This window comes from Mustelus asterias, chromosome 17 (assembly GCF_964213995.1).
Source record: "Mustelus asterias chromosome 17, sMusAst1.hap1.1, whole genome shotgun sequence".
Classification (NCBI taxonomy): domain Eukaryota; kingdom Metazoa; phylum Chordata; class Chondrichthyes; order Carcharhiniformes; family Triakidae; genus Mustelus; species Mustelus asterias.
Genome location: NC_135817.1, coordinates 70,536,940 through 70,825,297, shown reverse-complemented (window position 1 = coordinate 70,825,297; position 288,358 = coordinate 70,536,940). Strand labels below are relative to the sequence as shown.

The 288,358-nt window shown below is 43.6% G+C and overlaps 2 protein-coding genes across 9 annotated transcripts; one reads left to right on the top strand and one right to left on the bottom strand.

Moving 5' to 3' along the window:
* The first annotated feature begins 52,254 nt into the window (after window positions 1–52,254).
* LOC144506191 (immunoglobulin lambda-1 light chain-like) lies at window positions 52,255–66,915 on the top strand. Its single transcript, XM_078232046.1, has 5 exons — window positions 52,255–52,614; window positions 57,818–58,123; window positions 60,223–60,332; window positions 64,179–64,275; window positions 65,919–66,915. The coding sequence occupies exons 1-5, from the start codon at window positions 52,278–52,280 to the stop codon at window positions 65,924–65,926; spliced, it is 858 nt and encodes a 285-aa protein (XP_078088172.1). The 5' UTR covers window positions 52,255–52,277; the 3' UTR covers window positions 65,927–66,915.
* A 7,286-nt stretch (window positions 66,916–74,201) lies between these two features.
* Window positions 74,202–284,124, bottom strand: bbx (BBX high mobility group box domain containing). Of its 8 annotated transcripts, XM_078232938.1 has the most exons (17): window positions 282,941–283,069; window positions 233,355–233,426; window positions 232,152–232,223; window positions 217,857–217,911; window positions 132,350–132,520; window positions 128,776–129,018; window positions 117,753–117,863; window positions 112,499–112,697; window positions 109,843–109,910; window positions 107,285–107,365; window positions 104,849–105,614; window positions 96,154–96,292; window positions 93,895–94,043; window positions 93,141–93,212; window positions 90,223–90,411; window positions 86,521–86,728; window positions 74,202–83,959 (listed from the first exon to the last, which is right to left on the bottom strand). In XM_078232938.1, the coding sequence occupies exons 5-17, from the start codon at window positions 132,509–132,511 to the stop codon at window positions 83,872–83,874; spliced, it is 2,475 nt and encodes an 824-aa protein (XP_078089064.1). In that variant the 5' UTR covers window positions 132,512–132,520; window positions 217,857–217,911; window positions 232,152–232,223; window positions 233,355–233,426; window positions 282,941–283,069; the 3' UTR covers window positions 74,202–83,871. The 8 variants fall into 8 exon arrangements, with proteins under 8 accessions (XP_078089064.1, XP_078089067.1, XP_078089063.1 ...); XM_078232941.1 differs by lacking the exons at window positions 117,753–117,863; window positions 282,941–283,069 and adding an exon at window positions 283,800–284,124; XM_078232937.1 differs by lacking the exons at window positions 217,857–217,911; window positions 282,941–283,069 and adding an exon at window positions 283,800–284,124.
* Window positions 284,125–288,358: the final 4,234 nt, after the last annotated feature.

Sequence of the window (288,358 nt, the reverse complement as noted above, 5' to 3'; positions counted from 1 at the left end):
TGATGGAATACTCTCCACTTGCCTGGTTGGGTGCAGCTCCAACAGGACTCAAGAAACTTAACGCCATCCACGACAAAGCAGTCTGCTTGATTGGAACCCCTTCCACAAACATTCAATCCCTGCACCATCAACACACAGTGGGAGCAGTCTGTACCACCTACAAGATGCACTGTAGGAACTCACCAAGGCTCCTTAGGCAGCACCCTCTAAACCCATGACCATTACATCTAGAAGGAGACAACAGATACCTGGGATCACCATCACCTGGAAGTTCCCTGCCAACTGACTCACCATCCTGACTTGGAACTATATCGTCGTACCTTCACTGTCGTTGGGTCAGTATCCTGGAATTACCTCCCTAACAGGACTGTGGGTGTACCTACACTTCAGGATCTGCAGCGGTTCAAGAAGACAGCTCACCACCACTTGCTGAAGGGCAACTAGGAATGGGTAATAAATGCTGGCCTAACCAGTGACACCCACATCCTGTAAATTAATGTTTAAAAAATGAGATGAGCAACACCATTCAGCCCATCTTGAACATCCTATCCAGAAAGATGCTAATATAGAGGCTAAACCTTTTTGGATGAGGTGTTAATCAGTATATGCCCCCCTCCATTCTCAACCCTTCCACCAACTGGAAGAATTGTTCCCTCTCTACACCATCCAGACCCCCTTGTGAATTTCTACTTTCTATCAAATCTCCTTTGAACTTTTTCTTTTCCAGGAAGAATACCCCAGCGTCTCCAATCTGAGTAACTGAAGTTCCTCATGAAGATTCTCGTGAATATTTTCTGCAATCTCTCGAATGCCTTCACATCCCAGTGCGATGCCCAGGACTGGCCACACTACTTCAGTTGGGGCCAAACCAGCATTTTATACATACCGTAACTGCCTTGCTTTTATGCTCTATGCTGCTATTTAGAAAGCCCAGGATCTGGTAGACTGTATTAACCTACTCTCAACCATCGCCATCAATGACTTATGCACATATACCCCCACAGAGCTGGCAGACTTTATTGACTTGCTCTCAACCTGTCCCATCACCATCAATGATTTGCGCACATATGCCCCCACAGATCCATTCATTCATGAACTCCCTTTCAAATTATACCCTATATTTTATACTAGTTCTCTCCTTTCTTCCTACCTATTTTGTCATTTAGCACATACTTGTTAGTGGGACCTTGTTGGGTGCAAATTGCCGATCATGTCTTGTTACATTACTAAAGGACTACATTTCAAAAAATGCTTCATTAGTTCTGACACACTTTGGGATGTCCTGAGATAGTGAAAGGGGCAATAAAAATGCCAGTTCTCTCTTCCTTTCTGTAATGAAGAAACAATTACAATCTTGGCCTTGAAATCAAGTACACATTTAGGCATCCCTTTCAGCTTTACTCACCAATAAATGATTAATCAAATGACAACAGGTCACTGAGTGTCTTTAAGACAGAGATAGATAGGTTCTTGATTAATAAGGGGATCAGGGGTTATGGGGAAAAGGCAGGAGAATGGGGATGAGAAAAATATCAGCCATGATTGAATGGCGGAGCAGACTCGATGGGCCGAGTGGCCTAATTCTGCTCCTATGTCTTACAGTCTTACAAATGGAATTGATGGTACATACTTTGACACACAATCAGAATAGTGACAGCTTTAGGAATGGTAAGCAAACCATAGATTAGCTGAATGGTCACACATTTTATGTTTTTATTTGCTGATAATAGCAAACTGCACATATCTTTCTCATCATTTCCTGTCCGTTAAGTGTAGCTCACTCAATTCAACTTAAGCTTCAAGTTTGGAATCTTATGCATTGTATTTTCCCCAAATACACTCCAAGGGGGTGGCACAGTGGTTGGCACAGTGGTTAGCACTGCTGCCTCACAGTGCCAGGGACCCGGGGTTCGACTCCCAGCTTGGGTCACTGTCTGTGCGGAGTCTACACATTCTCTGCGTGGGTTTCCTCCGGGTGCTCCGGTTTCCTCCCACAGTCCAAAGATGTGCTGGTTAGGTGCATTGGCCATGCTAAATTCTCCCTCAGTGCACCCGAACAGGCACCAGAATGTGATGACTAGGGGAATTTTACAGTAACTTCATTGCAGTGTTAATGTAAGCCTAGCTGTGACTAATAAATAAATAAACTTACAAGTACCGGATAGGGAGCACAAATTGAAAAATTAGCCTAATAACTAAGTAATCAATTACTGTGTTTTTATTTAAAAGTTAGAACAAAGGTTCGTGATGTTTCTGTTTGTTAGTTGTTTTCTTCAAAAGTTTTTTTTTAAATTGTGGGATATGAATCATTTGATGGCAGATTGTGCAATGCTGTTTAAGGAGTATGTGTTCAGGAGGCCATGTGGCGTTTTCACATGCTCACATATTCCCCTAATCTCGGAGCACCATTATCACTGGAACTGGAGAAGCTGCTTGTGCTGAAGGCTGTCCTTTTCTGGCTGAAGATTAACTGGAGATGCTGGGGAGAAAAATACAGCTATTCGGCTGTAGCGTACTTCACTCTCTCACTCTCGAGAAAACTAGACAGGCTCTTTAGGCCCGATTTTACCATCAAAGTTATGCCCGTTTTTGGGCGCGGAAACTTGGTAAAGTCGGGCATGAGGCGAGTAGCGTAATCCACGCCCCTCCCCCCTTTACCCAAGGGCCTGAAAATGGACCCAATCGGGCCCGAGCCTGAAATGGGCACGACAGCTGATCGCCCGAATGCATGCATTTAAATTGATTTAATGGGCTGCACGCCCAACTTTACCAGCACTTCCCCCTTTTACCACTGCGTTCGCCCATCCAGATTCAGCGCGAAACAGACATGATCCACAAAAGTCCGATTCGGGCGCTCCAGCTAGCGAGGAGGTAGGTGCTGAGCGTCCGACAGCTCTCTGGTTGAGATCGGTGGTGAGAGGGGGGGTGGCGGGAGGTGGGTCCAACGGCTCTCTGCTTGTGATCGGTGTGGGGAAGGAAGGGGGGGTCTGTTGCCACTCTGCCTGAGATCAGTGGGGGGAGGGGCCCGTGATCGGTCTGTGTGGCGGGGGTGAGAGGATAAGGGGGTTAGTAACGTTGGGGGAATGGGCCAATGTCTGTGGGGGCCATGGAGAGGCATTATCCAGCCCGGGAGCAATGTGGCAGGGGAGCAGCATTCTATCTTTTTTTTTCTGCGCATGCGCAGTAGGAGGCGCTGATTGGAGCTGCAGGATTTCGGGCGCGTTAAGCCCCGCCCACAGGCTTGTGCAGCGCGATTCGGACTCACTGATATTTTTTCAGGCAGACTGCGTATGGGGGCACCAGAGAACGGGTCTAAAAGTCAGATCTGAAACACTCCCAGTTTCAAGTCCACCCAGCACTTAGAATCAAAATGGTAAAATAGGGCCCTTTGAATTTCAGCCAATATCTTTATTACAAACTATAGAACAGGCTGGGCCCAGTGCTCTAACTAATGGTTCACAAGGGAGAACCTCGATCCAGGAATTAAACAGTGTTTTATAGTTAAGATCTAGTTTTAAGAAATTTGCATACACCAATCAAGGATGTATATTTGCACAGAAGCTATATCTATATCCACTCACAACTATTGATTAGGGTTACATCATGCATAACATAAGGATACAATTGTCCAATTACAACTTGTGCACGTCTACCTAATTATATCACTAAGCATGTATTTCTTTCCACACAATTATGAAGTTATTTCTCTAACCAATGGTTCATCAACTCCCCTGTCCTATTGTCTCTGATTTGATCTGACGCTAAAACTGCAGCTGTGCTTTATTCAGTGGAGGGCTTGTGCGTAATTTTATGGTCCATGACCCTCATCTGGGCCTGCTTTAATCAAGACCTAAAGTTCTCTCAGTCTAGCAGCTTGCAGCTTGTATGATTTTCAAACTTGCGTTATTATTAACCCTTTCAGGGACATTTGTATGTTGTTATAGTAATGGATTATTTGAGTGCTTTTTAACTGTACTGCATTTCCAAGAGAATTTCTATGACTTGGCATGAACTGTGCCCTTTGCTATGTAGGATATTGTATTGAGCAATTCCAAACAGAACAAAAGTTCGCTAATAAGTAAAACATTATAGCAATAACATTCAGTAACTTACAGGAAATGTTCGGTATAGTGAACACAAGTAAAATATTTTGAGCTCTCTGACAAAGTCACTCGGTATGAGTGAAGTACAAATTCCAAGAAGCTGCATGTTGCACCGTGCAACACATTGGTGGACTATCTCTGCTTTGGTTATGCACAACTCTTCACAGCTTTTCGAGATTGTGCACAAAGTGGCCACAGAGATGGGCCACAGCCCAGCTCCTTGACAGCAGTTCAGATTTGAGGGGACAAATGATGAAGCAGAATCACAAAATAACAAATCTCCTGATTGTCATTTTATTTTACAGAGGAAGTATTTTCATATATCCCCAATGGAATGTGCCCAATGAAACTATAATTAGAATTAGAACTTCGATTTAAATTTTGATTTGTGTTCTGACACTTTGAGGCGGTCCCTTGATTTCGATTTGGCTTTCGATTCGAGTTCGGATGTGTTGAGACAATCTCTGGATTTCTTGGTCCAGTGCCAACATTAACATAGATCTCATTAACTTCAGGAATTGCTGAAATGAAAGAAATATGAGTAAAAAATAGAATGTGTAATTTAGTTTATTCCGTCTTATAGGACAATACAGTCACAGAGAAACCAGCATCATTTCCACAATGCTGGAAAGCACACGCCAAACTGATTCGCAGAGTGGATTCCAATCATTTTGCACTCGTGTGTGAAGCTTGTCTTCTGTGAGTGAGATTCTCATTTTAGCGTGCTCACAAATCTGTCATTTTGGTGATTTGAGAAACTACGCATCCACCACATCAAGAACAACACAGGACAGTGGTTAGCACTGCTGCTTCACAGCACCAGGGGCCCGGGTTTGATTCGCAGCTTGGGTCACTATCTGTGTGGAATTTGCACATTCTCCCTGTGTCTGCGTGGGTTTCCTCCGGGTGCTCTGGTTCCCTCCCACAATCTGAAAGACGCGCTGGTTAGGTGCATTGACCCAAATAGGCACCGGACTGTGGTGTCTAGGGGAATTTCACAGTAACTTCACTGCAGTGTTAATGTAAGCCTTACTTGTGACTAATAAATAGACTTTTACTTTTAAATTTTGCAAACTCAGTTTTAAATTTGCAGCTGCCTGCCAACTAATTGCTTTAAGAAGAATGATCCAATTATTACTACACTGAGGGTAACAATGTCAGAATACTCACAAATTAATACTCCATAATGGGTGATTGATTGATAAGTCACAGAAGTTATCCACTGCTACTTAACAACCTATGGATTTAGGTTATTGGCTGGGATACTCCCAGAAAAATTCTAAGTGTCGAATTCGCGTAAAAACTGGGGTAAATCCTGTTTTTTCCAGCAGGGTTTTCAAAATGAATCTCCCACACTCCGTGCACTTTACTGTGCATTCATTAAAAATCAATGGGCGGGGCCTATTCCCGCTGGAGAGGCTGGCAGCATCACGCTGAGCGGGTCACTGCACATGCGCCAATCTGTCATACCAGAGATCAGCACATGTGCAGTAGCCCCGCACTGCCGGTCTCCCCATCATTCCCGCGACCCCGCAGAACTGGCCGTGCGACCCTTCACATCCCGATCGCTCAGCTTCTGGACATGTCTCCTGGGCCAGCCCCGACCCCCAACTCCCCCCCCACCCCGGGCTCCCGCGGCAGTCCCGATCTCCCAATCCACCCTGCCCCCAATCACTGGCAGCCCCGATCCCCGCAGTCTTGACCCTCCCACCCCCACCACGCAGCCTCGATCCGCCAAGACAGGCCGACCCCACTCCCAGCTCAATGGTCAGCCCGGATCACTGGCCTCCCTCCCTCGGTCACCGCCGAGCACAGTGTGACAACGGGACCCCCCTCTACCCACACTGATCTTCCCCTAGAGACCCCGCCCCCATTATGCCCCACCTCCTTTGGCCCCACCCCTTTAGCAATGCCCGATGCCCGGTGGGCAGTGCCAGCCTGGCCTCCTGGCACTGCAAGACTGGCAATGGCCAACGGCACCCCCTAACCCCCAACCCTCTGGGGGCCTCCATGGCCCCCTTTGACTTCAGCAGGGTCAGTGGGGAGCTGTTGTAAACCCTGCTGGAGTGAAACACTCCTGGCCGATGGAGAGACGCTCACTGGTCTGGAGATTTCAGTCCCGGGCCCACTAATGATATTACAATCAGCATTAGAATAATTTATACAGCTCCGCGCCAATTTCTGTTTTGGAACTGACGGCACCAGAAATCCAGTGGCTGGAGATGCGTGGAGGCCATGGCGCCCAGTGGGGAGCCCGCTACATGGCCTCCGCTTGAGTCTCCTGGCCTGTTGCACTGCAGCGGGCTGGGAGAATCGCTCACGTAGTCTCAATACTTTTCTGTTTTTACTTAATGCAAATGCAAATAAATTTACAAGTAGATTATTTCTGTTAATACCAGGAATGAAACAAATATAAAGTTTTTTTCTTGCACATTCTACGGGTGGGATCTTATGACCTTGCTCGAGCGAGACTGGAAAATCCTTCCCAAAGTCAATGGACATTTCCGTTGTCCGCCCCTCACCCACTCTGATTTCGTGGCCAGCGGGGCAGTAGAATTGCAGCGTATGGGTGGAACTTTCCTGTCCTGCCCGCCATGGGAATTGGCACGGGCGGGCCAGAAAATTTGATGGACCATTTAAAGATCCATTGGCCTTGGGTGGGAATTTCCAGTCTGGGGGCAGGCGCAGCTGGAAAACCCCATCCAATGTGTACTATACTCACTATCAGACCAACAATAGTTCCAACTTGTACTTATACAGTGCCTATAACATAACATGTCACAAGGCACTTCACAGGAGCTTTATGAAGGGCCAAATGGTCTACTCCAGCTTCTATTTTTTAAATAAAAAGGAAATCCAGACCTAAGGGCCAAGGCAGCTGAAGGCACAGTCCCTCATGGTGTTTAAAGATATCAGCTTTATGGGGGAGGAGGAGGGAGGCCCGATCATTCTCTGGGGGGGAGGGGAGAAGCGAGGCCGGATGGTTCTCTGGTGGGGGGCGGAGGAGGGGAAGGGAGGCGGTCAGATGGATCTCTGGTGAGTGAGTGGGCAGGGGCAGGGGGGACCGCTGCCACTCTGCAGGCGATCGGTAGGGGGGGAAGGGGGGCAGGGGGTCGCGATCGGTCTGGGTAGCAGGAGGTGGACAGTTATGTTGTGGGGGTGGGGCGATATCTGTGGGGGCCATCGCTCCTGCTTTTTGCTCCCGGGCCGCTTTATCTGCTTTTTGCAGCCCAGCAGCGGTGTGACAGGGGAGTGTTTTTCAAATGCGCAGTTGAAGGCTCCGATCGGAGCAACAGCGTTTCGGGCGATAAGCCCCGCCCACAGCGCGATTCAGACTCGCGATTTTTATTTCAGGCTAAGTGCGTATGGAGGCGCCTGAGAACAGTTTTCCAAGTCGGATCTGAATTGCGCCCAGATTCAGCACTTAGAATCAAAATGGTAAAATATCCCCTATGTTTTGGCCTCAACTACATTCTGTGGGAGTGAATTCCACACATTCACCACCCTCTGGGTGAAGAAATTTCTCCTCACCTCAGTCCTAAAAGGTTTATAAGCTAGGATACGCTGAACAAGTCAGGCTCTACACTGCTTGTTCCATTACTATCTCAATGGAAACAAATTAAAACATGCTACCGTGCAAAGGGACCTGGGGGTCCTTGTGCATGAGACGCAAAAGCCCAGTCTGCAGGTACAACAGGTGATCAAGAAGGCAAATGGGATGTTGGCCTATATCGCGAGGGGGATAGAATATAAAAGCAGGGATGTCTTGATGCACCTGTACAGGGCATTGGTGAGGCCGCAGCTGGAATACTGTGTGCAGTATTGGTCCCCTTATATGAGGAAGGATATATTGGCATTGGAGGGAGTGCAGAGAAGGTTCACCAGGTTGATACCGGAGATGAGGGGTTTGGATTATGAGGAGAGGCTGAGGAGATTGGGTTTGTACTCGTTGGAGTTTAGAAGGATGAGGGGGGATCTTATGGAGACTTATAAGATAATGCGGGGGCTGGATAGGGTGGAGGTGGAGAGATTCTTTCCACTTAGTAAGGAAGTTAAAACTAGAGGACACAGCCTCAAAATAAAGGGGGGTCGGTTTAAGACAGAGTTGAGGAGGAACTTCTTCTCCCAGAGGGTGGTGAATCTCTGGAATTCTCTGCCCACTGAGGTGGTGGAGGCTACCTCGCTGAATATGTTTAAAGCGCGGATGGATGGATTCCTGATCGGTAAGGGAATTAAGGGTTATGGGGATCAGGCGGGTAAGTGGTACTGATCCACGTCAGATCAGCCATGATCTTATTGAATGGCGGGGCAGGCTCGAGGGGCTAGATGGCCTACTCCTGCTCCTATTTCTTATGTTTCTTATGTTCTTAACCCAGTGTCACATGAATACGCCCACTGCCCCATTGTGACATCTTCCAATTCCTACACCAGACATTCTGTCCACTCTCTCTCTGAATGTCAAAGGGCAGTCTCATACTGTGGGGTCATATCCAGTTGGAACTGAGATGACAAAATTGGTTTAAAACATGAAAAGACAGTGTTGTGACCCACTACACCATGCTATCAATTATACAAGTGACACAGTTATCCTGTAAGCTGGCTGTGGAAGTGCACTTACTCAATTCAGTGCCTTGTTGGATCCACCTACAGGAACCTGGATTAAGTTGCGCAAACAGTAATACCGACTCTACTTCCACATATATCAATTAAAAGCTATCTACAAACTTCAACTTTGATCTTTTAAAATAATCTGGATCTTACCTTTTCTTGAACACTTCAATAGTAAATAGATGAGCCCCGTTACTAGAATTACACACAACGAAACGAGCACCACCCATATATACATCCTGTCTACAACAAAAAAAAACAAGAAGGCCTTTGAATTAACGGCTTCAACAATATCAGATCATCTGATAACCGATATAATACATTTCTCCCCAAATCAAATAAGTTTTACTGTTCTTGTTTAGATTAGTCCGGAAAAGAACATGAAAATAACTGTGTTGGAGAAGCATTAATTGAGCATAAAGCTATCAAGCATCAAGCAAGGTTTCAGAATATATTCAGAATATTTCAAGTAAAACAGCTAGTACAATTTCAGTTAACTGCTGGATAACCAAAGACTGCATGAAATCTGGTTGGGAATAGGCCTGAGGTTTATAAACATGGTTGATGGGATATTGCCCGTAAGTCCGTGGGAATTTGTGAAGGATAAGGCAGAACAAGGCTTAGGGTAGGTGTCCCTTTGTGCGGAGGGGAGAAAGCGGTGAATGATTTGCGAAGAGTGTAATTTGAGGCAGGTGAGGTCTGCACACTTACCTGGTGGGACCTGGAAAACCCTTTCCAGTCTTCAGCCCAGTTTCTTGTTCTTGGGGCAGGCTCCCCACTAACTTCCAGTTTAAGGTGACGTAATTTTACCTCAACCCGAGTCACGGGAATGGGAGAGTTCTCCAATGGCATTTAATTGCCGGATAGGCATGGGAGGTTGAGATTCCCATATTGGTTTCTTAATTTTTTTGTGATTGTGGATAAGCGTAATTCATAAAAAATAAACTTAACTTGCAGTTTTAGCCTGAGCAATCAGAGGGAATAGCAGCAGGTTATCAATATTTTAGTGAAAAGGTCTTCTGCTATGTCTGAGCTTTTCATGTCCACAACGATCAAAGCAGTAAGTTTTAAATACAAGAGATATCAGGTTTATTTATTAAACCTGCAATTTTTTTCTAAGTACAAACAAAGAGTGGGAATGTAGAATGAACCTTGAAAGTACCGAGACAATTTCATTTTCCAGTTAAAAGGAAACAAAGAGTGGTTTTAAAGTGAAGAAAGGGACGAAAACTGTAAAGCTGTAAATACCTTCATGCTGTTCATTAAACGATATGGTGAGATTCCTAACGATAGGGGTTTGCAACATGGAGTGATTCACGTGACATGAATATACATCCCCGTTCTCCCAGTGAGAGAGGTTGACATAACTTGTTCTGAGATTGCTGTAGTTTGCGGTAACAGTGATACCGGACTGAATCCATACCGAACCTTCTTTTCCTTCTTTACCCCACCTCAGTTGGATGTTGCCAGGGTAGAAGTTCTCTGCTCTGCAAACAAGTTGTATGCAACACCCACTTTCAGGCCAGGCAAGAATTTTAACTTCCACCGTTGGAGGAGCTTGGGAAAGGAAATGTAACAAGCTTTACTAAATTTTGATTTTTAAAAGAATTGTGTATATAGTGATGCTGATCTCTCAATTAAATGCTCCACATTGATTCAATAACACATAGGCATACATGTTGGTTTTTATGGAGATGGTAATCTAAAAAAAAATTCTACACAAAGATGTTTATAATTCAAACTAGTTTCTGTCCAGTTGATGTACAACATTTGATTTGGTATGGCTCCTGCTCTGTCCAAGACCGCAACAAATTACAAAACGTCGTGAATGTAGCCCAATCCACCACGCAAACCAGCTTCTGTCTACACTTCCCGCTGCCTCGGAAAAGCAGCCAGCATAATTAAGGACCCCACACACCCCGGACATTCTCTCTTCCACCTTCTTCCGTCGGGAAAAAGATACAAAAGTCTGAGGTCACGTACCCTCAACAACTCAAGAACAGCTTCTTCACTGCTGCTGTCAGACTTTTGAATAGACTTACCTTGCATAAAGTTGATCTTTCTCTACACCCTAGCTATGACTGTAACACTACATTCTGCACTCTCTCGTTTCCTTCTCTATGAAAGGTATGCTTTGTCTGTATAGCACGCAAGAAACAATACTTTTCACTGTATGTTAATACATGTGATAATAATAAATCAAATCAAACAACAGATTTTTGTTACCAAATGCATTAGTATATTGATATACTGTATATTATATATTTACAGGCATACTTAAGATTTTAATTCATACCTTCTACTGTGAGGCTTGTTTTGTTTCCATGTAATTCTTTGGTAGGTGGTGGTACAGAAAATTGAATCATACAGTAATAAAGGTCTGTGTCATTCAGTTGGAGATCTTGGATGGTAAAGTGTGTAACCGCAGCGTTGATCTCCAAAGTAATGCTCGCTCGTCTATCACACCCAGGACTCTGTATCAGTGTATCATTCATGTAATATACTCTACACACAGGCACTTTCCACATATCCCGCCACCAGGAGACAGACATTAATTCTACCTGAAAGTGATGGTACCAGTAGGAACAAGTGATTGTCGCGCTTTCTCCCTTGAATGCTCTGAGTACTGCTGGGGTTTGGGAAACTTGGTCTTCACCATGTGTCAAAACTGTTCCTGTGAAAAATCAAAATAAATTAGCACTGTTAGTTAAAAACTATTTGAAATATCTCTCTGTGAATCCACCTATTCATCAAAGACAGGGCTTTAAAATTATGATTGAACAGTGATTAGCACTGCTACCTCACAACGCCAGGGGCCTGGGTTCGATTCCCGGCTTGGGTCACTGTCTGTGCGGAGTTTGCACATTCTCCCCGTGTCTGCGCGGGTTTCCTCCGGGTGCTCCAGTTTCCTCCCACAGGCCAAAGGTGTGCAGGTTAGGTGAATTGGTCATGCTAAATTCTCCCTCTGTGTACCTGAACAGGCGCCGGATTGTGGCGACTAGGGGATTTTCACAGTAACTTCATTGCAGTGTTAATGTAAGCCTACTTGTGACTAATAAATAAACTTTGAAATGATCATCCTTAATGAGCAAGGGTTCTGCAGGTCAGCATAAGTTGCCTTCATTTTTCTTCCACTTTTAATCAAGATTTGATTCCGGGAAGAATGCAATCAAGGTATGAAATCTTGGCCAATCAATTAAAAATCTGTCATGGAAAAACATATCGCTGTTTACTTTAATCATGCAAGTTAATTGTGGGATTTGAAATAGCCATTTGAAAGACCAAGAGGTTTGTAATATCAATGTGCTTTGTCACAAGATGTTTATAATATCCTTGTCTGGTTCAGTGACAGTTTAATGTCTTTCCAATAAAATGGGCTAGATTGAGAGTGCATCACTGAGATCGTTGTCAGCACAACAACAGATTAGGATATTTCTCAGGTTCCAATACCTTCATGGTCCTGCTTAAATGCCTGGGGTGGCACGGTGGCACGGTGGTTAACACTGCTGCCCCACAGCGCCAGGGACCTGAGTTCGATTCCTGGCTTGGGTCACTGTCTGTCAGAGTCTGCACATTCACTCCCTGCCTTAAAGAAAAGCAAAAGTTTATTTATTAGTCACAAGTAGGCTTACGTTCACACTTCAATGAAGTTACTGTGAAAATCCCCTAGTCGCCACACTCTGGCGCCTGTTCGGGGCACACTGAGGGAGAATTGAGCATGGCCAATTCACCAAACCAGCACGTCTTTGAACTGTGGGAGGAAACCGGAGCACCCAGAGGAAACCCATGCAGACACGGGGAGAACGTGCAGACTCTGTATAGACAGGGACCCAAGATGGGAATCGAACCTGGTTCCCTGGTGCTGTGAGGCAGCAGCGTTAACCACTGTGCCACCCAAGAGTTTCCTCTGGGTGCTTTGGTTTCCTCACATAGTCTGAAAGATGTGCTGGTTAGGTGCATTGGCCGTGCTAAATTCTCCCTCAGAGTACGTGAACAGGCGTCGGAGTGTGGTGACTAGGTGATTTTCACCGTAACTTCATTGCAGCATTAATGTAAGCCTACCTGTGACACTAATAAATAAACTTTAAAATGCCAACATATTGTCTATTGGTTGGCCTATGTCTCTTACTGTCCTCGGTAGCCTACTAACAGTAATGATGCATTGTTTGCATAGAAGAGTTTTAAGGTATGTAAAATGATGGAAGTGCCTGCTTCAAAGGCATGTATTACCTTGCTAACAGTGAGGATACATAGAACATAGAACAGTACAGCACAGAACAGGCCCCTCGGCACACGATGTTGTGCCGAGCTTTATCTGAAACCAAGATCAAGCTATCCCACTCCCTATCATCCTGGTGTGCTCCATGTGCCTATCCAATAACCGCTTAAATGTTCCTAAAGTGTCTGACTCCACTATCACTGCAGGCAGTCCATTCCACACCCCAACCACTCTCTGCGTAAAGAACCTACCTCTGATATCCTTCCTATATCTCCCACCACGAACCCTATAGTTATGCCCCCTTGTAATAGCTCCATCCACCCGAGGAAATAGTCTTTGAACGTTCACTCTATCTATCCCCTTCATCATTTTATAAACCTCTATTAAGTCTCCCCTCAGCCTCCTCCGCTCCAGAGAGAACAGTCCTAGCTCCCTCAACCATTCCTCATAAGACCTACCCTCCAAACCAGGCAGCATCCTGGTTAATCTCCTCTGCACTCTTTCCAGCGCTTCCACATCCTTCTTATAGTGAGGTGACCAGAACTGCACACAATATTCCAAATGTGGTCACACCAAGGTCCTGTACAGTTGCAGCATAACCCCACGGCTCTTAAACTCCAACCTCCTGTTAATAAAAGCTAACACACTATAGGCCTTCTTCACAGCTCTATCCACTTGAGTGGCAACCTTTAGAGATCTGTGGATATGGACCCCAAGATCTCTCTGTTCCTCCACAGTCTTCAGAACCCTACCTTTGACCCTGTAATCCACATTTAAATTAGTCCTACCAAAATGAATCACCTCACATTTATCAGGGTTAAACTCCATTTGCCATTTTTCAGCCCAGCTTTGCATCCTATCTATGTCTCTTTGCAGCCTACAACAGCCCTCCATCTCATCCACTACTCCACCAATCTTGGTGTCATCAGCAAATTTACTGATCCACCCTTCAGCCCTCTCCTCTAAGTCATTAATAAAAACCACAAAGAGCAGAGGACCAAGCACTGATCCCTGCGGCACTCCGCTAGCAACCTGCCTCCAATCTGAAAATTTTCCATCCACCACCACCCTCTGTCTTCGATCAGACAGCCAGTTACCTATCCAATCGGCCAACTTTCCCTCTATCCCACACCTCCTCACTTTCATCATAAGCCGACCATGGGGGACCTTATCAAACGCCTTACTAAAATCCATGTATATGACATCAACTGCCCTACCTTCATCAACACACTTAGTTACCTCCTCAAAAAAATTCCATCAAATTTGTGAGGCACGACTTGCCCTTCATGAATCTGTGCTGACTATCCCGGATTAATCCGCATCTTCCTAAATGGTCGTAAATCCCATCCCTAAGGACCTTTTCCATCAATTTACCAACCACCGAAGTAAGACTAACCGGTCTATAATTACCAGGGTCATTTCTATTCCCTTTCTTAAACAGAGGAACAACATTCGCCATTCTCCAGTCCTCTGGCACCATCCCCGTGGACAGTGAGGACCCAAAGATCAAAGCCAAAGGCTCTGCAATCTCATCCCTTGCTTCCCAAAGAATCCTAGGATATATTTCATCAGGCCCAGGGGACTTATCGACCTTCAGTTTATTCAAAACTGCCAGGTCATCCTCCCTCTGAACATCTATTTCCTCCAGCCTATTAGCCTGTAACACCTTCTCTTCCTCAAAAACATGGCCCCTCTCCTTGGTGAACACTGAAGAAAAGTATTCATTCATCACCTCGCCTATCTCTACTGACTCCATACACAAGTCCCCACTACTGTCCTTGACCGGCCCTAACCTCACCCTGGTCATTCTTTTATTCCTCACATAGGAGTAAAAAGCCTTGGGGTTTTCCTTGATCCGACCCGCCAAGGACTTCTCATGTCCACTCCTAGCTCTCCTAAGCCCATTTTTCAGCTCGTTCCTTGCTAACTTGTAACCCTCAATCGAGCCATCTGAACCTTGTTTCCTCATCCCTACATAAGCTTCCCTCTTCCTTTTCACAAGACATTCCACCTCTTTCGTGAACCATGGTTCCCTCACTCGGCCATTTCCTCCCTGCCTGACAGGGACATACCTATCAACGACACCCAGTATTTGTTCCTTGAAAATACATTCACTATGCAGCAATGTGGAAGATTTAGAACAAAGGTTTCTGAATTTTAATTGATTTTTGGTTAAAATGACATGAAAAATCTCATAGATAGTGGGAAGTAAGATTGATAAAATTAATACTGCTGCCTTACTAGCTGCAGCACAATATATATTTTCTGCACCCAAATGCAACGTGCAATTTCCTTTCAAACTCATGACAGATTCCTTTTCAACTCACTTGGATCTCTGTGAAACGAATATGATATTTATGCCACCTGAGTACTTGACCAAAAACAAAAATCTTTGCAAGCCACCGACTTTGATGATAGGAAGATAACTATCAGTGCCAGCAGCAACTTAAAACTATTGCACAGATATTCTCTCAACTTCACTCATATTGTCAGAAATAGAGAAAGTATCCTTACCTAGTGAAACCATGAGGACAATCCACTTGGTAAAACAATTAATGAACAAAGACATTTTGCCCAGCATCGATTGAATTGGCAAGTTCAGATCTGGAACAGGGATAGCAATAGCTCTGATGTTGTAGGTGGGGCCGGACAGTTATGTTCTGTTAAAAACGTGAAGCGCAGTTTTGTGGGTTCCTTTGACATCAGCCTTCCTGTTTGAAATGAACTTTCGGTGCTTAATTATATACCGACAATTAGATAACTTATTAAAAAGAATTGGTGCAAAACACATGTGACAATTCATGACATGTTTTCTGCTAAGGCCCAGCAAATCTTATGTGCTTTTCATTTCTATCACAATAAACAATTTCATGTCATTACTTCAGAATAATTGAGTGTGGAGATGTTAATTCATTGATTCATTTTTCATGAATTTATAGAAACAAGAGGCAGGGGTAACCATTGGGCCCTTTGAGCCTGCTCTGCCATTCATTATGGTCATGGCTGATCATCAAATTCAATATCCTGACCTCCCCCTTCCTCCCATATCCCCTGATATCTTTATCTCCAAGAGCTTCTTTCTAATTTCTTCTTGAAATCACACAATGCTTTGGCCTCAACTACATCCTGTTGTAGTGAATTCCATACATTCACCACCCTCTGGGTGAAGAAACTTCTTCTCATCTCAGTTCTAAAATGTTTATCAATTATCCTCAAACAATGACCCCTAGTTCTGGGCTCCCTCACCAATGGGGACATTCTTTCTGAATCTACCCTGTCTAACCCTGTTAGAATTTTATGTTTCTATGAGATCCCCTCTCAATCTTCTAAATTCCAATGAATACAATCCTAACTGATTTAGTCTCTCCTCATATGACGGACCTGTCATTCCAGGAATCAGCCTGGTAAACCTTCACTGCACTCCCTCTATAGCAAGGACATCCTATCTCAAATAAAACTGCATGCAATATTCCAGGTGTGGCCTCACCAATGCCATATACAATTGCAGTAAATTGTTTTAGGAATTTTTTATTGTGAAATTTCATGCATACTTATCCTAATGAATGAACCATGGGGCTAAATTAAATATTTTCCCCAAATTAGGGCCTGGGATTATGTTGTGTGATTACCCCATCCGTTTCAAGCAGACACAGGGAGAACGCAAGGGTCATGCCCCTATCTGTTTCCATGACGGTGGCATGCAGCCCAGCAGTAAGGGTGGTGCTGAGTGGCTCTACATCATGGCAGGAACCCACGCTTGCATAAGGCCAGCACCACTAATCTAACCTGCACTACTTAAAAGTCTGCCTGCACCACTTAAAGCAGAGGTGAATTCTGCCTGCAGCAACACTTAGGTAACATTTGAAGACCTTTAGGAAGGAGTCCAAAAGCATAACGCTTGCCCCCAGGTTTTCAGATATGGTCCAGGAGTTGCTGGTGCAGGAGACTGACCAAAGGAGAGAGGTTCTCACCCATCTAGAGACCAGGAGACTGTCCAGACAAGTGCCTGGAAGGGATGAGCAGTAGGTCACTGTGGTGGTCAATGCCAATATTCTGGAGATAGGCCCTGGATGCAGTGCCACAAGAGGTTTCATGATCTCATATGCAAGTGGATGCATTTAAACGTGACATATCCTTCTAACGGCACCACTAGTCTCACACAGCACTCCATTCATAACACCCTTTCCACTACTAATCAACAGTCAGTGTCAATCACAACTCAAACCTCACATTCATATTCTTCAGCTCCCATACTCTCCCAGCTTCCCGATACTACCAGCTGTTCAACCATGGCAGGCACGCCACCCAAACACATTGTACCATAATCACTGGCATGCCTCCCTCTCTGTCTCTCATAGGAAAGTGGCCCACCCGCCATATATCCTTCGCAAGTAATGCTCATTTATCACCCACAGCAATATGAAAATCAGTGCAAGCTGTATCAGAAGTGAACGTCAAAAGTCCACATGCCAATAACATAAGAGCAATCAAAAATGAAAATACTTAACTAGAGGAGGATTATTTCTCATTGAGCTGAGGAAGGATCTGCCTTGAATAACTTGGGAGTCAAAAATTGGCAGGCAGAAATGCAATGGGGCACTGGACGGCTTTTCAAGAAGTGATGGTTTGGGTACGTTCTTGGCTCATTCTACCAAAGGAGGAAGGGAGCACAGCCATAGGACCACAAGATGTGGGAGCAGAAGTAGGCCATTCGGCCCATCAAGTCTACTCTGACATTCAAAGATATCATGAATGATCTGACATAAAGTTATATACGATGTTAAAACCCTAGAGTGCAAAGCAGATTTACCAAAATTATACAAGGAATGAGGAATTTTGGATACAAGGAAAGATTGGAGTAATTGGGCTTACTCTCAAAGAACAAAAAGAGTAAAGAAAATTACAGCTGAGGAACAGGCCCTTCGGCCCTCCAAGCCTGCACCGAACATGCTGCCCGACTGAACTAAAACCCCCACCCTTCTGGGGACCATATCCCTCCATTCCCATCCTATTCATGTATTTGTCAAGACACCCCTTAAAAGTTACTATCGTATCTGTTTCCACTACCTCCCCTGGCAGTGAGTTCCAGGCACCCACCACCCTCTGTATAAAAAACTTGCCTCGTACATCTCCTTTAAACCTTGCCCCTCGCACCTTAAACCTATGCCCCCAGTAATTGACTCTTCCACCTTGGGAAAAAGCTTCTGACTATCCACTCTGTCCATGCCACTCATAATCTTGTAGACTTCTATCAGGTCGCCCCTCAACCTCTGTCATTCCAATGAGAACAAACCAAGTTTCTGCAACCTCTCCTCATAGCTAATGCCCTCCATACCAGGCAACATCCTGGTAAATCTTTTCTGTACCCTCTCCAAAGCCTCCACATCCTTCTGGTAGTGAGGAGATCAGAATTGAACACTATATTCCAGGTGCAGCCTAACTAAGGTTCTATAAAGCTGCAACATCACTTGCCAATTTTTAAACTCAATGGCCCAGCCAATGAAGGCAAGCATGCTGTATGCCTTCTTGATTACCTTCTCCACCTGTGTTGCCACTTTCAGTGACCTGTGTACCTGTACACCCAGATCCCTCTGTCTATCAATACTCTTAAGGGTTCTACCATTTACTGTGTATTTCCTATCTGTATTAGACCTTCCAAAATGCATTACCTCACATTTGTCCGGATTAAACGCCATCTGCCATCTCCCCACCCAAGTCTCCAACCGATCTATATCCTGCTGTATCCTTGTATGGTCTTCATGGCTTTCCGCATATCCACCAACCTTTGTGTTATCCACAAACATACTAATCAAACCAGTTACATTTTCCTCTAGATCATTTATATATATTACAAACAGCAAAGGTCCCAGCACTGATCCCTGAGGAACACCACTTGTCACAGCCCTCCATTCAGAAACGCATCCTTCCACCGCTACCCTCTGTCTTCTATGACTGAACCAGTTCTGTATCCACCTTGCCAGCTCACCTCCAATCCCTTCTGTACCAGTCTGCCATGAGGATGCACCAGTCTACCATGAGGCAGAGAAGGTTAAGAGGTGACATTATTAAGATGTTCAAGGTTACGAGGATATTCTGTTTCCACTAGTTGGTATGTCAGTGACTAGAGAGGTTACAATTTCAAGATGGTCAGCAAGAGAGCTAGGAATGAGATAAGGAGAAACTTCTTTACTCAGAGAGTTGCTGGGATTTGGAATGCGCTACTGGGGAGAGTGGTGGAAGTGAATTCCATAGGAGATTTCAAAAGAGAGCTGGATACATATTTAGAAAGTGATGAATTTAGAGGGGGACGGAAGAGATAGGGCTGGAGAATGGGACAAGCCGGGTAGCTCTTTCTGGAGCTGGTGCAGATACAATGGGCCGAATGGCCTCCTTTTGTGCTATAAAATGTCTTGATTCTATAATCCTTATCTCCACTTTCCCACCTTATTCCCACAGCCAAAGCCATTGCTCCCTGGATAACAAAGGCATGGGAGAATAGGAAAAGCAGAAAGGGGGAGCATGTGACAGACTTCAACTTAATAATACAAGGGAGAGTCAGACTGAAGGTGAAATGGAAATGAAAAGGAAATAAGAGGGGTGATGCGCGATTGATTCACACGGAAGGCTAGGACGTACCTGGGAATAAAGGCTTTTATTCACAACAAGATAGGAGCACGCTACTTAACAATATTATCCCAGACTAAGGGCTACTAGGAAGTAGCAGTGACCTTTATACTCCTGTAAGAAGGCGGAGCCGAACGGAGTGTACCACATAAACAATAATAACAGGTGGAACACCCAAACCCTAACCCCAACAGTAACAAGAGTAACATATGTACAAGTACCCATAGTGGTAACCATCTATGGTTCACCACAAGGGGCAAATAGATGGATGCAAATAACTTGGTGATTAGCAAAAAGGTTCAAAGGTTTTCGATGGCATATGAAGAGTAAAGGTTGCCATTGTTGGGCCTTATTAGGGACTAAAATTAAACTCTATTAGTGAATGGGGAAAGTAGGGCCTAGGTACTTAAATGAGTACTTTGAATGGGCGTAAACCAAGGAAGAGGGTTTGCCAGCGTTCTGATAAATGAGGACGTTGTTGGGAAAAGTAAATATAGAAGAGGGGCCAGAAAGGCTGCATTAGTTAAAGTAGTTAAGCCTGATCATTAGGTTGCTAAGGGAAATAAGAATATAAATTATAGAGCCCCTGACCACAGCTTCCCAATTCTTCTCAGATGTTAGATTGGTGTCAAAAATATTGAAGCCTGCAACTGTTACACCCTTGATCAAAAAGGAGTGAGGGTAAACCTGGCAATTCCAACCAATCTGATTAACACTGATGGTATGGAAACATTTGGAAATATTAATAATATTGAAGACAATTAACAGCCACTGGGGCAAGCATGGATAAAAAAGGAGGACCAGCACATATTTGTGAAGGAAAAATTATATCTCAATAAATTCACCAAGTCTTTGATGAGGGGGTAACAGTGGGAGGCAATGTGGTTGACATGGTACATTTCTTTTACTCAGTCATGGGCATCACTGGCTGGCCAGCACTTACTGCCCATCCTGAATTACCCTTGAGAAGGTGGTGGTGAGCTTCCTTCTTGTTTCACTGCAGTTTCTATGGTGTAGCTACATCCACAGTGTTGTTGGAGTTCCAGAATGTTGACCCAGCAGCACTGAAGGAACAGAGATATATTTCCAAGTCAGGATAGTGAGTGGCTTGGAAAGAAAGTTGCAGCTGGTGGTGTTCCCATGTGTCTGCTGCTCTTGTCCTCCAAGATAGTAGTGGTTGCAGATTTGGAAGGTGCTGTCTAAGGGATCTTGGTGAGCCCCTGCGGTGCATCTTGTAGGTGGTACACATGGTTGCCACTGTGTGGAAAAAATGGTCTGGACCAATATTCTTATTTCCCCATGTTACTGTTGTTCCATTTTACTTAAAGTAAAGTAAAGTAAAGTTTATTTATTAGTCACAAGTATGCTTACATTAACACTGCAATGAAGTTACTGTGAAAATCCCCTAGTCGCCACACTCTGGTGCCTGTTTGGGTACACTGGGGGAAAATTTAGCATGGCCAATCTACCTAACCCATACACCTTTGGACTAGTTGAGACCAGTATTCTTATTTCCCAGTTCTACTGTTTTTTCCCTTCTGGGGAGGGATTGAATGTTTGTGGAAAGGATAGCAGTCAAGCGGGCTGCTTTGGCCTGGAAGGCGTCGAGCTTCTTGAGTCTTGGAGCTGTACTCATCAAGGCAAAAGGAGAGCATTGCATTATACTCCTGACCTGTGCTTTGTAGATGGTCGATAGATTTTGGGGAGTCAGGAAGTGAGTTAGTCACTGCAGGATTCCCAGCCTTTGACCTGCCCTTGTCACCACAGTATTTCTATGGTTAATCCAGTTCAGTTTCTGATCAATGGTAACCTCCCAGGATATTAATAGTGGGGGATTCAGCAGTGCTAATGCCATTGAATGTGAAGGGGCAGTGCTTAGATTCTCTCTTGTTGGAGATGGTCATTGCCTGGCACTTCTGTAGCACAAATGTTACTTGCTGCTTGTCAGCCCAAGTCTGGATATTGTCCGGGTCTTGCTGTACATGCCCATGGACTGCTTCAGTTTCTGAGGAGTCACAAATGGTTCTCAATATTGTGCAATCATCACAAAACATTCCCACTTTGGACCTTATGATGAAAAAAAATCATTGATGAAGCAGCTGAAGACAGTTGGGCTGAGGACACTACCCTGAGGGATTCCTGCAATAATATCCTGAGACTGAGATGTTTGACCTCCAACAACCACAACCATTTTACTTTGCGCTAGGTGTGGCTCCAACCAACGCAGAATCTTCCCCCTGATTCCCACTGACTCCAGTTTTGCCAGGGCTCCTTGATGCCATAATCGGTCAAATACCGCCTTGATGTCAAGGGCAGTCACTCTCATCTCAGCTCTGGAGTTCAGTCCTTTTGTCCATGTTTGAACCAAGGTTGTAACAAGGTCAAGGGCTGAGTGACCCTTGCAGAACCCAAACAGAGGTGAGTGATCAGGTTATTGCCGACAGTATTGTTGATGACCCCTTCTATCACTTTGACAATTCAGAGTAGGCTAATGAGGCAGTAATTGGCTGTGTCCGATTATGTACAAGACATACCTGGCAGTTTTCCACATTGCTGGATAGATACCAGTGTTGTAGCTGTACTGGAGCAGCTTGGCAAGATACACGACAAGTACTGGAGCACAAGTCATCAGTACCATTGCCAGAATATTGTCAGGCCCACAGCCTCTGCCGTATCCAACACCTTCGGCCATTTTGTGATAGCACATGGAGTGAATCAAATTGGCTGAAGACTGGCATCTGGGATGATGGGGACCCCCAGAGGAGGCCGAGATAGATCATCCACTCGGCATTTCTGGCTGAAGATTGTTGCTTTAGCCAAATCTTTTGCACAGATGTGCTGGGTTCCTCCATCAGTGAGGATGAGGATATTTGTGGAGCCTTCCCCTCCAGTGAATTCCTTAATTGTCCACCACCATTCACAACTGGATGTGATAGGATTACAGAGCTTAGATCTGATCCGATGGTTGTGGGATAGCTTAGCTCTGTTCATTGCTTGCTGCTTATGCTGTTTGGCATGCATGTAGCCTGTTTTGCAGCTTCATTAGGTTGACACCTCATGGATGAGCCACGGGGAGTGTGTGGGTTGTGAGAGGTGAGAGCTGAAGGGATGTTTTATATAACTTTAAAATTTTGGGATACGGTGTCGGAGTCCCGAGACAAGACTTCCACCCATGCCATCTGGGCACCCAATTCCCAGCATCCTGTTCATTACTTCAGGAGTTAGCCACTCCAAGGTCTAGTCTAGCCTACACCCCCCTCCAACCCCCACCCCCCAAAAGGTTTGGACTTTTTCTTGCCACTGGGGCATACTTGTTGATCTCCTTCTGATCTCACTCACCCCTTCCACCCGTGGGCTCATCCGGTGAATCAACTACCAACACCCTTTCCTCAGCTCCCTCCAGTTATTTGTTCATTGATAAGGACCTTAATGTGGATGTAGTGCGGAGACAGCGGGAGGAAAGCAGCAGTGTTGCACTTGCGTGGGGTGAAAGATTTTGCATTTGAAATGAGAAGTGAGAGGGGTACAATAACCCAATAGGAAAGAATCGTTTAGACCCAGGGTTCTTATTTCCCAGTTTTTATTGTTTTCTCCTTCTGGGAAGTTTAGGTGCTCATAGAATGAGACAGTGATAGAGACGTATGGGGCAGACTACAGTGTGATTTAGTGATGCAGGCAACAGCATCACCGCTGCAAGTTGGACAAGGTATCTCCAAATCGGGAAGCTTCATTAAGGGGAAGGAGTCATAATCACTCAGCCAGGTTTCTGTCAAGACCACAATTTTGATACATCAACACCACCCATTATGTGGGCACGACATCTGTGGTCTTGACAGAAACCTGGCTGAGTGAGTGCTTATGACTCCCTCCCCTGAATGAAACTTCCCTATTTGTGGAGAGAGAATAGAGCTAACGCTTCGAGTCGGGTCATCCTGACTCAAAACACTGCCGAGATTTTCCGGCCTTGCTCGCCCCGAAACCGGAAAGTCCTGCCCGAGGTCAATGGATTTTCCGTGGTCTACCCCTCACCCGATTCCCGTGGCGGGCGGGATGGTAAAATTCGCCCCATTAACTTTGTTTCTCGCTCCGCAGATGCTGTCAGGCCTGTTGAGTTTTTCTAGCTTTATCCCGCTAACCTTATTGATTAATTTATGTACCTGACCTTTACACTTTAGTGATTGGCATGCATGAACCTTCAATTGCTTTTCACCTCCAGTGACCTAGCTTTTCACCATTTAGGAAATACTTAGATTTAGCTCTTGTGGATCCAAAATAGACGATGTCAGAATTAACTGTGTTGATCATTAGAAACATAGAAATTTAGAAGATAGGAGCAGGAGGAGCCCAACTGGCTCTTCGAGCCTGCTCCACCATTCATTACGATCATGGCTGATCATCCAATTCAATACTCTAATCCTGCTTTTTCCTCATAACCTTTGATCCCATTCACCCCAAGTGCTATATCCAGCCGCCTCGTGAATAAATTCAATGTCTGGACATCAACTGCTTCTTGTGGTAATGAATTCCACAGGCTCACCAACTCTTTGGGTAAAGAAATGTCTCCTCACCTCCGTCCTAAATGGTCTACCCTGAATCCTCAGGCTGTGACCCCTGGTTCTGCACTCCTCATCACACCCCCACATTAGCATCATAGCTTGAGATAAATGGAAATTATTAGGAACATTGTCTTAAGCCATATATAATATATAACCCATGAGGATTCATTCTGCAAACTGAATGGTCCAGAGAGAGAAAGTGATTGAACATCTCTGACCTAAACAGTTCTCATTAAGGATCATTTGGTTTACCAGCTGTGGCTAAAAGTAAACATCCTTCTGCCTCTCAGTAGCCCAATGCTAACCCACTGATCACCTCGATTGGTGAATCAAATATACCAGAGGCCTGCTTAAATGTCACAGACTAGCCTGACTTTCTTTTGTGTCTATTTGTATTATGGTGGTCTGCCCACTAGGGAAACCAGACGTCCGGCTTTAGGCCGGACAGTCCGGCTTTTGAGCACTCTGTCCTCTGTCTGGCACCACCTCAAGCTGGACATTAATTTGTCCTCCTTTTTTGGGTCTGACTAAAAAAGGGCAGGCGCTCAGCTCTTTCCGGAGGATTTCCAAAGTCAGCTTCGTTCCGTGGAGTTCCCGAAGGCCGGTGACGCAACCTCCGCGCCTCGAAGATGACGCAATGCTCGGTCGGAACGCAGCGCCCTCGGCTCATTCCGATCGGTGGCCGAAGGTGAGTCGGGAGTGTTCGGGTGGGTGGTGACGTTCTCGGCTGTGTGGAGGCGCTGGCCGAAGCTGACGCAATGGACGAGTGTCCAAGCGCTCGGTTGTTTCCAGAGGGATCTGAAGATGAGTCAGGGAGATCTCGGATGGTGACGCGATGATGTTCTGGTCTGAGCCGGCACGTTGCCAAAGATGACACAGTGGGAGGGATGGAATCGGTCGGAGTGGCTCTCCCGGAGATCTTTGGCTATTTCCGGCGGGTGGCCAAAGCTGACTTGGGGAGGGGGAGACTGCCGAAGATGACGTGTTGGTGGTGGGTGGAATCGGTCAGAGCGACTCTCCCGGAGATCTTCGGCTATTTCCGGCGGGTGGCCAAAGCTGACTCGGGCAGTGGCGGGGGGGGGCGGAGAGGCTGCCGAGGATGACGCAATGGTGCGCTCGGCTGTTTCTGGACGGTTTCCGATGATGACACGACGCTGGGAGGCTGGCTGAGCGGATGTTGTTGTTGTTGTTGGCGGGCGGCTGGGGCGGATGACCACGTATGCAATGTCCTCCTTTTTGGAAATGGCCACCCTACTACCCACGTAGCAGCTATCCTCAGAATGAGTCAATCTCTTTCAAACCATCAAAATTCAGGCAAGCATTCGAAACTAGGGCTGAGAATTGAGAGAGCTTTGAATGAATATGACAAAAGCACTTATAACTTCCTTACCTAATGTATTTAAAATCCTGGGGTGGAAATCATCAGATCCTGGCAACTTATTGATCTTCAGTACTTATTTTTCCTAATATTGATTTCATCTTGCTGATGTTAAATTTAGTGAGTTCCTGTCCTTGGTTAATCATCAATTTTCTTGGAATTTCAGAAAGTCTTGTCACTTTCTTGTTTGCATTTATAATGTTACCCACATCTGTTTCATAAAGGGCCCACGTTATCTTTGGTTACCACTTTCCTCCCAGTCTAATTGTTAAAACTGTTCTATATTAGACTTTTTGTTAGAAGTGTTTGGCATGTCATACACACTTGGGAAAGTGCATTTGGGAACACAAAGTCACATTACATGTAATTACATCTAACTTAATCAGTAAAATCTATCAGAACATGAGATGGAGCTGGAGAACCGTGGGCGGCATGGTAGCACAGTGGTTAACACAATAGTTAGCATTGCTGCCGCACAGCACCAGGGGCCTGGGTTCGATTCCTGGCTTGGGTCACTGTCTGTGTGGAGTCTGCACATTCTCCCCGTGTCTGGGTTTTCTCCGGGTGCTCCAGTTCCCTCCCACAGTCTGAAAGATGTGCTGGTTAGAGTGCATTGACCCAAACAGGTGTCGGACTGTGGCGACTAGGAGAATTTCACAGTAACTTCATTGCAGTGTTAATGTAAGCCTTGCTTCTGACTAATAAATAAACGTTGCTTTTTTAAAAAAAAACTGAGGGATCAGACAACTCCTGACCCTTCAAACTCGGCAGCCTGGAATTGGAAGATAAGCTAAAACCTACATTTATCGCTTCGCAGGACTGTTATCAGACACTCAAAGTTTGACACTGGGCTACATTAAGAAATATTAGGTTGGTGACCAAAAGCTTGGCCAAAAAGGTAGGCCAGAAATTTCCAGACCATGTGTCCCCCACCACCTGCACTCCTGTGGTGGGTTTTCCTGATGCGAAGGTGGCTTTCCATTGGCTGGCAGTGGGAACTTCCTATTCCACCAAAGTCAATGGCAATTTGCCTGGCTCGCCCGTCCTACAGCCAGGGAAGTCATGGTGGGGGGGTCAACTTCGGCGGGAACAGAAGATCCTGCCCATAGTTTTTAAAAGGCACCTTAACGAAAGAGAGGGAAGTGTAGGGAGGGAATTCCAAAGCTTGAGGTCCACACAGCTAAAGGCACACTCAGTGTTGGAGCTGGTAGCATTTGCTCACTTTTCCAACATGTGAAACTAATAAGATTGCTGACACTAGGATAAGGCGCCATGCACACAAAAGGGGGATAATTTGCAGAAACCCTGAAGGATGATCGCAACTGCTGACAACCAAAGCCATACTCGACTTGTTACTGGGGCTCATAGAAAAAATAAACTCTTGACTACTGATATCCTAGATTCTCAAAGCACGCACAGATTTAATGTTTAAAATATATTGGTTATCTCTGATGTGGGTTGTTGAGCATTACACCAATAGATACAAAAGAAAGCCAGACTTGACTGTGAACTTTAAGATGATCTACATTATAACTGATTCTTAAGATGATCCACAGGTGATGAATGAGTTAGCACTGATGTACCGAGAGGGCGGAAGGATGTTTGCTGAGCGCAACCAAAGTGACATCCGGAACACAAGATACCATTAACTAGTTAAATGTTCCTTAATGAGAAAGAATATCTAGAACAGAAATGTTCAACAACAACTTTCATTTACATTGCACCTCTTCTCCAATTCCCTGTCCAAAGGGAATGATATGTTCACTGCAAGAAGAGTACATCACAACCGCTGCGATACCGAAACTACGTGCATAATGGGACATTTGATAGTTTTGATATCACACAAGTTAGTAGACAATCTCATACTCTGCTGAGCACGAATACATATCACAGGAAACTACAAAAGGTCGTGAATGTAGCCCAATCCATCACACAAACCAGTCTCCTATCCATTGACTCTGTCTACACTTCCTGCTGCCTTGGCAAAGCAGCCAGCATAATTAAGGACCCCACACACCCCGGACATTCTCTCTTCCAGCTTCTTCTATCTGAAAAAAGATACAAAAGCCTGAGGTCATGTAACAACCGATTCAAGAACAGCTTCTTCCCTGCTGCCATCAGACTTTTGAATGGACCTACCCTGCATTAAGTTGATCTTTCTCTACACTCTAGCTATGACTGTAACACTACATTCTGCACCCTCTCGTTTCCTTCTCTATGAATGGTATGCTTTGTCTATATGGTGTGCAAGAAACAATACTTTTCACTCTATGCTAATATATGTGACAATAATAAATCAAATCAAAAACCTTATCAATTTTGCACAAAATTATGTGGAGAATAATGAGGCCAGTCAGAATGAGGAGGTGCTCAGCTTTGTGGCTCTGGTTGACTTCCCACAGGTCGAGGGAGTCACTGATTGCACATGTGATAATCAAGGAGCCCCTGGATCACCCTAGAGTCTTCCATAACTGACAGAGCCTCCACTCCATTAATGTGCATCTTACGCACAACCACAAAAAGATCAGTAGGATTTGCAGGGAGCTGCCATGATAATTTCATCCTACACTGGTCAAGCCTCCCTGTGAGGCCACGGCTAAAACCAGAGTGTGTGGCTGCCTCCTTGGAGACAGTGGCCATCCACTGCAGACTAGGCTGATGACACCCATTAGGCAACCAGACAATGATGCCCAGGAAAGGTACAATAGAAACCACCTGACTACCAGAGTTGTCATTGAATAAGTATTGGGGAAATTGAAAATGCATTTCAAGGAGTGGCAGAGTGGCACAGTGGTTAGCACTTGCTGTCTCACAGCACAAGGGACCCGGGTTCGATTCTGACCTTGGGTGACTGCCTGTGTGGAGTTTGCACATTCTCCCCATGTCTGCGTGGGTTTCCACCGGGTGTTCCGGTTTCCTGCCACACTCCAAAGATGTGCGGGTTAGGTGGATTAACCATAATCAATTGCCCTTTAGTGTCCCGAGATGTGTAGGTTAGAATAATTAGCCATGATATATGTGTGGGGTTATGGGGTTATTCTGTCAGAGAGTCATACTCAATGAGCCGAATGACCTCCTTCTGCACTATTCTATGAATTCTAAGTGCCTGGCCAGATCTATGGGGTGCCCTTCAGTATGCACCAACTTGGATCAAGAATGATAATGATCTGCTGTGCCTTAGCCCAGCAGCCTAACCTGAGGTTGCGGGAGGAAGAAGATTATAGAAATCATAGAAACCCTACAGCACAGAAAGAGGCCATTCGGCCCATTGAGTCTGCACCGACCACAATCCCACCCAGGCCCTACCCCCATATCCCTACATATTTACCCACTAATCCCTCTAACCTACGCATCTCAGGACACTAAGGGCAATTCTAGCATGGCCAATCAACCTAACCCGCACATCTTTGGACTGTGGGAGGAAACCGGAGCTCCCGGAGGAAACCCACGCAGACACGAGGAGAATGTGCAAACTCCACACGGACAGTGACCCAAGCCGGGAATCGAACCCAGGTCCCTGGAGCTGTGAAGCAGCAGTGCTAACCACTGTGCTACTGTGCCGCCCATAGATGCTGAGAACGCTGTCTCTTTGGAGCGGTAAGAGGAGAAGGAACATAATGAGAATTAGTAAGAGGAGGAGGAATGGCACAAGCAGCCATGCCAGTGTAATGGCTGCTGGAGATGCCTGGGGTACCTGAACATAGTTAGACTGAATCAGTGAACCCATCTGACAAGCAACTTCAGCACCAGCTTGGCCCAGTGCTCACCATCCCTCAACATAAAGCTACTCCACAATCAACACAGCATCCCTGTCGCAGACCTCCACTGCCCATCTTTAACTCCCAATTTACTATAAGCTACTTACCTGGTGCCAGACAGAAATGGGAAATATGCAAAAATAACTAGAAATGTGCAAAAGATTCAACAGAAAATGAATAACCTTAACATTATTAAACACCCATTGCGTACCCTAACGCACCACAATTCCTTACTCTTCCCACAGCTGGATCCAGCAGAGATACAGACAGAAAGCTCATATCCTGACTCAGGCTGCTGAGATACTCCAGATTATCATTCTCTAAGAGACCTGTGAATTACTGTTCAGTCTGCCCCCCCGTGCAGGGGCAGGCTTAGCCAGCAGGAGGCAGCATCCGGGGCTTTAATGGAGGGAGTGTAAAGGGGAAGGGTTGGGAGTGCTTTGAGCAGAGACCCCCACCTCTGTGTCCCTTCTTCCATCCTCCCTCTCATGATCCACACACACCTCTCTGCTACCAGTGAGCTAGAGAGCAGTTTGCTGCAAATCAGTGTGGTTCTGAAGGACCAAGGTGATGTTTTCATTGTTCCTGTTTAAGCTGCCTGTTTGACGTTTACTGCCCATTGGTGAGGACCAGCATGCACTCATTTGACAGCGATGTCGGATGTTTCATGTAAGTGGCCACACTTTCCATGGAACTAGATAGACATCAGTGTGAAAGCCTGAGATACCATGGCACTGCTGCTAGAGGTGAACGCCCCCAATTTCTGTCCACATGCACAGAGTTCAGTTGGAAAGGCTGACAGAACCTCGCACATGCCAGAGCTGTGCTGTTCATTAAAAGCCCCAAGCTTAGGACCTGCATTCAAGTGAGCAGAGCTTGGAGTATTCTGCTCCCTCCGATAGGATTCTCCACTGCTGTCCCTGTGGTGTGTGAGGCACCAGACGCAGTCTCACACAGTGTGGGTGTCCAACCCGGTGAACGGTGCAAATGTTCCTTGTTTCCTTTCTCCCTTTCTGCTTTCTTCATTGGCTGTTACCAATCCACTTAGACCATTCCAAAATCCACAGAGTTTATCAAGATCACAAACCAACCAGACACATTCACCATCTCTGTACCAGCTTCTTTTAAAACTTGGGATGTAGGTCATTAAGTCCAGACTATTTGGTCCCATTAATTTCTTCTGTACTATTTTATTTACCAATATTAATCACTTCAAGTTCTTTCATCAGCCTATTGATTTCCCATCATATCTGGTAGGTTTTTTGTATCTTCTATTCTGAAGACAGATACAAAATATGTGTTTCTGTCTCTGCCATTTCTTTATTCTCCATTATATTTTCTTCTGTCTCAGCCTTGAAGACACCCACATTTACCACTCTCTTCCTATTTACTTACTTGTAGAAGCTCAGAAAAACTGGTTTATATTTCTTGCTAGTTTATTTTGCTTTTCTATTCTGTACATCCCTTATAACAACACAGTGGCACAGTGATCAGCACTGCTGCCTCACAGTGCCAGAGACTTGGGTTCAATTCCCGGCTTGGGTCACTGTCTGCGTGGAGTCTGCACATTCTCCCCGTGTCTGCGTGGGTTTCCTCCGGGTGCTCCGGTTTCCTCCCACAGTCCAAAGACGTGTTGGTTAGATGCATTGGATGTGCTAAGTTGCCCCTTCATGACAAGGGGTTTAGCAGGGCAAATATGTGGGGTTACGGGGATAGGACATGCGTGGGATTGTCATCGGTGCAGGCTTGATGAGCCGAATGGCCTTCTTCTGCACGATAAGGATTCTATGATTCTAGCTATATAATTGGTTTTATGTAAGTTTAACACTCTAGATTCAGGTTTAAGTACATCACTCTTGAATTAAATGTGAAATTCTATTATTTTATCGTGGTCACTCTTCCCCAGATGATCCTTTCATGTGAGATTACTAATTGCCCCCGTCTCAAATGTTCTCTTTTAAAGCCATCCCTTGTAAAAACATTTCTACACAGGCAAGTAAAAAGATGTGCTCTGTCGGGCTCTTTAAGAACACATTAGATTTATTTACACTTTTCATTTGATCAGTTATGGCTATCTGGTTATTAATCTAGGTCAAAGATACATAAAATGGCATTGCTACTATCTGTTGTTTGTTTATCTGCATGTCTAGAACTAATTGAAAACAAATGCATTCGCTAGGCAATTGTACATGACTGGAGTTCAGTGAACTAAGAGCTCAAAATCCAAGTGTGAATTTGGGAGAATTTTGATCTCAGGAGCAGCTGAGATGATATTAAAAATCAGAACCAACTCATATAGTGGTCCATCTGATACCAGCTACTTCTCAGAGGCCGAGTTTCTGAAGAAAGATTGAGAAAGAAAGATTCCACCTCTAGTTCACTAGAAAGGTTAACAGCTTCTTCCCTGCTGCTGTCAGACTTTTGAATAGACCTATCTCGCATTAAGTTGATCTTTCTCTACACCCTAGCTACAACTGTAACACTACATTCTGCACTGTCTCCTTTCCTTCTCTATGAACGGTATGCTTTGTCTGTATAGCACGCAAGAAACAATATTTTTCGCTGAATGTTAATACATGTGACAATAGTACATCAAATCAAATCAAATCAAAAAATCAAGGTTAAAGATAATATCAAACATAAAGAAAAAGCATACTATTGCACAAAGTTGGGCGGCAGGTCAGAAGGTGGCACAGAATACAAAAAAAACTAATGAGTAAAAGGTTAATACGAGGGACAGCTAGCTAGAAACATAAAGACAGAGTGTTGAAATTATTTAAAAGAGAAACGAGTTATGAAGTCAGCATTGGTCTCATAGAATGTCAGTCTGGGAATTAATGGAAAATAAGGAGATGGCAGATGATCGGAACAGGTATTTTGCACCAGCCTTCACTATGGAAAAAATGAGCAACATCCCAGAATTAGCTGTAAATCAGGAATTGGAAGGGAGGGAGGAAATCAGGAAAATCACAATCACCAGGGGAGCAGTACTTAGAAAATTATTGGGTCTGTGGACTGACAAGTCCCTGGGTCCTGCACTCTACCCCTGCGCATTTCTAGAGGGCACTCTGTTTCTCCCAGGTCACGAGGTGCAAAGCTGAGCAGTCTTAACTTCTTACTGTGTTTACCCCAGTCCAACGCCGGCATCTCCACATCAGTCTTCCATGACCCATTGAGATCTCCCATTACACGCAAGCGCCCCCTGGCAATTGGTTTTGGACTGTCGGGCAGCTTTTCCCCTTTGTCCTCACACCGCTGCCTGTGTGTGGGTTCCAATCACCCTGCAGTCATCCTCCCCCCGAGTGTGAGGCCCTGCAGGCATGAGGGGAGACACAGCCCATTCCTGAATCCCCCAGTCTGCCGTCACAGCCCCGCCTCTCATGGAACCCCACCCGAGTAACTCACAGTCCCCTCCCCAGTGCCGAGCCTCTTGTTTTCAAGTCCTCCTATCCTCTAGCCATCCCCCCCTAAGGAAGGACACTCCCTCAGCTGCGATATGGACAGAAACCCAGGAAGCGCTCCCTGCTTACCAGTCTTCACAGCCCCTTTAAAGCTAGGGGCACCCTAGCTAAAGGGAAGGTAAGATCTCCAAGTGACTCCTCTCAACCCATTTCCTTGAGATGGTAATTCTGGGACTCCCGGCCCCGTATTGAACTTGTCTGTGTCCCCAGCGACCTCTCTGGTGCCCCCTGAGCAGTGCACACCACGGAGGGTGCTGGCTGCCTGGACGCTCATCTCCGAAGCTTCCCCAGATTCACGCCAATATAAACCTATTGTAAATGGTGCCGGAGTGAAGTCACACCAGCACCTGTTGAATATCTGGTGAGGGGGGAAAGTCCCAGAGAGAGTGCTCGCAAATGACACTCTAATGTATCAAAATGAGCATTCAGTGGTCCCGTGGCATGTTACTCCGTTACTCCGCCAGTGAGGGGGTTGGAAAATCAGAACTCAGAAACTTGCTGGCGCGAGTCTCGTTTCTCGAGTCTCTCGGGATTTTGAACACACCATTCCTGCAAACGGAGAGTGCGGGCTCAAAATCAGCCCGTTATAACAGGGCATTTAGATACAGTCAAGATAATCAGGCAGAGTCAACATGGTTTTGTGAAATGGAAATCATGATTAACCAATTTATTGGAGTTCTTTCCAGGAATAACATGCGCTGTGGATAAAGGGGAGCCTGTTCAAAAAGGCATTTGATAAGGTGCCACATTAAAGGTTATTGTGGAAAATAAAGCTCACGGTGTAAGGGGTAACAAATGGGCATGGATTGAAGACTGGCTAGCTAACAGGAAACAGAGAGTAGGCATAAATGGGTAATATTCTGCTTTCAACATGTGAGTTGCCTGCCACGGTGATATGTGCTGGGGCCTCAACCTTTTACAATTTATATAAATAATTTAGATGAAGGGAAGGAAGGTATGTTTGATAAATTTGCTAATGAAACAAAGATAGGTAGGAAAGTATGCTGTGAAGGGGACACACGGAGTCTACAAAGGAATATCGATGGTTTAAGTAAGTGAGTGAGCAAACATCTGAGTATAATGTGGAAAAATGCAAAATTGTCCATTTTGGTAGGATGTATAAAAAAGAGGCATATTATTTAAATTATTTAAAAGGATGTAAATGTTTGGAAGCAGTTCAGGGAAGGTTTACCAGGCTGATATCTGGAATGGCCATGTTGCTTTATGAGGAAAGGTTGGACAGACAAGGCTTAGAGTTTAGAAGAGTAGGAGGTGACTTCATTGAAAAATGTAAGATCCTGAGGCATCTTGAGAGGGTGGATGTGGAGAGGATGTTTCTCTTGTGGGAGAATCTAGAACAAGGGGTCCAGAATTAAGGGGTCACCCATTTAGGACAGAGATGAGGAGAATTTGGTTCTCTGAGGGTCACGGGTTTTCGGAACTCTGTTTCTCAAAGGGAGGTGGAAGCAGTCTTTGAATATTTTTAAGAGCTAGATAGATTCTTGGTAAGCAAGGGGGTGAAAGGTTATCAGGGATTGATGGGAATGTTGAGACTGCAATCAGATCAACCATGATCTTATTGAATAGTGAAGAAGGGAAAGGGTTAATGTCTTTTGTACTCAATGTATTTTGTACCTAAAGGGTTAATGTATTTTGTATCTCAAAGGCTGAACTTTGTACTTAAAATGCATCACAAGCATAACCCTTCATTATGGCTAATCCCCTTGTTTATACTGCTTCTGACATTAATACAAGTTAACTTTTATTCTTATGACATTAGATAGTCAAATGTAAATGTGAATGTGTTTGCAGACATGCAAGTCTTACCTTTTCTACAGGCTTGCGTGGTAAATGTAAACGGAAGAGAGTATTACAAGATGTGGGGCATGATAACGGCCGTTTAAAGGATGACTCCCGCTGGGCCAGCTACAATTATGCCGGTAACTTCAAAGGAAGGGCCGGGGAAGAGCAGGAAACCTCAGACTGTATCGTGACTACAGCTGCCAGAGAACTGCTGCTTCGTGATCAAGGACTGTTGTATGGTCTTTGATTCATGACCAGACCAGTGTTTGTGTCGTGACTGGTGCTGGGAGCCATAATCTGTATATATATCCCCACTTTTCTGTGTTCAGAGAGAACTCTGGCTTCCGCTTTCAAGGGGTCAAGTTCTCCCGCAAGCTTGTGAGAATAAAGCCTTACTGTATTTTGACTCAGACTAGCCTCAGAGGTATTTTTACCGACTTCAATAGCAGAGCAGACTTGAGGGGCTGAGTGCCTACTCATTGTTCGTATGGTCTTCTGCTTGTGTGAAGAAACCAAAGTTCTACAGCTTTGAAGAAGAGGTGACCAACGAGAGATTTATAAGATGATAGGTGTGAACAGAACTTCAAGGTTAAACGGGAACGGTATGACAATTGGGATAACAACTTCAAACTGGCAAAAGGGAAACTTAGAGATCATGTCAATAATTATTCAAAGGGATGGATATTGGTTTGTAAGGGACTAACCAGTGCAGACCGCGCACCGGTGACCTCTGCCGTGATCTAAAGGCACAGGTTCCATTTGAATCCAACTGGTGAGCTGGGGCTTAGCTGCAGTGAATGGAAACTGCAGCGTAGCCTTGATAGGGTGAATGTGCTTCGCTTTCACACTTTTAATTTTAAAGTTTATTTATTTGTGTCACAAGTAAGGCTTACATTAACACTGCAATGAAGTTACTGTGAAATTCCCCTAGTCGCCACACTCCGGCACCTGTTCGGGTACACTGAGGGAGAATTTAGCATGGCCAATGCACCCTAACCTGCACATCTTTTGGGGCTGTCGGAGGAAACTGGAACACCCGGAGGAAACCCACGCAGACATGGGGAGAACGCGCAGATTCCACACAGACAGTGACCCAAGCCAGGAATCGAACCCAGGTCCCTGGTGCTGTGAGGCAGCAGTGCTAATCACTGCGCCACCGTGCCGCCCCATAAGCTGACTACTTGGTGACAAGAAATATCTCTCCCAACATGGCTGTTGACCAATGATCCCTTTACGCTGTGCGGGTGCCAGGCCACAGAGCCCCCTGGAAGATCATAGAATCCCAACAGTGCAGAAGGAGGCCATTCAGCCCATCAAGTCTGCACCGATCACAATCCCACCCAGGTCCTATTCCCATAAACCCTCATATTTACCCTGCTAATCCCCCTGACACTAGGGTTAATTTTAGCATGGTCAATCAACCTAACCTGCACATCTTTGGACTGTGGGAGGAAACCGGAGCACCCGGAGGAAACCCACGCAGACACGGGGAGAACGTGCAAACTCCACACAGACAGTGACCCAAGCTGGGAATTGAACCCGGGTCCCTGGCGCTGTGAGGCAGCAGTGCTAACCACTGTGCCACCGTGCCACACTGTGCAGCAAACAGGCCACAATGAAAGATGAGAGAGAACCTTGCTTATGACTGCAGTCAGGAATCCAGGCACACACAGAGGGTATATCTACAATGGGCGGCATGCTGCACCAGAAATCTTATTGATCTGAACATTAGGCTGCTCAGACAGCACCTCACTGAGCTGGACCGTATTGTATTGAGCTCAGCAATACACTCCCGAGTATGATTCCAAAGTTAATGTATGACCCTTTGTTCTATGCTGCAGACCTTCAAGAAGCTGTGACACAAGCCCACATCACCACCTGGAGGAGGAGTAGGAGAAGGATTAGCTGAAGGGCCAGTGATAATGGAATGCAGGAGATCATTTTAATATGGACCTGGTTCTTGCGCTGGTCAGGCCTGCACGGTTGATGGGCTCAGGAGTGGAAGCAATATGTGCTGCCTGACTGTGATCAGGCCCTGACCGCAGCTACACACTGGCTAGCCAACTGACAGGCAGCTAGTGTGAAACACTTGCTGAGAAATGCTCAGCGCTGCCGAGGGGGGGAGTACGGGCTCCGAGAGGAGCGAGGGGGCGGGCAGGCACTTCTAATGAGCTTGCTGAAGGCAGGCAGCTGCTGCGGAACTGCCTCAGGGAGCTGCAGTCCTGTACAAATTAACTGAGAGGAAAGAATACGACACACTGTGTCAATGCAACACATTCAAACACCTGACAGCAGGACTCAAAAAAAACCCTCAGCCCCAGATGTCATTATTTCATTATATTTACCCGGCACATTTCACCCAGCCCTGGATCGAGGTTGTAAAAAGTAAAGTAAAAGTAAAGTTTATTTATTAGTGTCACAAGTAGGCTTACATTAACGCTGCAATGAAGTTACTGTGAAAATCCCCTAGTGGTCACACTCCGGTGCCTGTTCAGGTAACACTGAGGGAGAATTTAGCACGGCCAATGCACCTAACCAGCACGTCTTTCAGACTGTGCGAGGAAACCGGGGCACCCGGAGGAAACCCATGCAGACACGGGGAGAACGTGCAAACTGCACACAGACAGTGACCCAAGGCCAGGAATCAAACCCGGGTCCCTGGCGCTGTGAGGTAATGAAAACATGAAGAAAACTTGATTTGATTTGATTTATTATTGTCACATGTATTAGCATACAGTGAAAAGTATTGTTTGTTGCGTGCTATACAGACAAAGCATACCGTTCATAGAGAAGGAAACAAGAGAATGCAGAATGTAGTGTTACAGTCATAGCTAGGGAGTGAGAAAGATCAACTTAGTGCGAGGTAGTTCCATTCAAAAGTCTGATGGCAGCAGGGAAGAAGCTGTCCTTGAGTCGGTTGGTACGTGACCTCAGACTTTTTCCTGACAGAAGAAGGTGGAAGAGAGAATGTCCGGGGTGCGTGGGGTCCTTAATTATGCTGGCTGCTTTGCCAAGGCAGCGGGAAGTGTAGACAGAGTCAATGGATGGGAGGCTGGTTTGCGTGATGGATTGGGCTACATTCACAACCTTTTGTAGTTTCTTGCGGTCTTGGGCAGAGCAGGAGCCACATCAAGCTGTGATACAACCAGAAAGAATGGTTTCTATGGTGCACCTGTAAACGTTGGTGAGAGTTGTAGCTGACATGCTAAATTTCCTTAGTCTTCTGAGAAAGTAGAGGCGTTGGTGGGCTGGCGATTGGCTTGTCTGCGAACGCAAAGGTGGATGGTCCACGTATAATCACTTACGATGACACCTTAATGAGCTTAATCTCTCTGTTGATTGTCAGTGGGTGCCTTTCAGACTCCAGCATGCTGTGCATGGGCACAATGTCTTTGGGATCTTCTCGCACATTTTCACCAGCTTCCGTGCGAGTTGCGCGCCTGCCCGGCCAACAGTAAAATTCCGGCCGTGGATTTTAAGGAGACCTTTGATGAAATAGTGCAAAAAAAATGTTTTAACAAAATTAGGAGCTGGATTTTAAACCAGATTTTGCTTCCTTTGGGAATCTGTCTCAGAGGGCTGGATTTTGTTATGGTTGCAAGGATTCCGCTGCTGGGGCCAACAGTGGTTGGCAGGGAAGTGGCTGCCCCTGGGGCTGCCATCCACATTAAGGACATTAATCCAACCCCAGGAGTTGCCAGACATTCACAGGGCCAGCAGCCTCAGCAACAACGCCGGGAGTGCTGGCCACGGCTGAGGCTGGACCTGGACAGGAAGAATGCATTGATGGTCCTCACAGCTAGATAAGTGAGTTCTTCTGACAGTAGCTGCTGATGGAGAGGTGGTGGTGTAGCAGTATTGTCACTAGACTAGTAACCCAAAGACCCAGGGTAATGCCCTCAGGACCTGGGTTCAAATCCCAACACAGCAGATGGTGAAATTTGAATTCAATAAAAAAATCTGGAATTAAAAGTCTAATGATAACCATGAAACTATTGTCATAAAAATCTATCTGGTTCACTAATGTCCTTTTGAGAAGGAAATCTGCCAGCCTCACCTGGTCTGGCTTGCGTGTGATTCCAGAGCCACGATTTAAAAAAATACCCCCTGAAATGGTCCAACAAGCCAATCAGTTCAAGGGCCAATAGGGATGGGCAATAAATGTGGGCCCAGCTTATGACATCCACATCCAATGAATAAAAAAAATGAGTCTGACTGAATATAACACCACCCACACAGTGATGTAACAGAACACATGACCCACACCTAGGTGTCAGTGTATTATTGGATAGAGCTATTTGTACAAGCAAGTTTGGAGACAGCTTCTAGTTTGAACCCTTTACTTTTTATATAAGTACCTAGTTCCTATAGTTAATAAATGCATACAGATAACGTACATACTACAAAGACTACGAAGACTTCATTAAGATCTTCTGAATGATAGCATGGTGGCAGGGAATAGAAAACGATAACCTTGCAAAAATGCAGAGAGAAACTAAAATCTGGCATGGCTAAAGAAAAATTTGAAGTAGCATTCTGACTTGGAGGTAAGTTCAAGAAGCAGACACACAGAAGAAAATCGTTAGGGGAAAGCTTCAAAGAAAGAAAGGCTTGGAAGCTGCAGGCAGAAAATTAAAATTCCTCACTGCAGCAGAAGAGTCAATAGGATTCCTTGGAAGACCAGCTTCAATTCCCAGAGTGCAGAATCAGCAGACCCAGCAGGGGTGATCTAAAACTTTTAAATTCCAGGATGAAGCAAGTCCTGGGAAACTTTTAATAGTTCAGACATTGCACTTTAAAAACTCCACTGGAACAATTAGATTCTCAGATTGACACCTGAACATGTGGCATCCAAGCTTGCTCCAAAAAGAGGGGAAAAAAACATAATTCAGAAGGATCCCACAAAAGAATCAGCTTTAAAAATTACCAAAGCTAGGATTTGATGCTTTTGCAATCCCAAAGCATAACCCTAAAGTGCAGAAGTCAGCAGCCAGTCAATCCAAGCAATCAATTAAATTTGGGGTGACATGGTGGCACAGTGGTTAGCACTGCTGCCTCAGAGCGCCAGGGACCCAGGTTCGATTCCCCAGCTCGGGTCACTGTCTATGCAGGGTCTGCACATTCTCCTTGTGTCTGCGTGGGTTTCCTCCGGGCGCTCCGGTTTCCTCCGAAAGACGTGCTGGTTAGGTGCTAAATTCTCCCTCAGTGTACCTGAACAGGTGCCGGAGTGTCGCGACTAGGGGATTTTCACAGTAACTTCATTGCAGTGTTAATGTAAACCTACTTGTAAATAAATAAACATTAAATTTTTCTCAAGGCTGAGTGTGCACGCCATTGCAGCAGGAGCCCAACAAAACTGGCAAGTGTGGGTAAACACTTTGACCTCAAACAAATCTTGAATTTCAGCAATTTCTTAAAGCTGAACCTACACTCTAGATTTTTTTAACCATGGATCAGAAATCCATTCTTCCAGATCAATCTGGACCTATCCAAATCCCAGATCAATCACAGAATTGGGGACTTTGGAGAAAACGATTCCTTAGATACATGATCGCTTCCGGTCTGGATAAGAAGACAGAAACTGAACAAGTTAACACCCAACAACCCACACAATGAAGGAAGAAGAGGAAAAAAGTGACATGGCCACAAGCCTTTGTCCACCCGGTGAAAAAGGGATAAATCAACAACCGCTACTGCCAAATCGACAAAGAGTGGTTCAATACCAAGGAATGGATAAAGGGAATGAAAAGATACCCAGATTTCAGATCAACAGATTTTACTAGCAAGGACAGAACCACCAACAGGATATGGAAGAGTTATAGGGACACCAGACGGCCTGAACTTATGAACTCATATATATATTATATATATATATATATGAGAGGAGATGGGTTAGTATAAACGATGGAAGTACAAGGTGTAAACTAGAATAATTTGAAATACAATGGATAAAGACTTGGGGGAAGATAAGAGTCTGGCACAACTAGAGTTAACAGTGATGTAGGAAGGTACGTGATCCGCACCCAGGGGTCAGTCGAGTGTTGGATAAAGCTGTGTGTATAAATATGGTGACAGCACCTAGCTTGAACCCTATACTGTGTATATGTACATAATTCTTGGAATTACAGTTAATATACTTAAGACTATAAAGACTTCATCAAGACCTACTGAACAATAACCAGCCGCCTACATCAATTCACTTGCCATGATGGTTTCTTTAGCCTTCTCACCACTTGATTTAGCTTGACGGGGAAACTCTTTCTGGGTTTTAAAGGGGGTGCAATCTTAAAAAAAATAACCCCAGCAAGTTTTTATTCAGAGACAGACGATATCTTCAAAATTATGCCATTGAATTGGTTCAGTGCCGCATTTTGATGTCCTTTATATCTTCGTGCTCCTCTTCACAAAGAGAGAAAGAAAGGTTTGCTAAATAATTTGTCTTGAAGTTGGTGTGCCTCTGAGACAGGTGATATGGTATGCCGTATGAAAATAGTTTTCCGAGCATTAAGAAGTGTAAATAACAGCCACTGCCATTAGGGAGTAAGAAAACATTGAAAAAAAATGGTTGCATGATAACACTTAATGACACCTGCATAGATAAAGATACACAGAAAACCAGGACTCAAATGATACAGGAAACAGAGAAAAAAATGCAAGATAGTATTCTTATTGTGGTCAAATGATAATACAGGATCTGTTGATCTGTTGCTAATGTGACCTTATTCTGACAAGCAAATTAGGCCACAGAGTAAAATGGGACATACAGTTTCATAGAAACATAGAAAAACTACAGCACAAAACAGGCCCTTCGGCCCCACAAGTTGTGCCGAACATATCCCTACCTTTTAGGCCTACCTATAACCCTCCATCCTATTAAGACCCATGTACTCATCCAGGAGTCTCTTAAAAGACCCTATTGAGTTTGCCTCCACCACCACTGACAGCAGCCGATTCCACTTGCCCACCACCCTCTGTGTGAAAAACTTCCCCCTAACATTTCCCCTGTATCTACCCCCCAGCACCTTAAACCTGTGCCCTCTCATAGCAGCCATTTTCACCCTGGGAAAAAGCCTCTGAGAGTCCACCCGATCTATGCCTCTCAACATCTTATATACCTCTATTAGGTCTCCTCTCATCCTATGTCTCTCCAAGGAGAAAAGACCGAGCTCCCTCAGCCTATCCTCATAAGGCATGCCACTCAGTTAGGATCTTACTTTTCTCGCTAAGTTACGAATGCATTGTCTTGGTAGATCTTCAAAAAGCTGTTCCTTGCAATGTCGGGTTCCTGTTGCAGTGTCCGTGGCAGAGTTAATGACAGTTTGGGGCCTTGTCACAAAAATGTGCCTTATGTCAAACCCTGATTCTTAATCCATTGGCTGAAAACCCAAATTGAACTTTTTAAACAACAGAGACTGAAGGAGACTTGAGCACATATCCAAAAATGGCAAGCTAATTTGCCTCACTGTGTCTTCCACATTCCAGTCCATTGAGCTGGGCACACCATGGCGGAATCTTCCGGCCCTGCCACCAATGGCTGAAATGGGACTGTTTGAATTTTTTTCTCCCGATTTCCAAGGTGGCCAAAAGGCAGGTTAACTTCGTGATGAAGGATGTCGGGATCCCCATTTGCATGTAATAGCATCAAAAGGCCACCTGACTGGAATTACGCCCATCCTCCCAACTAACATCCACATTTAGGACTCTAAGTGGCGTGTGCCTGGCCTGCTTCACCTCTACCTCAAATCTGAGGTCAGTGGGTGCTGCTTTTACCCTCTTGTGGACCTCACTTCACTCATAGGGAGTGACAGTATCAGAAACTGTGCCAGAGCTGGAACCAGGGGCTGAGAGTGTCCTGGAGAGCAGGGTATGTGGCGTTGACACAGTGGGGTCCTTGGGTGGGGGTGGGGGGGGGGGGGGGGGGTTGAATTCAGGATTCTGGTGATAGGAAGGAACAGTCACAGTTAGAGGAGGGAGTGGGATGTGGCACGTTCAGGGTTTGGTGGGTGAAAGTCTCAGGGGAGGGTTGGGGATACCACAGAGAGAGGGCGAGACAAGTAGTTCAGATAACAGGAGGGGCAGGGTCGAGGTGGGCATGGGGATGGTAATGGGTGCCAGGCCTGAGGAAGGGAAGGAATGTAGAGGTGAATCGTAATGGATAACAAGGGAGGTCGAAGGGTGACAGAGAGGAGCAGATTGGTGGCATTCGGTGAGTGGAGGGTGAGGTGGGGAGAGGTTGGTAGGTGACAGGGGAGGTAAAAGGTGATGGAGTGAGTCTGTAGTGTGATACAAACCATTTTATAAATGTCACCTTGACGACAGTTAGTCATTGCAGTGGAAATGTTGTTTAAAAATTCATAAACACCATGATTGTGCTCGAGAACAGAAAAATAGCAAATCATAGAATCACTACAGTGCAGAAGGAGGCCATTCGGCCCATCGAGCCTGCACCGACCACAATCCCACCCCAGGCCCTATCAACACAACCCCATGCATTTACCCCGCTAATACCTCCATCCTACTCATCCCAGGACACTATGGGCAATTTATCATGGCCAATCAACCTAACATCTTTGGACTGTGGGAGGAAACCGGAGCACCCGGAGGAAACCCACGCAGACTCTGGGAGAATGTACAAACTTCACACACACAGTGACCCAAGCTGGGAATCGAACCCAGGTCCCTGGAGCTGTGAGGCAGCAGTGCTAAGCACTGTGCCACCAATGTGACATGTATCAGATTATAAATGAATGAAGGCACCATTTGGATTAGTTTATTCATGGAGCCAACAACAATTCAGTGGGCCAGATGCCTGGTCCTGTGCTGTAAATGACAATGATCAATAAAGCCACAAAGCGAAAGCTAAATAAAGAACAAAGAACAGTACAGCACAGGAACAGGCCCTTCGTCCCTCCAAGCCTGCGCCGATCATGATGCCTGCCTAACCTAAAACTGTATGCACTTAAGGAGTCCGTATCCTTCCATTCCCATCCTATTCATGTATTTATCTAGTTGCCCCTTAAATGCCGCTATCGTACCCGCTCCCACCACCTCCCCGGGCAGCGCATTCCAGACATTCACCCCCCTCTGTGTAAAAAAACTTGTCTCGCACATCTCCTCTAAACATTTCCCCACGCCCCAAATATGATTTTGTTACACTACTGCGGCCTGTCAATAGAATTTCATTCAATTTAATATTAGTCTTATTGTTGAAGTGAGATTTAATACTGAACTTTGCAGTAGTCAAAAATTATCTTGTTAAAGGCAAAGATTTTTCATCAACCACATTGTTTAGTTGCAATTCTCCTATCACCTCACATCACATATCTCCAAAAGAGGAAGCGTTGGCAGTAGTTACTGAGCGTTACTCTCTACCTTAGCAGCATGACATTGACCCATCCTTAACTTCAGGTAAGCGCTTCATTTTATTGCCTTCTCTGGAGGGTTTTTTGGGTCTTACAACAATAAGTCAGAAACTGACAGTTTAGTGTGTTTAGACAGCTCCGAAGAAATGGTCAAACCTCCAGATGAAAATTCTGTCGGGTAAACAGTTTCAGAGATAGAAGGGACAGTGGCTGAAGCTACGCCATTGATGTTCTAACCATTTAATGGAACGCTTTCACTCCCTGCGTGATTCTGTGAAGACCACGATTACATTTTTCTTTCTCCTGATTGACACCATCAATAAACTTCTGTCGACAATGTATTTTTCTTATGAACAAAGATTTATTGTAATGTACTAAACTAATTTGTAAATTCTTTGTTAACTAATAAGTTGGATTTATGTTTGAGGAAAGGGTGTTTGCTGAATTTAATTTAGGATCCTATTATCATTAAAAAGAAAGAAACTGCAAGTGCTGAAAATCTGGAATGACACCACGCTTCCATTAATATTTGAGGTCAAATGAATCATTAGAAATGTGTCATAGACTGTTTGACAAATCTTGATTTGTGCTTGGAAAATACTGTGTGATTTAGGAGGTAGGGGGTTTTATGGGTACATGCTGTAACATATTTTATGTCAAAATTTAGAATTGAAACTTTCTATGTTCACATTTATAATTGGAAAACCTATCTGCATTTTACAAAGAGAAAAGGCTAACTCAGCACGTAACCATTTATACCAGTAAACAATATGCAAGAGTTTATACGTACCAATTTTATGATCTCAGATTGTTCATAGACATTCAAGTCACCTAAAATAATATTCAAATAACTTTTGACAAGCTATATTTTTCCACAGCAACTGAAATTTCAATGGCCAAAATGAACATTTAAAGAAACATTACGTATTTTACAACGACATGCCTAATTATAATCCATTGAGAATTAAAGAACATAGAACATAGAACAGTACAGCACAGAACAGGCCCTTCGGCCCACGATGTTGTGCCGAGCTTTTGTCTTTTGATGCCAGATTTTATTTGAAGGTCTCAGCCTTTCCTCAAAACTGGCTGCGTGTCCGATGATTTTCACCCAGCGTAGTGACTCCATATTTATATTGTGCAAGTTGTCAGTCGGCACTCTGTATAACTTCCTAGGATGCATCAGCAGCGTTTAGATGGACAGTGGCTGGAATCTTACCACTGTTCACGCCGGTGGGATTTTCCCATCCCACTGCAGTGAACGGAGATTTAGCTGATTTTCCGGCTTCGCTTGCACTGGGACTGTGGTGTGAATGGCCGGTAGGTTTTACTGTGAAGATCCCCTAGTTGCCATGCTCTGGCACCTGTTCGGGCGCACTGAGGGAGAATTTAGCATGGCCAATCCACCTAACCCGCAAATCTGTGGACTGTGGGAGGAAACCGGAGCACCCGGAGGAAACCCACGCAGACACGGGAGAACATGCAAACTCCATACAGGCAGTGACCCAAGCCGGGAATTGAACCCGGGTCCCTGGCACTGTGAAGCAGCGGTGCTGACCACTGCGCGAAAGATTTCAAAGAGTAGATTGATTTTTGCAGTCTTTAAACAAAATCTATTTTGTTGTTTATTCTTTCAAAATTATTTGAAGAAAAGCTAAAAGACATACTTCAAAAGCATTATCTAGCTAAAAACTGCATGAAGTTTTTGTAAAGATGTATAGTAGCTGTGTGTGAGTGAGTAAGTGTGTGAGTGAGTGAGTGAGGTGAGTGAGTGAGTGAGCGAGCGAGCAAGCGAGTGAGGTGAGTGAGTGAGTGAGGTGAGTGAGTGAGGTGAGTGAGTGAGCGAGGTGAGTGAGTGAGTGAGTGAGGTGAGTGAGTGAGCGAGTGAGTGAGTGAGCGAGCGAGTGAGGTGAGTGAGTGAGGTGAGTGAGTGAGTGAGGTGAGTGAGTGAGGTGAGTGAGCGAGTGAGTGAGTGAGCGAGGGAGTGAGTGAGTGTGTGTGTGTGTGAGTGAGTGAGTGTGTGAGCGAGTGAGTGAGTGAGTAAGCGGAGTGAGTGAGTGAGTGAGCGAGTGAGTGAGTGTGTGTGTGAGTGTGTGTGTGTGTGAGTGAGTGAGTGAGTGTGTGTGTGTGAGTGAGTGTGTGTGTGTGTGTGTGAGTGAGTGTGTGTGTGTGAGTGAGTGTGTGTGTGTGTGTGAGTGAGTGTGTGTGTGTGAGTGTGTGTGTGAGTGAGTGTGTGTGTGAGTGTGTGTGAGTGAGTGAGTGTGTGTATGTGAGTGAGTGTGTGTGTGTGTGTGTGTGTGAGTGAGTGTGTGAGTGAGTGAGTGTGAGTGTGTGTGTGTGTGAGTGAGTGTGTGTGTGTGTGTTTGAGTGAGTGTGTGTTGGTGTGTGCGTGTATATGTAAATTGGCCTTTAGAGACGCACATATGGGGTGGACATTTCCCGTCCCACCCATCACGGGAATCACTGCGGGAAGGCCAAAACGTCTGGTGGACAATGTAAAGGCCCGTTGACCTCGGGTGGGGAATTTCAAGCCTTGGGGCAAGCACGGCTCGAAAATCCACCCATGGTCTTCAAGGGAAAAAAAATTCATTAAACGTAATATTAACTGATATCATTTGGAAAACTGGGTGTTTTTAGTGCTGGGATATCCCACATTCACCCAGTAATATTCGGTCTCTCTCTCTCTCTCTCACTGTTGAACTGAACTTTTTGTCATATAGATTCTCCATTACCAAGATCTAATTCTACTTCAATAACGTCACCCATCTCCACCCCACCTCCGCTCATCCACTGCCGAAACCTCCGTCGATGATTTTGCTACCTCCAAAGTTGTCTTATAAAAAAGTTTATCAGTCACAAATAAGGCTTACGTTAACACTGCAATGAAGTTACTGTGAAATTCCCCTAGTCGTCACAATTCAGTGCCTGTTCAGGTCAATGCACCTAACCAGCACGTCTTTCAGACTATGGGAGGAAACCGGAGCACTCGAAAGAAACCCATGCAGACACGGGGAGAATGTGCAAACTCCACACAGACAGTGACCCAAGCCAGGATTCAAACCCGGGTTCCTGGCACAATGAGGCAGCAGTGCTAACCACTGTGCCACTGTGCCATCGTGGTCAGCATCTCACCTCGAACTCTCCATAAACTTGTGGTCATCCAAAACCACTGCTGCCCATGTTCGAACACATCTGGATTCCATGACCTATACTGACCTCGAAACCAGCAATGTCTTCATTTTAAAATTCTCACCCTTGTTTCGTAGTCTCTCCATGGCCTCATCCCTCCCGAAGTTGACAAACTCCTCCAGCCCCACTATCCTCCGAGATCTCTACACTCCTCCAATTCTGTCTTCTTGAATATCCCTGATTTCAAAACTGCATTGGAGGCTGCGTTTTCATCTGCCTAAGCTTGAATTACCTAACTGAACATTTCCGCCTCTCTACCTATCTATCCTCCTTTAAATTCATTGAAATCAACCTCTTTTACCAAGCTTTTGGTTACCTGTCCTGGTGGCACAGTGGCTTTGACACAGGACTAGTAATCCAAGTAGACCTAGGGTAATGCTGTAAGCATCTGGGTTCAAGCCCCACCATTGCAGATGGTGAAATTTAAAATCGATAAAAAAATCTTGAATTGAAAGTCTAACGATGAGCATGAAACCATTGTCAATTGTTGTTAAAACCCATCGAGCTAATGCTCTTTAGGGAAGGAAACCAGTCATTGAGCAAGGCACTAGCAAAATCAAGAGCAATCAGGGATGGATAATTAATGCTGGCCCAACCAGCGATGCCCACATCTTCTAGACAAAAAGAAAAAGAATATTTGCTTAAGTGGTTCAGGACAAGACATTTTCTCAATAATCATAGAATCCCTACAGTACAGAAGGAGGCCATTCGGCCCCCCGAAACTAGGGTCAATTTAGCAATTTAGGCCAATCAACCTAACCCCGCATATCTTGAGTGTGGGAGGAAACTGGATGGTCCTATGAAACATTTTGAGGCATTTTACTAAGTTAAAGGAGCTATATAAATGCAAGCCGTTGTTGCCAATCGGCAGCAGAAATACATCAATGCGACAACCCACATAATGTACAGCCCTTCGTTCTGCATAATGACAGGTTTCCACAATGATGCCGACCACTGCGAAACTCCAGGAGCTCCACTGCAGTGCTGCCCAAGTCAAGACAAGCTTTTAGAGAAACCAAAACCTTAGTCTGCTCCCAGTGTTGTGAAGTCATATTCTGGCTCCTCAGTATTGACCTGGCAAACCCAAGCTGGGTTGGGCGGGGGTGGGGGGGGGGGGGTAACTGGAGTCAGGCCCACCACTCATGGAAACAGTTCAGAAGCAGTTTCAATAGATGTTTGTTGACATAAGCCTGAGTAATATCATTATAGCATTATTTTTGATTGGCAGCTTCCACAACCTATCATCACAGTGGGAGGCCTGTAGCTCACAGTTTTGTTGACAGCTTCAAGTGGTCACAAAAGATTAGCTGTCATTAATGTGGAGTTATGATTACAAATGTTTGTTTTATAAGGAATTATGTACCTGAAAATTGTTAACTGTATTGAATGGACTTTTATCATGGAAGTGTTTTTCTATATAGTGAAGACTATAATAGACACTTTTTATCATCTTATGGCTCCTGAGGTCTGCCCATGGAAGAAACTGTGTGTGTTGACATAGAGTGTTTAAGGGTGGGGTCTATGAGTTGGCATTAAGTTGACATTGGGGCTATAAAGACCAAGGGGATGAGTGGGGATGGTGGATTGGAATGAGTTGACAAACATTGGCATAAAGGGTGGGGAGCATAGGTTTGCATGGAGGGTATGAGGGCCATGGGGGAACGAGGTGGCATGGATGGGTGAGAGGGTATGAGCTGGAGACCTTTTTAAAAAATCGTCTTTACTAAAACTGGGACGAAGTTTTTACAGTAAGAAGTTTAACAACACCAGGTTAAAGTCCAACAGATTTATTTGGTAGCAAAAGCTTTTGCTACCAAATAAACCTGTTGGACTTTAACCTGGTGTTGTTAAACTTCTTACTGTGTTTACCCCAGTCCAACACCGGCATCTCCACATCACGAAGTTTTTAAACAGCTTCCCGGCTTGGGTCACTGTCTGTGCGGAGTCTGTACACTCTCCCCGTGTCTGCATGGGTTTCCTCCGGGTCCTCTGGTTTCCTCCCACAGTCTGAAAGACTGAATAGGCGCCGGAGTGTGGCAACTAGGGGAATTTCACAGTAACTTCATTGCAGTGTTAATGTAAGGCTACTTGCGACACCAATAAATAAATTTTGAACTCATTTAGAAACATAGAATCCCTACAGTGCAGAAGGAGGCCATTGACTCTACACCAACTCTCCTCAGGCCCACTTCCCTGCCCAATCCTTGTAACCCTGCACATTTACCATGGCCAATCCACCTAACCTACACATCTTTGAACTTTATTGATATTTACAGACTAACAATGAGATTGAGTGTTTGCCATGGTCTGTATAAGGTGCTAAACATGATGTGGAGATGCCGGCGTTGGACTGGGGTAAACACAGTAAGAAGTTTAACAACACCAGGTTAAAGTCCAACAGATTTATTTGGTAGCAAAAGCCACACAAGCTTTCGGAGCTCTAAGCCCCTTCTTCAGGTGAGTGGGAATTGTGTTCACAAACAGAGCATATAAAGACACAAACTCAATTTACATGAATAATGGTTGGAAATCGTCTTTACTAAAACTGGGACGAAGTTTTTACAGTAAGAAGTTTAACAACACCAGGTTCCAACCATTCCAACCATTATTCATGTAAATTGAGTTTGTGTCTTTATATGCTCTGTTTGTGAACAGAATTCCCACTCACCTGAAGAAGGGGCTTAGAGCTCCGAAAGCTTGTGTGGCCTTTGCTACCAAATAAATCTGTTGGACTTTAACCTGGTGTTGTTAAACTTCTTAAGGTGCTAAAGCCAAACCTTCTTGCTTTTTGGTTAACAAAAGCTTGATAATGCAAATAAATAAATTAACAAAGCTAATAAACTAAACCAATTTTTAAACTTTGAGTCAGGGAATGGCAGCACACAGTGAGATTTGTGACATTGTGATATTCTACTCTCTATGGAAATGAACTATCCAGTTCAACTCAGGTGTTTGAATTCCGTTCTTTAGAACAGAACTTTAGAAATTACTCTTCTTAATGCTGTGCTTCCTTATTAAATCAGAGCACCGAGATCCTTTACATTAATTGAGAAACACATAAATGAATGGGAATTCTGATCAAAATTCAATAGGTAATTGACTCCCAGAGGAGCTTAACTCACCCTAATGTCACCTTTGTTAACAGAAAAATTAAGCCTGACTGCTGGCTGACAAACTCTCAGATTAACATTAGAAGCGTACTCTCCACAAATCAACACCTAATCGCACAATGCAAAGTGATTGTTCAATGAATATATGAATAGCCCTTGTTCCTGCCCTTGTCCCTGACAATTAGAATAATGGCACTCAGAGAGGCTGTGTATCTTTTTCACTCCATTTGTCTAACATGCACAGAGAATATTAAGAACAAGAAGTAAACATATAGTCTGGGTGTGATAAATAACAAGAGATAATAGATGCTCTGTCACAGCAATATTTCAACACAGTAATTTTAATGTGATGGTACATCATAGTATCTACAAAATATTCCTGTTTTGATTCTAGCACGAATATCATAGTGTCACCTCAAAATAATATCTATCTGCATTATATTACAAAACAATTTCCATTCTATTGATTAATTAGAGTCTATTTTATTGTAGTCCCTTTGATCTGTCACATAATTCACTGAAAAGTTACTCATTTTTTTAAATGCCGAGTTTTTTAGTACATCTCCTTCTGAGGCATAAATCAGTTTACATGGACTGGCAATCTGTTTAACTCTTAAGTCTCACTCCATTATTTCTTCAATTTTGACGGCTTAATGTTGTTTAGGTACTCGCTTCTAAAGATTAAGACAAAGTGTTAGAGATAGATAGTCGAAGTACACTAAATCAGCCAATCTCCACTATAAGGTGGTCAGCGCTGTAGTACCAGGGACCCAGGTTCAATTCCGGCCTTGGGTTATGGTCTGTGTGGAGTTTGCATGTGTTTCCCTGTGTCAGTGTGGGTTTTCTCCGGGTGCCCCGATTTCCTCCCACAGTCCAAAGATGTGCAGGTTAGGTGGATCGGCCATGCTCAATAGTCCTATGTGGAGGTTAGGTAGATTAGCTATGGTGGATGAGCTGGGTTGTGGGGATAGGGCAGGGGGATGGGTCCGGGTGAGATGGTCTCTTGAGAGTCAGCGCAGACTCAACAGGCTGAATGGCCTCCTTCTGCACTGTAGGGATTCTACGAGAAGGGGAGGTGGTGGTGTAGTGACATTGACACTGGACTAACAATCCAGGAAAACAGCTCTGGAGACATGGGTCTGAATCCCACCATGGCAGATGGTGGATAGTCAATAAAAATCTGGAATTAAATGTCGAATGATTCCCATTGTTGGAAAAATTCAATTTTTCCACTAATGCCCTCCAGACCCAGACGATGTAGCTGACTCTGAAATGACCCTGCAAGCCACTCAAGTTGTCAAGGGTTATTTGGGATAAAGCTGCCCACATCCTGTAAATGAATAATAACATGAAGGAAAAGCAACAACAGTTATCTTTCAAAACTCATTGTTTTCTTTTCTATATTTTCAGAACTCGTCAAATCATGTCATTGCTGGAAAATCAAGGCATCAGGCTTTCTATTTTACTGCACATCCTTCTCAGCGCAGGTGAGGCAGCTTACAATGTTTTCTTCCAATCCACATGAGAAAGTTACAAAAATATTTTGGGTTTTTTAATCCCGTTAAATAAGGTTTTATAACTGACTGCTTGAAGCTGTTCAGTTGTAATGGAGGTTCCACCAGACACACTGGTCAAACTTCCTCTTGCAGATGTCGATTAGCCCAACGCGCACGTCGAGTGTTTCCTGCTTTCATTTCCAGGATGGTTTTCTTTTCTTTTGTAAATGCAGGCTGCAGCATTACTTTATACTCCTAATTTCTTCAAAGGCAGGCTTGAGTGATACTCTTTAAATGTGAAATAAGAAATTGGCCCATGAACCCATTCCAGAAGTGTCTTTTTTTGGGGATGAGGCTTCTAACCGAGGCTCCGTCTATTCTCCTCTAGGCCTAACAGTATGTGACTCTCTCTTAGCAAACAAACAGAAAGTGTGTGAATACTGGAGTCAAGTGGTTATCATCGAAATGGACTGACACTGGATTTTAAACGGGTTGATTGGTGACATGTGAGCAGGATGACGGTTTGTCAATGTTGGATGTTCCAGATAAATTAATGATTTTGTTTTTTTTTTCACCCCAAGGCAAAAGCCAAAACCTGACAGTTTCCCAAATGCCGTCTGCGATCAGAGCATTAAAAGGACAGACAGTGATAATAAACTGTCTCTACAGCAACAAAAATGGAGAACAGTTGAGGATAAAATGGGGGAAAAAGAACAGTGCACAAGCACTGTGTGATTATACCTACAATAAAAATGATGCAAAGTATACAGTATGGCATTGTAAGGAACATGCTAACATTACAGTGGATCTCTCCACAAACTCATCGTCTTTGACAATCCACGACCTTCACTTAGAAGACTCCAGTGTTTATTTCTGTCAGCTTTTTATTGAAATACCTCCGCCTGCATTAATGGCATACGGTAATGGCACACGCCTCACGGTGGAAGGTGAGTTTGTTGTAGTGTCGCCCTGCAATGTAAGCTGACTGTAAAATTGAACAGTACTACCTGTTCTTAAGACAGTGACAACACTTGAAGAAGTATTTCAGTGGTTGTATATATTTTAATGTTCTGAGGTATAAACATAGAAACATAGAAAAACTACAGCACAAAACAGGCCCTTTGGCCCCACAAGTTGTGCCCAACACATCCCTACCTTTTAGGCCTACCTATAACCCTCCATCCTATTAAGTCCCATGTACTCATCCAGGAGTCTCTTAAAAGACCCTATTGAGTTTGCCTCCACCACCACTGATGGCAGCCGATTCCACTCGCCCACCACCCTCTGTGTGAAAAACTTCCCCCTAACATTTCCCCTGTACCTACCCCCCAGCACCTTAAACCTGTGTCCTCTCGTAGCAGCCATTTCCACCCTGGGAAAAAGCCTCTGAGAGTCCACCCGATCTATGCCTCTCAACATCTTATATACCTCTATTACGTCTCCTCTCATCCTACGTCTCTCCAAGGAGAAAAGACCGAGCTCCCTCAGCCTATCCTCATAAGGCATGCCACTCAATCCAGGCAACATCCTTGTAAATCTCCTCTGCACCCTTTCAACCTTTTCCACATCCTTCCTATAATGAGGTCCTGAAAGAAGCTACGTAAATGCAAGTTCTTCCTTGTGTTTTTCCTTTTCTTCAATGGCACCAACTTGAGTTTTTAAACGTGCGGAAGAGAAGGCTGCTGGGAGTGAGAGATATGAATAGGGATGGGGAAGACCAAAACAAGTCAACATGGTGGCACAGTGGTTGGCACTGCTGCCTCACAGCACCAGGGATCCGGGTTTGATTCCCGGCTTGGGTCACTGCCTGTGTGGAGTTTGCATGTTCTCCCCGTGTCTGCATGGGTTTCCTCCGGGTGCTCTGTTTTCCTCTCACATTCCAAAGATGTGCGGGTTAGGTTGATTGGTCATGGTAAATTGCCCCTTAGTGTCAGGGGGACTAGGAGGGTAAATATGTGGGGTTACGGGGATAGCACCTGGGTGGGATTGTTGTTGGTGCAGGCTCGATGGGCCAAATGGCCTCCTTCTGAACTGTGATTCTAAGTCAGCTGATAGAGGAGGAGAATTTGAAGGTTAGAAGTGTGAAAAGGATAGGTCGTATTTTCTACTCAGTAAATGTGGAAAAGATGCTGGAAGAATTTCTAGAGCTACGAGGACAGGTGATCAGGTTTAGAATAGATTCGGACTCCATCGGGTGTTGAACATGGAGGGGGTGGATTTTTATGACCCCCCCCCCCGCCAGACCGCCAGACTTGTTTTCAGTGTGGGAATGGAGGGGGAGGGGGTGGGGGGGGGGGGGCACAGATAAAATATGGCCACCTTCCACCCACCTACAGCCTCTTCCCCATAATGCAATCGGTGGGTATGCCTCCTGCTGCCCACCCATTCTTAGGCCTATTGAGGCTCTTAACTGCCCAATTAAGGGGCAATTAAGAGCCCAATTCCACCTCTGCCACCATAATAGTTGCTCAGGGAAGGCAGATGATTGTGGGCTAGCCATTTTATCATTGACCCTTGGGGAGGAGGAGGGTGGTTTACATCCTTTGGGTGGTGTCCAGTGCGCATTGGGGACGGTCCTGAAAGAAGGAGACCACCTTTTTGTCTCCCCCCCACCCTCTCACACCTCTTCTTAGCAAGACCCTTCCCACCCTAAAATCCCAGATTTACCCGAGTCTCATATCCACGCTGTATTCCTCATGGAACTGCTTCAGCCCTTGAGGGTCTTCCTTCTACTGAGGGGCAGAGAGCTCACACTGATCTTGTTGATGCCACCCGCAAAGTATTATCATCGTGGGGCAGCCTTTTTTTAAAGCCGGTTGGCTGGTGACTGACTATTTTTAACGGAGTGGTGAGTAAGATGTCCATCAGTGAAATATATCCCGGGATTTGGAGGGGACATGGAAATTGATGTTGGGTGGTTCGTTCACAATAAGCCACGCCAAATTGGCATCCATTTTTCCATGTTGACCATTTATTTAGGACAGTGCCATTAGAGGATGCACAACACGTATACTGCCCAGTAAACCCGGGGATCCCACTGAAGGGGAAAGGAAAGATTTGCATTCATGTATCTTGTGGGTGGCACGGTGGCCAGCACTGCTGCCTCACAGCACCAGGGACCTGGGTTCAATTCCCGGTTTGGGTCACTGTCTGTGTGGAGTTTGCACATTCTCCCCGTGTCTGCGTGGGTTTCCTCCGGGTGCTCCGGTTTCCTCCCACAATCCAAAGATGTGCTGGTTAGGTTGATTGGCCATGATAAATTGCCCCTTAGTGTTCTGGGATGAGTAGGTTAGAGGGATTAGCAGGGTAAATATGTGGGAGTTACGGGGATAGGGCTTGGGTGGGGTTGTTGTCGGTGCAGACTCGATGGGCTGAATGGCCTCCTTCCGCACTGCAGGGATTCTATGATTTCTGTGATCACCTTTCACAACCTCAGAATTACCTACAGAGATTTACAGCCAATAAAGTTTTGAATAATAATCAAGAATGAAGTGGAGATGAAGGGTCAATTGGTATTCATTTTAACATGGCTGGAAGGCAAGAAAAATGTTCTTCTGGGATCCACAGAGCCAGCCTGGGCTGTTATCAGCCCTCCAGAGGAGGGTTTAGAGAATGTCAACAGAGGGAGGAAGGAAATATTTATAGTGCCTCCTCATGTCCTAACGTGCTTCACATCCAATGGATTATTTTTCATGGAAGCTGTTGTACACGGGCAAATACAGCAGACATGTTGCACACAACAAGATCCCATAAATAATCAATAAGTTAAGTAATGAGTTAATTGGTTTATGACGCTATTAGTTGAGGGAAAGATATTGGCTTTGCTATCAGAATAATTTACTGCTCTTTTTCGCAAAGTACAATGCGACTTTCACATCCATCAAGACAGACAGACAAGACCTTGGCTATACCTCTGACAGTGCAATCTGCCCTCGGTATTGCATTGACTAAAACCAGGTGACCAAGTCCTGGAGTGCGATTGGAATGCATTTGGAATTCTGCCCCAAAGTTAATGATAGGAGTAAGGATGGGGCTATCAAGAATAGGAACTAATAATTTGTTGGACTTTCAAAATTCAAAAGCTCCATACTCAGACAACACTTTTAATTCTATTTAATTGTACGTAATTTTATCATGTCAACAATGTTTCAGTATTTTTCAGTAATAGATTCCATGAGGGCAGAAAGCATACAGTCAACAATCTACTCCAGAATCTTCAATAGATGGCAAAATGTTTCAAAAACAATTATTTTCTAAAGATTAGTAGATTTCTGATATCTGAAACACGAGATTCCATTATCGACATAAGAATCTAGGGCCATGTGTAGACACCGGGGTGGGAGAGGAAACACGGCCATATCTGTGTCTGTAGTGGTTGCATATTTTGCCGCTCCTTTGGTCATCAGTATGTTCCATGATCAGCAAATTTTTGACGTAGGTCCTTTCAACTGAACTAAAACCAACTGTAGTTTCAATAAACCCACCACATCAAGCTGTCCGCATTAACTGCATCCTCCGTTGAAAGGAATAACATAAAGATGAACTCAAACTTTGACCAGGATTCAAAGTTAGGATCATAGAATCTCTACAGTGCAGAAGGAGGCCATTCGGCCCATCAAGCCTGCACCAAACAACAATCCCACCCAGGCCCTGTCCCCATAACGTTAGGTGTTTACTTCATTAGTTCCCCCTGACACTAAGAGGCAATTTAGCATGGTCAATCAACCTAACCCGCACATCTTTGGACTGTGGGAGGGAACCGGAGCATCCGGAAGAAACCCACGCAGATACGGGGAGGCCGTGCAAACTCCAGGAGGCAGTGACCCAAAGCCGGAATTGAACTCAGGTCCCTGGCATTGTGAGGCAGCTAACCACTGTGCTACCGTGCCGCCCTATTAACAACAATGGTTACGGTGATTTTGACAGAATTGATCACCCCTCTCTCTGAATGTGGCACAGTCCATACAGGACGCTCAAAACCATTTTAGTAATCTGCATGGGTTAGTTATTAAATGTAACAACTGCTGCTTGAGGATTTCTCGGCGAATCCAATTCAATCCAAAGATTTTGCTCAGAGATAAATTATTTTCCATTCCCCACCCTCCAACATTCACTGTGTAACTTGTGGTTATTATGTTTTAATTCCAACAAGTTAGGGATAATTTATCCAATTTTATCTATAATTAAATCAAATATATTAAATCTTTCAGGCCTAAAATGTCTTACAGAAAAACTCATGTAGAAAATTTGCAATCAATTTGCAGAGTTGGAATGCTTCCCAACATTTTTCCCCGAGTGACAACATTCAAACCAACTTCCCGCACAACCTGTCTGGTCTGTTCTTATTTTTTCTTAGAAAGTAAAAGAGACAGTTTGGAGACACTGAGATGGTCGAGCCAGTGCCTATTCCAATCTTAGCCCTTGGTTTTGTGTTTCTTGCGTTGGTTCCCATCTCGATGCCTTCCTCCTAAATCACTTCAAGGAAGTCAGCAAACTCAGTCACCCACCACCAACAACAACATAGGAAATGAAATGGAGGCCTGAGGGGGAAGGGGAATCAGGAGTATCCAGACTGGGAGCAAACAGTAATCTTGATGCGGTAGCACAGTGGTTAGCACCGCTGCTTCACAGCGCCAGGGACCTGGATTTGATTCCTGCCTTGGGTCACTGTCTGTGTGGAGTTTGCACGTTCTCGTCATGTCTGCGTGGGTTTCCTCCGGGTGCTCCAGTTTCCTCCCACATTCTGAAAGATGTGCTGGTTAGGGCGCATTGACCCGAACAGGCGCCGGATGTGGCGACGAGGGAAATTTCACAGTAACTTCATTGCAGTGTTAATGTAAGCCTTACTTGTGATTAATAAATAAACTTTACATTTTTTCATTCAGCAGAATCTTGAAGGAAACAAGGGGGGAGCCAGTCAGACCTTGTATCTGATAACAGGGGTCACAGCATAGGAGAATTTGATAAATGGCTGGAGAATTCAGGAACAGCCGAATACAACTTTTAAAAACGTCTGTGGTTAGCTTTTAAACACAGGTCTCACCGTAGACATAAACTCACAAAGTAATGGTTGACGGAAACAGTAGAAAAATGTACAGGCTGAGTGAAGATTGGAAATGAAAGGTATAACTTGTTACAATTGATTTTCAGCTTCTCCCACTGTTCAGTTAAGAGCAGAGACTTTGCCTTACCCTCATGAAGGTATACAGCTAATCTGCATCTCACTGGAGTTCTACCCTGAGAACATTCAAGTGTCCTGGTTTCAAGATGGACAGTTGATCACCAATGGCACCAAGAATGGGAGGCTCTGTGCTAACACTGATGGCTCATTCTCCATTATAAGCTTCCTGAATCTTTCTCTATTTGACTGGAATGAAGGCAGGAATTATTCCTGTCAAGTGAACCACTCAACACTGTCCGCACCCATCACTGAAATGATTTCTGCTCCGAATGAAGGTAAAAATAACACCATGTCCTATTGTATAGATGGTATTAAATGTAATGCCTCACCAGTAAAACAAAATCGATGACTGATGCTTTAATTTCTAATCTGCCTCACTGGACAGCATTCTTCATCTGCTTTGTTTTCTGGTGTTGAGTGGGAGCCATGATGTGGAGATGCCGGCGTTGGACTGGGAAAGGCACTGTAAGAAGTCTCACAGCACCAGGTTAAAGTCCAACAGGTTTATTTGGCAGCACTAGCTTTCGGAGTCTCAGGCTCCTTCTTCAGGTGAGTGAAGAGTTGTGTTCAATAACAGGCATATACAGACACAAACTCAATTTACAAGATAATGATTGGAATGCAAGTCTTTACAGGTAATCAAGTCTTAAAGGTACAGACAATGTGAGTGGAGAGAGGGCCAAGCACAGGTTAAAGAGGTGTGAATTGTCTCCAGCCAGGACAGTTAGTGAGATTTTGCAAGCCCAGGCAAGTCGTGGGGGTTATAGATAGTGTGGCATGAACCCAAGATCCCGGTTGAGGCCGTCCTCGTGTGTGTGGAACTTGGCTATCAGTTTCTGCTCAGCGATTCTGCGTTGTCGTGTGTCAGGACATGGTGGACAGAGTACCTTTCATCGTCCAGTACTTCCCCAGAGCGGAGAAGCTACGACATCTTCTCCGGACCCTTCAACATATCATTGATGAAGACGAACATCTCGCCAAGGCCATCCCCACACCCCACTTCTTGCCTTCAAACGACCGCACAACCTCAAACAGACCATTGTCCGCAACAAACTACCCAGCCTTCAGGAGAACAGTGACCATGACACCACACAACCCTGCCACAGCAACCTCGGCAAGACGTGCCGGATCATCGACACGGATGCCATCATCTCACGTGAGAACCCTATCCACTAGATACACAGAACATACTCTTGCAACTCGGCCAACGTTGTCTACCTGATACGCTGCAGGAAAGGATGTCCCGAGGCATGATACATTGGGGAGACCATGCAGACACTACGACAACGGATGAATGAACACCGCTCGACAATCACCAGGCAAGACTGTTCTCTTCCTGTCGGGGAACACTTCAGCGGTCACGGGCATTCAGCTTCTGATCTTCGGGTAAGCGTTCTCCAAGGCGACCTTCACGACACACAACAACGCAGAATCGCTAAGCAGAAACTGATAGCCAAGTTCCGCACACATGAGGACGGCCTCAACCAGGATCTTGGGTTCATGTCACACTATCTATAACCCCCATGACGTGCTGGGCTTGCAAAATCTCACTAACTGTCCTGGCTGGAGACAATTCACACCTCTTAATAAGTGCTTAACTCTTTCTCCACTCACATTGTCCGTACTTTTAAGACTTGATTACCTGTAAAGACTCGCATTCCAATGATTATCTTGTAAATTGAGTTTGTGTCTGTATATGCCCTGTTTGTGAACACAACTCCTCACTCACCTGAAGAAGGAACCTGAGACTCCGAAATCCTGTGCTACCAAATAAACCTGTTGGACTTTAACCTATTGATTGCGAGAACAGAGAACTTCCTAAGCTTCTTTGAATAGCGTGATGGTTAACGTGTGCCTGAAGAAGGACATTTCTTTAATGTTTCATCCAGACAAGATACTGAAAAACTTTTAACCTGGTGTTGTTAAAACTCTTACTGTGTTCATCCAGAGATTGACAGGAGTTCCCCAGTGAAATGTCAGCCTAGACTGTGCACTGCAGCGAATGCGACTAACTGACCCAAGCTGACCTCCATAAATTCAATTCATTTGTATCATTTCATGTAGGGTTTCCTCCGGGTGCTCCAGTTCCCTCCCACAGGCTGAAAGACGTGCTGGTTAGGTGCATTGGCCATGCTAAATTCTCCCTCACTGTACCCAAACAGGCGCCGGAGTGTGGCGACTAGGGGATTTTCACAGTAACTTCATTGCAGTGTTAATGTAAGCCTACTTGTGACACTAATAAATAAGCTTAAATGTGTGTAATGGTTAAACAAAATCTCCATTAAAGTCGATACGTTGATAATGAAACGGTTTTATTTCAATGTCTGCCTATCAGTGTATAGTCATATACTGCCTTCTCAATAACTCTTCACAGATGTAAAGGATAACAAAAGTTTGACGTGGGCAACGGTACTAAGACTCATGATCCTTGTTGTGGCAACACTGATTGCGATGTCAGCCTTTATTTTATATTTCAGACTTCATGTAAGTTCTCTCATTTATTGCCATTTTATGAAGCATGTGTGGTGTCTGCTGGATTATTAGGTTTCGTCTGGGACCAGTGGGCTGTATGAAATTCAAGCTTTTTCTATTTGTATCACTTTAAGTTCATTTATTAATAACCCAGACTGCCAAACCCCTCCTCCAGACCTTTGTTGTGTCGCTTCTTTCCGATAGATTTTTGTTTGCATTGGGCAAGAATTATGTTCTCCTCATCCCACAAATGAACTCCCTACTTAAAAAGGTGTGTGATCTGGTCCCTGGTCCATGCAGCAAATAACTCTATAAGTGAAAAGTGCCTCCCATTATAATTCATCATACTCAAACACCTTCAGATATAAACATAGAAACATAGAAACCCTACAGTGCAGAAGGAGGCCATTCGGCCCATCGAGTCTGCACCGACCACAATCCCACCCAGGCCCTACCCCCACATATTTACCCGCTAATCCCTCTAACCTACACATCCCAGGACTCTAAGGGGCAATTTTTAACCTGGCCAAACAACCTAACCCACACATCTTTGGACTGTGGGAGGAAACCGGAGCACCCGGAGGAAACCCACGCAGACACGAGGAGAATGTGCAAACTCCACACAGACAGTGATATGAACTGGATCAATAGGTCATCATAAAAAGAGGTGACCAAATGTTGAGTGCAATCGGTCATCTTAGAATGACACTGTTCATTATAACATTATTTAGAATTTTGAGATTTGCCCTTCTTTGAGATTTTGTAGGTGATTATTTCACCAGGAAGTGAAAGAAACTGAAGGAAGTACCTGATGAAGAAGATTGTACCCAGTGGAGGATCAGTGACACATTGATAGCCTTTGCTCATTTTTTTGTGAGGTCTCTATTCCTCCGTTCACTAAATTTAATGAAAAAGTCACATAAATATAATCATAGAATCCTACAGTGCAGAAGGAGGCCATTTGGCCCACCGCGTCCACACTGACCACAATCCCAAACAGGTCCCATCTCCATAATCCCATGCATTTGCCCTAGCTAGTCGCCCTGACACTAAGGGGCAATTTAGCATGGCCAATCCACCTAACCCGCACATCTTTAGATTGTGGGAGGAAACCAGAGCACCTGGAGGAAACCCATGCAGACACGGGGGGAGCGTGCAAACCCCACACCGACAGTGACCCAAGCCAGGAATCAAACCCGGGTCCCTGGTGCTGTGAGACAGCAGTGCTAACCACTGTGCCACTGTGTCGCCCCATGAAGAAACCTACTGCATATTCAACTATTTGTTTGATTATGGCAGCAAACAGAGGTGAGCGTAACCCATTGTTCATACGTGCTTGATTTACACTCTTTCATTGCAGAGGTTGTCAAAATTTCCAAAGAGAAAAACAACAAATTCGCATTGATATAGCATCTTTCATGACCTCAGGATGGCTCAAATCACTTGACAATCAATTAGGCAATTTGATGTGTGCTCACTGTGCAATGTAGGTAATGTGGCAGCCAATTTTCCCACAGCAAGATCCCATAAACAGTATGGCCAGATATCTGCTTTAGTGATGTTGGCACAGAGAGAAATATTGGCCAAGATACTGAGGAAAATCTTGCTCCATTCTTTGAATAATAGCGTGGAATATTTTGCATCCAGCTTTGAGAGCAGATGACATCATGGTTTAACACTGAATCTGAAAGATGGCACTGTTAATAGTGCAGCACTCCACCACTGCTACACTTGATTGTGCGTACAGGTCTCTAGAAAGTTCTACAAACATGCCCAACAACCCCACCCTCTCCGCCACGCTACTGACTGCTCCATCCATGGCATTACGGACAAACCAGCATGGATTAGGGACCCGCACTCCAGGCAGACTTTGAAGTCCTCTCTGAATACCAGGCCACAGCGGATGCCACAGGCCACCCTTTGGAAAGGTTACCTATCCACAAAGTTAATTAATAAACCCATCCTGTGCATTAATATATGTAGCTTCCAGTGCACACAAATGTGCCACACTGCGAGCCCCACTGACAATCTTAAATTGGTTGTTCTTAGTAATTCTCAGGGGTGGAGCTGAGAAACAGGAAAGGTATGACCACGTTAATGGGGTTGTATTATAGACCACCCAATAGTCAGCGAGAATTGGAGGAGCAAATCAGCGGAGAGATAGCTGACAACTGCAAGAAACACAAAGTTGTGATAGTAGGGGATTTTAATTTTCCACATATAGATTGGGACTCGCATACTGTTAAAGGTTTAGACGGGGTAGAGTTTGTAAAATGTGTTCAGGAGAATTTTCTACATCAGTATATAGAGGTGCCAACTGGAGAGGATGCGATATTGGATCTCCTATTGGGAAATGAGTTAGGGCAGGTGATGGATGTGAGTGTGTGGGAACACTTTGGATCCAGTGATCATAATGCCATTAGTTTCAACCTGATCATGGATAAGGATAGATCTGGTCCTCGGGTTGAAGTTCTGAACTGGAAAAAGGCCAAATTTGATGAAATGAGAAGGGATCTGGGAAGTGTGGATTGGCACAGGCTGTTCTCTGGTAAGGATGTAAATGGAAAGTGGGAGGCCTTCAAAGGAGAAATTTTGAGAGCGCAGAGTTTGTATGTTCCTGTCAGGATTAAAGGCAAAGTAAATAGGAATAAGGAACCTTGGTTCTCGAGGGAGATTGTAACACTGATTAAGAGGAAGAGAGAGTTGTATGAAATGTACAGGCAGCAGGGAACACATCAGATGCTCGAGGAGTATAAAAAGTGCAAGAAGCTACTTAAGAGGGAAATCAGGAGGGCTAAAAGAAGACATGAGGTTGCTTTGGCAGACAGAGTGAAGGAAAATCCAAAGAGCTTCTATAGGTATGTTAGGAGCAAAAGGATAGTGAGGGATAAAATTGGTCCTCTTGAAGACCAGAGTGGTAGACTGTATGGAACCAAAAGAGATGGGGGAGATACTAAATGGTTTTTTTGCATCCGTATTTACTGAGGAAACGGGCATGGAGTCTACGGAAATAGGGCAAACAGGTAGGGAAGTCATGGAACCTTTACAGATTAAAGGGGAGGAGGTGCTCGCTGTCTTGAGGCAAATCAGAGTGGATAAATCCCCAGGACCAGACAGGGTATTCCCACGGACCTTGAGGGAAGCTAGTGCTGAACTTGCAGGGGCCCTGGCAGACATATTTAAAATGTCAGTATTCACGGGGGAGGTGCCGGATGATTGGAGGGTGGCTCATGTTGTTCCGTTGTTTAAAAAAGGTTCCAAAAGAAATCCGGGAAATTATAGGCCAGTAAGTTTGACGTCGGTGGTGGGCAAGTTATTGGAAGGTGTGATAAGGGATAGGATCTACAAATATTTGGATAGACAGGGACTTATTAGGGAGAGTCAACATGGCTTTGTGCGTGGTAGGTCATGCTTGGCCAATCTATTAGAGTTTTTCGAGGAGGTTACTAGGAAAGTGGATGAAAGGAAGGCGGTGGATGTTGTCTTCCTGGATTTCAGCAAAGCCTTTGACAAGGTCCCTGATGGGAGGTTAGTTAGGAAGGTTCAGTCGCTAGGTATACATGGGGAGGTAGTAAATTGGATTAGACACTGGCTCAATGGAAGAACAGTAAGAAGTCTCACAACACCAGGTTAAAGTCCAACAGGTTTATTTGGTAGCAAATACCATAAGCTTTCGGAGCAATGCTCCTTCGTCAGATGGAGTGGTCTCTGTTCTCAAACAGGGCACAGACACAGAAATCAAATTACAGAATACTGATTAGAATGCAAATCTCTACAGCCAGCCAGGTCTTAAAGGTACAGATAATGTGGGTGGAGGGAGCATTCAACACAGGTTAAAGAGATGTGTATTGTTTCCAGACAGGAAAGACACCGCTTGACAATCACCAGGCAAGACTGTTCTCTTCCTGTGGGGGAGCACTTCAGCAGTCACGGGCATTCAGCCTTAGATCTTCAGGTAAGCGTTCTCCAAGGCGGCCTTCATGACACACGACAGCACAGAGTCACTGAGCAGAAACTGATAGCCAAGTTCCGCACACATGAGGACGGTCTAAACCGGGATGTTGGATTTATGTCACATTATCAGTAACCCCCACAGCTTGCCTCCTGGACTTGCACAATTTCACAAGCTGTACTGTCTGGAGACAATACACATCTCTTTAACCTGTGTTGAATGCTCCCTCCACCCACATTGTCTGTACATTTAACACCTGGCTGGCTGTAGAGATTTGCATTCTAATCAGTATTCTGTAATTTGATTTCTGTGTCTGTGCCCTGTTTGAGAACAGAGACCACTCCATCTGACGAAGGAGCATTGCTCCGAAAGCTTATGGTATTTGCTACCAAATAAACCTGTTGGACTTTAACCTGGTGTTGTGAGACTTCTTACTGTGCTTACCCCAGTCCAACGCCGGCATCTCCACATCAATGGAAGAAGCCAGAGAGTGGTTGTGGAGGATTGCTTCTCTGAGTGGAGGCCTGTGACTAGTGGTGTGCATGATGTGGAGATGCCGGCGTTGGACTGTGCCGCAGGGATCGGTGTTGGGTCCATTGTTGTTTGAGATCTATATCAATGATCCGAATGATAATGTGGTAAATTGGATCAGCAAGTTTGCTGATGATACAAAGATTGGAGGTGTAGTGGGCAGTGAGGAAGGTTTTCAAAGCTTGCAGAGGGATTTGGACCAACTAGAAAAATGGGCTGAAAAATGGCAAATGCAATTTAACGCAGACAAGTGTGAGATATTGCACATTGGAAGGACAAACCAAAGTAGAATGTACAGGGGAAATGGTAGGACTCTGAAGAGTGCAGTTGAACAGAGGGATCTGGGAATACAGGTACAGAATTCCCTAAAAGTGACGTCACAGGTGGATAGGGTCGTAAAGAGTGCCTTTGGTACATTGGCCTTTATAAATCGAAGTATCGAGTATAAAAGTTGGAGTGTTATGGTAAGGTTATATAAGGCATTGGTGAGGCCGAATTTGGAGTATTGTGTACAGTTTTGGTCACCTAGTTACAGGAAGGATGTAAATAAGGTTAAAAGAGTGCAGAGAAGGTTCACAAGGATGTTGCCGGGACTTGAGAAGCTGAGTTACAGAGAGAGATTGAATAGGTTGGGACTTTATTCCCTGGAGCGTAGAAGATTGAGGGGAGATTTGATAGAGGTGTATAAGATTTTGATGGGTATAGATAGAGTGAATCCAAGCAGGCTTTTTCCACTGAGGCTAGGGGAGAAAAAAACCAGAGGGCATGGGTTGAGGGTGAAAGGAGAAAAGTTTAAAGGGAATATTAGGGGGAGCTTCTTCACGCAGAGAGTGGTGGGAGTGTGGAATGAGCTGCCGGATAAAGTGGTAAATGCTTTTAACATTTAAGAAAAACTTGGACGGGTTCATGGATGAGAGGGGTGTGGAGGGATATGGTCCAAGTGCAGGTCAGTGGGACTAGGCAACAAATGGTTCGGCACAGACAAGAAGGGCCAAAAGGCTTGTTTCTGAGCTGTAATTTTCTATGGTTCTATACACTGAGCATGCCACAACAATACTACAATCTTCCATTTTTGCAATCTCTCATTCACCATGTTTATCATTTCTTGTTCCCAGGATATTGATGACGAATTTGAACCAACAGTGCCAAGTGATAAAAGAACAACAGTTACAAGCAGAACTCACTGGAGCAACAAATGCCAATCTATCGGACCTTGAAGTCCAAAATAGTCCAATTGAAAAACATAGAAACATAGAAAAACTACAGCACAAACAGGTCCTTCGGCCCACAAGTTGTGCCGAACACATCCCTACCTTCCAGACCTATCTATAACCCTCCATCCTATTTAGCTCCAAGCTTAGACAAGCTTAGAATTCTGCTGTTTCCAACTTAAAATAAACATATGTCAGAGTGCTCTTGTTAAAGATATAATTTATCTAACTTCCACTGCAAACTTGTCCACAGATGAAACTGATTTCCCATTTTGACCACAAGCACTTTCATTTGTGTCATTCACAATCTATCTCCACCAATGATTGGACATCAAGAGATGTACGGTCAGGTGTACAGGATGCTGTGGGAAATGCCTACATACACCCCATGATAAACAGAGAGCTGAATTGCGTGACATGAACTTTAATGGGTTGTGCCTGCATTTGAAGCTGAAGACTAAGCAACTGTATCACCATACTGGAGATGGTTTAGAATTTATCGAGGCTTGCATTTATCGAGTTCCATTCATAACTTCAACACATTCCAAAATACTTATAATGAAATAGCCAGTTAGAATGTGTAAGCTGAAATACCATTAAAGGCCGATTAATACTGGGGAGAAAGTAACTGAGGCTTTCTGCTCAGTGTTAGATCTAGACCATCATTACAATTAGGGCAGAATTAGAGATATTTGGGAATGTTGATGCCTGACCCGGTTGTTTAACCGTAATGAATTGTGTTTTCATGATTTCTTTTTGGTATGCAACTGTTTTTTTAAATTCTTTTTGCCACGTCTATCCTTGCATACGATTTTGGATTGTAATATAACTACTAATGCTCTGTGAACTGATTCAAAAACAACTCAGCAATGTATAAAGATTAAAATGGATTGGAGTTGACAAAATTCGGAGTTCTTTGTACAGTTATTTGCACTTAATTAATTAATCACAGAGAGGGGCAGAGGGGTGAGTGCAATGGGGAGTTCAAAACCAAGAGTCACAAGTTTAAGATAAAGTAAAGTTAAAGTTTATTTATTTGTCACAAGTAAGGCTTACATTAACACTGCAATGAAGTTACTGTGAAATTCCCCTGGTCGCCACACTCCGGAGCCTGTTCAGGTCAATGAACCTAATCAGCACGTCTTTCAGGCTGTGGGAGGAAACCAGAGCACCCGGAGGAAACCCACGCAGACACAGGGAGAACATGCAAACTCCACACAGACAGTGACGCAAGCCGGGAATCGAACCCGGGTTCCTGGCACTGTGAGGCAGCAGTGCTAACCACTATGCTGCTAAAATGGTCACCAATGAATCAATTCTTTACTCAGAGTGGCGAGAATGTGGAACTCATGTCGTACTTGAGGCAAACAATACAGATGAAATTAAGGGGAAGTTAGGTAATTACATGAGTGAGAAAGAGAAGTTTTGTTAATGGGTTTTCGGCCTTTTGGCTAAGATCAAGTGTAGTTATACGGATTTTAAAAAAAATACTTTTCCAATTCAATCAAATCAAATCCAATTCAGAGTCTCAACAAGTTGAGACATTTCAGATCCAGGCTGACAAGACAGGGCGAGCGACCAAACCACCCTGTCCTGGGCCCGATCTACATGAGCCAAGCTGATTGGAGAAGGGGGAGGTTCCTCCTCCAAGACTTGAGCTCATTTGCATCTTAGCCAAAAGGCCGAGATGCCGCTTTAAAAAATTGCTTCATATGAAACATATGAAGCTTTAGTGTAACCTAATGACCTCAACCAAGTGCGGCCGACCATGGGCTGCCGACCATACTACACTTGATCTTAGCCAAAAGATCGAGAAGCGATTATACGGATGCTGCACTTGGTTGAGGTCATTGGGTTGCATTTAAGCTTCATTTTCATATGAAGCAAGTTTTAAAAGCGGCATCTCGGCCTTTTGGCTAAGATGCAAATGAGATCAAGCCTTGGAGGAGGAAACCTCCGCGTACTCCAATCAGCTTGGCTCATGTGGATCAGGCCCAAGACAGGGTAAAGGGTCGCACCACCCTGTCTTGTCAGCTTGGATCGGAAATGTCTCAACTTGTTGAGACTCTGAATTGGACTTGATTTGATTGAATTGGAAAAGTATATTAAAAAAAATTGTTAATGGGTTTAAAGGGTATAGTGGGATTCCTAGAACATAAACAACAATAAACCAGTTAGACCAAATGGCCTGTTTCTGTGCTGTAAATAATATGTGATCTTGATTTTTGAGCAGTCACACTGTGATTGTGCTGCTTTCCCATATACATCAGATGACAACGGTTACAAACACTGCAGTCCATCCAGGTTTTCTGGCATCACTTAGTGAAAACAGTGAGACGCTTGACTTGATTTGATTTATTATTGTCACATGTAATGGGATACAGTGAAAAGCATTGTTTCTTGCTATACAAAGCATATTGTACATAAAGTACATAGGTGAGAAGGAGGGCGTGCAGAATGTAGTGTTACAATCATAGCTAGGGTGTAGAGAAAAATCAGCTTAATATAAGGTAGGTCCCTTCAAAATTCTGATGGCAGGAGGGAAGAAGCTGTTCTTGAGTCGGTTGGTACGTGACCTCAGAGTTTTGTACCTTTTTCCCAACAGAAGAAAATGGGAGAGTATGTCCAGGGTGCATGGGTCCTTAATTTTCAGAGGCAGTGGGAAGTGTAGACGGAGTCAATGGATGGGACTGGGTTACATTGACTGGGTTTACATTGAGAAGGAGTTACACCAAGCTGTGATACATTCAGAAAGGATGCTTTCTATGGTGTTCAAATTCTAGCCAGAGTGGAGGGGCTCCCGGTGAATGACATGAAGCTTTCAACTCCATCCCTTCATCATCAGAGAAAACAGTACACTGTCATTGCCAGATAGCTGGGTTACTGTTCACCTTCTATGTTTTCTTGCAAATATTGTTCTGTTCAATTTAAGGAAAATTATATCAAATAAAAGCACATGCCCGCTTATTTTGAAAGTGTGTGCTTGGTCTTTATTTTAATATTAGCAGTGAAAAGCCCATATGAAATAAGACATTGACTTTGTATAACTGCATATGCTGGGTGGAATTCAGTGCATTCCAGCCATGACTTTTATGCTTGTGCAATACAGATCAGAATACAAGTTATGTTTGATTTGATTTATTGTCACATGTATTAACATCCAGTGAAAGGTATTGTTTCTTGCGCACTATAAGACAAAGCATACTGTTCATAGAGAAGAAAAAGAGAGTGCAGAATGTAGTGTTACAGTCATAGCTAGGGTGTAGAAAAAGATCAACTTAATGCAAGGTAAGTCCATTCAAAAGTCTGACAGCAGCAGGGAAGAAGCTGTTCTTGAGTCGGTTGGTACATGACCTCAGACTTTTGTATCTTTTTCCCGATGGAAGAAGGTGGAAGAGAGAATGTCCGGGGTGTGTGGGGGTCCTTAATTATGCTGGCTGCTTTGCCGAGGCAATGGGAAGTGTAGACAGAGTCAATGGATTGGAGACTGGTTTGCATGATGGATTGGGCTACATTCACGACCTTTTGTAGTTTCTTGCGGTCTTGGGCAGAGCAGGAGCCATACCAAGCTGTGATACAACCAGAAAGAATGCTTTCTATGGTGCATCTGTAAATGTTGGTGAAAGTTGTAGCTGACATGTTAAATGTCCTTAGTCTTCTGAGAAAGTAGAGGCGCTAGTGGGCTTTCTTAACTATAGTGTCGGCATGATGGGACCAGGACAGGTTGTTGGTGATCTGGACACCTAAAAACTTGAAGCTCTCGACCCTTTCTACTTTGTGCCTGTTGATGTAGACAGGGGCATGTTCTCCTTTACGCTTCCTGAAGTCGATGACAATCTCCTTCACTTTGTTAACATTGAGGGAGAGATTATTGTTGCCGCACCAGTTCACCAGATTCTCTATCTCATTCCTGTACTCTGTCTCGTCATTGTTTCAGATCCGACCCACTACGGTGGTGTTGTCAGCAAACTTGAAAATCGAGTTGGAGGGGACTTTGGCCACACAGTCATAGGCTTATAAGTATAGTAGGGGGCTGAGGACACAGCCTTGTGGGACACCGGTGTTGAAGATGATCGCGGAGGAGGTGTTGTTGCCTATCCTTACTGATTGTGGTTTGTGAGTTAGGAAGTTCAGGATCCAGTCGCAGAGGGAGGAGCCGAAGCCCAGGCCACAGAGTTTGGAGATGAGTTTAGTGGGAATAATGGTGTTGAAGGGTGAGCTGTAGTCAATAAATAGGAGTCTGACATAGGTGTCCTTGTTATTTAGGTGTTCCAGGGTTGTGTGTTTCAAATTAGCTCCGGCTTCCTCCCATAGTCTGGAAGACGTGCTGGTTAGGTGAATTGACTATGCTAAATTCTCCCTCTGTGTACCCAAACAGGTGCCGGAGTACAACGACTAGGGTATTTTCACAGTAACTTCATTACAGTGTGAATGTAAGCCTACTTGCTACTAATAAATAAACTTTTTTTTATTGCCCATCTTAAATTGTCCTCAAGGTGGTGATGGTGAGTCACCTTCTTGAACCACTGCAGTCCTTGTGGCGTAGGTACATCGCAATGTTATTGGGGGGGGGGCGGGGGGGGGGTTCCAGAATTTTGACCCAGTTGGTGAAGGAACAATCTGATAATGTTCCCATGTGCCTTCTGCTCTCATCCTACTTTGTGGTGATGTATGTATGGTTCGAGGTCCTGTCAATGGAACAGGGCAATTTGACGATGGTACGCACATACTGCAGTCACAGCACGTTCACAGTGAAGGGAATGAATATTAAATTTAAGTTTATTCATTAATGTCAAAAGTATGCTTACATTAACACTGCAATAAAGTTACTGTGAAAATCCCCCAATTGCCGCATTCCGGTGCCTGTTCGGGTTACACTGAGGGAGAATTTAGCACGGCCGATGCACCCTAATCAGCACGTCTTTCAGACTGTGGGAGGAAACCGGAGCACCCAGAGGAAACCCACGCAGACACGGGGAGAATGTGCAGACTCCGCACAGACAGTGACCCAAGCCGGGAATCGAATATGGGTCTCTGGCGCTGTGAGGCAGCAGTGCTAACCACTGTGCCACGTGGTGGATAGAATGCCGAGGTGCTTTCTTTTGGATAACGGGAATGTTTCAAGTATGGTTGCAGCTGCAAGTGGAGGGCATTTGATTACATTGTCTTGTGCCTTATAGATGGAAAAAAGATTTGGGAGGTCAGGAATGAAGCCATTCGCTGGGGGCGATTCTCCCAAAAAAATTCTATTCTAAGTGCTGAATTCATGGGAAAACTGGTGTAAATCGTGATTGTTTTCTCAGTGGGAGTTCAGACTCGAATCTCCCACACTCTGTGCAATGTAGAGTTCACAATTGTGAATATCATTAAAAGCTTGGGGGGGGCGGGGCCTATTCATGCCAGAGGCTGACAGTTCCGGAACTCTGCGCATGCGCACTGGCCCTGAGCTATCAGACTGCACTCAATCGCTGGCCAACCCGGGACCCCGCAGTTCTACCCCTCCAGCCCCCCACAACGCCTGATCGCAGCCCCCATGAGCGTCCCCGGGCTAGCCCCAAACCGCACCCCCCCCCCCTCCAGAAGTGCCCTGATCTCCAGCCCTCCCCCACCCCCCGTCCCAGCAGTGACGATCCCCCCTACACCGGCAGATCCCCGCACCATAACCCGGCAGAACCCCCCACACCTCCACCATGGCAGAAACCCCCCAACACTCCACCCCAGCAGACCCTCCCCACTCACCCCACCACCCCGGCCCACCCCAATTGCTGGCCTCTCTCCAGTCCCGACTGGATCCAAATGGCAGAGTGGCAGCAGGACCCCCCCACCCCTTGGCACTGCCCAATGCCTGGTGGGCATCGCCAACATGCCCCCTGGGCATGGACACTTTGCCCCTTGGGCAGTGCCGGGTGGCACAGGCTGGCATTGCCCAGGTGGCACCACCTCCCCACTGCCCAACATCCTGGGGGGCCGCAATTGTCCCCGTACACTCCAGCAGGGTCTCCTGCTACTTCCCTGAAAGTGGGGAGCTACTCTAAACCCTGCCGGAGTGAAGTTGTACTGGCGGAGTGGGAGATGCTATCGGGCCCGGAGAATTCAGTCCCGGGCCTGATAATCATATACAAATAACATTAAAAATAGATTTAAACTTACCTGGTCTTCCCATCGGTTTCCTGCGTGGTCCTGACCATGCCTGCTTTCCGGAGGTGGGAGAGAATCCCAAGAATTGCGCATGCGTGCATTTTAAAAAATAAATCTCAGGTGGCACAATGGCACAATGGTTAGCACCGCTGTCTCACAGAATCAGGGACCCGGGTTCAATTCCCGGCTTGGGTCACCGTCTGTGTGGAGTCTGCACATTCTCCCCGTGTCTGCGTGGATTTCCTCCGGGTGCTCTGGTTTCCTCCCACAGTCCAAAGATGTGCATTGGCCATGGTAAATTGACTCTTAGTGTCAGGAGGACTAGCTGGGGTAAATGCATGGGGTTATGGGGATAGGGCCTGGGTGGGATTGTGGTCGGTGCAGACGTGATGGACCAAATGGCCTCCTTCTGCACTGTAGGGTTCTATGGATCTCCTAACTGAACCCGCCAAAAAATTAGCGGGTTGGAATGAGAGAATCACCCCTGCTATGTTCAAAAATGGTAATGCTATTCAATGTCACTCAATATTTAATCTGGAAATCAATTTGATTAAACAGTGCATGGCTCCTAAAGTTTGAGACATGTCAGGAACAACAGGTTCAACCTAAAAAGGAAATGATCGGGTCTATTTGCATTTCACTGTGCAGATACTGTGTTAACACTGAAAAAGTGCGAGTTGTATTGTAACAAACTGTTATTCTAATCCCACCCCTCACAACATTTACAGTAATGTAAACTCAACAAATTAATAGTTCTTGCAGTAGTTAATACTGTGTAAAGCCAAACAGGATACTTCTTTAAAAAACATCAGGGAACGTCTATTTTTAGCAGCTTGTGGTTTATTCAAAACTTCGATGCTTGCCTTGTATGAAATGTTGACACAGAAACTTTGGGATTGGTGGAGAGAAGAAAATTATAGTTGGATCAATTAATCTGAATTTAAATACCCAAAGCAGATTCCGACCCCAATTGCATTCTATATAGCTTAGTGAATTGAGGCAAAGGCTCAATATTGTCATAGTATGCAAATTGGCACGGTTATACCTAAACTTAATGGGCAAGAAAAGCTGTATGCAACTCACTGGTTTCACAGCTGCCTTTTCCAGGCAGATCAGTCAGCACTGTGTGTAACTTCAAAGTGCTGGCGAGGAGTAACATGGCCAGCTGGGGTGGGGGCATGCCAGCAAAGCTGGAATTCAGAGATTGGAATGCCCTTTTTAAAGGATGGAGCCATCTCAAAGTAAAGTTAAAGGCCACTCTCCTGGACATCTGGACCCCCCACAAACATTGGTAAATATGGGGAACACCTCCAACCCTCACACACAGAGAGGGTCATACCTTCCTCCACAAGGCAAGCTTCAGGGTGACTCGACATCAATGCCCCCCATCTGCCAGCATCGGGGCACCTCCCCCTCATCATCCATTGGACCCCCCCCCTCCCAAGTAAGGGGAACCTTCCCTAATGGGGCTACACAGAGGTCCGACCCCGGCACTGCCAAGGTACCAGGCAATGTCCATTGCCACCCGGGCGGGGGGTGGGCGCTATACCCATCTCCGTGCCCTCTGGCGTGAGCAGCATGACTGTTTTACTGGTTTTCATTTTTGAAAACCAGTCGTGATTCCTGCCGACGTGACGTCACTCCAGCAAGTGTTGGGGTGTCGGCGGGAGCATTCAATGCTCCCAGAAGCAAGGGCATTAAACCGTTTGATATTCAAATTAAGTCAATGGAATTAAGGATCACGCCCAGAGGATTACATCACTGGTGGGGGTGGGGAAGATCTCAAACTGAAATCACGCCACTACAAATCCCATTATGGACCTCTCCCAAGATTTAGTGGCCTTAATTGGATTTGTGCCCACGGCATACGGGCCCTCAGAATCATGCACCCATTGTGTACGTTTTATGTAATATTAATTATTTATCTGGAATCAACTTGTGGAGGTGAATTAAGTCACGTTCTTTCAATGTCTTTCAATTTTGGGTTGGCTGGTTGTAAGTCAAGATTTCATTTTCTCATAAATAATCATCTCACTCATTTATATAATACTGTACAATATGCTTTATTGCCTGCTAGGAAATAATGATAGAGAATAACACTGCAGCAGCATACAGCATTATAAACAGAGGAAAAAGGAAATCTGTGTTTCAATCACAAAACTAAACAGACAGGCAATAAACAGTACGCAATATAAAATGATCATCTGTCAAATTATGCAACTTTTATATAATTAGTGGCTTTAAACTCTTAATTATCAGTAGTAAAATTTCTGAATTCAATTTCTACAGAGCATATTAGTAAGAAATATATAAGGGACTCTGCTCAAAGCAATACAAAGGAGCTATATACACAGGCACCTTCTGTAACAAGAACTGATTCTCGTGTAATGGGGATATCCTAACATCACCAAGAATTTTGCTTCACGTTTTCAAAATTATACTTTACTGAAATTACTCTCCTAGGAACATCAAAATGAGAACCTACAGCAGTCTCCTAATTACCATAAGTGTGTTTAACCAAATAGCTTACATCCACATTCACTCTGCAAGATCAAACTGAAGATGCCATTCAGTCACACTATGTATCCTTTCAATTAATGTTCTGAATTGTAGTATACTATTGAACATTTTACAAATAAAGGCTCTATGTCATCTACTTTGTTGCCTGCAACAAGAAGAAAAAGGCAAATATTTCAGTATGGTGATGATGTCGCTGAGCATCTACGCCGTCACAACTCCTCTGTGTGTGTGTGTGTGTGTGTGTGTGTATGCGCGCCTAATAGTGTGCTGATCCTGCAAGTCATTTTTAAATACCACTGCGACAGGAACCATGCTTAGCCCTTTCTTGGACATTGTGGGTCTACTCATAACAAATCATGAGATGACACAGGGCCTTTACACTTTAATTCTTACTGCCACAGATCTCAGAACTTCACACTTGATATCAGGGTTGCTTGTCATTGAACAGCCAGCTCTTCCGAAGTGCGTCGACTGGGACAACATAACTCAAGAAACCTGTTAAACAAGTTTGGAACCAGGGCTGAGAATTAAAACAAAAAGCACTGGCCAGCCTCGTGTGGTTTTTGGGTCAATTAAAAACAGTCTTTATGTGCAATGTAATTGCGTCGCTAATTTGGATACTCTTGTGAACTATGACGTTACAAAGTGTCTGATACGAGTTTGATTAATGTAATTAGAGGTTTCAGCACCTTCCTGAGTTTTCAAACCGTCGATGGATTATTTACCACCAAAACACTGCCATAGCGACACTACTGGTATCAATGGTTACATTAACACAACTGAAACTCTATTTACATTTTACTGATATAAATAATTTGAAGCATATGGATCATCAAAGGCCTCCAAAAACTGAATTGAAGTACTGCTGATGGTGATCCGTCTCACTAAACAAGGAACATTTGCACAGTTAAGCCCTGTTGCTGATGCAATGTTGGCATCAAAACCCCTGGCTCATTAGTGGACAGCTGCCCAGTTCCCTGAACCGTACGCCCAAATAATAAAAAAGTGAGCCAGAGGAATCTTTCCAGCTACATCAATGAAAGTTCACTTGCTGTGAATGTTCAAAGGAAGCATTCCATACCTTTCTATGCATTTGCAAAGATTTGGGCAGTTGACACTTCAGTTCCGATCCAAAACATGGCAATGATAATAGCATTGTCGAAACAAGGCCACCAACTCAGGCTTGATGGAGATTAATTTAAAAAATATCACAAGTGAGTCTCAAAATGAGCTTTCTCGTAAGAAAAAAGAACAATTAATCGAATTGAAGTTTTCTTAGAGCCCATGATGTAATTGTTGGCGGACACACGCCCATAATGGACATGGGCAATTCCTAGGTGCATTCAACAAATATCAAACATAAATAAAATTTAAACTGCAACTTTGTCCCGCTTTCTTTACAAACTGAACACGTTTATTTGTGCACAGTCTACTTTTATTTCAAAGTTGCTTCTTTCAGGTTATCTGATTACTTAATTTTAAGCAATTAAATTCCCACTTTGCTGTGCTTTTGAAATTTATTTTGAATTAAACAATTAAGTGCAAACAAAAGACTGAATTATCACAATAATGCACACTTTCTTTTTGGTGTGGAACAGGTTGGGATCTTCCTTTAAACAGTCCCAGCAGTATAATCAAAGCCCAGAGATTACAGATGTTCACAAAGATGAATAGCGAATTTCTGGGCTAGTCAGCATGGCTTTGACTGTCTGCTGTAAACTAATTACTTATATATCTGCCTTTTATTCTAATGAAATATAATTCATTTAATACTTCTTGTGAATCAGGAAACATCCCTGCATTTTTGGTATTAAAATTAAAATCAATTGTACATTATTAAACTATTCCATCCCTCTTCCAAACAATTAAATATTTCAATCTATCTGTCAAACCACCATTTAAAAATATACTACTGGAATCATTTTGTTAATTGGCCTAAAGCAAATCTGGATTTATAAAATATCAAACTGTAGCGTACATTTGGTCAAAAATACAGGCATATCACTCAGTTCTCTGCCAACCCTTTGTAGGCCACATTCTACTGTTTCTAATTGTGGGCTATGTTTTATTACTGTATATCCTCTCCATTATCATTTGGGTTATCTACTTGCCTTGCTGCTTACTCGACTTGAACCTGTGACCACAAGGGTGTGACACAAATATTTTAGCTAGTACACGTGACTGGGTCAGTAGAGTTTCTTTTTTCTTCCAACTTTTCCAAAAATTAAACCTTTTCTCAATTCGGTATCAAATACTAAGTAAGAAACGCAATTATGAATGATCTCTTTGGCCACAGGGTGTTACCGCAGCAATTATAAATAAGACATCACCACAACAAAAAAAAGTTTAACTTTTGCAAAGCCATCTTTGTCTCCAACACAAATTCAAGAAAATACTTAAATACCTTATTAAACATTTTTAAGGCCAAATAAAAGTGTCCGCTAGAATACACTGCACATTCTGAGCTTGTTGAATGTGCCTCACTGTAGTACATAAAGAAATCATTTTCTCCAAGTTATATTATCCATTTTGTTTAAATTCTAACTTCATTTAAAATAAACATCTACGATAAAAAAATGTGCATGTTAGATCTGAGTTAGGAAATTACATCCGCAAAGCAAATTCTCATAGCCACTATAAAAGTGTAAGATCAACATTCCAGGTTCAGTTGTCTGAACAAAACATTAATTACATGGCAGCAATAATTTGTTGCTATTTCAGTCACTACTTAAGAGTATTGTTTAATGACAAACTAACTCACGGCTCAGCAATTACTTACTTAGATGATAAGGGTTCCCAAGATTATCCTTCATTAACTGAGCGACATGTCAACTTGGTCTTAGAACAAAATTATTTGGGATTACAACCAGAATAAGTCAAATTTCCAGGCCCTGTACATAGGATGTGGAGTCACACCTTTAAGACTGCCGTATTGTTTCACCCCCTTTTCTGTATCCACACAAGAGAAGAACTCCAAATGTCATACTTAGAACCGTCCCACGCCCATTCTGCTCACGTCGGACAAAGCAATAGTAAATTAACTTATTCAGGGGCCACAGCAAATGATCAGTTATTGTATTTCCTAATAATAATAAAAGCCCTAATTAGAATTCACTAGTACAAGTTAATTGGATGATGCTTTGTGAATAAAATATTGACATCAAGGATTAGATAAATCCTTTCTGTATAAATCAAGTTACAACGACCTGGACTATTCCCATTTGGAAAAATGGCAATTCCTAGGTGCAAAAGGATCCTTCAGGAGTAGCCAAACTTACATTAAAACTCTTTTAACTAATTGCTTTAACTAATTCTCTTGAAGACGTCATCAGTGTGTATTAGTGGCCACTTCTTTAAACTGCATTTTGTCCTGATCTGCAAATTGGGACTACCGCATGGAATTTTTGATCACCAAACATTTTCCTGCAGCAAGCATTGCTAACCAGCTGTAGCTGGCTCCTACAGTCCATCACAGGGAATGCTGTCAAGAAGAACTTCCTGTTTGCAGCACTATTGTCAACAGCAATAACCACATCTACTAACCCACCCATCAACCGTCACAGTTTGATTTAGTTGGTCTTAAATAATCACCTCGCATGTTATTGTAAGACTGGGTCATTTTGATGTCTATCTTGCAGATAATTTACCACTAGTCAATGTATTAAAAAATTGGGAGTGTGAAAATAGATGCACAGAGGCCCCTGAAAAAAAATGTTGTCCTGCCGATAAATTAAGGAAAGCAAATTTTATAACTAATGTTCATGAACGGTTAGACATTTATTCTCTTTAGAAGGCAGGAAATGATGTTGTCCTGCTTGGGTTACTGCATTTTATTAGCTTATTCTGTGAAAATTCAACACAATTGCTAGAACTAATAGTGTAACTTGTAATAATGGGTGGCAAATGCAGGTCCATGGGCCATTATGTCAGGTTAATCACGGCAATTCCTGATTGGGACACAATCAAGACCATAAACCATTACTGCAGCCATACGTTCAACAGGAATATTACAAAAGGAATGTTTCCCTTGCAACAATTACCCTTGCATCAACCTATTAACGTAACCTTTAACTATAGGGCAAGTATTATGCATCAAAATAAAATGCCTGGTTATATAAACAATCCTAATCTCTAAATATTCCATGGATACTTAATTTTGTATCAAGCATTTAATATTTCAAAAAAAAAGGCCACAAGAACAAAATTATACTTTTCTGAAAGCAGTAGTGAACATTGAGAGTTGAAAGGATTAATCTCCTGTTGGTTCAATTTGCACTGTGTAAATTTCTACGGGGATTCTCCTTGTTCTTCAGCTGAATCTTTACATGCTTATGCAGCATTTTTGTCAAACTTCTGCCAAAGTTATGGTGTTGGGAGTAGGAGAAGCCTCGAGGAAATTTCTAACACAGTCTTATTTTTTTCCAAGTCTCACTTGGTGTATCCATTTAAATATGTGCAAGGGCAAAACCTAAAAGCTTGCTAATGCTTTGAAGAAGGGAAGTAAAGAGTGAGCCATTCCTGAAGCCCAATAATGCAACTCTTCCTGTCCACTTCTGCGTAGAAAGACTAGTAAATTCACTCTGTGGCAACTCTCAATGGTGCTGACACAATAATTTATAGCAGTGAAAACAGGAAAGGCAGAACATGCGTATGAACGATCAATTCTCTGTGTTGTCCACAGTCCTCATCCGTGAATGTTAATGGGCTTCAGTGTAAGCAAATGGGCACACTCCCAAATTAAGCACCAGTATAGCTGATACATGTTATATTAACACTTTTTAGGAACTCACACATCTATGTTGATGACCAAATCTTGGGGCCTTTTCACATGCTAAAAAAAGTGATATCAAGTGCAATAAGCTATACTTCAATGTAGTCACACACTCATTTTATAATTCAAAGAAAAGAGATCATGGTTAAACTCCATAACCCATAATTAATCTTATGGAAATGTCACTTAATGGTAAAGGAAACAAAATAAATGCAAAAATACAATGAATTGTATTCTACTTGGTCAACCATAAAATGTAGACATTTTTTTCTCATTATACTCAACTTGTGTGAGAAAGCATTGTGAAACATTTAAATACAGTAACTTGTGTACTTCTTTCCATTTTTAAATATTAGCTAGACTTTGGGCAAAAGCTGGTTTCTACAACGAGGAAAAGACATTTCTAATGACAAGCAGAGGATGGCAATTGCACAAAACGTTAACAAAAGGTTCTTTACAGCTAGAATGACAAAGAGTAAATGAATTATTGTATAAAGCAGTCACAAAAGGATCATGTTACCAGGATGGGCTATTTTGAGTTTTTACTTGGTAAGCCAGTGAAAGAGATGTGCAAACACCAAGCCAATTGGGAAACTGTCCTATCGATCTTCAAGAAATTGAGTACAATGAAGTCTTACTCCTTAATTTTACAAAGGTTACAGCTACAAAAGTTACAATTTTATTCAGCGAGCTAAGCCCTTTCATTTGCTTAACCGTACAGTTAGTTTAGACCCCGATTTCCCTTTAACTAACTTAATATTAATCTTACAGTCCAGAATGTTTAAACAGAAAGTTTAAGAATTTGCTTGTAAATGAGTCAAACAGTAATTTTGCGCCGAATAAATAATCTGTGCTGTACAGCATCAGTTGCTGGATAAATGAACTTTAGATACAGGTCAGGGAAAGGATTTTTGGTTTACGTTATTGTTTTGTTGAGAGAAGTGCGCCCATTTCCTGGTAGTCAACAGTGAAGACCAAAGCTTCAAATTAAAGCACATCAACAATGCAGCCACAGCTTTCCTGAGGTCCACATGCCTATTTTGGTGTGGAAACCTGAATCGCAAATTGTGATTTTTCATGTCAAAGGTAGAAATGGGTGGACTAAGCAAGAAAACAGAATGGGGTGGGAATGAATGTTCACCTGTCTTACCCAGTAACAATGAGGTGGAAGAGCTGACTCACACTTGGGTTTGTGCATTGTCAGGCAGAACTATATTTCATTTTGCTGAAGAAATTGATGATTTCATTCTCTTAATGTCTGAGAATCCAGAGTGAAATGCGTCAGTTCGATATGAACTGGACACTGTTTGGATTGCTCCCCTCCACTTTTATATAAAGTATGCATTATAAACAGGCACAAAATTGCAGTGAAACTTGTATTAGGATTAATGTCTCCACTAATAAAATTGTGCTCACCTACGTGAATAGAATTTTTTTTTTAAAAGGTACAGAAATAAGTGTTGACCTAATCTGAAATAACGCACTAAGATCTATCCAGGTTTCTGTATTCTGCATGCTTCGGAAATTTTACTTTCCTCCAAATCCCTCCCTTTGCTTTTTCTCGCCTGATGTCAACACTTAATGCTGATACATCGTTCTATCTATGACCACAGGCCTATTATCTATCATCCCACTCCCCTCCTCTCCCACCCCACAACACTCAACCCTGGTCACTCGCCTTTCTTCAATGTGGTTACTGATGGCTATTTCATTCTGGGACCAACAGAGTTGAGGCTCAGTTCTTATGCCTACGTGTTTTCATTTTGAGTGATGGGATGGGGCATCGGTGTGGTTACTATCAGACACTGGTACAGATCATCTCTGATGTGCTGGGATAAATAGATTAATGTCGAAACACCAGTGAGATCAACTGATGCAGCATAGGATCACAAATCAAAACTGTATCTCAATCATGTAAGGTGATTCATGAACCCACAAAGCCTTAATGGAAACTCATGTTTCTTTCAAAAATGTTGAATATGGTTAATATGGCGACTATACTATTGATATTTTCTTCTTTATGGCAGGCCTTACATATCTTCAAAGTGTCTATATTCATAGAATATTTTCATAGGATCCTTACAGTGCAGAAGGAGGCCATTTGGCCCATTGAGCCTGCACCAAGAACAATCACACCCAGGTCCTATCCCTGTAACCGAACGTACTTACCCTGGTAATCTCCCTGACACTAAGGGACAATTTAGCATGAACAATCAACCTGACCCGCACATCTTTGGACTGTGGGAGGAAACCGGCGCACCCGGAGGAAACCCACGCAGACATGGGGAGAACATGTAAACTCCTCACGGACAGTCACCCAAGGCTGGAATTAAACCCGGTCCCTGGCGCTGTGAAGCAGCAGTGCTTGCCAATGTGCCACTGCGCCACCCTAGCAGCTCAGTTGAGGCCAACTCAACTTCATCCACCGAGGGTGGGAAAAGCAAATTAATCTGACTGTCAAGGTTGGAATTCAAAGTGAGACATCTTAAATAAATTTATAACCGCCATCACAGAAGTTACACTGGAGAAAAGTACATGTGCATTTGGAAAAAAACAAGTAAAGTTAGAACTCAAAGACTATCACGTGCAGACAACATTCCTTCCTACAGTTCCACCCTTCTGGATTCCATTTTTTGGCGCACAAATCTTAATTACAAAGTCAGCATTTCTTAGAAGTTGAATATGATTGCCCAAGAATTTAACATTGCAAACAAAACCTACTATGAATATGACAATTTACCAAGAAATGTACTTCAGATTTTGACCATCCGTCTATTAGTATCTTATTCTTGGAGTCAGATCTTGCTTAGGTTTAACATGTATCTAAACCAGACAGCAAGATATATTTGTGCATCATAGGCTGTTTAGTTCAGGTAGGAGCACCTAATACATGTTCCATTATAACTGTGCCATTGTATTTATTACTAGCTTTTTTATTGCAAATTCCAGTCACAATCTTCAAAAAGAACAAAACATCTCTGACGTGAACAGCATGTACTATTCCTCGTGTGCTGCTTATAAAAATTGGATATAATACATACAGTACACCGAATAACCCTGCAAGTTTGTGTGAAAAATAGACTTATTCTCGTACAATTAATATCTGGCATTTGTTGGTGTTAAGGATGTTGGGTTAACGACCGTTAATGCCCAGGCAACAACTGGTGTTGTATTACTGTGACTACATGGAACAGTGCAAGACTGTGTTCATGTAGATGCTGATGACTGACCCTCACAGGTTGTGCCAACTCACTTTCAGTCCAAGCTGTTTTCCATTCTGGTAACATGATCTTCAACCAACCAACATGGGAAGAAAAATATTTTGCATTTCAAGCTAAGCAGTACTAAACATCAGTAATTGTAGTTGTTGGTCTGACAGAAGACTTTTTTTTTGTTTCTCTTCTCCTTTGTGCTGATAATACTTCTGCAACCTGAAATAAGACCTGAATATCTCCTCAGTAATTTGCTGAATTAGTAACCCTACAACCATCATAATAATCATTCACTGTAAAAAACACAGCAGTGCAACAGTTGGGACCTAAAAAGCTTTGCAGGATTTCTGCCACTATTAGTGCCTAATTGCTTAAAAAATAAGCAAATTACTTTACACATCTTAACAGTATATTGGAAAACAGTCACGTCCAGTAAACCAGCCCCATGCAGGGCCAGTGAGGTTTAGCAAGAGGAAGCAAAAACAATAGGTGTCGAGTCATCATGGAAAACAAAAAAAAACAACAAGCAAAAAAGATTGTATGTGTGTAACAAAAGGTATCATCTGTACAGAGACAGATTGTGCTATTAAACTCAACTACAGATTAACAGAGGTTTCAACTAAATAATGGCGCCATTGAAATAAAATGTCTTAATGTAATGGGCAAATGTAAAGAACTTCGAACTTCAATAATATTTTTTCCTGCCACACCATCTCAGTAATCGGGCAGAAGTTCATGATTAAACAGTTTCTGTGAAGCTCAAATCAAAATGTGCTTTAAAAAAAAAAGGAAAAAAAAAAAGAGAGGTTGACAATATCTAGTCACTAGCACAGTGCATCAGTGTTACTTGAGAAAAGCTAGAAGTTGCAGCAAACTCGAGTAGCTCACACTCTGATCGTGTAGCGTGCAGCGGCAAGAATTGCCAGTAGGTTTCATGGGCAGTTGCTCTGTGTAACAGCTATTTTTTTTAATATAACCAGGCTGTCTTCAGACAGGGAACCAAAAGCTGGAGAAACTGGTCGAGCCCCATTCGCAAGTGTTTAATGCTCAAACTCTGAGCCTGTCCGTGGGGCTTTGCCGAGCCAGTGTTTCCCAGCTGTCTTGTGAGGACCCCAGCCACGGAAGGGCGAGACTCCCACAATGCAGTCTATGTCAGGTCAAACTGACCCATCTCCTGTGTTTCTAGACTTTGTAGAGATACAAAGTAATAATGCATTTATTGGTCTGCACAGGAGATAAGTACTGAGGTTTGTGCCATTTCCTTGGGTTGTCCATCGTGGTTCAGAGAAACTGCACGCTGGCCTCTGCAGAAAAACAAAACAAACAATATAAGAATCAGTGCTACTTATACACACACACACACTGACCAACAAGTTACCTTCACTATCAGCATTTAATGCCCCACGTTTTCATGGGGACCTTCATAATGTAACGGTGCATGAACTGACAAGTTTCCTGTGTTCTAATAAGATAAGCTTGAATTTGCAGTAAAATATTGTAAATAGCAGGTTTATTTTGCACCCAAACTATACCACTAGATGGCATAACTAATAAAAGCTATATGGGCATGACAAAGACTGCGTGTGAAATTAGAATCTGCTTGTTAAATTTTAGACTGGTTTCAATAAGACTATTATGCATGCATTCTGCCTCCATTTTTAATCATGTATTATAGAAATTTGACTCATTGTGCCTGCACCAACTCTCTGAAAGAGCTCTGAAAGTCCTACTCAGGACTTTCACTATGGCCCTGCAAATGTTTCCTTTACAAGGATACATCCTGTTCCCTTTTGAAAGTTAAGGTTACATCTGCTTCCACCACTCCTTCAGGTTGCAGGTTGTAAGATCTCTCTCAGCTGGATTTTCTCACTGGAGGGGGGTTTAATTCCGAGACCCAAACCTGAAGAGAAACAGGAAGCAGCTGCTACTCTCACCGAGTTGGGGATCTTGCTTAAGGGACGGGTCTGTCTTTTAATAAGCTGACAAGAGATGGAAATGGAGGCAGGTCAGTCAAAAGGCGGACTACGTTAAACTGGAAGGGAGACAGGACTCTAGGGCACGGTAGGCTGGTGATGCCTACTTTAAAAATTGAAGACTTTTTATATCATGGGGCCTGACCTCTCTGCCATGTGCAAGCCTCTTCAATTCCACTTCAAACTGCATCTTCTCACATTAACAGCTGACCCTGTCTCCAGCTCTAGTGAGCTGCTTTGAATTCCAACAGCTGTAATGTTCGACAACCTCGCTAGAAATGAGAAAATTATTAGGAACGGGCTCTCAGGGGCCCACGTCAATGCGAAATACCTCAGTAACAGGATTGGGCCTGTTCCACAGCTTGCTCCTTCCTTTGCCCTCAAGAAAATGGCGGAGGGCAGAAATGGAGGCAAGCATTCCAGTTACGCTCCTCAGCGGCCATTTTATCTATTGTCCTACCTCCGTTCCTATCTCATTGGGGCGGGGAAAACATGGCCTGGTGTCAAAACATTTCTTTTAATCTTCCCCTTGTTGCCAATTATCTTAAATCCATGCCCCACGTTTATTGGCTCTCTTGCCAGCGAAAATGGTTTCTTCTCATTACTCCCTCATAGCTTTTCCCCCCACAATTAATTTTCTCCGTAACTTTCACTGTTCTCAAAACAATTCCAGCTTCTCCAGTCTCTCCAAGTAGATCAGCATTATATAATCCTTTCATTTTCTGTTCTTATTCCCTAGATAGCAAAATGTCGGAAGTAGAGGCAGGAAATAATGACAGAAGAAGTTTACAGGGAGTGCTCACAGATGCAAGATTTTTAATATATTGTAGAGATGCACTGGTCAGTTTTACGAACTTGCCCCTAGAATCAAAGAATGGAGGCCCATTTTATTGGGTTCCCATCTCCTTTATACCACCTTTATACCAAGGGTGGGCGTGGGGTGAGACTGGAAGGGATGATCTTGGCCTCTTGCTTCGTTTTCCTTGGACAAGGCTGTCCATTGAAACCTGGTGCTGCGCCCTTCCCATGGATTCCACCAACAGGAGGGTCAGAAGGGTGCTACTGAGCGCAAGCCAAAAATTAGGGGCTGTATTTTTCCCTCCCAACACTGAGCTAGCTCGCACCTGGAGGACCAAACAGGAGTGGGGTAGGGCTGCAATTTGACAATTACCAGGCCGTTCCTCCTGCCTGCCATTTTCTCTGGGTCGGTAGAAGTGGCGGATTGCGATGTGACCGACACTTGAACTATGAAAGGGCTATGGGATGGGGGGTGAGGGCTGGAGGACTTTAAATCCGTGGATAGCTCTCAGCCAATCTCTTCAGGACCAAAGGTGGGCCTTTGAACCTGCCTGCCTCCGTAGCTGCCTCTGAATCTATTTAGGAAGTCGGAGCCCCGACTCCAGCTGGGTCACGTTTGAATGGGCCGACATTCTGAAGTCGGGAATGTAACTTTGGGAAATGCCCCAGCTCGCTGTTCCTGTTGCTGGCAGGAATACTTGGCACTTCAATATTTCTCAGCAATATGAGGAGGCGTTTCCTGTGGAGAAATTACCAGCCCTCCTGTGCACTTTGCGCACATTGTTCCTGTTCAACACCAGTCAGAGTGTGAGGCTGGAAAAGGCATTCCAGATAGTATAAATAAGGTAACCAAAGGAATAGTATTAAATATATTGCAATACATAGACATTTTAAAAAATACCGATAGGAACACTACGTGATGAACTAATTTTGCTTTATTGAATGGTTTTACTGTGGAATATGACTTTGATCCAATATTGGTAAGATCTTCAAAATTTGCCAACAATTTCTCTTCCTACGGTTAAAACAAACACTCTGCAGTTACTGACTGATTATTCTTTTACACTGTGCCAATACCTTATTCATCACCTCACCTATGTGCATTCTCCATGGCTGCAACTTCTGCCAAAGCAGCTAAACTGAAAAACGCTGGGATTGCAGATGTTGTTTGCACTTCTGGTGAAATACTGCATGCCTGCTCAGTTTCTGAACGACTGTCGTTGACTTCACTAACTAAAGTGTTTGTCTTTAGTGACTGCCTTTTCTTTTCCTGTTTACATGGCATCTTCTCCTTGGTCAGATCTGCAGAAATTTATAAGCAATTAGAATAGAATAGAATAGAATCCATACAGTGCGGAAGGAGGCCATTTGGCCCATCAATCCTGCACCAACAACAATCCCACCCAGGACTCATCCCCGTAACCCCATGTATTTATCTTGTTAGTCCCCCTGACACTAAGGGGCAATTTAGCATGGCCAATCAACATAACCTGCACATTTTTGGACTGTGGGAGGAAACCGGAACGCCCGGAGGAAACCCATGCAGACACGGGGAGAACGTGCAAATTCCGCACAGAAGACACCCGAGGCTGGAATTGAACCCGGGTCCCTGGCGTTGTGAGGCAGCAGTGCTAACCACCGTGCCACCGTGCCGTCCATAATTCTGAAATAGGGAATTTAGAAAAGGGGAAAAAATACATAATAATGTACCTTTTCCCCAAAGGTAGGGAAGTCTAAAACTAGAAAGCATAGGTTTACGGTGGGAGGGGAGAGATACAAAAGTGTCCAGAGGGGCAATTTTTTCACACAGAGGGTGGTGAGTTTCTGGAACCAGAGGTAGTAGTAGAAGTGGGTACAATTTTGTCTTTTAAAAAGCATTTAGATGGGTACGGTGGGTATAGAGGGATAAGGGCCAAATGCAGGCAATTGGGATTAGTTTAGGGGTTTTAAAAAAAAAGGGCGGCATGGACAAGTTGGGCCGAAGGGCCTGTTTCCATGCTGTAAACCTCTATGACTCTAATGCCAGCACATTTAAAAATGAATTACTCTCATTATTTTAGTAAGTCACTTCTCTCTGTACATCCCCCTTTGACAGAGGGAAGATAGCTAACTTGGTTTAAGGTCTCTTCCAATGGCATTGTGCAAGCAATCATTGATACTGACTACAGAAAATACATGCAAGGAGACAGGGTGGTTTGGGTGCTCATTACTTATTCTTGTGTACAACGGCTTCACCTCTCACTATTTCCTACACGAGTGGGATCAAGAACTTATTATAGAACAAAACCCTAGCATAAACCTTCACCCAAGTTGGATGAATAATTACCATCAAAAAGTATTGTGGCATTGTTTTAAAGTTACTAGGAATGGGCAAAAGGAGGGTGCACTTATGGTGCAGTTCTAACTTCCACTTTCTGGTACCACTTCACTGAATTCTGGAGTTAGGGTTCAACTTTAAGCATTTTTTATAAGACTCATTTCAGAGTCCTCCCGAGTACTTTATAAACTTAAAAATGTTGATTTAAATGCATTGAGAAGCAAGTGCGTTTCATTGGCATTTCAATATGTTAAAAAATTGTCATAAGCGCACATATGCAAAGCTTGCCTCGGTCCATGACACTAGGTGCAGTACTGCCGAGGGCATGGTACTGAATTGGTAACCCAGAGATTTTCATATGGTAATTTGTGGGCTGGCACGAGATCAAATGACTGAGAGAGATCAGATTGTTGCAATAACCCCAATGCTTCACTCATATCCTTCAGGGAAGGGAATCTGTTGCCAGTATTCAATGGCATATACATAACTCTGGTCCACACAATTTAAATGACTGAATGCCGAGCAAGCCATTCATTTGAATGAACAATCTCTCAGGTAACTTGGGATGGGCAATAAGTGCACCCTTCATTGATATTGGGACGTCACGGTGGCACAGTGGTTAGCACTGCTGCCTCACAGCGTCAGGGACCCGGGTTCAATTCCTGGCTTGGGTCACTGTCTGTGTGGAGTTTGCACATTCTCCCCGTGTCTGTGTGGGTTTCCTCCAGGTGCTCCGGTTTCCTCCCACATTCTAAAAGACGTGCTGGTTAGGTGCATTGATCCGAACAGGTGCCAGACTGTGGCAACCAGGGGAATTTCACAGTAACTTCATTGCAGTGTTAATGTAAGCCTTACTTGTGATTAATAAATAATCTTTATACCCACAAAAACAAGAAAAAAAAGGATTTGCAGATCATTACTTTAGCTACTGATATGAGATCGACAGCCAAGTTATAATCACAGCTTAAATGCAATGCATGTGTAATACATTCCTGCAAACAAACACATGAAAAAATTCAATCAAAATTAAGTTGAATGTCTCGCAGGAAACTAAAATACAGTACCAAATGGAAATTGATATTAATACCATCAAAAATTAATTCAGTATAGAGGTTGTACCATTAAAAAACAGCAAGTGCATTCATTACAAATCGAAACCCTTTTCAACTATTTACTCAGAAGTCCATCCTCTCAGAACATTATCTTCCACTTTTATAAGAATGCACACACATGGTTATCTGCACTTTATGACAGAAGTAATAATTAGGCTGTCAGCTCCAGCAACATCTGGGGTGGGATTTTCTGGCCGTGTTCGCCCAAAGACTGGAAAATCCTGCCCGAGGTCAAGGACCTTTGTATGGTCCTGTCCCGCTTGCCACAATTCCCGTGGCGGGCGGGATGGGAAGATTCCATTTTTTGAGTCTGCACATGTACAACGAAATGAGGAAATCAGGAAGTGCTTTCTGTGTTGCACTGTTCTTTCACAAGCCTTGCTACACCAGCTACTGTGCTGGTGCAGCACAGTGGTTAGCACTGCTGCTTCACAGCTCCAGGGTCCTGGGTTCGATTCCCGGCTGGGTCACTGTCTGTGTGGAGTTTGCACATTCTCCTCGTGTCTGTGTGGGTTTCCTCCGGGTGCTCCGGTTTCCTCCCACAGTCCAAAGATGTGCGGGTTAGGTTGATTGGCCATGCTAAAATTGCCCCTTAGTGTCCGGAGATGCGTAGGTTAGAGGGATTAGCGGGTAATATATGTAGGGATATGGGAGTAGGGCCTGGGTGGGATTGTGGTCGGTGCAGACTTGATGGGCCGAATGGCCTGTTTCTGCACTGTAGGGTTTCTATGATTTCTATGAACTCACTGATCAAGTTGGGATTCAAGTATATGAAAGACACGCCGCTATGGCACTTACCCACTAGTTAATTCCCAAATATGTCAGAGGAGGTTAGGGCTTGCACATTCAGGTGCAAGTGGATTTTTACTGGTCTTCCAAGTTTTAAATACTGCCAAGCAACTCAAAAATGTAGCTTTACCAGTGTGGAATTCCATTCATTTGAACTTCAACTATTATTAGAGATTTTAAGAAGTATTTTTAATTCTTTTCTTCTATCATACTCTCTCAATCCCATCGTTTTCTCCCTCTCTTTATTTTATTTTCTGTACATGAATTCACATTGAATTCAATATTTCCAAGTTATGCCTCCTGGCTTAGACTGTGTACCTCAGCGAGGATTTTCCAATCTGGTTGGTTGAAGAGACTACCGCCACTGGAGCGGTTGGTGTTCCAGAACAAAAGTGGGCACCGTCTGAACTTAAGTACTGACTAGTTTTCTCTACTCCCCTGTTGAGGGCATGGCCCTGGAAATGACCTCCAAATACCATGAACTGCCACCCAAAAATCCTGCATAAAATCGGTGGGTAGTGAACGGCGAGCGCTGCTGTTTTGCCATTGACTGCAAAGTCTGGTCATCCTACACCTACCTCCTGCAGGCGACAAACGGCCATCAGCTGTTCGTATTAAATGTGTTATTTTTGTTTTTCTGGCCTTGCGCTTTTGGCTGCCAACGAGGGGTTCTTGTGTCACGGCTGTTAGCGGACTGCTTGGAACTGATGGGGCATGATCCACCTTCTCCGTTTGTTCCTCAGAGTTCGTGTCTTGTGGTACTATGGCTGAAATATAAGAAACTATTAAGTTCACTTACCAACACTCCGGTAGTATTGACGAGCATAAAACAAGAACGCGCTGTGAGTTTGTTTAGAGAATATTGTAGAAATCTATCGACCTATTTCCAGTGCTGATACTTATGCCTCCTTAATTGATCTAACCCTGCCAATTTGCTATTATTTTGAAAGTTCTCCACATTGCTGATAATTTTTACTTAGTGTCTCCAATTGAATAAATAGCTTGATATAAAAGATGCACAATATGTACACATTAGAATTCAGTTCTTTGGCTAAATGCTTTTGAAGCAAATCCACATCATCCAGTTCAATCACTATAAAACATTGATGCCAGAAACTTGTAGAATTTTTTTTCCCAAGCTTCCAGGCTGATGTTAAAATCCTTCCAAATTAATTACGACACACATGCCAGAAACAAAGGATTACCACAGCCCTCAAATATATAGAATGAGGTGGGAAGCCATAGATAGTGTGTACAATACCAATGACCTTGATACAACTGATTGTAGAAAAGCACACAACCACTGCATGTTTAGGACATGTCCTGTGCTTTAACTCCTTCCTTTAAGAATTTCCAGCACCAGATTTAAATACAGAAGCATATTGGGTAACACAATTGAATTTGACACTCAGTGGTATAAGTACATTCCAAATTTCACTAAGAGATAGTCAGTAGGTGATCACTTTTATATTTAGGGCTTTACCCCAATGGATTTCAGTAAGGCGTTTGATAAGGTGCCCCATGCAAGGCTTATGGAGAAAGTGAAGGGGCATGGGATACAAGGGGACGTTGCTTTGTGGATTCAGAACTGGCTTGCCCACAGAAGGGAAAGAGTGGTTGTAGATGGGCCTTTTTCAGAGTGGAGGTCGGTCACCAGTGGGGTGCCTCAGGAATCTGTTCTGGGACCCTTGCTCTTTGTGATTTTTATAAATGACCTGGATGAGGAAGTGGAAGGATGGGTTGGCAAGTTTGCTGATGACACAAAGGTTGGAGGTGTTGTGGATAGTGTAGAGGGGTGTCAGCAGTTGCAACGAGACATAGATAAGATGCAAGACTGGGCGGAGAAGTGGCAGATGGACTTGAACCCAGATAAGTGTGTGGTGGTTCATTTTGGCAGGTCGATTAGGATGGAAGAATATAATATTAAGGGTAAGACGCTTGGCAGTGTGGAAGAACAGAGGGATCTTGGGGTCCGGGTTTATAGGACGCTCAAAGCGACGTCGCAGGTAGAGGCTGTGGTTAAGAAGGCGTATGGAATACTGGCCTTCATCAATAGAGGAATTGAGTTTAGAACTCGGGAGATAATGCTGCAGCTGTATAGGACCCTGGTCAGACCCCACCTGGAGTACTGTGCCCAGTTCTGGTCGCCTCATTACAGAAAGGATGTGGAAGCCATAGAAAGGGTGCAGAGGAAATTTACGAGGATGTTGCCGGGATTAAGTGGTATACCTTATGATAGGTTGAGAGAGCTAGGTCTATTCTCCTTGGAGAGGCGAAGGATGAGAGGTGACCTGATAGAGGTGTATAAGATGTTGAGAGGTATTGTTAGAGTGGATTCTCAGAGGCTTTTACCCAGGGCTGAAATGGTTGTCACGAGAGGCCACAGGTTTAGGGTGCTGGGGAGTAGGTGTAGAGGAGATGTTAGGGGTAGGTTTTTCACTCAGAGGGTGGTGGGTGCGTGGAATCGGCTGCCCGTAGTGGTGGTGGAAGCGGATTCGATTGAGTCTTTTAAGAGACTTTTGGATAGGTTCATGGAGGTTAGTAAGATAGAGGGTTATAGATGAGCCTAGAAGGTAAGGAAATTGTTCGGCGCAACTTGTGGGCCGAAGGGCCTGTTTGTGCTGTAGCTTTTCTATGTTCTATGTACCCAGTGTGAGATTGAGTTGCTAAATGATTAAATGGATAGTTGTTCAAAGATTTGCAATGATGCTTTATGGTAGATTAATGATGTGTTTACTGGATTCAAAGGAATACTAGAAATCATTAAATGGCTATCTTAACTGGAGGCTATGATATTATTAAGGACATTGACTTTCACTCTATTAGAAATGCATTGTATCTCTGCAGTGGAATCTGCATACTTAAATTCTACCCACAGTGCAGAAGCCAATGGATTTTAAACAGCAAATGTTTTTATAATTGGGTTTCTGACATTGGAGAAAGTTGAAATTAAATTCCAAGATCATTTTATAATAGTCTAATTTGGCCTTTATAATCCACGTAGGTTTAGGCACCAAATCTCTTAGTATCAATTAGCGGTCAATTTAGACTAGGACACTTTTATTGCAGCCATTCATTTAATGGCTGTTCCATTTGAAAGTTAGTATAACTTGTTTCATAGTTATTGTAATTTATGATAATAGTAATAAAAAGAGATTAACCGAATATGATTACCATGGATTTAATTATATTCAACAGACTGCGAGGCCACAATATGCAACCTAACAGTCTCACTGGAGCACTTAGGACATTATAGACAAATTTACATGCACGCTTTTTCGTATGTGTAACGTCCTCTGGGAACAATTAAAATATTTTATGTGCTTATTTCCATCCATGTGTCGTTCTGTGAACATCTGCAGTTACAGCTCTTATGCACAAGCTAAGCAATGCGATATTTCCAAAAGGGTTCAAGAGCTGAGGCCACCTCTTTCCTTATCCCACTCTCTCCATCAAAAAAATTCTATTAAATAGCAAAATTAACCTTTATTGGTACCTTTTTCAGTTAAATGATGTGTGTTCTTTTCGTGTTTACACTTGCTGACTATTTTCTGAGATGGAGATGATCCTAAAAAAATATAAATAAAAATATATAAAAAAAGAAAATGTTGGCTTTAACCAAATGGGTTCCTAATGCCAACAGCGTAATGGTAATCCCACAATCTGATCTAAATAATGGAAAATGAAAGTACAGATACGCCTTAGGCTACTTAAGTCTGGCCCACTGGTCATTTTCAGTGCAAGGACAGTATACTTGCGAACTTCCACGTTAGAATTAACAGAGGGGTATTATTTACAAGAACAGTGGCAGTGGGCAAGGAGGGGGGTGGGGGACATGGTGGCACAGCACTTAGCACTGCTGCCTCACAGCGCCAGGGACCCGGGTTCAATTCCAGCCTTGGGTCACTGCCTGTGTGGAGTCTGTACGTTCTCCCTGTGTCTGCGTGGGTGTCTTCCGGGTGCTCTGGTTTCCTCCCACAGTCCAAAGATGTGCGGGTTAGGTGGATTGGCCATGCTAAATAGCCCCTTAGCGTCAGGGGGATTAGCAAGGTAAATACGTGGGTTAATACGATAGGGCCTAGGTGGGATTGTGTTCGGTGCAGACTCTAGGGGCCAAATAGCCCCCTTCTCACTGTAGGGATCTTATGATTATAACTACTCATTTAGTTGACTGAATAGCTCTCAAAAGAGTGGCACAAAATCAAGTGCTCGGATTACTTCTGCCATAAGAGTGATTCCTCCAGTGCTACCTTTATCACTTTTTTGTTGCTCAGTGGATCCACTCCTGTTCTTTTTCTTTTTCCTTGTCACTGTTGTGTTCTTGCGGTCAAAGGTTACTGGACTATATTGTGGAAGGCTGTTGAACTTCTTTGCAAATTCCTGGTCTAGATTCCCTAACCTGGAAGGCAAAGAAGACAGTTCTTAAACACATTATTTTCATGTTCTTGATTATCCACAAGCTTTCCAGGTTTCTCCTTCAGTTCCAGGTTAAACAAGATCTTTGTTGGACAGGGTAGCCAGCACAGGCTGACTGGTGTTTCTAATGTGTCGGTGCAGACTCAATGGGCCGAAGGGCCTCATCTGGGCTGTATGATCCGATGAAACTGCACAAGTTGGGAATTTGATGCAAGTCGAGATTTGGTACAGAGGGAGAAGGAGGTGTTGCTTTTTTGCCTCCAGTGTAGTGGTTAATGAAAGCTACCATATATAGTTTTGCATTTCGACTTTGTCCAGCATTTTAGTGCTTAGTGCAAGGAAGTGTGCAGAAAAAGATAAATACTTACAACAAACTGAAAAGTAGATAGAAATGATCCAGAACAGCTCGTGTGTCTAGACTGTAATATGTAGGAGTTAATGGGTACAGAGACTGAGTGACTGCCTCGAAGAAGATGGAGCAGATATCTCCACCTGAGGCTCAGCGTTATTCAGCTGAAATGCAATTGGTGACGCTTGGACACACGGGAGCAGTATCTGGTTAGTTTCTACAAATCTTAGGTCACAACATACAGAGAGACGCAGCTTCATAACGGGGTTGGTGTGACCGATGACGTACGAAGTAAGAGTCACATGTTGTACTTGTGATTTATGACAACCAGAAGAATGTATATGAAAACTAATAATGCTCATGTGCAAAAAGTACAAAACCAAGGATTGGAGAGGTTATTCGCAGAAGTGAGAAACGTAGGCCGGTAAATTCCTCAGAGGGTTAATCAGCAGCCAATTGCCGCTCCGTAGCGAATTACCTGCGCTTCAATTGTAAAGCGCCTGTCTTATCCAATTCCTGACTCAGACCAGGAGTGAAGCGTGTCCACAGCTCCAACGGCAAAGTGTAAAAGGAGTGGAGTGAAGGGAGTATACCCTCTTTTTACAGTACTGGGTCATCCTGCGTGGGTACGGAATACCGGGATGGGGGGGGGGGGGGGTGTTTAGTTGAAGAGAGTATAGGGAATCTCCTGGGGGTTGGGGGTGCAGCTGTACCATGTAGTGCTCTGTCTAGGTGTTTAATATAGTTACTCTGGAGTTAGAAGTGATTTTCTTTTCCTTCTAACTCGTTCAGAGTAACTATGAGGCTAAAACTGGCAGAACCATTCAAAGTTAGCAATTTAAATTCTTTTGTCAGATGGCTCCCTGCCCAGCGCAATTATCCAGGGGAAATTAGCGCTTCTGGACAATTGCTGGATAACCCTTATATGGGAACTTCCAAGAGAGATTCCCCAGCGCATCATTGGGGTACTCCCCCAAATGTGATGTCAGGGAGACATGACATTATAGTCCAGTTAGGGTGGCATGGTGGTTAACACTGCTGCCTCACAGCACCAGATACCCGGGGTTCAATTCTGGCCTTGGGTGACTGTCTGCGTGGAGTTTGCACATTCTTCCCCGTGGCTGCATAGGTTTCCTCCCGCAGTCCAAAGATGTGCTTATTAGGTCGATCGGCCATGCTAAATTGCCCCTTAGTGTCAGGGGGATTAGCAGGGTAAATACATGGGGTTAGGACCTGGATGGGATTGTTCTTGAAGCAGGCTTGATGGCCCGAATGGCCTCCTTCTGCACTGTAGCGATTCTATAATAAAGCACTGGCAGAATGTTTCCATCCCGAAACAAAACCTCGATGTTGCTCAATTATGGAGGAAAGCAAATGTTTGTGGGCACACATTTCAAAATATTCTTGATGGGTGAACGTTCTGAAAAACGAAGTACTCTTTAATAGCCGACATTTGATCCGTACAGATAAAATATCACATAATATGATGCTATCAGTCACAGTTAAAAGCATACAGACAGAAAGATTGATGGTGTCGTGGGTATAATCCTTTCCTTCAAGGTCCACTGAAAATCAGATGTCAGTGATAAGTCCATTTTATAATAGTACAGTTTGCAATACAGACGCAAAAGACGGTTCGACACACAAATCCATTAGCTAATCACGACTGAGTGGCAGACAGGCTGCCAGATTAAATCGCCAACATGAGTGGCGAGGAAAGCAGGAAAAGCCACTGACTTCTTACCCAAGAGCAGATTCATCCTTTTGTTTCAATTTCTTCAACTTCTTGGTTCCACTGGTCCCAACGTTTGAAAATGGCCAATCTTCTTCTTTCCAACATCCCTCGTGGTCAGACGAACCTCCCTTTCCTGAGGCTTTCTTACCTGAAAGCAACGCAAATACATTTCTGCATCATTCAGTGAACGCTCCAGGAGTTGGGTCTACATTCCACCACGCCATCAGACTCCTTCGAAACCTAATTCTTACTTTGCAGCAATGAACTAGCTTGCATCTTTTCAAGATCAAATTCTCCCCAAGTTTTTTTGTAAGTAACTGCTCAAATAGAGGGAAATTTATATTATTAAAACTAGGGTTTCAATTCACCATTATTTAAAATTTTGAATTTGATAATTCATTAGCAAACCTTTTGAATCATGCGTTCAAATGGTAAATATTAACTACATCTACTGGCCTGCACTTTTGAACTGCACAAAAGCATCAGCGAGACAATAGTCTGAGATCTGCAATCCTCCATTCAGCGCGACAGTCAGTGCTGTAACATCTGACCTTGTGCCTCATGTTATCCAGTGCCAGCTGCCACACCAGCCACAGAACAGAGACTGAAAGTGCTCTCCCTATGTGAATCTTTACTCTGGGAATAGAGGGATACAAACGGATGGTCTAGTTAGGAACACATGATCGGTGCAGGCTTGGAGGGCCGAAGGGCCTGTTCTTGTGCTGTATTGTTCTTTCTCCCAGCTACTGGGGTGAGCATTAAAATCAGTATGCTTTCACCTATCGCAATTTATTCGGCAGACTCCAGGTCCCTGATCTTAGCAATGCTGACAAAGTTGAAATCAATACAGAACAATCCCTGTCCCTTTGAAAATGCTCATCTGCTGACGGGAGGGGAGTTTAAACAGGCAGGATCTGTACTGCCAGTTCCATAAACATCTGGTTACAGAAGGCATCACTGGAGGCGAACACGTATTTCCTTTTAGACCTTACCCCTGCAGCTTGGGGACAATTGTTGTTATCTGGGAAATGTTTTGGTAGCTCGCACCATCTTTAAAAAAGTTAAAGTTTATTTATTAGTCACAAGTAAGGCTTACATTAACACTGCAATGAAGTTACTGTGAAATTCCCCTAGTTGCCACACAGCGGCGCCTGTTCGGGTCAATGCACCTAACCAGCACATCTTTCAGAATGTGGGAGGAAACCGGAGCACCTGGAGGAAACCCACGCAGACACGGAGAAAACGTGCAAACTCCACACAGACAGTGACCCAAGCCGGGAATCGAACCCGGGTCCCTGGCGCTGTGAAGCAGCAGTGCTAACCACTGTGCTAACGCCCCGAAATCGTTGCACGTGAGCAAGGAAAGGCAAAAGTCACCATTTAATGCTCATTCCTAGCTGCCCATGAACTGTTGCAGCTGTATGAAGGTACTGGAGGGTGTTCCTGGATTTTGGCCCAAAGATAATGAAGGAACAGTGATATATTTGCAAGGTAATAGGCTGTGTGACTTGGAGGAGGGCTAAAAGGTGGTGTTTGCACATGCCTACTGTTCTCGTCATTCTAAATGGTAGAGACCCCAGGTTTGGGAGGTGTTTTGTAGAAGCCTTGGCGAGTTGCTGCAGTACATCATATAGCTAGTACACACTGCAACCACCTATGGTGGAGGGAATGAATGTTTAAGGCGGTGGATTGGGTGCCAACCAAAAGATTGCTGTGTCCTGGATGCTGTCAAGCTTCTTGCATGTTGTTGGAGCTACACTCAATCAGGCAACTAGGGAGAATTCTATCACACTCCTGACTTGTGCTTCTGGAGGGAAAGCCATTGCTGAAGCAGCTGAAGATGGCTGAAAGTAAGAAACTGTCCCCCAGGAACTCCTGAGGCTGAAATGATTAGCGTCCAACAGCTGCAACCATCTTCCTGTATGCAAAATGTGATTCCCTTATCCTACAAATTTAAAATTTACTGGAGCTCCTTAATATCACACTGAATCAAATGCTGCCTTGGTGATAATGGCACTCTCACCTCACCTTGGGAACTCAGCTCTTTTATCCATGATTCAACCAAGACTGTGATGAGGTCTGAAACCCAAACTGAACGTAACTGAGCAAGTTGTTGGTCAGCAAGTGCCACTTGACAGTGCTGCTGATGACACCTTCCATCACTTTACTGGTGATTGAGATTAGACTTGTGGGCTGGTAACTGGCCTGTTTGAACTTGTTGTGGACAGGATATACTTGGGTAATTTTCCATTTTGTTGGGTAGATGCTGGCACTGTAGCACTAAGCAGTTTATGGTTAGTCAAGCAGGGAAACAAGGGGCGGCTGAGTAAATTGAGACAAATTGTGCTTGTGATGACTTTTACTGATGGATGTAGAGTAAGTGAGCATTCAGACAGTGTACAGCAGGTCAGGAAATCTTGATTCTTTGCCACCTGGGAGTTGATTTCATTACCTTGAATAAGCAAAGTTCCACCATCTTGTTTTGTGTCTTGTGATGATGGTCATGCAGTGGATATGGCTACATATATATTTTAGTTTAAGGGGAATGGTTACAAATTCAGCTTTATGCTACAGGAGTCGGTATGCCAGGGTGAATGCAACTCTTATTCAGGGAGAGCAGGATAATTACTCATTTTAGTCTTGCAAGTGGTTAATTCGAGTTAATGGGCTTTTGTTGACTTAAGTTCCCCTGGGTTTTTTGATTAGAGTGATTGACAGGGTCACGTAATGATGTAGTTTATGTGCAGTCCTGGATGTGTAGCTGAGCAAAAGCCTTTTGCAGACAGCAATTTATTTTGCAGCTGAAACTTGGTTGAAATTGCGAGGATTTTGCAGGCTTCTGGAACTCATTTTTCTCTCTGAAAGCTTAATGACAGTTAACATTAATTATGGCAAATATATTTATGGTTGCTAACTGTATTTAAAGTGATATTTATGTCTCCAAGAGGAATGTTGCTTATTTGGAACTGAAACAGTAATAAGTTAGAAATTAAAGTTGTTTCATTTTTAAATATTGTTCAACTGTTAATAGTTAAGTTGCTTCATTTGTTAGAGTTATATTTAAACTGTTATTAGATAAAGTTTGTTCTACTATAAAAGATCCCTACTTTGTCAGTGGAATAATTCCTGGAAGAAAGTATCCTTTCTTCACATTTGTGCCAAAACATTTTGGGTCTAGTCGGGCTTCATGATATACTTTGGGGTTCTGGCCTGGGACCCGAACAGTCTCTACAACAACAATTTGTACTGACATCGTTCTTTTAACATAGTTATAAAAAGGTGATTCTGAGAAAGGTTTATTAAACATAATTTTACACTGAATCACACAAGGAAATTTTAGGACGGGTAACAACATACAAATGTAAGAAATGGGAGCAGGAGGCCATTTGGCTCTTTCAGCCTGTGCTACATTCAGACATGCCTAATCTGCTGCTTCAACTCCCCCTTTCCACACTGTTCCCATATCTCTTAATCCCCTTAATATGCAAAAACGTAAGTCTCCATCATGAACAAACTCAATGGCTGAGCATCTGCAGTGTTATAGGGTAAAGAATTCCAAAGAATCACAACCTTTTGAATTGAGAAATTTCTCTGAAACTGTGATCCCTAGCTTTCGACTTCCCAGCCAAGAGAAACTGCCGAGCATCAAGATTCTTAAACATTTTATATGTTTCAGGTGATCACCTCTCACTCTTTTAAACTCTAAAGGAATTTAGTGCACAAGTCATTGTTCATGCACTGAGTAAAGGATGAAATACGGAGACAGTCTTTTCCTTACCACAGGTTTATTAACAAAACCACTGGTTCTCCCCCACCTGCAACGGTGTACCCCTTTTTGGGGTTGAAAACCACTTAATCAATTAAATTAAATCAAACAAACTGAGGGACAAATTAAAGAGGCAGCCTCTGGTTCTTATACACTTTCTCTAATCTTTCTCCAATAAGTTGATCTCTCTTACAAACTAAAGCATGCACTTCACTGTAACAGGATTCCAACACTACGCCCAGTCTATTCAATCTCCCCATGTAGTACAATCCCCTCATTCTGGTGAACCTTTGCTGTGCACACTTTCCTTATATCTTTCCTTTGGTAGGGAGACCAAAACTATACGTAACACCCCAGATGTGGTCTCATTGAGGCCCTATAATAATTGAGGCAAATTTTATTTATTCTTTTGCTCCAATCCCATTGTAATAAAGGCTAAACTTTGTTCTCCTAATTGTTTGCTGTGTCTGCATATTAACTTGCTTTGTACAAGGACACACAGGTCCCAGTGAATGCTGACATTTCCCACACTCTGACCATTTAAAAAAAAAATTCCGCTTTATATTTTTTTTCCAAGCAAAGTGGCTAATTTGTTATTTCTCCACATTGCATTCCATCTGCCATGTTGTTGCGAATGGAGCTTGGTACGAGGTAGGGTAGGTGGTCGTCTGAAATGCTGCTGCCTGAGTTTACAGAGGGTGGAAATTTTGGGCCAGCCAGGACTGCATTGGAAAAGTCCAATCAATGGAAGCCAGGCCATGTTCAAACAGGCAGTCTTAGCGATAGCGTGCACGGGTAATCAGAAGCTCGTCTCCGTGTCAAATATGACACCGAGGTTGTGAACAGCCTGTTGCAGCCACTAACAGTTGCCAGTGTGGGGGGTGGATTTGGAGGCTAGGTAATGGAGTTTGTGGCAGGGATTGAGAACAATGGTTGGAATTTTACCATCCCGCCCGCCACAAGGATTGGAGTGGGCGAGAGGTGGACAATGGGAAGGTCCATTGACCTCGGGCGAGATTTTATGGTTTCGGGACGAGCGATGACGCCAATGGCTTTATGTGGCCACAATGCATTGATTCTCCAGAGAACCTTTCCTAAGTGTTTCTTAGACGTTGCCATTATGATGGAAATATTTGCAATACTGCCATCTATTGGCTATTACAATAATGGGCATAATGGCACAAGGATCTCTCCCAATGGGTGAACTCTCAGCCATGGGTGAATGAAAACTTGTGTAATCATCTTATCAAACATTATTAAACACCAAAGGCATTTCTTTCAACTTTGTGTTGAAATTCTTATCCATACAGCTTTTGGGATCAGCATTTGAACTCATGTCAATATTTGATGGGAAAACCCAGCACACTCTGGGTGGGACCTTCCATGAAGGGATTGCAGGCGCTGCATACTGAAGGCAGGCATATTCAGCAGCTGGGCACCTTTCCATAAACAGCAACACAGAGACTGATGGCAATGACAGGGGCGACAGAAGGAAGGGGAAACCAGGAGCGTTACTCTGAGTTAGAGAGGAAAGAACAATGTTAGCGTTAAGTGACAGGGAATGGAGAAAGTGCATGATGTGGGGTGGAAAGAGTGCTAGCTAGAAATGACAAGAGAGAGCGAGAGAGAGGGCCAGCGTGACTGGACAAGATTAGAGGGGAAAAGATCAGGAGCAGCTTCACTCGGTGAAATACAGGTGAACAGCACCAACGTGAATGGTGCTGTGGAGTGGGGGGTTTAAAAAGGACCAGTTTGAATGGGAGGGGGGGAGGAGGAGAATAATGCCAGATTGAATTGAGAATAGAGAAAGAGGCCGAGGGTAGGGGCGATGAAAGGAGTGCAAGGCTTGAGCTGAGGGGTGATTTCAGGAAGAGTGCCGGGGCTGATCTGGGACTTTAAAGAAGAGTTTCTCAATAAACAGCTGAGAATGGGGCGGCACGGTAGCACAGTGGTTAGCACTGCTGCTTCACAGCTCCAGGGACCTGGGTTCGATTCCCGGCTTGGGTCACTGTCTGTGTGGAGTTTGCACATTCTCCTCGTGTCTGCGTGGGTTTCCTCCGGGTGCTCCGGTTTCCTCCCACAGTCCAAAGATGTGCGGGTTAGTTTGATTGGCCATGCTAAAATTGCCCTTAGTGTCCTGAGATGCGTAGGTTAGAGGGATTAGTGGATAAATATGTAGGGATATGGGGGTAGGGCCTGGGTGGGATTGTGGTTGGTGCAGACTCGATGGGCCGAATGGCCTCTTTCTGTGCTGTAGGGTTTCTATGATTTCTAAGTTGGAACAATGTCTCTTGTGAACTGCAACCTTTTCAATTATGGCTGAAGGCTAGAGGTGGGACAGTGACTGCTGAGGTCACACTCATTTCAAATCACAATTTACAATGGTCATTCAGTGAGCACAACTACAGAAACATAAATATCTTTGGAGCACCCGGAGGAAACCCACGCAGACACGGGGAGAACGTGCAAACTCCACACAGACAGTGACCCAAGCCGGGAATAGAACCCAGGTCCCTGGCGCTGTGAGGCAGCAGTGCTAACCACTGTGCCACCGTGCCACCCTATGTACGATCTATTCCGAGTTTGGAATTCAAGAGTTGAAATAAAGTTCAATATAGTTAATATAGTATTCCAGAGCTGTCTCATAATGTCTTCATTTTGCATGAAGGTAGCATTCATAAAGCCAAGTAATCTAGTTATAACTCCATTCAGAACACGCCAAACTCCCCATAGGAATAACACCAACTGAAGGGTGCTAAAAACACCTGCATTTTCCAATTCAGGTTTTTGTAATTGATATTACTGCAGTGTAGAAGCGAAATGCTAATAATATCTTCAACGTCTAACAAAATCACACCTGAAACTGGTGTATTATTTTTTAAATGGGACACATTTTGTTGATATGGAACAAGGATTCAATAATATCAGGGCCACAGGAATACCAGGAATAGAAAACAGTGTATTTGCATCATGCTCTAATAGTGTGCACAATTCAACAATTAATCGATTTGTAACTGGAACAAGTATGTGTGCACTATGACAACAGAAACATATTTATACAGCACCTTTTGTCATAATGAAATATCCCAAGGCATTTCACGGGAATGTTATAAAACAAAATACGATACTGTGTCACGTAAGGAGATATTAGATCAGATTATCAAAAACTTGGTAGGTTTTAAGGGGGAACACGAGGTATAGAGGCAGAGAGGTGTAGGGAGGGTCCTCCAGAGTTTGGGGTCAGTCAACTGAAGGCACGGCCACCAAGGCCAGCATGGGGTGGCACAGTGGTCAGCACTACTGCCTTACAGCACCAGGGACCTGGGTTCGATTCCTGGCTTGGGTCATTGTGCGGAGTCTGCACGTTCTCCTGTGGGTTTCCTCTGGGTGCTCTGATTTCCTCCCACAGTCCAAACGACATGCTGGTTAGGTGCATCAGCCATGGTAAATTCTCCCTCAGTGTACCTGAACAGGCGCCGGAGTGTGGCTACTAGGGGATTTTCACTGTAACTTCGTTGCGGTGTTAATGTAAGCCTTACTTGTGACACTAATAAATAAACTTTAAAAACCTTTAAACAATGGTGCAGTAATTAAAATTGAGGATGCACAACAGGCCAGGATTAGAGGAGTTCAGCTATCTTGGAGGCTCGTGGGGCTGGAGAAGATTATTGTGATAGGGAGGGGTGAGGTCATGAACACACCTGAAAACAATGATAACATTTTTAAATCGAAATGCTGCTTGACAAAGAACCGATGCAAACACAGGGATTGATAGGGGGAACAGGACTTGCTGCATGTTGAGACAGAGGCAGCAGGGTGTTGGATGACCACAAGCCTATGGAGGCTACAGCCTTTGAGGACAGCGAGGAATGCGTTGGAAAAGTCAAATCTAGAGGCAACAGGCCTGAATAAGCAGCAGCTGAACTGAGACTCAGGCAATGTTACAGTGGTGGAAATAGGCAATCTTAGTGACCGCACACATATGACAGCGGAAGCTCAGCTTGGGACAAAAATCCAATACCAACTTTGTGAACAGACTGCCTTAATCTGTTGCCAGGGAAAGAGATGGAGTTGGTATCCGGGAAACCCAGGTTCAGAGCAGGGACAAAAAGCAATGGCTTCAGTCTTCCCAATATTTAATTGGAAGAAACGTCTGGAAAAACCTCTACTGGGTGTCAGATAAGCTGTCTCATAATTTAGCAGCTATGGAGGAGTCGAGAGAGGTGGTGGTGGGATTGAGTTAGGTACACGTGAATACTAACGTTTTGCTTTGAATGATGTCGCTGAGGAGCAGTGCGTAGATGAGAAATAGGAGGGGGTCAGGGATAGGTCGTTGGTGGACTCCAGAGGTAGCAGTGTGGAACCAGGTAGAGAAGACATTACAAGTGCCTCTCTGGCTATGGTTGGAAAGATAAGAATGGAACCAGGTTGAAAGCAGTCCCAGACAGCTGGACGACAGTGGAGAGGTATTACAGAGAGATGCTGTGTTTAACTGTGTTAAGGGCAGCAGATAGGTCGACAAGGATGAGCAGGAAAAGTCTACCTTTCTCACAATTACATAGGATGTCATTTGTACTGATAAAAGCTGTTTCAATACAATTAATATTTTAATTTATTTTATTGTATACATTGCTAGCGCTCCCTCATTTTCCCCACTAATATGCCATGCCCTACACCCACACTAAAAAAGCCTAGGAAAGCAACCTGTTTTGGTTGTGACTATTCATGTTGCTCAGCAGACGCAAGCAAGCACGGATAACAATTTGGCTGTTCAGCGCGGAGAAGTACCTCGCCTCTCTTTCTGCCTCTCCAGTTGAGATTAAGAATGAGCTGAAACCACACAGTACATCCTTCATTCATTGCGTAACGTATCGGCATATCAATTACTCTGCAAACTGCACAATAAAGGGGAGTTTGATTCAGAGCCACCTCACTTACCTCTGTCGACATTAGCCCGTAAAGATGTCAACATGCCTTCTGACACCAAAGTCTTATAAAGAGCACCTTTACATGATCGTTCAGATTTCCTTGACCCAGATGCTTCTGTCTTTTTACTGATTTCCTTGTTCTCGGTTTTCACTTCACCTAGTGCATTATGGGAAAGTAGTTGCTCAGTGACAGAAAAAGTTTCAGTTTTGACTGGGCTGGTGGTAACCTTCTCGAGATCAGAAACCTTTGAGTGTTTGTTGAGTTCTGAAATCTTTTCAGCAGGTAATTTTATTTGTTTTGGTTTCATTTTTTTCTTTGGTGGGCTAGAGACAGAGTGTAACAGATTTTCAGTTGATTTTGCTGAGCATCGTCCACTTTTCACCTGGCTTCCTGAAGGCTTTTCAGTGCCCCAGTCACCCTTAGCAACAGCGTCAATGGTGTACATTAAGCTTTCCATGTCAGACTCTGATGATTTCCGTTTTTTCCCGCTCTTTTTAAATGTCTGTTTTTCACCTTTGGTAGTTTCGAGTTTAACTTTTTTCTTCTTTTTCTTTTTAATTTTTTCACTTTTGTTAAGAATTGTCACAGAAGAAGTGTCAGTTAACAAAGATAAGGACTTGTCAATAGTATTCCAATCCTGTGGTTTAACGTCACTGTTATTCTTTGTATCTAATCCAGGATCAACAATGGGGACTTCAGATTTAGGCGCATCCTCTGAGGTACCTGTAGCAGGCTCATTCTTTACTCCTTCTGTTACCAATCGGTCCGAACACATCTGAAGCAAAAAGCACACAGAATATTTAGAGGATCGTATTGGAAAAACCCCCCCACAATTTCCACCGCCTTTTAAGATAATGGCAGGCAAAAGAGAGCTGCCAACTCAGGTCGTAGTCATAGAAGTTTACAGCATGGAAACAGACCCTTCAGCCCAACTTGTCCACGCTGCCCCTTATTTTAAACACTAAGCTAATCCCAATTGCCCGCGTTTGGCCCATATCCCTCTATACCCATCTTACCCATGTAACTGTCTAAATGCTTTTTAAAAAGACAAAATTGTACCTACCGCTACTACTTATTCCTGGAGGTTTCATAACATGACCGTGCATCACCAACCATCTCATCCAAGCAAACAATGTCTCCCACTCCCATCTTTATTATTTATAACCAATAAATAAAACTTAATGTTTAAAAAAAATATTAAGACCCTAACTGTCCGTTGTGGCTCAGTTGGTAGCACTCCCGCACCCGAGTCAGAAGGTTGTGGGTTCAAGTTCCACCCTAGCACTTCAACACAAAAACAAGGCTGACAATACTTAGGGAGTGCTACATTGTTGGGGGTGCAGTCTATCGATGAGAGCTTAAACCAAGGTTCCACCCGTCCTCCTAGGTACACACAAAAGATTCCACAGCCCCATTTCAAAGAAGCGCAGGGAAGTTATCCCTGGTGTTCTGGCCAATATCTATCCCTCAATCAGTATCAATGAAACAGATTGGCCGGAATGTTACGGCCGTTCACACCAGATTTTCCCATCCCGCTGCAGTGGAGAATTGGCTGGGTGCCTAATTTGCCGACCTCACTGCAATGGCAGCATGACGTGAGCGGCCGGTAAGATCACGCCTCGCGCCCAGTATCTGTTCATTATTGCATTGTGTTGGCAGCTTGCTGTGCTGCTGCATTTCCTACATTACAACAGTGAGCAAACTATAAAAGCACTTTATTGACTGAACAACCATTCACAGAACTGGAAGAGGAATAGAAATTTATCCTTAAATTTGATTGAGATTGGATCATGGCATGTCTAATTTAACCTGTTCTCTTTAAACCCTCGTGATCATAGGTGAGCCAGCAGATGTTTCACCCTGTCAACCATGGCTTACGTTTGATACCTCATTATATTTAATGCATGCATTGACATAACTACAATTCAAGTCCAAATGCACTGGAAAATATGATGTGGAGATACCAGCGTTGGACTGGGGTAAGCACAGTAAGTAATCTCACAACACCAGGTTGAAGTCCAACAGGTTTATTTGGTAGCACGAGCTTTAGGAGCGCCGCTCCTTCATCAGGTGACTTTAACCTGGTGTTGTGAGACTACTGACTGGAAAACAGATACTGAATGTTCAAAATGCACCAAAAGCTTAGTCGATTTTTGAATACCAATCTGGGATTCCACCAACTGCAGAGTATTGTGAATAATTTTAGATTTTATTTTTAAGCTGTTTTTGTGTAAAGAAGTTTATTTTCCTGTTCTTTTCACAAGCGTGCAAAGGTGCTCTCTTGAATTATACAGCCTGTAAACCTTACATGTGAGATATTTACAGACCAATGGCGTAATTTATCTCTCTATAAACTCACTGTCATTCCGGTAGAAGTACTAAGCCATTTCTGGAACTAACACAAATATATTTCTTTATTCATTATTCCAGCCCCAGGAAGCATACCTCTGCTAATTGAAACAACGCTGAATTCCCACACTGCTTGGTCGAGTCAGGGACCCCTGACTGTGCTGTGTTGGAGGAAATCTGTGTGGAGAAAAAAAGAAATCAGCTTCAGCTGAATCATCCTGCCTTCTAATATAATAATTATATTTCTCAGAGAGGAAAGAACTGTCACCAAAAAAGATTAAGTTTTGAGCACTTAATCATCAGGGTTCAGCAAGTGGGTGCGAAATTGCCAAGTCTTCATTAAGATCGGAGCTTAGAATTTGTTGCCAACCACTATTTTGCCAACCCCTTCCAGCTCTGCAAGTAGACTTTGTGATATGTAGCAATATTCCTACGTAATGAAGTGAATGGTATCCACTTGTGAGTGATTGCACAGAAGTAGTAAATTCATACAGAATACAAAGTGGGAATGCTTCAGGCACGAAATACATGGAATTAGGCCAAGATCCAACATCACTCAAAGTCGATATAGTCACCAGCGGAGAGCATTGAATGCTCCCTAACTTCTTAAAATGGTAGAGTGGTCCTGAGGCTAACGTGTAAAGATTTTATCTGTATAGTCTGTATGAACAACAACAGGTACAGCACTGCAACGTGACTAATACTATCAGATTCACAATGCAATTATCATTCTTCTTCTTTGGCAGTCCCTCAGGGTTGAAGATGATTTGCTTCCACTCCGGGGAAGCAGGTTCTGCAGTGGCCGAGTAGTCCAATCCTGGTGCTGCAGACTCTGCCACAGGTTTGGCAGGTGGGTCGGATGCTCTGAATTCTGCGCTCTCTTTCCACTGTTTACGCTTGGCCTCTGCGTCTCCACCCAGTGATGCGTGCCTTCACCATCTTCAGTTTGTGCATTCTAAGGCAAGCGATTCGATGGGGATGTTGCATTTATTTTGGAAACTTTCAGAGTGTTCTTGTATTATTTCCTCTGCTCTCTTAGTGCGGCTTCCGCAAGCGATCACGGAGACTCAGGGGATGCCTGAATTGTAACCATCTTCAAGAAAGGAGACAGGCCTGACTGCAGAAATCATAGAGGGTTTTCCCTACTCTCCACCCTGGGAAAGGTAATCGCGAACATCCTCCTCATCTCTCTCGTTCCTTGTAGTCTTGCCCCGGCTTGCGCTGTTCCTCTTGACCTGTCGCTGCTCCTCTCGTCCCATTGCTGCTGCTCCTCTCGCCCCTCCGCTGCTGCTCCTCTCGCCCTCACTGCTGCTCCTCTCGCACCGGCTTCTCAACAGTCAATCAACTTCCAGGTTTCCGATGATGTTACTCCTGAATTTTATAAAACTCAGCCCACTGTCCCAGTGGTCCCTCGCAGGTCCATCTGTCTCCGGTCCCAAGAAGGTGAGTGAAGGCCCCGAGGCTGGATCTCTATTTATCCGCTCCCCAATATAGTGTGTCCCTTGCAGCTCTTGCTGTCTCCGCTCCCGAGAAGATGAGAGGAGAATCATCATACTACATTGGTGTCCTCAATCCTGCCAAATCAACGAAAATTTTCTCCAGTGGAAAATATACAATACCCTTTCCTAGTATTAGCTAATAAAGAGCACACCTGGAGTTCAGCTTTATTGTGTTTGACCAAAGGGGGTAAATTTTTTAGGACTGTGAGGAGAAGCTTCTTCACCCAGAGGGTGAATCTGTGGAATGCACTGCCACAGGAAGTAGTTGAGGCTAAAACATTGTGATTGCAAGAAGAAATTAGATATAGCTCTTGGGGCTAAGGGTATGAAGGGATATGGGCAGAAGGCGGAATCAGGATATTGAATTTGATGATCAGCCATGATCATAATGAATGGCGGAGCTGATTTGAAGGGCTGAATGGTCTATCCCTGCTTCTAGTTTCTAAATCCCAGACATTGGTGCAACCACCTGTGAATTGCAATTGAATTTCTCCAGTTTAGTTGGCAATGAAAATGTCTCTCAATGATCTCTAAGGCTATAAAGAGTGTATTTTATTTTATTTTCCAGTAAACATTCAAAAATTCTGGTGTGTGAGACAACAGATCTGCCGCCCATAGCTGGAAAGAGACAAACTAAAGCACAAAATCCAGAATAAGTAAAGCGGGGGGGGGGGGAATGAGACAAGAGCATTTGACACGAGAGAGTGTCTGAAAAGGAAATGCACCATCCTCTCCGCATAGAACACTAACGTCCTATTTTGTGTGAACAAAATAATAACTGATGCACAATTTCAACAGTATGAAAAATATTCAAATGTAGTGGGTATATTTGACAAGAATAGAGCAATTTGGAGGCAGACGAGTGTCATCGGGAAATGGATTTATTAACAAGAGCAAACTCTGTTCAATATGAACTGACCCACAAAATGGCTGTCATTATAAGTCAAGCTTTCCCTTAACTGTTCAGATGAATGAACAATTTTATCCTCATTGTATTTTTAAGTTGTAGAGTAAAAGGCAGAACTAACAGCACAACGAACGCAGCAGCAGTCCATGCCCAAGTGCAGTAACGTTATTATTCAATTTCAAATGCTGAAACTAAGTTTGAAAAGCAGTTTGCACACACTGATGTCAAAGACAATCCTATCAACATACCTCCTTGGCTGTCAAGGCATGTTCTCCTGCTAAGAGCAGCATACTGAGTCCTCCCATTTGAGTGGGATCTATAAGTAAAGAGATGCATGCATTATTCATTACAGAAATAATTCCATTTCAATACCACTTTATGCCAATACAAAATTGAATAATTTAACTTCACAACAAAATATTTTCCAAGTACAATCACTTATGTAAACAAATACAGCAGCCATGTTGGACATTTTTCCATTCAAGGGACGTGGGCTTCACTGGCGAGGCCAGCATTTATTGCCCATCCCTAATTGCCTTCGCAAAAGTGGTGGTGAGCTGCCTTCTTGAGCCATTGCATTCCATGTGGTGTAGGTGCACCCACAACGCTGTTAGGGAGTTCCAGGACTTTGACCCAGTGACATTGCAAGAACAGCAATATAGCTCGAAGTCAGGATGGTGAGTGGCTTGGAGAGGAACTTCCATGTGGTGTATCCCCATGCATCTGCTTGTGCCTTGTCCTTCTAAATTGCAATGGTCATGACTTTGGGAGGCATTGGCAAAGGAACCTTGGTGAGTTCCTGCAGTGCATCTTGGATGGTACACACTGCTGCTACTGTATGTCAGTAATGAAGGGAGTGAATGTTCGTGGATGGGGTGCCAATCAAGCAGTTGCTTTGCCCTGGATGTTAAGCTTCTTGAGGGTTGTTAGAGCTGCACTCTCCAGGCAAGTGGAGAGCATTTCATCACACTCCTGACTGGTTAACTTGTAGATGGTAGATGGGCTCTTGGGAGTCAGGAGGTGAGTTACTAGCCTCTGACCTGCTCTTGTAGCCACAGTATTCATACTGTGGCTAGTCCAGTTAAGTTTCTGGTCAATGGCAACTCCTAGGATGTTGATAGTGGGGAATCCAGTCATAGTAATGCCATTGAATGTTATGGGACAATGGCTAAATTCTCTTATTGAAGATGGTCACTGCCTGGCACTTGAGTGGTGCAAATGTTACTTGCCACTTGTCAGCCCAAGCCTGGATATTGTCCAGGTCTTGCTGCATTTGGACATGGACTGCTTTGAATGAAGAAGTCCTCCAGTTGTATCCTTGCTCAAATAAACTGACCTTAGCCGGGAAAGTATTTGGTTTAAGTGGGTAGGAAGGCAGAAATCTGAGCCACAATTCTCGCTCATTATCACAATCTAGCAATCTCCATTAGAAAATTAATTGTGCGTATACTTAAGGTAAAAAAGGATCATGTCATGGATGTCAATGAGGAACTGCTTTCTAATACGGACTGTATTATTGGCTAATATTCACCATCCATCCTTCTCAGACATTCATACCTAGTAGAACGGTCACTGAAAATAAAATTTTCACCTTGTGAAGACATACTTCACTCTCACATTTTGGGAGATTCTGCTTTCTGGCTCACGATTACAAAAGAAGTCAGTGCTTAAAACCAGCAGAATAATGACAGGATGTGAATTCCAAATAAAACCCCCACAATTTCTGTGTTCCTCCTCATTGACAAATCGGTTAAAAACACATCATCGAACCTGATTCGCCGTAAGAAAAAGACAAATTTTCCTAAATAATTTGACAAGTAATTTTTGTTGATTCGGCAACCCTAAAAAGGTTTATATGGGTGAAGAAGAGGAAATAAACACGTGACAAAATAACCTTAATGATCTTTAATTAAATGCAGAGTTTATTTCAGTTTTCATCAGATGTGTTTCTCTTTAAGACTATATAATTACACTAAACGTTTGAAATGTTTGCTCAAACTGATCATAACTCTGATTCAAATTTTTCTCAAGTGATATAAGATTCGGAATTTAAGTAGAATCATGCCCAATGTTGACTCAAAGTTTAACTCGCAATTGGATATCCTGATTTGAAATAGTTTGGTATTTGTAACGAGGTGGGGTGTCTGGAGTGACGACATTCAGGATAAGAAACTGGATTCTCATTTAAAACTGGCAAAATGGGCTGCAAACCTGGAGTGCGCTCCTGCATGCATCGGCCAAAGGCTCTCTCTGAATTTGGCCTCATATTCCATAAAAGGTGGGCTGCGTTGTCCTGATGCACCTTGCCAGTTCTTAAGACTGGATACCAAAAGTAGGTTGCAATGGACCTAAAAAAAAACCCCGAGAGTGTGTGCCCAGTTGTGGTCATATTTGGGGTTGAGGGGTGCCACATGGGCTGCCATTTGATGGATTCAATGCCTGTTTCAGGCAACCACTCTGAACTTCCAATTGGATATGTCCGGAAAGAGAACTTAGGGATGGGATAATGCTGATGAAAATTCATCCCACAAATACTCACCACTTAGGAATCAGGTGTGACATGGGCCATTTCTCCAGTCTTGCTTTTAAATGTTATATAGATATCAGGGAAATAAATCCACTTGTGGTGTGGTAAAGAGCTATTCAGCTCAGTAAGCTAAAGGGTAGAGTTGAGCGTAGCAGAATCAGTTACCAATTAGAAAGTGCCAATGGAAAAATCCCAGGAGCAAGTCACCCACTAGGTTCCCAGGACTAGGACATGATGGGGAAGGGGGGGGAGAAACTAAGAACTGAGCAAAAAAAACAACTTTACAAGGGATTGCTTTGTCAAAAAAAAAGATGGCCTTGTTGCTGAGATTGTAAAATAATGATGATTCCTTTTAAATCATCGATAGGATTAAGTACCTGCCATGGCAAAGTTGATTTGTGGCATTTCCTCAGCCTTTACCATCCTTTTTGTGATGGGAAACTCCTTCGCGGGTTCTGTTGGAAATGTCCACAGCTTTTTCCTTGTTGTGACAGTAGGTGATGGACTCTTCAATGGCTTGTTTGTTGTTGGGCACCACTTGTAACCAGGGTTGGCCTTCAGAAAAGCATCCTTGTACTACGAAAAAGTAGCACCAAGAATTATTAACAGAAGTAATCCAATACCATGTCAAACCACAGTAGCCTTGCTATCACAGCAAACTAACCTAAGAGCAGAAACCGTCCCAAATCATGATAAACCTCTGCACATGTTCCATAAAGCATAGTCTAGAGTGAAATTGGCAGTAATTTGACATATGCACTCCAGGGGGTTTAAACGGGGCTTTTTACTACAGATGTTTAAGCGGCAAGCACTGTTCTACAAGTAGGTCACATTCTAGTCTATTGAGTCAGTTATGTCATGTTGCAATCATCTGTGACATTATAAATAGTCAATAACCAACAATCAGCAGCAAAGACCACAAGTGTAGCAAACAGGGATACAGTGACTGAGGGATTTGAGCTGTTTGATAATCATTTTTTGTGGTACAGAGCTCCTATTATCCCCTCAGTTTGATAGGTTTGTAACAATGCAAGCTTTGCATGGTCTGTTTGAAGAAATCAACTTGAATGAACTTGCTATTCTTACATTCTTATGTACTTAAGCCGCTTGTAACTAGATTCAGAATACAGACAGTAGCTTGCCAAGTTGCCAAGACGGAATCAAGCCAACGCTAAGGTAGATTGCAGGGGATTAGGGAATTAGCTGCTAACGCGGGTCCCTCACCGTGGGATGGCACAGTGGTTAGCACTGCTGCCTCACAGCGCCAGGGACCTGGGTTCGATTCCCGGCTTGGGTCACTGTCTGTGTGGAGTTTGCACTTTCTCCCCGTGTCTGCGTGGGTTTCCTCAAGGTGCTCCGGTTTCCTCCCACAGTCCAAAGATGTGCTGGTTAGGTGCATTGGCCACGCTAAATTCTCCCTCAATGTACCCGAACAGGCGCCGGAGTGTGGCGAGTAGGGGATTTTCACAGTAACTTCATTGCAGTGTGAATGTAAACCTACTTGTGATTAATAAATAAACTTTACTTTACTCATGCGGGTACAATGTTTCGCCTTAGCATCCCCAGGCTGTGTAAGACAAAAGTTTCTGGTCCCAAACCAGCGTCCTTTCTGAATTATCTGGATGTTGAAATATGACGGGTCACTCTTAACCACGATCCAAATCCAACAGTTTACTGTTCGAGTTCACACATGGATGGTCAATTGGACAAAGTGTCAAGTAGGCTACTATCGGTTGCTTAGGATGAAAATTGGAGTGTGGAAACAGATGGAGATGAGTTTAAAAAAAATCTCCTTATTGTTTGATTTGGAAAACATATTCTGATAATTCACTGTGCCAAGTCAACATGTTCCGTTCAGAAGTGAGATGAATTAAAGTTGAAGAAACGAGCTCCACCTCTGCTAAATTATCATGCCGTCTACCAACCAATTCTTCTCCAACTGATCACAAACTCATTATGCCTCACGGCACCCCTGGAGTTTTATTGCATTACTGTTTCCCCCCCACACATCCCGACAATATCCCTACTTTAAAAAAAAAAGCAAGCTAAAATTGGCCAGATAGCAGGACAGGAGAGGCCTGAATGTCAACAAGATGATTCAGGAAACATATAATTGTTTTTGGATGCTATCAAGACAATATTTAACTTATCTCTGTCCACAAGAAAATTTTGGCACGGTTACCAAAACAAATGATAATAAATCCTTGTTTGGTGCTTTTATGGCATTTGTTCTCATGCAGAATTGTTTGACTTTTTTATCCAAAATGCCCTTGACCATCTATATTGTGTATAATGGCTGAAAGTAATAATTATGCATTCCTTCACCAAACTTGCCGATTCCTTTTCCTATTAAACTCAATGGGCCCGATTTTACCATCACGTTGCGCCTGTTTTCGGGCGCAAAAACTTGGTAAAGTCGGACGTGAGTAGCACGATCCGTGCCCGCCTCCACGCTTGTTCCTCCTTTACCAAGGCCCGAAAATGGCTACGATCGGGACCGTGCCCGAAATGGGTGCGACGGCCATTTAAATGCATTTGCATGTATTTAAATTGACTTAATGGGCTGCATGCCCAACCTTGCATGCCCAAGCATGCACTTCCCCCTTTACCACCGCGTTTACCCATCCAGAATTGGCGCAAAACATACATGCTCCATAGAGGTCCGATTCGGACGCTCCAGTTAGTGAGGAAATAGGTGCCTAGCATCCGACGGCTCTCTGCTTGAGATCGGTGGCAGGGGGCCGTGGTGGGAAAGGTGGGTCCGTTGCCACTCTGCCTGAGGTTGATGGGGGGAAAAGGGGGGGGGGGGAAAGAGGGGTGGCTGCGATCAGTCTGGGTGGCGGGTGGGTGAGGGGATAAGGGGGTCAGTAATGTTGTGGGGGTGGGGCAATGTCTGTGGGGGCCAGGGATTATCTGGCCTGGGAAGGATGTGGCAGGGGAGCAGCATTCTATTATTTTTTTCTGCGCATGTGCAGTTGAAGGCTCCAATCGGAGCTGCAGGATTTCGGGTGTGTTAAGCTCCGCCCACAGGCTTGTGCAGCACGATTCGGAATCGCTGATATTTTTTCAGGAAGAGTGCGTATGGGGGCGCCTGAGAACGGGTCTAAAGGTCAGATCTGAAACACTCCCAGTTTCAAGTCCGCCCAGCACTTAGAATCAAAATGGTGAAATAGGGCCCAATATCTCAGATCATCCAGTCAGTGTCCGACACAGATTCCAATTTAATCTGTCCACTCGTCGTTTCACACTGGAGCCTTTGCATTTTGTGCTGCCTGTCCCAGCAGAGATTCAGGGGATGATCATAGACAGAAGGCAAGTTGTGGGCTATAGTTTCAGCGCAGCCATTTCCCCTTTTCTGATCATGAACTTTACACACACCCCTTACGGTCGCTCTTCAGTTCACCGAACTACATCATTTTGAATGGAACTGTCAACCTCCAAAAGTACACATGTTCGCCCCACTGACAGTGCTGGCCCTCCCCCTCGACAATGTTCACCCTCTCCCATGTTCGCCCCCTCCCCCACACTGCTCAACCCACAAAAACACTCAACAAGCACCCCCCCCCCTGTATTGATGATGCTGATTTTTATGAAAGGATCCAGAGATCAAAATTCCAGGAACCAGGGATTCTGGAAGGGGAACACCTTCCGGGGTGGGGACGGAGTGAGCGCTGTCCGGGGTGGGGACGGGGTGAGCTCTGTCCGGGTGGGGGACGGGGTGAGTTCTGTCCGGGACGGGGTGAGCTCTGTCTGGGATCCGGGACTGGGTGAGCTCTGTCTGGGATCCGGGACTGGGTGAGCTCTGTCTGGGATCCGGGACTGAGTGAGCTCTGTCTGAGATTTGGAATGGGGTGAGCTCTGTCCGGGTGGGGGACGGGGTGAGCGCTGTCCGGGTGGGGGACGGGGTGAGCTCTGTCCAGGGTGGGGTCAGGGTGAGCGCTGTCCGGGGTGGGGGACGGGGTGAGCTCTGTCCGGGTGGGGGACGGGGTGAGCTCTGTCCGGGTGGGGGACGGGGTGAGCTCTGTCCGGGTGGGGGACGGGGTGAGCTCGGTCCGGGTGGGGGACGGGGTGAGCTCTGTCCGGGTGGGGGACGGGGTGAGCTCTGTCCGGGTGGGGGACGGGGTGAGCTCTGTCCGGGGTGGGGACGGGGTGAGCGCTGTCCGGGGTGGGGACGGGGTGAGCGCTGTCCGGGGTGGGGGACGGGGGGAGCTTTGTCCGGGGTGGGGGACGGAGTGAGCTCTGTCCGGGGTGGGGGACGGGGTGAGCTCTGTCTGGGATCCGGGACTGGGTGAGCTCTGTCCGGGGTGGGGACGGGGTGAGCTCTGTCCGGGTGGGGGACGGGGTGAGCTCTGTCCGGGGTGGGGACGGGGTGAGCGCTGTCCGGGGTGGGGACGGGGTGAGCTCTGTCCGGGGTGGGGGACGGGGTGAGCTCTGTCTGGGATCCGGGACTGGGTGAGCTCTGTCCGGGGTGGGGGACGGGGTAAGCTCTGTCCGGGTGGGGGACGGGGTGAGCTCTGTCCGGGTGGGGGACGGGGTGAGCTCTGTCCGGGTGGGGGACGGGGTGAGCTCTGTCCGGGTGGGGGACGGGGTGAGCTCTGTCCGGGGTGGGGTCAGGGTGAGCTCTGTCCGGGGTGGGGGACGGGGTGAGCTCTGTCCGGGTGGGGGACGGGGTGAGCTCTGTCCGGGGTGGGGGACGGGGTGAGCTCTGTCCGGGGTGGGGGACGGGGTGAGCTATGTCCGGGGTGGGGGACGGGGTGAGCTCTGTCCGGGGTGGGGGATGGGGTGAGCTCTGTCCGGGGTGGGGGACGGGGTGAGCTCTGTCCGGGGTGAGCTCTGTCCGGGGTGGGGGACGGGGTGAGCTCTGTCCGGGGTGGGGGACGGGGTGAGCTCTGTCCGGGGTGGGGGACGGGGTGAGCTCTGTCCGGGTGGGGGACGGGGTGAGCTCTGTCCGGGGTGGGGGACGGGGTGAGCTCTGTCCGGGGTGGGGGACGGGGTGAGCTCTGTCCGGGGTGGGGGACGGGGTGAGCTCTGTCCGGGGTGGGGTCAGGGTGAGCTCTGTCCAGGTGGGGGACGGGGTGAGTGCTGTCTGGGGCCAGAGGGAGATGAAGAGCACTGAATTTAAGATAGAAAATGCTGGATAAACTCAGCAGGTCTGGCAGTATCTGTGGAAGACAAACATAGTTAATGTTTCAAATCCATATGGCTCAGTTCTAAAATCCATTCACTCTCAGCGGCATCGAGAAATTCCAGCCGTGAACCAGGACGGAAGATTACGCTGTTAACTCAGTTTCTCTCTCCACAGATGTTGCCTGACCTGCTGAGTTTATCCAGTATTTTCTGTTTCTATTTCCAATTCCCAGCATTTTGCTTTTATTAAAAGGGTGAGCACTATCGGGGGTGCAGGGGAGATAAACTTGGGGGCAAACACTGCTGGGAGCAAGGTGAGCATTGCCAGGAAGGAGAAGGTTAACATTTTTGGGGATGGGGAGGGCGAACATTTGCAGAACGGGGTTCTGGAGTGTTTTGACCACCCAGCTGATTTACTGGGTTTTGCACCTGCTATCAAAACAGCTAAGCAAATTTGAGTAAAAACCAGGGGAAGTAAAGGGCAAACAGCCCAAGTCTCTGTACCTCAGGCCATCTGATCCCAGTGGCGTTGTTGGAATCACAGAGCAATCGGAGCAGAATAAAACTGGATTTAAACTTCCTTCGCCAGCACTGGGGATGTGCGCGTGTTGGTACCTTCCTCAGGGTGAGAGGTGCATCAGTAAGTTGAATCAGAGACTGAAAGGTTTTAAAATCACACAAGCTGCTAATTGCTAAATTTGAAGGCAAACCAGATAGTTGCTTTAGTACCAGGCTGACTGCAGATAACAGCCAAGGTCCATTACTGTGTTTAATTATAAGGGAAGTTTTATTCACACATTCCGCATACACAGACATTTAATTGATTATTGTGCAGCTGCAACTTGTGTGTGTCCAATAAAACAAGGAACAATGGGTAAAGGAGTTTGGTACATCACTGGTCAAACATATTCATATTATACTCATGTCTGGAAGTTAGTAGATAGGTGGAGAAAAAAATAAGTGCTTGGTGATTATAATTAAGTAGATGTGCCCAAGCTGTAATTGGACAACTATACTTATTGGTTATACATTATGTAGTTCTAATTATCACTTGTGAATGGGTTTAAATAATTTTTAAACAAATATATACTTTGATTGGAATACGTTAATTGCTTGTAGTTGAGCTTGAAGGTATAATTGCCACTGCATTTCTTTGTTCTGGGAGCTGGCAAGCCACATGGTGGATAACTAGCTCCCTTGCTATGGCTTGAGATAAACTGAGTGTCACCTGGTGAGTTGGAGGAGTGAGGTACACTGTAGTTGAATAACTGTTAACCTCCCTGCGATAGAGACCTCTCCCCATTTTACAAAATTTGGGCCAATATTCAAGATCAGTAAGCAGAATCATTATAGGTGGAGATTAGGAATAGCAGGGGTCTCAAAGTGCTGGTGGGGGTAATCTATAAGCCCTCAATTAGTAGTTACACCAATGGAGAGAACAATAAGCAAGAATTATTGGAGCTTGCAACAAAGCCAATGTAAGAATTGGGGGAGGTGGGGGGTTAATCTTCCTATAGACTGTGTGGAGTAATCTATCTTGTTAAATTTCACTTGTATCTTTTTGAGGCAGACCCTACCTTAAAACAGAAGAGAAAACAGAAAAGTTAAATCTGTAAATAAAATGGGAACTTCCCAGTCATTACGAAAATCGGGAATAAGCTGAGGTGGGGAAATCGAAACTGAAACCTTTTGAAAGATATAAACGGACAGAGATCAGTCCAAGGTATGCAGTAGTAGTTGTTGAGTCCACTGGTGCAGAATAGGCAAACTGAAAACTCAAGAGAAGGCCCCACAGGGTACTATAACCAATATGGAGAGTGGGCAGGAAAGTAGACTGTAGTCTGAATAGCAGGGGCCAGTTAGACGGGCCATATGGTCTACTCCCACTCTTATTTCTTATTTTCCCAAGTTTATAAAGTGTTACCTTTTTAAAACTCATCTTTTTTTCCAGTAGCAAGTCCTGCTAAAATATGCTTCTACTGCATCCTTTTCATTAATGGAGCCACCACCTCAAATAAATAAGCCAACAATGCCCCAACCTCAAGGGTGAAGTCATGAGGTTACACTGAGGTTTCATTTGAAGCAATTTTTTAAAGCGGCATCTTGGTCTTTTGGCTAAGATGCAAATGAGATCAAGCCTTGGCAAAGGTGCAATGCCTACTCCAATCAGCTTGGATCACGTAGATCAAGTCCAAGACAGGAAGTGGGATGCCTGTCTTGTCAGCTTGGATCTGGAATGTCTCACTTGCTGGAACTTTAATTGGATTGAATTGGGTATAAACAAAAAAAAAAGGCCAACCCCAGACCTTTAAAAAACTAAATATATCAATATAAATTTCATTCCTACTGCCCAATCTTTATATTATTAACTGTCTGGTTCTATCCATCTTAGAAAGAAATACATTTCAGTAGAATGTATTCCTTCTAGCCTCCTTTAAGTACCATGATTTTATAATATTTGTAAAACTCATAGTAGCCTTTAATAAATAATTTACCTAAATAACAGAACATTTGTACCTTTAGAACATACCTTTGGACTAACTCTGAGTAACATCATGGTAGATTCACACATACATTTTTTAAAATAAAGGTATTATGAAAAATGGAAAAATATCGTTTAATAAAATCTGCAACCACATCTGGTATCCAAAAGAAAACTGATCTAAAATTGTCAACAGGGATGTAAATCATGTGTGGATACTCCAAAACTTATGACCAAGAATTACTTTCCATTCATCCAATTCAACACTGTTTTCTTTTTAAGAATATTTGTTGATTATATAAGGAATATATAGAACTGCAAAGCATAATTTGTTTTTATTTACCAGGGTCAACTTCACTAGCTCAGTTTTTTGACAATTATTCGTAATCGCTTTCTGCTTACGAAAAACATCAACATCATCAAGATCGGCACGGTGGCACAGTGGTTAGCACTGCTGCCTCACAGCGCCAGGGACCTGGGTTCGATTCCTGGCTTGGGTCACTGTGTGTGTGGAATCTGAACTTTCTCCCAGTGTCTGCGTGGGTTTCCTCCGGGTGCTTCGGTTTCCACCCACAGTCCAAACAAAGATGTGCAGGTTGGGTCATGCTAAATTGCCCCTTAGTGTCAGGGGGACTAGCTAGGATAAATGCATGGGGCTAGGGCCTGGGTGGGATTGTGGTTGGTGCAGTCCCAATGGACCGAATGGCCTCCTTCTGCACTGTAGGATGATGATCTATGAACTAAAGCCTGAAAAAAATTAAAATGCAGAAAACACGCAACAGATAAATCAGCATCTGAGAGAGATGTTTTATGCGCAACTATCAGCCTTCATTCTTCAGTCTAAAGGTAGTCATTAAGTGCCTGGCTGTGCAATTCATTTTGAAACTTGATCCTGCACTTGGTCCACAGGAGGTATAAGCAACACACCTCAGCCAGACTGTGTGGGTGCTTTACAATACCCTGTCGAGAGCATGGACAGGTACCGTACCTCATTAAAGAATGCTTTGCAATTGAAGATAAGGAAATGTTAGCTGTTAGCCTCCCTGCAACTCAACCTTGTTAACAACAGCATTAGCCCCACCCCGATATAAACACCTTCTCATAACTGGGCTTCAGGCAACACTTTCAAATAGCAATTTCAAGCTTCCCCATTAACTAAATGATGTACAATGTTGTTAAAGGACCTATGAGGCTGTGCAGGTCAATTTGATTTTCTACACACCGCAGTCAAATATCAACTTTCAGGCTTACACGTCACCAACCTGGTTCAATGTGCAGTCCTGCAGCCTTTCACAATCCTCATTACCATTTTCTATTTTGGTAACATTAGCAAATTTTCTGTTCACAAACCCAGATAAATTCATGTACGTAATAAATGAGAGCCCCCCCCCCCTCCCATGCAACCCCTCCCCACAATACAAACCACTGTGGAACATCATTCACCACATCGTTCAAGTCCAAGAAATTTTCTTTTATGCCTACACTTTGCAGTTTTGTTCTCTGGCCAAGTCTCTTATATTTTTGCATGTTTTTTTCTACTGATTATGCACCTTCCTTAAGAGCAGGAAATTGCCACTAAAACCCAACAATGTCAATGTCATGTCTCCGGCATGGCTCTGGGAAAGCGAGAGCTCAGCCTAACTACAAGTAGAATGAAATGGCAGCTACTTAGCTTTGCTGTCAAGAGTCCCGTATCTCCACAGGTAGGCAACAAAACCACCTCACAGGTAGTGTCTTTTGCCTCTGAAAGTACGGACACTGTTTGATTTATTATTCAGTTCAGTGCCATAGACAGCCTAGCAAATATTGTTCAATCCTCGTTTAATTGATACAAGTTTCATTATATAGAATTAATTAATTAGAAAATGAGATTTTTTTGGCACACACTGTCACATTAAGCTTGAAGGGTTTCCAATGAGTAATTGCTGAAATAGAGGTCAGGATTTTATCATTCCCCAGGAGGTGGAAAGACCAGTGAAACCGTAGGGAATCAGGATTGGATCAGCTCCACAATGCAATCCCGCCATCAGGGTATTTTCCAACAGAGGGACCAGATGTGTGGCAAGGCTCTCCGCCACAAGGATTTACACAAGTAAATTAGTGGTCATTTTACAGCACCACTGCAGCACTGTAAATTAAGGACAGCACAGCGGCCCCCATGCCCTGCTGCTTGGGGTGACACGGTGGCACAGTGGTTAGCACTGCTGCCTCACAACGCCAAGGACCCGGGTTCGATTCCCAGCTTGGGTCACTGTCTGTGTGGAGTTTGCACGTTCTCCCCGTGTCTGCGTGGGTTTCCTCCGGGTGCTCCGGTTTCCTCCCACATTCTGGGAGACATGCTGGTTAGGTGCATTGAGCCGAACAGGCGCCTGAAGGTGGGAATCTCACAATAATTTCATTGCAGTGTTAATGTAAGTCTTACTTACGACTAATAAATAAATTTTAAACTAGAGGCTGCCAGCTAAATGGCAGAGAGTGGCCTCCCAACAAAAACCGGGGACGGATAATTAATGGAAGAAAGAAGGGGCTGTGGCAGGGTAAGTAGCAACCACGGTCCCAATATCCTCCCCAGTGGGGCCTTCCCTGTGGCATTCAGCCCCAATTTTTGTTTAGGTACCTGACGTAGACCCGAGACCTCCTGCAGACCTCAGTATTACTGCGTGGGTAAAGAGGCTTCAAAGTTGACAACCCTGTGATAGGGTGGCAGCATCCGGAGCTTGCTCTCGGTTTTCAGTTGAATGATGGTGGTGGGGCGGGGGGTCAGAGGTCGTAATTAGGAGGCCATCTGGAGTAAAACTGCTGAGCAGATCCTGCTGCAGGCAAGTGGGGGCTCAAGACCCACTTTTTAACCCCCCACGTTGGGGTCCCGACACCCTTTGTAAAATTCAGCCCAGAAAGTCAAAACTACACTACACAGGTGTAAGTGTACTTGAGCTGTAAATAAAACAAAGCATATAAACGCCTTTACTTAATGCAGTTAGATTTTAAGTACAGTCAACAGGAATGAATATATAGAGTAAGTGTAGGTGCACGCCCATTCTAATATATCCCAACAGCTGAAACCAATGGTCTCCAGGGGAAAATATTACTCGGTCCGTAAAATGAAACCCACTAAAGTAAACACGGTAGTGAATACATTTTTTGCTATACTTTACTGAACATGTATTCAAACACCAGCTCCATTTGCCTGAGAACAATGTATATTTTCCATTCAGTGCCACTTTGCAGAAAACCACTGGGTTTTGTCCCACCTGGTTACATTGCTATGCATGAATAAATCATGCTTTTTTCACATATTCTGTGACATCTTAACCTGAAGTCAATACAGTCTCTGTTCTTTTAGTGGGATAGCTCTCTGTGCTCTCTCATGTTTACTGTGTATTATCTAGATTTTCTCTTTTCATACTTACATCTGCAGAAATTCCGTTTACCCTTAAACTATAGACATGAGAACCATAAATATCTCTGGAGCGACCTTAGTTCAGAAAACAGAAAGAGTTTACTCCAATGTCCTTCATGTTAAAGTACTGTCACTGATGGCAACATCAGCTTCTCTACGCTGCTGTAATGTAAATGAGATCTACTGTCTCTGACAGTATGGAGACCTGTGCAGTGAGGCTTTCCCAAGCTCCACTGGAGTCAGCTGCAGTAGCAAATCTAAACAGTGGCACCAGACAAAGTTGGGTAGAAACCTACATTAATGTTTTGACTGATCCTTCGAAAAGGGGAAATTATTTGTCACAAATAAAAACGTCAGCACAAGAAACAGGACTATTTTCATTCTAGTCAGCTGGAGGAAAAGGGAGCTGGACATTTTTTTCTTGCTTCAAGCATCCTGAACCATCTGCACAAGCCAATTATGCAAAATTGTTCAAGAGGTTCTGGTAGGCAGAAATGAACATGACGACGAGGAACTGCACAAAGCTAAGTGAGTATATTTCAAATTAAAGGCATTCTGGTCACTACAAACCTGAATCTTAGCACCGATTAGTACTGAACTCTTTTGCATCATCAGCAATTCTTGATCATCAGACATTTCTAAGCCAAGTCACTAGGTGGAGTGTCACCACTGCCTAGAGATAAGGTGCGGCCAATGTTTGAAATACCTCAAAAGTAGGGTGAAGAAATGAAAGCCAGCATGGATTTGTTAAGGACAAATAGTGTTTCACTAACTTGATTGAGCTCTTTATGAAATAACAGAGACAGTTGGTGAAGCTAGTGCAACTGATATCGTGCACATAATCTTTCAAAATGTGTTGGACACAATACCATACAATAGACTTGCTAGCAAAATTAAACCTTTGGGATTAAAGGACAGTGGCACCATGGCTTCATAAGTTTTTCCAGACAGGAGGGAGACATACAGTAGTGTTCCTCAAGGCTGAGTATTAGAACTATTGCTCTTCTTGATATATATTAATGATTTGCATACAAAGGGACTAATGTCAACATTTGCAGATAACAGAGAACTTGGCTATGTAGTAAACAATGAAGAGGACAGCAACAGATTTCATGAGACCATGGAAACAGACGGGTCAACTGGGCAGAGATGTCAGATGAAATTTAACCAGCCAGAGACATGGGAGGGGCAATATGACCTAAATGGTCAGCAGGTCTGGCAGCATCAGTGGAGAGAGGAACAGAGTTAAGTACCGATGGCGAACCCCCACTGCAGGTGGGTGTGAATAACAGGAGACCCTGTTAACACCGGCAGGACCAGGACTAGAAGATCCCACTGCCAGCCAAGCTGCCTCAGCTTGGAATATTACGTTCAATTTTGGGCATCAAACTTTAGGAAGGATCTCAAAGCGTTGGAGAAGGTGCAGGAAAGATTTTTTAGAACAGTACCAGGGATGAAGGATTTCAGTTATGTGGAGAGACAGGAGAAGTTGGAATTGTTTTTTTCTCCTTGGCGCAGAGGAGATTTGGTAGAGGGGTTCAAAATGATGATCTGCTTTGATAAGGGTAAATAAGGAGGACCGGTTCCTGCAGCAAAATAATCAGTAAATCAGAGGACACAAATTTAACACGATTGGCAAAAAGAGGTTACACAGGAAGACATTATTTTACATGGGGAATTGTTGTGGTCCGAAATGCAGTCTCAAAGGATGGCGGAAGCAGATTCAGTTGCAACATTCAAAAGAGAATTGGAGAAATACTTGAAAGGAAAAAATTAACAGGACTGCATGGGGAAAGAGGAAGGGGGTGGGAGGAGCCTGCACAAAGACAATGGGTTGAATGGCGTCCTCTTGTATTGTATCATTCTGCGATTCTATAAATGGTCAGGTGCACAATAAATAATACATATATTGTTATTAATATCATACCAAGACCATAACCTGCTAGTGCTATTGAATTTTTGGTTTATCAACTGAATCTGCACAAGCGGATGGGAGCGCAGCTGGCCCAGTTGATAACGAAAACCATACCCTTTCAAAGTTGTGCGGTACTCCCAGGTGGTAGGTAACTAAACGTGACAGGTAACCCAGGGCGGCACGGTGGCACAATGGTTAGCACTGCTGCCTCACAGCGCCAGGGACCTGGTTTGGATTCCCGGCTTGGGTTACCATCTGTGTGGAGTTTGCACGTTCTCCCCGTGTCTGCGTGGGTTCCCTCCGGGTGCTCCGGTTTCCTCCCATAGTCTGAAAGACGTGCTGGTTAGGGTGCATTGACCCAAGCAGGCACCGGAGTGTGGCGACTAGGGGAATTTCACAGTGACTTCATTGCAGTGTTAATGTAAGACTTACTTGTGACTAATAAATAAACTTTAAAACTTTAATCCTCGGTTGTTCGGAGTCAGTTTGGAAATGTACTTAACTCACTGTATATTTTGTAATAGTATCATTATAGGTTCACTGTAGGCCAGGCAGTAGATTCTCTGGGAGGGTTAAAGAAAATCAAGAAGGGGTAAAGAGCTGCCTTCAACAGGGACAGTCCTTATATTTGTTATCAATTAGGCAGCAACACTGACAGAAATTGGTGTGTTGCCTAAACAATTCCATTTGCTTCGGTAAAACTAACCATTCTGGGGTGAGGAGTGTTCGGAAACACAGAGAAAAGACAGGGTTAAAATATAGCTTCGGCGCACACTGCATCACAAGCAGAACCTCTCTGTACAACAAAACAACCAAGATAAACACCTGCATCTTTATCATTGCATTGGATGATGGGGGAACATTTCTAAACACTAGTCCAATGAGACCTTGGAAACTAGTTCAAGAAGGGGAAAGAAACAATTGAAAAGAAAACATTCCCAGCCTAACCAGCCTCTCTTCATAGCCAAAACTTTCCAGCCCAGGTAACATCCTGGTGAATCTCCTCTGCACCCTTTCTAATGCAATCACATCCTTCCTATAGTGTGGTGACCAGAACTGCACTCAATACTCAAGATGTGGCCTAACCAGCATTTTACACAGCTCCATCATCACCTCACTGCTCTTATATTCTATTCCTCAGCTAATAAAAGCAAGTCTCCCTTATGCTCTCTTAACCGCCTTACCAACCTGTTCTGCTGCCCTTCAGGGATCTTTCGACATGCAGGCTGAGGGACGTCCTGATTGAAGTGTACCAAATAATGAGAGACATAAATGGGTTAGATAGGAAGAAGCTTTTTCCCTCAGTAGCGGGGTCAATAACCAGGGGGCTTAGATTTAAGGTATGGGGCAGGAGATTTAAAGGTGATTTGAGGAAAAATGTTTTCACCCAAAGGGTGGTGGGAATCTGGAACTCGCTGCCTGAAAGCGTGGTAGAGGCGGGAACCCTTGCAACATTTAAGAAGCATTTGGATGAGCACTTGAAATGCCACAGCATACAAGGCTACGGACCAAGTGCTGGAAAATGGGATTAGAAAAGATAGGTGTTTTGATGGCTGGCGAGACATGAAGGACTGAAGGACATCTTACTGTGCTGTAAAACTCTGACACTATGACAAAGATACCTGCAGGATTGAATCTTCTTCATGCATGTCAACTATATACCTTTACCCACTGGCGTGCATAGTATAATGTACATAACAATAAAAATCTTTAATATATGTTATTGAACATGATTATAGATTTATTATTGAATATGACTATAGATTCATTTCCCAGAAGTTAAAAAAAGCTTTTGGAAGTTTACTCTTTTAACCCCGATTCTCTTCCTCTCAGTTGGTCTGGAAGAAACTCAGACCACCGAGTTAAACACTGCAGATGAGTCCTGGCATATTTCATACAGGATCAAACTAGCTGTGAGTGGGTGCCCTTGCCGACTGCTCGGTCGAGCAACTTAAATTCACATCATCTCCTAGGATTCAAGTCAGCCGGCTCACATACTGTCAAATGTGGCCTGGGTTAAAAAAGAAAACTTGGGGCATGCAAAATAAACTCTGCAATTTTAGTTGTCCGCTCACCCAGTTTCCACACGACAGGGAAGATTAAAATTCCCCACAACAAAACAACCTGCACATCGGAAGTGGATGAGTAAAGGTACTTTGGAAATTACTTCTGAGAATTCAGGGCGAAACAGTAGCACAGTGGTTAGCACTGCTGCTTATTCCCGGTTTGGGTCACTGTCTGTGTGGAGTTTGCACGTTCTCCCCGTGTCTACGTGGGTTTCCTCCGGGTGCTCTGGTTTCCTCCCACAGTCCAAAGATGTGCGGGTTAGGTTGATTGGCCATGCTAAAAAAAATTGCCCCAAGTGTCCTGAGAGGCATAGGTTAGAGGCATTAGTTGGTAAATATGTAGGAATATGGGGGTGGGGCCTGGGTGGGATTGTGGTCCGTGCAGACTCGATGGGCCGAATGGCCTCTTTCTGTACTGTAGGGTTTCTATGATATGGCGATAAAGAGTAAAGGCATCAGGTCACTCCTGCTTATATATATGTACTATATTTGCAGTAGCAGACTACGGAATTCTTAGCAGATCACCTCTGCCATTACATAGAACTGTAGTTCACAGTATAGAATCATAGAATCCCTACAGTGCAGAAGGAGGCCATTCGACCCTTCGAGCCTGCACTGACAACAATCCCACCCAGACCCTATCTCCGTAACTCCATGTAATTACCCAGCTAATCCCTCTGATACTAAGGGGTGGTTTAGCACGGCCAATCAACCTCACCCACACATCTTTGGAGTGCACGAGGAAACAGGAGCACCCAGAGGAAAGGCAGACACAGGGAGAATGTACAAACTCCACACAGACAGTCACCCAAGGCCGAAATTGAACCCAGGTCCCTGGCGCTGTGAGGCAGCAGTGCTAACTACTGTGCCATAACTAGTTACTTCTATAAAACCACATAGTTAAGCATGGGAAATATAAAGCATTCACTCTTTGATTCATTTTACATTGGTGCAGTTTCTGCAGTGCCAAAAGAACAGCACTGACTGTCCATTACAGTTATCCACAGACATACGATGACATTTTGGAGTGGAAGCTGCAGCAGTTATTTTATATCTCCACCTCATGACAAAGGATCATGCAGATTCAAATCATCAGCTCTATTTTCATTCCACAGATGCTATCAGACCTGCTGAAAATGTCCAGCATTTTCTGTTGTTGTTTCAGATTCCAGCACCCGCAGTAATTTGCTTTTAGCAAAGTTTTTCAAACTGGCTCTGGCAAGAGCTTCCTTTTGCCCTGGAAGAGACTTATGCTGATGGAAACCATTAGATAGAGTCATCGAGTCATACAGTGCAGAAAAGGCCCTTCAGCCCATTGAGTCTGCACCAATAATATCTACCATTAAAGGCATGCTAATCCCATTTTCCTGCACTTGTCCCATATCCTTGAATATTATGATAGCAGATCTAAGTTCTGCAGGGATATAGTCGACTTAATGTCTGATGTTCATTTCATTTCTTCTGCAAGTAAATTGAATAGAAATATTGAGGAATTAACAGAGAAATCCTTCAGTCATCAATTATTGTTCGCATTAATGTTAAGAATTCCTACACCTTCAATTATTACCTTGATCATAGTCACCTGCCTCATGCAAGGAACTGAGTTCACTTCACAGGCCATCATAGAATACGGTTTACATTTTAATGCAGCTGGACTTGCTCACCTCCTTTGCCAGGTCAGTGTATTTCTGTTTCTCCTTTGGGTCCAAGACAGACCACCAGTCGGCCAGAATCTTGGTTGCACCACGGTTGTCCAGGCGAGGATGTTGCTGACGAACCAGAGAACGATGGCGTTTGCAAAATAAAAGAAATGCATTCATCGGCCTGCGAGCTCGCTGTTCAGAGGAGTCATCATCTTCTGTCTCATCTGCCTCATGTTCAAGACCCTCTGTACTCATCAAAGTGTCCTGTAGCAAAAATATAGAAACATCAGAGAATATATTTCACAAGGACAAGAATGATCTTCACTGTGAAACAGACATCTTCAGTTTCACATTGAAACTTGGTTTGGAGGTTTGCAAGGTTCATTGTTACATACAGAAACACGGGAGATCTTTTAAAGAGCAATTTTCGTGCTGCTTTAAGAATAGCTAATGTTTAAAAGCTTTTATTATTTGTAAGTATTAATTGATTTCCTTATTTGCCATATTTGTTCTCCTCTGTGAACTCATGTACAGTCCAATATACTGATGACTGTTTGAAGTATGATTATTCAGCATGTTATTACATTTCCATGTGTTACTGCATATTAAGGGGCACAGAGACAATAGTTGATACTTGCACCTGATTACTATATTTTAAATCATTTAGGCTTTATGTAAGATTTCTTTCTAATTTTGATGAGTCTGCTCCACTGATTCAGCTTTTTTGATTTGATTTATTATTGCCACATAAGAACATAAGAAATAGGAGCAGGAGAAGGCCATCTAGCCCCTCGAGCCTGCCCCGCCATTCAATAAGATCATGGCTGATCTGAAGTGGATCAGTTCCACTTACCCGCCTGATCCCTATAACCCCTAATTCCCTTACCGATCAGGAATCCATCTATCCGTGATTTAAACATATTCAACGAGGTAGCCTCCACCACTTCAGTGGGCAGAGAATTCCAGAGATTCACCACCCTCAGAGAAGAAGTTCCTCCTCAACTCTGTCCTAAACTGACCCCCCTTTATTTTGAGGCTGTATCGGGATACAGTGAAAAGTATTGCTTCTTGTGTGCCATACAGACATTTCATAATTCATAGGATATATAGGGGAGAAGGAAAGGAGAAGATGCAGAATATACTGTTACAGCCACAGATAAGGTGTGGAGGAAGATCAGCTTCATATCTTAATACAAGCGAGTTGGAGTGGAATCCTTGCCCCCTCCAAGTTGAAAGGCAAAGGCCCTGATTGTGAGGATGAGAACGCCAGCGTGTTTGGATCAAGCAAGCCCATGTCTGTAAGCCTGTATCAGGCATCTGCTTGGATCCAACTGCAGACTGACACTTAATCTCTCTACATTGGCATTAAATAGTGTTGTGCATTCTATTACCATATCCAGTGTTACTTTGACGGAATACAGCGCTTGCAGATTACACTATTAAACTCAGATCTTGAAAGTCAGCCAGAATTGGGCCTCTGATGGTCCCTGGGCTTCCCCTGTGAGAGTGGTTCATGAGATGGAGCAGTTGTGGGAGTATGCAGCCCCCAATTTAAATGGTTTAGAAAAAGCCTGTTATATGATTTTGGCCTGAAGCCTAAGAGGAATGCAAAATCTGCTCAGACTGGGCCACAGCTTAACATAAATGGATGTGATTGTGGCTGAAAAGTAAAAGAATTGTTCACAAAATTGAGAGAGATGCATGGATAACATTCCTTTGGAGGCTTCGATCCCTGGTGCAATTTGGACTGAAGAACAGTCCATTTAAAGAACTTGATGACAGCTGCATGGTTAAAGGTTGCCAAATCCCAGCTCCATAGTGCCTGGCACTTGCTGGAATTATTCCTCACACAGGTTCCTTTGGAAGCTCATTAAGCATGGCAGACACCCAAGTTGTAAACTGCTGCATTCGCCAGGAGGAATCATTTGAAGCACTCTGCACAACTACTGCTGTCCTCCGTCAGAAAATGTTGTCCTCTAGCGTGTATGCAAAAGCACAAACAAATGCTGTAGTGCCAGACCAAGATGTTCCTCTGAAGTAAGAGCTCGACAGTCAGCATTTCTCCTTTAATATACCAAGGGTACTGTGAATGACTCAGTTGACTGTGTGTGAATGAGGGAAACCAACAAGTCAACCCCTTTGATGAGGCTCTGGAAATCCCCGAACAACATGGAGTGGGTACAAATCTGACATATGAATTTACACTGGGAAGAGCAATACCAGGGCCAGCGAGTTCAGTTTCTCATATGTTTGATTTTACAAAGCATATTAAGGCCAAGGAGAGGACAATGGATGATTAAACCACAGCTGAGAAGTTTTAATTACAGGACAAACTAGATAAAGTAGGATTCTCTTCACAAGAACAGAGAAAAGTTAAAGAAGAGATCTGATAGAGATATTCAAATTATTGGGGTTTCTTCAATAAGGTAAATAAGGAAAAGCTACTACCACTTTTAATTACTTGAAGAAACAAATCTATGTCAAAAGAACCAAGTGAGAGGCGGCACGGTGGTTAGCACTGCTGCCTCACAGTGCCAGGGACCCGGGTTTGATTCCTGGCTTGGGTCACTGCCTGTGTGGAGCTTGCACATTCTCCCCGTGTCTGTGTGGGTTTCCTCCGGGTGCTCTGGTTTTCTCCCATAGTCCAAAGATGTGCAGGGGTTAGGTGAACTGACCATGCTAAATTCTCCCTCAGTGTACCCGAACTGGCGCCGGAGTGTGGCGACTAGGGGATTTTCACAGTAACTTCATTTCAGTGTTAATGTAAGCCTACTTGTGACTAATAAATATAGGATGTCTTTCTGCAGAGGACTGTAAGGGCATAGAATGCCCTACTAGAAACAGTGGTGAGAATGGCCATCTCCTTGTCTGCAAAAATCAATGATTCAGCATTGAAGAAAGCAGAAAACCGTCAGGATATTGAGACAAAAGGTGAACACTGCCTATGTGAAAGGTCAGAGGGGCTGATGAAAATGCATAAAAGAAGTTTGAAGCTGGGGGAGATGGGATGACTTCAGGTTTGGCAATGTTAAGCCAGAGAAAATTATAAATCACCACGGACCTGGTGTCAGAGAGAGAGAGAGAGAGAGAGGGAGAGCCTGATAGAACTGAGACAGCTTTGGAAAGAACGATGGTCATAGTGAGGTATAGTTGGATGGTTCAACATGCAGATGATTGTTGATCCCTATTTGAGTATGAAGTCATAGAACAATTGCATGCAGAAGATAAGCAAGGGGAGCCCACCGATGAAACTCAGGGGAAAATGCAGACACCATTTAAAGGTGGTGTGATGGTTTGAGTGGGAGAGAAAGGACTGGACACAGAAAATGAATCAACTGGTATAGGCAGGGAAGAATTGAATAGCTGAATATGTCAAAAGTGGTGAGCAGATCACGCAGGACCAGGAAGATTAAACAAATAATATCTCTCTGTTTAACTGAGTGAAAACTGCTTTAAATTTTAATGTCATATTGTGTGACTGCAACCATTGTCAAAATCCTTAAACAGCTGTCAATCAACACAGGAACAGGAGTAGGCCAATCAGTTCCCAAGTTTAAAAATAGCACTAGCCCTAAATACAAATTCCCATTGCTACCTTATCAATATCTTCATCTTCCTCATCCTCCTCCTCCTCCTCAGAGAAGTCCAGCATCTTTTTGGCAAGCAGAGGATGCCACTGAAGACACTTCCGCTTTGGTCTTTTTCCTGTTCCATCGCCATCTGCTGAGTGGTCTTTATTTCTGCTGCTGGCTTTCATGGTGCTGCGCTGCACAACACAAATAGAAACAGCACATGATTAGCAACTCGAGATGTCATGGCCCAACAACAGAACTGAGGTAGCAGACACATCGAACCCCAGGTATGGATACTAATCTTCAAATTGCAGAAATATGAACAATTGTGATACAGCTCATTGTGACAAAGATTCATAATATTCTTGAGGGAACTGTGAAAGCAACAGCTCCCTCTAGTGCACTGCTGCCAGCCAGTAATAAGCATTAGGGAGCGGCATTCACAGCACTTGCTCGCTTGGTGCAGAGATTCTTAAAGGGGAAGTGTCCTCCCACATGACAAGTCCCTACAGACTGTCTAGCTGCTCAATAGAAGCACCTCTTGGTAGCAGCTTGATTAGTTCATTCATGTGGCTATTCTTATCATTAATTCCAGAGTCTGTGAATTTTTGAACTGTTGTTTTTGTAGAATAAACAATATTGGCTTTGTAACCAACAACAACTTGCATTCATAGAACATCCCCAATGTAGAAAAGGTCCCTGTGGATTTTCCCACAGATGGGGGTAGGAAACAAAGGTAAAGGCATGAAGGAGCGGGAAGGAAGGTTTTAAATGGTGGAGCGACAGAGGTGTCCAAGGAGGGATCTCCGGAGTGGAGCTGAATCACCTGAAGATTCTGCCAACAACAGAGGAGGAAAGGGTGGGGATTAATTAGGAGAAGGCCACAAGAGGAGGGTTAAAGCATTCCCCAGAAGGTGCCAGGTTGGAGTAGGTGAGGGAAGGATGAGGATTTTAAATTCAAAGAATTGGGGGACAGAAAGTCAGTGCAACTCAGCAAGAATCTGATGATATGTGAACTGGATTTAGAGTGAGTGTGAATGGATTGAGAGCAGGAGGATACTGGTAAGCGAGCTTTGAGCAAGTGAAATCAAAAGGGAAGTGAATGGGAGGCCAGCAGGGAGGACAAAGAGAAACAGAGTTTAGGGGAGAATTTTCAAACACCCGTGGGAGGCATGGTCGGGTATGTGCACGTTTGGAAAACAGCATTACTGGCTGGTGTATCAGACTACCGATGCCGCCACAATATGCACCCTTCAAAGCGAGATGGAGGAGGTGGGGTGGGGGGGGGGGGGGGGGGAGAAAGAGATGGCAGCCCACTTGCCTCAACTACCCGTTTAGTTCATTGAAGAACATGTTAATGAGCTGGAGAGGAGCAGGAGATTTTCAGAGAGGTGAGTGTGAAAAGCGAACAATCTGTGCTCATGTGTTGGAGGCACGGTGGGGGAACCATAACGTGATGCTGCTGCTGAATTAAAAAGTTGCAAAACAAAACTGAGCCATTTGACCCAGTGGCACACATGTGCTATCACCTGAGCAGATCAGGTACTTTGTGATTGACTGTTTGGCCACTTGGCTGCACTGTGAGGCTGCTGGGTCTCTGCTCTCCTGCCTGCTCCAATACGCACGGCAATGACAAGCCCAGTCATCGCTGCCGCCTGCTTTTGAGCATTGTACTCCAGAGCAGTTCCTGCCTCCAGGCCGCTTCACTAAATTGGGCACTAAGCTCACTTCTGGCCCATTGGAGGCATTGGCAAATGAAAAGAACATTGTGTCAGTGACGCAGACCTTATGCAGGGCTGGGACTCGGAAATAATCGGATGTCAGGTTCCCAAATTCAGTTGTAGACATGCATAAGGCAACTATGGAACTCGAGTGTTAACTGTCCCCAATCTTCAGTGGAAATGTTTCTCATCCCATCATAATGGGTACATCCCAGCACTCAGAAACAATTAGGAAAGGTCCATTATCCCATTCGTCCACCAGACCAGGCAGAAGCCACCCTATCACTGCCTTTTCCTGTGAAACTATTCACCCTACATTGCAGTCCAGAGATAATCCCACCCCCTCTTGTCCACATAATCTCAGGAAGTGGTGGATTGGGTTTTACACCATCATACTGATCAAAAGCAATGGGGGGGGGTCCTGTGTCAGATCCTCACTCTGAAACTGATGCTGCAAACTCCCCCTCCTTGGGATTGCTGACCGCCATGCCGCAGACTAACAGCAGGGATGGAGAGCTCAGGGAACTGCCCAACTTCCCCGCATTCACACAGCAGTATCACCAACCCCTACACTAATGGGAGAGGAGTGAAGAGTATATGTTGGGGCAGCAATGGGATGATCGCTCGCATGACCTTGATCGAAGGGTGAAGGCCAGTTAGCGGCCAACTCCTGCCCTTGTACAGAAACCCTTGTGAAACACATTACTGAAATCTCATGGGTACTTTGCCTTTAGTTTAGATTCCTCTGCTTTCTGCTGCTACAACTGATAATCCATCCCTGCACAAGCAATTTTTAATTAGGTCCAATCCAGGAGAGTGGGGCATCTTCATGGCTGGATTGAGACAGCAAATGGAAGGGTGCCCTAACCAAATTCAAATGGCAAAGCTACCCTCCTGAAGACACTTTCGCCATCATCTACATCCAAATATTAACTAATATCACAGTACTTTAAACATGGAATACAAAATAAAGTACATCTGTACCACATTTAAGTGAAGCAGTAAATAGGAATGGATAGGCAAGTTCCACCAAGGAAGAACCTAAAATAGATTTTTGTTTGATCAATCATTATCCAAACAAAAGACACCAGAGAGAAAAAAGTGCATTATAATTATAATGGATGTTAGATTAGAACAAAGAACAAAGGAAATTATAGCACAGGAACAGGCCTTTCAGCCCTCCAACCCTGCACCGACCATGCTGTCTGACTGAACTAAAACCCCTTACCCTTCCGGGGACCATATCCCTCTATTCCCATCCTATTCATGTATTTGTCCAGATGCCCCTTAAAAGTCACTGTCGTATCTGCTTCCACTACACCCGCTCCCCCGGCAGCGAGTTCCAGGCACCCACCACCCTCTGTGTAAAAAAACTTGTCTCATACATCTCCTTTAAACCTTGCCCTTCACACCTTAAACTTATGTCCCCAGTAATTGATTGTTTTAAATTTATTCTTTCATGGGGTGTGGCATCACTAGCAGTGACAGCATTTGTTGCCTCTCCCTAATTGCCCTTTGAAGGCAGTTGAGAATGTTTCCGAGAGTCAGGAGTCACATGTAGGCCAGACGTGGTAAGGACAGCAGATTTCCTTTCTTAACGGGCACTAATGAACTACATGTGTTTTTATGACAATTGATGATGGTTGACTGAGATGAATTACAGAGACCAGCTTTCAACTCCGGATTTATTAATTGAACTTGAAGTGCCATGGTATGATTTGAATCCATGTCCCCAGACCATTTGTCTGGGCTTCTGGATTACTTGTCCAGTGACATTACCACTTCACCATTGTCTCCTGGCATTGTACCGGCAGTAGAGCTGGTAATGAAGTATCCAGTACCATTATTACATCAACCATCGACTTCACAATGGTGGAAACTGCTCCGGTATGTCTCATTCACAAAATTAAACAGGACAACACCAAACCAAACCAATTATCATCCTCTCAACAAGCTACTCTTAATCATTAGCAAGATAATGGAAAATACAACTAACAGTCCTATCAAGTGACACTTACTTTCTAATAGCCTGCTCACTTATGAATTTTTTGGTCTCTGGAAGAAACACCTACAGACTTCCCAACATGTGTCGCGAGAGCAGAATTATAGAAGTGAGTTGAGATGAGGATGACAGTCCTTCACATAAGTCAGAACTTGACTGGGTGTTGCACCAAAGAGCCCTAGTGAAAATGCAGTCACTGAGAATCAGGGGGAAAACTCCCCATCAGCTGAAGCCATGACTGGTACAAAGGAAGATGTTTGTGGTTATTGGAAGCTTATCACCTCAGCCCAAGAGCTGTAGGAGCTCTGCAGAGCAGCACTCTGCGCCCAACTATCATCAGCCACTTCCAACTACACTTCACACTATCAGTGTTTTCATCCATTCAAAATTCCTCAGATGCCCCATAACAGACCTCATCTGGTAAGTGGCATGTAACATCTAAACCATACATGTACCAGGCAATGACCCTCACTAATAAAAGAGAGCATAACAACCTCCCCACAGTATTTAATTACATTATTACTGTTGTTATTACCCTACAATTAAAGTCCTTGGTTGTGGGGTTCACCATTGACCAGAAGCTGAACTGGACCAGCCACATAAACAGTGGCTATTGGAACAGGTCAGGGGCTGGATATTCTGCAGCAAGGTGGTTCACCATCAGACTGCTTAAAGCATCTCCAACATGTGGAATTGAATATTCTCCACTTTCCTGAATGATTGCAGCTGCAAAAACATTCAAAAAGTTCTGCATTATCAAGGAGAAAGCGGACTGTTAGATCAGTACTTTAGCCATTAGCCTAAACATTCACTCCCTCCTGCTCACTGTGGCTGCAATCTATACTATCTACAGGTTTCACAGCAGCAAGTTGCCAAAGCTTCCCAGCAGCATCTTACGTGACTGCAACCGTTACTACCCGCAAGGACATGGACAGAAGGCACATGGAAACACCATCACCTACAGGTTTTGCTTAGCTGCCATTAATTGCAATTCTCCCTGGCTTGTTGGTATTGATATGTCAAAATCATACAGGTCCTGAGCAGATGAATCTTCGATGTACCACATTGTGATGAAGAAGTGTTGCTGAGGTTCTGAAAAATGATAACTGCTGGCCAAAGAGAAATTCACAAGTTGTTCAGGATTGTACCTTTAGGAAGGAACAGTGTGATGCAGCAATTGTTGCAGCAATGTACACCTTTACCTTGTCTTTTCTCTCCTAGCGCCACCTCCTTGAAGCTGGGTGAGCGACTATTGTGCTTCATTGCCTTTTGCCGTTGGCCATTTTCCAAACCTCTGGCTGGTAGTCTCTCAATCACAATGAAAAGTGACACTTTGCTGTTAAGCTGCTGCAGCCCTTTAAGGCTTGCAGTGGCAACAATGAGAGTGACCAGTGCAACAAATCCCCTTGCTGATTGAGTATAACATGTATGGGCAGAAGCAAATGGCCTGCATCTGGGAATCTGAGCGAGTTCAGGAATTTCCATTTCAGGGTGGGTGCACAATGTGCAACGCCCACTGTGTAATCTGGCACGTGGGGGAAGAGGGGTATCAGTGCCACTGAGTAAGGTTTCTCCCATCCTCTTGCTGAATTATTTTGAACAGCAATTACTGTAGGACATAGATTTTTTTAACGTTAACTATACTGATGATTTTCTGATCAAAAATACCCAGAGTCAGATAAATGTCACGACCTAGAGACGTTGCAGTGGTAACCTTCCTTTTAGTCGCAGTGGCACCTCTGCCAAGTTTACACATGGAAACCATTTCTTTTTCCGACACAGAGGCCTTGAAAGACTTTCTCACATCCAAAGTCACCCCTAACAACACACACTTTATCAAATCATGCAGAATTTGAAATGTTTCTTGTGGAAGTTTTAATTGTCTGTGGAAGGGTACTCATAAGAGGAAAGTGAAGGAAGGACAAGAGGAGTAGGCAGCTGCAGCCCACGAGGGCATGGATTCTTTTTGGAAGCAGATTTAGATGACAAGCAATTAAAGTTTCAGAGCGCCCTGAAATAAAACAAATCAATTGTAAAAGAATTGCGACCAGAATTAATTGTCTTCTGTTTGCTAGTTGATGGGAGAAAAAGTTTAAAAAGTGTAGAATCGGGGAGGATGCTGGTCAAGTGATACAGGCCTGGGAGCGGCAGCATTTTCACAAGCTCTGGCGGTAACCATCTTTTCATCCATTTTTTACCCTGATGCACAATCCATAATTATCCGATCCTGATGTGCATAAGCTGTGCTGTGTCCCTGGAAGGTCCTGACTCAATTTTGGCGAAGGGGAGATAGGTTAAGGAAAGAAAATCCTTGTCTGATTGAGGCTGTCGGAGACAGCCGGGTTGGGGCTCAGTTCGCAGTGGCAGTTTCACCGGTGAGTGGGCCCACGCTCCGGTAATGCTGTTAGTGTGGAGATGATGGCCACCATTACCAGTGAAGTTGTGGATGATGGTCTTGGCTCCCCAGCAGAGATTTCTGGTGCACATATTGATGAGCTGTGAGATATCCTAAAGAGAATGGATGAAGCGGAGAAGAGAGTCCTGTCAGTCGAGAGGGCACTTTCCTCAGTGAAGGCTCACGTTAAGTTCTTAGAAATCCTGCTCCATGGCAGGCCCAGCATCCTGGTGGATTCAGCGAGATGGGGTCAGAGGAGTATCCGTGCATTGGGTCTCCCGAGGGGAGCTGAGGAATTCCCAGCTGAATTTGAGAACTGGCTGCCATGCTTCCACAATCTGGATTGAAGGACTGGATATCTCAAGTTCAATAGAGCACGTTGTATCTGGTCTTTGAGGCCTGGTGCTGGTTGAAGACTCCGACTCCGGTGTATGATATATGAGTGCATCGAGACATTTGTCGCCCATTATCCTGTGAAAATCAGGATTGTCCGTTTTTTCTTTTTGCTGGTGTTTGTCCATTGGTGTGCTCCAATGGTGGAACGAGGGAGGTTGCAGTCTAATGTGCATTGCCATTTGCATTCAATCTTGGTTTTGGTGACTGGTACCGGGAGGACAGTGGGTCGGAGGGTCTGCCTGCCCTCCTTCTGACCCTGTGTCAAGTGCTAAATCTTGGGGTTCAACGTATAGTGTGTAGCTCTGTCGCTGTTATCCTGTGGAGGAGGGCAGGTACCATAGGGCCATACCCTCGCAGCTTTATCCTGAGATCCCCCACTCTTCCTGGTATCCTTTCTTTATCCGTACAAGAGAAGACACCGACTACAACGGTTGCAATGATTGATTATTTGAACCATTTGTATGAATATTCGCTGGTCTTTAACGTATATTTATGTGGAATAATGATTACTCTACTGTACTAGATTTTTTGAGATGTGTTACATTTTGGGATCAATGTAAAATTGAAAACTTTCAATAAAAACATTCTTTAAAAAATGTGTAAAATTGAAAGCAAATCGCTTCAAGAGTTTTGAGTTACTTAACTCTCATTTAAAAATGCCTTTTCCTGTAATTAAACCTCTAGAAAGATGTCATGAAAGACTGGTTAACAGGACCAAAAGCTATTTTAGGTAGATGCATAATTCAAACTAACAGCTTAAGAACCTTGGCAATCATTCAATGATTTTATTTAGTGTGTACCTGAGTCACACATCAGGGAAATCCCCGATTCGATCCAGTCTGTGCTGAATAGATTGTCCTCAACTTAGGAAAGTTTTCAGGTGTCCAGATCACCAACAACCTGTCCTGGTCCCTCCATACCGACACTATAGTTAAGAAAACCCAACGCCTCTACTTTCTAAGGAAATTTGGCATGTCTGCTACGACTCTCACCAACTTCTACAGATACAACCAGAATGAACGTTTTCTATGATGTATCACAGCTTGGTATGGCTCCTGCTCTGTCCAAGACCGCAATAAACTACAGAGTCATGAACGAAGCCCAGTCCATCACGCAAACCAGCCTCCCACCCATTGACACTGTCTACACTTCCTGCTGCCTCAGAAAAGCACCCAGCATAATTAAGGACCCCACGCATCCCAGACATAGCCTCTTCCACCTTCTTCCGTCGGGAAAAAGATACAAAAGTCCGAGGTCACGTACCAAATGACTCAAGAACAGCTTCTTCCCTGCTGCCATCAGACTTTTGAGTGGACCTACCTCGCATTAAGTTGATCTTTTGCTACACCCTAGCTGTGACTGTAACACTACATTCTGCACCCTCGCCTTTCCTTCTCCATGTATGGTATGCTTTGTCCGTATAGCGCGCAAGAAACAATACTTATCACTATATACTAATGCATGCGACAATAATAAATCAAATCAAAACACTATGGCTGGGCTCAGCGTCCATGTTTTATGAAAGGAAAAATTTCAGCCATGAGTCGTACTCCTGATTGCCATCAGGAAGTGTGTATTTGTGGACGTCAAGTGAGGTAAAGACAGGATCGACTGGAATGCTGGGCAAGTAACCTTCACACATTCACCATCATGTACTCTCACATATGAATAAATGTCACTTTGCATATTGTCACATGTATTAGCATACAGTGAAAAGTATTGCTTCTTGCGCGCTACACAGACAAAACATACCGTTCATAGAGTACATAGGAGACAAGGAAAGGAGAGGGCACAGAATATAGTGTTACTGTCATAACTAGGGTGTAGCTATACCATGTCTCCCACAATTTTACCTCATATCTTAAATGAGTAGCTGTAAAAGGCTAATCTGAGCAGCAAAAAGCCCCAATTCTCCAACTGCAAATTTGTAACTGCACCTGTCTATGGCATGGCCTCACTCAGTTTTGAGGTGTTTCCTCTGATTTTCATAAATTCTTGGTGTTTGGCATGCAGGGAGGCAGATCTGCACAGCAAATAGTGACCACAACTCTGTTAACTTTAGGATAGTAATGGACAAGGATGAGTGCTGTCCTACGGGCAGGGTGCTAAATTGGGGGAAGGCTGACTATAGCCGGATTAGGCAGGAATTGGTGGATGTTGATTGGGAGAGGATGTTCGAGGGTAAGTCCGCGTCTGGCATGTGGGAGTCTTTTAAGGAACTATTGATAAGGCTGCAGGATAGGCATGTGCCTGTAAAAAGGAAAGATAGGAAAGGTAGGATTCGAGAGCCGTGGATAACCAGGGAAATTGAGGATCTGATTAAAATGAAAAGGGAGGCGTACGTTAAGTCCAGGCAACTGAAAACAGATGGAGCTCTGGAGGAATACAGAGAGAGCAGGAAAGATCTCAAACGGGGAGTTAGAAGGGCAAAAAGAGGTCACGAGATGTTCTTGGCAGGCAGGATTAAGGAGAATCCTAAGGCATTCTATTCATACGTTAGGAACAAAAGAGTTGTCAGGGAGAAAATCGGACCTCTCAGGGACAAAGGAGGGGAATTATGCTTAGAACCCAAGGGAATAGGGGAGATGCTAAATGAATACTTTGCATCGGTATTCACGAAGGAGAGGGGCGTGTTAACCGGGAGTGTCTCGGAGGGAGGTGTTGACCCGTTAGAGAAAATCTCCATTACGAGAGAGGAAGTGTTAGGTTTTTTAGGGAACATTAAAACTGACAAAGCCCCAGGGCCTGATGGCATCTATCCTCGACTGCTCAGGGAGACGAGAGAGGAAATTGCTGGGCCTCTGACGGAAATCTTTGTCGCTTCTTTGGACACGGGTGAGGTCCCTGAGGATTGGAGGATAGCGAATGTGGTCCCGTTGTTTAAGAAGGGTAGCAGGGATAACCCAGGAAATTATAGGCCGGTGAGCTTGACGTCCGTGGTAGGGAAGTTGTTGGAGAGGATTCTTAGAGACAGGATGTATGTGCATTTAGAACGGAACAATCTCATTAGTGACAGACAGCATGGTTTTGTAAGAGGGAGGTCGTGCCTTACAAATTTGGTGGAGTTTTTTGAGGAAGTGACAAAAACGGTTGATGAAGGAAGGGCCGTGGATGTCGTCTATATGGATTTCAGTAAGGCATTTGACAAAGTCCCACATGGCAGGTTGGTTAAGAAGGTTAAGGCTCATGGGATACAAGGAGAAGTGGCTGGATGGGTGGAGAACTGGCTTGGCCATAGGAGACAGAGGGTAGTGGTCGAAGGGTCTTTTTCCGGCTGGAGGTCTGTGACCAGTGGTGTTCCGCTGTACTGGGACCTCTGCTATTTGTGATATATATAAATGATTTGGAAGAAGGTGTAACTGGTGTAATCAGCAAGTTTGCGGATGACACAAAGATGGCTGGAATTGCGGATAGCGAAGAGCATTGTCGGGCAATACAGCAGGATATAGATAGGCTGGAAAATTGGGCGGAGAGGTGGCAGATGGAATTTAATCCGGATAAATGCGAAGTGATGCATTTTGGAAGAAATAATATAGGGAGGAGTTATGCAATAAATGGCAGAGTCATCAGGAGTATAGAAACACAGAGGGACCTAGGTGTGCAAGTCCACAAATCCTTGAAGGTGGCAACACAGGTGGAGAAGGTGGTGAAGAAGGCATATGGTATGCTTGCCTTTATAGGACGGGGTATAGAGTATAAAAGCTGGAGTCTGATGATGCAGCTGTATAGAACGCTGGTTAGGCCGCATTTGGAGTACTGCGTCCAGTTCTGGTCGCCGCACTACCAGAAGGACGTGGAGGCATTGGGGAGAGTGCAGAGAAGGTTTACCAGGATGTTGCCTGGTATGGAGGGTCTTGGTATGAGGAGAGATTGGGTAGACTGGGGTTGTTCTCCTTGGAAAGACGGAGAATGAGGGGAGATCTAATAGAGGTATACAAGATTATGAAGGGTATAGATAGGGTGAACAGTGGGAAGCTTTTTCCCAGGTTGGAGGTGACGATCACGAGGGGTCACGGGCTCAAGCTGAGAGGGGCGAAGTATAACTCAGACATCAGAGGGACGTTTTTTACACAGAGGGTGGTGGGGGCCTGGAATGCGCTGCCAAGTAGGGTGGTGGAGGCAGGCACGCTGACATCGTTTAAGACTTACCTGGATAGTCACATGAGCAGCCTGGGAATGGAGGGATACAAACGATTGGTCTAGTTGGACCAAGGAGCGGCACAGGCTTGGAGGGCCGAAGGGCCTGTTTCCTGTGCTGTACTGTTCTTTGTTCAATCAATGGGGGTGCAAACTCCCGCGAATCAGTATTTCATAAAAGGACTATTGCTTGTGACTACAAAGGAGGGAATTACTGGTTACTTGAAAACTCACTGTAAAACAAAATAGTTCACCAATGATAGAGGCTCCAATAAAATCAACTTTGATTTAAGGATTATATAAAACCAGATCAGCTGTCAAATGTTTATGTTCTGTGGACAAGATGTCCATTCGTCATGGTGCCTGGTTAAAACTTCTAAAATAGATCTCGTTAAAGCAACTATTCCATTTGTACAAGGTTCACATTTGTCTGAAGTGCAGCCTTATCTCATCCAGCAAATTCAGGGTATACGATTTGCCAGTGTTAATAGGAGCATAAGATCAGGTGTCCTGGAGACTGATGGTGAAATGTGAATTTTCAGATCCACATATCCACCCCATCCAGACACAGATTTCATAGCAGAGGCAAAATGTTTCATGTTACAGGGAATATTGCTTTCTGTATTTTATTATGATTGAAAGCTTTGATTTCAGGCTTGCTTGAATCAAGTTGATAATATAATGCTACAATATCCTGGACAGTGACTTAATGCCAGTTATAATGGAGCTCTCTCTCGTGGTTATTTTGAATATATTATGCAAACAGAACACATTCGTGACTGGAGCACCCTCTAGCAGCGAGTGATATGATTTACCGCCTTCACTACTCATGATAATAGAACATAGAACATAGAACATAGAAAGCCACAGCACAAACAGGCCCTTCGGCCCACAAGTTGCGCCGATCACATCCCCACCTCTAGGCCTATCTATAGCCCTCAATCCCATTAAATCCCATGTACTCATCCAGAAGTCTCTTAAAAGACCCCAACGAGTTTGCCTCCACCACCACCGACGTCAGCCGATTCCACTCACCCACCACCCTCTGAGTGAAAAACTTACCCCTGACATCTCCTCTGTACCTACCCCCCAGCACCTTAAACCTGTGTCCTCTCGTAGCAACCATTTCAGCCCTTGGAAATAGCCTCTGAGAGTCTACCCTATCCAGACCTCTCAACATCTTGTAAACCTCTATCAGGTCACCTCTCATCCTTCGTCTCTCCAGGGAGAAGAGACCAAGCTCCCTCAACCTATCCTCATAAGGCATGCCCCCCAATCCAGGCAACATCCTTGTAAATCTCCTCTGCACCCTTTCAATGGCTTCAACATCTTTCCTGTAATGAGGTGATCAGAACTGCGCGCAGTACTCCAAGTGGGGTCTAACCAGGTCAATGTTCTTGGCCACCTCATGAAACGGCAGGAAAAGGTTAACTAATTTCTGAAAGCCTTATTAAGCACAATACTGCTGTAATTAAACATCAGTAACCTCTTAAAATAGTCAAATTTACTATCAGAGTCAAGAAGCAATTGAGATATCATTACACTCCTGTGTGTATTCCATAGACCACGTGAGAAAGATATTGAGGAATAAATTTGCAGGGAAATTGTTCAAAAACAACAGAACAATAACAATAGGGAATTTCAATTATCCTCAAATGGACTGGGACATAAAACTTGTAAGTACTGTGAACTGTGAGGAGAATAATGAAAGGCCTCAAGGCTCATGGAATGGCTAGACTTGTGGAAAATGGATTTTAATCCAGGGAAATGTGAAATGATACATTTTGGTAGGAAGATGAAGAGCACACTTCGAAATGGAGTGGGGGGGCGGGGGGGGGGGGGGGGGAGGAGCTGGAAAAGAAAAACCTTGGGGTGTATGTGTACAAATTATTCAAGGTAGCAGGGTAGGTGGAGAGCATGAATAAAGAGGCACACAGGACCCTGGTCTTTACAAATAAAGGCACAGAGTACAAAGGCAAGGAAGTTATAATTCTGGGCATGGCACTTCATGAAGGACGTGAAGTGCTTTAAGAGGGTATGAGACTGGTTCAAGGGATGAAGATAGATTGGAGAAGCTGGGGCTGTTCTCTTTAGAGAATCTTGCGAGAAGATTTGCTAGAAGTTTTCAAAAGCACGAGGGGTCTAGACAGAGTAGATAGGAGAAACTGATCCCACTTGCAGAAAGACTGAGAAGCAGAGGACAGCGATGTAAGGCGATTGGTGAAAGGAAAACAGCGACAAGAAGGTAAACTTTTCTTTTAGCCCTGTGGGCAGTTAGGATCTGGATTGCACTTCCTGAGAACTTCGGAGAGGCAAGTTCAACTGAGGCTTTTAAAAGGGAATCGTCAAGTGCCTGAAGAAAAACATTTGCAGGGCCAAGAGATAAGGGAGTATCAAAGGGTAAAGAGAATGGGACCGGTTGAGTTGTCCTTGCAGAGGGCCAGCACAATAATGGACTACCCCTAATCCAGGTATAGTCAAACAACTTGCTGCATGAAAAAGGTAGTAGTGCATGAAATAACCAATAACTTGCCATCCGCTAAGCCGCGTTGGAATTGTCATACTGCAAGTAATTAGCTAGTCATTTACATTTGTAGTATATTACTGTACTGAACTATCAAACAGGAACAGAACAAAGCATCCCCTGAAAATGAGGTGCCAAGCCAGCAAAGTTACAACACAGGGTCATATGTACGCTGAACAGCATGCTATAGAGACAGAACTCACAACTAACTGATCAGTTCAAAACTCCACAGCCTGCACATCCAGTCGTGAATCGTGGTAAGACAATTAACCAACAGAGGAGGTGGTTCCATGAACATCTGACATACTCCATGATGGCAGATGCAGGCATGTCAATACAAGAGACTTTTTAACCCCCTCAACCTCTTACCAAGATCCCCACCATTACCGATGCCAGTCTTCAGCCAAATTGATTCACTCTACTTGATATCAAGCAACGGCTGAATGCATTGGATGGAATCATTGAATGGTTGCACCATAGAAGAGGCAATGAGGTTTGGAAAAAAACATCCCAGCAGTAGTACTGAAGACTTGTGCTCCAGAACTAGCCACACCCCAAGCCAAACTGTCACATATAGTTATAACACCGGCATGGAAATTGCAGAGTTACGTCCTGTCCACAAAAATCAGGATGAACCCAATCCGGCTAATTACCACCCATCAGTCAACTCTCAATCATCAGTCAGTAACAGTCAGTCATCAGCAACAAACAACACTATTTTAATCCGCTCATTGTTACTCAGCTTGGATTCTGCCAGGATGACTCAGCTCCAAACCTCATTGTAGCCTTGATCCAAACATGGACAAAAGAGCTGTGTTCCAGGCATGAGGTGCGAGTGGCAGCCCTAGACATCAAGACAGCATCTGACTGTGTGGCATCAAGGGACCCTAGTAAAATTGAAGTTGATGGGAATCGGGAAGAAAACCTAACCTTGGAGTCATACCCGGCATAAAGGTTGTGGCTGCTGGAAGTCAATCATCTCAGGCCCAGGACATCACTGAAGTTATTCAGGGCAGTGTCTTATGCTTATTCATCTTCCTTGTCAATGACCTACCCTCCACCATGAATGGGAATACTCATTGACACTCTTCAGTTCCATTGGCAACCTCTCAGATAATTAAGCAGCCCATGTCCACATGGAGCAAGACCTGGACAACATTCAGGCTTGGGTTTTATAAGTTGTAAGTTATAATTGCACTGCACAAGTGCCAGACAATTACCATTGCTCAAGAGTGTAGCCACATTCCTTTTATATTTAACAGCCTTAACCATCAGAATTCTCCCATTACAATATCCTGAGGGTCATTATTTCCAGAAAAAATTTACAGCCTACTCAATTCCCTCTGAACAAGTTCCGCAGCTTTTTAAAAATACTCTGTTTCCTATTCTTATGACTGAAGTAAATAATTTTACCCTTTCCCACATAATATTCCATCTGCTTGCCACCTTGTTGCTCAATCACTTAATCTGCCTATATATCTCTTTTCAGACTCTTTGTGTCCTCCTCACAGCTTACCTTCCTACCTATTGTATTGTCAGCAAATTTAGATATGCTATTATTCTGTCTCTTCATCTGAGGAATTAATATAGGTTGCAAATAGCTTAGGCCCCAGCACTGACCCTTACAGCACTCCACTTGGAAAGTCCCATATGGCAAAACTCTGTTTCCTATCTGGTAACCAATCCTCTATCAATGCTAACATTTTACCCCAACTTCATGAGCCCTTATCTTGTGTACCAAGCTTTTGTGTGGCATCTTATCAAGTGGCATTTATAAATTGAAGTATACTAAATCTACTAAATCCCATTTATCTGCTGTACTAGTTACATTCTCAAGACACATGAATAAATTTGTCAAACATGATTTCCTTTGTTAAAGCCACCATGATTTTGCCTGATCATACCATGACTTTCTAAATCCATTGTTAAAGACGCCCTGTGTAATACATTTCTACATTTTCCCAATGACTGATGTCAGGCTAATTTATCTGGAATTCCGTGTTTTCTCTCTCCCTCCTTTCTTGAATTGTACGTTACATTTGCTAACTTTCAATCTGCTGGGACCTTTCTAGAATCTAGGGAATTTTGGAAAACCACAGCCAGCAATCCATTACCTCTTAAGTGTTCCTTTTTAAAACACTAGGATGTCGGCCATACAGTCCTGGGGATTTGTCGGAATTTAGCTTCTCCAATACTTTTTTCAACTGATATTTTTACTACCTTAATTTCCTCACTCTTTTTAGCCTCTAAGTTACCCACCATTTCTAGCATGTGACTTGTGTCTTCTACTGTGAAGACAGATCCAAAATATTTGTTCAATATCTCTCCCAATTCCTCATGATAATTTCTTTTATCTCTGCTTCTAAGGAAGAAATGTTTACTTTATCTACTCGCATCCTTTCTACATACTTGTAAATGCTCTGATAATCGGTTTTCATATACCTGGCTGGTTTACTCTCAAAACCTATTTTAATTATTTATTAGTATCACAAATAGGTTAACACTGCAATGAAGTTATTGTGAAAACCCCTGGTTGACATACTCTCGTGCCTGTTCGGGTACACTGAGGGAGAATTTAGCATGGCCAATGCACCTAACCAGCACGTCTTTTGGACTGTGGGAGGAAGCAGGAGCACCTGGAGGAAACCCACGCAGACACGGGGAGTACGTACAGACCCTGCACAGACAGTGACCCAAGCCGGGAATTGAACTCAGGTCCCTGGCGCTGTGAGGCAGGCTAACAACTGTGCCACCGCGCCGCCCCGTTAATGGAGGGGGTGAACGAACCTGAAGAAATAGAGTCCATTTGCCTGGTTAAGTATTGCTCCAATAACACTCAAGAAGCTCAATGCCATCTAGGACAAAGCAATCTGCTTGATTAGCATTCCATACGTCACCTTAAACATTCATTCCCTCCATTACTGGTGCATTGTACTGCAGTGTGTACCATCTACAAGACAGCACTGAGTGCACCTACCATAAAACTGACCTTGCCTGCAAAAGCAACATCCCACGAACAAATGAGAAAGTAAACACTTACCCAGTAGCCACAGAAATCTTCTTTCCCTATTTTGTGTCCCTTTCCTCCCCAAACTCACAAAGAAACCATGCACATCAACTTGCCAAGCATAGTGGTAACTGATGCAGAAAACAAAACTTCATATGGTATGCTTGCCTTTATAGGACGGGGTATAGAGTATAAAAGCTGGAGTCTGATGATGCAGCTGTGTAGAACGCTGGTTAGGCCACATTTGGAGTACTGCGTCCAGTTCTGGTCGCCGCACGACCAGAAGGACGTGGAGGCGTTAGAGAGAGTGCAGAGAAGGTTTACCAGGATGTTGCCTGGTATGGAGGGTCTTAGCTATGAGGAGAGATTGGGTAGACTGGGGTTGTTCTCCTTGGAAAGACGGAGAATGAGGGGAGATCTAATAGAGGTGTACAAGATTATGAAGGGTATAGATAGGGTGAACAGTGGGAAGCTTTTTCCCAGGTCGGAGGTGACGATCACGAGGGGTCACGGGCTCAAGCTGAGAGGGGCGAAGTATAACTCAGATATCAGAGGGACGTTTTTTACACAGAGGGTGGTGGGGGCCTGGAATGCTCTGCCAAGTAGGGTGGTGGAGGCAGGCACGCTGACATCGTTTAAGACTTACCTGGATGGTCACATGAGCAGCCTGGGAATGGAGGGATACAAACGATTGGTCTCGTTGGACCAAGGAGCGGCACAGGCTTGGAGGGCCGAAGGGCCTGTTTCCTGTGCTGTACTGTTCTTTGTTCTTGTGAACAAGCACCCTCATTTGTTGTTTCCTTACAAGCTCCTAGCTCTTCCATTTCAATTAGATCGGACTGTGCCGTTTAGTACTGCACCATCATCAGCAAACTGGCACTGGAAACAAGACATGTTCCTGGAACCAGAGGGTAATGCATACCTCCAAAAGTTAATCCATTCAGAAATTTCAATTTTAATACAAATATGAGATGTGTCTACCAGCGGATTGAGTGGGAAGAACGAAGAAACCTGCACAGGTCGACAAAGCAATCGTGCTCACAAGGATTTTTTGCATCCACCATGGAAGGTACCAACACCTAGCAGATAGTTGTACACAGCAACTTTAGCATAATTGAGTATGTTCAGCTGTTTTAAAGTGGGACAGCTACCATAGAATCCCTATAGTGCATTTGGCCCATCGAGTCTGCACTGACCCTCCGAGAGAGCACCCTACCCAGGCCCAATCCCCCACCGCAACCCCATAACCCCACGCATTGGTCATGGAAAATCCACCTAATCTTCACATCTTTGGACTGTGGGAGGAAACCAGAGCAGCTGAAGGAAACCCACACAGACATGGGTAGAACATGCAGACTCCACACAGACAGTGACACAACGCTGGATTGAACCTGGGTCCCTGGCACTGTGAGGCAGCAGCGCTAACCACTGTACCACCATGTCGCCCTTCTCTGCAATATAAATGGCAGCTTTATTCCCAAGACAGGGAACATGTATTGCAGGATATATATTCAATACATAAATTCTATAAATTCAATATATACAGCCGCATATGGGGGAGCAAATTCATAGAATGATAGAATCCCTGCAGTGCAGAAGGCGGCCATTTGGCCCATCGAGTCTGCACTGTCAACAATCCCACCCAGGCCCTATCCCTGTAACCCCACATATTTACTGTATTTGTCCCTCTGATACTAAGGGGCAATTTGGCATGGCCACTCAACCTAACCTGCACATCTTTGGAGTGTGGGGGGAAACCAGAGCACCCGGAGGAAACACACGCAGACACGGAGAGAACGTGCAAACTCCACACAGATAGTGACCCGAGGCCGTAATCGAACCAAGGTCCCTGGTGCTGTGAGGCAGCAGTGCTACCCACTGTGCCACCCAAAATTGACTGTGATGGATTGGAAAATTACATTTAGAGGTCTGATGGAAGACAGGCAATGGATAGCATGTAAAGAATTATTACATGGTTCAAAGCAAATTTAAATGACTAATAAGTTGAAAGATTGTATTAAATCAAACAAGGAGGCATATGAATTGCCAAAAAAAGTAGTAAGCCTGATGATTGGAAGCATTTTAAAATTCAGAAAAGGATGACCAATAAACTGATAAAGAGAAAATAAAATAGAAACAGAATAGCAGGAATCATAAAAATGGACTGCAAAAACCTCCGTAAGTGTGTAAAAGGAAAGCGTTAGCAAAGACAAATGTGGGTCCACTACAGGCAGAAATAGAGAATTTATAATGGGAATAAGGAAATAAGGAGAAACGAAATAAATACTTTGGGCGGGATTTTCCAGCTTTTCGCCCCAAAACCGGGCAGGATGGGAAAATTCCCCCCTTTTAGTCTGTCTTCATGGAGGAAGAAACAAAAATCCTCCAAAGGAATACTAGTAACCCAAGGGACTAGTGAGAGTGAGAAACTGAAATAAATTTTTATTCATAAAAAATTAATACTGAAGAAATCAATGGGACTGAAAGTTGATAAATCCTCTGGACATGATCTATATCCTACAGAAAGGTGCGGCTGTTGAGATAGTGGATATGGTGGTGGTCATCTACCAAAACTATAGATTCTGGAACAGTTCCAGTTTGTAGGGTAGCCAATGTAACCCCACTATTTAAGTAAGGAGGGAGAGAGATAATGGGGAACTGCAGACCCATAGCCAGGCATCAATAGTAGGGAAAATAGAGTCATAGAGGTTCACAGCATGGAAACAGGCCCTTCGGCCCAACTTGTCATGGCACCCTTCTTTTTTTAAACCCTTAAGGTAATCCCAATTGCCTGCATTTGGCCCATATCCCTCTATACCCATTTTATCCATGTAACTGTCTAAATGCTTTTTAAAAGACAAAATTGTACCCGCCTCTACTACTACCTCTGGCAGCTTGTTCCAGACACTCACCACCCTCTGTGCGAAAAAATTGCCCCTCTGGACCCTTTTGTATCTCTCCCCTCTCACCTTAAACCTATGCCCTCTAGTTTTAGACTCCCCTACCTTTGGGAAAAGATATTGACTATCTAGCTGATCTATGCCCCTCATTATTTGACAGACCTCTGTAAGATCACCCCTCAGCCTCCTACGCTCCAGGAGAAAAAAGTCCCAGTCAATCCAGCCTCTCCTTATAATGCAAACCATCAAGTCCCGGTAGCATCCTAGTAAATCTTTTCTGTACTCTTTCTAGTTTGATAATATCCTTTTATAATAGGGTGAATGCTGGAATGTATTGTAAAAGATGTGACAACAGGACACTTAGAAATCAATGGTAGGTTTGGGCTGAGTAAGCATGGATTTATGAAAGGGAAATAATGTTTGACAAACCTGGTAAGAGTTTTTGGAGGATGTAACTAGCAGAATAGATAAGAGTGAACCATTGGCTGTGGTTATTTGGATTTTCAGGTCGTGTACAGGAGATGAGTAAGCAAAATTAGATCACGGGATTGAGGGTAATATAATGATATGAATTGAGAATTGGTTAACAGACAGAAAACAGAGAGTACGAATAAATGGATCATTCTCAGGTTGGCAGGCTGTGACTACTGGGGTATCGCATGAATCAATGCTTGGGCCCCAGCTATTCACTATCTAACTGACAATTTGGATATGGGGACAAAATGTAATATTTCCAAGTTTGCTGATAGCACAAAACTAGCTGGGAATGGGATGGTGAGGAGGACGAAAAGAGACAGGCTAAGTGAGCGGGCAAGGACATGGCAGACAGAATAATGTGAAAAAACGTGAAACTATCCACTTCGGAAGGAAAAATGGAAATGCCGAGCATTTCTTAGATGCTGACAGATTGGGAAATATTGATGTCCAAATGGGACCCAAGTGTCTTTGTTCTTAAGTCACTGAAAGCTAACATTCAATTGCAACAAGGTATTAGGTAGGTGAATGGTATGTTGGCCATTATTGCAAGAAGATTTGAGTACAGGAGTAAAGAAGTCTTTCTGCAAATCTAAAGAGCTTTGGTGAGAGCACACCTGGATTAGTGCGTATAGCTTTATTCTCCTTACCTGAAGAAATATATAGTGGTCATGCGGTGCAGGTTCACCAGACTGATCCTTGCAGGATTGCCTTACGAGGAGGGATTGAGACACGAGGCCTGTACTGAGAAGTGATCTCATTGAAGCATGCAAAATTCCGATAGGGTTCAACAGAGTAGATGCAGGAAAGATATTCCCCCTTGCTGGGGGCTTTTAGAACCAAAGCACATAGTTCCAGAACAGAAGCCTATTTAGGACAGAGAGGAGGAGGAATTTCTTCACAGGGGGTAGTGAATTCTTCACCTCAGAGGGCTGTGAAAGCTCAGTCATTCAGTATATTCAAGAGATCGATAGCTTTCTTGAAATTAATACCAAGGGATATAGGGATAATGTTGGTAAATGGTGTTGTGGTAGATGATCAGCCATGGTCTAGCTGAATGACTGAGCAGGCTCAAGGGGCAAATGGCTACCCCTGTTCATTTTTTCTAATATACAGAATGCACCACAATAGTAAGTGAATGCACTGCATTTTGGCATTAAACTGAGATTTGTTTTTATTTTTAAAAAAATGGAATAGTCAATCCTCATTACATTCTATGACACAAACATGGTGTAATGACAGTACAGAGTGAATATCTAAGGCAAGCAAAGGTGTGCCTCACGTTATAAAACAAATATTGGGAATGACAAGAAAAACGATTTCAACAAAGGATTATAAAATCCCGGTATGACAACAACAAGAACAAGAGAATTTCAGTTTTCGTTAACAAAAAACCCCAGTCGGTGCTGGAATAAACTAAAAGCAGTAATGCACTGATTCAACTCAATGCTCATTTGCTTTTACAGTATAATGATCCACAGGTTAAATGGATTAAGTGACCATTCAGTAGAACATTACACCCCTTTAGTCACACAAAGCTAGGGAAAATCTAAATATATTCAAACACAGCATGTCGTCATTAAAACATTTATGAAATGTAACTACAGAATTCTTATTTAAGACTCACTGCTGTGAATTCATGAATAATGCGCCGCAGGGTAACTGTCTGTACAATTACAGTACATTGGCAGATTAACTCTGATGTATTTGCAAGGCATGCTCCACCAATGATTAGTTGCAGTAAAATACTATTGACTGTCCCAATTATTAAATCAGCCAGCTGCGGGTGCTGATGAGTTGGTTCAACCATGTTAGGGAAAGCAGAACTGAAAATTCTGTTCGGTCGCTTCCACACTCTTTGAAATCCAAACCGGCAGAACATATTCAGTTTTCTCAACATTACTTTTTCCTCTATTTTTGATCCAAGGGGAAGAATAACCAAGCTCTGAGCTTCTGGGTTCAGACTATAACAGGGGACAAATGCCAAAGCAGAATGGAGACTGAGAATACATATTTGCATTAAACAGGAGAGAGGAAATGACCTATCCTTCAGATTCCCACTTCAAACCAGTGGAACGATTAAGCTTTCACAAAGCATTCCAGTTATCACCCTGGTCAATACTTAATTGAACACACATTAGTGTTTGGCTGATTCAGGTTTCAGATGACTGAGCCACTAAGTAACTGGAAGCGTCAAGTATGAAATCTTTAATACTTACTTCATATTGCGATTTCAATTACTTTTCTTTTTAATCTTAAACTGATGATAAATTGACACAGGTTTCTAAGGACTGACTATTTTGATTCACTAAACCATGACTAGGTAAGATCCGCAGCGAATTAGTAACAACAGGTGAATGACTTGTGTGGCAGAACTATTAATGCATCCTGGTAAATATGCACACCGCAATATTTTATCCACTTCCAGTAAGCTGGATGTGAATAAATGATTGATAATGCCATGGTAAAAGCAAAATACTATGGGTGCTAGGAATCTGAAATAAAAACAGGAAATGCTGGAAAAACTCAGCAAGTCTAGCAGCATCTGTGGAGAGAGAAAAACAGTTAACATTTCTCGTCTGGATGATTTTTTTCTGATAATTCTATTTCCTATTTACACGCAAGGATTCCATTCCCCTTTGAAGATTCAACTCGGTTGCATTGCACGTATACTTTTTTCTTTCTCTACAATACTGGGCATAATATTTGTGATGGCACTTAACAGAATAAGTAAGTCATTTAAAAATAATTAAATGCAATCGAAAGTCGGACACCAAAACGAAAGAGGATATATCTGGAGGGCGAGTAAAAGCTTGGTCAAAGAAATTAGTTCTAAGGAAGGTCTTAAAGGAGAAGAGGCAGGTGGAGAGCCTTAAGGAGATCATTCTTATAATGTGGACCCTCGGGGCAGGATTTTACGGCCTCACTCGGGCGAGACCGAACCGAAACGAAAGTTCCCGCCCAAGGTCAACGGAGATTTCCGTTGCTGGACCCTCGCCTGCTCCAATTCCATGGCGGGTGAGGCGGTAGAATTCCGGCCATGATGTCGGAGGATATGATGGTCAACAATGAGAAAATAATGTGGGATAAGTCTAGGAAGCCGGAGTCAGAGGACCAAAGTGAGTCGGAATGATGGTAAAGCAGGAAACGGTATCGGATAGGAAATGCATAGCATAGTTTTGATTGAGCTTATATTTATTGGGGATGTAAGGCCAATCAGGACAACATTACAATGGTAGGGCCGAAAGGAAACAAAATAATTGATCAGGATTGAGGCAGCAGATTGGTAATGGTAGGGGAAAGAGGCAAGCAAAGTTACAAGGTGGATGTAAACAGCCTTGGTGCTTGGGAGATCAACTCTAGGTTGGATAGGTTGCCAAACAGTTTAATTCAGCCTGAGAGAGCGGCCAGACAAAATTTGTGGTGGAGGTTAAAGATGTCGACTTTGACAGTCCCAAAAGACAGACATGTATTTACATAATGCCTTTCACTACCACCGGACATTACAAAGTGCTTGGCAGCGAGTGAAGTTTTTCTTATAAATTTAGCCACTGTTATAATATTGGGAACCAATTTGCGTGCAGCAAGCTCCAACAAACCGCATGGTGATAATGAACAGTTAATCTGATTTTGCGATGTTGATTGAGGGATAAATACTGGCCAGGACATCAGGGATAACTCATTGACCAATGATCAAAAGCTGAAAAGCCAGTCTCTACCACCCATCCTGACAAATCCCTCAGCACGGCTCTGTGTTTGCAACATAAGATGATCTCTGATTCTCAAAGAATATGTTTGTAGAAATGTAAGAAAGTATATGCTTGGAGCAAAGAAAATGTAGTCCATGTGAAGTATCTGAAAAACTGATACATCTCAAAGTCAGCTATCTCAAATGTCTATCCAATTGTGCTGGAAGTCTCACCACATTATCACCATTCTAATATTCCATTCCAAACATCCACCCCCTGAGTGTAAAGTAAAGTAATTAAAACTAAGTCTATGCATCTTCCTGTGCTAAAGCTAAGTCCATCCCCCAAATTTAGATTCTGTGGCATCTATTGGAATTCCATTTATTTATTTCAGAAAGCATTGGTACATTTATTACCATCTCCACTGAGCCTGCACTTCTTCAGGGTAAACAATTCCAGGCTTTGCAATCTTCCTTCAGAACTCAGATGTCTGAAAACGGGTATTAATGCAGTAAAAGGCAACTAAACTAGCTTCAATGCTTCGACATCTTCACTGCTGAACAATTAGCAGAGTTTTACACAGTTCTGCAGCTGCTGCCTGACCAGTGACTAACACCAGTGGCAACTTGTGCTAGGTCTTTGGCTCTGCACCTAGATTTGGTCAGTTTTTCTTACTACCATCAGATGTTGGTTTCACCAGCACTCCTAGATCTCTTTTCTGTGTCGTGTCCTTTAACTCAGAATCATTTGGGGTTGTGTTCCTCCGGTTAGTTCCTTAATCTCATTTCCTTGTTTTTGCCCACATTGCAACTCAGAACCTCAGTTTATCAATCTATCCAGATCTTTTTATTTAGTTTGCCTGCCCCCTTTTATTTGAAACCTCCTCCCAAATTTGGAGTCTTCTTGCAGACGTTTTGCTTTTATATGCATTAAACAGCAATGGCTCCACCCCCGCTCCCTGTCACATGGAAGTAGCTCTATCTGTGACAATCCATTCCTTTCTCGAGCATAGCCAACTTTCAACCCAGCCCATGCCTTTCTACTTGCTTATTTGTGCGCCATGGTATTAGTAACACTACATTCTGCACTCTCTTCTTTCCTTCTCTACGTACGGTGTGTGTTGTCCATAGTGGTCAAGAAACAATACATGTGACAATGATAAATCAAATCAAAAAAGCCGTGCTGAGGTCCAAATAAAATCCACAGAATCTGTCATCAACAAGGTCTTTCATTGCCTCAAAGATTCCAGTATATTTGTTAGACAAGATCGCCCTACCATAAATTCACACCATCTGCCTCACCATACAACATCTATCAAGGTGCTGTCATGGTAAGCAAGCCAAGTGTTTTATAAAGTTCCTACTCTTCCTGTTAAATCTGATTAAATCCTGATTTTCGGTGACGATAGGCAGAAAAAAAGATTGCAGATGGCAATTTTATACTCACTAATATACTTCCTGTTTTTTTCAAAACAGAATATGTGCACAAACTGGCCTTCAGATGCTGCACAGGGGAAATGCAAAACAATTTCTCCTCAGAAGAGAAATTATTTCAATGTTTTGTGTATTTAATTTCCCTTGGGTTGTTGTTTGTTCCCTTCAGTGGCTCCACTGACCCCTGTGTTCCTGTCCACTTTATTCCAACTGCTAGATGTAGATGTGTTTTAAATTCACACATACATATATAATATTTTTTAAAATCATCTCTTAACTCTGATAAAACATTGTTTGAACATACTCAGTACTATAGAAGCTGATAAAACTATTTTCGGAGAACCAGAAATTCAACCCAAAATTGTGCTTCTTTAAAAAATAAATTACTGCAATCAATTTGTCCAAAGATGTGCGGGTTAGGTGGATTGGCAATGCTAAATTGCCCCTTAGTGTCAGAGGGACTAGCTAGGGTAAAAATGCATGGGGTTATGGGGATAGGGATTGTGGTCGGTGCAGATTTGATTGGCCAAATGGCCTCTTTCTGCACTGTAAGATTCTATGATTCTAATTTACCCACTGCATTCAAACCTAGATAAACCAACGCACCAGACAATTCCCACAGAATTCTTTAAAATTCCTTTCAACACAGTTAATAGGCAGTTTCCTTATCAGCAACATAACCGCAATGCAATAAGTTTTGGTGGTGACGAATTGAGAGTGCAGTCTCCAAGGGAATTCTGCATAGTTGGAAATGTCGTGCGTGGATGAGACATTAAACTGAGGCCATATCTGTCATGTGGACACAAAAGATCCTGTGGCACTATTCCAAAGAGGAGCAACAAGTCTTCTTTGTGTCCTAGCCACCACACACACCTCTCAACCACCACCAAAATAGATTACGTTGTCATTCATCACACTGTTGTTTGAAAGATCTTACTGTGTTCAAACTAGCTGCTACATTGCCTACAAAAAGGATGACTGGTCTTCAAAATTAATTCATTGGGCAGCATGAAGCAAAATGGGCGTGGAGCCAAACCGCTCCATTCGATTCTGCCCTGCCGACCTAATGAGCTGCGGGCAGGCTAAACTCAGGCAGTAGAACCTCTGCCCCTGACTTTGGGGAGGGGAGGGGGGGGGGGGGTGGGGGGAGTTCCACCCTCAGCTCCGTCAGGACTGGCAGTGCCAAGAGAGGATTAGTGGGCACTGCCAGGTATGCCAACAAGCCCAAGAAGAAAGCCCATGGATCCCAGAGCAAGGTAAGCCATGGTCTTGGGTATGGAGAGTCCAGGCAATTTAGAGGTGGGGCAGGTGTGTTTTTTATAGAACAAGCGAGTAGGAAGAAAGGGGGTGGATACTATCTGAGGGGTCTGCTCCGCGATGCATGAAGGGCACCCCTAGAAGACAGTACTTCCTATTCCTTCCTGCTCTCTGAAATCATTTGTTACAAAAAGTGGCCTGCCCATTCCCATTATATTGCCCACGCCAACATTTTACGGGATCGGCAGCATATTATTGGGGTCAATTGGCTGGTTAACAAACTCAATTCACCCCTGATTATTTAAATATTATTTTGTGAGCTCTAGGATAGGTGGGAAGTAGGATAGATTGGGCATCTGCCCTATTTGCACTTAGAATATCTACGGTACAGAAGGAGGCCATTAAGCCCATCGAGTCTGTACCAATCACAATCCTATCCAGGCCCTATACCCGTAACCCCACACATTTACCCCGCTGATCCCCCTGACACTAGGGTCAACTTAGCATGGTCAATCAACCTAACTCGCACATCTTTGAACTGTTGGGAGGAATCCGGAGCACCCGGAGGAAACCCTCGCAGACACAGTGAGAAAGTGCAAACTCCGCACAGACAGTGATCCGAGGCCGGAATTGAACCTGGGTCCCTAGCGCTGTGAGGCAGCAGTGCTAACCACTGTGATTTTACATTCTCTCTCCCCCACCCCCCCATCAAAAATACATGAAATACAGCCCCCATTGACTGAAGCACTATGGGACAACTTGAAAACTTGGAAAGCGTTGTAGAAATCCAAGTTTTTCTCTTTGAGGTGTTTTATTGTTCTGCCCTCAGGATGCTTGGTAAAAACAATGACCCCTTTATATGGGCATAAAGGATCCTATACTCCAAATAAAGAACAGCAAGGGAGTTCTTTCAGTGCCCTGAACATTTAACTCACAACTATTACCACTAAAATAGATCATCTGGTTATTTATCTCATTGTTGTCACTGCACAAATTGGCTGCCACATATTACAAGACTGATTACAACTGTAAAATACTTTGTCTGCGAAACATTTTGCGCCATCATGAGGTCAGGAAAGGCACAATATGAAAACATGTACAATAATAATGTATGTCATCAACATGAAGTACAGAAATGACAGATTATTGTATTCGACAAATGAAGTATATTTTTTCTCAATGTCTGTCAATGCAGGATTATCGTAGCCAGATCAGATATACTCGTCACAGCCAAGTAATGTAGATCATTGGGGACCGAAAGTAGAGTGTCATCTTGTGCAAGATTCTAACTCAGGTTTCTCTGTGCTCCCGGCAACTCCTCCCTCTCTCTCTCTCTGTTCCCAGCATACGCCACCGCGATTCCACGAAGTTAGTAAATTTGTGTTTAATATTAATGTTAGTCATTCACACGCCGGCACCAATTCACACGATCACAAATGGGAAATCAGGAAATCGGGACAGAACGGGTAAAACAACCTAGAGCAGAAAGTGGCAAACTTAAAGAATAGAATGTCTGAATTCAATTGTCCTTCTATTCAAAAGTAGGGCTACTGTTGCTCAAACAGCTTTTTGGGTGGAAAGTGAGGAGTTGTCATTTTAGGAGAGTATATGCAGTATCTTTGTATGAATAGAACACTGTTGAAAATACTAATTGTGGAAGTAAGCAGGAACTATGTACAAAAATCTTAAATAATTTGAGACAACAGAAAATTGAAAGCATTACACAGAACAGTAGATTCAGCGGAAGTGAACTAAAAACCAACAGATACTTTAGTGGATCATCCATGATGTTGCAGTTAGTTAAGGACAGAAGTTTGTGACGTGGCAGTTACAGTAGAAGCCCTACAACGCAGAAGGCGGCTATTCAGCCCTTCAGGTCTGCAGTGACCCTCCAAAAGAGCATTTTACCCAGGCCCTATCTCCGTAACCCTACATATTTAGCCTGCTAATCCCCTAAAGCTAAACATCTTGGGACGCTAAGGGGCAATTTAGCATGACCAATCCATCTAACCTACACATCTCTGGAGGAGACCGGAGCAGCTGGAGGAAACTCATGCAGACACAGGGAGAATGTAAATTAAGTGAAAACTGGTACGGTGTTTTTACCTGATTCCAGAGAAACCTTAAGATAATCTAGATAAGTGAACAGTGGTGACATACTTAAATTTTGAGTCAATCCGCATTAGTGCCCTGATAAAGTATTTTCATTAGTTTGCCTATCAAAATACAAACTTTGTTGTACCTCAGACACATCTGAAGTCCAACACTGACTTTACTCAAGACTTTTAGTGTGTTAAGTATTGGATGCATATTGATCAAATACCCCATTTAATACTATATAGCCCAAACAATAGAATGGTCAGAGCAACACCAAAGCAATGTCAGAATTAACTAGTTTGTCTGAAGTTGCAGTCTGGCAGTAAAACAAAATCTGTACAGGTCAGCAATATTAATTACACAGAATGAAATGGCAGCCTGGCAAAAGCATTGTTGCCTCCGCTACTTTACCTTAACTAATCCCACATATTGATTATTCTTTGCAGAAGAAGAATTTCTTGATAATAGTCCTAAATTTGCCCTTTAATGGTCTGAAGCCTTGTCCTCCAATTGTACTCCTGCAGTTTAAAGTAAAATTCAGGGTTCTCTTGTTTTATGCCCATAACAATCTTGCACACCTCTATAAAATCACCTCTCATGCCTCCTTTCTAGGTTAAAAAGTGCAACTATTTCCAGCCCTTCCTCAGTATTTGATAACGTGGATGGGTTTTGTGAGCTGATCTGAGCATTGCTCCTGCATCTGAATGTCTGTAGTTTATTGGCAACCAGAACTGAACATGGTATTCAAAATGCAGTCTGACCAGCCCAGTAATCATCACTGGCTCCACTGATAAAATTATATTGCCCAAACAATCAAGTAACAGCTTTTGACTCTATTGATTACTGCAGCACACGGGTTAGACATGCTTGGTCTGTTTTGGATTAGATCTTTCACTGTACAGAAAGGAGGTAATTTTGAAAATACGAGCAAAACAGATTACCAGTATGGAGCAGCCTGGCAAGTTTATTATTATTTATGTACAGGAAGCAAAGTGAAGCCTGGAGAAATAAGTGAATTTTAATTATAATTGGCACACTTGCTGTAAAATAAAACAGCTTAATCATTGATGTCTGATCTCACCAAAATGCCTGCTCAGTCTGCTTCAATCTGAAGGAATTGATTTGATTTGATTTATTATAGTCACATGTATCAGTATACAGTGAAAAGTATTGTTTCTTGCGCGCTATACAGACAAAGCATACCGTTCATACAGAAGGAAACGAGAGAGTGTAGAATGCAGTGTTACAGTCATAGCTAGGGTGTAGAGAAAGATCAACTTAATGCAAGGTAGGTCCATTCAAAAGTCTGATGGCAACAGGGAAGAAGCTGTTCTTGAGTCGGTTGATATGCGATCTCAGACTTTTGTATCTTATTCCCGACGGATTAAGGTGGAAGAGCATGTCCGGGGTGCGTGGGGTCCTTAATTATGCTGGCTGCTTTGCCAGGGCAGTGGGAAATGTAGACAGAGTCAATGGATGGGAGGCTGGTTTGCGTAATGGATTGGGCTACATTCACGACCTTTTGTAGTTGCTTGCGGTCTTGGGCAGAACAGGAGCCGTACCAAGCTGTGATACAACCAGAAAGAATGCTTTCTATGGTGCATCTGTAAACGTTGGTGAGAGTTGTAGCTGACATGCCAAATGTCCTTAGTCTTCTGAGAAAGTAGAGGCGTTGGTGGGCTTTCTTAACTATAGTATCGGAATGGGGGGACCAGGACAGGTTGTTGGTGATCTAGACACCTAAAAACTTGAAGCTCTCAACCATTTCTACTTTGGCCCCGTTGATGTAGACAGGGGCATGTTCTTCACTATGCTTCGTAAAGTCGATGACAATCTCCTTCGTTTTGTTGACATTGAGGGAGAGATTATTGTTGTCACACCAGGTATGAAAGACATCAATGTCCAGTTCAGGTCATGAGATAATAGTATTGTTACATTCCCCAAGCTACGCTATTTTGCAAGTAGATATCAGTCAAGATGAGTTAACTTCCATTAGGCAAGATATTCAAACCACCAATGGGAATGACTGACTGCACACCAGCAAACCTAACTTTACAACAGAATCCCAATCAGGTTCAGCTTCTGAATCAGAGCAAACAACATGAACTTGTGGGAATGGTGGTGAAACTGGCAAAAAATGGTTCTTTACAAAAATCTGAAATTATACTCTGCTTCCGAACATAATAATTATTTTCAACAGAAGGTTTGATATACAACAGCAGTCAACCACACCCAAATTTTGAATTTGATTGACAAATATAGTCAACAAAAATCAATGTAATTATCCCCGCCACGTATTCTGAAGGGATATTCGCCTGGTTGGTGGCACACTCAAACAAACGGATGATTCAGTTTCGGAATCTGTTAACTTTCCTTCTTTGGTTCTTGAAGTGAAATTAATTCCAGGGTTGTGACCTGTGAATTGTTAGCACTTATATACCACAGGATATTATTTCTGGTAATAATTACGTTTCGAAATGTTATTTACAGGGTTCCGCTAACGTTAATTTCTAGTTCTGCCAATCGCACTGTGTCTCCTCTTGGTGTTTGCTCTTAATAATTTAGCAACCCCTGTCTATCTACTACATTTTAATTAGTGGCATTACTACTGCGCAAATTAAATACAGTTACGATGAGCTGAGCTGATGTCAAGCAATACTGGAAATAAATGTCTCCACTTTGAAAAAAAACTGAAGCAATGACAAAAATATATGTTTGCATTTATTATTTTAATATATATTGTGTGTTAAAATTTTGAACACTTATTAACAATTCACTATTTCTGATGAATTTCTTTCTCTCCTGAAGGCATACACTCCAACTTAGGGTAGGGTACTAAAGCTGCTGGTGCTTTCAAGTAGTTTGCCCAGGTGGTTATTAATCATGTGTGAACCATGACTGAGAGCCAGATGGTTTTGCCAATAAAGGCCATGGCCGAAATTCTCCGACCATTCACACCCTTCCGCCGCTGCCAGCGATAACGGAGAATAATCGGGGCAGGCACCTGCAAGATGCAGCACTTGTAAATGTAAGCCTAAGGCACAGTGAACACAGCAATGGGTTTGCACAGCATCTTTTGTTTTTCTCCCCAATGTTACATGTGTAGTTCACCAGTTAAGGTTGTCTTTTTAATTGTTTCACTTCTTAAAGATCATGAAGATAAATGACTACTTTGAGTTTCCTGTGTATTCGAGAGGTTAGGGCCTCTTCAGTGCTTGACATTTGAGGCAGTGGTGTGGCATTGGGTTCATGGCATGGCTTTGTGTGCGGTGATTGGGAAGGAAGAGGATGTTTTGGTCTCAAACGGAAGGCAAGCGTTGGCTGCCTAGCTGAAGGAATGCTGAATCAATGCCTTGTTGATGTCCTCCCTTCCTCTAGTTTCCTCATTCTAGCACCTCATCCCCACTATCTGTCTGTCCAGGCTCCACATTGGAATCTTCATTGGATTCCACCTCCGACGCGAGTGCAGCTGCTTCAGTGTCTTCCTGGCCCAGTGGTTCCCCACCTAGAGAGAACGAGATTATGCAGAGCACAGCAGATGATGATGATGATGAGGAGCGACACTCACTCTGGCAGATACTGCAGAGCACCCTTGGATTGATCTAGGCATCGGAACCTCATCTTCAGCAGACCGATTGTCCTCTCCGCCACTGCCCTTGTGTATATATGACTGCGATTGTATCTGCCCTCTGCCTCTAGCCTCGGGTGTTTGAATGGAGTCCTCAGCTACCTTTTCAAGGGATACCCTTGTCACCCAGCAACCATTTGTCAAGGTGAGCTGGAGCCACAAACAGCCTTGACACTAGAGTGTCTCAGTACGTAGGCACTGCCAGGGTGCTGCCAGGGTAACTTGCACAGAGCTGTAGAACCTGAATCCTGTGGTCACAAGCTAACTTCATGGAGTGAAACCCCTTCCTATTGACAAAGGTGCCCAGCTGGCCAACTGGCACCTTGATGCCACATGGGTGCAATCAATGGCAGCCTGGATGCCCTGCAATGGCAGCGAAGTCTCTGGCCTGCTCAGCATGGCTGATTTGTTCAGTCCTTAAATGGTTGAATGTGCTCACCTGCCTGAACAGAGCGTCAGTCGCCAACTTGACACAGCTGTGTGCACCTGACTGCGAGATTCCATAAAGATCACCCACTGACCCCTGGAAAGATTAGGGGGCACAAAAGTTGTGACCTTGACAGCCACAGGTATTGGGTGTTCACCCATATGATTGGAGGCTCTCTCTGGCCCAGTCATCAGGTAGATGGTCATCTTGGCTTCCAGAGCCTCCTGCGACACTGGATCTCTGTCATGTTGAGGTAGTTGGATGGCTGCCTGTACACCCAGGCAGCTGGGTCGTGGTGTCTTCTGCAGGGCTACCCTCTTTGCCCTCCCTGCTAGCCCTGAACAGCCAGTGCCAGCACCTCTTTGAGGTGAAGATGCCTGCAGCCACTTGGCCTCCGCCCTCTTGGGCTCCTATCTTCCTGCTCAGAGGAGGTGCTTCCTGCTGAACATCTGCAGAGACGCAAATAGGGCTGACCCATGCACTGAGGGTGCCAAAGGGTTGGAAATTTCAGAGAGATGTCACAAGACTGAAAAGTCCAAATGACATGCACAAACCTCAAAAGAAAGCAGTGAAAATGTTCACAAAACTCTAATCTAAGCCCGTTATCAACCTCGCAATAACTTCTACCAACTCAGCTTGCCTTTTCTCCCGCCCTCTTTTGCCTCGCCTTTGGATGACAAAACAGCCAAAACGGATTGGCCACCTGTCCCTTGTTGACGATTTAAAAATCTCACAGCAACGAAAATCCAGGTTAATTGGTGTTTAAATCATTTAAACTGTCTTCTTAATTGTCAGCAGGTATGTATCTGGCTTGTGCCCTTTGACTGAAATATCACGCCAAGTGCGCTATAATATCAGGATGTACACCTGACATCTTCTCATGCACTTCTGGGTCGGGCACACATCCGAACTTCGGATGTAAGATTCTGCCCGTGGTGATGGCGAACTTGCCTGCCCAGCCATTGGGGAACCATCCTATTAGGATGCTTGACTTTAATTCTAAGGCAAAACTTCAACTTTTATGATCATTAGTCACATTTCAATACATTTATTGCAACAAATATAGTAAGTCCCCACCTAACGTTGATTCAGTGTTGTTTTACGATGTTGTTCACTGTAACATTGTTTGTCACTCACTCCCTGTTCTGTGGCCTGCACATCCCAATCTGCACATGATTCTGTGGCTCCCTCTAATCACTTCCACTCCCCCTCTCTCAGTCCTGAAGTCTCTGCCACTAGATGGAGCCCAGTCAATCTGAAACCAGGCAGCTGGTGGAGTGTAATCTTTTTCACATTTATTGTAAATTGTATTTCTTTTATATTTTTTAATTTATTTTAGTTCAAAAGGTTATTTCATGTAAGAATGTAGGCACTTGGGAATGTACAACATTTCAACTTATGGGGCCTGATTTTACCATTGAGTTTCGCCCGTTTTTGAGCATGAAAACTTGGTAAAATTGGGCGTGAGATGAGTAGCGCAATCCACGACCGCCTCCGCGCCGGTTCCCGCTTTACCAAGGCCTGAAAATGGCCACGACCGGGACCGCGCCCAAAATGGTGGCGACGGCCATTTAAATGCATTTCAATAGACTTAAAGGGCTGCACGCCCAACTTTACCGGCACTTCCCCCCTTTATCATCGCGTTCGCCAATCTGGAATCAGCACGAAACAGACATGCTCTACATAAGGAGCCAGTCCATGAAAGTTCGGAGCAGCCATCAGTTTGACAGCCACCGAACGTGGGTGCCCTCCCTGCCCCGAGGTGCCAGGTCCTAGCAGAGATGTATGTGGCATTTCCCAGTCAGCTGTGCATACCTGTGTAAAGCAGGTCGCGGAAGCCCAGTATGCCTGGGCAGGGCAGCACATCAAATTTAACCTGGACCAGGCCATCAGGAAGCCCGGGCTGCAGGGTTACAGCCATTGCGGGGATGCCTAATATACAAGGGGCTATCGACTGCACCCACATCGCCCTCAAGGCCTCGCTGCAGAATCCACAAAGATTCATCAACAGGAAGGGTTTCCACTCCCTGAATGTCCAATTAGTGTGTGACCACAAGATGAACATGATGCATGTCTGCGTGAGACAACCAGGCAATGTGCACGACAGCTTCATTCTCAGGAGCTCTGACATCCCGGAAGCATTTGAGGAGCAGCCCAGGCTGCGGGGGTGGCCCGTGGGTGATATGGGTTACCCGCTTCGGACATGGCTGATGACGTCTGTGTGGAGGCCTGTGTCTGAGGCGGAGACCCGCTATAATGAGGCCCATGTAGCCACCCGCGCAATAGTGGAGAGGTACATTGGGCTCCTCAAAATGCAATTCCGGGACCTGGACCGCTCTGGCAGGGCCCTACAATGCAGCCCCCTGATCTGTTCCCGCATTCTGGTGGTGTACTGTGCCCTGTACAACCTGGCACAGCAGAGAGGTGAACTATTGGAGGAGGAGAGGAGGAGGATGTGGAGGCCGGGCGTCGCTGGGGAGGAGGCTGCCTGAGATCAGCGGGAAGGGGGGTTCCGCTGCCACTCTGCCCGAGATCAATGGGGGGGGGAAGGGGAGGGGCCTGCGATCGGTCTGGGTGGTGGGAGGTGTGGGGGGATAAGGTGGTCAGTAATGTTGTGGGGGTGGGACAATGCCTGTGGGGGCCAGGGGGAGGCATTATCCGGCCCGGGAGGGGAGCAGCATTCCATCATTTTTTTTGTGCATGCGCAGTAGGAGGCGCCGATCGGAGCTGCAGGGTTTTGGGCGCGTTAAGCCCCGCCCACAGGCTTGTGCACCGTGATTCAGAATCGCTGATATTTTTGCAAGCAGAATGCATATAGGGGTGCCTAAAAGGCGGATCTGAAATGTTCCCAGTTTCAAGGCCGCCCAGCACTTAGAATCAAAATGGTAAAATAGGGCCCATAATGTTTTAATATTTTTTTCTGGAAAGGTCCTAAAGTAACTGTGATGACTTCAGCCAGGCTAATGAGGCTGGCTTGCTAGAGTGTGAACTACCTGATGAGTCCTGGGGTGGCGATGGTCCAGTGGTATTATCGCTAGACTCTTAATCCAGAAACTCAGCTAATGTCTGGGGACCAGGGTTCGAATCTTGCCACGGCAGATAGTGGAATTTGAATTCAATCTAAAAATAAAACCTGGGGTCAAGAAACTACTAATGATCATGAAACCATTGTCGATTGTCGGAAAAAGCTACCTGATGAGTCCTAATTGATGGTTAAATTAGGGAGCCTCATGCTCCCTATTTAAAGCAGGTGTGTCAGACTCCCAGCCTGCATTCAGCAGGGAGCAACTGGAGAGCTGGCTGTGTACAGATGTATGGTGTAAATAAAGTAACTTGGTGACGGGACTTTCACCTCCGTGGAGTTATTACAGTAACGAACAAGATAGTTGAATTAATGCAGAGATTAATGTAGTTAAACATATTTTTGAACCAATGCATCGCACATCTGTGAGGAGGACAGATGTGGCAATTAACTGAAAGCTACTGTGCAACTCATTGTTTGTGATGGATATTTCAGCATGGGAACTTTCTAGATGATCATCAGCTCCTTGCCCTGCTCTGGGTTATGACTGACCTCCCCATCTATCAGTCGCTCCATTGTTTGGCCTTTCAAAATGTGCAGCAGGCACTTGACAATGATAATCTTGGAGATATGCCATGGTTTATTGTAAAACATCCCGATTTATCAAGGCATTTGAGTTGCTGTTTGTTGTTAGCTCAATGATGATCTGCACCAGGCTGAACAGGGTAACCTTGGTCTCTTAGAAGACATCCTTGATGTTTGCTTTTTCCCTTAACTGATCTAAACAACAGAGAATTGTCCTGAAATGAAAGCATCTTGTCTGGGAAGCAGGTACCAATGCGCATCACCCCCATCACAGGCCACCTGAACAATGACACAATAGGACCCTTGCAGTTCACGTTAGCCATCAGATTGTGTACAGGCCACATATAAAACCTACAAATAATGCCCTGGGCATTGAAAAGTCCTACAATACAAAAGATATGGAGGGGGGAGGGGAGCATTTGTGACCCACTTGATGCATATGTGCGTTGCAAAATGATTGGAGCTGCATATGTCCCCAGTAGTAGTAGTTCATAATGAGCCAGAGGCATAAAATTCAGATTGCTGTGACTGTGGTGTCAACAGTGCCACTGATTCCGGTGATTAGGACAGTCCATATATTTAACCAGACAGTGAAAATGGCAGATTTCCCTAGGCATCCCCATAAAGGGGGTTCTGCAGAATCTCTTCTTCAGGGCTCTTCATTCTCCTCCAAATAAGATGGAGAAAAAGAAACCATTGAAATTCTTAACTCTCTGGCTTTAACGTTACGATGATAAATGATGATGAAAGAAAATCCAGGACATTACTTTTCTAAAGATCAACAAAAATGACAAAAGATAATTAACATTTGAGTTGCTGTAAATCCAAATAGAAAGGCCACTTTCATTCACAACCTGAATAAACTGATACCCTTTCAGAAACTTCCTTAGCCAACATGTGTATGAGCCTGAACTCCCACTTGATACAGGTGAACTAGAATGCATGTGCATTCACAATGAGAACAATGGAATTATGCATGCACTTATTTCAATAAATTTTCCAATACCATGGTAAGAGGGTTGTACAGATAGGGCATAAAACACAACATGCTGTGCTGGAAGGCTAGCCAGAAGAAAATATGAGGTACACCATAGGCTTGGATTGAACCAGAGTGATCTTTATTAGATTCCCACCTGACATCACTGGCCACCCAGTGCTCAGAATGTATCCTAGATTCTACTGACATCTGAACTACAAATTACCTAATGTCCTCGTTGATTATATATGAGCACTTTCAAAGAATTTAATTCATGCTAGCCAGATGGAAATCTGAATGAAGGGCAGATGGGATATACAAAAAAAACACACACAAACATAATGGGCTGGATTTGGAATGATAACAACATTGAGGATAAAAGCAATCACCACTATAATGGGTTTAAATCGGACAGCAACGTCTGGTGTCCTACACATGCGCAGTGAAACACAGAAACCAGGAATACCCTGTTCCCTTCACAGGGTGCATTGTGACACTGAAATGATTGCAACAGCGTGAACTTGGAGTACCGGCAAACAGCAGAAAAGCAGGGACTGGTGCATTCCCGAGCGAGTTTTTAAAACAACACGGTGTCTGCCTTTCCTATTGCATTTACTGAAACCATTTAAAACTGAACATATGCTGCCTTTCCCATCTTTCATAAAACATTCCATAATTTTTCTCAGACATCAGCCCAAATGTATGTGTATATAAAATTATTATGTTAAAAAATTCAAAGCAGAAGCTCAAAAGATCTTCTTCGGCAATACACTAGTTAGCCTCTAGAGGAAACACCCATCTGACAATACAGTCAGATGTTATTTTATTAATCTTACCAATTTATACTAGTGATGGCAGCAGTGTTATTACTGACTGTAGCCATGATCCAATGAGGTTGAATTAATTTGGCCGGTCCACATTTATAAACATGAAAATTTGTAGCCACAAATTGAACTTCCTGAATAGTTTGTATTCTGGTCACATGTTGGGGGCAAGAATACAGCCATGAGATTGCTGTTCCTACTTCACCTTTTTAAATAGTATCAATGATTAACAATCTAATCGTCTGGCTATTATGAAAAAAATCGATTTGATCTTCAGAAACACATTCTTTGTTTAAAAAAAAAGGCAGAAGTGTGAGGATGTTCATTTCTCTGCTTTTACTGGAAGTAGTAAGAAGTCTCACAGCACCAGGTTAAAGTCCAACAGATTTATTTGACAGCACGAGCTTTCGGAGCGCTGCTCCTTGACCAGGTGAGTCACTCGCCTGATGAAGGAGCAGCGCTCCAAAAGCTCGTGCTACCAGATAAACCCTGTTGGACTTTAACCTGGTGTTGAGAGACTTCTTACTGTGCCCACCCCAGTTCAACGCCGGCATCTCCACATCTTTCCTGGAAGTGTCCTGGATGGGTTCCCCAGAGATTTTATTCACAAACATCCTTTGTAATTTGTTTTACAGTTTTTAAACTGAGTTGCTAAAGATTTTGGACTCTGTTGTTTTGGATATCTGTTGAATGTTGTGCTACTGGTCAGTTGCTGGGTGTCCTCATTTGTAAAGAAAATGCATCTTAACAGAATGAAATTTGAGACTTGCTTGCGCATTAAAGATTTGGCATTTACAATTTAGCATTTAATAAGGATTTTAAAAACAATGTAAACTAATTTTTGAATGAACGTGCTGGAGTTTCCAACACTGTTTGAACTTGTGAATACTTCGTAAAATAGAGTCATACAGGTTTACTGCATGGAAATAACAGATTAACAAAACATACATGAGTGCATGTTGAAAATCAGAGATTTCCAGAACATTCAATTAACTCGAACATTTCAAAAGAACCACTTCACTATCTTGGAAGAACATAAACTCTACCAGAGCACAGCTTCCAAATTAGCTTAAAATGCGAGTCTCAATAAAACGCTCCATGAGAAACAAGGGCCATTTAGTCAAACTAGGTACATCACATGCAGCATGCTTACAAAATAGAAAAAAATGAAACAAAACTGATTTCTCACATACCATAATTTCCCCCTATAATCATGTAATAAAGCATGCGGCACAGTTCACTGTTTTTAACGCATTGTAACTTACTATATATCCATAAATACCTCGGGGTTTAGAAGAGTGAAAGATGATCTCATTGAAACATATAAAATTCTTAAAGGGTAAATGCTGAGAAGATATCTTGAATGGTGAAGCAAGCTTGAAGGACTGAATGACCTATTCATTTTTGTTACTTTTTCATGAAATGTGGGCATTTATTCGCCAACCCCAACTGTCCTGGAATTGAGTGGCTTGCTAGGCCATTTCAGAGGGCAGTTAAGATTCAATCCCATTGCAGTGCGTCTGGAATTATATGTATGCCAGACCTGTTAAGTATAGCAGACTTCCCTGAATGACATTGATGAATCAATTGATGATAGTTGTCAGAGTCACCATTACCGAGACTAGCTTTACATTCCAGATTTATTAATTTAAATTCCACCATGGGATTTGAACCCATGTCCCCATAGCATTAGCCTCTGGATTACTGTCCAGCAACATAGCTGCTATGACACCATCTCCCCCTTAGTATATCTGGTTTCCCGACAGGCAATCGATGCATCACCTTTCAGTGTCTAGCATTTAAAAAGCCGATTTCAGTATCAGAAATCTTGGAAATTCCATCTCTCTCTCATAACAACGGTAGAATATAGTAATTTATAATATAGGATGTAAGAATTGCAGCCACGATCCTATGTCGGGACAAGGAACATTAATATAATAAGCAATAATATTCCAATGCCCTCACTTCCAAATCAAGAACGTTGTAATTTTGGAGGGGGATACACAATCCAAAAGTTGCTAAAACTGAGGTTTGTTAGTAATTTATAAGTCAATAATCATAATTATAAAGACACTCAAAATTTGAGAAAATGATTTACTTTTGGAATGCCATGACAAGTGATAAGTAGACAAATTTGATGCATATAATTTAATTTGAGCTCTCTGCACACTCCTTACAATTTCTCCAAGTTCCAGTCATGAGAACGGAGCATACGAGATACATCTCAATGTTGCAGGTATCTCCAGGAATCTGCGTCTTCCTATAATACCAGTACCTTTAAGTTCCTGTTAGTGGCAGAGTTGTGCTATTTGGGGATCTCTATTTTGAGCAGCAGCACCACATGAAGGTACTGAAACCCCAGTCCCGATGTATTACATTTAAAATATTCACCCCAGAGCAAACAAATTCTGGAGGAGGGACCCTTTGCTGGCTTATTTAGATGAGGAATAATTCAATCACTTAACTTTACAACACATCCATAATTCAATCTTTGCTTCCATTGACGAGGTTATAGGTAATAAGGAGAACGAAACACCACCATACAGAATAGAACAATAGGCACTTCAAATTCATAAGGAGGCATTGAAAGTAATAAGCCTGGCCAGCTTTATGTGGGGTAATGAAAACGTTACAACTCATACCTGTGCCTGCTGAACCCAGAATCAGCTCAAATTCTTTCTAACTATCTTAATCAGTATTCCGAATCAGCACATTCTGTGAGGTAACAAGTTTAAGAGTGGCAAAGTTATTAGGCTCAATTAAATTAAATGGTGTAGCCGCCAGAAAACTGATTGTTTTTCAGTGTATCCAGAATTCAAAACTAAAACGCCAGATCAATATGGAAATGGATCAAAAGACATGCTCACTGGAATATATTTAAAATTACCAAGTTCAACAACATATCAAACATAGACTACAAGAGAAAGTCTCTGTGGATCACTTCAAGACAATACAATATCGAACACGCTGCTTGGGTATACGCATATAGACTTGCGTAAAATATTGCTAATGTGAAATTAATATGTCCTTCAATATTCTTTAGCATCCGCCATCAACACACCTTTCTATTTATCGATTACAGCTCGGCCTTCAACACCATTATTTCTACGAAACTCATCTCCAAACTCCGTGGCCTGGGACTCCGCTCCTCCCTCTGCCACTGGATCCTGAACTTCCTAACCCACAGGCTGCAATCAGTAAGGATAGGCAACAACACTTCCTCCATGATCATCCTCAACTCCGGTGCCCCAAAAGACTGTGTCCTCAGCCCCCTACTATACTCCTTATACACCTATGACTGTGCGGCCAAATTCCCCTCCAACTCAATTTTCAAGTTTGCTGATAACACCACTGTAGTGGGTTGGATCTCAAACAATGATGAGACAGAGTACAGGAACGAGATGGAGAATCTGATGAACTGGTGCGGCAACAATAATCTCTCCCTCAATGTCAACAAAATGAAGGAGATTGTCATTGACTTTAGGAACTGTACTGGAGAACATGCCCCTATCTCAATCAGTGGGGACGAAGTAGAAATGGTCGAGAGCTTCAAGTTTTTAGGCATCCAGATCACCAACAACCTGTCCTGGTCCCTCCATGCCGACATTATAGTTGAGAAAGCCCACTAATGCCTCTACTTTTTCAGAAGACTAAGGAAATTTGGCACGTCCGTTACGACTCTCACCAACTTTTACAGATGCACCATAGAAAGCATTCTTTCCGGTTGTATCACAGCTTGGTATGGCTCCTGCTCTGCCCAAGACCGCAAGAAACTGCAAAAGGTGTTACCACTGAGCCAAGGCTGATATTCAGAAGGGAAAATAGGAAGTGTCCATATTCAAGTTCAGAACTCAACTCAGAAAAGTTGCATTTCCAAAGCAGAAACAATGCTGCTGCTTGTAGGGCAGTGACAGAACAGGAGTACATTTTAACCCAAATAAAATTGCAAAGCAGTTCTAGGTAAAATCTTGTATGTTGTCTTATAATCTCATTGTCAAATGCTAAACCAAATGCACTATCCCACAAGTTATCCTAGGAACACTGCTTGAATGATGTAAATCAAGATATGGAGATGCTGGCATTGGACTGGGGTCAGCACAGTAAGAACGTCTATGATGTAAAACGTAAAGTAAAGTTTATTTATTAGTCACAAGTAAGGCTTACATTAACACTGCAATGAAGTTACTGTGAAATTCCCCTAGTTGCCACAGTCCAGCGCCTGTTCGGGTCAATGCACTTAACCAACACGTCTTTCAGACTGTGGGCGGAAACCGGAGCACCCGGGAAGAAACCCAAGCAGACATGGGGAGAATGTGCAAACACCACACAGACAGTGACCCAAGCTGGGAATTGAACCCGGGTCCTTGGCGCCAAAAGGCAGCAGTGCTGACCACTGTGCCACTGATGTAAATCAGCACTGTCTTAAGTTTCTCATCTGGACACCTTATTTGTTTTTTTTCTTCATTCGTGGGACATGGGCATTATTGGCTGGCCAGCATTTATTACTCATCCCTAGTTGCCCGAGGGCAGTTGAATGTCGAGCACATTGCAGTTTCCTACAGCACAAAGGCCCCCTAAGTTCAACCACTGACTAATCAGCAGATAACCAAACAGATGATCTCCACTAAGGACTTGCAGCTGCTTCCCAAGTGAGCAAACTGCAAATATCTCTGCAAGAAATGTAAAATCATAACTTTAGGTTTGGAATGTAGGGACATTAACATTGAAAATGCCCAAAATTGAACATAATTTCCCAAAAGTTTGTAATAAAATGAGGCACCAACCATGGTGGTGATTTCCATCCCCCCGCCCTTCTGCCACCACCTCCGTGAACCAGGTGAAAATTAAATCACGAAAACTTGAAACCATCGCATCAGATATCCAGATCATTGTAAGTGTTAAGTAGGTGCTGGAGATACTCCAGCAGACGTGGGACTTTGTGAGAGAACTAACCAAGTTAGCTTACTGCCTAACAGTCATTGTACTCCAAAGTAATTTACTTAATGCTTTTGAGAAGTTTCTGAATGATGTGGTGAAATGCTAAAGAATGACATGCTTTTCAGGCAACTACAAAAAGATTCTTCCTTTTGTGTTTTAACTTTGTACGCAAATAACTGCGGACAATAATCTAGGAATCTAACACTTGGCAGGATCCAGTACTTAACCGCATATATAATCAATTTGCCGCTTTCCACTCTTAAATCAGCAGCAAGAGGCAGCTTAGGCTTAGACTCAAATCGCTTAAAAATTAACCTGTGGTGTATTTACCCTTGAATATCAAAGGAGGAAGGTGGGTTTTCAAGATGCGAGCCTGGAATAAATGCTGAGGTGGCACTAGGACCCTGGGGATGTGGCTGAAGTGATGAGTGGTGAAAATGTGCGTAGCAGACAGCGACATGGAGTGAAAGTAAACTAATTCCTGGTTTCACATGCATTTAAAAAAACACAATAACAGCTCCAGCTGGGCAACTCTGCACTGCTAGGCCCCACATTTTTCACAACCCCAGAGTTCCAGCTTCGGATCTGATCTGGATCTGGACCCATGACCTTTCTTGAACGGGTTTGCAGGTTCAGGAAGGAAGAGAAAGAAAGCTGGAGAGACGGCGCAGGAGATTCTGAGAGTGTAAAAAACTCAGAGTGAGAGTCAGGGAGCAGAGGCGACCAGAGGGTGGACCAGGGAGTGGGAGAGACTGCGAGCCGGAGGGTCAGTAGTGAGAGAAAGGGTCAGGGAGCAGGAGAGGCCATTCTAAAATGGCGGCGCTACATCAGACCAGTGGAAACGACTTTGAAACAAATTTCACGACGCTGAATGAGAATACAGGCCCTACTAACTGACCGACATTCAAGTGAAACAATGGGGCAATGTCTTTGACCTATTGGAAACCTTGCAACTTGAGCCCGACATACTTGCTCACCATGCAAGTTTGATGCTGAAATAGGGCACATCAAAGTAATTCTGCAGGATAATGGTGATGCGCTACTCAAACACGAGGCCTGAAGCTCAGTAAATGAAAGGCTTTTATTTACTGTAATGAAGCTGCCAGAACTTATATACACTATCCCAGACTGCAGGGGTCCCGGCCAGAGCAGGGACTCTTATACCTCTCCCAGGAGGCGGAGCCCGACTGGGATGTGCCACAACGCTACAGTACAAAGGTGTAACAACCCCACCCTAACCCCAACAGCAACAATAGCACAACCCAACAGTAACTTATGTACATCCTTGTAGTACTGGCCAGCCCCTGGCTCAGTACTATCCAGTGGGAACCAACAATGGTTCACCACAAATGGCTACCCTGATCCGATCATTTCACACTGCATATCATGCAAATTTGAACTGGCCCAAGGCTCTCACTTTTGACCCTGATATATGTGCAGAAAAGTCTAACTCAGATTAATCTGGATGGGTAAGAAACCTCAAAGCTTTGAGCAACAGATGAAGCCAGCTGTTTCACGTTGTTACAATGCAACAGCATCAAGACTGGTAATCGCCACTAACAGGATCCTGCCGGCAAGCCCCAAAAAAGTTCTACTCTTTCTTATTCATTAATGGGGTGTGGACGCCGTTGGCTAAGGCAGCATTTATTGCCCATCTCGAATTGCCCCGCGAGTTCTGTGGCTCAGGAAGCAGTGAAGAGTCAATCACATTGCCGTGGATCTGGAGTCACATGTAGGTCAGACCAGGTAAGGGTGACAAATTTCCTTCCCTAAAAGGCATTAATGAACCAGATGGGGTTTTTTTGGACAATCGACAGTGGTTTCACGGTCATCATTTCGATTTTTATTTCCAGATTTTATTGCATTCAAATTTCACCATCTTCCATGGTGGGATTTGAACCTACACAAACACGTAATGTGGTATATGAATTTCAGTGCCAGTATGATGCTAGGTTTGTCGGCTGCAATTCCCAAAGACTGATGGATCGAATCAAACAGCATGTCCCAGCGACAGTTCACAACGACAAGGTACAGACCGTATCCAATCAGCCTGTGCTTGCAAAATGCAAAACACAGTATCTAACATTGGATGTGATTCCACGAATGGACAATAATTGCTAAATAATCCTCAGTGTGCTAAACCAATCTAGGATTGGCAGTCAGGCTCATAGGCTGGCACATCTGCGTGTACTGGAAGTTAAACATATTAATCTGCAGGCCCTAATCTTTGCAGACAGAAAGAACATGTACACACATTGCATCTCTTTCAGCTAAACAAAATAAGTGATAGTCATTCATCAGTCCATTCCACAGGGCAATGCCTTAACCAGAGTCAAGCTGCCTGGTTTCAATATCAAACAATACTTGGCAGCTAAGTGTCAAGACACCATCAACTAATACATTCTCCATGGCAATGCCTCTACCAGAGTCCACATGCTAAACAATCAGCATTCTCATCTTATACAGTATAATGCTGTCATTTCCCCTGACATTGGTTTTCTTGTGATTGTCCTGATGAGTGCAATACAAAAAGCTTTGACAAAATGTCTTTTTTCAGAAATGAGGCAATATTAAATGGGGGCTTACTGTTCTTTGGATCTAATATGCAATGTGTGCTGCCCACAATGTGATCTCCTGCACATTAGATACATCAAAAACATATTAAGTAATTGCTTTGAATATCTGTATTCTTTTCGCACACCTGGCCCTGCTCTTGCTATACCATGCAACATCACTTTCATATACCATTTCCACTCTGTCCTTTCTACACTGTTCTTAACAGAAACCACACAGCTTCAAGAACACAATTTACTAATTTTCTCCTATATACTGTAGCTGTGCAGCTGTAGTCTGAGAATTGACTTTGGTCATTACAACCCTTAGCTATGTCTCCCATTTTCATATTGGTATTAGCAGTGCTAATGGGTTTCTCGTTGTTCAGAGGAAGGAATGAGATGAGCTTTTGAAGTCGTTGCACAGTGCCAGTGGGAGGGATCCACCTACACTTGTGATGTTGCCCAATTTTTTTATCCTTTCGCCAGCAGCTTCTTGTTCTGCCGCAATGACCAAGTTAATCCAAGACTAAACCGGCACCACAGTGAAAGACTTGGGCAAACCACTACTGGAAAGAGCCAAGGCAATGACTCAGGGGGGCATTAGCACAAATAAACACCAGCAGCGTAGACAGGAGCCCCTGTCAAATGAGAAGTAGTAGGCGTCATAGACTAGATCCTCAGGGGACACCAGAGCTAAATGTGTGAGATTGGAAGAGAAGCCATTGGTGGCAATCCTTTGGCTACAATTAGATAGGTAAGAATTCAGCAGGATGAGTGCCATCTGTTTGGATGACAGTGGAGAGGTCTTGGAGGATGGTGTGATGACTGTGTCAAAGGTTGCAGACATATCAGGAAGGATGGTGAGTGATAATTTATCTTTATGACAGTCACAAAGGATGCAATTTGTGACTTTGATAAAGCCACTTCATTGCCGTGACAGGGAGTAACCAGTTTGGAAGGATTCAGACATGGAGTTGTGACAAAGATGGGCCTGAATTTTGGAAGCAAAGACTTTGGAGAGAAAGGGGAGGTTGGAGATGGGGTGGCCGTTTGAAAAAATGGGGGGAGGCATGGGGATCAAGGGTTGGCTTTTTGAGGAGTGGGCTTGGTGGCAGCAGGTTTGAAGGAGAGAGGAACAAAACCTGGAGAGAGAGAACTGTTCACAATGTCAGTTAACATGGAAGGTAGGAAGGGAAGTGAGATGGCCTGCATTTTAGTGGGAATATGATTGAGAGAGAGTAGGAGCTGGGTTGCATGGACAAGATGCAATCAAAGAAGGAATGAAGGGGAATTTTAAAGAAATTAGAAGACAGAAGGAAATAAGTTCAGTGCTAGGGCGGGAGGAAGCCTTGAAGGAAGTTTGGCCCAGTGGGCTATTGATAGAGAGAGAATTAACAAAGGTTTCGTGTTATGCTTCACTATCTTGGTGAGAAATTCACTTCCACTTGTTGGAGGTAAGGGTGGAGGAAACTGGGGAGAGGGGTTTAAGATGACAGCTTGAAAAAAAGCAGCCAGAAGTTACCTTTAAATAAAACATTTAAAATGATTAAAACTTGCCTGTGTTGGGTGAAGACCTGAAAGGATTTTGATTTGATTTATTAGTGAAAAGTATTGTTTCTTGTGCTCTACAGACAGAAAATTGCATTCTCAGTAAAAATTAAATATATATTAAAAAATTAACAATTTCTCATTTGGTAAAATGATTATATTTTTCTTGGTTTATTTTAGGCTCAACTGCAGGAAGACGCTCGGTAAGCAAACAGACCAGCAGCACATTCAGTACGAATACTTAAACCTGTCCAAAGTTTGATAACAAAGATGTTACTGGGATATTTCTAACATAAAAGGAATTCCAAAATCATAGCTAAACGGGGTCAAACATTTCAACAGTGTAGTGGAGAAATTTACATAGACAAAAAAAACTCATCAATCTGAGTGTATCAAATCCTTTCAAGTCTCATTAAAAATTGGGAACTAACTGCCCGGGAATGTCTGCAAATTAATATGGAATTAAATCCAAGCGTTCCTCGCAAGGCAGATCAGCACTGTACAGTATTCCCGTATCCACACAAACAACCCAGCTAAATACATTCCTAAAACAAATCTTACATATACAAAATATTTCCAAGGTCTAATTTTGCTACTTACACAATGATTAATATCAACAAGATTCCAATATAATTGGTAAAACCAAAAACAAATTCTGGAGCATGCACCTGAAGAATGTATGCAGGAGCAGCACGAAGCAGCAAAATGTAGCAGACCCTCTTGATAAAACTCTTTTATCACCAAAGTATGTTATGTAATAGTCAAAGAACTAAATTGAATGAACCATATTATATCTGCACTTCAATTACACAGGGTAAACAGCCCTGCAATGAGACACGTTTATTAAAGTTAAAATTCATTTATTTAGTAGTCACAAGTAGACTTACATTAACACTGCAATGAAGTTACTGTGAAAATCCCCAAGTTGCCACACTCCAGCGCCTGTTCAGGTACACGGAGGGAAAATTTAGCATGGCCAATTAGGTGTTGGTTAGGTCAATGCACCTAACCAACACATCTTTCGGAGAGTGGGAGGAAACCGGAGCACCCGGAGGAAACCCACACAAACACGGGGAGAACGTGCAAACTCTGCACAGACAATGACCCAAGCTGGGAATCAAACCCGGGTCCCTGGCGCTGTGAGGCAACAGTGCTAACCACTGTACCACCATGCCGCCCATTTGAATGTACTAGTCTGTGTTGATTATACACCGTGTAAGTATTTTGCAATTCCGCTTACCTCACCTCAGCTTATCAGCATATCTCTCTATTGCTTTTTACTCTCATCTAATTGTCTGCTTTCCTTTTGAAAGCAGCCAAGTAATTTAACTCAACCACCTCCTGCCACAGAAGGTTCCATATTCTGATCATAGTAGGTTCCACATTCTCATTAGTCCCAGGGTAAAGAAAGGTCTCATTCTATCCCTTTTGGATTTATTAGTAAATACCTCGCATCTTATGGCCCTCAGTATCAGATTCATCAACAAATGAAAACACGCTGTCCGCATCTCCCTTCTGAACTCATTCATAACTTTAAAACCTCTAGCAGGTGTCCTCCAAATGTTCTCTTTTCCCAAGAAAAAGCCCAGACCCATTCAATCTTTCCAGTCAGCTGAGCCTTCCCAGTTCTGGCACCCTTCTCCGGTGCTTCGGTGTCCTTTTTGCAGCATGGAAACCAGAATTGTGTACGGAATGACTAGCGCATGATACAAGTTTGACATATTTCATGGTATTTGAATTCGATACCCTGGAAGTAATTCCAGTGCTTTGTTTTGCATTTTAAATTGTGTTGTTGACCTGCTGCGCTGTATTCCGAGGTACTGCAGCTCTTCAGTCCCATTCAATTTCTTACTTTGAGGTGTAGGTGGTTTTATTTTCCCTTCCAAAGCAAATCACCTCATGTTTAACAGAATCGTAACCAAGTCAAGTCACAAATCGTTTTTCTTAAATGAGAGTCAGTAAAATGTTCTCGCTGCACTTCATAAATTTAATAGGGATTCAAATGCAAATATGGAAGCAGAAGAAGCCATTACTTTGTTCCATTTGTTGACTGAGCGATAATAATCCTAGACCAGGTGTTCCCCGATGGAGCTGTCAGCTCTGAGGCAGCAATGGTGATTGTGAAGTGGTGACCCTGGTGAAGATTCCTGGGACTTAATAATTTTCTCCGAGTTCCCCTCAGTGCATACAGGAATGTCTTTGAAAAAGTCATCCCGCCACCCCCCCCCTCCCCCCACCCCCATCTGCTCTGACACTTAACCCCCCAATCCTCTTTCTGAAACCTCTCCCCCTCCTCACTTAGACAGTACTCCCCACCCCCCAACCGACAGCGCTGCCCCCCCCACTCCTGCCAGCTGCCCCCCCCCACTCCTGCCAGCTGCCCCCCCCACTCCTGCTAGCTGCCCCCCCCCACTCCTGCCAGCTGCCCCCCCCCACTCCTGCCAGCTGCCCCCCCCCACTCCTGCCAGCTGCCCCCCCCCCACTCCTGCCAGCTGCCCCCCCCCACTCCTGCCAGCTGCCCCCCCCCACTCCTGCCAGCTGCCCCCCCCCACTCCTGCCAGCTGCCCCCCCCACTCCTGCCAGCTGCCCCCCCCACTCCTGCCAGCTGCCCCCCCCACTCCTGCCAGCTGCCCCCCCCCACTCCTGCCAGCTGCCCCCCCCCACTCCTGCCAGCTGCCCCCCCACTCCTGCCAGCTGCCCCCCCCACTCCTGCCAGCTGCCCCCTCCCACTCCTGCCAGCTGCCCCCCCCCCCTCCTGCACCGCTCTGCAATGTAAAGCTGGTCTTAGTAATGAAACCATCATTAAATGCTGTTAAAAACCCATCTAGTTCACTAAGGTCCTTTAGGGAAGGAAATCTGCCATCCTTATCTGATCCTGCCTATATATGACTCCAGATGCACAACAATAGTTGACACTTAAATGCCCTCTGAAATAGCCTAACAAACCACTCGGTTCAAGGGAAATCAGGGATGGGCAACAAAGGTTGGCCCAGCCAGCGATGCCTCATGGATTGAAATAATATAAACAAAACACATGAAGCAATTACCAAAGCGAGTTGAGCATTTCAACATTCGATTCGACACGCCAGGGATTCTGAAACTGGGGGCCGTGGTCCCCTCAGGGGGTCCGTGAAGGATCTCCATGGGGTCCATGATGCTGGCACCATCACGTGATCAGCGAACTCTGGCTCCAACACTCAAAATTTAAAAAATAACTAGAGAAAACAATCAGAGCAAGGCCTCTCGGAGCACTGGATGCTGATAGGCTGACTACTGCATTTGATTTACTGGATTGTGCTGTTGCTGGGCAGAAAAGCCCATGGCCAACAGTGAAGATCAAAGGTGAGCCAGCGGGTGACGAGTAGCGGAATAGTGTCGGTGAGGGCTGTAGATATTGCTAGAAAAGACTTGTTCACATTTGATTTGTGTTTTCGCCTATTTCATTGCAAAAAGGGGGTGAAAACATGAGAATACCTGGGGTTCCCTGATGCTCTTGGGACATCACTAGGGGTTCTGCAGCTCGAAAAGTTTGGGAAACGTTGCAATACATTTTCGAGGTTTCACGTATATGCTGGTAATGTCCCTCTCTCCCCTGTTCCCCCCCTCCTGCTCAATATTTATCTCTCAATCATCATCACAAATTCAATGAAAAATTTCTAGAACTAAGAATTTACTGATGACCGTGACGCCATTGTCGATTGTTGGAAAAACCCATCTGGTTCACTAATGTCCTTTAGGGAAGGAAATCTGCTGCCCTTACCCAATCGGGCCTACATGTGACTCCAGAGCCACGGCAATGTGGTTGACTCTCAACTGCCCCCCAAGGGCAACTAAGGATGGGCAATAAATGCTGGCCAGCCAGCGACGCCCATGTCCCATGAATGCATTAAAAAAAAATTACCTGGTCATTTTTATCACCTGGCTTTTTGTGGAAGCCTGCGGTGTTTCCCCTATATTACAACAGTGACTGTCATTGGCTATAAAGCACTTTGAGATGTGAGTTATGTAAGTGCTAGACAAATGAAAGATTTTCTTGTTAATGTATTTGCAAAATGAGCATTTGTATGTCATCATGACTATGCTTTAAGTCTGTGTGAGGTAATGTTATAATTCCTTTGACCACGATCACAAAAAATAAACAGATGAATGATAGCTTCAATTTCCTTTCACCTAATCAGGACCGTTGACCAGGGAATCAGCTGTTTCTGCCAACAGGTTCCTACCCCACCGGGAAATACTGAAGGTCTGCGTGACTTCTCATCCATACGTTAGGCACCACATTTTAAATAATTATTCCCTCCAACTCGCCAGAGAGAACATCACAGGAGATGCATCACTGTCTTATAAAACATTAATTATTGTAAGTTGTGAAAACACAAAAATGCCAGTGCAACGCTTAACCAAAGCCCAAACACTCCTTCCATAATGACGGACCAATTGGCATGCATCATTTCAATCGTGTACACAGTACATGCAGCTTATTCATACATTGGGGAGATAAATAGATGACCATCTCGCTAACCATCTTCCCCAGTATGTGAGCATGATCCTAATTTCTTTGTGGCTTTTCCTTTCCATTCGCCTGATGCAAACTTTACAACAGTAAGGGGAATTCAGCTAGCCCATGCTGCCGCAGGGAGCTGGACTTACAGACTGTGGGTCAGAGAATTGGGTCTTATTTCTAATTGAGGGTGGCAGAGCTAGCATCCCGATCAATCTACAGGCCTCTGAGCTCAACAGCAGCTTTAACGACAATAGATCATTGTTGTCTCTGTTGGATTTTTTCATTCAGATATCATTGCTTTTGCTTTGCTTTCAAGCCATGTCTCTCTCTCGCTCTCTCTCCCCCTTCTCTTATCCATGCCTTGTCAAATGCCTGACTGACTGCTTTGTATAGTGCATTTTACATACTTAGAAGCTACTAAACTCATCAGGTATGCCTGTGCAAGCAGTTCGCATGTCTAAATTTACAATGGTTGCTCTTCTATTGTTTAGATTTTAAATAATTTTTGTTAGTGGGGTGAAAAGGGAAGACGTGGAAAACTTTAGTGACGCATACCTGTAACAAATTGAAACAGACAACTCTAAAAGATGCATGGAGGTTCAGCCTTTGAAGCGCACACATTTAATTATATACTATTCTAACTGGATAAACACTTAAATCTTACCAACTTACATTGCAGATACCTCAGTAATACCGCTCAGAATATTAACTCAACTGACAAAAATGATTGCAGTACACATGGGCCGAAGTTAACCCTTAACTGCTAATTAAAAAGACCCGTGGTGTTTGACGCAGTATCAGCAACAAGAGCCTTCAGGGTTCAAACCAAGACCTCAAAAATGATTTCAAGTGTGTTTTAAAGCATTTCAAAAACAACTCGAGATTAACTATGTGGCGTTTGATTGTTAAATTCAAGTTATCATACATGGGTCGGCAGTGTCTAAAGCTCTTCAGCTGTTACAAATCCCTCAGTAGTAACATCTAGAAAAATTTGCACAATGTTGTCATTAGCATGCAGTGGCATACATAGGAGGCTTTAAATGGCAAATGTGGGAATAGTGATAATTGAATGTTTCCACATTAGAAGTATTTTATGGTTCATTTACAGTAGGAATATGTCCGACAGATTGACAGTTCTCTCGTTCTTAATCTGCAGCCAAGCCATTGTGACTATTCAAAGCTGGGTGGGAGGGTGAGCTGTGAGGAGGATGCAGAGATGCCTCCGTGTGATTTGGACAAGTTGAGTGAGTGCAGTATAAATGTGGATAAATGTGAGGCTATCCACTCCGATAGCAAAAACGGGAAGGCAGATTATTATCTGAATAGCTATAAATTAAGAGAGGGGAATGTGCAACAAGACCCGAGTGTCCTTGTACACCAGTCACTGAAGGTAAGCATGCAGGTGCAGCAGGTGGTAAAGAAGGCAACTGATATGTCGGCCTTTATAGAGAGAAGATTCGAGGTGCGAGGCCACACCTGGAACATTATCAGAGGTTTTGGTCTCCTTATCTAAGGATGTTCTTGTTATAGAGGAAGTTCAATGAAAGTTTAGCAGACCTGAGACTGACACATGAGGAGAGATTGAAGCAGTTAGGATTATATTTCTGGAGTTAAGAATGAGGGGAAATCTCATAGAAACCTATAAAATTGTAACAGGACTAGACAGGTAGATAAAGGAAGGATGTTTCCGATCATGGGGGAGTCCAGAATAAGGGGTCTTGGTCTAAGGATACCAGGTACATGTTTTAGGACTGAGTTGAGGAGGGAGCAGGCTCAAAGGGCTGAATGGTCTACTCCTGCTCCTATTTTCTATGTTTCTATTCAGAATTTAAACCAATAGACTTTCAGTTGTGAATCATTGACCTATTCGTGTAACCACCAAACCAACTGATCAGGGAAAGTAAACACAACTTTGATTATTTACGTATAAAAAATCCAAATTAATTTGATGGGTGTCATAGCAAAATTAGAGATCAACCCCACAGCGTGGGACTGCAATCTCTTGTTCAATAATCCAAGTCGCAGGTCTCAGTCCCCTGGTTGTCTGGCACTGATCCATCAGCCTCAATCGTGATGTGTCTGATCAGCTTTTGGCAGCGTATGCAGCTCGATGGCCTTGTGACAGTGAAGCACACTAACCTGAGGGAGACATACGCAGACATTGCCAGAACAGCAACAGAAAAGAATAGGCCTCTTGTTAGTTGATTATGAAGCATCAATTGGAGACTTTCCCCCCCCATTTATTAGGTGACGTAAACAGGTGGTAACTTAAAACAACTGTAATAAAGACCAGTCTGATCCTTACTGGCAGCTAAAAAGATAGAGAGTATTGGGGCACTGCTAATGCTTACAGATTTAAAATCAAATGCAAGCAATATCTAGTTTTGTATTTGAAACCCTTTGGTTCCTAATAATGTAATGGGGAACATATTCAGAGGCAGGGGAAAGGGTGTATGGAATTTTCCACAGGCATTCAAACTTACTTTATGGCCTAAATAACCCATCTTCTCTTAAATTTATACAGAGCTCGGTAACCAAACGGGAGGAGAATATATTAGTGTTTTATCAACGTGCAATTACAGGCAAGGAGAAAAAGAGGGAAAAAAACCATAACAAGAGACGTAAAAGTGCAAGTCTTCCTTTCAACTGCAGCTCCAGGCACTGATAAACTGCTTTTAGCCAGTTCTTTTCATTTAAAAAAGTGAACTGGGCATCAAGGAAATTCCCCACCGTAACACTTGATCAAGTTTAGAGAAGAAAATATTCAGTTGCCCGGTACTGACTTCTCTAATCTTGAGAAGAAATTTTTAAATGTCCTCTCACCTCCCAAAATAAATGCAATGTCACTTAAAGATGACCATCATCATGTAGCCTCAAACAGGTGGACAAAATAAGGCAATATTGAAGAAGTACGATAAATACAGCATGAATATTATCCAGAGTAAAACTATGGAGATATAGACTCATGATTATCTTTCCTCACGTAGCATTTCAAAACGCCCATCCATTTCTGTTGTCTCTATCTTGTGTGTTTACCTAAATGAGGTTTCAATTACGGCATCTTTATCATTGATTCTTTGAACGTGTCAATAATATTCAGCAAAATATTGTGGAAGCTGGAGATCTGAAGTCTAAACAGAAGTGCTGGAAAAAGTCAGCTTGTGTGGAAACAACTGTGGAGAGAGAGAGAAAGAGTTAACGTTTCGAGTCTAATATGACTTTTGCAAACGTTGTTTCTCTCTCCACAGATGCTGCCAGACTGCTGAGTTTTTCCCAGTAATATCTGTTTTTATTTCAATACAGGAATTGTTGGATGTAAAAAAAAGACCAGAGCGTCTAATTCACCATCTTCCATCCTGGTAGCCATATGATGTAATGACAATGGAGTTGTTGACCAATTCCAATAAATCTTTATTAATTATTCTATAAAAAGATCCAGACTCAAGGAAAACCCCAATGGTGGACAGCTATGGGAACCATGGGTCTAAATTCAACTGTTCCTCTCGAGCATGCTAAACCTATCACATCTCATGTCTTAAACCACTCTCATACTGTATACTGAAATGTCATTTTCTGCAAGAAATCTATCTAATTTTCAACTGATTAAATCAATACTAAGTACTTGCAAGTGGGGAGTTCTCTGAAATATTGCTTCTGCGGATTAGTTTTGAATTTGAATCCAAGTGTTCTAGAGAATGTAAAAGAGCTCATCATAATCCAAATTATCCAGATTCATTAGAAGACTAAAACCATAAATCCTATCACCTCTCAACCTTGCTTTTTCATGTCATCGAACATAGTCACCAAGAAAATCCAATTCTTCCTCTCACTGAATCATTCCAGTTTCCCTATTCTCTATCTTTTCCATGGCTGCAATATCCTTTTTCCTAAAAAGAGGGCAATATCCTTTTCGTATTGAGGAATTAAGAACAGCAGCATAGATGTAGTTACACCAATAATTTGTATTCAGTTCAATGTCAATCATTCTAACATCCAATTTACTTTATTTATTACCATCAGGCAATGTGTCAATAGCTTCTATTTATTGTCGATCAGGGTCCCCAAATCCTTTTCATACATATTAATTTCTTTCCATCCAAGTAACATTCCCTTCCTGGGCTTACTCACCCCTTGTAAAGCATGTTGTACAGCATATACTATGGGTGGGATTTTATGGCCTCTCGTCCCAAAACCGTAAAATCCCACCCGAGGTCAATGGACCTTCCCATGCTCCGCCCCTCGCCCGCTCCGATTCCCGTGGCAGGCGGAACAAAGAACAATACAGCACAGGAACAGGCCCTTCGGCCCTCCAAGCCCCCGCCGCTCCCTGGTCCAAACTGGACCATTTATTTGTATCCCTCCATTCCCACTCCATTCATGTGGCTATCTAGATAAGTCTTAAACGTTCCCAGTGTGTCCGCCTCCACCACCTTGCCTGGCAGCGCATTCCAGGCCCCCACCACCCTCTGTGCAAAATACGTCCTTCTGATATCCGTGTTAAACCTCCCCCCCCCTCAGCTCGAACCTATGACCCCTCGTGAACGTCACCACCGACCTGGGAAAAAGCTTCCCACCGTTCACCCTATCTATGCCTTTTATAATTTTATACACCTCTTTTAGGTCACCCCTCATCCTCCGTCTTTCCAGTGAGAACAACCCCAGTTTACCCAATCTCTCCTCATAACTAAGCCCTTCCATACCAGGCAACATCCTGGTAAACCTCCTCTGCACTCTCTCTAAAGCCTCCACGTCCTTCTGGTAGTGTGCGACCAGAACTGGGCGCAGTATTCCAAATGCAACAGTAAAATTCTAGCCAATAATTAGCATTTCTATACATTAAATTTCACGCCACTGGCCGATTTCCAAGTTTATTCCTATGTTTGGTTCTGTTCAGCTTTGGACTTAACTTTGTATTAACTGCAAATTTATCTACTGCGCTCACGTCCAGTCCCAGATGATTTATTCAGATTGCTTACAAGAGGACCCAAACAGACTCCTGTGGTCCAATGGTAATGTTCTTCCCCCTGGATGACAGACACTGTACTGTCATCTTTCATTGGGCAACCAATTACATATTTTAGAAGCTTTTAAAAATATTTCAACTGATTCTTGCTTTCTTCATTTCCAACACCAACCTTTCCAATGACACTGTTACCAAAGGCCTTACTGCAATCCAAGTACATCACATGCAGTGCCATATTCCTACCAAACACATTCGTCACATCTTCAAATAAAACCAATAAGTTAACAGGACCTGCCCTCCATCAGCCCACCGTCACTATCTTTTATGATCCTGTATTAAGGTTCTCTATGATCAAACCTTTAATAAGTTTCTCCATAACTTGTCTAATGAAAAAGGGGATAAGGGGACATTGGGAACAGGTGGGGAGGTGGATTTGAGACCAGGGAGAGATCTGATTAAATGGTAGAGCAGGCTTGAAAGTCTGAACTTACCTACTTCTGCTCCTATTGCTATGTTACTTTACTCTCAATGAATGTCAAACTCACTTGGCTGAAGTCTCCTGGTTCAATTTTGCTACCTCTTAAAAACGGGTGTAACGTTTGGCTTTACCCAGTCCCCAAATACCCGTCCAACATTCAATAACTTTTGTAATTTATATGTATATATAACAGCGATTCTCTGTACTTCTGGAACAGTTTTTCCAGAGATCCTGCAATTTCCTCCTTGATCTCTTTAAAACCTCACAAATGTGTTGACCAAGTAACCAAACGTAGCAACCAGAAACATTCTACACAATTTGAATTTCAAATCTGATTTTTTTTCAGAATCATTTCTCAGCCACATGGTCGAAGTGGTCTATTGAGAAACGTTTGGGCTTACTGAGTTCTTCCTCAGGGCTCAATTACATAGATGTCTACATCCATCTTGTATTTAGATAAAGACTTTAACATCCCCAAGGTAATTCACAGGAGCATTATCAAAGAACATCTGACACCGAGCAACATAGGAGGTATCAGAACAGATGACCAAAGGCTTTGTCAAAGATGTATGTTTTAAGGAGTGCTTTAAGGAAGGAAAGAGAGATAGAAGTGTTTTAAGGAAGGAATTCCAAGGATAAGGTCTAGACAGTTGAGGCACAATCGAGTAATGAAACTCAGAGATGTGCAAGAGACCACAATTGAAGGATTGCAGTTACCTTGGAGGGTTGTAAGGCAGGGGGAAGTTGCAGAGGGGCAGCTCAACTCTCCAGGCATCTGTTCACATCTCCATCCTAATAGCTAACAGTGCACTCTCCATCTTATTGCTATCTCACAACCATACCTCACAGTCACCCTCCTCTTCACACAATCCATTTCTCATACTCATAACTAGCTGCTTTTGCTCCTTACTGAACAGAGTACTCAGATAGAAAACTGGTGTGGCATTCCACTGATAGTCACTTTGGCCACCACTGGCAATGCATGGCCAACTTGTCCATTGCGTCTTGCTCCATAATGTCAGCAACAACCTGTCCTGAAAGCAGCGAGATATGAAAGACTAATTAGTGTGATAGTCGATTACCGTATCATTCAGTGTCATGATTCTAGCTGATGTTACTACTGGACAAGTCTGATCCCAAACTGGAACTCACCACCTCACTGCTGGGTTAATACCACTGACAGCGGGATGAGGCACTTGAGGGCCATTTGCTCACTTCAGGGCTTCAATTAGCAGCAGGGCAGGAAGTCCATCCATGGGCCTACCTATCACAGACTTAATCAAGGTGGAGGCGGAAAGGTGGCAGGGTCCCCACCTGCCACCCTCCCATCTGATTAAATGCTCCCCTGCCACCAAACCCATCACAAAGGAAGGCATTAAATCCCACCCAAGGAGTTAGCCGGATCATTTAAATGAGATCGGAGACAAAATTAACACTGTCCAACATTGTACCTTCTCCTTATATCTGTGTTACTTTACCATGAATAACACGACATTACCGGGAGAGTTGTTTTGATTTCTCCGTTTCTTTGTGAACATCTACTGCAGGGAAATCAGCAATAAACAAGCATGCAGTGATACTATCAGACAAGGTCATCTCCCATCTGTGCATCTTTCATTAGTCTGCAAGAGGCTATGAGGGCTAATTTCACACCCCCTGCCAAATATGAGAGTATTAGTTAAGAGTTAATTCAAAATTCAACCAAAACTAATCAGAGCAACAAAGAAATCTGTATGGATTTAGTAAATCACTAGTCAATCTCCCTCGATGTTGTACAAGGTGAGACAGGACCAAGTGTAGCCCTCAGGTGAAGCAGCATTAAAGGGAAGGGAATAATTGGATGCATAATTCAATACTTACTTCAAAATCATATGTACTTTGTATCTCAGAATCCCTGCAGAAGGAGGCCATTCGGCCCATCCAGTCTGCACCGACCACAATCCTACCCAGGCCCTATTCCCGTAACCCCACATATTTACCCTGTTAATCCCCCTGACACTAGGGTCAATTTGGTATGGCCAATCAACCTAACCCGCACATCTTTGGACTGTGGGAGGAAATCGGAGCACACAGAGGAAACACACACAGGCACGGGGAGAATATTTTTAAGTTCTCCCTTTGCCAGCAATGATTTGACCAGAGCCCTATCTATATAGCTTCAGTATGATTACAACTTGATGATTTAACATCAGAATCCAGCATGCTGTTTGGCTTTAAGGTAGGATGCTCCACAATGATGACACATATATTATTACTCCATCATTGCCAGCTCTTTCCTGCCTTTCCTTCAGCTCGTATCACATTACCTCCCTCATCCACCATCACTTTCTCAAAAAAAAGTTCATGATGCTGACCAGGCAGTATTTTCCCTTCTGTTAAGTGTTGAGTAACATTTATTAAGCCATTTTCATGTAGTTTGTTTCCTATAATCGACACTCCTATTTTGACAATTATTAATGGGTTTGATAGTTGCCCCGGTTTCTATTGTTGGTATTATTTGAAAATAGATATTAGCTCATTTCTATGACAGTGGGAACTCCCTGCATTCACCAAGTCCAAGAACCCTCACCTACATACCTGGCAGCCCCAAGGATGCGTTGATTTTTGAGTCCTTTCATCCTCACTAGAAACCTCTTGTAAATTATGTCAAAGTAAATAAGTTGAGTTGTAGACCTTCTTGTGACTGGTGGCATGATACCAGGTCTGTTTTGGTTTCAAGGGAGCCAAACAATAATACGATAAATGAGCAATAATATTTGGTTGAATGCACTTTTAGAGCAATGCTTTTGCATTATAATATTAGTACAGATTTTGTAGTTAGCAGCAAACAAATGATGCTAGCCGTTCAGAGCTGTTGCTCTGCAAAGTGAAGTAAAAAGAAATCCCCAAGAGTACAGGGGATTTTAAATCATCGCAAACAGGGCAAGTCCTCACAAAGCCATACAGAGCCTGAATCAGCGAGTATTTATTAGAACATTTAATTCAAATCAAATGATGTATAGGAAACAAAATAAAGAGGGAAAGAAATATGGGATTAAGCTGAAGGAACAGCAGGGGTTTTAATTTGATTCATTGTCACATACATTGGGATACAGTGAAAAGTATTGCTTCTTGCGCGCTATACAAAGCATACTGTTCATAGAGGAGAGGATGCAGAATGTAGTGTTACGGTCATAGCTAGGGTGTAGCTATGGTCAACTTAATACAAAGTAGATCCATTCAAAATTCTGATGGCAGCAGGGAAGAAGCTGTTCTTAAGTCGGTTGGTACATGACCTCAGACTTTCGTATCTTTTTCCCGGTGGAAGGGAGTATGTCCGGGGTCCTTGATTATGCTGGCTGCTTTGGTAAGCTTTTTTTTAATAAATCGAACAGTAATTAAAATCTGATACCCTATTCTCACAAAAAGTAGAAGCTGAAACATCAGAGAAAAACTTCTTAAAAGAATCGATAGAATCATAATGGAGAAATCTGATGTTCCACAAACATGGAAGTAGTCTTTTTAAGGCCGGAGAGATAGTTCAGTAATTATGACTTAAGGTAATTAAAAACCTACTTGCCATTCATTTACTAAGTTAAAACTTTTCATGGTTTTTTTTTTAAAAAACAGTGGGACAGATAGCAGAAAATTGGATGTTTATGTCAATTCAAGCTATTTCAAAAGAGTGACATCTGCAGGGACTTCAACAGTCAGTTTCGCAGTTGTAATAACAGCTGACACTAACAGTTTTGCCGTCATCACAACTACAACATTTGGGCCAAGAAATCAACAACTATTCAACATCATTCAAACTGTGTAATCCTAATAATTGTAATCTGAAAATTTACCACTGAATCTGCATTCCATGATTTCAACTATCTCCTTTACTTGCCCAAATTCCATCAAAACATATGGCACTGCATTATGCATCAGATAACACAAGAGACCCATCATTGCATGATGCCCTTATCCTAAATTACACCCGTTTTTTAATTGCTAACTTCCCATTTGCTTAAAGAATTTTGAAAATTGGAGTAAAGCATTATTTTTTAAAGTACGTTTGGATTATTCATTGGAATGCAGTATTTTTTCATTATGCTTTCAATTAAGGTAATGGGTTGGAAAGAGTTTCCAATGATGCAGTAATGTGAAGAAATGCAATTAAACTCTTCCTTGCTAGCAGATATTTAATATTGGTACGACATGGCGTATTCAATTATATTTTATTTCATCTTGCAAAACTTAAAAAGATTTTCAGAGCACACCAGCAAGCTGCCACATGCTGTAATATTTGGGTGTTTTAAATTTGTACTGGATCGCTTGCTACAAGTGGTCAGTCATGATTAGGTTGCTTCATTATTTCGGCTGCTTATCATTTACCTGATGACTAAAAAAGTCAACTCAATGATGTACAAAATTAAGTGATACAGGATGCTCAAATGATCGATTTGCTTGTAACACGATGCTGGCGAATATGGTCAGAGTGGTAAACTGATACTATCTTGATTTCCCATTTGATCAGCCATTTTATTATGCCTTTATCCATATAGCATAGCTTATCATAGAATCCCTACAGTATAGGAGGCCATTCGGCCCATTGAGTCTGCACTGACAACACTGCACCCAGGCCCCATCCCTATAGCCCCATGTAATCCCCCGACACTAAGGGGAAATCCCACCCAGACCTGTTTCCCCTAACCCCAAGTATTTACCCCAAAATCCCCCTAACCTACACATCTTGGGACACTAAGGGCCTTATTTTACCATTTTAATTCTAAGTGCCGAGTGGACTTGAAACTGGGAGTGTTTCAGATCCGACTTTTAGACCTGTTCTCAGGCGCCCCCACACGCACTCTGCCCGAAAAAATAGCAGTGATTCCGAATCGTGCTGCAGAAGCCTGAGGGCAGGGCTTATCGCTTCCAAAACACTGCAGCTCTGATCAGAGCCTTCAACTGCGCATGCAGTTGAAAAGCGCTTCCTGCCACATCGCTCCCAGGCCGGATAATGCCTTCCCTCGCCCCCACAGACATTGCTCCACCCCCACAATATAACTGCCCCTCTTATTCCCCCCCCATCCCCTGCTCCCCAGACCAATCACGGCCGCCTGCCCTGCTTCCTCCCCACCAATCACGCACAGGGTGGCAGTGGACCCCTCCTTCCTCCCCCACCGATCAGACACAGTGGCAGTGGACTCCCCTGCTAGAGATCTGCCTCCCTCCCCTCCCCACCAGACAGCCATCTGACCCACCACCCTCACCGCCACCACCGATCTGAGTCAGAAAGCCGCCAGAAGCTCTGAACTTACCTCCTCAGAAGCTGGAGCGCCTGAATAGGACTTTTGCAGACAACGTCTGTTTCGCGCTGAATCTGGACGGGTGAACGCGATGGTAAAGGGGGAAGTGCCGGTAAGTTTGGGCGTGCAGTTCATTAAGTCAATTTAAATGCATGTAAATGTATTTAAATTGACATCGCTGCGGGTGCGGTCCCAATGGTGGCCATTTTTGGCCATTGGTAAAAGGGGAACAGGCGTAGAGGCAGGCGCAGATCACACTACTCGCCTCACGCCCGACTTTACCAAGTTTTTGCGCCCAAAAACGGTTGCAACGCGATGGTAAAATCAGGCCCTAAGCAGCAATTTAGCATGGCCAAATGTGTGCAGGATTATGGGGAAAAGGCAGGGGAATGGCACTAAATCATGATATTTCTTGGAGAGCCAGTGCAGACACGATGGACCAAATAATCTCCTGCACCATAACAATTCAATGATTCATTCAAATAACAATTCAAATGAAATGGTTTACCCTCTCAGTACACTTATGTTTTTAAGTACATCAATTCTCATGTTGAATTGGAATAGTTCTACATCATACAATGATGGTATCTATACACGGTTATTATTCACCAATATCTGGATAAAATATGCTGAACCGCAATTGGATAAAATCTCATTTTAAAGCCAACATTGAAAAGTTAGTTTTGGGCAGCAATCATTCACTCTCAAATCAATGTTATGCATAACTAGTTGAATAGGTTCAATATAAAAATTATAAAATAAGATCACACAAGTTTCAAGGATGTTTCTATTCACCCAGTGAGTTTACAACACTAGTTTGGTAAACTTCATAATATTTTGTACAGACTTGGATCAACAGAATTATTATTAATATGAATATGCTGGATTGATATTGACTTCTTGAATTTCTATTCATTTTGAAAATGCACATGTATGTTACAAATTGAAGAGTGATTTGCAAACTTAAAATAACTAAAAAGGAAAAATGTTTCAATCTTACAGAAACCAACAACCCTGGACACTTACCGGAAAAGAAATCTGTGTCTCCCCGCCCGTCTCCCTGAGTACAACCAAGATATTTATGTAATGATACAGAAAATGAATCATAGAATCCCTACAGTGCAGAAGGAGGCCATTGCGTCTGCACTGGCCACAATCCCACCTCGGCCCTATTTCCGTAACCCCTGCTGATATTTACCCTGCTAATCCCCTGACACTAGGGTCAATTTAGCATGGCCAATCAACCTAACCTGCACATCTTTGGACTGTGGGAAGAAACGAGGGCACCCAGAGGAAAATCACGCAGATACGGTGAGAATGTGCAAACTCCACACATTCCGAGGCCGGAATTGAACCCGGCTCCCTGGCGTCGTGAGGCAGCAGTGCTCACCACTGTGCCACCCCAATGATCGTAACAAGTAAAGCATTTTTCCCTGTCCATATTTTGGATAATATTCACCCCAACAGGAAGTTTAATCATTAAAAATAATTCTTAATTCATAGAGAAATGAGCACAGAACATTTGGGAATGCACAGAAGACATCTCCAAATAGAAAAGGTTACCAGGGCCTGAATTTCCATGGGGACGGAAGGAATCTCCGACTTAGCCAAAATGGTGCCAGAGACCCAATTCCAGAAGTCCCATCCCCAAAACTGGCAGTACCATTTTCATGAGTGGGTTGGGAAGGCCAATGGGGGCGGGCCATGGTTTGCACAAGTACAGATATCTTCAAGCAGATGCAATATTTCTTACTAAGATGTGCTAAACATGATTCGTGGACTTTAGACCTTTGGCAAAAGGTCTAAAGCTGTCAGTGTCATTGGAGAGTGCATACCCTTTTGGATAGTTCCAGGTACCCCTTTGGGAGAGGAGAGATGCATGAAGAGATTGTTAAAAGTAGATATGGATGCGTGCAAAAAGTGGATAGATTCAGTGGAACTATCGAGCTCTTTAGATTAAAGAAAACAGCTTTCTGGGGCTGTTTGCAATTTAATTATGTCCACAGACAAAAGTTTGATGGCAATCAATATAAGATTAGTGCTGCATGACTAATTTCATGGCCTACCAATATCACAGCAGGAGGGCTTGTAAATTTGATTGTTCACAGATTTATAACCAAGGCATTATAAAGTCTTTAGTTATGTAGTTATGAATACAAATCCTTGGTTTTATATGGGATTAAGTAGTTGGATTAATTAGTTGAAGGATTTTACATGCATTGAATGGATTTTTTATTCAATGAGAGTGTTTTCTTCTCAAGAAGTGGTATCAATGAATTGATACTGAAGTTCTCATTGGTGCAATTAAAGAGCCATGGGGATGGGTAGAGAAGCATTGCTTGGAATGAAAGGAATGAGGAGCCGCGCGGGTGTTGGAGTGCTTTTGTCATTGCTTTTCTTGCAGCTGGGACACAGTCGTTCGAGGCGGGCTTGACCCCAGTTGTAGAACACGCGCGTGCGCGCACACACGCACACGGTCCTTTGCTCATGCATCATGACTGGGCTGTCAAATTCTTAGGGCTTTTAAGTAACCAAAAAATAAAGGAGGACATCCACATGGAGATACGAACAGGTGAAGACATTTTTAAAAATGTGAAACAGAAGCAAATAGAATATGAAACAGGAGATCCACGGATCACAAAAGTGATAAAGGGTGCATATGACAGATGCAAAGTTGATATTACAAGAACCAGGCTGAATACAAAATGCTTGGAGAGAAAGTGAGAGAGTAGCAAAAAAATAGCATACTGGCAGAGAACATAAAAGGGAATTCAAAAGTCAGTTATAGACATATTAATATTAAAAGGGTGGTAAGAGGAGGAGTAGGACCACTTAGGAACCGAAAGGGGTTTACGCTGCAGGCAGAGAGCATTAACAAGATGTTAAATGAGTACTTTATGGTGGGAGATGCGTTCTTCTATTTTGGATTCTAGATGTGGGACTTGGTTCTTAGACAGACTGCAAACATACTCTGATCTCTGCTTAACACTTGTTTATTAGTACTACATTTAAACAGGTTACACAGTAACTTTTCTCTATCTCTCCCTCTGAGTGAGTCCAAAACATGGCTGACTGGTGTCAGTGGTATGTCACCATCTATGTTATATATTAGCATATCCCATCTGTCACCAAAGTTGTAGTGAAAGAGGAGGTAGTTGAACCAATAGATGAGGTAAAAGTTGGAGAAAGAGAAGGTATTAGAAAGGCTGGCTCTACTTTAAGTTAGCAAGTCACAGATCAGATGCATAACAAGGACACTGATTAAGAGTGGAAATTGCTGAGGTAATAATTATAACAAGGACACTGATTAAGAGTGGAAATTGCTGAGGTAATAATTTTCTGATCCTCCTTAGATATAGGGGTACTGCCAGAGGACAGGAGAATTGCAAATGTTACATCCTTATTCAGAAAAGAGTGTAAAGATAAGCCCAGCAACTCCAAACCAGTCAGTCAGCTTGAACATCAGTGGTGGGAAAGCTTTTAGAAGCAATGATCCAGAACAAAACTGACAATTATTTGGACAAATTAAGGAAAGCCAGCATTAATTTGTTATGGAAAATTGTGTTTAAGCAATTTAATTTGAGTTTTCAAATGACACAACAGAGAGGGTTGTTGAGGGTAATGTGGTTGATGTGGTATATTGAGATCCAAGAGTAATAGACTCATTATGGCACAGACAAAAGCCCATGCCAAAAAAGGCATTCGACAATGTGCCACTTAACAGGCTTGTCTGCAAAGCTGAAGCCCATGGAATAAAAGGGACAGTGGCAGCATGGTTACAAAACTGCTGTGTAATAGGAATCAGGTTAATGGTGAACAGTTGTTGTTTGGACTGGAGTGCTGTATATAGTGGGTTCTGCAGGGATCTGTATTAGGACCATTGCTTTTCTTACTCTAAATGAATGACCTAGATTGAGGTTCAAGGCGTAATTTTCAGACGATACAAAATTACTTCAGGCCACACAAGTGACCATCTCCGAGATAATCTATCCATCACCCCTTGACATTCAATGGCATTACCATTGTTGAATCCCCCGCTATCGACATCCTGCAGTGAGTAACCTACCTCCCAACTCCCCAAAGCCTCTCCACTATCTCCAAGACACAAGTCAGGAGTGTGATGAAATACTTTCCCTTTTACTGGATGAGAATAGCTCCAACACCACTCAAGAAGCTTGACACCATCCAAGACAAAGCAGCCCGCTTGATTGCTACCCTTTCACAAACATTCAGTTCCTCCACCACTGATGCACAGTAGCAGCACTGTGTACCATCTGCAAGGTTCCTTAGACAGCACCTTCCAAATGCACAACCACCACCATGGATAAAGAACAAAGAACAAAACAGCACAGGAACAGGCCCTTCGGCCCTCCAAGCCCGTGCCGCTCCCTGGTCCAAACCAGACCATTCTTTTGTATCCCTCCATTCCCACTCCGTTCATGTGGCTATCTAGATAAGTCTTAAACGTTCCCAGTGTGTCCACCTCCACCACCTTGCCTGGCAGCGCATTCCAGGCCCCCACCACCCTCTGTGTAAAATACGTCCTTCTGATATCCGTGTTAAACTTCCCCCTGCTCATCTTGAACCTATGACCCCTCGTGAACGTCACAACTGACCTGGGAAAAAGCTTCCCACCGTTTATCCTTTCTATGCCTTTCATAATTTTATACACCTCTATTAGGTCACCCCTCATCCTCTGTCTTTCCAGTGAGAACAACCCCAGTTTACCCAATCTCTCCTCATAACTAAGCCCCTCCATACCAGGCAACATCCTGGTAAACCTCCTCTGCACTCTCTCTAAAGCCTCCACGTCCTTCTGGTAGTGTGGCGACCAGAACTGGGCGCAGTATTCCAAATGCGGCCGAACCAACGTTCTATACAACTGCAACATCAGACCCCAACTTTTATACTCTATGCCCCGTCCTATAAAGGCAAGCATGCCATATGCCTTACTCACTACCTTCCCCACCTGTGACGTCACCTTCAAGGATCTGTGGACTTGCACACCCAGGTCCCTCTGCGTATCTACACCCTTTATGGTTCTACCATTTATCGTATAGCTCCCCCCTACGTTAGTTCTACCAAACTTCGCATTTATCTGGATTGAACTCCATCTGCCATTTCTTTGCCCAAATTTCCAGCCTATCTATATCCTTCTGTAGCCTCTGACAATGTTCCTCACTATCTGCAAGTCCAGCCATTTTCGTGTCGTCCGCAAACTTACTGATCACCCCAGTTACACCTTCTTCCAGATCGTTTATATAAATCACAAACAGCAGAGGTCCCAATACAGAGCCCTGCGGAACACCACTAGTCACAGGCATCCAGCCGGAAAAAGACCCTTCCACTACCACCCTCTGTCTCCTGTGACCAAGATGTGAAGATGCCGGCGTTGGACTGGGGTAGACACAGTAAGAGTTTTAACAACACCAGGTTAAAGTCCAACAGGTTTATTTGGTAGCAAATACCATTAGCTTTCGGAGCTGCTCCTTCGTCAGATGGAGTGGAAATCTGTGACCAAGCCAGTTCTCCACCCATCTAGCCACCTCCCCCTTTATCCCACGAGATCCAACCTTTTGCACCAACCTACCATGAGGGACTTTGTCAAACGCTTTACTAAAGTCCATATTGACGACATCCACGGCCCTTCCCTTGTCGACAAAGACAGCAGATACCTGGGAACCACCATCTGGAAGTTCCCTTCCAAGCCACTCACCATCCTGACTTGGAAAATATTGCCGTTCTTTCACTCTTGGTGGTTGAAAATCCTGGAACTCCCTCCCTAATGGTACTGTGGAGACTGCAGCAGCTCAAGAAGGCAACTCACCACCACCTTCTCTCGGGTAATTAAGGATGGACAATGAATGCTGGTGTAGTTAATGAACTCCATATCCCTTGAATGAATAAAAAAACTTTTGAATTGTGAGGGGGGTGGTGATAGACCTCAAGATACTGTGGAATGGGCAGACATGTGGCAGAGAAAATTTGGGACACAGGAGTATGAAATGATACATTTTGGTAGGAAGAACATGGAGAAGTAATACAAAATAAATGATACAATTCTAAAGTAGGTGCAGGGACAGAGGGAGCTCAGGATATATGTGCAAGAATCATTGAATGTGGCAGGGCAGGTTGAGAAATTGTTAATAAGGCCTAAAAAGGACTCCAGTCTAAGTAGAGGCATAGAGTACAAAAACAAGGAGTTATGTGAACCAAGTTCAGTCTCAATTGGAGTATTGTGTCCACCTCTGGACAGTCTATTCAGGAAGGATGCAGGAAGCATAGAGTGAACCATGAACAGAGTGTTTTGTGAACTGTGGGATAAAGTTCTTCCGAGTGGATGACAACCACCTTGGAAGTTCCATTGGTGAACCAATTCCATATTTTAAATGCTTAAAAAATATTTCAACTGATTCTTGCTTCCTTAATGTCCAACATCAACCTTTCCAAACACACCGTTATCAAAGGCCTTACTTACATCCAAGTACATCACATGCACGACCATATTTCTACCAAGCCTCTTTGTCACATTTTCAAATAAAATCAATACGTTTGCTGGACATTCCCTTCATCAGTGCACATTAGCTATATTTTATGATCTTGTTTTCATTCAGGTGCTCTGTGATCTTACCTTTACTAAGCGCTTCCATAACTTCACCCATAATGAATGTCAAACTCACTTGGCGGAAGTCTCCTGGTTCACTATTGCTACCTCTTAAAAACAGGCACAACATCTGCCTTTCCCCAGACCCCAGGTACCTGTCCAGCATTCAGTGATTTTTTTTGTTAAATAGCATATATACCATGATTTGAAACTGGCATTTGACTGTAGGTGGCGGAAGATGATCTTTTGAATACAGAAGCTGGTGGGTGGGAAGTGATTGGCATCATGCTAGAGTTGGTGAAATGATGGAATTTGATTTGATTTATTATCACATGTATTAGCATACAGTGAAAAGTATTGTTTCTTGTGTGCTATACAGACAGAGCATACCATTCATAGAGAAGGAAATGAGAGAGTGCAGAACGTTGTGTTAAACTAAAGCATTGTTTGAGAGTTTAAAAGAGTAAGAGTGAAGTTTTAGAAGCACAGAACGAGTAAAAGATAGGATTAGAAGGTATGCTAGGCCCACCTTGCAAGAAGTCGCCTCGTTCCAGCGCCACCTTGGAGAAGTGAATGTGTTCTGCTGAGAGATTTTGAGGAGTTAGGGTGCAAATAAAAATGCAGAACCTCAAAAGTAACAATCTCTGGATTGCACCCGGAATTGTCCGCCAATTAGCGTAGGGTCCAGCAGATTAGAGAAATTAATGCTTGGCTCTAAAGAGTGGTGTGGGAAGCAGGGGTTTTCAATTCATACAGCACCGCCAGGTATCTGCAAAATCACTTTCTTCCTTCAATCTTGTAAACATACTTACACTGCTGCACACCAAGAAACTAGAACTGCACATAGCAATCCATGACGTGGAGATATAGCATATAGCTTGAATAAGCATATACTGCATATAGCAATCCAAGCAGGCACGAGTTTCAAACTCATAGGAAAAAATCTTGTAAAATCCCACCCTAAGTGTCCAGCTAGCTTGAAAACGGGAGAGTTGCTGATGCGTTTTTCAGGCAAGCTTTCACTCCCAAATTTATGCACTTAAGTCTTTGAAGATAAGGGCTAGACCATTTCTAGCTGAGAGAGACAGTGGGTGGGGCCTAATTCACCAAGACAGCCAGCAGCTCAGAGCCACAAACTGCACGTGTGCAGGAAAACTGGGAAAAAAAACCCAGCTCTGCTAAGAGCCCCCATGGGACAGATACACCCCCCCCCCCCCCCCATGGATATCGGAAACCCCTCCCCTCCAACATTACTAACACCCTTACCCCCAACCCCCACCCCCTCAGGCCCCTTGGCACATGGTCCCCACATTACCCCCGATGACTGCCTGACATGACCCTCTCTCTCCCCTGCCCCCGATCACAGAGGCACAAAATCCACACACCCCCCCCGCCCCCCCCGCTACCCTCCATCAGCACACCTGCAAGTGCTGACTTGGCTTCCCCTTCACGGTAATAAGCCAAACCGCATTAAACTCGCTGGAATGCTCGAACGTGCGCATGACTCGCACAGACTGCCTGCAGCTCATCTGCCCTAACAAGGGAGAGTTAAAAAAAAAACCCAATGGTGGACAGACAGGCAGGCAATGCAGGAAGAAAGGGTCTCCAGGAAGACAGCTCCCCGTTTTTCTGATGCTGGTTTGGCCAAGTTGCTGGAGGTAGTGGAGACAAGATGGGACACCCTCTTCCCTCCAGCAGGACGCCGTCCCAGAGGAAGAGATGGAAACGCAGCCTGGGAAGGGGTGGCAGCATGTGTTAGTGCCAGGGCACTGGCCGGGAGAACCAGGAAGCAGTGCCGCAAAAAACTGAATGACTTAATCCGGGCAGCAAGGGTGAATGTTTCACTTCATCTAGCATCTTCCCCCTAAATGACCCCCAGGTCCCCCAGCACCCTGCATGCTTTCAGCCCCTAACCCCCAAGCACCTCCCCTTCTCCCAAAGAGTATCACAACCCTTGCTCCCTGAGAGCCACCCCCTGAAACCCTGCAGGACTCGTGCCATCAGATTTGACATGGCCCCTTCTGTCCCGATGTGGAGATGCCGGCGTTGGACTGGGGTGAACACAGTAAGAAGTGTCTGGAGACAATACACATCTCTTTAACCTGTGTTGAATGCTCCCTCCACCCACATTGTCTGTACATTTAAGACCTGGCTGGCTGTAGAGATTTGCATTCTAATCAGTATTCTGTAATTTGATTTCTGTGTCTGTGCCCTGTTTGAGAACAGATATCCACTCCATCTGACGAAGGAGCAGTGCTCCGAAAGCTTATGGTATTTGCTACCAAATAAACCTGTTGGACTTTAACCTGGTGTTGTGAGACTTCTTACTGCCCTTCTGTCCCCACAGGAGAAGAATACCCATAATCACCGGGAGAGGGTGAAGAGAGGGGGTGGTGTGCCTGAGATTCAGGTCCTCACCCCCTTTGAGGAGTGGGCATTGGAGCTTGTGGGAGAGAAGGGCATGCAGACCATTAATGACAGCATGGTCAGGCTGGAGCACAGAAGTGAGCACCTGCCAATTCTCCATTTGTTGGAGAAATCTCAAGTAAGTTGCATGCAGCCCAGATTCTTCTCTCTCCCTTGCACTTAACCTGGTGTCCTGTGTTGCAGGAAGGGACGCTGACATGTCCAGGCTATCTGGCATCGCAGCCCCCACTACTGCTCCCACCATCCTGCCCCAGACAGCTCATAAGACTCCTTGGAAGATTCAGATAAAGGGACCTCAGGGGTGGGCACCAGTCTTGTGTCAGCTTCCACTTCGTAACTCACCATCAGGCCCCTAGTGACCAAGTGCATGGTGATTAGGGCCTCCCTGATCCTTGCTGCTGCCAGCCCTCCAGCGCCTGGGTGGTGCTGCTCGTTGTCTTCCTCCTCCTCTTCCCTGTCCTGCTGGGTGGCCTCCTCCTCAATGATGCCCAGCTCCACGTCCTCCTGCTCGAAAAGGTCTCCTTGCTGCTGCGCCAGGTTGTGTACAGCACAACACACCACCACAATGTGGGACAATATCAGGGGGCTATATTGGAGGGACCCCCAGAGCGGTCCAGGCACCTGAACTGCATTTTGAGGAGCCCTAAGCACCACTCCCCTATTGAACGGGTGGCAACGTGGGCATCATCGTACCGGGTCTCTGCATCAGTCTCAGGCCTCCGCACAGCCGTCATCAGCCAAGTCAGATGCGGGTACTCATGTCAACCCACAAGCCATCCCTGAACCCTGGGCTCCTCCTCAAAGACCCCCAGGACAACAGAACTCCTCAATATGAAGCTGTGATGCATGCTGCTGGGGTGTCTGATATTCAGCTGATGATCACACAGCAATTGCATATTTATTGAATGGAAGCTCTTTCTGTTCATGAACCTTCCTGGATTCATCACCGGGGCCTTGAGGGCGATGTGGATGCAGTCTATAGCCCCCTGCTCATTTGGCGTCTCCGCGATGGCCGCGAATCCTGTAGCCCAGGCTTCCTGCTGGGTCTGGTCCAGGTCAAATTTAATATACTGGCCAGCCCCGGCATCCGTGACCTCCTTGACACACTTGTGGACGGATGGTTGGGAAATACCACAAATGTCTCCACTGGCGGTCTGGAAGGAGCCAGTGGCGTAAAAGTTTAAGGCGGCTGTCACTTTCACATCCACCGAGAGTGGGGTTGCCCTCCTGTACCCTGAGGTGCCACGTCCTGCAACAAATGGTACAGGTGTCGCACTGTCTCCTGCCGTCGGCAGCAGGTGATGTCCGACAGTTGCTCGAAGGACACTCACATGCGGAACTGCTGGGGTCTCAAAGTGGGATGATTGGGAGTGAAGCTCGCTAATGACATTGTGATGAATGCAAAAAAATGCAACTTGACATTTTGCTCATTTTGGACGGGCTCCCGATCGTGTCAATTTTTGTTTTTTGGTCAAAGGGGAACAGGCGTGAAAATGGGTGCCATTCCGACTAGTCGCATCGCGTCCGATTTTACAAAATTTTCCCTCCGTAAAACGGGTGCGATGGGGTCATAACATTCCGGCCATAATTTCATATGATAGAATTGTAATCTACGTTTCTCAAACAGGGCTGATCAAATTCATAATTATTAAATGTAGCTGAAAAAGAGGACACTACACAAGAATACTAACAATCATTTATATTGTATTTGAAGAGAATGCTGATTGGTTGGCAAGTAGATTCTGTTTCTTAGAGGCATTGCCATGGAGAATGCATCAGTTGAAGGTGACTGACAGATAACTGCCAGGCGTTGTTTAAATTTAAATCATGCAGCTTAACTCTGATTGGTTAAGATATTGCCCTGGGGAATGAATGTGAATGGCTATCACTTATTTTATTTAGCTGAAATAGACGCAATGTGTGTACATGCTTTTTCTGTCTGCAAAGAGCATTAATAAAAGTAGCTTCCAGTATGTTATACCAGTATATATAAAATATACACCAGTATAATATATTTTAACTGTTATTATATATTTTTAAAACCCAATTTAAGTAGATATTAGTTGTCTTTACAGTAAATATGAAAACACGCTATTTACAGCAGAATAATTTGGCACTCCAGTCACTCTACCTAGCTTGAATGTCCTTCTACGCAGAGGGCAATAATGTGTCAAAAGCTCAGAACTATTTCTTAATAAAATAACCTCAGCACTTCAATGATACCAAAACCTCCTGCCTATATTGTTGCATATCTAACTAGGACATGGTGTAATATCATTAAATTATTGGAGCTCCATGTGCGTCAAATGTGGAAACCATTACATGCAGAGTTTCCTTCAGGAAAACTGCTTGAAAACCTAGAAAGTATATTTGCAAACACATGGGTTATTACGTTTGTATGAAATTCTTCCATGTGCTAATTCATTCATGCAATAGTTGTGGCCTCTGGCTTGAGGCCAGAAAGCATTTTTATAAGCAGTAATTGCAAACTATAGTGCATGTCCAGGATTCATCTTCACAGAGCAAAATATAAACTATTTTATAAAATATTAAAATTCAACTGCGTCAACGCAGAACAACAAACGTACGTGAATGCTTTTGCTAAGAAGCAAAAACACGTCTGATGTAGCAACACCCCAGCAAGATGTAATACAAACAGTCAATGTATCAATCCCTTTAGTATACATAAGTGCAATATTCCAAGATGAAATGCATAATCAGAAAGGCTGGTGCTCCATTCATTTGACTTATAAACCATTCTATAAATAGCTATCACAAGGTCTCCTGGTGTAAGCACTTTGTGAAATGAACTATCCTCAACATACTTAAATTTAACTTGAATTAATCTCGTTTGCACAATGCCTGAATGATTTACTGAAAGTAAACTGCAAGTAGATTGTTGCCAGTCAGTTCCCCTCGGTTTACATACAGTAGCCATGTTGTATTCCTTCCATCACCCACTCACTTTGTTTGGGGAAGAAATCTTTTGGAAATCAAAAATAAGCTCTACTAGGATGTTTGAAAGAGTAACTTTGTCATTACCTAATCATCCAATTAACCCAGACAACATTTTTTGTATATAATTCCAATGCATTATTTTGTTGATCATGAAACTGGTATATAATCACAGTAGAAATCTAACCTTCTAATTTGTCCAGGACCAATTTCACATAGTTCTTGGATCAATGGATACATGTGTCTTAATTCATACAGCTCCCCCATCCTGATCTGTGTGCAAATTCGTGTCCCTAATTGCGTCAACTAAAGGGAAGGTTTAGAATGGCAACACTGTCAATTAACTATTGTGCTGTCAACGTTGCTCAGAACTTGAACTCTTTCAACCACTTTTGGACTCGGGTTCACGTTGAGCTATCTATTCACTTGAAATGAAGTCAGTTAATAACACTCAAAGCAACCTGCTCTTAATAAGGTAGAACAGTTCTGTGGTGAACAGAACTTCACTGCAAAAAGTGCCCTGTACATAGATAATCCTATACTTCAGAACCAATCCCACAGAGAAAAAGCCAGATCACCTAAAGATTCCCGCATTTTTGTTTTGCAACTTACTCTTTGCAATTTGAAAGCACAAACAGAAGCAATCACAAGTGATAAAAAGCCAGCTCCAATTTTAAAACTGCAACACCGTTTAAGATTTTGAAAAAGAAAACAGGTTTATTAACTACACTTTGGAAGGTTTCTTGATAAATAATTGAGAACAGCTGCCTGATATGTTTATTTACAGCCACAGATCGCATTTTTTTCCCAAAGAACAACCAAGTCCAGCGAACTTTCTTCAATAGGCCTACCATGAGGGAAAAGGCAACTTAAAATTGAAGCACAAAATAATTTCTTAGTGAGCCAACGGCATCCGCAAAAGCGAGGTTACAGTTGTAGGTGAGAAGCTTCTCACGGCCCATTGTAATTAACATTCCCACCAAAAAATATTATCTGCCTCTCTGTTTCAGGCACTGACTGACTGGCTTAAAGTGCATTGGCCAGTTCTATCTTCTATTTTGGATTCCCAGAATTGAATCATTCCTTTTCTAGCTACAAGGATACACCAGTGCCTGAATATTCTCAGTTGCCCCCACGATAAATAAATCAATTTCTAAAAATTCGAATGTTGAAAACAAATCAATTTTTTAAAATTGTTATATGGTAGGAAGAGATCGGGGTTTCTGATTTTCATCAGTCTACTTGATTGCAATTGTCAGGGTTTTTGTAAAAGCGAATACAATAGAATCCCTACAGTGCAGAAGGAGGCCATTGAGTCTTCACCGACAACAATCCCACCCAGCCCCTATTCCCGTAACCCCACATATTTACCCTGCTAATCCCCCGACACTAAGGGACAATTAAGCATGGCCAATCAACCTAACCCGCACATCTTTGGAAGGTTCTCCCTGGGTCCAATTATTTTTCTTCGCAATTATGTTTTTCAACACAAGTTCTGATCAAGTTTGTTGCCCCAGATGCTAACTGTACTTTGGGAAGGCTTGCCAGCTTCAACAGCTTGCTATTACAGAAACAAAATTCAATGTGGAAATGTGAAAGCACAGTTATTGAGTCGACTAAGAGAAAGGACAAATATCATAACTAGAGAGTCAAACTGATTAAAACGTGGAAAATCAGTAAATATCTGGTAGAGTTTGGATGTGATCATGAGATAAATGTTTCAACACTAAAACACAATCACGATGTACATTGGACCAAAAAGTCAAAACTAAGCAAACACAAACTAAACTGGCCACAAATCACAATCAAAAGAGATTATAATGTCTCTGATACAGTAACTCACATTTAATATCACAATCCGCATTGTTTTACTCCAAATTCCATAAATTTTCTCTTTGTCAATAAATTCACCTTTCACCTCTAATTTTCCTCAGTCAGATCTCTCATACTATTCTTCTGTTCACCCATTGCTGTGACAACTTCACAGGTGTTTGCTTCTCTCTGGTGCACTACACAGGGCAAATATTCAGGTGTGAACCTGACAGTAAATGCTGGCTTAATATTTGGCTGGCAGGGAGAATACACAGGTCGGGGGGAGTGGGTTACCAACTCAATGAACCAATCTTTGCGCAGAAATCACAAGTACACCCTTCAAGAAGGGATTACAGAATAGTAGTGAAAGCTGTAAAAAAAATTATATCATTGTCCTCAAGGGCACTGAAGCCTCCAAAACTGCCTCACTGGACTGGATTTTCAGAGAGCCAGAATGACTTTGGAGCCCTTGAAAAATGTCAGAAAGGGCCTGATTCTAAGAATCCCGACCCGACCCCATTCCAGGGTTTCTGACTTTCAGGATTGCCTTTTTAATAATGCGAGCCGAGTCTGATTGCAAGCTCGCACCCGTCACTCCCAATTTGGCTGCCTCCATTGCTGGGACAGGCATGTCCTAACCCTCAGCAGTTTTCAGGAAGTCAGGCCAGCTTTTCAAAGTGTGTTGCTTCACAGCACCTCAGGAGATGTTGTGAACCATGGTCTGCTTGAGGGAACCTTTTGAAATTTCATGCCCCCCCCCATTATAGGCCAATAAAGTGTCAATCATCCAGACCCTTTAACATATCAGCAGCTGAAAATGCAAGCACTTGAAAATTTTTATCTTGCGTAAATAAATATTGTGAAATTGACAGTACAGATCAGAACTAGAGTTATGAATCAAGCCATGTTTTTCTGAATTTCTGGGCTCTCTGTCAAGCTTCATCTTATATTATAAAAGCAAAATATTGCGGATGCCGAAAAACTGAAACAAGAAAAAGACAATGCTGGGAAAACACAGCAGTTCTGGCAACAGTTGTGGAGAGAGAAACAGAGTTAATGTTTTGAGTTTGATGTAATTTTTTCGGAATTGATCATGTATTATTGAATCATCGATAGTCACGGGTGAGGTGCCTGAAGATTGGAGAGTAGCAAATGTTGTGCTTTTGTTTAAAAAGGGCTGCAGGGAAAAGCCTGGGAACTACAGGCCAGTGAGCCTCACATTTGTGGTGGGTAAATCGTTGGAAGGTATTTTGAGAGACACGATCTACAGGCATTTAGAGATGCAAGGACTGATTAGGGACAGTCAGCATGGCTTTGGGAGTGGAAAATCATGTCTCACAAATTTAATTGAGTTTTCTGAAGGGGCAATCAAGAAGGTAGATGAGGGCAGTGCAGTTGATGTTGTCTACATGGAATTTAGCAAGGCCTTTGACAAGGTACCGCATGGTAGGTTGTTGCATAAAGTTAAATCTCATGGGATCCAGGGTGAGGTATCTAAACGGATACAAAATTGGCTTCTTGACAGAAGCCAGAGGGTGGTTGTAGAGAGTTGATTTTCAAACTGGAGGCCTGTGACCAGCGGTGTGCCTCAGGGATCAGTGCTGGGCCCACTGTTATTTGTCATTTATATTAATGATTTGGATGAGAATATAGGGGGCATGGTTAGTAAGTTTGCAGATGACACCAAAATTGGTGGCATGGTGGACAGTGAAGAAAGTTATCTCCAATTGCAACGGGATCTTGATCAATTGGGCCAGTGGGCTGACGAATGGCAGATGGAGTTTAATTTAGATAAATGCAAGGTGATGCATTTTGGTAGATTGAACCAGGGCACAACTTACTCAGTTAATGGTAGGGTGTTGGGAAGAGTTACAGAACAAAGAGATCTAGGGGTGCATGTTATAGCTCCTTGAAAGTGGAGTCACAAGTGGACAGAGTGGTGAAGAAGGCATTCGGCATGCTTGGTTTCATCGGTCAGAACATTGAATACAGCAGTTGGGACGTCTTGTTGAGGTTGTACAAGACATTGGTAAGGCCACACTTGGAATACTGTGTGCAATTCTGGTCACCCTATTATAGAAAGGATATTATTAAACTAGAAAGAGTGCAGAAAAGATTTACTTGGATGCTACTGGGACTTGATGGTTTGAGTTATAAGGAGAGGCTGAATAGACTGGGACTTTTTTCTTTGAAGCGTAGGAGGCTGAGGGGTGATCTTATAGAGGTCTATAAAATAACAAGGGGCATAGACAAGGTCGATAGTCAATATCTTTTCCCAAAGGTAGAGGAGTCTAAAACTAGACGGCATAGGTTTAAGGTGAGAGAGGAGAGAAACAAAAGTGTCCAGAGGAGCAATTTTTTCACAGAGAGTGGAGAGTGTCTGGAACAAGCTGCCAGAGGTAGTAGTAGAGGCGAGTACAATTTTACCTTTTAAAAAGCATTTAGATAGTTACATGGGTACGATGCCGCCAAATGCGGGCAATTGGGATTAGTTTAGGGGTTTTTTAAAAAAAGGTGGCATGGACAAGTTTGGCCGATGGGCCTGTTTCCATGTTGTAAACCTCTATGACTCTATGTACTCTTGACTGAGAGCCCAAAAATTTATTAGCCTGTTGAAACACTTGAGCCAAAAAAAAACCCCAAAAATTGCTTGATTAAAAGCTCAAGCTCGCTGGTGTATGCTGTCAATGTTTACTTACACTAGGTAATAAGATAATAAGATGCCAAGTGTTTGCAGTTTCAGCCTCTGATACTTTAAAGAGTCTGAACTAATTTTTATTGGTCTGTTGTAAAGATCAGGTTTTTCTTTTAAGTGGGAAGCTACCAATTAATGATTTTTTGAAGCCTTTTTTTGTACACATCCTCCTGTCACTATCGGGTTGATTGGTCCTGTACATTGTATAGTGGGCAAATGGCCAAGGAAGTGCCTTGGCTTGGCATGAGGATGCATGAGAGGCTATGAGGTTGTTTAGAGTTATATGCCTTGGCATAGAGACATGAGATGGCAAGGATAGAGTATGAAGAGCTTATAACTGGGAAAAAGTTCCATAGCACCAAGGCAGGCTTTTTGAACTACCTGCCTTGGCACCTGGCAGCCCCTGTGGTTGCCTCCAAACCTTTTCCTGGGTCGGCTAGCCCAACTGCAGCCTGTACCCACCCCCGCAATGAAAATCCCATCCTTGCCGGCACTTGGTCCTGAGGCTGGGCGTTTTCCCAACTCCCGTTACCTATCTCGAGGATGAAAATTGAGAAACAAGGGAACTTTAAGCCCCTACTTCCATCTTTTGAAACACTCTTAAACTTCCCAAAATGCTAATTAATCATTCCTAGTCTCCTTAAAGGCAGTCAAAAACCATATCTGACAATTTGTGATTATCTATATATAGAATATCAGTGATAATTTACATTGCCCCAATTTTCTTTTACTTTGAAAGTCAAACAAAAAGAAATTCACTCATTTTCATCACTTACACATATACCCTATGGCACTAAGAAGAAGATGAAAAGATGCAAACAAAATTTTAAAAATTGCAAAGGCGAAGAACATGTCTAAAAAAAACGAACATACTGGTGTACCACATAGCATTGTGGGAGCTGTAATGATACCATGTTTATTGGAGTTTGCTATTTATCATCAACATACATCGAGTGTATTAGACAAGTGCAACCAAAGTGCATTTTAAAAGAATTATCGAGTATTGCAGTGTTTATGGGCATAAAGCAAACAGCATTCACCATTATGTTGCAATGATGCTCAAATTACAACATACACGAGGCAAGTTAATTGCTTGCACTGGTTGAATAAATATAGAATAATGCATGAGATAGCATGTGTTACTTTGCACTTGTGCCTGTTATAGTGATTTTCATCCCAAATTGACTTATAGCAGCTTAATCAGTGTATCATCTTGTATTTATTCAACCAATAAAGGCAAATAACCTGTATAAAACTTGAAAATCCTAACAGACCAGTTCACATCCTGATCCAGGAGTAATAAAAATAGACAATGCTGGAAATACTCAACTGGTCAAGCGGCATCTGGAAAAAGAAACAGTTACGGTTCAGGTCAACCGTTCATCGCAACGAGAAAAATGGTAGAGATGTAACAGGTTTTAAGCAAGTACAAAGGCAGGGAAATGGGGGGGGGGGGGGGGTAGAGGGGACAAAAAAGGTCTGTGATAGGATGGAAGGCAGGAGAGATTGAATAACAAAAAGGATATGCTGCAAAGCAAAAGGAGCTAATAATGGGACAAGAAACATAAGATGGGTCTAAAGGGGCTGTAAATGTGAAAACAAAATCATCACCAACCACTGCCAGCCAGAAACAAAAATAAATACAAAATATTAAACCAAGTGTAAGATATGAAAGTATGATAGGGCTTTGTCTGTCACTTCAGTTCACTCTGCCAGTGTGACCCTGAGCTTCCAGTCATCCGAACCATTCTGATGTCCTGGCAGCTTTGAAAACTCCGCGAACACATCAAAAGAGCCATGATGTGGAGATGCCGGTGTTGGGCTGGGGTGGGCACAGTAAGAAGTCTCACAGCACCAGGTTAAAGTCCAACAGGTTTATTTGGTAGCATAAGTTTTCGGAGGGCTGCTCCTTCATCAAGTGAGTGGCTGGGCATTTTCCCAACTCCTGTTACGTCTCGAGGATGAAAATTGAGAAACAAGGGAACTTTAAGCCCCTACTTCCATCTTTTGAAACACTCTTAAACTTCCCAAAATGCTAATTATTCATTCCTAGTCTCCTTAAAGGCAGTCAAAAAATTAGCAATTTCTAATCCATATCTGACAATTTGTGAGCATCTATATATAGAATATCAGTGATAATCACTCATCTGATGAAGGGGCAGCACCCTGAAAGCTCATGCTACCAAATAAACCTGTTGGACTTTAACCTGGTGTTGAGAGACTTCTTATGACATCAAAAGAAAGGCATAGAGGTCTCAATATGAAGCACCATCACTGGCCTACATATCAATCATCAAAAAACTGGATGTAGACCAGTGGGTGTATCCAGCTGGAGAGGAGTCGCTCTGCTGGATTATTATTCTCAGCCTCATCATTGCAGCTCCTTCTTTACCACGTGGGAGTTTCTTGCTCCCATGGCCCTGTGCCCTGCCGCAAGGAAGGTACCTCCATTGATCCGGAGGCCTACCCGGATGGCTGGGGAGCTCTGCAACTAGCAAAATGGGGGAGAGGCCGCAAGAGGCCAGAAAATTTCAGCCTATTAACTCTGTTCCTTTCCACGGATTCTGTAAAACCTGTTAAACCGAAAATTAATCAATTATTTATGCTTCAGACTTCCAGCATCCACAGTATTTTGCTGCTGATTCAAGCTTACCACACCATCAAGTTAGCTCCAGCCTTCAGCAATGCCGTATTGTTCAAACATAACACCTAAAGCCAACAGAGTTCTTTAAAATTCACTGCCTCATAATGCACACCAAAATTTCCCTCATCTATACATGCACAGCTGCAGTCCAAATTTTGAAGTGAAGTAACTTGATCAATCGAAAGCACAACAATGTCACGCGTGAATAGCAGTGTTATAATTAACATTATGAGTTTATGGGAAGCGAGATCAGCCAAGTTACTCTGTCAGCGAGCTGGCATGGACAAGAGGCCGAATGGCCTCCTGTGTTGCAACCATTCCATGATTCTGTAAAATTATTGCAACCTACAAAATTGAAGACCAGGCTTCTACAATTGAACGAGTTGACTTTAAGTGGATTCAGTGGGCTTTGCTTCACTCCATGTTCCATATATGCTCAGGACATTGTGGCATCATATTAATGCAGGGTAAGTATACAGAATACAGTACATACTAACTTGCCTTAAGCCAAGCAAATGGAACTGTTGTATTCTACATCTATTCTAATTGGTGAAAGTTTAGATCTTCTCACAATACTTATGCTCACAGCTAAACAATTCCCGTAAGGAGACAATGGCCTGATTCTGCAGTGACAATCAGCACTCACCATTATTAAATATAAATCGGACAGCAACATCCGGCGCCTGCAACTGTGCAGTAAAATGAGGAAATAAGGAAGCTGCTGTCAGATATGCTCTGTTTCTCCAGATGTTTCACTTTTATTACAGCAGCATGCCAAGAGACTGGGCACTGAAACATATGCACTGGAATAAAGTTGGGGCACTTACGCCATACCCAATAAATGTGCCAGAAAAAGTAGGCCTGTCCATTCCAGTGCAAGTGCATTTTCACAGCATGGTAAGTTTTAATTACTATCATATATCCTCTCTGATACGGACAATTAATTGTAACAATGTGGAGTCTCATTTGTTCAGATTTTAATTAATGCTGGAGATCTCAAAGTTAAAAATAATTGATTTTTTTCAGCTTCTTTTGTTGTCTCTTTCATTCTTCACCCCTTCTCTTTATTTTGCTTTATGCACATGATTTGTTATTGAATTCAATATTCTAACTTACACTTCCTTGTCCTGATTCTGCGGACACAATCTTTAAAACAATTTATGGGTTGGCACCAGTCAGGTCAGAGATGTGCCTTCGAATCATAGGATCCTTACAATGCAGGAGGCCATTCGACCCATCGAGTCTGCACCGACTCTCCAGCATAGCATCCCATGCAGGCCCTATCCCTGTAACCTTACATATTTTCCAATCTAATCCCCCTAACATGCACATCTTTGGGAACTAAGGGGCAATTTACTGTGGTCAATCCACCTAACCTGCATACCTTTGGACTGTGGCAGGAAACCAGAGTACCAACCCACACAGACACAGGGGAGCATGCAAACTCTACACAGATATTCACCTAAGGCCGGAATCGAACCTGGGTCCCTTGTGCTGTGGGGCAGCAGTGCTAACCACTGTGCCCCTTTGCTGATACTGATTGTCTTTAAAAATGTGGCAGAACGATCTCCTAATGTGCTGCTAATTGCAGTGAGACACATCAGGATCAAAACAAAATTCCTAAAGCAGGGACATGTACTTTATTGAGGAGCTACTGGGAGGCAGCATATAATGACTGTGGCTGCAAAGACCATGCTTTCTCCAATAACTTTTTAATTCCTTGGGAAGATCTGATCAGAAACAGGCTGCCTCTGCATTCACCATGCATTAAGGACAGGAGCAACAGCTCCCATGGCAGGAGACCTAATTAGAGGACCTATTGGCAGCCAACAGCCCCTTTGGGTGATGCAGGTAGAGAGTGAAAAATCTGTTCAAAATACAGATGCTCTCTGGACGATTCAGTAAAGTTGAAAATAAAGAGTGTCCACAGCTGCGAAGCCATCTCTGCAGTGGGGGAACCTCTCCACCGGACTGCTTTTGGCTGCAGCTCCAGCATGGGGGGGAGAATTTAGAGATGGTGGTGATGGTGTGCCAGCCTGCTGCTGAATGGTCACTTCAAGGAAACTATCATCTTCAGCTTTGGCGGGGACCTGTCCAACATCTTGAAGATGCTGGTTGCTTCATCAATTTGCTTCGTCCATTCAAGTGGGTACTTAATTATTCCAATTGTCTACCTATCACTCCTTGCCAGTGCTGGTTTAAGTTCCTTCTCTGGCGGGATAACTTGGAAATGGAACAACATCAAGGAATTGACCCAATGAACTGTTTTCCCATTTTGCGCCCTCCTCCAGACCCAGCTCTGCTAGACTGGGAAAATGCTATCCGGTGTTTCTCTGTAAGGATGCTTCAATCTGGTTGGTGAAGGAGATAAACAGTTGCTCGTCTTGTTCACACAGGTTCAAGATCTCCTGCCATTTGCGATATCTAATTAAGACAAGTTCCAGTGCAAAAGACCACAGAAAGTCTATAGGCAAGTTTAAACATAAACAACAACCAGCATCATTCATTTATCGCTGACTTCAATATTCAGACCAAGTCAAATTAGCTACAAAGAATAAAATAAGGAAAGGAAAGTGGACAAAATGGAAAAAATGGCTGCAAAAGCAAAAGGACAATTAAAAACAAGAAGATGGTATTGAAACCAGTTATGTTTGGCAACTGTTGTATTGGTCCTTGAAAAGTTAATGAGTGAATGGCAGTGTTTGAAACATGCAAAAATTCTTGACCTATGTAGTATGAGACTAGTGGCCATCATGGTCAGAAACAGTCAAAGTCCTTTCAGAGGAGCACAAGAATTTTTAATACCAAGAGAAGCAAGGTCTCATCATGCTCACCTTTTACCATCTTGGGATCTGAGGTCCTTTGACTCCCTTTTTTCTTCTAAGCACACTACAGGGGCGGCACGGTGGCACTGCTACCTCACAGAGCCAGGGAGCCAGGTTCGATTCCCAGCTTGGGTCATCGTCTGTGTGGAATTTGCACATTCTCCCTGTGTCTGTGTGGGTTTCCTCCGGGTGCTCCGGTTTCCTCCCACAGTCCAAAGATGTGCAGATTAGGTGAATTGGCCGTGCTAAAATTCAGTGTACCTGAACAGGTGCTGGCGTGTGGTGACTAGGGAATTTTCACAGTAACTTTATTGCAGTGTGAATGTAAGCCTACTTGTGACTAATAAATTAACTTTACTACATCACCTTTCTAACTTATGTACTGTATCCCAAAATTATTATCCACGTTTGCATTTGAGTGTCAATACAGATTCGCATCCTGTAAATTACTGCCTTCCAACACTAACAGGTACGTGAATAACAAATACTGCCAGGACAACTAAAAATGTTCTAAGACATACAGGAACAATTTACTATCTGCAAGAGTGAAACACTGCAGGGGGAGTTTTAACCTGGTAACTCGCTGGAGATGGAGTAATATTGTAGCGCATGGAAAATCTAGACGTATCTGCAATGTGTCTGGCTGTACCTTTCCAAACTAGCCACATAAATGAGGACCTGCATGAGTTGATGTCAGACAAGCCATTTAAAGGGACACAACAAAGCTGACAGATGAAGGATGGTGAAGGTAAGAGAGAGGAAACAACTAATGAATTCCCAACAAGGCAAAGTTGTGCATCAATTCACAGATAACTCCCTAGACCTGATGCTACAGATGCAAGGACTTGCTGGGAGATACTCTTCCCTGCTGCAGAACACTCAGGGTAAGAAAACTGGACAACTTCATCCTGACGTGCATATCTCCCCAAACATGCCCCCCTCTCCCTCACTCAAACACCACCTGCCAAGGAACACCGCCACCTGCAAGCTCCCCTCCAAGCTAACCACCAGCCTGGTTTGGAACACTACCACTGTTCCTTCACTGTCGCTAGATCAAATCCAACCCTAACAGCACTGTGGATGTACTTAACACCACATGAACTTCAGCGTTTCAGGAAGACTGTTCAAGGGCAATAGGAATTGACAAGAAATGCTGGCCGAGCCAGCAAAGCCCACATCCAGTGAAAGAATAAATTTTAAAAATCCCTGCCTTCCTAAGTCTACTCTTCACATTCCTCACACGAACCTTGCAGATACAGCCATCCTGCTCTGTCTATGCACTTCCTTGCATCCCCATCTGACCACTCACCGCTCACCTTAATGCAATATCGTACCTTTCCCACATTGTCTCCCTCAAAAATGTTGTTCAACAGATTCCATTATTTTCACACATAGGTCTCTGCTTTTCCTCCTTGCAGAAGGAGCCACAGAACAGCAGGGAGAGGCAGAGAACTGGAAGTAGAAAACTCCAGCCATCTTCTAACTGGCAGCTGCAGAGCAGGTGGCACTAGAGATAAACCAAATCTCAATGTGCTTGGCCAGAGTTGGAGAGATGGGGACCTCCCAGCTACCTAGTGACAGAAGTAAATATCACACAGCCGTAAGGCACACAACACTGACTCATGTTGAAAAGCAGAATACGATGGATGATGGGAAACAGAAACAGAAAATGTTGTGAAAAGAGAAACAGAGCTAACATTTCAGGTCAATAACCTTTCATCAGAATTGGGAAAAATATCTCTGTTTAATGACTCACACATGTTCACTTGATGTCAGCAGCCAGTGAAATATGATAATGAGCACAATGATTCTTACCTTGACAGCTCTAATGCATGTCTTTCATCTTCCACAGGCCCTTCAAGTGGAGGTGCTGCAGGAGGACAAAGACATCTTAGAGGTCATACAGTCCAAGAGCACAACATCACAGCGCTCATGCAGACCATGCACCAGCTCAGTTACACATATTTTGGGGCACCAGCAAGACAAATAGTTGGGTTATCAACTGGGGCGCCTCACACATCACATCACAGGTCAACAAGCAAAAGCAGAAAGTGGAGACAGGCTCAGTGGTGGAGAGTTCCTGAAGAGCGCAGGGGTCTCCAAGTTCTGCTCAGCTGGACAAAGATACTCAACCTTAGAGGAAACGGCAATGAAGAGGATAATTCCGGAGCAGCAGCAAAAAAATATGAAAGATGTTGCCTAGCTTTCCAACCTCATTGTGCATCGGCATGCTCGCAGAGAAATTAGAGGCGTCCATCCCAAGAATGAATATCACTATGTTGCAAACCTTTGTGTTGATGTCTTCATCCATGGAAAGATTGGTTAACAGGGCATACTGGCCCTCACCAAAACTAGCACACTGAATGTCACAGTCGAGGACTGATGCAACCTTAGCCTTTTACTGTCCCATCAATTTGCAGCAAAATGCTTTATAGTTGCTAGCAGGGAATCATAGAATCCTACAGTGGAGGCCATTCAGCCCATCGAGTCTGCACCGACCACAATCCCACCCAGGTTCTATTCCCGCAACCCCACATATTTACCCTGCTAATCCCCTGACACAAGGGACAATTTAGCAAGGCCAATCAACCTAACCCGCACATCTTTAGACTGTGGGAGGAAACCAGAACACCCGGAGGAAACCCATGCAGACACAGGGAAAACGTGCAAACTCCATACAGACAATGGCCTGAAGCCGGAATTGAACTCGGGTCTCTGTGAGGCAGCAGTGCTAACCACTGTGCCACCGGGGCGGCAGGGGGGCACAGTGGTTATTAGCACTGCTGCCATGCAGCCAAGACAGGGCGGATGAAGAAAGGGGACATGAAAGTGAGGACTCTGCTTAAAGGACTTTCATTTCACAGCCATTACCAGGCCTCTGTCAGAGTTCCACATCCTGCTTCCTGAAACTTCCAACTTAACAGCACTGTGGGTGTACATCCACCAGATGGAGACTGCAGCTGTTCAGGATGGTGGCTCTTTCTCGAGAGCAATTAGAGATGAGCGACGAAGATCATATCCCATGAAATAATGTTTTCAAAGTCCCAATGACCAAGTCTGCTCCTGCACAGTTGCAAGTGGAACAGTCTTTGGCAGGGTTCCCCCAGCTCCAAAACAAATGGGCATGGATACGGGCAGCCTGCCTTTACGTCTGCTGAAAACAGAGGGTTTATACCACATCGGAGTAGCAAAACGAATTATAGCTGCATAAGGGTATGCACATGAATGTTTTGCACAACATTGGATTGTTAATTTTCTGAGTCGCATAAAAATTACTTATTTGTACCACTTGCCCATTACCTGCTGCCCAGCATGTGGTCCTCTCCCATTTGATGAATGGAAAAGAGGACTGAATATCGAGTAGTGGCTGTCTGTGAAATTTGGGGGGGGGGAAAGAGATCCAAGTGGGTTCAGCATGTGGCTGCCGGATGGATACACAGATACAAACTAACTAAATCTCGCCATCATGAGGCCATCTCTGGAACCCTAGATGGTGCCACGGACACATTACGTTCCTCCTTCTTCTCCTCCTAAGATACACCGTACTCTGTGCCTTTCTCCTCCGACAGCTGCAATCCTAGCGCACCACAATCGTTCTCTAGGTTTTGGCAGGTGCATGTCGAAGGGGCTCCTCCAGGTTTGTTGGAGCACAGGAAGCATTTGCTCAGTGTCACGATTGTATGCTCAACGACACTCCTCACTGTCATAAGGCTTGGATTGTCCTGGTCTTGGGACAAAACTTTGCACCTCCTTACCGGTGGCATCAGCCACATTGTAAGCGGCCGGCAGTCAGCAAGTCTGTGCTAAGATGCGAGGAGCTCAGGAAAAGTGGGCTGCTGCAGAACAAATGCAACATTCGCCAGCTCCTGAGGAATTTTATCCATGCGTGCATAATGATCTTTTTGTGGTTGCAAACTAGCGACACAATAATGGCAATAAAAGCAAAATACTGTGGGTGCTGGAAATCTGAAATAAATACAAAAAACGCTGAATAAAAGCAGGTCTGGCAGCATCTGTGGACAGAAACAGAGTTAACGTTTCGAGTCAAAATGAGTTCGCATGTTTCCCGTGCCTGTGTAGGTTACCTTTGGGTGCTCCAGTTTCTTCCCACAGTCCAAAGATGTGTAGTTTAGGTGGATTAGCCATGGTAAAATGTGCGGGGTTACAGGGATAGGGCGGAAGGGAAGGATGCTCTTTCGGACCTTTGATGCAGGCTCTATGGGCCGGCTCACCTCTTTCAGCACTTTAGGGATTCTATGACACTCTCTACATAACACACTGAGTGTCCCTCATTTTAAGAATGGTGAGAGATCGCGCAGACGGCGACTTTCAAACTCCCACTGTCATTTAGCACTCACTTGAGCGTTGATTGGCAGTGGGCGAGACTTCCATCTGCACTTGGAAAGATGTCCCGCCCACGAGAGCTGTCAGCCAACTAGATCGGCTAACAGTCCTTCAACCCAGTCAGGCAGGCGCTGCAGTAGACAGAAGCGACACTGCAGCGCTCTCAGTCCGGGATCTTTGAAAAGCAAAGTCCCAGGGGCAGGAGATGCCCCGGGGTGAGTGGAACTCCAACATCCGGGGGGGAAGACACCCCAACTCTGAGGGGGCCTTCAGAGTAAGCCTACAATTCGAGGCTGGGCAGGATGAGGTCCTTAAGGTCCAAATTCACTCGCTCTTTAAAGATGGGTTCAAGGTTCTCTTTCTGGACACCCAAAGTTACATATCGTGACGGGTTCTAAAATTATGGGCTGGGGTTTTTAAGAACATTGAAGGTGGACAGGCATGCAATTTACCGCCACCTGATTCCCCACGACAACGACAACCCTGAGCCATTTGAAAGAGGCTGGCTGGGGTTGGATTAGTACCTGTAGGCAAGTGGCGGGTAGCCAATTTAGGCTGATTATATGTAATTAAGAGACCCATCAAGGTCCTGTTCCTGGCACTGGCTAGAATGTCCAATCAGCACTGCGGGCAGCCCTTGTGCCTGAACAATGGGCTCTGGGCAGATAATTGGACAGAGGGTTTATATAGTGACACACCTGGCGTCCACAAGTCACTTCAAGCTTTGTTAGAACACAAAAAGTATTAACTGATGAAGGGAAACTTTGTACAGGGGTTTGCAGCCCAAGGCTGCCTTGGAACAGCCTCCCCGGCTGCTCCAGTCCTTACATACTTACTGCACGGCTTCCAGATAGATTTTACCCAAGAGAGGACTCCACCCTCTGGGGTGATCACTCACTCTTGGTCCCCATTGGTCCCTCAAGCCAGATAACCCTCTCCTGCTGTAGTGTCTTAAAGAGACAGACACCACAATCACTACATTCCTCCCACTTGATTTTTTTTTAGTACATTCTTCAAAACTAATTTACTCGAACCCAGATTCTGAATAAACATTATACACAAGTTAAACATTTGTAAATCAATGTAGTGATTATTCAACGATGAGATCTTAAAGCGTGCATTTAACATAACATTCTGCCAGTAGGAGTCAACAATGCACAGTTCCAAACATGGTCTTGCATCAGACTCTCCCATACAGGCTTGCTGCTCTCCGAGTTCTGTCCTAGACTGTGCACTGACCAACCCTCCGTCGCTCCTTTCCTTTGTCAAGCACCCTACTCTACCAATGCAATGCAGATACCATCATCACAATACAACGCAGTCTTATGTCTTGACAGCTCATTCGCAATCTTGGTCTGTCATTTGGGAAGGAATTGGTTGTGGAACTGTGTTTCTGGTACTTGGATTGTGTGATAAAAGTTCCTCTCTCTCTAGCATTTCTACTCAGGTGACCATTTCAGCAATATCGTTTTGGCGTGTAATCCCCGCTTCCTTCTCTGCCTGAATTTGCTGCTTTGTCTAATTCTCTCCAGCATAACTTCCACAGCTGAATGGCTTCATTTTCCAATCTCTCCCTTTCATCTTCTGCATCAACTAATATTCTGCTTGGGCATCCGTAGTTCTCGATTCCATGCATCTAGTTTTGCAATCCATTCAATTTATCCATTTCCAAGCTGAATCCATCATTCCCTTCGAACAACATTTGATAACAATCGTTCCCGTCTCATGCTTTACATGTTTTCAGACAACTGACACATTCCGTTTGTTGTAAGTCGCATTGAGCTCAACTGCAACATTCAACATTTCTTCCTTCTTGTTATATTTATTACACAATTCCCCTGAATTGGTAACTTGTGTTCTCTCTTTGGCTTTGTCCATTGCTATGTCCTCCACAGCACCCTCAAACGTTGGACAGTTTCTGCCTCTCTGTAAAATGCCAACTTCTCATGCTCATTTGTATATTCCATATGACTGGTTGTTCAATCAGATTTCTAAATAATTTCCAATAATGGCTCTGGTAAATGAAAGCTCTGTTCTAATTTCTGCTTCAACAGCATGCTATCAGTTCTCTCGCCCATCACAAAACCGATAGCATCCATTACATGGGGGTTACCTTAGCTCTTCACAAGTTCCATGCTATGATCTCTGTTGCGAAGTTCTGATTGCACTTTTTCCTCTCAATCCTTTGTCATATCTTCGTGCTCTAACTCCAGTTCCTTCACCACTAGCTGGTGAATGTTGTACTATTTCTTACTGGTCTCAATAGATTTCCGAGCTATTTCCACCTTTTTCATTGCGCTTTTTTTTTCCTTTCTTGACTTTGATGTAGCTGGGCTGCTTCTCAGTTAGATTAGGGTCACAGCTTTTTCCCTCATTTCCTATTTGCTGTAGTTCTCAGTTAAGTTTATCCAACGCACCCCTCCCTGACGAGCTCAATGCATTCTGCGCCCATTTTGAGCAAGAAGTCAGCGAGAGCATGCCCTCCACCCTGGAAGCCCTGGATGAACCTGTATCTGGGGTCACCATTGCAGATGCCAGAGCAGCTTTCTCAAAGGCCAACCCATGGAAAGCGACTGGCCCGGATGGGATACCCGGACGTGCACTCAGATCCTGCGTGGATCAGCTGACGGGGGTATTCGCAGACATCTTCAACCTCTCTTTACAACAATCTGAGGTCCCTATCTGCGACAAGAAGATGACCATCATCCCAGTACCTAAGAAAAACCAAGCAGCATGCCTTAATGTCTATCGGTCGGTGGCTCTGACAGCCATCAGTATGAAGTGCTTCGAAAGGCTAGTCATGGCACGAATCAATTCCAGCCTCCCGGACTACCTGGATCCACTACAGTTTGCCTATCGCCGCAACAGGTCCACAGCAGACGCCATCTCCCAGGCCCTGCACTCTACCTTGGAACACCTAGATAACAAGGACATCTATGTCAGACTCCTATTTATTGACTATAGCTCAGCTTTCAACACCATTATTCTCATGAAGCTTATCTCCAAACTCTGTGGCCTGGGCCTCGGCACCTCCCTCTGCGACTGGATCCTGAACTTACTAACTCACAGTCCACAATCAGTCAGGATAGACAACAACACCTCCTCCACGATCATCCTCAACACCGGTGTCCCACAAGGTTGTGTTCTCAGCCCCCTACTATATTCCTTATACATCTATGACTGTGCGGCCAAATTCCCCTCCAATTCGATTTTCAAGTTTGCTGACAACACCACCCGAGTGGGTCCGATCTCAAACAATGATGAGACAGAGTACAGAAATGAGATAGAGAATCTGGTGAACTGGTGCGGCAACAATAATCTCTCCCTCAATGTCAACAAAACGAAGGAGATTGTCATCGACTTCAGGAAATGTAAAGGAGAACATACCCCTGTCTACATCCACCGGGACGAAGTAGAAAGAGTCAAGAGCTTCAAGCTTTTAGGTGTCCAGATCACCAACAACCTGGCCTGGTCTCCTCATGCCGACACTATAGTTAAGAAAGCCCACCAACGCCTCTACTTTCTCAGAAGACTAAGGAAATTTGGCATGTCAGCTACGACTCTCACCAACTTTTACTGATGCACCACAGAAATCATTCTTACTGGTTGTATCACAGCTTGGTATGGCTCCTGCTCTGCCCAAAACTGCAAGGAACTACAAAAGGTTGTGAATGTAGCCCAATCCATCACGCAAACCAGCCTCCCATCCATCGACTCTGTCAACACTTCCCGCTGCCGCAGCAAAGCAGCAGCATAATTAAGGACCCTACACACCCCGGACATTCTCTCTTCCACCTTCTTCAGTCTGGAAAAAGATACAAAAGTCTTAGGTCACATACCAACTGACTCAAGAACAGCTTCTTCCCTGCTGCTGTCAGACTTTTGAATGAACTTACCTTGCATTAAGTTGATCTTTCTCTACACCCTAGCTATGACTGTAACACTACATTCTGCACTCTCTCTCATTTCCTTCTTTATGAACAGTATGTTTTGGCTGTATAGCGCGCAAGAAACAATACTTTTCACTGTATGTTAATACATGTGGCAATAATAAATCAAATCAAACTCCTTTCTCTTCTTCTGTTGTGGCTGGTCTTACTTTCGTACTGATTATAGCTTTATTGTTTGCTTGCAATTTATTGCTAAACTTTCAAGGATCTTTTCATTGCAGTACAAAAGGATGGGACACAACTGAGTCTTCTACTTTGGCTCTTTATTTAGTCATTTGGGGTCTACTGTTGCCCTCTTTCTGGGTTCTCTTCATGCCCCCCTCTCTAGGGTCTTCCAATACTGCCCCCTCTCTGGAATTTCTGAGCACCTCCTTCTCTGGGGTTTTGCAGTGCTCCCCCCACTGCCCCCTCCCCCACCCCTTGCCCCAGAGTCTTTTACTGCATACTCGGAGTCTGGTGTTGCCTCTTCCTCGAGGGCTTATTATCTCCTCTGAGCTCCAGCATTGCCTCTCCTTTGAGGTCTTGCATTGCTTATGGACCCCTTTTATAGAGTTGCCGTCTATCTAGGTTCTTCGCTGATGTTCCTGTCACTTGTCCCTTGTTGTGATTGTTGCATTAAATGTTGTACAACTTTAAGTGCATTACCGCTTTAAGACTGTCAACTGCCACAGCTCTCTGGGTTTTTAGTGCTTCTGCAGTTTTGGGGGGGAACTACAGCTCCTCCTTCTTGGGCCCTTTTAACACTGTTTAACTTCTCTTTTTTAGCATGTGGAAGAGTTCTACATCAATTTCTACAGATTTTCCATTTTTTCCAGTTGGCTGGAGAGTCCGTTTCTCTCTCCTTGTTTTAATATTGATTTTTTTGTCAATTTCACTGGTGCCTCCTGTGCTGTCCAGTCGGGATATCTTCTTTTCAAAACTTTTTTTTTAAAAAGCTTATTTTTGTTTTTAAGCAGGTAAAGAATTTATTTTGTTCCAAAACTTCACTTCAAGTCCCTCAGTGCAGGGACTGCTCCTTAGACCCACCACAGGCTCTGTTCATGGAATCATAGAATCTACAGTATAGAAGGAGGCCATTTGGCCCATCGAGCCTGTACCGACAACAATCCCACCCAGGCCCTATCCCTGTAACCCCACATATTTATCCTGCTAATACCCCTGACACTAAGGGGCAATTTTTATCATGGCCAATCAACCGAACCCACATACCTTTGGACTGTGGGAGAAACCGGAGCACCTGGAGGAAACCCACGCAGACACGGGGAGAATGTGCAAACTCCACACAGACAGTCATCCGAAGCCAGAATTGAACCCGGGTCCCGGACGCTGCGAGGCAGCAGCGCTAACTACTGTGCCATTCAGATTGGGAGGCCTGCAATATCAGCTTCTCGCTTTCCCAAGCTTCTGGGACAACTTCTGCAGCACCCTCAGGCTTTCTTTCACTTTTTATCCTCTGAACTTGTTTAACTGAAGCAAATCTCTGCCTTCTATCAAACTATCTTCTTTAAGAACCTGAAACACAGCTCTCCTCCAGCTGGGTCTATCTTCTCACTTCAAACACTGCTCTCTTTTCTTTGTTTTCCTCTCCCTCCGGAATGAAAACTGTAGACACTTGTCTCATTTTCACTTTAGCTCAAGTTTTACTTCTCTGACTCCTGAAGGTTAATCTCTCCTCATTTTAACATTCTATATCTTTCCAAACCTCTTGATTCACCGGCCACACCGGGTTCATAACTTCATCTACCCCTCAGGGTCTGGCACTCGACGACTCTGAGCCTATTCGCCCTAAAATAGGTATTTGGGTGAGTATCCCTCTTTTCCAATCTTCAGTTAAAACAGCTACTCACAGGTAGGCTGTGCTATCATAATTTATCCACCTTGTCGCCAATATGTTTGCAGTGGCACGTCCATTGTCGAGAACACACTTCAGGCTTCATAAGAACACCAAAGGTATTTATTGATGAAGAGAAACCTTGTATAGGGAGGCTGCTCCAGTCCTTGCATATTTACTACATGGCTTCCAGATGCATTCTGCCTTTAGAGTGGACACTACCCTCTGGGGTGATCACCACTCTGGGTCCCCAATGGATATCAAGTCAGGTGATCTCCTTCTGCCGTGATGTCTTAAAGAGACAGACACCACAATCACTACAGGGTTCAAGATGGATCATGTAGGAAATACCTCTTCCCCAATTCCCCCCCCCACAGACGCACAGAGGCTGTCAGGATACGGCAACCCCTCCAGGTTCCAGGCCGGGCAGCTGTGCCATTTTAAAAAATGAAATTAACCTACCTGCACTGGTCCCTCACTGTCTGCATCCTCTCATTGGCAGCTCGCACCTCAGCCAATGGGAGGCCCTCAGCCACCCAGCCCCTTGTTAACTATATTGTTAGGATACCCAGGTAAAGGGGCATGGTATAATTAACTACTGTATATACACACAGAGCATAAACAGGGGGCAAGCAGGTGGGACACAGTGTGAGGAAAGATACGAGACTGAACAGTCAATAAGCTCTCTCAGTAAAGAATAGCTCTGTATTTTGGATTTGACTTCACCCACTGGCTTGGATTCTATTGATGTGGAGATGCCGGCGTTGGACTGGGGTAAACACAGTAAGAAGTTTAACAACACCAGGTTAAAGTCCAACAGGTTTATTTGGTAGCAAAAGCCACACAAGCTTTCGAGGCTCTGAGCCCCTTCTTCAGGTGAGTGGGAATTCTGTTCACAAACAGAACTTATAAGACACAGACTCAATTTACATGAATAATGGTTGGAATGCGAATACTTACAACTAATCCAGTCTTTAAGAAACAAAACAATGGGAGTGGAGAGAGCATCAAGACAGGCTAAAAAGATGTGTATTGTCTCCAGACAAGACAGCCAGTGAAACTCTGCAGGTCCACGCAACTGTGGGAGTTACAAATAGTGTGACATAAATTCTGATTCTAGGATCGCATGATAAAGACTCAGGAGGAAAAAAGCAGAAATATTTATGTGAAATAGTGTGACATAAACCCAATATCCTCAAATATACCCAATATCCTCAATATACCCAAACTCCTCCTGAGTCTTTATCATGCGATCCTAGAATCAGAATTTATGTCACACTATTTGTAACTCCCACAGTTGCGTGGACCTGCAGAGTTTCACTGGCTGTCTTGTCTGGAGACAATACACATCTTTTTAGCCTGTCTTGATGCTCTCTCCACTCCCATTGTTTTGTTTCTTAAAGACTGGATTAGTTGTAAGTATTCGCATTCCAACCATTATTCATGTAAATTGAGTCTGTGTCTTATAAGTTCTGTTTGTGAACAGAATTCCCACTCACCTGAAGAAGGGGCTCAGAGCCTCGAAAGCTTGTGTGGCTTTTGCTACCAAATAAACCTGTTGGACTTTAACCTGGTGTTGTTAAACTTCTTATTGGATTCTATTAACATCTGGCTTCTGGACAGCAGGCCAACTCCATGACCTATAAATTGGCTTTAGCATTGAAAATTGCAGTGGGCACGTCTGAAGTACAATGTGTGGGGTTAAGACCTGGAACTATTCCCTATTTCCAACTCTTGACCCCAGATTAAAAATTCCACCCACGTCATGAACAATATCTTTATGACATGACACTGGGGAGGCGATGGCCTAGTGGTGTTACCGCTAGACTATTAATCCAAAAACTCAGTTAATGTTCTGGGGACCCGGGTTCGAATCCCATCACGGCAGATGGTGGAATTTAAATTCAATATTTAAAAAATCTGGAATTAAGAATCTACTGATAACCACAAAACCATTGTCAATTGGCGAAAAAACCCATCTGGTTCACTAATGTCCTACAGGGAAAGAAATCTGCCGTCCTTACCTAGTCTGACCTACATGTAATTCGAGGTCCACAGCAATGAACAAGGGCAACTCGGGATGGGCAATAAATGCTGGCCAACCAGTGACGTCCAGGTCCCATGAATGTATAAAAAAAAACTTTTCAACCCTAAATGGTTGCAATGAGATTAATCCATAATAACAGCATTATTCCAGCAATTTCATGGCAGACAATAAATTTCAGTGGTGGACAGGTGCTGAAGGCTAGTACTTTTTGGTTTTATGAAGATTAACAGCAGAGTTGTCCAATAATACGTGGCATATCAGAAACCCTGGCCAATCTCTTTTTTGCTGCAACTTCCTTGATTTCTTTCAAAACTAGAAATGTCAAATGTTATTTATTCATCGTAGTTTTTACAGTAATTTCTGGCTCTATATATTGATTCCAGAAACCAGGAGTTAATGTTTCAGGACTTTCTGATGAAAGGTCATCAACCTGAAACTTTGGCTGAAACTTTCCAGTGTCAAGGTGAGAGGGGAGAGATACAAAAGGCTCCAGAGGGATAATTTTTTCACACAGAGGATGGTGAGTGTCTGGAACAATCTGCCAGAGATAGTAGTAGAGGCGGGTACAATTTTGTCCTTTAAAAGCATTTAGACAGTTACATGGGTAATATGGGTATAGAGGGATATGGGCCAAATGCGGGCAATTGGGACTAGCTTAAGAGTTTAAAAAGACAGTACGGACAAGTTGGGCTGAAGGGCCTGTTTCCCTGCTGTAAACCTCTATAACTCTATGCTCTGGGTTTGTCCAAGGCAGGGCCGGCAAGCCACTGAAATCTCCATTCACATCAGCAGGACTGGAAGATCCCGCTGACGTGAAAGGCTGGAAGATTCCAGCCATTAGCTCTGTTTCTCTCTCTACAGATGCTGCCTGACCTGCTGAATATTTCCAGCAATTTGTTTTTATTTCAAATTTCCGGCATCCACAATATTCTGCTTTTCGCTGAAGTCAGCTCATAATGGATTGAAGAATACTTTTAAAAATGTACTTATTACACTGCCTAATGATTTTAGATGGAAAGTTACTCTTCCCAAGGTGATGTTGACACATGAATCGTTGAAATTCTGACTGACAACATTGTGCTTCAGAAGTAAACCAAATTAAATTTTAGCAGCTACCATTTGCAAGAAAACTATTTTAATTAATTCTTTTTAAATTAGCTGTCACATTTCTCGACATTAAATCCTGATTATAGCTTAAAAATTAGAATTTCTTTGGCTGTGAAGTGTTTGGGACAGCCTAAGGCGGTGAAACACACTACACAAATCCAGGCTTTCTTTCCAAAATAAAACCATTAACTAGTCTGGTAAAGATGATAACATCATTTCACAGAAGTTTCCAAAATATCCCAGAAGTTGGAAGCCATAAAAAATAAGCAAGTATCCTCTAGGAGCTAATAGTCGCAAAAGCACATGTTTGTGAATTCATTACAAAAGGTAAAGTAAATTTTTATCTGACCAAGATCTAGATGCACATGGGAGAAACAGACAAAATGCACAAAATATTCTTTCATACGAAATGATTGCCCGATCCATCAGTTGATGCCTTTAGTTTTGTCAACTTTCATCAACTTCTAGCTGTTTAGATACATCAGCTTTAGCTGGTAATGCTGGATTCTGTGTACAATACATTGCTATGCAACATAATTCAAGTCAATTTGAACTGACAATAAATTGTTTCTTTTTTTAAAGAAAATAAAAGCTATTTTGCAATGGTGAAGAAGTGGCAGCTTTCAAAAGCTTTCCTGTCGCTTTGATGAATATAAATTACGGAAAACATTTTTCCTTTTGGAGGTCAATGGGATCAGTCTTCCCTGAATTCATTCTCGGGTCAGATCACAGCAAACCCAGTGCAGCCATGGAACAGATTTGTTATGCAGGTTGGGCGTACAATTGGGTGGCACAATGCTAGCTGACACATTCTCCACATTGCACTGCAGTTAAAAGGGACATGCCTCCCACTGTACACTCCGTCACTCCGCCTCTCCCCACCACCATCTGAGAATGAACCATGTACCAGAAGCAAGATGTGCTTGCAAGCACTGCGCAGTTTGGGTTCAGCGAAGTGCACAAAAATATGTTTATCAATATCATGGGACCCAGCTGGCACAGAAGACAACTCTGATCAACTTACATTTATGAAAATTCTAATAATTTTTAAATATCCTACAAGGGTTGCATGCTTATTTTTCAAAGTTCAAAGTGAAGGGAAGACAAATGCTCTGAATTTCAATCAAAGCAAAAATCACTTTCTTGTTGTTGCTGGACTTATCATGAAGGCTTTGTAAATTTCGACTCTAGTCATTCACTGTGATAGTATTTCATTCTTTTGTCAGTATATCACGGATATAACTGCATTATAGGACCCTTTTATTAAGAATCCCTCCTCCAATGAAATATTAGTCCAGCCTATGTCCATGTATTAGATTTTACCCAGTTCTAAATGGTAAGTAAAACCTTTCACAAGAACTTTACCACTACATTCATTCTTAGTCATGCTTTGACATTACTCTGAGAAAAAAAATAAAAGCAACATTCTTTAGTTCACCATAGTGAATATTTGCAAAGACAGAAAGAGCTGAAAACAAATTCACTTGAATAAAATGAAAATAAAAGGTATACTGTGGTTTTTAAGACCTAATTTCACTTGATCTGATATTTGTATGTGCTGAATTCTTTTGCCACCCAGGTATTAAAGACTATTGTGCCATTAAACTAGGAACAGCTTTCTGGTTGTAACGACAGACTTCAACAGATTGCTAGAAATTACACAACCAAACACAGCTGGAGAATCTGGCTCTATACTGGAGCTCCCAGACAAAGACTGGGAGACTACTCTGCAAAACGCCTTTGTTCAGTCCATAAGCATGTCTCTGAACTTCATTGCAATTCTCCATCTTGCACTCATCTTGATCTGTCTGGAACAATGCAAGTGGTGGAGGACAATGAAGCTCAAAGCAAGCTCAAGGAACAGCAGCACATTTTCCAATTAGGCACTTTACAGCCGTCTGGACTCAAAACGGACTTCAACAATTTCTAACAATAAACCCCGCCTTCATCTGATTTCCTTTTTCTCTGCTGGCTTTGGTGTCACTCTCTCATTTTTCTCACTTATTGACAGAAGATGTTCATCCTACTGCCATTCACACCTCTTCTGGATACATCTTCTGTCCTTTTCCTTGTCCTATTACCACTCCCTTTGTGCCCCTCACTTCAGCACCTGCCATTTAATCCTTCTTGGTTTCCACCTCATCACAGACCTTTCCTTCTGCTTTTATTCTCACAATCTCCATTTTCACTTTCCTGAAATTTATTCCAATCTCTAACCTTTTCCAGTTCTGATGAAGGGCCAATCAATCTAAAATGTCTCCTCTGTTGCTCTTTCCACAGATGCTACCTGACCTGCTGAGTAGTTTCTGGCTTTATTGAAGAACTTGTGCAGTTTGGAAACATGAAAACCAGAATGATTCTTTCCCACTCCCAAAATGGTTAACGTTTGAAGACGTAGCAATCTGAGACATACATTTCACAACTTGCACTGTTCTAACTGCAGCAGTTGTACTTAAAATGTCAATCAAAATTACACAATTATTTCATTGACAATAATTATACCAACTGTAAATGAAATATTTGGTTTTTTCGTTGAAAAGGGCAGCTCTGAAAAGCAGAACACATGCACTCTAATATCCAAAACAAAAACTGATTTAAAACCTCTGACAGCAATAACTTGGACATAAAATCGATAATTAGAAGTATAGGTCAACTTCGTCACAAATGCCAATATTACAACCTCTTGATCCCTGCCGTGGCTCTACAGTTAATAGAAGGGTTTAATAAGATGAACCGCTAACAATAGATCATATTGTCAGACCTGTGAATCTACAGGAAGCAGGTTTACTCTAGATGGACTTGTGCCCCAAAAAGCTTCAGACTTTTCTTACCCAAACAATGGAAATGGAATTTGATGTGATGAAAGTGAATTTTTTTCAAGATCCTTCTCACTTGCTCACAACCTAAAAAGAAACATATATTACTATACAGAATGAATCATTCAACACACATTGCAAGATGAATAGAATAGTTGAGTGTGTTTTAACGCTTTTTGACAGAAGCTGTTCATCCTTCTGCCATTCATGCCTCTTCTCGATGCATCACCTGTTCTTTGCCTTGTCCTATTTTCACTTCCTCTGGCCCTCCACACTTGCCATTTAATCTCTCCTGCTTTCCACCTCATCACAGATCTTTCCTTTTGTTTCTATTCTCTCACTCCCCATTTTCACTTTCCCGAAACCTATTCCAATCTCCAATCTTTCCCAGTTCTGATGAAAGGCCATCAATCTAAAATGTTACTCCTGTTGCTCTTTCCACAGATGCTACCTGACCTGCTGAGTCGTTTCTGGCTTTATTGAAGAATTTGAGAGTTTGGGAACATGAAAACCAGAATGATCCTTTCCCACTCCTGAAATGGTTAATGTTTGAGGACACAGTAATCTGAGATATAGCTTCGTAATTCATTCTGCACTAAATGCAAGAGCTGTATTTTAAAGACCAATTGAAACTACTCCATTGTTTAATCAAAACACTGCAGTTTAAATTAACTTTACTTTTACACTTAAGCTGATTCTACTTAACTGCATGGAAAATGTTGTTGTTAGAAACTACATGTGCTCTTTTGGATTCCTAAGCATTTTTCTTTATTCAATGATCTGGCAAAAATATTCCTTGTGTGTTAATTTATATACCGACCATATTTAAAGTTGACCCTCCCTGCTTCCTTTCCCATCTCAACCTGACACACGGCATATTTTGAAGACATATTGGTTTATTTTTCTTTTATTCAAAGACAGCTCTGAAGAAAAGCAGAACATGTGTACTCTCATATCCAAAAAAAAACTCGGAATGTGATTTACAGCTTTTGACAGCAATAGCTTTAACACAAAATGGATAATTGGAAGTATAGGTCAACTTTGTCACAAGGGCCAATATTACAACCTCTTCAGTGAAAACCTCTTGATCCCTGCCATCACTCTGCAGTTAATAGAAGGGTTTAATAAGATGAACCCTTAACAAAAGATAATTCGGTGAGTTCTGTGAATCTGCAGTTAGGGGGCTCAGTGCACCAAAAAGCTTCAGACTTTTCTTACCCAAACAATGGGGATGGAATTTGATGTGATGAAGATGAATGTTTTTCAAAATCCTTCTCACTTGATCACAACCTAAAAAGAAACAGAAATTACTATATGGAATGAATCATTCAACAGACTATGCAAGATGAATAAAATGATCAAGTGCTATGACGAGACGTATATGCCTATACAGTACTATTGTCTCAACAACTGGGATATACAGCACTGTAAATATTTGGATTCCACATACTCTGCATCCTGTCAAACTCACACTTCGTATCCCACCTTACATGATCTCATCTTCCCACAACAAACACAAAACATCACACACAGCCTTCTTGAATTAGTAAATTGAAAAATGTGGACCATAGGCGTCCCTATGACAGCGATAATGCATTCATCCTACACAATCTTCCAACAGAAGGCTGTGTGATCAAATTATGTCCATTAGCCCAGATAAACAACAAACTTGATTATAAATCTAAAGCATGGTCAAAAGGTATACAGGCCTCTGGCTGGAGTCCAAATGCTTCTGTATTTGAAGTGAGCTGCCCTATTTAAATGACCTGCATACATACATATATATATACATAGAAGTTACAACCTAACCAGTCCATGACTGTGTTTACCCGCCATGTCAGCAAGTTGTCTGGTCAAGTTCACACACCTCATTCCCATATTCCTTCAACAGCTGTTCCTTCATCCATCAAACCAGAACAAAGAAAATTACAGCGCAGGAACAGGCCCTTCGACCCTCCGAACCTGCACCGAACATGCTGCCCGACTGAACTAAAACTCCCGACCTTTCCAGGGACCATATCCCTCCATTCCCATCCTATTCATGTATTTGTCAAGACGCCCCTTAAAAGTCACTATCGGATCTGCTTTCACTATCTCCCCTGGCAGCGAGTTCCAGGCACCCACCACCCTCTGTGTAACAAAACTTGCCTCGTACATTCCCTTTAAACCTTGCCCCTCGCACCTTAAACCTGTGCCCCCTAGTAATTGATTCTTCCACCCTGGGAAAAAGCTTCTGACTATCCACTCTGTCCATGCCCCTCATAATCTTGTAGACTTCTATCAGGTCGCCCCTCGATCTCCGTCATTCCAGTGAGAACAAACCAAGTTTCTCCAACCTCTCCTCATAGCTAATGCCCTCCATGCCAGGCAACATCCTGATAAATCTTTTCTGTACCCTCTCCAAAGCCTCCACATCCTTCTGGTAGTGTGGCGACCAGAATTGAACACTATATTCCAACTGCGGCCTAACTAACGTTCTATAAAGCTGCAGCATGACTTGCCAATTTTTAAACTCAATGCCCCGGCCAATGAAGGCAAGCATGCCATATGTCTTCGTGACTACCTTCTCCATCTGCACTGCCACTCTCAGCGACCTGTGTACCTTTTCACCCAAATCCCTCTGCCTAACAATACTCAAGGACACAGGCCGTCAAGACGAGGGGACTCGTCAGCTTTGATCCCCATTAATTCAAGATGGCGCTGGAGCGTGGCAACTTCTTGAAAGCTGCCCCCAGTATCCCCTTTAATTCTATCTTTTAGTCTCGTTCTACGTTTTCAAAACTCTAGTCTAACTCTTATAAACTCTCCAACAACACTCTAAGTTGATCTTTCCCTACACCCCATCTCTGACGGTAACACTACATTCTGCACCCTCTCTTTTCCTTCTCTATGAACGGTGTGTTTTAGAACATAGAACATTACAGCGCAGTACAGGCCCTTCGGCCCTCGATGTTGCGCCGACCAGTGGAACCAATCTAAAGCCCCTCTAATCTACACCATTCCAATATCATCCATATGTTTATCCAATAACCATTTGAATGTTCTTAATGTTGACGAGTCCACTACTGCTGCAGGCAGGGCATTCCACGCCCTTACTACTCTCTGAGTAAAGAACCTACCTCTGACATCTGTCCTATATCTCTCACCCCTCAATTTAAAGCTATGTCCCCTCGTGCTAGCCATCACCATCCGAGGAAAAAGGCTCTCACTATCCACCCTATCTAATCCTCTGATCATCTTGTATGCCTCTATTAAGTCACCTCTTAACCTTCTTCTCTCTAACGAAAACAACCTCAAGCCCCTCAGCCTTTCCTCATACGATTTTCCCACCATACCAGGCAACATCCTGGTAAATCTCCTCTGCACCCTTTCCAACATGTCCACATCTTTCCTATAATACGGCGACCAGAACTGTACGCAATACTCCAAATGCGGCCGCACCAGAGTTTTGTACAGTTGCAGCATGACCTCCTGGCTCCGAAACTCAATCCCTCTACCAATAAAAGCTAACACACCGTACGCCTTCTTAACAACCCTATCAACCTGGGTGCCAACTTTCAGGGATCTATGCACATGGACACCCAGATCCCTCTGTTCATCCACACTACCAAGTATCTTACCATTAGCCCAGTACTCTGTATTCCTGTTACTCCTTCCAAAGTGATTCACTTTGCACTTTTCCGCATTAAACTCCATTTGCCACCTCTCAGCCCAGCTCTGCAGCTTATCCATGTCCCTCTGTAACCTGCCACTTCCCTCTGCACTGTCTACAACTCCACCGACTTTAGTGTCATCCGCAAATTTACTAATCTATCCTTCCACGCCCTCATCTAGGTCATTAATAAAAATGACAAACAGCAGTGACCCCAAAACAGATCCTTGCGGTACACCACTAGTAACTGAACTCCAGGATGAATATTTCCCATCAACCACCACCCTCTGTTTTCTTACAGCTAGCCAATTCCTGATCCAAACCACTAAATCACCTTCAATCCCATGTATCCATATTTTCTGCAAAAGCTTACCATGGGGAACCTTATCAAACGCTTTGCTGAAATCCATATACACCACATCAACCGCTTTACCCTCATCCACCTCTTTGGTCACCTTCTCAAAGAACCCAATAAGGTTTGAGAGGCACGACCTACCCTTCACAAAACCGTGTTGACTATCCCTAATCAAATTATTCCTTTCTAGGGGATTATAAATCCTCTCTCTTATAATCCTTTCCAATACTTTGCCCACAACAGAAGTAATGCTCACCGGTCTATAATTACCAGGGTTGTCCCTACTCCCCTTCTTGAACAAGGGGACAACATTTGCTATCCTCCAGTCTTCTGGCACTGTTCCTGTAAACAATGACGACACAAAGATCAAAGCCAAAGGCTCTGCAATCTTCTCTCTAGCCTCCCAGAGAATCCTAGGATAAATCCCATCTGGCCCAGGGGACTTATCTATTTTTACCCGTTCCAGAATTGAATTTGTCCGTTTAGCGCGCAAGAAACATTTTTTTTCAGTGTAATAAATCAAATAATTCCCTAGTTTCACTCTCTGAAGGATCAATGCTTAGTTTAGCTACTCTTTTCCCTTTCATTGTCTGTTTTATATTCCTTGCTAGTTTTTGCTCATACTCCAATTTTTTCCTCTTTGCTGTTTTTCAGTCAGCCACTGCTAAAAATTGCCCAGTTTTCTAGCCTACCTCTTTGCAGCACTGTATGCCTTCTTTAAAAAATTGATATCACCCTTAACTTTTTCAGTTAATCACAGATGATGCACCTTCTCAAGAGTGTCTTTCTCTCTCTTAGTGGAAGTTATCTTTGTTGAGACTCATGAAATATCTTAAATGTCTGTCAGTTCGCATTGAAAATGGATGAGTTCATAAAAGTATGATTTGAAAGCTATTTACAAATATTATTTAAGCCCCCGCCCCCACAATGGCGCAAATGTCTTGACACTTATATCAGTACAAAATACATCTACCATATTTGCATATATGCTGTATAACACACGGGTAGTCCAATATTCATCTAATTAATAGAAACAGAAATCTTGACACTAGAGCAAATTTAGAAATAAATTCAGCAACTAATGCAGCAAGTCGCTTTTCAAGTTAAAATTAAAATATCAGGTTTGTATTTATGGCAACGCAATTACATTTAGATATTCATTTTACATCAAGAGCAATCAAGGAACTAACGAGAAAACGGCCGACAAGTGCCTACTTTCCACGTTATTACTCAATTAAAAAGCACTTACAGACATGGGCCAACATCAACAAGCTCTTGGTACAGCTGCTTTCAAAAAGAAACTAGCACTGGTTAAGATTTTATTAAGTTTCATTCAAATCTGAAGAAGTATTTTAACATTAGAATTGACTTGCTGTCAAGGATTTGCCTAGCATCAACAGTAATAAGAATTTAAAATGGCCTGAAAGATAGTAATGTGCCTAGCAACAGTTATGGCCAGCATTTCCAAGGGCAGATTAAACCTCTAAAAGTGATCAGGGCATTCCAAAGGCATGAGAGCATCTGATCAGCTGTAAATTGCTCTAGTAGTAGAAACAGAGTACTTAGATGACTGCTATAAAAACATTACATTTCCACAAGCAGAAACTGTTTGCCTCAATGACTGGATGATTCAGGGCTATAGAAGTACTAAGTTCCACCAAAGAAAAGAATTTGAGATATGTAGAAAGTCAACTCTCGAACTTGAAATGACAAAGGGGAAAACAGTATAACTGTTACCTCCCTCAGAAACAGACGAGGCAGTCCACACCTCACAGCCAGAAGCCAGTCTGCAATGCACGGCTGGGAGGTTTGGATCCATTTCACAGCTAAGGGGTCCTGTAACATCTTTAACTTTTCAGAGGTTTACAGCATGGAAACAGGCCATTCGGCCCAACTTGTCCATGCCACCCTTTTTTTTTAAACCCCCAAGCTAATCCCAATTGCCCGCATTTGGCCCATATCCCTCTATACCCATCGTACCCATGTAACGATCTAAATGCTTTTTAAAAGACAAAATTGTACCCGCCTCTACTACTACCTCTGGCAGCTTGTTCCACGCACTCACCACCCTTTGTGTGAAAAAATTGCCCCTTTGGACGCTTTTGTATCTCTCCTCTCTCACCTTAAACCTATGCCCTCTAGTTTTAGACTCCCCTACCTCTGGGAAAAGATATTGACTATCTAGCTTATCTGTGCCCCTCATTATTTTATAGACCTCTATGAGATCACCCCTCAGACTCCTACGCTCCAGGGAAAAAAGTCCCAGTCTATTCAGCCTCTCCTTATAACTCAATCCATCAAGTCCCGGTAGCATCCTAGTAAATCTTTTCTGCACTCTTTCTAGTTTAATAATATATTTTCTATAATAGGGTGACCAGAATTGCACACAGTATTCCAAATGTGGCCTTACCAATGTCTTGTACAACTTCAACAAGACATTCCAACTCCTGTATTCAATGTTCTGACCGATGAAACCAAGCATGCCGAATGCCTTCTTCACCACTCTAACCACCTGTGACTCCACTTTCAAGGAGCTATGAACATGTACCCCTCGATCTCTTTGTTCTGTAACTCTACCCAACGCCCTACCATTAACTGAGTAAGTCCTGCCCTGGTTCAATCTACCAAAATGCATCACCTCGCATTTATCTAAATTAAACTCCATCTGCCATTTGTCAGCCCACTGGCCCAATTGATCAAGATCACATTGCAATTGGAGATAACTTTCTTCACTGTCCACTATGCAACCAATCTTAGTGTCATCTGCAAACTTACTAACCATGCCTCCTATATTCTCATCCAAATCATTAATATAAATGACAAAACAGTGGATCCAGCACTGATCCCTGAGGCACACCGCTGGTCACAGGCCTCCAGTTTGAAAAACAACTCTCTACAACCACCCTCTGGCTTCTGTCAAGAAGTGGAGATGCCGGCATTGGACTGGGGTAAACACAGTAAGAAGTCTAACAACACCAGGCCAAAGTCCAACAGGTTTACCTGGCAGCAAAAGCCACTAGCCCTCGGAACAGGCCACAGATGCTACAGTGTTGCATCGAAGTCATGGAGTCAAGGCATTGCAGGAAACCTTCCCAGACTTCATCATCAACCCTGTATTGCGTGGTAACTATAAGCTGGATTTGACATATAGATTTATTTAATTTGGGCTTTGTTTGGGAAAGGGAAGTCTTAGTGAGTTTAGGGGGCTAATTTCTACATAAACCGTGTGGGTTTAGTCATTCATGTACTCAAGTGCCTTAGAATACTGTAGTTCTTTTCATTGTGTAATTTTCCTTTCCGTTAAGTTAATAAATATCCTTTAATAATTGTTTATACAATGGCTAGACTGGTTCCTCGCTGGGGCTTTACAGTACTCCTCACAATATTCCAAAAAGACTATACACCACCACGAACTGGTGTATCAAGTTCAGCCACCCCCGCAGGTAACATCAGTGTGGTTCATGACAGAAAATTGGGGGCTCTTGGCCGGGATATTAAAAAGTTTAATTTGTTGGCTGTAGGAGAGTTTTGACTTTTTAAAACATAATGAGAGTAAGGAACATATGGAACCAAGTGAGAAGGTGTCATTTAAAACAAGACGACTGCAAAACTGGCTCTTGATTTAGCTCAATCTTCTCTGGAAATAGACAATATAACCTTATCAAATTTGAAAAAAGTGTGCCTAAAACCAAATGATAGAATTGTCAGGTAAATTGAAAATAGTCTCATTTACAGGAGCTAAGAAGGCTGAGATAACTGAAAGCATAGTAAGGCACTTAAGTGTACCAGCGGGGTGGGCCAGACCCAATATTTTAAGAAGTGAGGAAATTGAATCAGCTAGTCTTCAATTACAAAGATTCACAGAAAGTAAGAAGCTAGAGATGCAGGAAAAAGAGAGGGAAAGAGAGCAAAGTGAAAAGGAGGGAGCTTTCCAGTGAGAACGAGAGGAGAGAGAGAGAGAGAGAGAATTTAAAAAGGGAAACACAGAAAGCCACAAGGGAAGAGAGAGAAAAGGAGAGACAGACACTTCCAATTTCACAAATAGGCAGTGGAAACAGAAAGATCATCGCAGACCGAGGAAGAAAGTGGTTCTGGACAGGAACCTAGTGGGGAGATATTTAGATATGTACCGCCCTCCCAAAATTCGATGAAAGGAACGCCAAGATATTTGAAATGCTTTTGAGAAAATAGCTAAACAGATGATATGGCCACAAGACATTGGACCTTCCTCTTACAGACTAAACTTGTACGTAGGGCCAGTGAAAAGTATGTGTCTTTGTCAGAGGAAAGGTCTGGGGAATCTGAGACTGTGAAGAAAGTTATATTGAGTGATTCTGATACAAGATCCTGAGGGGGTTTGACAGAGTAGATGGTGAGATTTTTTTCACTAGTTGGAGAGCCTCGAACAAGAGGACATCGCTACAAGATAAAGGGCTGGTCATTCAAAACTGAGGTGTGTGGAAATTTCTTCTCGCAGAGGGTGGTGAATCTCTGGAATTCTCTGCCCCAAAGGGTTGTGGAGTTTGGATCATTAAAAGTATTTATAGTGGAGCGGGATAAACATTTTATAGATTGAGGAATAGGGGGCTATGGAGAAATGGCACAGGAAAGGAACTGAGGCCGGCATAGATGAGCCACGAATGTATTGAATGACGGGGCAGGCTTGAAGGGCCTGGTGGCTTACTCCTGCTTCCACTTTTTGTGTTAATGTGAGCTGGTACCAAAGGCTTACAGACGTAAAGTTTTGAACTGTAAGAAAACAGTCTGGATAGGCTTGCATTGAGTTTGAAGAGGTTAAACAAAGTCACTTTGATAGGTGGGTACAAACATTACAAATAAAAGAAACCTATAAAGCCCTCAGAGAGATCATTTTGCTGGAAGAATTTAAAGATTCATTACCTACGATGATTAAATCTCATGTTGAGGAACAGAAAGTTAGAATTGCTAGACAATCCACGAGCTGATTCATCGGCCAAAGCCTTTCTTTGAACCCACTTTTAAATCGGAGAAAGATAGAAAATGGGAAAGTGTGAAAAAGGTCAAGCGAAGGAGAGAGTGGTTGAAAACTCCAAGGAGGGGTCACCTCAAAATAAAACCAAACTTGCTGGAGGGGAGAGAGGTGGGAAAAAAGTTTGATGTTTTCACTGCAATAAAGTGGGCCACACAAAATCAGTGCGCTGGAGATTAAATGGTCGGATGGTTGGAGTTTTAAGTCTTAAACGGAGGATAATGAAATTAGACACTGGAGAACAAGAGAAGTTGGATTTGTACGCAAAAGAAAAAGGCAGACACCTGGGACAAAAATATACGCACAACTTGTGTAGGGGCAGAGAGGCCAGCAGGTTTCGGATGTATTTAAGGATTTTGTGTCCAAAGGAAAAGTATCTATCTCCAGGATAAAGTGGAAAGGACTAAGTTTCAGAGATACAGATGCAATCCCTAACGCTGTGGGATCAAGATAGGTGTTGTCTAAAAGGGATATTAAAGGAAACCGTTCTGATCAGCACCATTCAGGGCAAAACAAAAGAAATTTCTTTGGTAAATATAAATCGAAGAGGAATGGTAGAAACGTTGCCCATGGCAGGGATTCAATTCATTCTAAGGAATGATATAGTAGGATCACAGATGGAAGTATTGCCCACTGTAGTCAAACAGCCAATAGAAAATGGTTACAAACCAACCATCCCGGGATATTTCCTGATTGCATAGTGATGTAATCACAGGCTTATAGTGACGTAATTACAAGTTTAAAAGACAAAAGAGGGAAGTGTTGAGAGCCCAGGATGAGGCCAGTGAGATCAGATTATCTGATACGATCTTTAGCAAGCTAAATGAGAATGAAACAAACACAAAGAGAGCGATATGTTCAATTCAAAGAGGTTAATTGAATTGAAGCAGAGTGACCAAAATTAAAACAAATCTATCAGACCGCTTATTCAGCATTCCCAAGTGTTACTATGCACAGGGTAACATATTAATGAGAAAATAGCGACTACCGCATGTTAATGCAGAGGACAAATGAGCAGAAGTTCACCAAATTGTATTTCCTATATTCCAAGTATAGGAAAGAGAGCATAGCTCACGACATTCCATTAGGGGGACAACTCGGAATAAAGAAAACTTAAGCCAAAATCCAAAGAGGGTTTTACTGGCCCAGACTACACAAGGATATAGTCACCTTCTGTTGAACCTGTCAGGTAATAGGGAGCCTGCAAGCTGTAGTACAGCCAGCACCTTTGATTCTTATCCCAGCGTTTGAAGAACCTTTTACAAGGGTTCTAATTGACTGTGTAGGACTATTGCTGAGAACACAAAGTGGAAATCAATATTTACTGACTATCTTGGATATATCCACCAGACTCCCTGAAGCCATATTTTTAAGAACCATTACAGCTAGGAGAGTGGTAGAGGAGTTAACCAAACTACTAACCGAAGGAGTTGCAATCAGACTAAGGGTCAAAATTTATGTCCGGACTACTTAAAGAGGAAGTAGTCTCACAACACCAGGTTAAAGTCCAACATGTTTATTTGGCAGCACGAGCTTTCGGAGCACTGCTCCTTCATCAGGTGAGGTTCATGAATAGCCTGGAGATAAGTACAAACCATTAGCCCATCACAGAGTCCCAGGAAGCATGAGAGAAGTAGCACCAAACTGAAAACCATGGTATGGTGCAAGATTACTCTCATGACTGGTACAAAGGGTTCCCCTTTTCACTATTTGCAATTAGGGACGCACCAAATGAGACTACCAAATTTAGTCCTTTCGAATTGTTCTTGAGGCATGAGGTCAGAGGACCATTGAAATCAATTCACAAAAAGCTACTAAATAAGAAGTCCAGGATTGCACTTTTAGACTATGTCTCGAATTTCAGGGAACAACTGAATGGGCTATGCGAGGTGACGAGAAAGTATTTAAAGACAGCCCAGCAGGGAATGAAAGCAATGGCTGATAGTTTTGTTGTAGGAGAGTTTGTTGTAGGAGAGTGAGAGTTCTCCTGTTATTACCTGTGTCAGGCGAACTCCTGAAAGTTAGATTTGGTATGCGGTATCACATTGAAAGTAAACTGTGCGACGTAAACCATCTGGTACACACCCCATATAGATGCAAATCACTCCAGGGTGTCGGGTGAACATGTTAAAGAAGTATTGGGATAGAGGAGATGAGAACAAGCATGAGAGCTTGATAGTAACGAAGCAGACAGAAGGGGTGGGGTTACATTCTGACAGTGACTACCCTATAGTTTATGTGGGCAATGAGGAAGTACTGGAGAAGTTAAACCAGTGATTAACTTATCTCCTGGATAAGAGCCAGAGCGAACTGACAAAGTTACTGCAGTCCTATAAATGTATTTGCAGAAATAAACTAGGTACAACAATGCATGATGTAGATGTGTTGTGATCAAACAATATCCATATTAGCCAAGTCCAGCTAAGTTATCGCAGGTACAGAAGGAAATTGGGTAGATGCTCCAGAATGACATTATTGAATTGAATTCTATTGATTGGAGCTCCTATGTTATCATGGTGCCCAAACTGGATGGAACACAGAGACTGTGCATGGACTATAGGCAAATGAATGCCGTATCCAAGAGGAATTAGTTTCCTATTCCACATTTGAAAGACTGCATCAAAAGAGTTGGAGGGTCGAAATTCATCACCAAAATAGACTTGCTGAAGGGCTATTGGCAAGTACCTTCGACTGAGACAGCAAAAATTATCTCCACCTTTGTGGCACCCCATGGACTTTATCAATTCAAAGGCATGTCGTTCAGGAGGAAGACACCCCTGCAACATTTCAGAGGCTCATAGAGTTAATCAAGGACAGAGTCACTGTGCCATATGTATTAATGGTCTGATGCAGTTCAGCCAGAGTTGGGAAGAGCATCTGCACCACCTAGAGGAGCTGTTTAACCACTTAGAAGAAGCCAATCTCATGAATCTAGCAAAAGGCAAAATTTGCTAAGGCCCAAATTTCATATCTGGGGCACACAGTGGAACATGGTCAAATGGCACCATGAGATGCAAAAAAATACAAGCCATTTGGGACTTCCTGGAACCCACCACCAGAAAAGAATTTTAAGATTTCTGGGCAAGAGCGGATTCTATCATAAGTTCATGCCAAATTTCAGCAATTTGGTAGCACCACTCAGAGGTCTTAAAGAAGAACAACCACTTCAAACTGGACTGAGGACTGCCAATCGGCAGCCAACCATTTAAAAATCATGTTGACGACAAACCCAGGGTTAGCAGCACCAAATCACGACAAGCAGTTTAAACTGGCTGTGGATACTAATGACATTGGGGTAGGAGCCTTCTCTGGTAACCCTTACCTTGTGAAGGGTGTTTTTAAAAGTAAAACATATTTCCAAAGGTAGACAGAATCAAAGTATGGCTGGCTGCATCAACTAATTACAGGCAGTGAGTGTCGCTTAACAGTACAAGTGTCTGAAATCAAGGATAAGACCATAAGACATAGGAGCAGAATTAGGCCACTCGGCCCATCGAGTCTGCTCCACCATTGAATCATGGCTGATATTTTGCTCATCCCCACTCTCTTTCCTTTTCCCCATAACTCCTAATCCCCTTATTAATCAAGAGCCTATCTATCTCTGTCTTAAAGATACTCAATGATCTGGCCTCCACAGTCTTCTGCGGCAGAGTTCCACACATTCGCTAGTCTCTGGCTGAAGAAATTCCTCCTCATCTCTGTTTTAAATAATCGTCCCTTTAGCCTGAGGTTGTGCCCTCTGGTTCTAGTTTTTCCTACTAGTGGAAACATTCTCTCCACGTCCAGGCCTCGCAGTATTCTGTAAGTTTCAATAAGATCCCCCCTCATCCTTCTAAACTCCAACGAATACAGACCCAGAATCCTCAACCTTTCCTCATATGACAAGCTCTTCATTTCAGGGATGTTTGGAGTCAACCAAGGAGATATGCATGTATGGTGGATTAAACCAAAACCTAAAGGTCCAAGAAGAACACCTAATCCAACTATTAAGAGGCTCATCAATTTGACAATTCAGAAGCTATCATCTTTGTTCCACAAGAGAGAGATCAACTCAACCACACTGCTCATGGGTATAAGCACAAGCTTGGACTGCTTGCTAATCTCCAGCTGATGAATTCCTGCCTAATCAAAAGACTGGATAACCAATATTGTTAACTTGTCACCTATCTCAGGAGTTTATTTCTCGAGTAGTCTTACCAATTTGCAATCGTCTCAGACACTAATCCCACAATGATTTGAAAATAAGCGATCCAGTTTATGCTACATTACAGTGATATACTGAACCATCTATACATGTTCTTTGAATCTATACATGCATTGAACACAATAAATATATATTCAATTGCTTTAAGTAACTAGTGTCAATCAACAATTTGTTATTTAAATTGCTTGGTGACTCTATCTACAACAATTTACATGTAATAATTATCATATGCTCCATGTTTTGGGCGGCACGGTAGTACAGTGGTTAGCACTGCTGCTTCACAGCTCCAGGGTCCCGGGTTCGATTCCCGGCTCGGGTCACTGTCTGTGTGGAGTTTGCACATTCTCCTCGTGTCTGCGTGGGTTTCCTCCGGGTGCTCCGGTTTCCTCCCACAGTCCAAAGATGTGCGGGTTAGGTTGATTGGCCAGGTTAAAAATTGCCCCTTAGAGTCCTGAGATGCGTAGGTTAGAGGGATTAGTGGGTAAATATGTGGGGGTAGGGCCTGGGTGGGATTGTGGTCGGTGCAGACTCGATGGGCCGAATGGCCTCCTTCTGCACTGTAGGGTTTCTATGATTTCTATGATTTTAATTTTTAAGGAAGTAGTAATTATGATTCTGTAGTCAATAGTTCTTAGTGCATTGACTTGTCTAACACGAAAGGATTAATTCATTCAACCAGTACATTATGGGTATTCTAATTGATGAAGGTACAGTGAAGTCAAATATAATCAGGACTGGGTAACATAAGGCAGTACACAAGTCAACTTTGGCATTATTCACACCTTGACATTCAACTGGTGGTAAAAACGCAGGCCATTCCTTGGTCAGTTAAAGCAAGGGATCAAAAAGTTCTTTGGTATATATATATATATATATATGTCAGCATATCAAGATTCCTTTACTCAGTGTCATTAGTTTACTTATTAGTGTCATAAGTCAGCTTACATTAACAAAGTAATGAAAATCACCTCATCCCCACACTCCGGCGCCTGTCCGGGTACACGGAGGGAGAATTTAGCATGGCCAGTGCACCCAAGCAGCACGTCTTTCAGACAGAGAGGAAACAGGAGCACCCGGAGCAAACCCATGCAGACATGGGGAGAACGTGCAGACTCCACAGACAGTGACCTAAGCCAGGAATCGAACCACTGTGCCTCCGTACAGTTATATAGTAATATAATTCAGATGGGCAGTGGTAATGTTTTCACCCCTGTTTGTCAGTAGACAATATGTCTCAAAAACTAATGGTCGGATTTCAACAAAACATGTGATCCAAGGAAAAACTGATGATGTTTTGGCAGGGATGAAGATCCAGATTGTGGAATTTTTTTAAAGGATTCATTAATATTGGGCGTGAAGGTGAATTGATTTTTTTAAAGAATGTTGTGTATTGTTTTACTTGGAACGTTGTTGTCTCAGATGCTGTGGCGAAGTTAGGCACAGCTGTCAAGGTATAAGCAGAGTGTTCAGTGCAGGTTGTTGAATGTGGATTGACCTGAAGCAGCATCAGTGAGATGGAAGCTTTTAAAAAATATATTTTTTCAGCTTTATAGTTACAGAGAATCAACCAGGCTAATAAAAACCTAAAGAAAGAGCGGTGTAACTGTAATAACGTTGCGTTAACACAGTATGATGTGGAGATGCCGGCGTTGGACTGGGGTAAACACAGTAAGAAGTTTAACAACACCAGGTTAAAGTCCAACAGGTTTATTTGGTAGCAAAAGCCACACAAGCTTTCGAGGCTCTAAGCCCCTTCTTCAGGTGAGTGGGAATTCTGTTCACAAACAGAACTTATAAAGACACAGACTCAATTTACATGAATAATGGTTGGAATGCGAATACTTACAACTAATCCAGTCTTTAAGAAACAAAACAATGGGAGTGGAGAGAGCATCAAGACAGGCTAAAAAGATGTGTATTGTCTCCAGACAAGACAGCCAGTGAAACTCTGCAGGTCCACGCAACTGTGGGGGTTACAGATAGTGTGACATGAACCCAATATCCCGGTTGAGGCCGTCCTTGTGTGTGCGGAACTTGGCTATCAGTTTCTGCTCAGCGACTCTGCGCTGTCGTGTGTCGCGAAGGCCGCCTTGGAGAACGCTTACCCGAATATCAAAGGCCGAATGCCCGTGACCGCTGAAGTGTTCCCCAACAGGAAGAGAACAGTCTTGCCTGGTGATTGTCGAGCGGTGTTCATTCATCCGTTGTCGCAGCGTCTGCATAGTTTCCCCAATGTACCATCTCCACTCCCATTGTTTTGTTTCTTAAAGACTGGATTAGTTGTAAGTATTCGCATTCCAACCATTATTCATGTAAATTGAGTCTGTGTCTTTATAAGTTCTGTTTGTGAACAGAATTCCCACTCACCTGAAGAAGGGGCTTAGAGCCTCGAAAGCTTGTGTGGCTTTTGCTACCAAATAAACCTGTTGGACTTTAACCTGGTGTTGTTAAACTTCTTACTGTGTTAACACAGTATGGCAGAGGTATGCACTCTATTAAATCCATCTTCATTTCGTTAGCTATGCAATTGAAACAGTTTATTAAAAATGAGAGAAACTTTGGTAGATGTTATCTGTTTTGTGGCTATATTATGGTAGCGTAGCTGAGGATAATGATTTAGAAAATCTACAAATAAAAGAATATGTAGTTTGGGAGGAATTACAATACATTAAAATAAGGTTTGCATTTATATTGCATCTTTCACAACCTTCAGATGTCCCAAAGCACTTCACAGCCAATGAAGTAATTTTTGAAGTGCAGTCATTATTACAATGTAGGAATCGCAGTAGAAAATTTGCACACAGCAAATTCCCACAAACAACAATTTGAGAATGGCCAGATATTTTGTTTTGTGATGTTGATCGAGGGATAAACAAAGGCCAGGGCAGCAAGGATAATGCCCCTACTCTCCTTAAAAATAATGCCATGGGGTTTTCACATCGGTTTAACATCCCATCTGAACGATAGCACCCCTGACAATGCAGCACTTCCCTCAGTGGAGCATTCCCGCTAGAGCATCAGCCTTGATTGTTGTCTTGAGTGGAACTTGAATGCACAACGCTCTGATTCAAAGGTATGCTACCAACTGAGCAACTGCTGACAATAATATATTAACAAAGACATAAAGATGACAAAAGCAATCGTTTTGGAAAAAGTAACTGAACTCAAAATTAGGTAAAGACTTAAGGGATGCTATTTCTTCATGGGTGGTTTCATTCAATTTTAGGTCAGGTTTTGTATCCTACAACAGTTGGCAGTAAAGACAGTAACTGCTAGTGTGCTTTGTGTCACTGATAGAAGGCATTCACACTGAAGAATTCATGACTGGGATGTCATTACTGCAAACATCACTAGAAACAACTCCCAACTCATTAGCAGACCTTAGTTGGCCTGTGCATACACTATTTTAAACCCGTTTATGATAATTGTATGTATTTTTGTTTGAGCAATTCTATTATTCACACACACGTTAAAATAACAAATAATTAAAGGAGAGTAAAAGCCAGGATTTTTACTTTAACAAAAATGGAGCTGTGTAACTGCTGTGATCAAAGTGGCAGGAAGTCCCAGAAAAAGAAATGTACACAATTTGGAATGTACAATACTAGATGACTATACAAGATTAACTACCCGAATTAAAATAAATTAAGTTGGAAAAACAGTTATTTGAAACATGATGGAAATCAGTTTTATTTTTATCTTAATTCTTGGGAATACTTTCTGTTGAAAGCGAAGGTTGTACAAGATCTTTCCTGGGTTAGTGGAAAATATGGTCAGGACAGACTTCTGCTCACCCAGGTGATTCTGATGGTGACCAGTAGCATTTTTCTGGACTGAGCTGGGGATAGGGTGCAAGTGCGTGTGTGCGCGTGTGTGTGCAGGGAGAACGTGTGGGGACAAATTTGTTATAAGGATCTGTTACTGTTCCTATGTGAAGCTCTGCTGGTAGATAAGTAATAAACAATTTTTACCTACAAAAGCCCGGAAGTTCCAAAATGTTAACCGAGAAGAAGAGAACAAGGAATCTAGAATGCAAGAGACAGTAAGCGCAAGGATATGAAAGTTACCATATTAAATGCAAGTTGTTTGCTTTTCCTTTAAAAAATAGGAATACAGGGAAAAATATTGTACTATTAAATGTAACTACAAGTTATCAGATAATACCTAGTCATTCACGGCAAGCAAAAGAAACATACAACTGAAAAAACAGAAAACATCTCCTCCTATTTGTTTGAAAATATTTCTAATTTAACTACGCAATAATGTCACCTTCACCTGAGATTCCAATCTGAATATTAACTATGAATTTTCAATGTACTTTTTTTTACTTTGGCCAATGTGAAAAATATTGATCGAAATAATGGGTAAAAGTATTGAAATGTATAGTTCCCCAGATTAATTAATTGTGTGCACATTGATAAATCTTCAGGAATATCCATTTCGTCACAGTACTGCCAACCAGTAACTGGTGATTCAAAAAAAGCACATAGTACTTCTAGACAGATTACTCTGATAACATTAGTTCAACTGTGCCAATATGAGAGTTTCCTCTTTTGAGAAATAATGCATTACAAATTTCAAATAGCAATTTGCAGAACACCCAAGTTACCTTCTTAGCATTATTCCTATTCTCCTGCAGCTTTGAGGCACTTCACCCAGCACCACAAACCAATTACTGAAAGTTAATCAATACTATATTCATCACTTGTTTTGGGGCAAAATATAACAAAAATAAAACACATGATTTGGTGCGATTTTTCATTTGAATGGTGCAACAAAATTACATCAGCAAATCTTGAACAATAATCAATTTCAAATATACACTCTTCATACAATATCCCCAAGTTAAGAATTCCAAATACTGCAATTTTAATCTCAGATTAAATCAGACCAGGGAGTGTATTTGCAGGGGAGTTGTGGGCAGAGAATTTATATTCATTTGGTTAAAGCCACATTTCAGATCACTTGCCATCATTGACATGTACTGTTACTTACAAGGTTGCTGCAAAAAGGAACCACAGACATTGCATTTATGGAATTGCTGCTGTACAAATTAGATGCCAGACAATTAAAGGCAACTTTGAATTTGTTCTTTATGTAATTACTCTAAAAACTTAAATGATGAAGATCAAATCAAATCAAATCCAAAAAAAAAAACTTAGTTTTGTTTTACCAAAGGAAACATTCTCTTACTAGTTATTCAGACATCCCCACCCATCCTATAGCAGGTAAAACTATTTTCTTATTTGTGTGCTCAGTTAAACATCCCCTACTGTAAGCATGTAATCGATTTCCCCAAATTATTACAAGGTACAGATCAGAAAGTCATTTTGCCACGGAAATGTACAACTGCCGACCACATTGAGAGCTTCAACTCATTCACCACTCAGACAGTACTCTAAATATGCACTTTTATTGCAATCAAGTTTGAGATGTTATGAAGTGGTTTTCGAATGCTGTCTAAATACTGAATTCTCCACACCATTATCAAATACTTTTGCTCTCCCTAGGCAGTCAGTGCACAAAGGCATACCAGCACTAGACTGTAGTTTGCAGGCTCGAGATACTCCCAATATCACAGGATTTTCAAATCGATCCTGGTGTTGCAGAAGTCAGACAAACTAATTCTCAGGCCTCTGGCACCTTCTCGGTATAATGTGCTGCTACGAAGGTAACAAGCAGTGAAGTTGCCCAACTCAGGTTTTCACAGTCTGCCACTAAAGACATTCCCTGTTCTAAACAGACAGGCTGAGAGCAGAATCTCAGTGCGAGGGGAATCACAAGTTCAAGGCCACGCCTAACCGTTCCATGACATGATATTTTAGTAAACAATGCACTGTTCCATGAGAGATTCCGAATTTACAAAACTCCAGCTTCCATTTTGCGTATTTTATTTACAGAAAAACTATGTGAGCATAAGGACTACAAATCGAGCAAAACAGTGCTAACATTGGTCAAACAACATTCTGGACATATTTCATTTAAATCTAAAAAAAAGCATAAAGGACCACAAGTTCACAGGGAGGGGAACTACAAAATCAAAAATTAATGAAAATAATTATGATATTTAAATTCGCTCAACATCTAAAGCTAGAAATGAAGAGAGTTGTCGCTTGTCAGGAGATACATTACACTCCCTTTGTAATATAGTGGTAATGCCAGCAGAAAGTTCAACAGCAGTGCAGTGATGTAAAGTCAATCCAACTGCGGGGCTATTTCCAGTGGCCCCCCCCCAAAAAAAAATCAATGCCTGTCATCCCCAAAGCACAGAAATAGATATAAATGTTGTTCAAAGTTCAAAGACGACATTTTTTTCTGGCCAGTAAGGGGAGCCAGTGAGTTCAGCCTGCCCCTACAGGCATCAATGAGGCTTTCACAACACCGGCTTATACAGACATATCCCATACATCATGGAGTTTCAGTAGCATTAAATAAATAAAGCTGCGAATTGTGACTTTTAAACAAACTGTTGTGGAATCCATCCATCAAAGTAAATGGGCTGGAGTACACAGCAGTAATTGCCTAAGATATGACAGAGCTGCTTTTTTAAAAAAAATAAAAAGGGCAGAGAGAGGAGGTACAGTGCAATAGAACACTGTCCTTTCACCTCTTCAGCCTCGAGGATCTGCACTGAAATATCTGTTGGCTGCACATGCAGGGTTTTGATCTTATGAAATAGCACTCCCTTCACGAGCCAGAAGAACATAACAGGGAATTTAAGAGCAGGAGTCAACACATCTACACAATTTTCTGTCTATCAAAATCACTGAACAGAAAATTGAGAGTTGTACACTGACCTACACATCTACTCATCCATTGCTTAAAAGCCATTAAATTCATCCCCCCTCCCCCCCCACATGGAGTTGTACAGTTTTGACCCAGTTCCTAGTAGGTGCAGCACGGTGGCGCAGTGGTTAGCACTGCTGCCTCACAGCTGCAGGGACCTGGGTTCAATTCTCGGCTTGGGTCACTTGTCTGTGTGAAGCTTGCACTTTCTCAGCGTGTCTGCGTGGGTTTCCTCCGGGTGCTCCAGTTTCCTCTCACCTGTCCAAAGATGTGCGGTTAGGTTGAGTGGCCATGCTAAATTGCCCCTTAATGTCTAGGTTAGAGGGATTAGTGGGGTAAATATATGGGGTTATGGGGATAGGGCTTGGGTGGGATTGTGGTCGGTGCAGACTCAATGGACCAAATGGCTGCCTTTTGCACTGTAGGATTCTGATTCTATCAAGGTGCAGACGTTACCACTTACAAAAGTCCAAACTTCCTTCATACCAACGTTTGAATTAGAAGCAGGAGTAGGTCTTTCAGCCAAAGAACAAAGAACAGTACAGCACAGGAAACAGGCCCTTCGGCCCTCCAAGCCTGTGCCGCTCCTTGGTCCAACTAGACCAATCGTTTGTATCCCTCCATTCCCAGGCTGCTCATGTGACTATCCAGGTAAGTCTTAAACGATGTCAGCGTGCCTGCCTCCACCACCCTACTTGGCAGAGCATTCCAGGCCCCCACCACCCTCTGTGTAAAAAACGTCCCTCTGATGTCTGAGTTATACTTCGCCCCTCTCAGCTTGAGCCCGTGACCCCTCGTGATCGTCACCTCCGACCTGGGAAAAAGCTTCCCACTGTTCACCCTATCTATACCCTTCATAATCTTGTACACCTCTATTAGATCTCCCCTCATTCTCCGTCTTTCCAAGGAGAACAACCCCAGTCTACCCAATCTCTCCTCATAGCTAAGACCCTCCATACCAGGCAACATCCTGGTAAACCTTCTCTGCACTCTCTCCAATGCCTCCACGTCCTTCTGGTAGTGCGGCGACCAGAACTGGATGCAGTACTCCAAATGTGGCCTAACCAGCGTTCTATACAGCTGCATCATCAGACTCCAGCTTTTATACTCTATACCCCGTCCTATAAAGGCAAGCATACCATATGCCTTCTTCACCACCTTCTCCACCTGTGTTGCCACCTTCAAGGATTTGTGGACTTGCACACCTAGGTCCCTCTGTGTTTCTATACTCCTGATGACTCTGCCATTTATTGTATAACTCCTCCCTACATTATTTCTTCCAAAATGCATCACTTCGCATTTAGCCGGATTAAACTCCATCTGCCACCTCTCCGCCCAATTTTCCAGCCTATCTATATCCTGCTGTATTGCCCAACAATGCTCTTCGCTATCCGCAATTCCAGCCATCTTCGTGTCATCCGCAAACTTGCTGATTACACCAGTTACACCTTCTTCCAAATCATTTATATATATATCACAAATAGCAGAGGTCCCAGTACAGAGCCCTGCGGAACACCACTGGTCACAGACCTCCAGCCGGAAAAAGACCCTTCGACCACTACCCTCTGTCTCCTATGGCCAAGCCAGTTCTCCACCCATCTAGCCACTTCTCCTTGTATCCCATGAGCCTTAACCTTCTTAACCAACCTGCCATGTGGGACTTTGTCAAATGCCTTACTGAAATCCCACTCAAGCCCACTCTGCAAGTGTTAAATTAGCAATCTCAGTTAAGATGGCAGAAAGCTATCTCTATTTAAACAGTACGTCAAAGCAAAAATGAAATTCATGAACCAACCTGATGAGTACGACACTATACAATAACGACAGTAAAGAGTGACAACCAAAAATCCCAAAAGATGAAACTTTTTTTCTTAAAGCTGATTATTCAGGGAGGTGCCATGTGAAAAATATAAACAAAAACTCTTTGTGATGCTCAGAATATTCGAGGCAAATTCAGGAACATCTACTGCCAAAAAGAACCATAGTTTCACACCCAAATGTGGTAAAACTGCAGCTCTTACAGGGTTGTGATACCAAGTTGCCCTTCAAAGTCTCTAGACAAGAAAGGAGCGCATAGAAATACTTAAGGTAGAGACACAACAAGAAATACAAAGAAAACCTGCATGATGGATAGAGATGAAGACATCAATTGGGGAGGCAATGGCCTAGTGGTATTGTCACTGGACTATTAATCCAGAAACTCAGCTAGCATTCTGGGGACCCGTGTTCGAATCCCGCCATGGCAGATGGTGGAATTTGAATTTAATTTTAAAAATCTGGAATTGAGAATCTACTGATGACCATGAACCCATTGTGGATTGTCGGAAAAACCCATTTTGATCACTAATGTTCTTCAGGGAAGGAAATCTGCGTCCTTACCTGGTCTGGCCTGGCCTGCATGTGACTCCAGAGCCACAGCAATTTGGTTGACTCTCAACTGCCCTCGGGCAACTAGAGATGTGCAATAAATGCTGGCCAGACAGTGACGCTCATGTCCCACAAATTAATTTTAAAAGATCAATTTACAGACAGAGGAAAGCAAGGTCAGAGCAAGGTAGAGAGACGAAGGAAAAAACAGTAGATACCATAGAAAAAAAAGAATCAGCATAAAAAGGGTGGCACAGTGGCATTGTTGTCTCAGTGCCAGGGTCCCGGGTTCGATTCCAGCCTTGGGAGACTGCCCGTGTGGAGTTTACACATTCTCCTTTTGTCTGCGTGGGTTTCCTCCAGGTGCTCCGGTTTCCTTCTACAGTCCAAAGATGTTTGAGTGATTGGTGGGGAAAGTGCGTGGGGATGAGGTGGGGGAGGGCCTGGGTAAAATGCTGCATCGGTGCACATTCGATGGGCCAAGTGACCTCCTTCTGCACTGTAGGGATTCTATGCTTCTATAAAATGAAAGGAGGAATATTTCAAACACAATTGTGTGAAGACAAAAGAATCTTCTCTGTAAGAAATACCAAAGAGGATTTTTCATTTCTTAAAAAATGTAAGTGTACCTTTTTGGTAAAAATAATATTCATCTGAGTCAGAAGTCATATACCATAAAGACAGCAAAATGTCTACCCTATCAGGAAGCTCATGGAGTTGTCTTGAGCCACAACTAATAGTCTAAACAGGTAGCAATAATGAAAAGCTATTGCAACAACAAACAAGCTACAGCAAAACAAAAGTCACAAAGCGCCTCTAAACAAAGTGACCTTAGTGCTGAACTATAAAGATTTCAAACATTCCAATGAGGGAGACAGCTGTCATAGCTATTCACTAAGTATGAAAACAACTGTTCCATTTGGTCTAAATCATGCACACCTTTCTCACTCCATTTCCCAATACAAAAACCATAAAATGCGTGAAAAAGTCAGCATGACAATATTCCTCTGCTCAACAAAATTCCAGGTATTACTGGCCTCTGACTGTAGAAGTAATCCTTTGACATTGCCAATGTATCTGTAATCCAAAGGAATTAAGGAAACAAAGTCCATTTTTATCTCCACAGACAAATCGTCATCTTCCAAGCTTGCAGAATTCTATCTTGTTGTCAGTTACCATCTTTGAGAACAATGAGAGCATAAGAATGTTAAATTATTTCTTCATGCCTCATGGTTCTGTGCTTTTCTCTTCATTTGCTTGTAGAAGCCTCCCATTTTCAATTAAAAATTGTCTATCATCATTCTCTTTCTCCCTCCTGGCCTACGTCCCTCTAACTTTACTTCAGTCATGTCCTTCAGTAAATTCTCATGTCTTAGAATATAGCCACTCCAGTCTAGTTATGTTCTCCTGGTGACATTCCCTCACAATCTTTCCTCTTTGTGGTGAACCATCGTTGGTTCCCACTAGGTAGTACTGAGCCAGGGTCTGGCCAGTACTACGAGTATGTATATATGTTGCTGTTGGGATTAGGGATGGGTTGTTCTACTTGTTGCTGTTGGGGTTAGGGTTGGGCTGTTACACCTGTATTATAGTTATTATGGTACATCCCAGTCGGGCTCCGCCTCCTGGGAGAGGTATAAAGGTCACTGCTCTGTCTGGGACCCCTCAGTCTGGGATCGTGTACTATACATGGTAGCTTCGTTGTAATAGTAAATAAAAGCCTTTATTTCCTTGAGCATCTCAAGCCTCGTGTGTGATAACGCGCATCAATTTTATTTACTATTAATTAAACTCTCGTCGTTAAAAAAAAAGAAAACGATACAGAGAGTATGGAGCAAATGTTAAAACCCGAACGTCTTACACTGGATCCACGTGCGGCGGGCGCCTCTAACACCTTCGACCACTGGTTGAAATGTTTTGAGGACTACCTTGCAGCCTCCGCGGCGGTCACCACAGACGACGACAGACTCCGGGTCCTCCATGCGAGGGTAAGCGACACCGTATATCTCGCGATCCGTGCGGCCACCGACTACACAAGGGCCCTCGAGCTTCTTAAGAAGCGTTACATTAAACCGCCAAACGAGATGCATGCTCGATACCTCTTAGCCACTCGACGACGGCAGCCCGGCAAAACGACGGAAGAGTACGCGAACGTGCTCCTACAGCTAGCCAGGGGCTGTAACTGCAAAGCAGTGTCGGCAGACCAGAACATGAACGACCTCGCTCGAGATGCGTTTGTGGCGGGAATCGGATCATCTTATATCCGACTCAGACTGTTGGAGCAAGGTGATCTTGATCTCACTAAGTCGATAGAACTAGCGGATACGTTGGAGACGGCCTTCAAAAGCCTAGTATTGTATCCCGAAGACCACGTGGAGACAATGTGGCAGGAGCAGTCGCTGATCCCTCCTCGTCCCTCGGGTTCGAAAAGCTGCGTGATGGCGTGCCCACACTCGGGCCTGACGACGGCAGCAGCTCCGGGCGGCCCACTGTGTTACTTCTGTGGGGGAGTGAAGCACACTCGGCAGCGATGTCCCGCTAAAGCTGTGTTGTGCTCCGCCTGCGGTAAGAAGGGGCACTATTCGAAGGTATGCCGATCCAAACTTACTTCCAGGAACAGCAGTGCGGCCTGCGACTCCCCGGAGCCCGGTTCTTCGTCGTCGGCATCGTTGAGGGTTTCGTCCACGTGCGAGGCCAGGACGCCGCCATTACAGTCGACGGAGTCGCAAGAGCTGCGTGACCACTAGGGGTCGCTGATTTTGGCGCCATCACCCATGTGCGACCTATGGGAGCAGCCATGTTGGTCGGCACCGACCGCGAACGACCAGCAGGGGTCATCTTCATCTATCTCAGCTGCCTGCAGTGGCGCTCACGAACCAACGGTGGCGTCGATCATCCTGGACCAGGCCAAGCCTCACAGACTCGACAAGTCTATGATGGACATTCAGGTAAACAAACACTTGATTTATTGTCTGTTTGACAGCGGGAGCACTGAGAGTTTTATTCACCCAGACGCTGTGAAGCGGTGTGGCCTCCAGATCCAACCTGTCAAACAGACGATTTTGATGGCATCAAGGTCCCGGTCTGTCACCGTGCTAGGGAGTTGCGTGGTAAATTTAACGGTGCAGGGCACGGTTTACGAGCGCTTCAAGCTCCTGGTGTTACCGCACCTTTGCGCGCCAATACTCCTCGGACTAAATTTCATGGTCCACTTGAAGAGTGTAACCCTACAGTACGGTGGGCCACTCCCTCCGCTTTCAGTGGGAGAACAGCAGCTTCCAAATTGCCCAATTTGAGAGGCCTGTAGCCCTTCGACGCTGAAGATTACCACACCCTCCCTGTTCCAGAATCTTGTGCCAGGCTGCAAGCCCATCGCGACTAAGAGTAGGCGTTACAGCGCTGAGGATCGGATCTTCATTCGATCTGAAGTTCAGCGGCTCCTCAAGGAAGGGATCATACAATCTAGCGCTAGTCCATGGAGAGCGCAGGTCATGGTGGTCAAGAGTGGGAACAAACCCCGGATGGTCATTGACTATAGTCAGACCATTAATAGATACACGCAGCTGGATGCGTATCCCCTCCCGCGCATATCTGACATGGTCAACCAGATTGCGCAGTACCGGGTGTTCTCCACCATAGACCTCAAGTCTGCCTACCACCAATTCCCCATTCGCCCAGAGGACCGACAATACACGGCTTTTGAGGCGGATGGTCGCTTGTATCACGTTCTCAGGGTTCCTTTTGGTGTCACCAATGGGGTCTCGGTCTTCCAGCGTGCTATGGACCGAATGGTGGACCGTAACGGACTGCAGGCTACCTTCCCGTACCTGGATAACGTCACCATCTGCGGCCTTGACCAGCAGGACCACGACACAAATCTCCTTAAGTTCCTACGCACTGCATCTCGCCTGAATCTGACCTACAACAGGGAGAAGTGTGTATTTCGTACGCGCCGTTTAGCCATCCTCGGATACGTGGTGGAAAACGGGGTCATTGGCCCTGATCCAGACCGTATTCGTCCCCTCCTTGAACTTCCCCTGCCCACTAGCGCAAAAGCACTGAGAAGATGCTTAGGCTTCTTCTCTTACTATGCACAGTGGGTTCCCAATTACGCGGACAAAGCCCGTCCGCTCTTCAAGTCCACCTCTTTTCCCCTAACACCAGAGGCTCGATTGGCCTTTGATAAACTAAAAGCCGACATTGCGAAAGCCACGATGCACGTTGTTGATGAGTCCATCCCCTTTCAGGTGGGAGCGATGCATCTGATTTCGCCCTGGCCGCCACACTTAACCAGGCGGGCAGGCCCGTCGCCTTTTTTTCCCGCACCCTCCAAGGCCCCGAAATTCGACATTCAGCGGTGGAAAAGGAGGCCCAGGCCATTGTGGAGGCCATCAGGCATTGGCGCCATTACTTGGCGGGAAAACGGTTCACCCTGATCACAGACCAGCGGTCCGTGGCATTCATGTTCAATAACACGCTGCGGGGCAAGATCAAGAACGACAAGATCTTGAGGTGGAGAATCGAACTCTCCACCTATAATTATGACATCATGTATCGTCCAGGGAAACTCAACGAGCCCTCGGATGCCCTGTCGCGTGGAACATGCGCCAGTATACAGGAGGACCGTTTGCAGGCTCTCCATAATGACCTATGCCATCCTGGGGTCACTCGGCTCTACCACTTCGTAAAAGCCCGCAATCTGCCCTACTCGGTGGAGGATGTCAGGTCCATAACGAGAAGTTGTCGGGTATGCGCGGAATGCAAACCTCACTTTTACCGACCTGACCGGGCACAACTAGTCAAGGCCACTCGTCCCTTCGAAAGACTGAGTGTCGACTTTAAGGACCCCCTTCCCTCGACAGATCGGAATGTGTACTTCCTCAACATCATTGATGAGTACTCGAGATTCCCTTTTGTTATTCCCTGCTCTGATACATCCGCTGCCACGGTTATCAAGGCATTCCGTGATCTTTTTACTCTGTTCGGGTACCCCAGCTACATTCACAGCGATAGGGGCTCGTCGTACATGAGCGATGACTTGAGGCAATACCTGCTCTCATACGGGATTGCCTCTAGTAGAACCACGAGCTACAACCCTAGGGGTAACGGACAGGTGGAACGTGAGAATGCTACAGTCTGGAAGGCTGTCTTACTGGCGTTGAAATCAAAAAGCCTTCCAGTCTCCCGTTGGCAAGAGGTGCTCCCTGATGCGCTCCATTCCATACGCTCACTCCTGTGTACGGCAACCAACGCTACTCCTCATGAGAGGCTGTTTTCATTCCCTCGGAAGTCTTCCTCTGGGACCTCATTACAGTCTTGGTTGACGTACTCAGGACCTGTCCTCCTGCGGCGACATGTAAGGGCCCGCAAGTCCGACCCGTTGGTCGAACAGGTCCATCTCCTCCACGCCAACCCTCAGTATGCCTATGTGGCATACCCTGGCGGGCAAGAGGACACGGTCTCGATTCGAGACCTGGCGCCAGCAGGGGACGTAGAAACCCCTGTCGCTCCCATACCTCCTGTTAGAGACCCCCCAACTATTGTTTCCCCTCCTGACACAGCGCGGGCAGCATCGGGACCATTACTTAACCCTTTTACTCCCGTGTACAGCTTGCCTGAGTCCAGGAAATGGTCACCACTTCAGGGCGTGTCGGAACTCAACGGATTATCATCACCTCGGGGTCAGCCGGCCCGTGAGGCTGTGGAGGAACCGTTGGACATCGCCTTGGGGAGAACGCCACCGCGAGTGCCTACTCCGGTGTCATCACCGGTGTTGAGGAGGTCACAATGACGGTGCGGTCCCCCTGACCGTCTGAACTTATAGACTGATGACAAATTATTCTGGGTTTTTTTTGTACCCCGCTGGCCTTTGTCTTCAAAGGAGGGGTGAATGTGGTGAACCATCGTTGGTTCCCACTAGGTAGTACTGAGCCAGGGTCTGGCCAGTACTACGAGTATGTATATATGTTGCTGTTGGGGTTAGGGATGGGTTGTTCTACTTGTTGCTGTTGGGGTTAGGGTTGGGCTGTTACACCTGTATTATAGTTATTATGGTACATCCCAGTCGGGCTCCGCCTCCTGGGAGAGGTATAAAGGTCACTGCTCTGTCTGGGACCCCTCAGTCTGGGATCGTGTACGATACATGGTAGCTTCGTTGTAATAGTAAATAAAAGCCTTTATTTCTTTGAGCATCTCAAGCCTCGTGTGTGATAACGCGCATCACTCTTCCACCATGCTGAGAACAACTTATTTTGTTCTCTCCAAGTGACCTGCTCCAGAACCACATTTTACCTCGTTCTAGACTTTTGATGTCCGCTCACCATACTGCTGACAAAACCAGTAAATCTCCGTGTGGAAGGTCACCCAAGTGACTTTTCCACGTACACTACAACCAGCACTCAGGTTTCCTGTTTCTGTGATTTCGAGTTCACACTTTAAACATTCCTCTGAGTGATGCATGTTCCCAAAGTTCAGCTGTCAATATTTTATAGATCTGTAAGGAGAACAAAGTGATGATAAATTGCAGTGTTATATTGTGTGTGCCAGAAGAATATGACTTTTATTGTTAATGCACCATTCCAGCATTAACTGAAATTATAGCATTGTCAATACTGCGCCACTGCACAAAGTGTGAAACTTTTTCAAGTTATAAATTTCACACCTGGTCGCAGTGGAAAAGCTACCATGGTGAAAATACAATGAAAATTCACTTTGTCTGTAAAATTTGCTGATCCTTGATACAATTTGAAGTTTTTCTCACTTCCATCTCCAGTATCCTAGTAGACAGTGACCCAAGCCAGGAACCCAGGTTTGATTCCCGGCTTGGGTCACTGTGTGTGTGGAGTCTGCACGTAATCCCCATGTCTGCGTGGGTTTCCTCCGGGTGCTCCAGTTTATTCTCTCAGTCCAAAAGACATGCTGGTTAGATGTATTGGCCATGCTAAATTCTCCCTTAGTATATCCGAACAGGCGCTGGAGTGTGGCGACTAGGGGAATTTCACAGTAACTTCATTGCAGTGTTAAGGTAAGCCTACTTGTGGCACGAATAAATAAACTTTAACTGCCAGTTTTGCAGCTGGGAAGCCTTCAACAGGTTTGCTACCCTGCACACAACAGTAGCAGTTTCTGAAATGTCCAGTCATACATGTTGCTCTTTAAAGTGGTAGCTCCCATTATCATAACATATTCATGCAGAGTGGGTCAAATTATTCCATTTGCAACAGCTAGCCTCGATTCCAAAGCATCAAGCACATTTATTTACACTTGGATTTGCTTTATACATTGCAGATTTAATAATGTGGGAGAACATTAGCAGTATTTAAAAATCACATTGATCTGGTTGTATTGTAAATCCTGTCGGACGTTTAAACACGAAAAGTAATTGATCCGAAACATTAACTCAGTTTTTCTCTCCGCAGATGCTGCCAGACATGCTAACTATTTCCAGTATTTTCTGTTTTCACTTGAAATCGTGTTGGTTTTAGATTGTTGATATTTAGGGTTGAAATTAATGAAGCATACAGTGCTGTTTAGCATATTTTGTTTGCATAACTCGCACAATTTCAGTTAACTGGCTCCACCCATATCTACTACAACTGCCACTCTAGTGATTTTGAGTCCAAATTTATCATCTAAAACTATTTTAAAAAGGTCCAGATTGCCATCTTTCAGCAACATAGGATCATAGGAAATAGGAACAGGAGGAGGCCACTTGTCCCCTCACACCTACACCACCATTCAGCTAGATCACAGCTGATCTTCTATCTCAGTACCAGTTTTCTCCACATTACCTGCACATTCCTTGATGTCTTTATAATATCTAAATACCTATTGATCGCTGTCTTGAATGACTGAGCCTTCACAGCCATCTGGAGTGGAGAAATCCGAAGACTCACCACCCTCTTCAGTGGAGAAATTTATCTTCATCTCAGTTCTAAATGGCCTTATTCTGAGACTGTCCCCCCAGTTTGAGATGCCCGCCATCCTTCCTGCATCTATCCTGTCGAGCCCTGTAAGAATTTTGTACGTCTCAATGAAAACACCTCCAATTCTCCTCAATCTCTCCTCATAGGAAAACCCTGCCAATCCAGGGATAAGTCTGGTGAACCTTTGTGCAATCCCTCTATAGCTGGTATATCCTTCCTTAGCTAAGACGACCAAAACTGGACACAATACACCAGGTGCACTCTCGCCAAGACTCTTTGCATCAAAACTTTATTCCTGTACTCAAATCCTCTTGCAATCAAGGCCAACATACCATTTGCCACCCAAATTACTTGTTTTACCACTGTTGTTCAGTGACTTATGAACAAGGACACTCAGGTACCTTTGGACATTTCCTAATCTCTCATCATTTAAGAACTACTCTGCAATTGTTTTTCCTACTAAAGTGGATAACTTCACATTTCTCCACATTATATTTCATCTGCCAAATTCTTGGGCACTCACTGAGCCTGACTAAATCCTCTCAAAGCCTCTTTGCATCTTCCTCACAATTCATAAAGGAATAAGGAGACTTTGAAGCAACTAGTACTCGCAGTGAAAGCCTCCAAATTCCTATAAAACAAACCAGCTCAGTCAGAGAACCCTATATTTGATGATATTCAAATCACTAAATGAACATGGTTTAACTTTGACCAGCTGAGTATATTCTTCAATAAGTTGTGTCAAATCAGATGGAGGCAATTCTCTCTCCACCTAGAATATCACACCAAGGATATGAACTGTATTATTTATATATTCTACTCGATGCCCAATGGTATTCCAAATAGTTAATAAGAAACCTACAGCATAGTATCTGATATTTACTCTGGTCATTCTTGCTGCAACCATCATACAAAATTGGATTGCCAATCAGTGTACAATAATAGATTTACTGAAGTATCATGTCATATAACTCAAACTGGATATTACAGGGTCCAAAAGATAAAAGATCCTTCTTTTACCTTCCCTTTTCAGTGTTGATGTGTTAAAACTAATAAAGTATTCCAATCATTGTTTTAACATTACCCAAGATTCCCCTCCTGAAGACTCACCAACCTGCAGTCCATCACAACACAATGGAGGTACAGTAGCATACTGGCCACATTGCTGGACTAGTAATCCAGAGGCCAAGACAAACAATCCTGCGACAGGAGTTCAAATCCCACTGTGCATCGGAATTGGGAGAGCTGTTCCAAGGACTAGCCAAGCAACAACAGTCCAAGTCAGGGAGACGAGAGGTGAAATTGCTGGGCCTCTGACGGAAATCTTTGTCGCTTCTTTGGACATGGGTGAGGTCCCTGAGGATTGGAGGATAGCGAATGTGGTCCCGTTGTTTAAGAAGGGTAGCAGGGATAACCCAGGAAATTATAGGCCGGTGAGCTTGACATCCGTGGTAGGGAAGTTGTTGGAGAGGATTCTTAGAGACAGGATGTATGTGCATTTAGAACGGAACAATCTCATTAGTGACAGACAGCATGGTTTTGTAAGAGGGAGGTCGTGCCTTACAAATTTGGTGGAGTTTTTTGAGGAAGTGACAAAAATAGTTGATGAAGGAAGGGCCGTGGATGTCATCTATATGGATTTCAGTAAGGCATTTGACAAAGTCCCACATGGCAGGTTGGTTAAGAAGGTTAGGGCTCATGGGATACAAGGAGAAGTGGCTCGATGGGTGGAGAACTGGCTTGACCATAGGAGACAGAGGGTAGTGGTCGATGGGTCTTTTTCCGGCTGGAGGTCTGTGACCAGTGGTGGTCCGCAGGGCTCTGTACTGGGACCTCTGCTATTTGTGATATATATATATAAATGATTTGGAAGAAGGTGTAACTTGTGTAATCAGCAAGTTTGCGGATGACACGAAGATGGCTGGAATTGCGGATAGCGAAGAGCATTGTCGGGCAATACAGCAGGATATAGATAGGCTGGAAAATTGGGCGGAGAGGTGGCAGCTGGAGTTTAATCCGGATAAATGCGAAGTGATGCATTTTGGAAGAAATAATGTAGGGAGGAGTTATACAATAAATGGCAGAGTCATCAGGAGTATAGAAACACAGAGGGACCTAGGTGTGCAAGTCCACAAATCCTTGAAGGTGGCAACACAGGTGGAGAAGGTGGTGAAGAAGGCATATGGTATGCTTGCCTTTATAGGACGGGGTATAGAGTATAAAAGCTGGAGTCTGATGATGCAGCTGTATAGAACGCTGGTTAGGCCACATTTGGAGTACTGCATCCAGTTCTGGTCGCCGCACTACCAGAAGGACGTGGAGGCGTTAGAGAGAGTGCAGAGGTTTACCAGGATGTTGCCTGGTATGGAGGGTCTTAGCTATGAGGAGAGATTGGGTAGACTGGGGTTGTTCTCCTTGGAAAGACGGAGAATGAGGGGAGATCTAATAGAGGTGTACAAGATTATGAAGGGTATAGATAGGGTGAACAGTGGGAAGCTTTTTCCCAGGTCGGAGGTGACGATCACGAGGGGTCACGGGCTCAAGCTGAGAGGTTGCGAAGTATAACTCGGATATCAGAGGGACGTTTTTTACACAGAGGGTGGTGGGGGCCTGGAATGCTCTGCCAAGTAGGGTGGTGGAGGCAGGCACGCTGACATCGTTTAAGACTTACCTGGATAGTCACATGAGCAGCCTGGGAATGGAGGGATACAAACGATTGGTCTAGTTGGACCAAGGAGCGGCACAGGCTTGGAGGGCCGAAAGGCCTGTTTCCTGTGCTGTACTGTTCTTTGTTCTTTGTTCATACTCACAGAACCATACTATCAGCCAACATCTAAGATTTCCCCATCACTATCCCCAAATGCCTCTTCCATCAGCAGGACAAACATACCAGAGGTGGCAGCATAGATGGAATGTTCAACATTGACTCTGCACCCAGGCAGTCTCATGATATCAGGTCAAAACCAGGTGGGCTGTTTACCACCTACCACCCTCCCTCTGCTGATGCATCGATACTCCTCCGCTTGGAGAAGCCAAGCTGCAGGGTAACATCAAGTAAACTCTGGTTGAATCAATGTTCTCCAAGTGAGTTGGTAGTGCCACCACTGAGTAGTATCACAGACTGGGATTAAAGCAGGTAGTGAAACCCAACAAAAGAGATAAAACTATTTAACCTCATTCTCACCAACCGATTGCAAGTGCTTTCTGTCCATGACAGTACTTAGAGGTGTGAGCACTTTACAGTTCTTGTAGAGACCAAATCCTGTCTTCATACTGTGCTAAATGATTTACAGCAGTTCTTGAGCACAAAATTCAGCATCGGTGAGGGCTGTCAGCAGAACAATGTGTTCCACCATGATTCATAACTTGTAGCCTGAGGTATCACCTGCTCACACAGTACCATCCGGCCAAGCAAGTGTAGAAGAGTATACCAGGACCAGCACCAGGCAGATATGAAGGAGTACCAACCTGGTGAAGCCACAACAAAAGACTACGTACATGCTAAACAGATCCAAGTGGTCTCACAACCAACCAGCAATCAAATCAAATCTCTGCAGTCCCGCCACACCCAGTCATGCATGGTGGTGGGCAATTAAACTACTGTAAAGGAAAAAGGGAAGGCTTCATGAATATCCCTATCCTCAATGCTGATGAGGCCCAGGACATGAGTGCAAAAGATATGGGTGAAGCATTCACAACCTTCTTCAACCAGAAATGCTGAGCAGATGATCCATCTTGGCCTCCTCCAGAGAGGTCTCCACTGTCAAAGACTGCCAGTCTTCAGCCAATTCGATTCACACCACATGATATTTAGAAACAGCTGAGTGCATTGTATATTGCAAAACTATGGACCCCGACAACACCCGGGCTGTAGTGCTGAAGAGTTGTGATTCAGAGCTAACTGCGCCTTTAGTAAGCTGTTCCAGTACTGCTACTGGAATCTGCCTGCAAGTTTAAATAGAGATTAGAAACAGTGAGTTTCCTCTGTGATTGTGATGGTGAGTACAAGGTACTTTGAAAATTTCAGCGAGGAAAGAATGGTACGCTACTATAATGTCAAATTATCGAGGGGGAGAAGCTTCGGTGGGCCAGCAGGCTCCTTCTCACTCCAAGTTTGTATGTACAATCTATCACAAAAATAAGTTAGCCACTTTGATGAAATTTAAGTATGCAAATTATAATCCCTTAACAGTACACTGCAATTTGACACAAAATATGGTGATTAATCTTACTCTGGGTTCGGTGCATGGTGATGAATAGCATGGGGCCCCGTACATTAAATAACTCAGCCAGGGACAATGACACCAGGAATCACCCAGTGGCAGTGAATATACTCGTTCATGCGTGGACCATTCTGCCAACATGTGAGGAGCTTAATTTGTAGACATTTTATAAAGTGCTTCCAGTGAGCACACATATATCAGGTACAGCAAGTACATATTTGTTTCAATTTCAAGAAGTAGAACAACAAACATGGCCTCAATTTCCTCCAGACAGAACTGCAGTTACAAACTGTCTCATTTAGCTTTGCTGCTTCTGGTCCCCCATTAGCATCAAAGCCCAGGGGAAAATGTTGCACCTTTGTTTCAAAAAAAGTGCAAGGATAAATCCAGCAACTAATGGTCATTTTAACTGGCTACGGGGAAACGTGAAGAAACAATAATCCAAGACAATATCAACAGTCATTTGGACAACTGATTATAAGTGAAGTCAGCATGGGTTTGTGAACGGCAAATCAGCTTTAACGAAATTGATTGAGTTTTTTTAATGAGCTAACAAAGAGTTGATGAGGGTAATGCAGTTGATATAGTGTATATGGACTTCTAAAAGGCATTTGATAAAGTGCCACATCAGAACCTTGCCATGGAATAAAAGGGGCAGAGGCAGCATGGATACAAAGTTGGATGAGTGACAGGAACCAGGGTGATAGTGGATGTTTGTTTTGCGGATTAGACATGGGTGTGTAGGGCATGATTTCAAAATTTGCAGCTGACACAAAACTTGGAAGTATTGAGGATGATGATAGACTTGTAGAAATTATGCACAAGCTGGTGCGATGTGTGGACAGGTAACAGATGAAATTTAATGCAGAAAAGTATGGAATGATATGTTTTGGTAGAAAGTATGACGAAAGGCAACATAAAATAAAGAGTCCAATTCTGAAGGCGGTGCAGCGAGAGAGAGATTGGAGGGGGTTTCTGTGCATATATCATTGAAAGTTGCGAAACAGGCTGAGAAAATGGCTAAAAAGGCCCATGTGATCCTGGGCTTTATAAATAGAGGCACAGAGTATAAGAGTAAAGAAGTCGGCACGGTAGCACAGTGGTTAGCACTGCTGCTTCACAGCTCCAGGGTTCGATTCCCGGCTCAGGTCACTGTCTGTGTGGAGTTTGCACCTTCTCCTCGTGTCTGCGTGGGTTTCCTCCGGGTGCTCCGGTTTCCTCCCACAGTCCCACAGTCCAAAGATGTGCGGGTTAGGTTGATTGGCCAGGTTAAAAATTGCTCCTTAGAGTCCTGAGATGCGTAGGTTAGAGGGATTAGCAGGTAAATATGTGGGGGTAGGGTCTGGCTGGGATTGTGGTCGGTGCAGACTCGATGGGCCGAATGGCCTCCTTCTGCACTGTAGGGATTCTATGATTCTATGAAGTCAGGGTAAACCTTTGTATGGCACTGATTCGATCTCAAGTGAAGGACTGTGTCCAATTCTGGGTACAATGCTTTAGGACGGATGTGAAGGCTTTAGAAAGGGTGCACAAAAGACTAACGAGAACGGTTCCAAAGATGAGTGGACTTTGGTTACATGGATAGATTGGAGAAGCTGGGTTGAGAAGAGAATGTTGAGAGGAGAGTCATGAGGGATTTAGAGGGGGTAGATGGAGAGAAACTGTTTCCATTGACAGATCGAGACCAGGGGGCACTAATTTAAAGCAACTGGCAAAAGGACAATGCATGAGGAAATTATTTTTTTGTCTTACGCAGCGAGTGTCCTGGAATGCACTTGTTTGTGAACTTGGTGCAGTCAGATTCAATGGTGACTTTCAAAAGGGAACTGGATTGTTATCTAAACAGAGAAATGTTGCAGGGCTATGGAGAAAGGGCATGGGAGTGGGACTAACTGAGATGGCTTGCAGTGAGCCAGCACAGGCATGATGGACCAAATGGCCTCCCGGCTTTAACCCTATGATTCAATGATTGTACAATCTTAAAATTAGAGCATTAACATTTTGGAGTGAAGCCTGGAAACATTTGCAAGTCTCCCCCCTAAAGGGCTGCAGTAGCTGGGTCAAGTGAAATCTAAGGCAGAGATTGGTAGTTTTTTTTTTATTGGATATGAGTATCATGCAATTTGATTAAAGGCTGATAAATGGGGTTGAAATCCATAATCTATCCATGATTTAACTGAATGGTTAAACAGGCTAGAGTGGCTGACTGGACTACTCCTGCTGCTATTTAGTATGGTCCTTCATTGCCAACAAAGGTTTGTGATTTCAATTCCATTTCTGTTACATAATACACTGCAAAAGAATTGTTGAGAAACTACAAGTTAATGAACCATGTGAATGCCAGTTATTGCTAGTTCTGTACATATGTTTACACCAAGTGCACACTTCTGCTCAGTTCAAGTCTCCAATGCATACATTTTTCTGCTGAAAATCAATTCACCTAAAAACTGTCATAACTGAAGTGTTAGGCCCAGAATTGCTGGATCAGGGTCAATTTGCTGTGTTCACAAACACTAAACTCACAGTGTATTGGAAACATCATTCATGATCAGTTTTAGAAGAATGCAAAACTCCAGAACTCCAGCCCTGTGACAGTACAAAGAATTACTCCAGGCTCCACTAAAGATACCCATATCAATGCTAATCATGTATATACTATAAACATATTTAAACTTTGCTAAATTATATAAACTTATGCATACAACTTGTGTGCTGCAATAAATGCATATTCAAAGTATTCCCCATATTGTCCTATATTCTGCATAAAAGCAAATTCCTGCAGTTGCTGCAAACCAAAAGAGAAAATGCTGGAAAATCTCAGCAGGTCTGGCAGCATCTGTTAGGAGGGAAAAGAGCTGATGTTGAGTCCAGATGACCCTTCAAATGCAGCATTTTCTCTTTTGGTTTTGTCCTATATTCTGCACAGGTTAAATATAATTAGAGAGTTATACAGCACAGGAAGAGGTCCTTTGGCCCATTATGTATGTGCTGGCCATCAAGCACCTATCTAATCTAAACCTATTTTCCAGTACTTGGTCCGAAGCATTTAATGCTGTGGCGTTTCAAATACTCATCTGCGTGCTTCTTAAACGTTGTGAGGATTCCCAACTCTACCACCCTTTCAGGCATTGAGTTCCAGATTCCCACCACCATGGGTGAAAACAATTTTCCCCAAATCCCCTCTAAATCTCCTACCCTTTACCTTAAATCTATGTTATTGATCCCTCTACTAAGTGGAAAGGTTTCTTCCTAACTATTCTTTCTATGTTCCTCATAATTCTGGAGACATCAATCATGTGTCCCCTCAGCCTTCTCTGTTCGAAGGAGAACACTCCCAGCCGAATCAGCCCTGCTTCAGAGCAGAAACGCTCCATTCCAGGCAACATCCTGGTGAATCTCCTTTGCACTCTTTCGAGTGACCAGAACTGCACACAGCATTGCAGCTGTGACCTAACAAGTGTTTTATATGTCTCCATCATAACCTCCCTGCCCTTATATTCTATTCCTTGGCTAATAAAGGCAAGTATCCCATATGCCTTCTACTTTCCTGCTGTGTTCAGGGATCTTTGGACGTGCACCCATGCATCTGGTCCTCTGTACATCCTAATGTCCTAGCATTCATTGTGTATTCCCTTGCCTTGTTAGTCCTCCTAAAAAGCATCACCTCACACTTTTCAGGGTTAAATTCCATTTGCCAATATTAATAAATATTATAAATACATTAAATACTGATTTCCTCCCGCAGTAGAAATCAGGCTTCTACCAGGGTACAATTGCCAAGTCCTGTGATGATGGGGATTTGGCGACAAGATTCAGGGCAGTGAACCTGCGAGTCCCTCCTAAAGATCTGCACACAAGCCACAGGTATCTTTGGGCAGCAGCATCAGTGACTGAGCAGTCATTTCGAGGATACCCTCTGCTCACCCCAAATGGGGGTGGAGGGGGGGGGGGGGTCTAGAAAAGGTGCCCTAAAAATAGACCACCCATATTCTCCTGGCTGGGGAACCACACCCTATGGGATCACCACTTGTGTGGTTAAAGAAAGAAAACTTGGAATCTTAGAAGACCGTGCGGAAAGAAGAACTGCACTCATATCCTGTGAGCTAGATTCTAAATTGACACCACCATCCTCAGAGACTTGCCTCCCTGGAGAAGGGCAGCTGAAGGATCAAGCAGGGAGATACACTTTCGTCTGGAAAGAAAAAGTTGACAATGACCCCTCGTGACCACAGAGTAGGTTTTGCCATCCAGTTTTGGATGCATTACCAAAACTCCCCGGTTGTATAAATGAAAGATTCATGGCAGTTCAACTACAGCTCAGCTGTAATCAATATGCCATCATCAGCATTTATTCCCAGATCACTGACTCCAATGAAGATGTTGAGGAAAAGTTCAATTCTGATTCAATGAAGTCTTCATGAGCATCCCAAAAGAAAAGATCAGCCTTCTGGCGAACTTAAGTGTCAGATTTGGTCGTGACTCCAACATCTGGAGTGGAACCATTTTAGAGTAGGAAAAGCCAATGCAAATTGCATCCTCCCTCTATCAGAGTGTGCTCAGCGTAGCCTCAATATAACCCTCTTCCACAAGAAACACAAATTCTAAACCACATAGAAGCATCTTAGATCAAAGCACTGGCACCTCTGGATTAATACATTACTTGGGTCAAAAATCTAAGTGATGTCTGTATTGCATGATCCATGCTGGGGACTGACGCCAACTCTCCTGATCATAAACTTGTTTGATCGGTGATGAAGATCCACCTAGCACCAAGACATCGCAAGGCCCAAAAGTCCAAGAGGAAGAATTCCAGAACATAAAGTCAAATAAGGTCATTTTTACTAGACTCCATGCTCTGACCACAGGGTTTGAGTACTGTCATCACCAGAACTGGTTTAATTAAAATGATGTTGAAATGTGTGACCTCCTGCAACAAAACTGAGCTGCATTCAATGTCTGGCAGAATAATCCAAAGGTGCAAATCAAGAAGGCAGCATTCCAATAGTTCAAGGCTGATACCCAAAGACAAATCTGGAAAGTAAAGTGCACGTGGTGGGAAGAGAAAGCCCAAGAGATCCAACATTATGCTGATCATCATGACATGTTTTTTGAAGATGCCAGGGCCATCAACAAACCATGGTCAAATGGACAAAATCCCCTTTGCTCGCTGGATGGCTTTTCTCTTCTTAAGGATGACACCGCCATCTGTCAATGCTGGAACTAACATTTTCAGCAACTTCTCTACTATGAATCCACAGTGACAGCTAATACTCTCCAGGCTATCTCCAGGTGCCCTGTGGTAGAATCCATGAGTGAACTTCCAGCGGTAGAAGAGCTGGAATAGGCAATCAACAGATGAAAAACAACAAAGCCTGTGGCCCCATCAACATCCCAACTGAGATCTTCAAAGCTGGTGGGTTTCTGCTCACATCATGACTCCATAAACTCATCCTACAGATCTGGAGGAAAAAAGAACTCTTCCTCTGTTCACAAATGCAACAATTGTAACCATCTTCAAGAAGGGAAATAAATCATGCTGTGGAAGCTATCAAGATATTTCCCTCTTGTCTAGAGCAGGAAATTCCTGACATACATAAAGGGACAGGGATGTTTTGCTGCAATTGTGTAGGGCATTGGTGAGGCCACATCTGAAATATTGTGTGCAGTTTTGGTGTCCTTTTCTGAGGAAGGATGTCCTTTCTATGTAATGGAGTATAGCGAAGGTTTACCAGACTGATTCCTGAGATGGCAGGTCTGTCATATGAGAAGAGACTAAGTTGATTCGGATTATATTCATTGGAGTTTAGAAGAGTGAATGGGGGTCTCATAGAAACTTATAAAATTCTAACTGGATTAGACAGGGTAGATTCAGAAAGAATGTTCCCGATGGTGGGGAGTCCAGAACTAGGAGTCATAGTTTGAGGATAAGGGGTAAACCTTTTAGAACTGAGGCGAGGAGAAATTTCTTCACCCAGAGGGTGGTGAATGTGTGGAATTCACTACCACAAACAACAGTTGAAGCCAAAACGTTGTCTGATTTCAAGAAGATATTAGATATAGCAATTGGTGCTAAAGGAATCGAGGGATATGGGAGGAGGGGGGGGGGGGGAATCAGGATATTGAATTTGATGATTAGCCATGACCAAAATGAAGGGTGAAGCAGGCTCGAAGGGCCAAATGGCCTACTCCTGCTTCTAGTTTCTATGTTTACAATCTGCTGAATTGCCAACATCCTGTGACTGAGGACATTCTCCCAGAGATACAGTATGGCTCTACACCTTCCAGAGAAACCCTAACATTTTAGAAAAACATTGCGAACACTATTAGAAACTTTTCCTTGCATTCATCAATCCGATCAAAGTATTTGACTCAGAAAATCACACATCTCTATGGATTGTGCTCCTAAGATTTGGATGCCTAAAAAAATCATAATTCTACAGATGCTTAATGATGATATTACACAACTGTCTTGAGTGGGAGACCTCAAATGGAAACGTTCAAAATCCAGACAGGGGTAAAGTAAGATTCTTTGATAGCCTCCATGTTATTCACAATCGACCTGCCAATGACTATTCACCTCTAAGATCAGCCTCCCTCTGGTGTCAATATTAAATACCTCAGAGATGAAAAGTTCTTTAACTTCAGTGACCTCTATGTCGAAACAAAACTGACCACACACATATATGATCTGCAGTTTGCAGATAACTGCAATGTCGTTGCCCACTCTACACCAAATTTAAAAGCAACTCCCGATCTTTTCAATTCTGCAGACAAGAAACTTGGCCTGTCCTTGGATGTTGCCAAAACAAAACTCTTACCAACCCACATGTGCTCAGCCATGTCCATATAAGGAGGAGACAGTGTTGAGCTCTTCGCATACCTTGGCAGCCAGATGGTCACCATTGACAAGGAGATCCAACACTGAATCGGCTGCACCAGCTCAGCTTTCTGCAATCTACAGCGGTAAGTGTTTGCAAAGACCTCTCTGCAAGTCAACAAAAGTTCTAGTGTATGGAGCAAATGTTGTCACCACATTCCTGTACTGCTATGAGAGCTGGACTGTGTGTCAACAACACATATGGACACAAGAAATACTTCAGTAGAAGTGCCTCCACCGGATCCTCCAGATCCAATGGGAGGGCTGCCGAACAAATGCTGCTCTCCTTTTTAAAGCCAACTTCACAACCATTCAGGCAAAGCTTCTGCAAAACCAATTTCGATGGACTAGACAACATGTTAAGATATTTGAAAAGCATCTTCACTGCCAGGTCCTGGGCTATCAACTCTTAAATGGCCAGTGTTCCAGGAGAGGACCAAGAAAAGGCTTCAAAGACATTCTAAAATTCTCCTTAAAGCACAACAGCATTGACATTTATGACTGGGAATATTTGCTGCCAATTGTTCAAAATGGTGTCAACTTATCCATCAAACTACACCACTCTTTGAGTCACAACATCTTAGTGATGAAGCAGAGTAGTAGCAGAGAAGGAAAGAAAAGGAAGCAAATCCTGCACTGTATATCCCACTACTTCATGGACATCCTGCCCTAGATGCCTAAAGATATATGGATTGAGAACAGACCTATTGAACCACATGAAGACCCATGACCCATGAAGACCCAACTCATGATCCGGAGTAGACATCCCCTCGAATGGAGGGATTACAACAACAGTTTGTGAGGCTCAGCTGCTTAACCAGCCGAACCTCTTGTGCAAAAACTTGTTTGATTTAAATGTCCAAGAACCATCTTGGATTATCAATGTACCTCAGTATGTGTGAATGTGGATTCCCATTAATTACTATCACTTTCAATTTGCCATCTTACAAACAGTGACAATGAGTGCAGTGTGAATAACAAGGGTTTTACTTCAATATAAAAGAAATACAGCACAGGAACAGGCCATTCGGCCCTCCAAGTCTGTACCGACCATGATGCCCTAATTAAACTAACAAAAAAAATCTCTCCTTGCACTGTCCACATACTTTGGATAATAAAAATAATTTCTGCCATAGATTAAAGGCAACCAATGGATTCAAACATTTCAATTCTCTACATGGTGAACTCTTGTGCTTCCTGCAACATGGCTGCACACACCCTGGATTTGTTTGAATTATAGAATACTGACCGTCTCCCAACGTCATTACTCCTGCCTGAGGTTGCACTTGTTTCCCAGTTTGCGGCGCGATTGGCCCTCCTACCTGCCTCTCAAAAAATGGGCAATGAAGAAAAATTTCTGAGAAACCCACGTTTTCAAGAACTTTAACACATTTCCTCAATTGACTGTTATTTTCCTTTTCACAACTAGAAATTAGCAGACAACGCTCAAAAAGTGAAGGTGATAACCAGGCCAAATGCTGCGGGATCATCGTTGTGCTAATAACTATCAGGACTAATTGAAGTAACTTGCGTAGCATGGAAAGTGCTGCACTATAGATTCCATCCTTCAAAAAAGGCAAGTTTCACTGTATCTTGAGAAATAGTTAATGCAGGGGACCACTGTGATCTTAGAATATCAAGACAGATGCTGCCATTACTGTTAATATTTGGATGATAAATTCTCGTAGTAAACACAATCTTGGGTGGTTTGAAAGGCATTTATGATGATTTTGTTATTTTCCTCTGTGAAACTTTTTTTGGGGTCTATTGGCCGTCAGACACATGTAGAAATATATTGCCACACCTATGATTGGTAAAAACCTACCAAAAAAAAATTAGAAATTCAGTTCACTTGATGCAAGTATTTCTCATACGGACACACTCCACTGAAATTAGAAAATTTAGACACTTATTGGGAAAAAAGTCAATGGGAAAGCGTGTACGATAAAGATTCAAAAGGAAGACCTGCATTTATATAATGCCTTTCCCAATGTAAGGAGTTCCCAAAGCTCTTTATGCCCAATGAAGTACTTCAGAACTTTCATTACTGTTGAGGCAGGAAATGTGGCAGTTTTCACACAGTAAGATTCCACAAACAAAAACATGATAATGACCAGATTACCAAATAATCTATTTTAGAGTCATTGGTTCAGAGTTGGGAATGAGCCATGACACCGAGGAGGAATTCCTTCGTCAACTTCAAAACATTGCACCAGGATCTTTTCCACTAAAGATCACAGATGGTGCCTCAGTTTGGCATCTCTTCTGAAAGACAGACACTGACAATGCAGCATTTCTTCAGTACCACAGTTAAGTGTCAGCCTAGATCTTCTACGCAAGGTGGCACAGTGATTAGCACTGCTGCCTCACAGCTCCAGGTACCTGGGTTCAATTCCTGTCTTGGGTCACTGTCTGTGCGGAGTCTGCATGTTCTCCCCGTGTCTGGGTGGGTTTCCTCCGGGTGCTCCGATTTCCTCCCACAGTCCAAAAGAAGTGCTGGTTAGGTGCACTGGCCATGGTAAATTACCCTTCAGTGTACCAGAACAGGCGCCGGAACGTGGCGACTAGGAGATTTTCACAGTGGCTTCATTGCGATGTTAATGTAAGCCTACTTGTGACACTAATAAATGAACTTTAAACTAAAAGATTCTGCTTAAGGTTAAGCTATTGAAACTGCACCTTGTAGCAACAAAGTGATCATCTTCTCACACAGGGCTGATGTTTGCAGGGTTATTTTAGTACAGGTGATAAAAGTTTGGCACTCCTCCTCAAACTTAAATTGATGCTACATGAATTGATCATTTTAAATCAGAGGCCAACAGATCTTTGTTAACCATGAAGGGATGCGAGGCAAAGGCAATACGAAGTTAGGTTGGAGAACAGCTATGATCTCTCTGAATGTGAGGAAGAGGCTTGAGGAGCTAAGTGGTCAATTCCCATTCGTGTATTCCTATATAGAACATAGAACATAGAACATAGAAAGTCACAGCACAAACAGGCCCTTCGGCCCACAAGTTGCGCCGATCACATCCCCACCTCTAGGCCTATCTATAGCCCTCAATCCCATTAAATCCCATGTACTCATCCAGAAGTCTCTTAAAAGACCCCAACGAGTTTGCCTCCACCACCACCGACGTCAGCCGATTCCACTCACCCACCACCCTCTGAGTGAAAAACTTACCCCTGACATCCCCCCTGTACCTACCCCCCAGCACCTTAAACCTGTGTCCTCTCGTAGCAACCATTTCAGCCCTTGGAAATAGCCTCTGAGAGTCCACCCTATCCAGACCCCTCAACATCTTGTAAACCTCTATCAGGTCACCTCTCATCCTTCGTCTCTCCAGGGAGAAGAGACCAAGCTCCCTCAACCTATCCTCATAAGGCATGCCCCCCAATCCAGGCAACATCCTTGTAAATCTCCTCTGCACCCTTTCAATGGCTTCAACATCTTTCCTGTAATGAGGTGACCAGAACTGCGCGCAGTACTCCAAGTGGGGTCTAACCAGGGTCCTATAAAGCTGCAGCATTATCTCCCGACTCCTAAACTCAATCCCTCGATTAATGAAGGCTAGTACGCCATACGCCTTCTTGACCGCATCCTCCACCTGCGAGGCCGATTTAAGAGTCCTATGGACCCGGACCCCAAGGTCCTTCTGATCCTCTACACTGCTAAGAATGGTACCCTTCATTTTATACTGCTGCTCCATCCCATTGGATCTGCCAAAATGGATCACTACACACTTATCCGGGTTGAAGTCCATCTGCCACTTCTCCGCCCAGTCTTGCATTCTATCTATGTCTCGCTGCAACTTCTGACATCCCTCCAAACTATCCACAACACCACCTACCTTGGTGTCGTCAGCAAACTTACCAACCCATCCCTCATTTTGAGCCAAATGAGCCAGTGGCAAAACAAATCCTAACAACTAACAACAAGCCAAGTGGGCTAGTCAACCATTATTATAGCGTCTTGAGAGTATAACAGATCAACCCCGGTTTTGGATGGCATAAAACCAACTTGGTCCCAATGTCCCATTGCCAGACTTGCCAAACTCAACAACAATGCATCACCCATTCCCTCCTTTCCTCCCCAAGGATAGTAGTCATTGGTTGGTTCTTACTAGCCAGACAGCAGGTCACAGGAACTCCTCGCAAGTACTACAGTGAGCATTAAAACTCACCGATAAAGTGGGTGAGCATACTGGCACCTAATCAAGTATGGACACATATCATAACTCACCAAATAGAATTTCCACTAATTTGAGTAAAACTTCAGCAGCAATTTCTTACTTCTCTGCAACATAAGTAGACACTGAAACCTGGATCAATGATCTAGAACTGCAGGTTCATTTTCCAGATAACCTCATCCAGCAGCCTATCCTAAACTACCATCCTCTTTATTCTGTTACACAATGAACTCTGCCTTCAGCTCAATGGGTATTGCAGAGTAACTCACAATGTGCCAGCCATTCCAATGTTTTAAATTATCAGTCAAATATTTCATACCAGCCTTATTTATAAATACAAGTACGAAATATAAATATATGTTATTATATTAATAAATAATAAGTATTATAGCAATTATAAATTGCTCAATTTTTCATGCAAGATACTTTAGGAAAGGAAAATTCTTGTCATAAACCAACTTCCGATAAATAGCTACACTGTGTAAGACATAACCACCTGTACCTCCCATTTTCCCCTTTTGGCATTAATCCACATTACAGATTGGTCCAGGATCTTTCACAAGGCCTTCGGCAGCATGCATTTTCATGACTAGGAGCTTACACCAGGAAGAACTGTTTGGAAACATATTACATATGCCAGAAGCTTGATTCACATTGGGAGTTTTCATATCATCAGAGAGATAAGTCAAAAAATCGGAAACCTACTACTAATGTGAATCAGTAATTGGGATAAAACCTCTTATATCTTCAAATTAGCATCTTCAGAATCTCCTCTTGTAATACTGGGCAACATTCTATTTGTCTCCCTAATTCCTTGCTGTACACTGTATACCGTGCCTGTGGGTTTACTTCAGGTGCTCTGGTTTCCTCCGACAGTCCAAAAACATGTAGGTTAAGTGGATTAGCCATGGTAAATGCATGGGGTTATGGGGATAGGGCTAGGGGTTGGGCTTGGGTAAGCTGCTCTTTCGGAGAGTCAGTGCGGACTCAATGGGCCATAGGCCCTCCTTCTGCACTGGTTCTATTCTATGGTTGTCCTGTGCAAAGCCATAATACTACACATACGGCAGCATTCATTAGAATATCTCACTGCTTAATTGGTGCACAAGGAGGTTCATCAACGTGAATTTTGTGAAAAGCACCCGGTTCTTTCAGAAATGTCAAGATTGGACACTTCAAGACCCTTCTCTTACAATTAGAGACAACATTATTGGTGAAGACCACCTCAAAACAGGATGTGTGACAATGCGTAGGTAATCTTACCTTAAAAGCATACTGATGCCCTTACATAGATCTTGTAGCTGGGCTACGTAATCCCAGATAAAGTCCAAAATTTGGACATGTAGTTCCTTTCACCTCTTTGAGCAGGGCTGTACAAAACATTAGGTTGAAAGCCTTATGAAAATTAATAAAAACAATGTAACTGAATTTTGACAGTCATTCAATGTTTGACAAACTTGTAAAGTCGTAATCATGCATTCCTCAGGAGAATAAGATCCACCGTTTTTCTTTTTCTGCAATATAGGCCTCATCTGCATATCGGAACAACACAAGAAAGCCAAGTGTCACTGAACTCAGCACAAGTACCCAATGATTTTTATTTTCACTAGGATCCCCTTCCAGGTAGTAGAATCTACAATTATGCACTCGTACACTAAGATAAATATGCCTCAAACAAATTTTCCCTGGCTCCCTTTTGGGTTGCCAGTTCTTAGAAATAACTACAATGATAGTTACCAGTTTTGCCTAGAAGTTTTGCACAAATACCACTTGCACCTTAAGTGCTAACAGTGGCTAGCTAAGAAATTCAGTGTGGAATCCAACTTCTCAAAGGGCCATCATTAAGACCATCAACCTGTGTAGTACACTCTACAGGTTTTTAACAGATGGGTCGCTCCTACAACCATTAAAATGCCTTCAATTAACTTTGGTCCAGCATGACTGACTTTAGCCAATAGAAAAATAATTTAGAAGCACTTAAGGTGAACTGCATTAAAACACTTGTAGTGACAGTGGTTCCTGGAAATTCTGGTAAGTGATATTCTCATGGCATTGAGAAGACTGAGTAGTGCAACAAGAAAATGGCAAAAATGTACCTATGTACTTTGAATAAGTACTTAAAATAAAAGCAACATAACCGATGAAACTAAATATGAGTTCTTCAAAGATATAATAGGATTACATAGGCTATACGGCACAGAAGCAGGCCATTCAGCCCATGACTGTGTTCATACTTCACATGAGTGTCCTCCCATCTTTCCACTTTCTTGTCATTCTTTGAGTGAAGAAGTTTATTCTCAATTCCACCTTGGATTTCTGGTGACTGCCTTACATTGATGACTTCAAGTTATGCCCTTCCCACAAGTGGAAACATGCCCTCTGTATCTAATCAATCAAGGTCTTTCATAATTTTAAAGACCTTGATTAGTCCACTCCTCAACCTTCAAGAGAAAAGAGACCCAAGACCATCAATCCTTTCCAGCTATGTATACCCACACATTTCTGGTAGTGTCCTTGTAAATCTTCTCTGCACCTACTCCAGTGCCACTATAATCCTTTTTCTAGCATGATACACTGAACTGCACACACTATTCTAAGCATAAATATGAAACAATGAGATTATATGATAGCAAATTGTTCATTGCACTAATCCCAAGTGCAATTAATACAAATGTTAGTAAATACTAATAACAGGTCTTTGAGTATAGAATGCTCTTTCAAACTTTCAAAGCATGCAAATGTTTTCATTCATGTAAGATCTTCAAAACTAATAGTTGAAGTTGTGACACCTTTGAGAACAGAATCAGGAGGAATGTTTTAGCATATGGCATGTTATAGAATCCCTACAGTGCAGAGGAGGGCATTCAGTTCATCGAGTCTGCATTGACAACAATCCCACCCAGGTCCTATCCCTGTAAGCCCACATATTTACCCTGCTACTGCCCTGACACTAAGGGGCAATTTAGCATGGCCAATCAACCTAATCCACACATCCTTGGAATGCAGGGGAAGCCAGAGCACCCAGAAGTGTGTGGAGAACACATCTGGGGAGGACATGCAAACTTCACACAGTCACCCAAGGCTGGAATTAAACCCGGGGAATTAAACCCGGGTCCCGGGCGCTGTGAGCAGCAGCGCTAACCACTGTGCCACCCTGTCTTAGTACACAATATAATTTTACCTAACTACACTTGAATTTTTTTTTACTTTGGTGTAAAAAATGTCATTGCAATCCTAAAGTCATTGCGAATTCACCACAATTGCATACCAAAAGATAATGCAGACGAGTTTCGGAATAAGGTATAGTTTACATCTTATCTAACAAAGTACATTAACACTTCAGTTAGAAACTTCAAATCTGGCCAACCACTGTCCTAATTGGCAATATTTGTGACTAATGAAGAAAGCCTGAAGTTCGTGCCCCTCATGAGGAGGACCACTAACAACTCACACCCAAGTTATCACTTGTGACTTAGGCTATTGTCATCAATTGTGAAATTAAATCATTTTATAAACAGCCATTTTCGATCGAGAAACCACCACTTCCAACTGCAAACAGTTCACTTGATTCCTTAGCCATACTTCCCCCCCCCCCCACAAGAACTCTTCACTTCCTTGATCTTCCGCCTATTATTCCACTCGAAGAACTGAAGTTTTGAAAACAAACAGTATAACCTGAGATTTCTGACATACTCATCTACACTCCAGAATCACACCTGCACTCAACAGAAACACGAATTAAAACTGCGAATTAAAAAGACCCACAGTGCAAACTTACAGAATGTCATGATGTGGGTCAGCCGTATCATTCGCACCCAAGTTAGCAAGTCCGAAGTGCGACGGATTTTGCTGCAGATCTCAAGACTTTAAATCTTGCACTAGCTATTGGCTCACCAGCCCCAGCCAGTAGCTACAGGACCTGTCAGCTCCACACGGCAGTGCTACACAGACTGGGCACATGGGACGTACACTACGCCTTACGTATTAAAATAGTGAGAATACACTGTCATTTTGCAGTTTTCGGTGCCGAGAATGATTAGAAAGTGTAAAAAATCAATCACTTTGTTAGATGGCAACACAGGTACATTCATCCCATACGTCAAAACAGGAGGGGGGTTGGTGTTCCGGGAAAAGGACTACTTGCAACAACACATACACACAGAGACAGACAGAGGGGGAAATCTCTTTGATACAGGCAACTCGACAGAACCCAAATGCAACAAAAAAGTACAGTGACCCAAGTTACAATTTAAAGGCGATCGCCGTTCAGAAACCTGGCTGAGTTTTCCTCTAATCCCAGCACACTATTTGTAGTGTAAAAGTAGGCCAAGCTCAAGTTTGCATCGCCGTGCAAAATGTCGATCTAAGGCTGACAAGACACACACAGGGGGAGGGAGAGAGAGAGAGAGAGAGTCCATCTTGCTTCGGGGAAACCAAGTGCAAAAAAAACCTCTCACTCACACAGAGAGGGGAGGGAGGGGGAGAGTGAATTAAAAAAAACACAAATCTACCTCCTCCCCCCCCCCCCAGAAAAAAAAACAACAAAAAAAAACCAAACAAACAACAAACAGCTGCCATTTCAGTGCTGGTTGCTCACTTCCATCCTGCCTCAGCCAAACTCCCTCTTTAGTTACAAGGTTAGAGAGATCTCTCTGGTGGATTATCACCATCAGGCCATTCAAGTGAGCTGTGCCTGGGTTTCTGTACATTCAATAACAATTTGTTTTAAGAGGAAAGGAGAGGGACGGGAGAAGGAAGGGAAAGTGCCCTGGTCTTGGGAGTGAGTGGCTTCAAACGTGTCGTTTGCAGGACATAGAATGGTTTCAGCTTCCCACCTCCCCTCAATAATCAAAAAGGGAGGAGGTGGAGGAGGAGGAGAAAGGGGGGTCCCCACTCACCACCAGAATCATACTTCCTGAGGGAAAAAGTGCACTCATTTTCAAATGATCATAATAAATAAAGAGCTGAGGGTACCACCAGCTAATTAAACAGCAAATCTGGTGTGAGGCAGCAATGGGATTTGATCGGGGGGGGGGGGGGGGGGAAGTGGGAGAGAGAGAGAAAGAGAAGCAATGGGATTTGATCAGGAAAAGAAAGAGGGAGAGAAAGAGAGAGGAGGGCAGGAGAAGCAGCAATGGGATTTGATCAGGAAAAGAAAGAGAGAGGAGGGCAGGAGAAGCAGGTATATAGAGGCTGTGGCAGCCCAATGTTTGTCTCTACCTTATTCACCCATCAGATTTCCCCCTTCCCTCTCCTGAGGGCGGTGCGGGCTTAAACTCTGACAAAAAAAAATAAAAGAGGTGGCTGCAGATTTCTAGATGTTAATCGAGCTTTTCTCTCTCTCTGACTGACTGACTGAGAGACTTTGCTGTACTGAAGGCACCAGCTGATCCTTTCGCCGTTACACACGGCTCTCTCTCTCTCTCTCTCTCTCACTCACTCACTCGGATCCAGTCCCTCGTCGGATTTTTTTTTCTCCCCCCTCTTGTTTTTTTTTTGCGATTTCATTTTTAAAAATTTCATGACAGAAACTCGAAAGCCAAGTGGCCGGGCTGTCCCCCGAGCCGATTCCCTTCACTCCCCGCTCAGCGGGGAGGGAGAGAGCGGGGTTTAAAGGACTAGGCCTCTCCCTCTCTAAGTTATTGACAACATCACATTATTGTCCAGTATGGAGACAGCTCTGGCCGCCTCTAATCCCGGCATTTAACCCCCTTGCTGCCCCTCTCCCCGGCAGCCGGCCCTGGCCCCAGGCAGGGTTTGTGTCAGCAGCAATGCCACTTTGCCGGGACTGAGGCACAATCTTCCCCCCCCTCACCCCCCTCACCCCTCACCTCTCTCTCCCCTTTCTCCCTCCTCTGCCAACAGTTTCCCCTTCCATTATTCTCACTTGTCTGCAACCTCTCTGTTATTAACACTGGCCTAGCTCTCCCTCACCCTCTCTCTCTGGCCTACTCGGATCTCCCTCACAACACAAACGCCACCAAATCTCATCAGTAATTTTTTTTTTCAGTTGTTTTTTGAGAGAAATAAATCAATGAAAAGTTTCCACTCAGTGTGAAATGGTGGTTGTGGTACACACCTGGTGCTGGGAGGAGAGGGGGTCCACTCTGTCCGTCCGTCCGGCGGCCCTTTTAAAGCCTCTCCTCTCTCTCTCTCTCTGTCTGCTTCACTCACTCCCTCTTTTTAATCAGTCCTCTCTCTCTCGCTCGCTTCTCTTCTCTCTTCCCCCCCTTTCCCCGGCTCGGGGTGGCGTTGGGTGAGAGAAGTTGTCTGTTTAAAAAGTGGCTGCTGCTGCTTGTTGTTGTTGAGCAAGTGACAGACAGTCAGTCAGGAGGATTGAAGGAGAAGTTGCTGCTGCTGCCTCTCTCTCTCTCTCCTCTCCTCTCTCTCTCACACTCCCTCTCTCTCTCTCTCTATAACAGGGACCCTCATTGGTTGCCAGGCCCGAGCAAGAGCCGAGAGCAACCAAAGAGACAGACTGTAACAACTGGGAGAAACACATACACTCTGTTTAACTAACCTTCTCTCGCTTATGAAAACATCTCTATATCAAATGTGTTCGCACACACACCAAGACCTGCATCTCTTTATTTCCCCCCTTCCACCCCCCCTGTCACACACAGACATGCAGAAAGAACTGGCTTCTTGGAAGGACTCGTTGTTTTTTCATATAGTTTTGCTTTAAACGCGAACTACACACACAGCAGCAGCAGAAAAGGGAAGGGAGGGTTGAAAGAGAAAGAACCCAGTCCAGAGGTACGTTGTTCACCTCCTTCCTTCCTCCCCTCACCCAACAACGTACGGAGTTTAATAAGATTTCTACAAAATGTGTGTGAGAGAGACACACACACAGACCTAGCGACTGGAATAGGAACTCGTCAGCAGGCATATTGCATGCGGTTTAACTACATACAGGGAGTCACAGCACGGGAAAGGGAGCAAGCCACAGAGAAAGCATTGGGACATTTGCAACAGATGCAACATACAGTGTGTAACCAGATCTCTGAAAAAAGAACCCAATACATCCCAAACAAAGAACAATCTCAAAATAAAACGGTGTAGCGGAGGAAAAGTAACAACAATATTCGGTGCTGCTCGTTTAAAGTAATCATCGGATGCATTGCATGCTGTGTGTGAGAACAGATCAGGTTGCTCTGAATCACACAGAAAGTCATTGCATTCTAAAACATGTCCAAGAGACAAATATTGTGTTTGCAAGAGCTTTTTTTAAAAAAACACGCGTTACGTTTAATTGCATTATTATAATACCAGGAGCAAGCAGCTAAAGAGAAAATATTACAGCATTGCACATTGGAACTGTGTAAGTCCCATTTGGCCCAAGGAGAAACTAACATATGCTGTGAATTGTGAGAGTGTGTTCTGTCAAGCTTGTAGCAAGGTAGGCCTGAAGTATCCCTTTTTACAAAGCTTCCGTTAAGTGTAAATGAAGAACATTGTACCAGGTTGAATTGTCCAAGGCGTTCGAGCTGGGAAACTAATGCTGGAGCTATACAAAGTTGTTTAATATTGATAGATTTTAGACCAGGTGAGTTCTTTTAGTCTTTTGTCAGAGAAATTAGGACTTGCTATTAAAACAATATCAATGAGAAGACTGAGAATACCATATCAATAAGAGTTTGTGGCAATACAGTGAGGAAGTTTCATGGTATTTATAGGAAAACATTTTTAATGAAAAAATCAGAAAACCTTATTTTGATGAGAAAGAATCATGAATCATTTTTGTCATGATATAATACACACTCAGTTCTATCAAGGATAAGGTTGGGTTACATGTGAAAATTAATTTTGCTAATCCTTTAAATAATTTTCAGTACTTCGGACATCAGATCTTAACAAAATAAACTTACAAAATAGCCATCAAAATATGTTTCTTCTGTATCTATTAACAAACAATATATAGAAGAAAAACAGACATATTTGTTTGGGAATATTGCCCAATTCCGTGCCCTATATTGTGGCCAATCTTTATGAATTATAGAAAATTACAGCAAATAAGGAGGCCATTCAACTTGTCGTGCTGCTATTGGATCTTTGAAAGAGGAGTTGTACCTGGTTCAAGTCTCCAGTTTTTGTCTGAAATCCTATAACTTCCACATCTTCAAGTTTCTGTCCAACCCCCTTCTAAAATAATTCATGGAATCAACTCCATTCAACTTTTCAGGGAGTGTATTGCAGATCCTGACAACTTTTGAAAGGACAAAAATCTTCTCATCTGCCCTCTGGATCTCTCGCCACTGATTTTGAATCTACACACTCTAGTTATTGATTCATTCACAAGAGAGAATAATTTTTCTCTATCCATTCTTTCAGAATTGCTCATCATCTTGAAAGCATATATTAGATCAACTCTTAAGTTTCTCTATTCCAAGGAGAAGAGTCCTAACTTTCAAACCTGTCCTCACAACTGAAGTCTCTCATCGCTGATAATGTCCTGGTAAACCTTCTCTGTTCCTTCATTTATTTATTATTTATTAGTGTCACAAGTAGGCTTACATTAACACTGCAATGAAGTTACTGTGAAAATCCCCAAGTTGCCTCACTCCGGTGCCTTTTCGAGTACACTGAGGGAGAATTTAACATGGCCAAAGCACCTAACCAGCACATCTTTCAGATTGTGGGAAGAAACTGGAGCACTCAGAGGAAATTCACGCAGACACGGTGAGAATGTGCAGACTTCGCACAGATAGTGATCCAAGCTGGGAATCGAACCTGGGTCTCTGACACTGTGAGGCAGCAGTGCTGCCCATTTTTAAGATCTTTATGTCATTCCTGAAGTGTGGTGCCCTGAATTGTTCATAAGACTCCAGTTGAGGCCTAACCAGTGATTTCTAATATTCAAGCACATTCGCTTTACCTTTATATTCTATTCTATCAACTCAAGAAACCAGTATAATTTTTTAACAACTTTATTAAATTATCCTGCCACCCACAAGGACTCCATCTGCCATGCTTCTGCCCATTTCCCCATTCTGTCTATATCATCCTGCAGCTTTTAACTATCCTTATCATGACATCCAACTTCATCAAATTTTGCATCATTCGCAAACTTTATAATGCTGTTCCCTGTACCACCAATAATGTAAAATGTAAAAAGTTTCAGTATGGGAGTAAAATTCAATATGAATTCAAAATATGTGGCTTGTTTTAAATATATCACTTTTATAAACTTTACATAATAAAGCTAGAGTATAGTTGTGAAATCTCACTTTATCCATGTAAAATTAATGTACAATCACATAAGAAACTTGAAGACACGCATAATAACTACAGTAGCAATATTTATCATTGGATGTATATCATTTGCTTAGATCATCGCATTATAGAGAATTATTAGACTTAAATTTTATAATAGCTGATAAAATAAAAAATCTTTTTTATTTCTAATTTTACTGATATCTGTATTTTTTCTTCAGCAGATAACTTAATGAACTGCAGATAAAAATAACCTAAATATCTTGAACCAATGTTAACTGATCAAAAACATTCGACATGGATCTGTGAAAGGTAGGTCATGCCTGACCAATTTAGTTAAATCTTTTGATGAGGCCTTTGACATGGTGGAGAGGAGAGTATCTGTGGACATAATTTATGTTAACTTTCAAAAGGCATTTGCTAAGGGTTCACATGACAGATTATTAAGAATGAACATGCATGGAATTGAAGGTAACTTTGTGACATAGATTTCCTCTTTGGTTAGGAGGTAGAAGACAGAGGGCATAAAAAGAAAACTGTTACAATGAAGAAGTTTAAAAGTTTGTTTTTGGAACTCTGCCTTTAAACTAAGATAAAATGGAAGGGATTATGTGACCAATTCTTCAGTCTTATTGACAACAGGCCCCTCGAAAAGATTTTTATTGGGGTGATGGTGCAAGGCATTCATGATTGGAGGCAATGACAGCAGTTTTTGGGTTCACAATGGGTAGACCCTGGGTCTCCCAAAGTCCCCAAAAGTTGTTCAAAGTATCAGAACGTAAACGGTTGTTTGATAAACTGTCCATTTATTTCAGAGATGAAAAAGAATTGGGGGTTAAGAATATCTAATCAGCACTTCTAGCTGGATGTGAGGCTAATGTTTCGTGTTGGCAGGGGGAACAGGACAGAGGAAGCCATTTTTGAGATCGGGCTACAGGCTTCCCTATAAATCAATGAATATTACAGACAGATAGTAATTTGGTCAGCAGAGAGAAGAGACTGCTTGACTTTGTGATTCATCACAAACAGGTGCAGAAGGGAGACAGTCTCTCATCAAAGAGACAATCCCACCACCATTTAAGAATTCCAGGAGATTTGTCCTGTCATGGCTAGAGGGGAAGAATCATTGGAACAGGCAATACTTCTGGTATTGGATTTAGGAAATGCTCCAAAAACTAAAGGAAAACCCTGAAGGTGATCAGTCAAAATAATGGCTCGGCGAAACAGGGAGATGTGAATCCTTTGGAAGCTGTGAGCAACTGGGGAATGTTTTCCCTGAGGACCGTAATTCTGTGGATGCTGTGATGTATGATAAATATAACACTGGAAGGTTCCTCTCTGTGGTTTAAAGTGTATGTGGCATATAAAGAAAATGTTTAGCTAATAGTATTTTTAGCAAAATATTGTTTGTTACAATAAACACCT

Bases quoted from the DNA above. Each gene is read 5' to 3' on its own strand.
- bbx (XM_078232937.1), bottom strand. From the start codon at position 132,511: ATGAAAGCCAGCAGCAGAAATAAAGACCACTCAGCAGATGGCGATGGA. The intron at 107,366-109,842 runs GTATGTTGATAG...TTCTCCACACAG, and splicing joins ATGCCTTGACAGCCAAGGAG to ATTTCCTCCAACACAGCACA. The intron at 90,412-93,140 runs GTACCAATAAAG...CTTATATTTCAG, and splicing joins ACATCATTTAACTGAAAAAG to CCATAGTACCACAAGACACG.
- LOC144506191 (XM_078232046.1), top strand. From the start codon at position 52,278: ATGCCGTCTGCGATCAGAGCATTAAAAGGACAGACAGTGATAATAAAC. The intron at 52,615-57,817 runs GTGAGTTTGTTG...ATTGATTTTCAG, and splicing joins CACACGCCTCACGGTGGAAG to CTTCTCCCACTGTTCAGTTA. The intron at 58,124-60,222 runs GTAAAAATAACA...AACTCTTCACAG, and splicing joins GATTTCTGCTCCGAATGAAG to ATGTAAAGGATAACAAAAGT.